Genomic DNA, 275,724 nt, shown 5'->3' on the forward strand with positions numbered 1-275,724 from the left:
TGTGGCCTGCTGTGAACCAAGACCTCTTCGTCAGTGCGGAGTTTTCCCAGAGCAGAAGGTGCCAACCTGTCAATGCTGAGCCTCCTTGTTCTACAGGGGAGACCCTGTACTCAGAGGCACCTGGTGTCCCCAGTCTTCTTGTCATGGATCTGGCTTCAGGAGCCTCTAAGACTCGAGAGGATTGTCCATCTCTCCCATGAGTTCATCCTTGCTCACTCCCAGCCTCCCTGCCATCCCCAGGCCCCCAGCACAGATCTGCCCTGGCCTTTGCACCTGCTATGCCCTCCCCAGAGGGCTCACACATCTAGGGGAACAGGAGGGGGTTCTCTCAACACACATTCGCCCATCTCACCTGATACATTTTCCCTAACAGTATAAGTAGGGGAAATACCCTCTGATAGGAAACACACACACACACACACATATATATATATATGTATCAGTCACTGGGCTTATCATTGGGTCTTGGTTCCTGTATGATCCCACTGCTCCCACTGGGTTTTGTTTTTTTTTTTAATAGAGGCAAAAGATGGGAGGTCTCTTTGGTTATACAAAGAGACTGTCATGCCTAAGGCTCCGAAGTCCCAAGTTCAAATCCTCCCAGCACCACCATTTACCAGAATTGTACTCTGGTAAAAAAGAGAGAGAAGAGATACCACAGCACTGCTTGTGAAGCTTCCCCCCTTCAGGTGCTCCTGTGTGGTGACCTGGGGCTTGAACCTGGGACGCCATGTATGTGCACTCTACCAGGTATACCACCTCCTGGCCCCTTCCCTGGACCCACACACACCTCATCAGAGGTCAGGGACTCATCTGCTCATCTCTCTGCTTGCCATAGGCAGGCCCTGGACTCTGGGGAGACACACCCTACACTAACACACCTGGCATGGGACCTCGTCCATGGCATCCTCTCCCAAGCTCATGACTACACCAGGATCCAGTGAGAGGGCATGAGTAGAGGTGGGTGATGGGGGCAACAGGAGGGAGAAGGGCAAGAGGGCCAGGAATGGGGTATACAGGAGTGGAGGCCAGGGGTCTCAGAGTCCAGCAGCCCCGAGGGGCAGGGGCAGATCTGCACAAACCCACAGAATCCATGTGATGCCCCCAGTTCCGGAACATGTGTGCACTATGTCTCCTCTCCAGGACAGCCCTCCCCCCAGGGATCCTCTCTGCCGGCCCTGCCTGGCCCTGTTGTCTCAGTCATAGTCCATCTGTGTGTGTCTCCACGTGCTGAGTCTGGTGGGGTTTACACTTGGCACTGGTTGTCCTCCTCCTGCCTGAACCTGTGACACCTCCGCCTTCCCTCCTGCTTGTCAGAGCTGCGAGTCCAGACTTCATCCTGAAGTGGAGCAGGAATGTAGGCCCTCATCTCTTCCTTTTAACTTCCTCTGGCTTCCCACAACCCAGCCCTGGCCAGAGGGGGTGCCCTCTGTCTCCTTCACCCACTCATTGTGACTGTCCAGGAGGAACCCCAAATCCCTAGCCTGCCTGTTAGGCTCTGCAACCCAGTCCCCTGGACACACCCCCCACCCAGGTTTTGCTCTCTGCACAGGGGCAAGGGGTGTGCTGCTTAGTTTGGGGACCTGAGGAGGGACAAGGGTGAGCCTGCAGGGCCTGGGGGAGGAGGGACTTTGCTATTTGAGTGAACTCTGGGTCCACAACACTGCCAGCCCTGGGGGCGGGTGGGGTGTGTGTGGGGGTGTGGCCCAGGGAGCCCCTGCCCCCCAGGCCTGGTCACAGGCCTTCTGAGGACTTTGAGCAGCTGAGCCTGGATCCAGGGGGCTCTCTTTGGTACACTGGAACTGAAGGCCCAGCCGCTGTGTATGCAGGATGCCCTGCAGCCCCAGGGGCTCCTCAGGGTTCAGATGCCCGCAGGCTCCCTGGCAGGGCCATGACCAAAAGCCACAGGCTCTCTGGGGGCTCCAGTTGCTTCCCAGAGCCCACGGACCTGGGTCCAGCAGCTGCCAAGGCCACCACGCTGGCACCTTTCTCTCTGCCCAGGTACATCCTCACTCCACGGGGGTACTCGAGAGAGGAGTGAGGTTCTGGAGTAAGGGCAGTGGTGCAGGAGAGGGGAGTCCCCCAGGCCTCTGTAAAGCCCCAGGCCTGGTGGCAGGAAAGGGCTAAATGACGTCATCGCGCCTGGAATCTGCTGTTTGGAGGCGTAGCCATGGAGACCGGAAGGCTCTGGGCGGGTAAAAATAGCAAACCGAGGGTGTGAGTTCCAAGCTGGAGGAGAAAGGAATCCAGGGCTGGAGCTGGAGACCCTGAGGGCTGGTGGGAGGGGTCCCTGCCCACCCCCCAGCTTTGTTCCGAAGCAGGGCGTGGCTGGCCTGCCTCCCCACCACCACCACCACCACCACCACGGGGCCATCTGGAGGCTCAGCACATGGGCATGGCAGACACTCCCAGGCCTCCTTCCCCACAGAGCCTCCCAGGCCCCTTGCAACTCAGGGTGGACCCAGGGCGTTAGGGTTCACCCCCCTCTCCCGCCTGTGTCTGAGAGCTGGGAGAGGCCACATCCAGCTTCAAGGTCTCCCCCTCCTGCCCCAGTGCTTCCCTCTCACTTTTTGCTTGTATTGGGGGACATGTTCCTGTTGGGGTTCCCCAGCCCCCTGGACCCCAAAGCTAGCACACACTGCCTGGATACCCCCTCAGCTGCATCCCTTGCAGTGCCACTGTGTCAGTCCCAGATAGGAAATGAGGCAGGAGGCGCAGGGCTGCTGGGTTGCTCTGTGTGTCCAGCCTCCTACCCCAAATCAGCACAGGCCTGCTGTGCCCTCTCCCTTTGGGGGTTATATCTGGGCTCCTTTGTCCCGGCCAAAGTGGAATCTGCTTCCCCCCAATAGCACAAGTCCTTCCTGAAATATCATTAGATTGAGGTGGCAGTATGAGGGGGCATCCCCCAGCTCCAAGAGAGAGGAAAGCCACCCTGCATCAGGGATAGTGACACAGTGACAGTCCTGGGACAATCCTCCAAGCTGGAGGGTGGGATGGATGGGTCTCTACATGCACCCATGGGGACCCTGGATGTGGGTGATGCTGTCTCTCCCCCACACAAGAAAGGCCTGGAGCACCGGGATCTCGCCTCTCACACCCCTCACCTCATTTGTGGTGTGGCAGTTGGAGCGGGAAAAGGCCTGAGTAGTGGGGAGAGCCTCCCCCCAAGAAATAGCTCACATGCCTTATGTAATGAGTGAGCTCACTCAGCCTGCCAGGAATGAGGCCCACGAGAGGTGGGGGGGGGGGAGGCCAGAAGGCTCAGGTTTATAAGGGGGGACCCAGCCTCTGGAGAGGGGTCCTGGGCTCTGCAGCCAGAGGGGCCCAGCCCCCTGGGGTGCCAGCAGGGGCTTGGGTCTTCCTGGGTGGGCTGGGGGTCCAGGAAGAATCTGGGGGGCAGGCCCAGTTGTGGGGTGCAGCAGCACAAATGGTGGCCCCAGATTCACCCTGCTCCCCCATCAGTCCAGTGCCAGCAGGACAGTGAGATCAGTGAAGGCCCCTCCCACATTACTGGACCATTGGGCACAACCTGGGGAGTGGGGGGGGCGGGTCTCCAGCAGTCCTCCACCCTCCTATACCCCCAGATTAAGGTGACTACTGCTCTGAGGCCAACATCCCCTTCCTCTGCTCCCTAACAGAGTTCTGGCCCACTGGGGTGCAGTGTCCAGGGTTTGCAGGCAGTCCCTGGTAGAAACACCCAACAGATCAGTTCAGCACAGCTCCCAGGTTGGCCCCCAGGGGGCTAGCCCCAGGCAGTACCTCATGGTTTCAGACTCACTTGGCCAGTCTGAACCGACCAAAGCCACCGCCCACAAGAAAGACCACCAGGAGCACCAAGTGATAAGCAGAGGGCCTGTGTACAGAGGTACAGACAGAGTTGGGGGGTACAGGGGAGCTGAAGAGACTCAGAGCCCCATAGAGGAAGACAGTAATGGGGCTTGTCCTTGGGCTGTTGGGTGAGTAGGGGGGGCAGGCAGACAGCAGTATTGGGACCCAAAGGGGAGTTCTCCCATATTACCTGGCCACTGGAGGTCAAGTTGGCATGTCTAGAAACTTCCTTATGACATTTCAGGCTTCTGGGGCCACTGCCACTTCAGGGTCACCTGCCCACCCTCTGCTGGGGTGACTGGGCATCAATTGAGCTCCTCTTCACTGAGTCTTGGTGCACCTACCAGGACACAGGCAAAGTGCTTCTTGTCCACCATAAGAAGGGCCCAGGGCATTGGCCTGGCACCTCCCTTGAGTCCTTGCCACTAAACCTAGTTAGTGACAGGTGCAGCTCTCGCCCCCAGAATACAGCCTGGAGGGAAGGACCCAATGGGGGATAATGGGGGACAACAAGGGGTGTCCTTAATAGGTACTGCCTGATGCCTGCTCTGCCCTACTTCCCAGGAAGCTCCATCACAGGCCCCTGGCCCCAAGGGCCTGAGGGCACTGGGGCGGCCACCTGTGATTGCCCGGGTGTGGCTGGAGCCCCAGGCAGGTCACGGACAGCTAAGGTGCACATTCCAGAAGGCACAGGGTGCTAAGGGCCAAGTCCGAAGGCAGGGTGGCCCGAGGCAGCCAGAAGCCAGCCGATTGCCCTTGGCACCAACTCCTCCAGGCTGGAGCATTCTGCAGTAGAGAATGGTCTCTAGTCTGGACCTGTCATCCCCCTCTACCCAGGCTGAGGGTCCCCTTTTTCCCCTGCCCTATGCTGGCTGAGCAGGACTGGGTAGGGTCTCTGCATCATCCTACCGAAGGGTCTCTAAAGCCAGTCCTGACTCCCTACCTGGGTCTGGGCCTGGGAGGACCCTGGAGGTGTGACTGAGCACCCAGGTAGCATCCATGGGCAGTCCAGTATCCCACCCAGGCTTTGTCCTTGCCCCATTAATTCTGTTCAGTAGCTGAGACAGGGCTGTTGTGGGGAGAGGCTGCCATATTGGCATTGCTGTCTGTGGTGAGCATTTGGGTTGGTTCTGCTTAGCACTGGATAGGGAACCTCCTCCCAACTCTAGGAAAACACAGGTGGCTCCTTTGGGGGAGAAGGGAAGCCCATGGGTGTGCTGCTTGCCTTGGGGATAAGTGGGGGTCTAAGGGAGGCAGCAGCCTACCCGCTGCAGGGTGAGTGGGGTACCCCTTCCATTCCCCAGATGACAAGGCAGGACCTGCCCAGTCCCAGTCTGGTGCTTTGCTTGATGCCTATCAGGTATCATCCCCAAATGATCCCACAAGCTTCCCTACCAGAACACAAAAACCCTACTCTTAAGGTCTGCCTTCCCCACCCCACCCCCCACCCCATCCCAGTCCCCACCCATCACCCAAGGAGCGGCAGACACACTCCCTGGGCCACGCAGGTCACCAGGCTGACCCAAAACAGGGCCTGGGGGTGTAAGGGAGGGGAGGTCATAGCAGCCAGTGTCCAAGGGAAACAACAGGAAGGGCAGCAAAACCGAAAGTGGCTTCTCAGGAAAAGGCGAAAGAGCAGCGCAGCATAGGGGGAGGTGGCCCAGCTCTCAGCCACCCCTAATGGGGCTGGAGGTTGCAGCTGCGGGTGGAGAGGGATCAGGGGGCACTGGTACCATGGCTCAGTTGTCCAGGTCAAGCCACCTTCACCCCAAAGCACTCCCTCCATACTGCCCTTCACTGCTGTCTCTGCCTGAGAGTCTCAGACTATGCTGAGGGTCCGGTGCTGGGCTGTAAACACCTATCATTTCTTATTTATTTTTAGAGTTCTGGCTTGTTTGCTTGTTATTCTGACCAAAGAGAGACAGATACAGAGATAAAAGACAAAGAGAGGGCCATGAGGTGACACAACCAGTAGAGTGCACATTTCACAGTGTGCCAGGACCTGAGTTCAAGCCCCAATTGGTGGACCAGTGCTGCAGGTGTCTATCTGTTTCTCTTTTAATATTTTCATTTTATTTACTTATTTTTCATTTTATTCTTAATGAGAAAGAGAGACAATTACAGAGAGAAACACCAGAGTACTGCTCAACTGGGGCTGCTGCTGGTGGTGGGGATTCTACCTGGGACCCTGAACTTCAGGCATGAGTCTTCTTTAAAAAAATATTTATTTATTTATTCCCTTTTGTTGTCCTTGTTGTTTTATTGTTATAGTTATTGTTGTTGTCGTCGTTGTTGGATAGGACAGAGAGAAATGGAGGAAGGGAGGATGGAGAGGGGTAGAGAAAGATAGACACCTGTAGATCTGCTTGACCGCCTGTGAAGGGACTCCTCTACAGGTGGGGAGCCGGCGGCTCAAACCAGGATCCAGTCCTTGCACATTGCGCCACCTGCGCTTAACTCGCTGCGCTACCACCGGACTCCCAAGCATGAGTCTTCTGCAGAATCTTTATGCTGTCTCCCCAGCCATCTCTCACTTTCCCTTTCTTTCTTTCTTTCTTTCTTTCTTTCTTTCTTTCTTTCCTTCTTTTAATTTTTTAATTTATTTTATTTATTTATTCCCTTTTGTTGCCCTTGTTGTTTTATTGTTGTTGTTATTGTTGTTGTTGTCGTTGTTGGATAGGACAGAGAGAAATGGAGAGAGGGAGGGGAAGACAGAGAGGAGGAGAGAAAGATAGACACCTGCAGACCTGCTTCACCGCCTGTGAAGCGACTCCCCTGCAGGTGGGGAGCCGGGGTTCCAACCGGGATCCTTATGCTGGTCCTTGTGCTTTGCGCCACCTGCGCTTAGTCCGCTGCGCTACAGCCCGACTCCCCTTCTTTTAATTTTTGTATTATCTTTATTTATTTATTGGATAGAGACAGTCAGAACTTGAGACAGACGAGAGTGATAGAGAGGGAGAGAGACAGAGAGACACCTGCAATACTGCTTCATCACTTTCAAAGCTTTCTCCCTGCAGGTGGGGACCGGGGACTTGAACCTGGGTCCTTACACACTGTAAAACTTGTGCTCAATCAGGTGCACCACCACCGAGCCCTCTTTCTTCCTTCCTTCCTTCCTCCCTTCCTTCCTTCCTTCCTTCCTTCCTCCCTCCCTCCCTCCCTTCCTTCCTTCCTTCCTTCCTTCCTTCCTTCCTTCCTTTCTTTCCCTCTAGGGTTATCACTGGGGCTCAGCGCCTGCACTACAAATCCTGCTGCTGTGGTCATTATTTATTTATTTATTTTATTTATTTTGATAGGACAGAGAGAAGTTGAGAGGGGAAGGGAAGATAGAGAGGGAGAAAGATACATACCTGCAGACCTGCTTCACCACTTATGAAACAACCCCCCTGCTGGTGGAGAGCTGGAGGCTCGAACCGGTGTCCTTACACTGGTCCTTATGCTTTGTGCTATGTGTGCTTAACCTGGTGCACCACTGCCTGGCCCACAACCCCTCTCTCATTTTTTTTTTAAATTATATTTATTTATTTTCCCTTTTGTTGCTCTTGTTTTTTTTATTGTTGTTGTTATTGATGTCAGCATTGTTAGATAGGACAGAGATAAATTGAAACAAGAGGGGAAGACAGAGAGGGGAAGAGGTAGACACCTGCAAACCTGCTTCACCGCCTGTGAAGCGACTCCCCTGCAGGTGGGAAGCCAGGGGGCTAGAACTGGGATCCTTATGCAGGTCCTTATGCTTTGTGCTATGTGTGCTTAACCCGCTGCACTACCACCCGACTCCTGACTCCCCTTCTCACTTTCGTTTTTTTTTTTTTTTTGCCTCCAGGGTTATTGCCGGGGCTCAGTGCCTACACCACGAATCCACTGCTCCTGGAGCCATTTTGTTACCCTGGTTGTTTTACCATTGTTGTGGTTATTATTATTGTTGTTATGCTGTTGTTGTTGTTGGATAGGACAGCAAGAAATGGAGAGAGAAGGGGAAGACAGAGAGGGGGAGAGAAAGATAAACTCCTGCAGAACTGCTTTACTGCCTGTGAAGCACTCCCCTGTAGGTGGGGAGCCGGGGACTCGAACCAGGATTCTCCCACTTGTCCTTGCGCTTTGCTCCACATGCTCTTAATCCACTGCACTACTCCCCAACCCCCCTCTTTCACTTTCTATCTCCCCTTCTCTCTCAACTTCTCTGTCATATAAAAAATAAATTTAAAGTATGTAAAAATAAATACTACATGAGAGAGAGAGAACATAGAAGGTTAAACCACATCTTTTTTCCCCTTCTTTTCTCTATTTTCCCCCTTTTTTCTTCTTCTTTTTGTTTATTTATGAGAGAAGAAGGGGAAAGGAGAGCGATCCAGAGCATCACTCTGGCACATGCACCTCTGGGTAGTGAACTCAGGACCTCAGGCTTGACTGCTCAATTTTTATCCACTATGGTACCTTCTGGGTTACAGGCTACTTTTGACAAGTCTGGTACCCTTACCAAGGTCACCCCAACTATTGTATGCAGCACCCTATATTGATCTTACTCAGTTCTTTTTTTTAATTTAATTAATTAGGGGGCGGTGGTGGTGCACCTAGTTAAGCACACACATTACAGTGCTCAAGTACCTGGGCACAAATCCTGGTCCCACCTGCAGGGGTAAAGTTTCATGAGCAATGAAGTGTCTCTGTCCCTCTCAGTCTTTCCCTTCCCTTTCTGTCTCTATCCAGCAAAAAAAAAAAATTGGGGGGGCAGATGGTAGTGCAGTGGATTAAGCACTCATGGCGCAAAGTGCAAGGACCAGCATAAGGATCACGGTTTGAACCCCTGGCTCCCCACCCACAGGAGGGCTGCTTCGTAGGCAGTGAAGCAAGTTTGCAGGTGTCTCTCTTTCTCTCCCCCTCTATTTTCCCCTCCTCTCTTGATCTCTCTCTGTCCTGTCCAACAACAACAACAACAGCAATGGCAACAATAACAACAAGGGCAACAAAATGGAAAAAATGGCCTCCAGGAGCAGTGGATTTGCAATGCAGGCACCAAGCCCCAGCAATAATTCTGGAGGCCAAAAAAAATTTTTTAATTAATTAATGTTTTTTATTTGACAAGACAGAGAGAAATTGAGAGGGAAGGGGAACAAGAGAGAGAGAGAGAGAGAGAGGGAGAGAGGAGAGAGGGACCTGCAGAACTGCCTCACCACTTGTAAAGCTCCCTTTTTCTCTAGCCTACTTGGGCTGCTTCTGGAAGGGTCCTGTCCACTGGGTGTCCTGCTCCTTGCCCCTCCAGCCTCACTATCTTGGTACCCAGTGTGTTGGGACATTTTGTAGTTTCAGCTCGGATAATTTCTGGAACCATCCGTTCCACCCCGGTTCCATGGCTGCCAGTTCTTAGCAACATCGCCCCGCCAGATATTCGTCGGGATGCGGCATCATCTAAGTTCATCTCCCACGTCTACGCTCGACCGGACCTGCCAATATACGCGGATATCTTCGCCCACCCTGTCCAACGCTTGACGTCTCGTCACCCAACCTGGTCCCCTACGCCTACACTGAACTTCTCTGTTCCAGACTCTTGGAAACAGAGCTGGCAGTCAGCTGAGGTAAAGAACAAACACCTCATCACAGACCCCTGCAAGCGTCAACCCGGCTTTGACCTAGCACGTTACGACTGGGCCCTCCTCAATCGCTATCGAACAGGCCATGGCCGGTGCGCCGCTATATTCCATCGCTGGGGAGCCAGAGACGACCCGAACTGCCCCTGCAGCTACAGACAGACTATGACCCACATAGTCAACGACTGCCACCTCTCCAGATTCAAAGGAGGTCTCGAAACTTTACATCAGGCTCAACCTGACGCTGTTGACTGGCTACGGAAGAAGGGCAAACGCTAGAAGAAGAAGCAGGGAGCCCCTAGAACTCACTCTTCTGCCCATTATTTATTGATCTTTAATTATTATGGTTACTGTTTGAAATGAGGATCAGACCTCATGCATACAAAGCATGAACTACATCCCTGGCTGAGTTTTGTTTGTTTGTTTGTTTTCTTTCCTTGTGTGTGTAAGAGAAAGTGAGACAGCAGGGCACTGCTCTATAATATATGATGCCCCAGATCAAAACTGGGACCTTACATCTGTAAGGCATAAGGTCTCCCACTGAGTTACCACCTCAGCTGCTGCCCACTTTTTGGGGGGGAATCCTAATGCTCCTTGCAAATGCTTTATATGTTCTCCCCCCACCCTCTGTCTTCAAATTCATCTAGAGGGAGAGAGAGGGAGAGAAAGAGAGATCACTGCACCACTCCACCATTTGTGCATGGTGCTTCTATATGGTAGCTGGGGGCTCAAACCCAGGTCCTCATGCATGGAAAAGTATGTGCTTTCGTGGGTAAGCTATCTCCTAACCCTTGCCTAAAATTTTTTTCCCTTCCTTCCTTCCTCCTCTTCTTTCTTCCTTTCCTGCTAATGTAACAATAGGGTTCCACACCTGCCTAAATCCATCCACTGCTTCTAGGGGATTCTTTTTTTTTTCCCCTAGAAAGGGAATGAGAGAGGGAATTGGGCAGTAGCGCAGTGGATTAAGCGCATGGGGCGCAAAGCACAAGGACCGGCGGAAGAATCCCGGCTAGAGCCCTCACTCCCCACCTGCAATGGAGTCGCTTCACAGGCGGTGAAGCAGGTCTGCAGGTGTCTGTCTTTCTCTCTCCCTTTCTGTCTTCCCCTCCTCTCTCCATTTCTCTCTGTCCTATCCAACAATGACGATGACATCAACAATAATAGTAATAACTACAGCAGCAAAAAACAAGGGCAACAAAAGGGAATAAATAAATATTAAAAAAAAAAAAGAGAGAGAATGAGAGGGACGGGGGGACAGCATACCTGAGGTTTCGAAGTCCCAGGTTCAATCCCTACCAATAAAAGCTAGAACTGAGCAGTGCTCTGGAAAAAGAAGGAGAAGGAAAAAAAAGAGAGGGAGAGGGAGAGAGAGAGGAAGAGGTGGGGGGAGGGAAACAGAATGAGAATGAGAGCAACAAAATGAGTGCTGTGGATAAAGTGTTGGACTCTCAAGGATGAGGTCCTGAGTTTGATTTCCACAGCACATTTACCAGAGTGATGCTCTGGCTCACTCTCTCTCCTATCTCTCTCATTAGTAAATAAATAAAATCTTTAGAAAGAAAGAGTGGAAGGAAAGAAGGAAGAGTGTGAGGGAGAGGGACAGAGATGTACACACTCTACCAACCCTGAAGCTTCCCCAGGTCCTCACTTGGTAAACCCACCTTCCCAGCACCTCCCTGACATTTTCACAGCAGTTCTGAGCTTTCGAGCAATTTTGAGCTCACAGGAACATTCCAAAAGTTGTATAGAACCTATCCCTAGTCACAAAGGCCAGGGCTCAAGGCTGATGAGCATCACACCCCTAGGAGGTCGCTCACTCACAAACCACAGTCCAGCCTCTGTGGGGGACCACTGCCACCTGGTCCTCAGAGCACAGCCAGGCTTCTTGCTGTGACAACACCAGTATGCTCTGCAGATGCCAGACCAGCTGGGACCCATGTTGTACCATCTCCTTTCGCCTGTCCCCCTTGGCCAGGACAAGCTCAGCCTTCCCCTTTGGCTGTGACCTTGATGTCCTTGAAGGTCTCTGGCCTGTCGTTTTGTCCACAGTATCTCCCACCGGGTGTCTGGATTTCCTCACAGTCTGTGATAAGTGGCATCTCTTTGGCAGGAGAGTTGCAGAAGGGCTGTGTGGGGATAGCAAAAAATCTCACTTGGATAGTGTGCAGCTTTACCATGTGTAGACCCAGGGTTATCACTGGGGCTTGCTACCTGCACAACAAATGCACTGCAGCCATTTTTTTTTGTTTGATAAGACAAATAGAAATTGAGAGGGAAAAAGGAGGGAGGGACGGAAGGAGGGAGAGAGAGACCTACAGCACTACTCCAACACTGGTGAAACTTCCCCCTACGCAGGTGGGGACCAGGAGTGGGTCCTTGTGCACATTGTAACATGCGTGTTCAATGAGGTGGGCCACCACCAGGACCACATCTTTGACTGTTTAGCCATTGCAGTGAGCAGGCTTCAGTCCAGGGCACCAGCTTTCTCACTCTAGAGCTTTGAATTTTCATCCTCTGCTTTGTGCTGAGTTTGTGCACTCTTAGAATCAGCTGCTGCTGCTCTTTCTCTATCTCTCCCCCTTCTTCTTTTATTTCTGCCACCAGGGCTATCACTGTGGCTTGATGTGTGCATGACAAAGCCATTACTTCCTGGTAACCATCTTCTTTCTTTCTTTCTAATTTTTTTTTTCCTCCAGGGTTATTGCTGGGGCTTGGCACCTGCACCACATTGAATCCACTGCCCTTGGAGGCTATTTTTCCCCCTTTTGTTGCCCTTGTTGCTTTTATTGTTGTAGTTATTACTGTTATTGTTATTGATGTCATCGTTGTTGGATAGGACAGAGAGAAATGAGAGAGGAGAGGAGACAGAGGGGGAGAGAAAGATAGACCTGCGGACCTGCTGCACCGCTTGTGAAGAGACTCCCCTGCAGGTGGGGAGGCGGGGGCTTGAACCAGGATCCTTACATGGTCCTTGTGCTTTGCGCCATGTGTGCTTAACCAGATGCACTACCGCCCAACCCTCTCTAAATATTTTTTATAAATATTTATTTATTTAATTTATTGGGTAGAGACAGAGAGAAATCAAGAGGAAGGAGGACATAGGGAAAAAGAAAGACAGAGAAACAACCACAGGGAGTTGGGCAGTGGTGCAGCGGGTTAAGCGCACTTGGCGGAACGTGCAAGGACCGGCAGAAAGATCATGGTTTGAGCCCTGGCTCCCCACCTGCAGAGGAGTCACTTCACAGGCAGTGAAGCAGGTCTGCAGGTGTCTGTCTTTCTCTCCTCCTCTCTGTCTTCCCCTCCTCTCTCCATTTCTCTCTGTCCTATCCAACAATGATGACATCAAACAATAACAGTAATAACTACAACAACAATAAAAACAAGGGCAACAAAAAGGGAATATATATATATATATATATATATATATATACACACACACACACAATTGCAGCACTGCTTTATCACTTGTGAGTCTTCCCCCTGCAGGTGGAGACTGGGGGCCTGAAGCCCAGTTCTTGGCACATAGTAACTTGTACACTAGTTGTGCCACTGCCTGGCCCCTTCTTTTTTCTCTATTCTTCTCTTCTCTTCTCTTCTCTTCTCTTCTCTTCTCTTCTCTTCTCTCTTCTTCCTTTCTTTTCTTTTCTTTTTAAAAAATATTTTATTTATTTATTTTCCTTTTTGTTGCCCTTGTTTTTATCGTTGTTGTGGTTATTTATTTTGCATTCAGGGTTATTGCTGAGGCTCAGTACCTGCACTATGAATCCACTGCTCCTTGAGGCCATTTTTCCCATTTTGTTGCCCTTATTATAGTTGTTATTGTTATTGTTGTCATAGCTATTGTTGTTAGATAGGACAGAGAGAAATCGAGAAAGGAGGGGAAGACAGAGGGGGGAGAGAAAGATAGACACCTGGAGACTTGCTTCACCACTTGCAAAGAGACCTCTGCAGGTGGGGAGCCGTGGACTCGAGCTGGGATCCTTAAGCCAGCCCCTGTGCTTTGTGCCATGTATGCTTAATCCGCTGTGCTACTGCCCAGCCCCCCATTTTTGGTGGTTATTATTATTGTTGTTATTGATGTCATTGTTGCCGGATAGGACAGGGAGAAATGGAGAGAGGAGGGGAAGATAGAGAAGGGAAGAGAAAGATAGACACCTGCAGACCTGCTTCACCACTTGTGAAGCAACCACCCTGCAGGTGGGGAACCGGGGGCTTGAACTGGGATCCTTGCACTTTGTGCCATGTGTGCTTAACCCGCTGCACCACTGTCCAACCCCCCTTTGTTTTTAAATGTAGTTTATTTGTTTTATTCTAATGAGAGAAATATACACACAGAGAACAGAGCCCTGCTCAGCTCTGGCTTGTGGTGGTGTGGGCGATGGTGGTATAGGCGATTGAATCTGGAACTTTGGAGCCTTAGGCAGGAAAGTCTTTTTCCATAACCATTAGATTGTTTCCTGCCCTAGAATCAGCTTCATTCCAAGCAAATTAATGTCTACTCAAAGACATACACATAACCATACCCAAACCCATACCCATACCCATACCCATACATCTGAGTGTTTCCCTATTTGGTCTGAGACATGACCCAGGACTCTTTCTGCTGTCCATTGTCCAGCCAGGGCCCCAACTGTCCTGTGACAGGCTCTTCCTGGGCCTTCCCTCAAGGAGCTCAGGCTTTTCTCAGGGAGGGCTTCCCACAGGGGCTCCCCAAGGCAGAGTCTGGACTGCTGGCCCACCTCCCCCATAGACATACTCTAACACTTCTCTCAATCTGTGTGGAAACACTGGGTGTGAGTTCACACGTCTGACTCACTCCCATCAAACAGCATAGAAAGGTCTTTCTCTTCCACATTCTCTTTTCTTTCTTTTCCATATCATTTTATCGGGAGGGGGCAGAGATAGTGGTTGACAGGACAGTTGTTACATGGGTACAGTTTATTTTATTTTTAAGTTTTATTCTTTTATTTAGTAAAGAGAAGGAATCAGATGTGTGTAATGTTGAGGATCAGACTCAGGACTTCATGTTTGAGGGTCCAAAACTTTATCCGTGGTGCCACCTCTCAGGTCACATAGATACAGTTTCCTTCCCTTCTTCTCCTTCTTCTTTTAAAGATTAAAAAATATATATTTATTTATTTATTCCCTTTTGTTGCCCTTGTTGTATTATTGTTGTTGTTATTGATGTTGTCATTGTAGGATAGGACAGAAAGAAGTAGAGAGAGGAGGGGAAGACAGAGAGGGGGAGAGAAAGATAGATACTTGTAGACCTAAAGTGACCTCCCCCCCTGCAGGTGGGGAGCCAGGGGCTTGAACTGGGATCCTTGCGCTTTGTGCCACCTGCCCTCAACCTGCTGCGCTACCGCCCGACTCCCATTCTCCTTCTATTTCTTTTTTAAATTTTTTTCTTTCTTTTTAATTTTATTTATTCCCTTTTGTTGCCCTTGTTTATTTATTGTTGTATTTATTATTGTTGTTGTTATTAATGATGTTGTTGGATAGGACAGAGAGAAATGGAGAGAGGAGGAGAGAAAGAGACACCTGCAGACCTGCTTCACCACTTGTGAAGCAACTCCCCTGCCGGTGGGGAGACGGGGGTTCCAACCGGAATCCTTACACAGGTCCTTGCACTTTGTGCCACCTGCGCTTAAGCCACTGTGCTACTGCCCAACTCCCTCCTTCTTCTATTTCTTCTTCTTTTACTGTCACCAGGGTTATCACTGGGGCTCAGTGCCTGTACAATGAATCCATTTCTTTTCTTTCTTCCTTCCTTTCTTCCTTCCTTCCTTTCTTTCTTTTTTTTTCCCTCCAGGGTTATAGCACCATGAATCCACTGCTCCAGGAGGCCATTTTCCCCCCTTTTGTTTTTTGTTGCCCTTGTTGTTATAGCCTTGTTGTGGTTACTATTGTTGTTGTTGATGTTATTCGTTGTTGGATAGGACAGAGAGAAATGGAGAGAGGAGGGGAAGACAGAGAGGGGGAGAGAAAGACAGACACCTGCAGACCTGCTTCACCGCCTGTAAAGCAACTTCCCTGCAGGTGGGGAGCCGGGGGCTTGAACCGGGATCTTTACTCCAGTCCTTGAGCTTTGCGCCATGTGTGCTTAACCCGCTGTGCTACTGCCTGACCCCCCTTTTCTTTTTTCTTTCATTTTTATATGTTAGGACAGAGAGAAACTGAGAGGGGATGGGGAGATAGAGAGGGAGAGAAAAAGAGAGACACCTATGGACATAGTTAACTGCTTATTAAGCACCCCCTTTTAGCTAGGGAGCGGGGGCTCAAACCCAGGTCCTGAATTGGATAGTTTCTTATCTCTGTTAGGTGTCTGCATACTATTCCTGCCACCAACTTAAGTCCTACTCCACCACTGTGCACTAGGTCCCCAGGACCCTTTCAACTCCTTCCTGCCCCCCAACCCTTGGCTATAGTGCAATAGGCCACACCTAGTCCAAGTTTCACTCCATTTTCCCTTTTCTTGTTTCTTAAGTTCCGTCTATAAGTGAGGTCATCTGAAATTCTTCCTTCTTCGTCTGGCTGATCTCTTACCCTGATCCCTTCAAGTTCTATCCAAGATGAGACAAAGAAAAAGATTCCATTATTTCTTACAGCTGAGTAGTATTCCAGTGTATATATAACCCACAACTTTTTTTCCTTTTCTCTCCACTTACCCTCTTTTTTTTTTTGCTAGAGCCCTTCTCAGCTCTAACATAAGATAATGCTAGGCATTAAACTGATTACCTTAGAGTCTAAGGTGTAAACGTCTTTTTGCGTAACCATTGTTCTACCTCTGGGATGCTATCCCACAGCTCTCTTTTTAATTTAAATTTTTTATATTTATTTATTTTCCCTTTTATTGCCCTTGTTTTTTATTGTTGTTGTAGTTATTATTGTTGTTGTTATTGATGTCATCGTTGTTAGATAGGACAGAGAGAAATGGAGAGAGGAGAAGACAGAGGGGGAGGGAAAGACACCTGCAGACCTGCTTCACCGCCTGTGAAGCGACTCCCCTGCAGGTGGGGAACCAGGGGCTCGAACTGGGATCCTTATGCCGGTCCTTGCGCTTACATGCCACCTGCATTTAACCCACTGCACTACTGCCCAACTCCCCCCACAGCTCTCTTAACCTCTCATCTGTCACTGGGCATCTGGTTGCTGTCACAAACTATGCTGCTAAGGATGTAGGTGCGTAGATCTCTTTGGATGGGTGTGTTAATTTCCCTTGGTCTGACCCCTGGGAGAGGGATTGTTCGGTCATGGAGTAGGTGCATTTCTAATATCCTGAGGTATTTTAAGACTGTTTCCCACAGGTATTGAACCACTTTACATTCCCACCAGTAGTGTAGAAGTGTTCCTCTTTCCCCACATCCTTGCCAGCACTTATTTGTGTCCTTTGTGGTGGGTGATATGTTTCACAAGTGTGAGGTGGTGTCTCACTGGTATCTCTTGATTTGCAGTTCTTCAATAATCAGTGACCTTGAACATTTTTTTCAGTTTGTTGGTCCTCTGGGTATCTTTGGTGAAGACTGTCCATGTCTTCTCCCTACTTTTAATTAATTTTTCTTTTTTTATATTTTACTTATTTATTATTGGATAGAGACAGAGAAATTGGGAGAGGAGAGGGAGATACAGAAGGAGAGAGAAACACTTGCAGCCCTGCTTCACCATTCGTGAAGCTTTCCCCTTGCAGGTGGGGACCAGGGACTTGAACCTGGGTCCTTTTGCACAGTAATGTGTGTGCTTAACCAGGTGCGCCACTGCTTGACCCCTTAATTTTTCTTTTCTCTTTGCTGACACATTTTTTTCTCCTCCCCCTCCTCCTTCTCTTTCTTCTCCTTCTTCTTTTTCTCCTAGAATCATGGCCTTCTGTATCCTATTTCACTGCTCCTGGTTACTTTTTCATAAAGACAGAGACTATCAGAGCTTCCTCTGGCATCACACCTCCAGCATAGCACTGGGTCTTGAATCAGAACAAGACATGTGTCCTCCCCAGTGGGTGACCTTGGGACAAATCCTTCCACATTTATATCCTGCCTTCAAGTGGGATGAGGGTCCTGTCCCCTTCCCCTCACAGCATGACAGACCTGGCAGTGTACATTCCCCACTTTCCTTGCTTGGTGATCAGTGGGCAGCCTCATACCCTTTGAGGCTTCACTCAAGGAGGGGCTAAGATGGATTTGTGGTGACCAGATGCAGTCAGGATCTGTACTATCTCTTTTGTTTCCTTCAGTTTGGAACATTTTTTGATCTCCCTTGCTGCCACCTTTGAAAATGTCAGGTCTGTTCTTCTGTCTGAAGTCTGTGCCCCCAGGAGCCAGGGTGCCATGCTGTCCTGTGTCCTACCTCACCTAGGCTTATACCCCTATTTACTTATTTATTTATTAGATTTTATTTATTTATTCATGAAGATAGAAGGAGAGAGAGAGAGAGAGAGAGAGAGGGAAGGAGGGAGGGAGAGAGAACCAGACATCACTCTGGTACATGTGGTGCCGGGGATTGAATTCTGGACCTCAGGCTTGAGAATCCAATGCTTTATCCACTGTGCCACCTCCCAGACCACACCCCTATTTATTATAATGAGAGAGATACAAAATGAGAGTGAGAATGATGGTAGAGGGGGACCTAGGTGGGGGTTTAGAATATTATGCAGAGGGGGTCGGACAGTAGTGCAGCAGGTTAAGTGTACATGGTGAAGCTCAAGGACCAGCGTAAGGATCCTGGTTCGAGCCCCCAGCTCCCCACCTGCAGGGGAGTCGCTTCACAGGCGGTGAAGCAGGTCTGCAGGTGTCTATCTTTCTCTCCCCCTCTCTGTCTTCCCTTCCTCTCTCCATTTCTCTGTCCTATCCAACAACGACGACATCAATAGCAACAGCAATAACTACAACAACAATAAAACAAGGGCAGCAAAGGGGGAATAAAGCAAATTAAAAAAATGTTATGCAGAAAACTGAGAAATGTTATACATGTACCAACTACTGTATTTTATTGTCAACTGTAAACCATTAATCCCCCAATAAAGAAGAGAGAAGTAGAGAAGGAAAAGAAGAGAGGCATATGGAGGTAGTTATGCTGTCATGAATGGCTTGGAAGGGAAGAGAGGATTGAATCAGAAAAAAAGAAAAAGAGGCAACTATGTATAAATGTGGACAGATAATTGTAGAGATGATGGTTGGTCCATGTCTACAACCTTAGGGAGCTGTGGTGGATTGCAGTGGGGAGAGTGAAGAATCAGAATTCCGGTGGTGGGAATGGTGTGGATTCAAACCCCCGTTGATGTGTAATTCTGTAATATAAAAATAAATAAAGTAAAAAATAATCTTTTAAAAAAAAGTCAAGAGGGAGAGAAAGCACTGCTCAGCTCTGGCTTATGATGGCATTGGGGACTGAATCAGGGACCTCAGAGCCTCAAGTATGAGTCTTTGCACAGAACCATAGTACTGTCTCCCTAGTCATCCCAGGAATTCTCTGATGAATGACATCCCCACAAATATGAGGTGGTACTTCTGGGCCCTGAAGGTCAATTCCCAAATAAACCACTGGCGCTAAACCTTTCTCCCAGGTTGTACTTTCGGTGGAATCCACCTTAGGGGAGAAAATCCTTCCTAAGTTTGTTTATTTATTTATTTTTGCCACCAGGGTTATCGCTGTGGCTCATTGCCTGCACATTTTCCCCCATCTTTATTATTATTTTTTTCTTTATATGATAGGACAAAGAGAAATTGAGAGGGGAGAGGGAGATAGAGAGGGATAGAGACGGACACCTGCAGACCCGCTTCATTGCTTGGGAAGTCTTCTTGCAGGTGGGGAGCCAGGGCTTGAGCCTAGGTCCTTGTGCATGCTAATGTGTGCACTTAACCAAGTGTGCAATTGCTTGCTCCCTCACTACCTCCTTTTCTAAATTTTTATTGAGTTTATGGTTTAAGGCATATCTTTGTGAATAAACATTTGAAAGTGGGCAGTCTGGGAGATTACACAGTTCATAAAGCATAAGGTCCTGAGCTTGATTCCTGGTGCTAGATGTGCCAAAGCAATGCTCTAATGTTCTTTCTGTCTCCTTCTTTCTTGTTCTCTCATAGATACATTAAAAAAATATATTTTAAATATTTATTTATTCTCTCTTTTTTTAATGTTTATTTATCCCCTTTTGTTGCCCTTGTTTTTTTTTTTTATTGTTGTAGTTATTATTGTTGTTGATGTCGTCATTGTTGGATAGGACAGAGAGAAATGGAGAGAGGAGGGGAAGACAGAGAGGGGGAGAGAAAGATAGACACCTGCAGACCAGCTTCACCGCCTGTGAAGCGACTCCCTTGCATGTGGGGAGCCAGGGGCTTGAACCGGGATCCTTAGGCTGGTCCTTGTGCTTTGCACCTCATGTGCTTAAAACGCTGCGCTAACGCCCGACTCCCATTTATTCTCTTTTGTTGCCCTTGTTTTATTGTAGTTATTAATGTCGTCATTGTTGGATAGGACAGAAAGAAAATGGAGAGAGGGGAAGAGAAAGACAAGACACCTGCAGACCTACTTCACTGCTTGTGAAGCGACTCCCCTGCAGATGGGGAGCCGGGGGCTCAAATATTTTTATTTTTAATTATATTTTATTTATTGAATAGAGACAGCCTGAAATTGAGGGGGAGGAGGAGATAGAGAGGGAGAGAGACAGAGAGAGACACCTGCAGCACTGCTTCACTTATGAAGCTTGGCCCCTGCAGGTAGGGACCATGGACTTGAACCAGGTTCTTGTGCATTGTAACATACATGCTCAACCAGATGTGCCACCACCTGGTCCCATTTTAAAAATAAATAGAAGTGAATTATGAACCCAGAAGATAGTTCATCTGTAGATGGTGACTTTCCATGGTGAGGTCCTGGATATGAATCCTGGCATCACATGGGAGCCCCACAGAATCAGGGGAAGCTCCCTAGATGGTGTTGTCTTTTCCTCTTGATGTAAAATAAAGAGTCTGTGAGCCCCCCCCCCCCCCCGCACAGAAAAAAAAAAAAGCAAAATTCGAAAGCAGTACAGTAATAATGCTTCTGGCATGGCAGCTTGTTGCTTTCCCTCTACTTTCCAAGGAGCAAGAGGTAGGGTAAGGGAAAGCAGGGTCTCTGGTCCTAGACTGGCTGGGCCCGCTCAGGAAGTAGAGAATTTGCTCTTCCTTGGCAGTCTGATGTGGGCAGCAGAGGGGGATCTTCTGTGTACAGATGTGCTGTCCAGTGAGTGGACACACCCATGGGGTCCTGTCTGGCCTGTGGTCTGGTCTTCAGGGGCCCCAAACAGCAGCTGGGCCGTGACAGCGGGCTGGGGCTGGGGGGCAGCAGACCTGCAGGTGGGACCCCAGACCCACACTAGGCTGGGGTAGTCAGAATCTGTTCAGCTTTGTCTGAACACTATAGGTCGATCTCCAACCTTTTCGGAACCCTTGAGGTGCTCTGTCCCCCGCTGCATTTCAGGGCCCTCACTCCTTCCCTCTCTCCTGCGCCAAGCACACCCGCTTGTCCAATGGTTTCCCTCAAGGTCCACAGGTCTGGGGACATGTGAGCCCCCTGCTTGACCTATCTTGCAGAGCTAGAGCGTGTGGGGGGTACAGAGCAAGGATGTGGGGTGCCGCCCTTCCATCAAGGATTAAGGAGCGGTAGCAAAGCCTTGTTTAGCAGAAACACTCGGGTTGAGCCACAAGCTTCCCTTTCCGTGGCACCCAGAGTCAAAGCACCCCGAAGGAAGTGACTTAGCATCGGAGACATTTGGTGGGGGGAGTGCGCAAAAAAAAAAAAACTCATTTCCATGAAAACAAAGAGGCCACTCTTCTTTGTTTTGTAAATATTCTCCCCAGTTTCCTTTGGCCACGCACCTGCAGCTGGAGACGTCTCCAGGTGGGGGCTGCAGGTTGTTGGAGAGCCGGAGGAGGTTGGGGTGAGGGTGGGGAGCCCAAGGCCTCCGCAGGGCGGTGCGAAGAGCCAGGCGTTTAGGCACGGAGGGCTCCCAGGCTCTCAGCCCCAGGTGCCAAGCGACAGGTGTGGGGCACTGCCGCTCTGCAGACTGCACCTGCCCTCCAGCCTGCCCGGGAGCCCCCAGGTCTGCGGGGATGCCCGGGCGTCAGCGCCTCCGCGGGGACGCAGGTTCTGTTGCCTGGGCTGGGCTCGCACCCCGGGCTGGGTGGCACCCGCGTGGAGCCTGTGTCGTGTGCGGCCCTCGAGCGTGTGGCAGCCTGTCCCCGTCCTGTGTGGCCCCACGTCACAGTGTGTGGAGTCCCTGTTGTGTGCGGGTCCCGTCGTCACGTTAGGTGTCGTCCCCGTCGTGGGTGGGACCCCGGGCGTGTCGCACTGGACGCCCGGTGCGTGGCGGCGGGGCTGCGCTGCGGGCTGCGCGGCCTGGCCCGCCCCCGTGGGCTTGTGGTTGTGGCGGGGCCGCGTGTGGCTTTTGGGCCCTGGCGGCGGCAGCGACGGCGCCTTCCCAGACGCTCAGGAAGCGCCCGGGCCGGAAGGGGGGCCCGCGGCGCCGCCGCCAGCCCCCCCCGCCCCCGGCGGCCTTCCGGCGGGCGGGACCCACCAACCGAGCGGAGCCGAGTCCCCGGCGGGCGGGGTGCAGGAAGTCGAGCCGGGCCGAGTCTATGGCGGGTGGGGCCGAGCGAGCTCGAGTGTCGGGAGGGCGGGGCCGGATAGGCCCGAGGCCGGGGCGGACCGGCCCGAGCGGGGCCGAGTGAGCCCGAGTCCCGGGCGGGCGGGCCCGAGCGCGGCCGAGCGCGCGTTCCTGGAAGCGCCGGGCCGGGAGGCGGCCGCATTCCTGGCTGGGGTTCGGGCTGAGGCGGCGGCGCGGGGCGGGGCGGCGGCGCGGGGCGGGGCGGCGGCGTGAGCTCAGCGCCCGGCGCTCAGTCCGAGCCGGAGCGAGCAGCCGGGAGGATGTACGCCGAGCTCCGCGCCGCCGCCGCCGCCGCCACCGCCGCCGCGCTCTGAGGACCGCCGCCGCCGGGCGCCTCCCGCCGCCCCGGAAGCCGCGGAGCCGAACGGGCGGGCGGGAGGAGGGCGCGGGCCGGGCCGGGCCGGGCCGGGCCGGGGCGGCGGGAGGCGGACGCGACGCGGCCGGCCAGCGCCGCCGGGACGAGCCGGGCGGGCGCTGCGCGGTGGGAGGAGCGGGGCGGCGGCGGCGGCGCGCCGCGCGAGGACGGCCCGGTGGGCCCCGCGCCCCCGCTCCTCCCGGGCCCCTCGGCCTCCGGCGCCGCGGCGATTCGCGCCTCGCGGCGCCGGCACCTGCCCGCACGCCCCCCGCGACCCCCGGGCCCGCGAGCGTTGGCGTTGGCGTTGGCGGCGCGCGCCGGGGCATGCCCCGCGCCTAGGGCCCGGGGGGCGCGCGGGGGGCGCGCGGGGGGCCCGGGCGGCGGCGGCGGGCGCGGCGCGGGGCGCGTGGATGTGGCGCCGGGCCCGGGCGGCGGCCTCCAGCGGCGGGACCCCTTCGCCCCGCCCGCCTTCCCCTTCGCGCCCCCGGGCGAGGCCGAGGCCGCGACCGTGATCGGCCGGGAGCCCGCGGCGGGGGGCGGCCGGGGCCGGGGCAGGGGCCGCCGCCGGGGCTCGCGGGGCGGCGGCGGGGGCCGCGGAGGCCCGGGCGCGCGGGAGCGGGAGCGGCCGGGCGAGCCAGAGCGCACCATGGAGGCAGCGACGGGCGGCCGCGGCGGCTTCCAGCCGCACCCGGGGCTGCAGAAGACGCTGGAGCAGTTCCACCTGAGTTCTATGAGCTCGCTGGGCGGCCCTGCCGCCTTCTCGGCGCGCTGGGCGCAGGAGGCCTACAAAAAGGAGAGCGCCAAGGAGGCGGGCGCGGCCGCGGTGCCCGCGCCGGTGCCCGCAGCCGCGGAGCCGCCGCCCGTCCTGCACCTGCCCGCCATCCAGCCCCCGCCGCCCGTGCTGCCTGGGCCCTTCTTCATGCCGTCCGACCGCTCCACCGAGCGCTGTGAAACGGTGCTTGAGGGCGAGACCATCTCGTGCTTCGTGGTGGGCGGCGAGAAGCGCCTGTGCCTGCCGCAGATCCTCAACTCGGTGCTGCGCGACTTCTCGCTGCAGCAGATCAACTCGGTGTGCGACGAGCTGCACATCTACTGCTCCCGCTGCACAGCCGACCAGCTGGAGATCCTCAAAGTCATGGGCATCCTGCCCTTCTCGGCGCCCTCGTGCGGGCTCATCACCAAGACGGACGCTGAGCGCCTGTGCAACGCGCTGCTGTATGGCGGCGCCTACCCGCCGCCTTGCAAGAAGGAGCTGGCGGCCAGTCTGGCGCTGGGCCTGGAGCTCAGCGAGCGCAGCGTGCGGGTGTACCACGAGTGCTTCGGCAAGTGCAAGGGGCTGCTGGTGCCCGAGCTCTACAGCAGCCCCAGCGCCGCCTGCATTCAGTGCCTCGACTGCCGCCTCATGTACCCGCCGCACAAGTTCGTGGTGCACTCGCACAAGGCCCTGGAGAACCGGACCTGCCACTGGGGCTTCGACTCAGCCAACTGGCGGGCCTACATCCTGCTGAGCCAGGACTACACGGGCAAGGAGGAGCAGGCGCGCCTCGGCCGCTGCCTGGACGACGTGAAGGAGAAGTTCGATTATGGCAACAAGTACAAGCGGCGGGTTCCGCGGGTGAGTGTTTCTGAGGGCCGCGGTGGTCCCCAAATGGGCTGGGCCTGGGGCCCTGGAAGCAGTCAGCCAGGCTGGGAGGGATGGGCGGGAAGGCCTGCGCGGGGTGGGCCTCCTGCCCAGGGACCTCCATACTGGGCCTTGCCCTCTATCTCCGTCTTGGGCTTCACCTTGGCTTTTAGGAAATGTAGGGTGGATGCAGGGGGAAGTGCCCTTGTGTTCAGCCCTTAGGGTGGGCTGCTGCGCCTGGTAGGGGCCTGTGCTTGGAGGCTGGAGAGGCCTTTCAAGCTCATAACCAGGGCCCAGATGGGCCGCTCAGAGGGAGGGAAGTGAGATCTGGCACTGCCTTCACCCTGAAACCTCCATGCTGGCAGCCAGAGGGGGTGCCTGTTGTGCCCTCAGCACACAGGACTTGGCCCGGCAGGCCTGTTTGTGCCTTGAAGTCTTGGGAGACGGATTCTAAAGTGAAGCCAGGTGTCCCAGCCACGGTGGCAGGGGGCCGAGACTCGGCGACTCCAGCTCTGTGCAGCTCCCAGGCCTGCCTGGGAGTAACTCCCAGTGTCCCCCATTGCGGGGGTGAGGGCTCTTTGGCACCAGGCTGGGCCCTGTGTCGGAGTGCAAGCTGGCCTGAGATTTGTTTTGGACGCACCCTTTCCGGCTTGCTCCTTCTGAATTGCGGGGAAGGGGTTGGAGCCCAGCTCTTGTTTGCCTAGCAGGCCGGCTGTGCCATCAGACCTGCTGCTCCTGAGCCAGGGTGTGGAACCTGCTCTGGGGGTCTTCATCACCTCCTCATCCCCACCCTTTGCATTTGGAGCAATTCTTTGAAACATCGAGGCTTATTAAAGCACCCAGGCAGAACGCAGCATCGGCTCGGCTATTCTTGGGAGGCCTAATTAATTCAGCTATTGCATCAAACTTTTTTTTCCTGAATCTGTGAATAGATGCTCCCACCCGGTTTTTTCTGGGCGCCCCTCCAGCAGAGTGTCAGAGCCTGGGGAGGAGGGACTGGAAGAGAGGGCCTGTCGCCTTTGCCGGGTGCACGCGTGTGTGCATATGGAGTCTGCGTGTACGGAGTGTGTGTGTGTGTGTTTGGCAATGCTGCTGCCCGCAGTGGGCAGGGCTAGCACCCAGGTGGCAGCTCTTTGCAGCTCAGGGTGGGGATGTGGGTGGGCTGGGGTGAGGAAGAGTCTTCCCCGCAGCAGGCTGGCTAGGCCTGTGGCTTTTGACTGAGTGAACTCTGGGCAGGTGCTGCCTGGGGGCTAGGGGCCATTGGGCTGAGAGTGCACGGTCTGGCCAGGCAGGGGACAGTGTCTGTCTCACTCTGGGTCATGTGTGCCTGTGGCCTTTCTGGGCTGGAGACTTCTTTGTCACGGGCAGACAGGGCCCCAAGCTGCAGAGTTGCCCTCCCCTGTGCAGCACACCTGGGGCTCTGGGCTTGAGTCCCCAGGCCCAGGAGACCCAGATGCTGCCCAGGGAGTCTCAGGTGGTCCTGAGTCACAGGACGCACTTTCACTCTGCCATCAGCATCTTTCCTTCACTGCCTTCCCCAGACAGGGGGCATCAGGGGGAGAAATTAGATAATGTACGGGACATGCTTAGGATTCATTTGTGAAGGGTCCCAGGCTCCATTCCTGGCACCACCATAACAGGCCTGAGCCAAACCCATCTCCCTAATGATGAGGGTGCACTCATTTTAGGTATCTGGGGGATTGCAGGGCCAAGTGCCAGCCACGTTACTCGTGGTGTGGCCCGGCTCAGTGTCCTACCGGTCTTCCTCCTGGCCCAGGTGTCCTCTGCTCCTGCACCCCCCGAACTGCCATGTGTTCTTTTGTCTCACACCAGCCCCACTTTATTTGCAAGGTGGGGTGGGATCCATTTGCACCCCCCCCAGGGTACACATGCAGTGTGTTGTTTAGCTTCTTCCTTTTTATTAGTTATTATTGTTTAAGGTTTTTAAAAATATTTATTTACTCTCTTTTGTGGCCCTTGTTGTTTTATTGTTGTAGTTATTGTTGTTATTGATGTCATTGTTGTTACATAGGACAGAGAGAAATTGAGAGAGGAGGGGAAGACAGGGGGAGAGAAAGACAGACACCTGCAGACCTGCTTCACTGCTTGTGAAGCGACTCCCCTGCAGGTGGGGAGCTGTGGGCTCAAACTGGGATCCTTACACTGGTCCTTGTGCTTTGTGACAACTGTGCTTAACCCACTGCACTACCACCTGACTCCCAGTTTCCTCCTTTTTAAAATTAATTTTTTTTTTGCCTCCAGGGTTATTGCTGGGGCTCAGTGCCTGCACCCTGAATCCACTGCTGCTGGAGGCCATTTTTCCCCCCTTTTGTTGCTCTTGTAGCCTTGTGGTTATTGTTGTTGTTGAATAGAGAGAGAAATGGAGAGAGGAGGGGAAGACAGAGGGGGGGAGAGAAAGTCAGACACCTGCAGACCTGCTTCACCGCCTGTGAAGCCACTCCCCTTCAGGTGGGGAGCCGGGGGCTCAAACCGGGATCCTTAAGCCTGTCCTTGCACTTTGCGTGACGTCCACTTAACCCACTGCACCACCATCCGACCCCCAAATTAATTTATTTTTTATAGTTGGATAGAGGCAGAGAAATTGAAAAGGGAGAGGGAGATAGAGAGGGAAAGAGACAGACAACTGCAGCTGTACTTCACTACTCATGAAGCTTTCCCCCTGCATTTGGGGACCAGGGCCATGAACCCATGCCCTTGCACACTGTAGTGTGTATGATGAACTAGGTATGCCACTGGCCTTTAGTTTCCTCCTTTTACAGCTTAAGGTGAGGGAATTTTGGGCTCGGTGTCACCTGTGCCAGGTGGAAGCTTGTGAGTGTCTGCCTGGAGCTGAGTGGGCAGTTCTCCCTGGATCTGGGAAGCCTCAGGCATCCTGTCCAAACCCCTGGGCTTGCTCGTGTGTTCTCTCAGGCTGCTGCTCCACCTCTGCCTCAGTTTTCCAGCAGACACTATAGGAGGGAGTGGCTGTTGGCCATGTGTGTCTCCTGGGGTCACAGGCTGGGGGCCTAGCACCTTCCCTTCCTGTCCTGGGCCTGCCTGGCAGTGCTGTGGGAGAGCAGGGGCCCATTTTCATGTAGGTAGCCTGCAGTGCCTGCAGCACGCTCCTTGCTGGTGACGGGCTACACCAGGCCCTTCTGTATCCCTCAGCCTGGCCCGGACTACTCTGCTCAATCTGAGCCACTCCATAGTCCATCCTTCCCTGTGGGCTGTACCTCACTTCCAGCGCTTGCACAGCCCTTGGGATCCCTTCATGCTTGGAGTCCTGAGGCCCAAAGCTCCTGGGTAACAGTGGCGACGGTGGCTTCCAGGTACAGGAACAGAGGTGGGGGACCTGGTTTGGCGCCCCATGAGAAGTGTGCTTTGCTCTCTGGTGCTGCAGTGCCTCTGAGTAGAACATGGTCTGACCCCCCACCTATGCCATGGCAGAGCTCAGGGCATGTTGTTCCCATGTCACTTGTCTGCTCTCTGTTAGTTTATTTTTATTTATTTTTTATTGGACAGAGACAGAGAGCAATTGAGAGGAGAAGTAGAGAGGGAAAGAGATACAGAGACACCTGCAGCTCTGCTTCACCACTTGTGAAGCTTTCCCCCTGTAGGTGGGGACCATGGCTTGAACCTGGGTCCTTGTGCACTGTAATGTGAGCACTTAACCAGATGCGCCACTACCTGCCCCCTGCTTTCTTAGTAGGGCTCTGTGGTACTTTGTTGGCACTTGACCTTGGCTGAGAAGGCAGTGCCCTCACAGGGCTGAAGGAGGGCCTCTCGAGCAGGGTGAAGGTGGGAGGCTTCTCAAAGTGGAGCCATAAGCCTGCTTTGAAGAAGAGCAGCTTCTCCCTCTGCCTTCCTCAGCTCCAGGAGTTGGGTCATTGACAGCAACTGTTTGTGTAACGTCTGTCTGCTGTGGTCTGTCTGCTGTGGCGTGCGGACAGGAGAGCAAGGAAGTCTGGGGAAGTGTCTCAGCCCCGCCTTCCTGGCTGGGAGAGCCCAGCCTAGATGCAGCCTTCAGGGACAGTGGAGACAGCTGGGGGAGGTGGTGCTTCCGGGTGTGCCTAGGCTGTCTGGTGGGAGGTGTCCATGGCCAGCGGCTGGACCCTGTGGCCCAAGGCCTGTTACACAAGGAGCAATAATGTGTCTTTTTTCTGAGGATTGCAAAAGCCAGAGGATGTCTCCACTGGAAGAATTATGCAAGTTTCAACTGAATTTTTTTTTTCTTAAGTTTCTTTGTTTTGAGTGGAAAGACAGAGACAGGAGTAGCGTCTGTCCTCAGCAGGCCCTGTGGCGCCCTGTGTCACCCAGGAAGTGGCCCGGGCCTCCGAGATGAAGGCTGGCAGACATGGGGGAGGGTGTCAGTCTGTCACAGGGGACAGGAACGAGCTGCCTGCAGTTGTGTGGCTGCCAGTGCAGGCGGCTCCTTCCGCTCTGGCCATGTGTGGTCTGCAGAGTGTCAGATATGCTTTTGGTTAGAGCCACAAATGGCTTTGAGGTAGTGTGGCCTAGGGCCTGAGCACCTCCTGACCTGTGGAGCCCCCCACACTCCCCAGCTTTCTGTGGGGGTCCTAAGAGAGACCCCCAAGAGCACTGATGTCAGCCTGCGTACGTGTCCTTTGTGCTGCTCTGGCCTCCTGGTCTCCATCATGTGAGGAACCAGAGGACGGGGAGGGTGGGAGAAGTGCCTCGGGGCCCTGGGACTGACTCTGGGATGCCAGGGTCTATCTAGTTTGACACTTTTTTCTCAGCTGTGATAAAGTGCCCAGTGCCACACCTTCTTGGTTTTGCAGCTGCAGGGGTTCAGGAAGTCTGGTCTCCGCTGTGGGCACCCTGGCTGTGTTTGTCAACCTGGGGGAGGTGCTGGTCATGGTGGGGTCCCTGGTTCCGGGCCCAGAATACACACTAGTAGAATGAGTCACAGGGCCTGACACTACTTGACAGGGTTTACTGGCAGCTGGCTTGTGATGGCTAGAAAGAGCGAGGGCTGTGGGCATGTGAGGTGTTCTTTGTGTCACTTGGTGTTTGTCCTGTCTGGTAACTCGTCTGGGCTCCACCCAGGGCACTCGGAGTCTCTCGTCAATGTTTACAGCATATGAGAGAGAGATGGAGAAGCCAGACAGCATTCTGGGACCTGGTATACTGGGGGTTGAAACCCCCCCCCCACATGAAAGTTTGGTGCTCTTCTAGTTGAGCAATTTTTCCAGTCACTCCATGTTCCTTTTGGGCTTTGCTGTCCCCAGGCTGCCCCCTGTCTGCTTGCTGTGTAGCTGGCCCCAGCTGGGGGCCACTGGAAGGGGCTGGCCACTGAGGGCTCTCTGGGGCCTTCTCTGCTGGAGGGTGGGTTGCAGCTTCCCCTGAGGCCAGGCACTCTGAGGGCCTGGGGTGAGGTGGCAAGTAGAGGGTGGTTCCATGACGACAGCTCAGCCATGAGCCCAACCCTGGGGTTTCAACTCACAGTGGGGTTGGTGGGGATCAGCTGTTGGGGGTAGGGAGGGTGCTGTCATGCATGTTGGTGGAGGCCCCTCTTTCCAGAGGAGCAGTGAACCAAGTGATGGCTTGGTGTCCTCTTTCTCAAACCACTGGTGGAGGCCACATGGGTCTGTGTGCTCCAAAAGCAGGTGTGTGGAAGGTGGGGCGCCCCTTCAGGGAAGACAGTCTCTCTGGCCTGGGAAGCCCCTGGGGAGCACACAGGCTGCTGCATGGCTCTTGTCACTTGCTGTTACCTCAGCTTCCTGTCCTGATGCCAGCCCCGTGGCTTAGGCTGGTGGCGGTTGGTGAGGTGTCCCTGTGGTAAGGGAGATGGCAGACAGGCCAGCTGGCATGGGGCGCAGCCCCTCCTCCCTGTGCTGGGTCTCATGTGCCTGCCCCTGCCTGCCCTGACAGCACAGCCCTGTAGCCTACAGTGTGAACTAGAACCAGGGACCCTGTCCCTAACTGAGGGACAGACACCTGCCCTGAGTGCTCTTTCTGCTGGCAAGGATGGGCAGAAATGCCCAGTTGTGAGCAACTGGAGCAGAGTGCATGTGTAGGCGTCAGCTCCGGGTTTGGGGACCCCAGTCGGGGGAGGGGGAAGGTGCCAGCCTGCCCACCTCACCTGCCACCAGACCTTGAAGCCCAAACCATTAACAACCCTGTGCTCTCAAGTTGAATGATATGTAAATGTAGTCAATTAAGCAAGGGGATTTTAATTAGCAGTTTAAGTTCATGTGTGAAGTGCCTTGCCTTAATTACTTGACAGTTTTGTTGTAAATTTGCTAAGTTTTTTTTTGCAGAACTATCAAAACTGTGATTTTTTTTTTTAACCATCCTTGTATGCAGTAAGTGTCGCCCAGCTTGCCTGACCCTAGTCAGTTCTTTCTTAATTTTTAAAGCTCTTTAAACTATTTAAACTGTGAAAACAAACTAGGTAAGCTATGGGCTGTAGGCCTGGTGGTGAGGCCTCTGCATGGCTTCCTGGAGTGCTGGCTGCCAGTAGGGTGGGATCACAGATGCCTAGCACCCATAACCCAGCCAGGCAGCCCCATGGACATGTGTTGATAAGGGCTCCTTTGGCATGGCTCTAGATCCCCCACTTGCAGCAGGGAGGTAGCCGGGTGCCCAGGGGCTGGGGTGTCCTGCCTGCAGCATGCCTATATCATGGCAGTGGTGCTGGGGTCTTCATTTCCCTGTCACTGTTGTTGAAGATGTCTTATAGAGTTTAACTCTTCCCCTCTCCTCCCATCTAGTTACCTTGATCTTGATGCCCCAGGGGAAGTCAGCCTCTCGGTTTGCTCTTCTAACTGTGCATATTTGAACTGTGTCTTCTGTGCTGGACTGTTTTCTCTGGAATCTGACAGAGACTCAGGCTTCTCTGTGACCCTGGGGGTGAAGATGGCCTGCTTCCTCTTGGTCTGCTGGACAGCCTGGACCAGCATGCACCTGTGTGTAAGGGGTGGGGTGCAGAGCTGATGGGCTCTGAGCTGATGGGCAGGTCCAGGGGTCTGCCTTGAGCACCTGGACCTCTCTGCCTGGCTGGATCCTGGGCTTGACCCCACTGGCTCCCATGTCTGCTAGAGGTGGCCTGCAACCACCCGTAGGCATCAGGACGTGTCCCTGGACATGGAGAAATGTGGTTTTACGGGGAGATTTTATGCTCATGCCTGAGTAGAAACTGCCTAAGGCATCCTGTGTGCCCAGTTAAGCAGTTAACCCATCTCAACAATTCTTTTTAATATTTTATTTATTTATTTATTTATTCTCTTTTGTTGCCCTTGTTGTTTTATTGTTGTAGTTATTGTTGTTGTCATTGTTGTTGAATAGGACAGAGAGAAATGGAGAGAGGAGGGGAAGACAGAGAGAGAGAGAGAAAGACACTTGCAGACTTGTTTTACTGCTTGTAAAGTGACTCCCCTGCAGGTGGGGAGCCAGGGGCTCAAACTGGGATCCTTACACTGGTCCTTGCGCTTTGTGCCATGTGCACTTAACTTGCTGCGCTACTGCCTGACTCCTCATCTCAACAATTTTTTAAAAAAAATTTATGCATTTACTAGATAAAGGCTGAGGAACTGGGAGGGGTGGGGAAGGGGGAAGAGAGAGACACACAGACAGAAAGACACCTGCAGTCCTGCTTTAGCACTTGTGGAGTTTTTTTTTTTTTTTTTTATCACCTGCAGGTGGAGACCAGGGGCTTGAACCTGGGTCCTTGCACACTGTCATGTGAGTGCTTAACAATGTGTGCCACTGCCTGGCCCCATAACAATTAGCTTTTTGGAGCCCCTCCTTTGTGAGAGGACTGTTTAATTTTTTTTTCCCCTTCCAGGTTTATTGCTGGGGCTCTGCCAGCACTATGAATCCACTGCTCCTGGCAGCCATTTCTTCCATTTTATTGGATAGGACAGAGAGAAATAAAGTGGACCCCTTGAGCAGCAAAGCAGGTCTGCAGACGTCTTATCTTTTTCTCCCCTTATCTCCCCATCCTCTCTTCATTTCTCTCTGTCCTATCCAATAAAATGGAAGAAATGGCTGCCTGGAGCAGTGGATTCATAGTGCCGGCAGAGCACTCACATGACAGTGTGCAAGGACCCAGGTTCAAGCCCCTGGTCTCCACCTGCAGGTGATAAAAAAAAAAAAAAACTCCACAAGTGAACCAGGATTCTTGTGCACTTCATACGATGTGTGCTTAACTGGGTATACCATCGCCTGGCCCCTAATTTTTTTTTTTATTGCCATTAGGGTTATTGCTAGGGCTTGGTGCCTGCGTGAGGAATCCATCTCTCCTGGTGGCTTGCGGTCTTTCTTTCTTTTTTTCTTTCTTTCTTTCTTTCTTTCTTTCTTTCTTTCTTTCTTTCTTTTTTTCTTTCTTCCTTCCTTCCTTCCTTCCTTCCTCCCTCCCTCCCTCCCTCCCTCCCTCCCTCCCTCCCTCTCTCCTTCCCTCCTATTCACTCGGATAAAGAAATTGAGTAGGGAGATGGGGGGGGTAGATAGCATAAATTATGCAAAGAGACTCTTATGCTGGGGACTCTGAAGTCCCAGGTTCAATCCCTGCACCACCATAAACCAGAGCAGTCAGTATTCTGGTAAAGAGAGAGAGATGTATACCTGATTAACCACTTGTGAAGCTTCCTCTTTGCAGGTGGGGAGAGAGGCTCGTACCTATGTCCTTGCTCATGAATAGGTGCTCCACTGCACCCATCACCAGCTCTAGGACGGTGATTTTAAAAAAAAAACAAATCCCAGACATTCTCTCCTTTCATATTTAAGTATTTCTTGTCTCAAACAGGTATGGATCTGTGAAAATTCCCAGGCATGGTGCTGTTGAAATCCCTAGTGGAATCTGTGTCCCTCTCCCTGTAGTTGGGTGCCTTTGTAAGCTGGCTCTTCCGTGGTTCCTTGGCAGGATTGAGGCACTGCTGGAGGTGTTTAGCACTCCCTCCCCCCAACCCATGTCTCTGCACATGGCAGTCATTCAGCATCTTGAGGTCTGTGCTCCTGTTCTGGCCTGGGAGGGGATGATATTCAGGGCGCATATTACGCGCATTCTCACAGAAGCCTCAGTGTGGCCACCTGGAGTTTTGAGATTGTGCCCCTTGCCCTGCCCTGGGAGGAAGTACTCTCTGCACCAGCAGGGTGCCCGGACTACCCTGGCTGTGCTGCACACCTTATGTCCCCATTCATCAGGCACTTGGCTTCCCAGGGTTCTAGATCACAGTGTTCGGCCTGCCAGAGATTACAAATGGCACAGACTTGTCCCCAAGGTGATTGTGTAGGTGATCCCAAGCTTAGGTGGCTGAGGAGCTCTTGCTACCTCCTGTGCCCGTGTTCACACAGTCCTCACTCTGTCATAGGTGGCTGCGTGCTCTAGCTGTTCATCATGGGCTCTAAGATTGCTGGGCCCTTCATGGGTGCCAAGGTTCCCTATCACAGAACTCCGGAGCCCACACACCTGGACTCTGGATTAGTTCATCCCATGACTTCTTCCAGTGGGCTTGGCCAGCTTGTTATTTTCAGCATTTTTTTCCCTGAAAGTTTCCAAGCACATTTTTTATTGTGGAATTCATCACATAACATCTAGCATCTTGGCCATGGTGAACAGAGGGCTCCGTGGCCTTGAGCACATTTCACACTGTGGTCCTGCTACCTCCACCATCATCTCCAGAACTTCTCCTTCCCAAACTGAGGCCCTGTCCCCATTGCTCACTCACTCCCCTTCCCTTCCCCTCTCCAGCCTCCTGTCCACTTCCAGTCTCTGTGGGCAGGGCATTAAGGTACTGCCTTTGAGTGGAATCCCATAGTGGCTGACCTTTTGTGATTGTATTATGTCACCAAGCACAGTGTCCTCCAGGTGCATCCAGGTCGTGGCCACGTCAGGGTCCCCTTTCTGGGTGTTTCTGGTGGCACTGGTCACAATGCTGGGTCACAGGGTGCACTTAACTGCCTCAGTCTTCTGGGGCATCTACCCACAATTGTTGGGGCATATGGTAGCTCTATTTTAAGTGCTTAAGACATTTTAAAGATTTATTTTTATTTTTGCCATCAGGGTTATTATTGAGGCTTGGTGCCTGGTGATGAATCCACTACTCAGTGTGGCCACACACCCCCCCCCCCGCCCTTTTTTTCCCTTCTATTTGATAGGACAAGGAGAAATTGAGAGGGGAGAAAGCGAGGGAGGGAGGGAGGGAAGAAGAAGGATACAGATACTTGGCAGCACTGCTTCATTACATGTGAAACTTCCTGCAGATGGGGGCGTGGGGCTTGAACCCAAATCCTTGAGCATAATATCTGTACTCAACCAGGAGTGCTACTGCCTGGCCCCTCATTTTATTTTATTTTATTTATCTTGATAGGACAGAGAAATTGAGAGGGGGAGATGGAGATAGAAAGAGAGACATCTGTAGCACTGCTTCAACACTTGTGAAATTTCCTGCACGTGGGGACTGGGGCCTTGAACCTGGTTCCTGGTACTTGGTAATGTATGTGCATAACCTGATGTACTATACCACCTGGCCCCTTTATTTGTTTTCTTTTTTTTTTTTTGCAAGGAAGCAAAAGATCTTTATTCACGAACTCGAGTTCGGGCCAAGTGGCAGCTAGGAACAACCTACCAGCTCGACCCCGCCTTTATTTGTTTTCTAAACTGATTTATTTATTCATACAGAAGAGGTGGGGGGAAGAGGGGAGGGAGAAAACAAGGGAGAGCCCGAACATCCATCCGCTCTTGCTAGGGATTAAACTCAGGACCTCATGCTTCCCAGGTAAGTGCCTGAGTCATCAAGCCCGTGCCAGGCCCTAAAGAGAGATATTTATTGAGGTGAGAGTAACAGAGCCTTACTCAGCCTGTGCAGTGAACTCCATAGCTCAGACCCTGCCACCCCCAGTGCTTCCTGCTCCCTGAAGTGCCTCTAAACCCCTCCACCTGGCGTTCCCATGGGTGTGGAAAGGGACTCTGGAATCTCCACTTTGCTATCGCTGAGTTACCAGTGGTGGCCTCCTAAAGGCCACCTGTGCTCTCACTGTGTCTGGTTTTTGTGTCCTCATGCTACTGTGCAGCTCACTGGGAGAAACATCTTGTCAACCCCTCTGCCCAGTTGGAGCAGTTGGCTGTGTTTTGTGGATGTGAGGCCACCAGGTTCCTCAGCTGCAGGAGCCAGGCTGTTGTGGATTTCAATGTGGTGGGGTGGGGACAGATCCTGTGGGTAAGCCTGGCATCCAGAAAAGGAGCCCTGCATGGCCCTGGTGTAGGGGTGTGTGTCTGTGTTTGTGTGTGCCCAAGGAGGGTCTGGACAGATTGCAGGCCTCCTGGGTGGGTTCCTGGGTCCCCCACTGACTTCTAGAGAAAGTTCTTTAGGGCCTTAGTCTCCATTGCTTCCCCCCACCTCTCGCCTACCACTCACAGCACTGAGGAAAGAGATGTCTTTCTGGTAGGGCCCATGAGCCAAGAGTGCTGGGAGTGCAAGGGACCTGTAGCTGCACCCAGTGGGGCTCAGGCCTCCTTAGGTGTGGAGTCCTTAAAGCCTCTGCCTTCTTACTCTTGGGAGTAAGAAATATTGCAGTCAGCTTGTCCCTGGAAGGTGGCTGTGGGGACAAGTGGCCCCAGAGTTGCTGTCCTGGTAGTTGGCAGCAAGCGACCAAGGGAAGCTAGGGAATGATGTGACCTGCCTCTTGCAAGGTGTGTGTGTGTGTGTGTGTGTGTGTGTGTGTGTGTGTGTGTGTGTGTGTGTGTGTGTGTGTGTGTGTATCTTTTCCTGTAGCACCTCAGGCCCAGCCTTGAGGTCATAGGTGGTCCTGGGCCTGGATGGTGGCCTTGACCACTGTGGCAGCCTCAGCCTGGCTGCAGACTGCACCGAAGGTCCTTCCTGGGTACTTAGTGTGCCTGCCACCCTGGCCCTCCATCTGCAGCAGGGAATCAGGGTCACCAAGGTGACCAGCTTTGTCAGGGCTGTTGAATATTAATGAGGGCTGCACCAGGAGAGTGGCACCACAGGGTGGCTCTTAAAAGGGGGTCCCTGCTTTTTTGTTTTGCAAATACAGCCAGCCTTGCCTGCCTGGTGGGGATGACCTCTGCTCTGGCTCATCGAGGGGCACTTTTGTGTGGGTACAAAGAGTGGAAGGGGGCTGCCGGCTGGTGACACTATTGTTAACCTGGGCACAACTCTCTTCACCCTGACTTCTCTGTACAAGAAGTGGCTCATACCATTATTTTTAAATTTTTTTTTGCCTCCAGGGTTATTGCTGGGGCTCAGTGCCTGCACCATGAATCCACCGCTCCTGGAGGCCATCCCCCCCCTTTCGTTGCCCTTGTTGTTGTAGCCTTGTTGTGGTTATTATTGTTGTTGATGCCATTCGTTGTTGGATAGGACAGAGAGAAATGGAGAGAGGAGGGGAATGCAGAGGGAGAGAGAAAGAGAGACACCTGCAGACCTGCTTTACCGCCTGTGAAGTGACTCCCCTGCAGGTGGGGAGCCGGGGGCTCTAACTGGGATCCTTAAACTGGTCCTTGCGCTTTGCGCCACATGCGCTTAACCCGCTGAGCTACTGCCCGACCACCCCCCCGTATCATTATTTTTTTCTGATAAAGTTTCTAGAAGTTTGCCTGTAGTTGGGTGGTTAGATCCTGGGCCTCATCTGGGAAAGAGGGCATGTTGTCATTGTCCAGCATCCTTGGCATCCCCAGGAGGTAAAGGCCACTAGCATGGGGACATGTTGGGGCCTGGCCCCCCACCCACGGATGGACCTGATGGTCGAGGAAGGTGCATTTCTGCCCCACGTGGCTTCCACGCCCTGCGGGGGAGGGGAGTGGCAGTGGCCCTGTCACCCAGCCAGTGGTGATGGGCCCTCTCCTAGCACATCCCATGGAGGAAGAGCAGGAGGCCTTGTGCTGTGTCAGCTGTTGGCAAATGGGGATGAGCTGGGCTCCTGCACCCCTTCCCTGTCAGATCCTGGTCTTCTGTGACAGAAGCCACCAGGGGCCCCTGGACTGGATATGAGCCGAGTGGAGTGTGAGGTATTCTCTCTGGGCTTGTTGAGGAAATTGGGCATTTAGACTTGGGGTCACACCACTCTTCCAGAAGCTTCTGGCCTCCTACTCTCAGGACATTGGAATATGTCCTGGACGTGGTGAGTACTGTGCTACACAGCTAGGGTTCACGTGGTGCCCTCAGCTATCCCTGTCCTAATACATGTGTATGTGGGGTGCTCTCTCACAGCCACCTCCTGGCCCTTGGGTTGCTGTCACACATCTGTGGACCCCCTGTGGGCTTTACTGTAGCCTGTGCGCTATTATTGTTCCTTCTGCTGGCCACCTCAGGGTGTGTGGGGCATTGTGCTCCCAACACAGGGTGCTTTGCTGTGATCTCAGCTCAGTGAGGTCTGAGGCTGGCCTGTCACCCGGTGGTTTCTGCCTGGGCCCTGCTGCCTGTTGCCAGCATCTGAAGGTCCCAGTGGAGTGCCCGCAGTTGGCCATGCTTGGGACATCTGTAGTGAGACTTTGGTTGGCACTCTAGGTGGGGGCTGGGTGCTGGAGCACTCTGCTGTGTGGTTAATGAGTAACCTGTGAGCAGACTTTGGACCCGGGCAGCATTCTGTTTTCATGCGCTTTCTCCTGCTGGCTGATTGTCCCTGCGACCCTGCTTGTCCTAGGCCACAGGCCAGCTAGGCTCCCTGGGGACACATGTCCAAATCAGTCTGCTTCAGTTCATGCTTCACCTTGTCCTCACTTTGATGCATCAAGCGTCCCTCCTTGGCCCAGCTCTGTTTTGGGGGGACCGCAGTGTTTTCACAACCCACCTTGTCTGAATGGGCCTCATATGGAGCCAGGCCCCCAGGTGGTCAGTGGTGGACATTCTGAAGGTGGTGGAGGTTGGGGGCTTCCTGCACTGGCTGTGGCCTGCTTCCTCTCTTTGGCCTCCTCAGTGTCTCCCGTGCAGTGATTTTAATGATGCTTGGGACAGGGTGCTCATGGAGCCAATTTCTCCTGTAAGCTCTGTGCTGGGTGCCCCTAGTTCACCCTCCCCCCACTAGCCTCCCCCCCCCCACACACTATGGCAAGAATAGCTTCCTACCACTCAAGCTTGGGCTGGAATAGGCTCCTGCCCTCTTTTCCCAAAAACTCCTTTGTCCTCTGGTTTGAAACCCAATAGCTCCCTCCCACAGACATTTGAACTTGTGGGAGATTGTAACATGGGTTTCTGTCTAGTCTCTACAGAAGACAAGGTGTTTGAGTGCAGACCCGGGTACCCAACCTCTGGCAGTTGGGGAGACTGTCCCAGTTGAGTCTTGTGCTGGGCACAATTGGCCACCCCTGGAGCAGCCAGCCCCATGCCTGTGTCCCTATAGTGGGAAGTATTGTCTGCCGAGGGCTTTCTGGTGGGATCAGGCATGGTGACTGGAGGTGGTGGTGCAGGCATGTATGAGGGGCTTGCTCTCAGCCTTGGGGACAAGAGTGCTGCCTACATGTCCCCTCAGCCACCTCAGGCTCCTGGGGGAGGCCTGGCGCTCAGCTTATCCACAGGAGATGAGGTACTTGGCAGGGACCAGGGGCTTGGGGAATAGTTTTATAGGCCATTTCCATGGCAGCTTGTAGGCCCCCCTGGGGCCTGTTGCAGTGTCCAGGCATGTGACTGCCCACCTTTCATTCTTTTGCCCTGGGGTAACTGTCCTCAGTGCATGGGAGGGGCCAGTGTGCTTGCATGGGCTCTGGGACCCCAGACCACTGGGCAGATCCTCTGGTTCATCCACATCTGGTGGCCTGGGGCCCAGGGCTCACAAGTGAGTGGCATGGGGCCCTTGCTGGGCAGGCGTCTTGCTGGTTGTGGTCCCCTTGGGGTCATATTCTGGAGCACATAGACTGAAGTGACCCCACATGAGTGATTAGGCAGATGGAGGTCCCAGCAGCAGGTGCTTCATTGGAGAGCTGTAGGGGACCACCTTCTTGGGTCTACAGGTCTCTCTGGACTGCTCTCAGGGGTGTGGGCCCTGGTGTGTACTTTCCATCTTCCCACACTACTTGGGGCTTCCAGCCCTGCTGTCTGCAGCTTGCTCTCTGGCAGTTGTCTTGAGCTTTGGTGGTTTCATCTCTGTCTGCTTTTTCAGCATGCTCTTGCTAAGGTGCACCCCTGATCTTGTTTGTGGATATAGTGCTTCTTCTCCCATCCCCAGGGGTAGTAGTTCCCTGGGTGGCTTCCCTCTGTCAGGGGTTTGGACTATGTAGCCACATTGAGGCTGAAGTGGAGGTGGCTATGTGGTGGCTTGGCACTGGGGGCGCCCACTCTTCCTTCCACACCCAGTTCATAGCCCTGGGCGGGTGCTCTCAGGTAACTGGGGAGATGAATCCCTGAGTCAGATCCAATGCAATGCTGCATTGCGTATTCTTTTGTGGCCTGTGCTTCCCTGATGTCTGCCCCACCCCTTCCTGTGTGGCCTAGGGTCTTCACAGATGCTTGGCTCAGCCTTGCACCAGCTGTTCATGTTGGGGGCCCCCTCTGGGGAGTGCAGGCTTTGGTGACTTGAGGAAAGAATGGAGTCAAGTCAAAGCACTTTTGCTCTTCTTTCTTGAACCTCCCCTTATACCTCCTGTATAATTTAGTTACTGAACTTTGGGTCTCCTCTGGATTTGCCTAAGGTCTTCACATTTCCAGCTTTGAGGAAGAAAGGGCAGTGGTCCGGGAGGTGGCGCAGTGGATAAAGCACTGGATTCTCAAGCAGGAGGTCCTGAGTTCAACCCCCGGTAGCACATGTACCAGAGTGATGTCTGGTTCTTTCTCTCTCTCCTTCTATCTTTCTCATTGATAAAAATAAATAAGATACTTTAAAAAAAAAGGAAGGGCATAAAGAACTGATTTAGAAAGGACAATATAGTAATGTCCACCAGTGACTTTTTTTTAAAGAAAGAAACCACAATCCCACTCCATCATCTGTGTAACTCCCTGTGCCATCCATGGTGCTGTCAAGGTGTTAGAGCTTGAACCTAGGGCTGCACGTGCAGTAAGGCATGCTCTCTACTGAGGGAGTTAGCTCCCATCCCCTGAGGACTGATTCTCAGCCTGGCTTTCATGCAGTTTGTGCCTCCTGGGCTATAGAGTGAGTGAGCGAGCGAGCGAACGAGCGAACGAGCGTGCAGTGTGTGTGTTGGAGGGGCTGCTCTGCACCCAGGCCTGGCTGATCTTGACTGCTGTGTGGAGGGGTGACTCAGCCTTCGCTCTGAGACTTAATCACCCCCAAAGAATGAGCTGCAGAGCCTGCTGGGTGGAATGCAGGGTCAAGGGAGAGTGTGAGCAAAGACATTTTGGAGTCACTTTTGAAAATGGGTTGAAACCCTTTGTCTCAAACCAGAAGCAGTAATCATTCCTGTTGGAGAACTCAACTTTTTTGTTCCCACTCAAATGTTCTCAGTTACTAACCTGTCTCAAGACTGCCCAGCGCCAGCACCATCTCTGTTTCCTCAGAGCAGAGCTGCTGCCTGTGTGTGCGTGTGCAGTGCTTGCTCAGTCCTATCTGTTCCTGCCCCCAGGGCCTGCCACTCCTGCCAGTTGCCTGACCGACCTTCCTTCCTTCCTTCCTTCCTTCCTCCCTCCCTCCCTCCCTCCCTCCCTCCCTCCCTCCCTCCCTCCCTCCCTCCCTCCCTGGCTTTGCTTAGGACTCCATGCCTGCACTATTCCACCACTCCTGTGGACTCTTTGTTTTTCTTTTTTCCAGATAGAGGGGCAAGGAGAGACAGAGAAGAGAGGCACCACAGCACTATTCCACCACTCTTGAAGCTTCCCTGTGCATGGTGCTCTTGTGTGGTGGTTTGGTGCTTGGACCTGGGTCCTTGTGTGTGGGAAAGGGTGTTTTCTACTAGGTGAGCCATCTGCCATCCCAGGTTAGTGGTTCAGAAATTTGAGCTTCAGAAACCCACAAAACATCTGGGTTACATACCCGAGGGCACCTAGACAGATGAGCTCTTCCAGTTCCTAGGCCTGAGGTAGGTTCAGAAAGTGTGTACCCTTGACTAGTGGACCTGTCAGCTCTGTCCCTGAGCCTGGTCCAGTTCCCAAAACCTTTAAATAAAGCTGTACTGACTCACAGCCACACCCACTGGGTCACATTGTCTGCCACTGCTACAGTGGAGCTGCAGCCTTTAGCTGACAGGGAGGGCAGGGGCCCATGCAAGCAGAATCTCTGTGACTCCAATAGCTGGTGCTGGTGTGTGTGGGGGTGTTGGGGGTGGTGGGGGTGGTGGTGGAAGAGTTACCCTGTGAATCTGGGCTGGAGAGGGATGCTCTTGGGACATGTAGGTAGGACATGGTGACCTTACACTGCTGGTTAGCATCTGTCCTTAACCTGTTCCAGGTTGCGGCGAGCTGAGCCCTGGCACACAAAGGCCTGTTTGGGGTAATTGCTTTGTGGCAGTGGTTCGAGGTATAATTAATGTAATAAGCGACATGCATTTGAAGTATATAGCTTGATAACTTTGAGGCATGTGAGCACATGTAGAACCACCATAACTAGGAGCCAAGAGAAGGACCCCCCCCCCCCCAGCGTACCCATACCCCTCGGCAGTCCCTTACTCCTTCCCTGCACCCCCATCAGCTTCCTGCCACAGTGCACCAGCTGCCTCCCTGCAGATTTTTGGAAGTGAAACAAGTTACTTCTCTCCACAGCCTTGTGTGTAGTAGTGATTGCTTCAAACTGCCCCTAGTGTGCTCCTTGTGTGGATTTACTGTAGATGGGTTTGTATGAGGGTAAACAATTTGTTTATCTCCTTGCCTGTTGAGGTGATTTGGATTATTTCCAGTTCTTGGCTGATAACAAATGCAGACTCTAGGTAGTACAAATGCAACTGCCGTGAGCATTCACAGATTTATTATTATCATTATTTTTGGTCAGGATGCACAGGTCCTTCCCCCCCCCCCCCTTGGTATGTAGTGTGGGAGCTTGTGATTTCTGTGTGTGGACTTAGTAGAAGCACCAGATTTGCTTCCAGAGTGCTAGGTGTGGTTTCAGTACCCCACTACCTCCACTGTTCACAGGGGATTGGCTTTCTGGCTTTTCTGGCTTCTATCTAATAATTGCAGGGTGCATCTTGTGGCTGTAAATCTGAGTTTTTTGCTCAGCGTCTTTCCTTTTTTTTTTTTTTTTTTTTGCCTCCAGGGTGCCCATACTGCGAATCCACTGCTCCTGGTGGCCCTTCCTGCCTACCTGCCTGCCTGCCTTCCTTCCTTCCTTTTTCTCTTTCTTTCTTCCTCCCTCCTTCTCTTTCTTCCCTCCGTCCTCCCTCCCTCTCTCCTCTTTCTTCTTCCTCCCTCCCTCCTCCCTTTCCCCTTCCTCCCTCCCTCCCTCCCTTCCTTCCTTACTTCCTTCCTCTTTCTTTATTTCTTTCTTCCTTCCTTCCTCCCTCCCTCTCTCTCTCTCTCCCTTTCTTTCTTTCTTCCTTTCTTTCTTTCTTTCTTTCTTTCTTTCTTTCTTTCTTTCTTTCTTTCTTTCTTTCTTTCTTTCTCCAGGGCAATTGCTGGGGCTTGGTGCCTGTATTACGAATCCACTGCTCCTGGCCATTGTTGTTGTTGTTATTGGATAGGACAGAGAGAAATGGAGAGAGGAAGAGAAGACAGAGGGGGAGGGAAAGATAGACACCTGCAGACCTGCTTCACCACCTGTGAAGTGACCCCCCCCCCCGCAGGTGGGGAGCTGGGGGCTCAAACTGGGATCTTTGACGGGTCCTTGCACTTTGCACTATGTACGCTTAATCTGATGCACCACTGCCCAGCCCCCTCTGTCCTAATATTGATTCATCATCCAGATAATTTTCAAAGGCAGTGTGTTCACATGTTTGCCTGGTCTAGAATGAGCTGTTATTTTACTATTGGGTTTTGAAATTTTTTTCATATATTTTGGATAGAATTCCCCTCCTCCTGCATGTGCCTCTCGGTTTTTTCAGTCCCTTTTGGAAAGAAGAATCTTAAAATTCTGCTCAAGTCCAATTTGCCAGTTTTTTTGAATTGGGCTTTTAGTGTTTGAGTGGAGAAATGTCTGTCCAACCTAAAGATACAAGAAAATGAGCTCCTGTGTTTTCTTCTAGAAAGTGTATATAGCTTTGAATGCAGAACTTCTGATCTGTCACCCATTTGAGTTAATTTGGGGTGTGATGCATGTGTGTACTCAAGTTCATCATTTTGTGGATGGCTGTTCTGTTGCTCCTACATGTCCATTATTAAAGATGATTCTTTTTCTGATGGTTTATTGTGACACTTTTGTCAAGAATCAGTGTCTGTATGTGTATGGATTTGTTTCTGGACACTGTTATACCCAACTGGTCTATTTGTCTGTCTTCATGTTAATACTAGTCTTCTTTGGTGGTTGTTACAGTTTAATGATTCCAGAATGGGGTGTGTGCAGACACTAGGATTTTGTGCCCATACCAGTCCACCACTCTTGACTGCCTCCTTGTTTTCTTTTAGTTTTTTTAAATACTTATTTATTTATGAAGAGCAGAAGAGAGAGAACTAAGACATCACCCTGGCACATGTAATGCCATTATGCCAGGGGTGGAATTTAGGGTCTCATGCTTGAGAATTAAGTACTTTATTCATGGCATGACCTCCTGGATTGCTTTATTTTGGATTAATAAAAAATTCCTTTTCGTTACTCTTGTTGGATAGGACAGAGAGAAATAAGAGAAAAGAGGGGAAGACAGAGGGGGAAAGATAGACACTTGCAGACCTGCTTCACCATGTGTGAAACGACTCCCCTGCAGGTGGGCATCCAGGGACTTGAACCGGGATCCTATGCCAGTCCTTGCGCTTTGCGCCACATGTGCTTAACCTGCTGCACTACTGCCCGACTCCCAGCTTATAGATTTTTTAAAAAATATATTTATTTTATTCCCTTTTGTTGCCCTTTTATTGTTGTATTTATTATTGTTGTCATTGTTGTTAGATAGGACAGAGAAAAATGGAGAGAAGAGGGGAAGACAAGAGAGGAGGAGAGAAAGATAGATACCTGCAGACCTGCTTCACCACCTGTGAAGGGACTCCCCTGCAGGTGGGGAGCCGGGGGCTCGAACTGGGAACTTTATGCTGGTCCTTGCGCTTGGTGCCACCTGCACTTTACCCACTGAGCTACCGCCTGACTGACTCCCATGTAGATTTTTATGAAGGAAAATCCTGCTGACATTTTGATTAGGACTGAACTGAATCTGTAGATGCATTTGGGATTTGAGGTAAGTTGTTCTGTGTGTTTGTTTTTTAATTTCTTTTAGCAAGATTTTATAATGTGCAGAGCACAGGCCTTTGGTGCACTTGGGCAGGTGTCATAAGCTGCCCTGTTTTTAGTTTTCATCTCCTGAGACTCAGTTGCTGGTCCAGTTTTCTTGAGTGCCTGCCATCTCCAGGGAAACTTGTAGTAGCTGGAGTAGCTCTGTCATAGGCCTATCAGGCCTGTGTCCTTTTCCCTTCTCTGCCTGGCTGCCTTGTGTTTGTCCTCCCTGATGGTATTGTGTTAATTTCCAAATATTTGAAGATGTTTTAGAGACATGTCTACTGATTTCGGGTGGGATCCACTTGGTTTGAGCACACAATACACACCACACCATGGGCCCTTTTGAATGCATTGAGACTGTTTCCAGTCCATAGCAGTCTGACTTGCTGTGTTGAAGAAGATACCGTGTCCTGGCTCTGGGGGGAGCCACCCCAAAATTAATCCTGCTGCTTGCTTATAGTGTCATTGTGACCGGTGAAATGTCTGCTAATTTTTTGTACACTGTTCTGTTGGCTATTGGCAGGAGAGTGTTGAAATCTTCAGTTGTAATTGTAGATTTGTCTCTGTGGTTAACTTGGTTTCAGCCTCATGATTTTTTTGTTTGTTTGTTTTACCTGTGTTAGGGGCTTCATTGTGACATTTTTCTCTAGCTTTATTTTATTTGATAGAACAGAGAGGAAAAATTGAGAGAGAGGGAGAGGGACACATATACCTGCAGAGACATACCTGCTGCACTGCTTGTGAAACTTTCCCTCTGCTGGTGGTGGGGACCAAGGGCTTGAACCCAGGTCCTTGCATGTACTTCCCTGTGATTTTTTAAAAAGATGACTTGACCTTTTTATCAGTTATATATTTTAAAAATATATTTTATTTATTTTCCCTTTTGTTGCCCTTGCTTTTTGTTTTTGTTGTTGATGTTGTCTTTGTTGGATAGGACATAGAGAAATGGAGAGAGGCGGGGAAGACCCGGGGGGGGGGGGGGGGAGACAGACAGACACCTGCAGACCTAATTCACGGCCTGTGAAGCGACTCCCCTGCAGGTAGAGAGCCAGGGGCTCAAACCGGGATCCTTACCCTGGGTCCTTGTGCTTTGCGCCACATGCGCTTAACCGCTGTGCTACCGCCCGACTCCCCCTTTTTATCAGTTATTAAATCTCCTCATTGTCCCTGGCTAAAATCTCATTGCCTGATAGTAGAACAGCTGTTCCACCCTTTGCTGGAATATGGAGAGGAATGGTCTCTCTCTTTCCATCTTTTTACTTAACCCTAACAACATCTATGTTTTAAGTGAGTTTCTTGTAGGTTGTATATGGCTTTCACATCTAATCTGATGACCTGGGAGTTTACAGCATTAGTATACCTACTGATAAGATTTCATCTTGCTTTGTGTTTTCTATTTGGTTTTCTTTTTTGAATTAATCAGATGCCTTTTATGTTTCCATTATGTGTCTTAGTTGCCTTACTTGCTGTGCTTGTTTTTCCTATGTTTAATGACTTCATTGGGGGTTCTCATGCACCTTGATTCTTCTCACCTTTAGTTTATTACAGTTTACTTCCTAGTGACGCCATTTAGTCTGTGGCATGAGAACTTGATTGTAGAATCACTCTGGTTTTGCATTCTGGCTTTGTGTTGTCGTGCATTTAACTTTTACTCATAGCTTGTTATGACTAAGCAGTTGCTTTCTAGAGGCCTATAAAAAGAGTGTGGGGAGTCGGGTGGTAGCGCACATGGTGCAAAACTCAAGGGCTGGAGTAAGGATCCTGGTTTGAGCCCCCGGCTCCCCACCTGCAGGGGAGTCGCTTCACAAGCGGTGAAGCAGGTCTGCAGGTGTCTGTCTTTCTCTCCCCCCTCTGTCTTCCCCATCTCTCTCCATTTCTCTGTCCTACCCAACAACGATGACACCAATAACAACAATAATAACTACAACAATGAAAAAAACAAGGGAAACAAAAAGGAAATAAATAATTTTAAAATGTATTTTTTAAAAAGAGTATGCATATTAACCTATGTAGTGACCACTTCTGATACTTATTTATTCTGTTGTGCAGATACAGATTTCTATCTGGTGATGTTTTTCTTGTACATGAAGAATCCTATGATATTCCTATGTTTGTGTGGATCTGCTGGTGACAAGTTTTTGGAGATCTAAAACTGACTGACTTCTAAAACTGACTATTGAAAAGATCTATTTATGCATAAGAAGAGAGAATGAGAAGCAGAGTATCATCACTTTGGCATGTGTGATGCCAGGAAAAGATCTTCACAGTGGGTATAAGATTTGAGGCGGGCAATAGTGACAGTGGTCTCCCCCACGCCCACTCTCACCCCCAGTGCTTTAAAAATGTTTGTCTGCTCCTGTCCTTTGTTCTTCTTGGTGGACTTCTTTAAGGTTTTTACATAACCCCTGGCTTTTAGTATCTTGATTATATGATGTACTCTGCTGTCATTTTCTTTAGAATCCATGTGTTTGGATTCTTATTTGCTTTTGTTTTTTAAACTTTTGGGGATTCCAGTTTTGCTAACTTTTGGAAACATTTTGGCTGCAATTTCCAAGGTCATTTTTGCTCCCCTCCTCTCTTGTCTAGTGAGTGTCCAGTTCCCAAGTGGTCAGGCATCTGGCTCATTGGTGCTCTTTTCATTCTAGGTGCTTTGTTTTCTCTCTCCATTTCATGTGGTAGTCTAGTCTGTTTCCGTCCCATTCTGGAATTTTCCCTTCTCTTTCATTCTGGACTCTTTTCTCTGTTTCTTTCACTCTGGATTTGTGCAGCTTTCCTGGGGCAGCTTTCATCACTCAGCATCCTGGTGGGCGCCTGACTCTTCCTTCGCCTGTTTCACCACCCCATGCAGTTCATTCTTCATCTCAGCATTGTCCTGTGTTTCCCAAGAGATTTGACTGGGAACTTTGTCCCCTGTCTGGAGCTATCTGAACATGGGGCTACAGCTTGAACAATGTTCTAGATGCTCCTAGCAGGTCCTGGGTCCTGGGGAGTTAGTAAATCTCCCCAGCTTCCCAATGTAAGAGTCTGGGTGCTCCTGCAGCTGCAGATGGTTTGAAATTTGCCTGTTAGGGTTCTGGCACTTGTGAGCTCTTGTAAATCTCTAGAGCGCTGTCCTGGCTGCAGCTGAGTTAAACTGGGACTAGTTCCATCCTCTCAGGTCTGGCTTTTTCTTCAAATGTTCAGATGGGTCCAAAGCCATACTTTGGGGGCTCATTGTCCCTGCTATATGGCAGATCCTTCCTACAGCCAGTTCCCCTGTGACTGTAGAGGTCTCCCACCCTGCTTAGTGGATTAGAGGCCCTGTCCTCTGGACTCTTTTCTCTGCCACATCCTTCTCCTGCTCCTCTCTGTGAATGTCAGTGCAGTGGGCTTGTGCTCTTGGATCTTGTCCGATACTTGCTGTCTTCCCTGAGGGTAGTAGGGCAATTGTCCCTGAGGCATGTTGGTGGCCTGTCTTCCATTGTGGTTGCTGTCCATGTCCAGCTGCTCTGACCTGGGCGCTCTTCATCAAAGTGCTAGGAGAATGAAATGGAAGTATCACTGCCCTCAGCTGAGCACAGGCCTTCAGCCTGGGAGCCCCCACCCCGCAGGTGGGTGTCCTTGTGCTGAGCACAGAGCAGGAGCACCTCAGGTTGAATGCCAGCCCTCGGGAATACATTCCACCAGAAGGGAATGTGCACAGCAGCCCTGAGGTAGGAGGTTTTGAAAAACCACGGATTGTGCTGACTGGCATGACCATTGTAAGCAGATAGGTTTTCCTTTTTGCCATCATTTTGGCGACATTAAATTCATTTTAACATCTTCATTACTGCCTTTTCAATTTTAGTCAAAATTGATTAGGAACAAAGTGCTGTGATTTTGACTATTCACACTGGCAGCTGCGTCGAGCACACAGAGCTGGGCTAGTGACAGGCCTGTGTCCACGTGGTCTCTTGGCGACACCCCCGAGCGCATGTGAGGGCTGCAAGCTCCCTCCATGACACCTGCACACACAGGAAGGGTTGCCAGTGGTTTGGGGACAGGGAGCCCCAAACCTACAGAGTCCAGCTCCAGTAAAGAAGGGGTTTTGGTGGCTTGCCAGGGCTTCAGCAGTGTGGGCCTGCAGAGTGAGAAAGGGCTTCACTGTGTCCTCCACCCTGCTCAGGAGGAGACAGAGATCTGCCTGGGAGAGGCCTGCCCATGGTATGTTCTGGAGCCTCCTTCCTCCCCCAGTTCCTGCTCTGTCCAGCAGGTCTTGGTCACTCTGCCCGCTGCCAGAGAGACTGGACATGGCCCTGGTGACCTGTGCTGGCCCCTCGGGGGGCGGGGTGTGGCTGCAGGTCCTGGGCTCTAGCCCAGTTTACGAGAGGTCAGGCGGTCACAGTGGGTGAGGAGGCTCAGTCCCTGGGCTGCCATCTGGTGATTGTAAAACGGGCAATACACATTTCTGGAGGGGGTGGGGTGCAACCAACTGCAGATGTGTTGGCCTCCGCCTCCTGTAGACACCTTTGTGGCCTTCCTTCCTGGTGTCTGTGCTGAGGGTGAAAAGTTCAGGCCGTCCAGGCTCCAGGGGGGTGTGGGTGGGGCAGGAATGACTGCTTCCTTCCCTTGGGTCCCTGGGTACTTGGGTGGCTGGGAACCCTGCACATGCAAACCAGACCTGGCCACAGGGGTGCCCTCCACCCCGAGATACCCTCAGGTGGCACAGCTAAGAGCTGCTCCTCAGAAGTCACTGCAGTGTGGAGGAGCAGGGGGTGACCTGGGCCAGGAAGGGCCCCCCCCCCGCCCCCGCCATGGCCTGCAGTGTGCCAGCCATGCTGATGGTGTCCCTTCCCGTGCCCATCAGCTCTGGGGGTGAAGGGCTGTTGGGGACTATCTCTGAGGCCTAGCCCCCTCCCTGGAGTTGCTCTGTCCCTGAACCTTTGTTCCCCTGATCCTGCCCAGGCAGGGTGTGGCCAGTTCCCCAGGGATCCTGGTGCCCTCCTGGGGCTGCCCCCACCCCGCTCTTCTGAGCAACTGCTGGTTTTGAGGGCACTAGTCCTGTCTCTTGTGTGCCACTTAAAATGGGGCCTGTTCTCTCACACCACAATCCTGAGATGGGTAGCTTGGAAGAGGGTATTTTCTCTGCCAGGCAGGTGCAAGACCCCTGGGCTGCGGGGGTGGGGAAGGCCCGGTGTCTGGGCCCCTCTCTTCAAGCTGAGCCCTGCAGAGAGGCCGGTCAAAAGGTTACTGCCCTGGTTTTTATTGCAGTCTCTGTGTTCTCACGACCTGGTGCCCTCCACACAGACAGGCAGGCCTGCAGTGCTGACAGGGCCTTTGAGGGGATGAAAAACAGGCCAGAGGGCTGTACTGCAGCCAAGGTGAAATATTTCAATAGTGTAAAACGGTACAGAGAGGGAGAGCAGCTTAAAGCTCGCCCTGCTGAGGGAGAACAGAAAGGAGGGGGGATCATCTGTGAGGTGCTGGAAGTAGGGGTGGCATGCAGTGACTTTTCTTAACGCTGTGACTGATTCCCCAAACCCTCTACAGTTGCTCCCATGTCACCTGCACTTTGCTCTGGTGGGGTGGCTTTCCACACCAGGAATCTTCAGGGTCAGGATTCCCCACCACCTCCCAAGTCAAGGATCCCCCAGGGACTGGTTGCAAGACTATCTGCTCCCTTTTTATCCAGGTTTCCAACTAGCTGCCTCCTGTGACCCCAAGTGACCCCACTTGGCCCCATGGCCTTCCTGCCCTCAGCCTGCCTTAGATGTGCTGCTTGGGGGTGGGGGGTAGGTGGCAGACCCCCGGCTTTAAATCAGGGCCCTGTCTGCCAGTAGCAGTAAAAGTGGCCAACTGGCTGATGGTTCTTGACAATCCAGCCACCTCCTCCAGAGAGATATCTGTTGGGTCTCCGGCACCCCTAGTGCAGAGTCTAGCTTCAGCATCCTATCCTAGTGAGCACAGCCACCTGTCAGCCAAGGATGCCCAGGCTAGACCTAAGGGAGGGAGCTATCCTCCCTTTGGGCTCTGCTGCCTGTTCTTGCCACCCCAGTGGGTTCTGGGCCCCTGTGTCCCATCAGCTGTCTGTAAAATCCCCCCCCCCCCATGTGGTTTGTATGGGAATGCAGCAGTGGTTGGCAGCATTGTCCTCACTGTCCCTTGAGGACTCTTGGATCCCTGTGGGTTTTGCACTCCAGACTTCTTTCCATGACTTCTCAGCACTGTTGCTCCCACATGGAATGGAAGGGAAGGGAAGGGACGGGACTTCCTTGAGGCTTCCGCTGACCATCACTCTTGGAGATAGTCTCCATCTCGGTGTGGTGCATGTCTCTCATTCATGTAGCAAGGCAAGTGTTGACCCCTTGAGCTTACAGAGGTCTGCTACTGGGACCCCTTGTTTTGTTAGAGAGCATCTAAAGAGCTCCTGCTGGCCTTCTCAGAGGTTCCCTGGGATGACACCTGGGGACACATGAGAGCAAGACACATGGCTTCAGGGACTCAGGCTGATGTGGTGCCTGTTAATGCCACCTGGAGTCTATGTACCCATGTCAGCTGAGGCTCCCAGCACTCAACTGGCAAGAAGACTGCCCTCGGAGCCACTGAGACAGGGCCTTGGGGCCATTCATGGAGCCCCCACACCTTGCCAGGCCTGGCTGCAGGCAGTTTTGGGTGAAGAAAGGCCCACACAGTCGGTCACTCATTCCCCAAGTGCTCACTCGCGGAACAAAGTGTGTCCTCGAGTGCACCCAGCTCACCATTGCCACATTGGCCCAGTAATGCCAGCTCCCTCTGGCCCCAGCATGTCTGTGTGTTCCACAGGGCCCATCCTCTCCATGCTGAGACTAAGGACTGGGTGCCTGGCACTGTGGGCTCGGTTCAGTGGTGGGAGATATGACTCCCAGGCTAAGGAAAACAGGTCCTGGGCAGGACAGTGCAGGCAGGGAGTAGGGGGGGAGCCCCAGTAATCCCGTGTTTGGATACCTGGCCTTGGGAGTCACTGCAGCTGGGCCTCCTCCGTGAAGTCTTGTGCTTTTCATCTCCATAAGATGAGGTGATGGTGGGGGCCTGAGAGAGGGTGCTGAACCCTCAAGTGTGGGGTCCCAAGTTCAGTCCCCAGCTTTGCATGTGCTGGTGTGTGTTCTTGATTGTTTTCTCCCCCCCCATCCATCTCTCTTTCGTATAAATAAATACATATATATATGTAAAATTCATTTTCTTATTTTTTATTTATAAAATGGAAACACTGACAAGACCATAGGATAAGAGAGGCACAATTCCTACCACCAGAGCTCCGTATCCCATCCCCTCCCCTGATAGCTTTCCTATTCTTGTTTTTTTTTTTTTGCCTCCAGGGTTATTGCTAGGTCTCAGTGCCTGCACTACAGATCCACTGCTCCTGGAAGCTATTTTTTTCCCTTTCTTTTGTTGCCCTTTTTGTTTTTAAATTGTTGTTGTTCTTATTGTTGTTGGATAGGACAAAGAAATCAAGAGAGGAGAGGAAGACGGGGAGAAAAAGATAAACACCTGCAGATCTGCTTCACCATTTGTGAAGTGACTCCCCTGCAGGTGGGGAGCCGGGGGCTTGAACCAGGATCCTTGCACCGGTCGGTCCTGTGCTTTGTGCCATGGGCGCTTAACCTGCTGTGCTACCACCTGGCCCTTGCTTTCCTATTCTTTAACCCTCTGGGAATATGGACCAGGGTCCTTATGGGGTACAGAAGGTGAAAGGTCTGGCTTCTGTAATTGCTTCTTCACTGAACGTAGGTGTTGACAGGTCAATCCATACTCCCAGCCTGCCTCTCTCTTTCCCTAGTGGGGCGGGGCTCTGGGGAAGCGGAACTCCAGGACACATTGGTGGGGTTGTCTGCCCAGGGAAGTCCGGTTGGCATCATGGTAGCATCTGGAATCTGGAGGCTGAAAAAGAGTTAACATATAAAGCCAAACAAATTGTTGGCTAATTATGAATCTAAAAGCTGGAATATTGCAGATGAATATTTGGGGGTCTCCATTTTGGAAACAGCTAGTAGGTCTATTTTAGGTATATTCCAAAAAGCCCAAGACTGTTAGTTTTTGCCTGAGCCTGACATCTGATAAGCAGGTGGAACCAGGTTATTGTCTGGGGAGATGATGTCATGGCTGGAAAAAGGGCTAGAAAGCTTGATCAGGGAAGAGAGTAGCTCCCAGATATGGGAAAAGTATATAAATATTGTTGACTGTAAACCCCATTGATTTGATATGGGACCCACATTCAGCATAGGAGCATATGTGACCTCTGCATCCCTGTAGGTCCAAACTCACATTCTGTGGTCATCAGTAGGAATATTCCGAGTTGCATTGATTTCAGGACCCATCTTCCTCAGGTGGTAGAGTATGTTTAATTTTTTTTTTCCCTCCACGGTTACCACTGGGGCTCAGTGCCAGCACTGTGAATCCGCTGCTCCTGGAGACGATTTTTCCCATTTTGCTGCCCTTGTTGTGGTTGTTATTGTTGTTATAGCTGTTGTTGTTATTGGATGGGACAGAGAGAAATCGAGAGAGTAGGAGAGAAAGGCACCTGGGAGTCGGGCGGTAGCAGAGTGGGTTAAGTGCATGAGGCACAAATCGCAAAGATTGGCATAAGGATCCCGGTTCAAGCCCCTGGTTCCCCACCTGCAGGGGAGTCGCTTCACACGTGGTGAAGCAGGTCTGCAGGTGTCTTTCTCTCCCCCCCTCTGTCTTCCCCATCTCTCTCCATTTCTCTCTGTCTTATCCAACAACGACAACGCCATCAATAACTGCAACAGTAAAACAACAAGGGTAACAAAGGGGAATAGATAAATATTTAAAAAATAGTTTTTTTTAAAAAAAAAAAAGGAAGACACCTGTAGACCTGCTTCACCGCTTGCGAAACAACCTCTCTGTAGGTGGGGCGCCGGAGGCTCGAACTGGGATCTTTCCTTAGTCCTTGCGCTTTGCACCATGTGCGCTTAACCCACTGCACTACTGCCCAGGCCCCTAAAATTCTTTTTTTTTTTTGCCTCCAGGGTTATTGCTGGGGCTCAGTGCCTGCACCATGAATCCACTGCTCCTGGAAGCCACTTCCTCCTCCTTTTGTTGCCCTTGTTGTTGTAGCCTTGTTGTGGTCATTATTGTTGTTGTTGATGTCATTTGTTGTTGGATAGGACAGAGAGAAATGGAAAGAGGAGGGGAAGAGAGAGGGGGAGAGAAAGGTAGACACCTGTAGACCTGCTTCACCGCTTGTGAAGCGACTCCCCTGCAGGTGGGGAGCCAGGGGCTCGAACCAGGATCCTTAAGCCTGTCCTTGCGTTTTGCGCCACGTGCGCTTACCCCGCTGAGCTACTGCCTGACCCCCTGACATCCATTTTATAAAGGATGGGTGACAGACACTGGCCACACCAATGACTGCACACAACACCACCCCATCCTCCATTGGCAGGGTCTGTCTCAGAAGCTACCTCCTGTTTAGCCACACCCCACCCATCTGCTTAACCTCCATCTGGGTTCTCCTGGATGTGCCACCTTCACCACCTCCCGATAGCCCTCAGAAGGCAGTGTGTGGCAGGCTTGCTTTCACTTTCAGGGGGCAAGGGGGCTCTGAGTGACTGGGGGGGGGGGGACGCTCCTGCCCACTCATCAGTGCTGTGTCTGGAGGGCCCTGCACAGGGAGAGCTGTGTGCCCCATGCCAGCCACTGGGGGTTAGGTGACACGGCTGAGGCATGCCACTGCCATGTGCATCGCTATTGCTGGGCCCTCAGTGGCGAGAGAGGATCTCAATGAGAGCCCCCTTAGACCAAGTTAGCATTTGTGGGTTCAGTGTCCTTCATCTCCTCCCCCCCATTCCCCAGCCTTATGCCCATGGGTTGCCTCCCTGTTTCTTGCCAGGAATATAGGGGAGTTAGCCGATTGGGGTTCAGGAAATGCCTCCTTCGCTCTTAGGTCTCCAGCTGTAGGGAGGGGTCCAAGCCTGCGGGAAGTGTGCACCCCTGCCCCTGGCAGAGCCCACACCCAGTCCTTAGTGTCCCTGTGACAGCAGTGGTCCTTGTGGCAGAAAGGTCCCCAACAAGGCAGATGGAGTGGCGTCAATAGCTTTCTGGAAGTGCTGACTACATGCCTCCCTCTGGAGGGAGGATGGGGCCCTCTGACCAGCCTCAGTGCTTCCAAGGTCCCTCAAAGGCTCAGCCCTTTCACTTGACACCCCACACCTGGGTCTTTAGAAGTTAATCGAGCATCCGGCACTCCAGTTGTACTTAAGGCAGCAGTACCTGCCCGTACTATCAAGCCCCAGCCCCAGCCCCAGCCCTGGGATGAGGGGGAGGGGTGCCCTGTAGCTGGCGGAGCCAAGGCCCACTGGCACCCCCCAGTAACAGTCTCCAGCCTTAACCCCAGACTTCGGGAGAGGACTGCTGATGCCCTCTGTCTAGGCGAGGCTCAGGCGTGCTCCTGCCCTCAGTCCCTGGGCACCCCCTCCCCCACGGCTCTGTGCAGGAGTGCCAAGAGGACCAGGGCTGGGCATGTGATACCAGGAACCGATGGCCACCACTTGGCAAGGAGAGTGGGTCCAGCTCTGCAATTACTGAGTTCCCTGGATCTAGCTGCTCAGGAACTGTGGGAGCTTGGAATGCTTCACTGAGGCTGATGCCCACCTGGGCGAGCAGTTCCCACACGGCCACCTCCATAGCAGAGCATCTCTGGAGGCCTTGGTTACCCCCCCCCCCATCACCCAGAGTGGCAGGATCCCCTTGGGGACCTCTTGCAAAAGACTGGTGCTGGCAGAGCTGTATAGTGTGCTTTGGGCCCTGTTCCAGGTAGCCTGGTGACCCCACTTTGCTGTTGCACAGCTGGTGCTGGACTGGTGACCCAGTGGGTGTAGCTAGCCCACTGGGCACTAGGGGTACTCCAAGGGGTGACTCAGAGGGGCACCTGGTGGGCAGTGCCCCTCATCCACTTGTGGGATGACTGACTGGGCCTGGAGGCTGGGCTGCTGGGTTGTGTTGTGTCGGTTTCTATGGAGAGCAAACAGCCAGGCAGACGCAGCCAGGGAGGGTGGAGGCGCCAGGAAGCCAAACAGAGCCGGTCCTGTGGGCAGGCCTGCCATCCCACTTCCTCACTGGGCTATAGGCAGCTCTGGGCTGAGCACCCACTGGGGGACGGGCAAGGCACTCACTCTCGTCACAGGCAGTGCCTGTGCCCAAAATGCCCCCCAGCCCCCCACTGTGTGCCTCCTTTGCCTTCTGCCCCGGGTGCCCTTCCCCTGGTGTGTGTGCGGAAGTGGGGTGGGCTTTAGCCTCCTTGGCTGGTTGCGGGGCCATCCTGCCTTCCGACATTGACGTGGCTGTGACAGCCACCACAAAGTTTTGGGGTCCAGGCCACATCCTGCCTGTATACTCAGTGGCCAGCTCCATAGTACCATAGCCTACAGGGAAGTCTGGGTCTCTGAGGCTTTTGATTTCTTTCATTCTTTTTAAAATTTTTTTGTCTCCAGGGTTATCACGCCTGCACTATGAATCCACTGCTCCTGGTGGCCATCTTTTTTTTTTTTCCCATTGTTGTTGCTGCTGCTGTTGTTGGACAGGACAGAGAAATTAAGAGAGGAGGGAAAGACAGAGGAGGAGAGAAAGACACCTGCAAACCTGCTTCACTGCTTGTGAAACAATCCCCCCTCCCTACAGGTGGGGAGCCAGGGGCTTGAACCGGGATCCTTGTACAGGTCCTTGTGCTTTGCACTATGGGGCCCTGGATTTCCAGGGTGTACTGCTTACCTTTCACCCCAAGGAGGTTGTGCATGGGAGGCTTTCAGTGCCCTGCCGGGGGCTCAGTGTCAAGGGTTAAAGGGACAGGGTAAAGGCAGCAGACACTTCGGAAGGTACACCCACTCCAGGGCCCTACTGAACGGGGACCTAATGCTTGACCAGTTCCATGGTTTGCTACAGAGAAGAGACTTTGAGGGCTTATGTCCTCTGTGGGAATGCAGCCCACAGCATACTACTTACTGATGGCAGAAAGGGGTGAGAAGCTTCTTCACTCTAGCTTGAATGCAGGTTGGACATTGTTGCTCCTGCAGAAATGGCTGTTACTGTGGGTCTGAACCTCAAAGAACATCCTTGAGTCTCACAGACTGAGAATAGCACACATTTTGAATGGGCCCGAGGCTGATGTGCAGCTTTTTTTCTGTGGACGTGTGGCCTGTCACACCTCAGCCACTGGTAGACTGGTGATATCTTTGCTGACGGCAGCCCGCCTTCTGAATGCATTTGGGAGATGTTAACAAACGGGATTAAAATTCATACTTTGCTTTTTAGCAGATTAGAAGATTGTTTCTGAGTCTGTGCCTGGCATGCATGGTGGCCTGGCTGGGTAACACCTGGGTGGATGTGAGGACAGCACATGTGAACATTTCTGCCTGAGCCCATTCTCCCTTTCCCTGTTCCTGGGCATCTTGTGTGACTGCTGCCAAGGCCCTGCAGCTCTGGGCCCCTAGGCCCAACTGTTGAGCATGAGTGGAAGCCAGGCCAGACCAGGCAGAGACCTCGGCGCACACCCTGCACGGGAAGCATGGGGCAGGGACCACCAGAGTGCAAGCCTGTGTCCTCTCCTCCAGGCCTCTCAGCTGTTGCCACAGTCTAATGGCATTTCAGATCTGTTATGGTTAGAAAGTGTGAGTTCCTGCCATGGCTCTTGTTGCTCAGCATCCAGTTCTGCTGTGCAGTTTTCAGGCGGGCCGAAGACCCTGGCGCCTGCAGCATCCCCCAAACAGCATGATTTGCAATTGTATAATCTCACCAGAGCAGTGGAAACACTCACAGATGAGCTCAGCTGTTTCCCTCTCATGGCTCCCCACAGATCACCCTGCTCCACCCGCTCCCTCGGTGAACAGTAAGGGGCTGGGTGTGGGCCTGGGCTGGATTGTCTCCCCTCCATCTGCTCCTGGGGCTGGGGCCTTGTCTGGATGAGGTGGAAGGAGGTGCTTGCTCTCCACCCTCCATCAACCTGGGGTCCTGCCACAGAAGGCACACTGCACTCCTCCTCAAGTGTCAGTGGATAGGCTTCCTTGCCCCAGACCTTACTTGGGAAGTACTGTTCATTCTCAGAGGTAGAATGGTGATACTTGGAACACAGCCTCAGCAGAGTGTCTGTGTAGCACTGCCCCCAAGAAGCTAGCCCGCAGGAGCTTGCCGTTTAGTTTATTTATTGATAAGGTATAGACAGAGAAGTAGAGAAGCAGAGAGTAAAAGAGCCCACAGCATGCAGCTCCCTTTAGTGCGGGGGGCCAGGCTCAAACCTGGGTCACACACATGGCAGAGCAGCACACTTCCCAGGTGAGCTATCTAGGAGCCTAGGAGCCTGTTTGTGGAGTAAAGGGGAGAGCAGGGGCTGCTCCTTCTGTGCCCCTGGGCCTGGGCCATCCTGGCTACTCCTCCTCAGCCCTTCACCTGCCTTCCGGCCATACTGGGAGACTTTATCTGGGTGTCTGTCACTTGGGGGTTTTGTTTTTTTTATTTGCCTCCAGGGTTATTGCTAGGGCTTCGTGCCAGAATCCACTGCTCCTGAAGATCACCCCCCTCCCATTGGATAGGACAGAGAGAAATGAGAGAGATGGGGAAGATAGGGATAGAGAAAGATAGACACCTACAGACTTGCTTCACTGCTTGTGAAGTATTTCCCTTGCAGTTGGGGAACCGGGGTCTCAAACTCGGATCCTTGCATTGGGTCCTTGCGCTTTGTACTATGTGCACTTAACCTGGTGTGCCACCCCCTACCCCTCCTTGGGGATGTTTTTATTTAGACTTTGAAAATGGGAAAGTGACAGCCCTGGACAAGAAGAATTCCACCAGAGGAAACTAAAGTCTCCTGATTTGGCCAGTTTGCATGCTGGATGCCCCCTCCCCTTACCGTGAGCAGAGTGCAGTAGCAGCACTGCAGGCCAGCTGGGGGAGGTGGGTCCCCTTGGACAGCCACTAGACACTGGCAGGCTGAGCCTAGAGCTCTGACCTCCCTTCTTCTGGGTAGTCACTGGGGGGCTGGGTGGGGGTTGTGATTTGTTAGAAAGCAGAGATACACCCTCCGACCCCCGGTCTTGCTGAATAAACTTCCTGTAAGGTTACCACTGAGATTCAGGTCGTGGGTGGGGGTCCTGGTTGTCACTGTTAGCATACCTCAGCTCTTGCTTCAGAGAGGGGGCAGTGGGTAGTAAGACCACCCTCGGGTCAGGAGGAGGATTCTGTTGCCCAGCCTTTTGCTGTTGGCCTTTCTTGCCACTATCCCAGTGACATGGCGACTCACATGTTGCTTAACCTTGAGCTGAGAAGCTGTGGCCTGCTGGCAGCAGCTGCTTCCTGTGTGAGGGCCTGGCCCCCTTTGTTGTGGGCATGGGGATCTGCCAGAGTCTTGCTCTGTCCACTGGGCCACCGGGAGCCTCCAGGATCCCTGGGCTCTGGGGTCAGGGCACTGGGCCCTTCTAAAATTCCAGCCACACAACCCTATGGACAAGTGCAGACCTGAAGCCCCCAGCCCCAGCTGGAGGATCCTTAGGGTGGGCTTTTGCGCCAGGACTAGGGAAGGCTTGCCCAGGCTTGCTGGCTCTCCCACTGCTACTGGGAGGTCCACGATGCTCAGGGGCAGGGATTGGGGTGCTCAGGGCCCTAAGACGTCCTGCTCTCCCCATTTGTTTTTTGAGGTTAGCAGGTGCCAAGGCTGGGGGGCTCCTGGCTGGCAATTCCTGTAGTTCTTCTCAGAGCCCTGCACACCTGTTCCACCAGCCTGCTGGCCTGGGTAAGGGGCTGACCTTAGCCCACACTGGCTCTTAGAGCATCCCTTACTGGTTCTGTGACTTCTGGTTTCCAGCAGACACTTGTGTGCAGGTGCTCATGGATCTAGACTTGGATCAGCTGCTGGTATGGGGCTCAGGAGTATATGACAGGAAGACAAGTCAGCACAGTTGGACCTCCAGCTCCAGGGGGAGTGGTGGCATGGGGTGGGCAAGTGGGGTCTCCTGTGACTAGCAGGTGGCTGCTAGCATTTCCTCGGCACTGTTGTTTATCTCTGTTGAGATAAGAACATGTAGGGGTTGTGTCCAGTGTGGGATGTATGTGTATGTGTTGGGGGGGTCCTCACTGGGGCCAGTGTGAGAGGTGGGGGCCCACCCTCTTCATTCCGGCTGCTTCTCAGCAGACTGCCTTCCAAGAAAGCGACCGCAGCATCCTGTGCCCCAGCCCACGTTTCCTCCCTCTGCCAGGAGCGGGTGCCCTCCGTTTTAGGGTACAAATGGCTGGAAAACCTCGTGACCCCACTGTCAGGGTGTTGGGGAGCAGTCCTGGTGCTCACCCTGCCCAGGAACAGAGTGGGATTAGCCCCCAGAGCCAGCCTGCTCAGAGCCTTTTTGTTTCCAGGGTTTAGGGGCTCTTTGTGGCTCCTTCCCAGAGACAGGAAGAGCCTCCCCACCTGCTAGCTTTCAGCTGGGATTTCCCAGGCTGCTTCTCTTCTGACAGGGAGGTTGTGGCTGTGGGCGGGTGTGGGGGGCTAAAGGGACACCGCCAGGGGCCTCCCAGGCCAGGACAGCCAAGTGTTCTTGAATCCCTTCCCCCTCCACATTCCGCCTGCTACAGGGCACCCCTCTTTTCCTCCCAGAGCAGGACCTTGAGGGCCCCCATCTCCCAATGTATCTACACTTGGGGGAGGTGTACTGGGGAAAAAGAGGGGTTCTGTGAGGCATCCAGGTGCCTGTGTGAAGTGTCTCTCACTCTCCTGACTCGTGGGGAAGTCACAGCAAAGATGACCTATTTAAAATGAAAAAAGAAAGAAAGAAAAAAAACCCAAAGTGAATCTGTCAAGCTGCTATTTTCACTTCATTTTGGGGTCTGGGGGTAGCTTAATAAATTTAATCTACTCCCCCTGTAGCACAGTGATCAGAAAAATAGGTTAATTTAACCATAACTTGAAACATGAATTATGTGGAAAATATTAATGGTACTTACAAAAATAGCTTTGCAATCCCCAGAGCTGTCAGGAAGGGGCCCTGGTGGTCCACATGTGACATGAGGGAGGCCTGGTGTGACATCAGCAGACCTGTGGCACAGGGCACCCTGGCTGGCTGAACCATGTGGGGGCTGTACTGAAGGGCCTGAGGATAGTTACTGGGGTGGTTGTGTGGCCATGGGGGACTGTGCCAGATGGGGCTTTCTGGATGTGGAGGGTCCCTCTGAAAGGCCTTCTCTCCCCTTTGCCTGGCTGTCTCTTGTATCTTCATCAGGTTCTCGGCACTATATTCAGATGGCTTACTTGCAGTCTTCTGGAAAGTTATGCTTAGTGCCTCACACTGCTCATCTGTTTTTTGGCATTGTCTTCTCTTTTCTGTGTGCTCCTTTGGTGGTTTCTGCTCCCTTTCAGGGCTGGCTGTGGCTCTATGGGGTGTGGGCACATACTTTTCCTGGCCCAGCTGGGCCGGTGGGAGCTTCGGGGGAGTCCCTCCTGGCACGTGCTGGGTCCTTGGCCTTGGAGGCATGGTGGACCTTCCCAGGCCTGACTGTTAGAAATATTTATTTTAATGGGAGAGGGAGGACAAAGCAACAAAACACTGCTTGGCTGTGACTTATGGTAGTGCTAGGGACTGAACCTGGCAACTTGGGCCCCTCAGTATTACTAATGCTGTGCTCTCAAACACTGAGCTGTTTTCCCCAACCTGATCTGTTTTGTTTTAGACTTATTTTCATGAGAGAAAGACATGAGAACACCACTCGTTCTGGCATATGGTGGTGCCACAGGGATTGAACCTGGGACCTCAGGCATGCAAGTATGGTGTGCTACTGATAAGCTGTCTCCTCAAGCTGTATGTGTGTGAGTGTGTTTCTTTTTATTAATAAAAGACTCACAGCATCATTGTAGCACAGGCGATGCTGGAGATTGAACTCAGGACCTCATGCTTGAGCCCAGTGCCACCTTCTGGGCCCTCAGCGATGTGTTTTAAATCCCCATGTTGGCCCTTCCTTGGGGCCTGGGTGTTAGCTCCTGAGCTCAGCTCCCGTGAGAGTGGTAGGTGGGGTTCTGCAGCTCCTACACACCATCCCTGGGGCCTGGCCTGTTGTGACACCCCCGATTTGAGGACTGGGTTCTTCAGTGAGGTGTGTCTAAGGTGTGTCCCACCCCTAGGTCTATGACTGGCTTTTTTTTTTTTCTGCAGGCGTAAAGGGCAGGCCCCTTCCTTTGTCCTCCCTCATGGCCTGAACCCTGCAGGGCTGCAGGTACCCACTCACCTGGAGGGACACCTGGTTCCCCGACGCCATGTTCATCCCCTGCAGCCTTCACTCTGAAAACGCCACTTAGGATCCCAGCCCATATTACAGTCTGCCTGTTGGGAGGTGCCCCTGTGCTAGGGCACAGTGCCAAAGCACGTTGCTACGATTCCAGATGTGGCTTCCGTGTGGCTTGAGGCGCACTCTTTGTCATATATGTTTTCACTGGTTGGCAAGGCTGGCTCCTCACCTTTCAAGGACCCTGCCTCCCTGCCCTGGGCTTGGTCCTCAGCTCTGGGTGTGTGGCTACTGCTTCTTGGTGCTTTTCAACAGTTGGTGATATGCCCAGGAGTAGGGTGCTGAACTTGGAAGCATGAGGTCCCCAGCTTGATCCCATGTGCCAGGGTGATGCTCTGGTTCTCCCTATCTTGTATTTTAAAATGAAATAAAATAAGCAGTGTTGGGCCCACACTGGTCCTGGCTTCTGTGGGGCACAGGGCCAGGAAGAGCACAGCTGTGCTGTGGAGAGGGGCCCAGAGTGGGGGTGCAGAGGTGTGGGCAGCTGAAGGAGGCTCAGGTGCGATTCTCCCTGGACATGGTGTGGGAAGTAGGTGGGGCTAGTTTGGGACTGGTAGGTGGGGCTAGTGTGCCCTTGTATTGAGCTTGGAATAGGAGGAGACTCAGAAGCCAGGGAGGTCACAGCACTCAGAGCTGCATTGCTTCAGTTGCCACTACAGGCCTGTGGGTGGGCTCTTTGTTGGTGAGCCAAGTGACTGTCCCTCGTGACTCCTAGAGTACCCTTGTGTCCAGGCTTCTGTGAGTCCATCTATCTCCTCTTGTCCTCATGGCCTCAGGTCCTCCCCATGGTGCTCCGGAGGTTCTGAGAGCTACATCCCTGAGACCCCTGTGCGTCTCCCCCAGGGTTCCCCATGTCTTGATTGGGCCCCACACCCCACTTGCCATGTCACATCTGTTAGCGGAGCACTTGGGGAGGACCTCAGCTGGGTCACCTCCTACATAATGGTGACATCCTACAGTAGTGCGGAGCCAGGCCCTGGGGGACCATGCCATAGGTCAACCCTCTGGGTTGAACTTGCTCACAACAGGTGGTGTGTGACCTGAGGTGTGGGTCACCTTTATGGCCTAGAGCCAGCCATCTCTTGCACTCTGCCTGTCTGCCTGGCCTGTGTGACCTGGGAGGGAGCAGAGGTGGGTCCTCACAGACTCTTCCAGCCTAGCCCTTAGCTGAGGGTGGGGGTGCTGCCACTTTCTGTGCTTGTGCTTCCCCATTGGGCGTCCCACTTGGTCTCCCAGATGACTTGAGTCCTGGCTGTAGTGGCTCAGGCACCCAAGCATCCGTGTGTCCTTCCTTCTAACTCACCATGTCTTTTGTTTTGTGTCTGATGGCAGATGGCCAGGCCTGGTGCTGTAACCATAGTGTTCCCTGGCCACAGTGCCTGTGAGGGACACACAGTAGTCCATGGTCACAATGACTTTGAGGGAGAAGGTACGACCCTGGCAGGGAGCTTCGTGATAGGTGTTTCTGAATTGGCTGTGTTGGAGTGTGGTGGCTGCTCTTGTCTCCACCCTGGGACTGACATGACCAGCTTTCTCCCCCGACATTTCCTCTATCATGTTGCCCCCCACACACACACACACTCCATGACCTGGCTCTGAGGTGCTGAGGGACATCAGTGGGTTTTTGCAGAAGGGGGACAGTGGACCATCACCAGGTGTGACTCCAAGATTTCTGGAAGGCCAGGGCACTGTGACTGGCACTTGGCAGCCTAGGTTGACAGGGTAGATCCTCAGGTGCCGCCTACCCTCCCTGTGCCAAGGCTCTGCATTGTCTGACACTCAGCAGGTCCCTGTGGCTTCTTGGAAGCTTCTCTAAGTGTGGGTCTGTGGTTTCTGGGTGAGAAGGCTCAGACAGGAAGCCACACCCTTGCCGTGGCCGGCCCCACCCGTCTGTGCTCACCGAGTGGCCAGACAGTGTGGCAGAGGTCACTAGGCAGCACAGGCCAGACAGCTCCACTGACACCAGCTGGCTCTGGGTGGTGGTTTTGTGAACAAAGGTCCCGCCTTCCTGGCTTCATCTCTGGAGACTGCACCTGGCTTGCTGGGGCCTGGGCTCTGCAGCCAGCAGGGAGCAAGTTTGGGGTGTGCACAGCTGGCCTGCTTCAGGGCTCCCCTCCCTTGGGACCAGTTCTGTGATGCACTGTTCTCTGGGGTTGAGGCCTTGTGTACTTAGAGACATCAAGGCCTCCACATGCCCCCCCCCAGGCCCTCTGTCCCATACCTGGCCATCACAAGGAAGTGGTGCCCCTACTGTGAGAGCCCCATTGCCTGGGGGACATGCTCAGGTCTGGGAAGCAGCGTGGCCTCGGCCAACCCTGAGCCCCTGCAGCTGTGGGTGAGCTCATCGGCAGATGCTCCATCCTCACAGATGGCAGTGTCCTTACAGATCTGCCCTCCCTGGTGGGTTAGTGTGAGGGGTCCCCATCCCCACTTGTTGCCAGCAGGCTCCTCTGTCGCCTACAGGTCTCCTCCGAGCCCCCGGCCTCAATCAGAAAGACAGATGACACCACTGCCCAGCCCCCCACATCTGAGAAGGACAAGCAGGCCGGCTGGCTGCGCACACTGGCCAGCCCTTCCAGCAAGGTACCTGGTGGGCCCTGCCAGGGTGGTGGTAGGGGGACTGCACCCCCCACTCTAACACCCCCCCCCCCCACAGAGCCTGGGTTGTGCACACCCTAGACAGCGCCTCTCCGCCTTCCGACCCTGGTCCCCTGCTATCTCCACGAGTGACAAAGAGCTCTCCTCACATCTCCCAGCCCTGATTCGAGACAGGTAAGACACTGCTCCCCAGTATCTGAGGGATCCCTTCAGTCAGCCAACCACGGGGATCTATGGCACACACTCAGTGTGATCCTGGTGACAGTAAGGCCCAGCTGCCTCTTGGGCTGAGTGGGGACCTGTCCTAATAGGAGGCATTGCTCCCTTACTACATACCAGCCCCAAGACTAGGCGCCCTGTATAGTCTGGAGCACTTGGGGTGTTTTGTGGCCTATTGTTTGCACTCTGCTTCCTGACCAAGGCAATCATGAAGGTGCCCTTATGTGGGCACAGGACCATTGGACTGTTTGGCTGGCCTCACAAAGGTGGCAGCTGATGTCTTGCCTTGGCTCTTAGGCCATGACTTGTGTTTGCCACGTTCTCAGGGCAGCAACCTCAGACCAGCATTGGGAGGCTCCAGGGACACAGGCCCATAGCCCAACCTTCCCCCTCCCCCCCCCCCCCAGCTTCTACTCCTACAAGAGCTTCGAGACGGGTGTGGCCCCCAATGTGGCTCTGGCACCGCCCACCCAGCAGAAGATGGTGAGCAGCCCACCCTGCACCACTGTAGTCACCCGAGTCTCCGAGCCGCTTGCCACCTGCGTCCAGCCGCGAAAGCGGAAGCTAACTGTGGACGTCCCAGAGCCTCTTGTCGCCCCAGAGGATGACAAGGACTCAGAGGCTGAGGTAGAAGTGGAGAGCAGAGAGGAATGTAAGTGTGAGTGGACTTCTTCATCTCCCATGGTTGGTTCTGCCTGGGGGGCCTGGGCACATGTGCGGTGCTCTGACCCCCATCTCTTTTTTTCTGCAGTCACGTCCTCCCTGTCCTCGCTTTCCTCTCCCTCCTTTACCTCGTCCAGCTCTGCCAAGGACCTGAGCTCCCCCAGCATGCATGCCCCCCCCACAGCCAGTGTGCCCCCAGACCCTGGGGTAACAGGGGAGCCCCCAAGCAGTGGGCTGGAGGCAGAGCTGGAGCACCTGAGGCAGGCCCTGGAAGGTGGCCTAGACACCAAGGAAGCCAAAGAGAAGTTCCTGCATGAGGTGGTAAAGATGCGTGTGAAGCAGGAAGAGAAGCTGAGTGCTGCCCTACAGGCCAAGCGCAGCCTCCACCAGGTGATAGCAGGCAGAGTGTTCACAGGGGCCCCTCAGACCTGCCCGCTAGGGGGTGACAGTCCTGAGGGCTGTAGGGGCAACGGTGCATGCTTGGAGGTGGCATGGTCCCAGCCTCCTTGATCACTCAGCATATCCCTGTGCCCGCTCTGATGGAGGTGTGACTTCCCACTGCATGTGTATTAGCATGCTGCCAGGGTGAGTGGGGCACAGCCTACCCGGGGAGGTGGCCACAGCTGCCCTCTGTCTGGCTATGTGGTCTTCAGGTGCCATGGTCACTTCCTGCATGGGCCAGCTCCCTAGGAGGCAGGCCTCAAGGAGGAGGGTGGTGCCCAAGGGAGTCCTGCAGGCAGTAGTAACCTGAGGCTCTGTATCCTAGGAGTTGGAGTTCCTGCGTGTGGCCAAGAAAGAAAAGCTGCGGGAGGCCACAGAGGCCAAACGCAACTTGCGCAAGGAGATTGAGCGCTTGCGGGCCGAGAACGAAAAGAAGATGAAGGAAGCCAATGAGGCTCGCATGCGCCTGAAACGTGAACTGGAGCAGGCGCGGCAGGTGCGCGTGTGTGACAAGGGCTGCGAAGCTGGCCGCCTGCGTGCCAAGTACTCAGCACAGGTACAGGGGGGTATCTGCCCTGCTTGAGGGCCTGCTCTCCGCTTCCTCTCCCCTCGTGGCCCAGGTCTGGGATATCTACCTGGTTTGGGGCCCCCAATCCCTATTCTACTCCCCTCATGGCCCAGGTATGGGGCATCTCTGCGTAGCTTGGGGGCCTGCTCCCTACTTCCTCCCTTCTCAGCCCTGCTGGTTGTGCCTGCAAAAGGGGCTGTGGGGTATGGGGTGAGACCAGCTGGCATTACCCCCTCCCCCCCAGTGTGCTGGCTTGGGCCTTTGTGGATGGTGCAGGGGATGCTGAAGGAGTGCTGGGGGGTGGGCCTGGGATTGCTGATACCCTGCCTCTTGCAGATTGAGGACCTGCAGGTGAAGCTGCAGCATGCGGAAGCCGACCGGGAGCAGTTGCGTGCTGACCTGCTGCGGGAGCGCGAGGCCCGGGAGCATCTGGAGAAGGTGGTGAAGGAGCTGCAGGAGCAGCTGTGGCCTCGGGCGCACCCGGAGGCAGCGGGAGAGAGCCCAGCTGAGCTGGAGCCCTAGCCCCTGCCACCCGCCGGCCTGTCCATAGCACAATGTCTTTCTGTGCCTACAGCCAAGCGCGTGTGTTTGGAGCCACGTCCTTTTGGAATCACTGCAAATTTTCTACTGGCCACATTCAAGCGAGCAAACTGGGCCCACTGCAGCCCCTGGCCCTCTGCTTGCTGGAACATCCTAACGTCTACACTTTTGTTATAAGCTATTTAACCCAACAAGGAGACTTGATATTCAGAAAAACCAACATGTTTTTTAATGACTAACTTTCCCAGCCCCGCCCACATGTGACGCCATCCGAAGACTAGGCAGCAGGTGGCAGTGCCCCCCCCACGCCATTGCAGCTGGCAGCCACCCGCCGCCCCAGCACAGAAAGGGTTTTTCTCCAGAGTCTATTTTTTCAGTGACAAGGACCCAGGTGTCCTGTGCTGCTGCCGGGAGGGGAAAGGAACCCCTCCCTGTTAGCCGGTGTGTCCATGTCCTGCGCATGTGGGGAGAGGGCAGTGTCCCCATGCTGCCAGCTGTGGTCAGCCTGCTCCGTTGGCAGATGTGGCTGAGTTTTGGGACTGAGACCACAGCATTGGAACAAAACACAGCATTATTCACTTTTGTTTTTTCATTTAAACATATATTTAGAACTGCACTTTGTCAAAAAAAAAATCTTCCCATTTTATTTCCCAGTTAACGTGAGGTTTTTACTTTTTAAACATTGAGAATCAATTTCTAGAGCAGTTCACATCCTAAGTGCTCGAGTGTATGGAAATCCCCTCTGGTGCTTGGTTGAACAAGGGAATCACAAGAAAATGAAAATGCAAAAACTGAACTTCGGGGGGTAGTTCTGTGCCTTCCAGCATCTTGTACAGGAATTCCTGACTTGTGTCTTTTCACCCCCAGAATATGTCTTCAGTAGCAACTGAATCCGCCACTATCCAGCTAAGTTACTTGCATTTATTCCAAATAGTCTCGTTTACTCTCAACTGTTTATGCAAATTGATGAGGTTTCTTATACCCAAGCTTGAAAATTGAATTCCCAGCAGACGAGGCGGCCACCCATCCTGAAATCACGGGATTTATTTCCACGAGAAAGGTTCACCTTCAAGGCTCAGATCTGCCCTGCCATTATTGCCAGCTCGGAGGCATGGGGAAGGGAGCTTGCTTGTAGACACATGCACAGTGATGTGTCTGCAGCACTGCCGCCATAAGCAGAAGATGGTGACATCATCTGCAGGATTGGCCCCTGGTTTATGGGGAGGTGTGTGTGTGTGGGGGTGCTCCTGCCCTTCCTCCAAAGTGCAATGCAAAAGGGATGTCATGTATATGCGTTTTTGATCTGTTTTATTTTTTTTTTTGCTTTTGTTTTTCTTTTGCAGTTATTAGATCTTGTATGCATGGAGTTTTAGTCCTCTGCCACACGTACACCCATCGACGGGCATTATTACCGTGTCATGTATAGGGCCACTGTGTCATGCAGAGTGCTGTGTTCAGCTTTTTTTTTTTTTTTTTCCAGAATTGTGTACTTTCAGTCATTTTTCAAGGGAAACTAAAAGACTGAGTTGGAGCAAAGCTTTTTGTCTGCTTACATGTGGCTCTGCTCTGTTGCTCTGTTCCAGATGGTAGTGAGAGTGCAGTCCTGGACCACCTGACACCCCACACACACACCCCACCCCCGTTTGCTTTTGAGTTTCTAGGCTCCAAAGAGATGTTTTCTAAGTTCGGGGGTGGGGGCACCTCTGCCTGCCCCTACACTGTAACCCACCTCAGCTGGCCGGCTTGTCCCGGTGCAGTACCAGGAGAGCTGGAACCACAGGGCACCTCATTCCACCCAGGCCCCTCCCGCTGCTCCGTGTGCTCCACAGCCTTGCCCTCACTGCTTCTCAAGGCCCTCCAGGCTGGGCCTGGGGACCTGGGGAAAGACGAGAAGGGGCATGTTGGGTTTCCCGTTCACCAGCAGCTAGAGGAGGCCCTCTGGGTGTGGGGCTGGCAGCACTTGGGGGCCAAGTCCCAGGGCAAATCTTACTCAGGGCCCGGGACTAGGCTCACCCACACCCATTTCTGTGTCTCTTCAAAGGGAGGGTGTCTGTCCTGCCAGCTCCCCATCATCTGAGTGTCTTGAGTTCAGTCCCATTATTTCTCTGCTGAGAACATTTTTATCAATGGGAAAAACCAACAGCAATAACATTCATTATCTATGGAGCAGCTAACTCATCACATAATCTCCCGCTTTTCATATGGAACTAGCCAGTGTAAAGACCACCTGTGTAAATACTCTTCCTTTTCCACTCTTGTATCATACGTGTATATGGTGGCTCCTTTTCCAGAAACTTTTCTTACCTGGTAGTTGTCTTGTTTTCTGAGGTGTTTTCAACTGAGGAAGAAGATTACCCCACCCCACCCCCAGGCTGTGAGTGATGGGTCACCACTGACATTTTTTTCAATTAAGCAAATAGACCCTGTCCCGACCCCATCCATCAACCCCCCCCCCCCCCCCCCCCGCCGCGGCTGCCTCGCGTCCGTCCCTCTGCTGCTGCTAATGACAATATGACTTACTCTACTATTCAAGAACTATTTTTATGTAATTAATGTATGCTTTCTTGTTTATAAATGCCTGATTTAAAAAGAAAAAAAAAAAGAAAAAGCTTGGAATATTTATCTGTGTACCCATCCGTCCTTTGGTGCCCCATGGGCTCACTGTCCCTCTCCTCCCACTGGCCTTTCTGACCTGTGTATTCTGGACGGTGAACCTTCGTTGAGTTGGGGGCAGTACTGGGGCTGGGGTGCCCTCTGCCTTTTCTCAGGTTGGGAGTGCCATCTGGAGGACCTGCTCAGTCAAGCCAGGTGCCCAGGAATGACTGTTCCCCTGGGGGAGGTGGCCAGTTCCCTGCATATCCTCCTTGGGGCTGGCCCAGACCCCACTGCCCTGGGTGCCCAGTGCTTAGCCCCCTCAGTGGCCACCTGTGCTAGGCTGGGGTGCTGGGACCGTAAGGCGAGTTCAACTGCTCTCCCAGCCTGGGTATTGTCTGGGCATGGCCCCCCAGGGTGTTTGCAGGAGCTGACACAAGTCTGGGATGGGAGTGGAGGCACAGGTCTGGGAGTGCCCTCCTCCATCCCTCACAGCTGGGCTTTCCTATGTATGAGCTGCCATCTGCCACCCCCACCATGTGGTTGAGCTGCCTGCAGGCCAGGAGTTCAGGCTTATCTGAGGTGGAGGCTGCCAGGCTTGCCCTCCTGAAAGAGGAAGCTGCTGCTCACTTGCTGTTGACAGCTGTGGTGGCCACCCTGGCTGGTGGGGGTCAGTCAGCCCTGTCCTCAGCATGGCTTCTGACTCCACATACCCCCACCCCACTGGAGCAGCTGTGGGTAGTACCCCCTCCCTGGCTGCCCCTGCCCCCCCCCACACACACACACACACTGAGCATACCTTACCTTTCTATCTGGCCAGGGAGATGGGCTGCAGCAGGCTGGGGTACATGAGGTTTCCGAGGCTACGCTAGCAGATTATGGGGGTGCATTGGGGTGTGGGAATGGCATTTGGAGCCTGGTGGGATGACCAGCAGCCAAGAGTAGCTAGACCTCATGCTTGTGGCCATCTGTGTCCAGGACATGCCAGGGGCTGGGGCTGTGGTGGTAGGGCAGCCCAGCCTGAAGCAGGTGGCCCCCCCAATGGGGGGTGGGCACGGGCTGCCAGGCTGGTCCTGTTTGTCATTGGAGAGTCCAGTGCCTGCTCAGTGCTGGCCTGGCAGCCCTCCCCAGCAGGAAGCCTAGCCTGCTGGCTCTCAAATCTCCTGCTGCCACCAAGGCCTGTTCCGGAAACCGGGGCTGGGCAGTGTGAGGCAGCACATGGGGTCAGGACCCAGGTTTCCCTCCCATGGTTTCCCTCAGAATTGTGCTCAGGCCACTCAAGTACAGCTCAGACAAGGGTGGCAATGAAGGGTAGACAGAGGAGTGGCCCACAGGAGCCTGGTGTTGGGTGGCCACATCCCATTCTAGGCCTGGTCTGAGGTCTGGAGGAGTAGGCAGAGCACTCCGGAAGGACTGGCCCAGGCTGCCACCCAGGTCTACCCATTGAACCCTTCCAGTGAGCAGGGTGCAGGACAGGGTTGCAGGGAGGGAGTGACTAGTTCCAGACCGGGGGGGGGGGGGGGGGGGGGTCGGGGTGTCGCTATCTTGGCCCTCCAGATGGGGTGACTCATTAGGGATCCCCTCCAGCATATGGTTATGGCCATCAACAGCTCAGAGGTATACAGGGGGTGCACATAAGCACACCTGCACTGCAGGTGGGGACACACTCCCTCTAGGCAGGTCGGTCAGTCAGCCACGGCACAGCAGGGCCACTCCACCTGTAGATTGACTGCAGGCGGTGAGTTGGGGGGGGACACCCCACATTCTGGTCTACCCTTGAGGAACCTTGACCTGGTGGACGTGTGGCTCATACCTCAACTTCCTGTTTCTAAGAAAAACCAGCCCCGGAAAAGGCCCCGGTGCTTAGGGGGTGCTCCGTGCCAAGGTCAGGGAGGGCAGGCTTCTAACGCGGGGCGAGGATCGCCCACCGCGCTGGGGTCGCCATGGGCGGCGCTGCGCAGTGCAAAGGCCGCCCCCAGCCCTGCCTTCCCGGCCGCCGCATCCCAAACATCCCCAACTCCTGCCCCTTCCAGTCTGGCCAAAAGCCCGGAGCGGGAGGGCTGGCGTGGGGGCGCCCCCTGGGCCGAGGAGGCTGGGTGTGCCCTGAGTGAGGTCCTCGAGGAAGCCTGGGGTTCCCCTCAGGCCCTGCTGGGGTGAACCGAAACCCCCGCGCAGCCTCCCCCGTTTCCGCCCGCCCCAGCCTGCCTGAGACGGGGGCCACACCCACGGCGCCCCGCTGTCCCGCAGAGGCCCCCGAGCCTGGGGGTGCAGCCGGCCGCGAGACTGCGGCGCGGGAAAGCCTCCCCGTAAAGGCCCGCCCCGAGGGGGGCAGGGTGGGCCCCCCACTTCCTTCCAGCGAGCTGCCTTCTGGGATCCGGCGGGCGAGGGTGGGGGGATGGGGCCGGGTGCATCCGGAGAGCCGGCGTCGCCCCCGCTCAGCCTCAGTTTTCTATTACGTCTCAGCAACCCCCCACCCCCGACTTCACTCCCCTCCCCCAGCCTGGGTCCCCCTGAGGGTGGGGGAGCGGGGATGGGGTCCAAATTCTCGGCCGCCTGCGCAGGTTCCGACTAGTGGGTGGGTGTGTGGGGGGGCTTCCGGCCGGGCACCCCAGAGGGTGGGGGGGTGCCCCTCTGGAAGCCTTACTCGCCCGTCCAGACGCCAGTGACGGGGGGAGGGCGGTGGGCACGTGGTCCCCCCAACCCTCCTCAAGGGAGGGGGCCAGGCTCAGGCTAGGGGAGTGCTTGGAGCCTACCCTAAAGGGGTACGCAGCGAGGTAGGGAGGAGGCAGGAAGGAGACCGAGCACGCGCACTCGAGGAGGTGGGGGCGACCGGAAGTGCTCCGAGCCCCCCTCCACAAGCCCCTTAGTCGGACCCGCCCCTCGGCTGAGGGTGTGCGAGCCCCTGGGAGGAGTGGGGCGCAGGGCTGGGGAGGCAGGGCCCCTGCACATTCGGACACTCCCGCCCCAGCGCAGCCGAGTCCAGGGCCCGCCGCCGGACGCTGACGTGTCCACGTGTCCTTAGTGGGACCCGGGTGAGGGGCGTGTTGCGACCCCCAGCGGCCGTAGCGGGGACTGCAGCGCGTTATGGGGTGCCTGGTGCCCTAGAGCCATTGGGACCTGCTCAGCCCACCTGGTACCCTTTTCTCCGGAATGCAGGCCTGGAGAACGCTGGGAAATCCTGTTCAGGGCCGTGAAGTGGTCTCAGTCTTTGTCCCTTCCCAGGGCCCCGCATCCTGGCCAATAGGCCCACTTTCACCCCAGGTCCCCACTCATTAAGGGGGTGGTCTCAAGGGCAATCCATGTGGCTGCAGATAAGGTTTGACTGGGAGGTGGGGAGGATGTGACCACAGGATATCCCAACACCACAGGAGGCTCCAGGGTATCTTGCTCCTTACTTTGGAAATGCTCCTGCCTGCCTACCCCTTCTCACAGGTCTCCCCTTTCCTGTCCCTTTGGTCCTCACCCCCATCCACACACATACTACTCCACAGAGCTGGCCCCCTGAGTTTGGGGGAGTGCAGTAACCTCAAGGGCCATGTGGAGGCTGCCCTGGCACATCTGGTAGCCCTAGCTAGCTGACAACACTATTTTTTTACTGCCACAATTTTGCTGGGACTTGGTGCCTCTGATCCAACCCCTTCTGAGGGGCTCTCTTTTTGCTAGAGACAAAGGAGACTCCATAGCATGTGAAGCCTCCCCTGTGTGTGGTGCCCTGTGTGGGACCAGGGGTTGGGGGCTGAAACCCAGGTCCTAGAGAAGGCAGCAGAATTCTTGCTTTCTCCCGCCTCAAGTCCCATACCATTGCCCCTGGCCTGAGCTTCCATTTGTTCCTCAAGCCTGGGGAATCATGTGCAGCAGGAGCTGGTGAAACCACTAGGCTAGCCAGTCCCCCTGTAACCTGCACCCCTGGTTGGCAGAGGGGCCCGGAACTCAGTGAAGACCCCATCCCAAAGCCCCTAGTACCTGTGTAAGACAGGCCCTGGCTGGTCCTTGGCACTATCTCAACCTGAGAAGACAGGGCCAGGACTGCCGCTAACAGCCAGGACAAGGCACCCAGGGCACAGAAGGTGCCTGGGGTGGGTGGTGAGCTGGCAGGGTGGCAGGCAGGGGAACCGGTCTGGCTGGCAGAGCCTGGGCACCCTCCAGGAAGCCCTAATTGGGGGGGGGGGTGCTCCCCACAGCTGGCCTGGCCGCCCACCTGGCACAAGAGCAGGCTCTAAGGAGGGGACCCTGAGGGGCAGCTGCCAGTCAAGGTGCTCCCAGTGGTGCCAGGCACTGCCTTGCTGGTGCCCAGAACACTGAGCTGTAACCATAAGGTTGCCACTGCCAGCCATTGTCTACTTGTCTGTCCCTGTCTCTGCTGTCTGTGTCTCTGAGCCCAGGTGGCTCAGCCGGATGGCCTGCATGTCATCTCCTATGGTCTCAGGAGTGAGTGACAAAGGGGTTAGTGTCCCCTCAGGGCTAGGAGGACCCCAGGGGAAACTGAAGACCTAGGGAGAGGAATGCTAGAGAGATCCTTTCTGGACACACCTGGGGCAGCCACATGGGGAGAACGACCATGGCCCAGGGTTGGTGGGTCCCCACGAAGGCCCCTGGGTACCTCACCAAGGCAGGCAGCCCACTGGCCCACGTGGTTTCACTAGGCTGTGAAGGCACTGTCCTCCCAGCACTGCACCTCCAGGGCTGTTGCTCCAGGCTCTGAGCAGCTGTGCAGGAAGAGGGGAGCCATGAGAGGGGCAGGGGGGCTACCACCTTGGGGGTCCTGCCTATCACCACTCTGGGGTCGGGACCTCCAGAGTCGGGACCTCTAGCTACATTCCTGATGACCTGAGGGTCTGGTAGTTTCAGGGCACAGTGTTTGAGGGTTCCATGGAGCAACAACCCCTCTGTCTGCAGCAGACTCCCCCAACTTCTCCCTGTGTGACTGAGCTTAGATACCTTGCTCCTCCTGGTCTTCTCACAGGAGCCTCTGAGACACTTGTCCCCTCCCCAGGGGCAGAGCTGGGTCAGAGAGGCTGGCAGGTCCAGCTTGCTGTAGGTGTCACCCACAACTCAGAAAGATAGCAGCTGCTCCACGGACTCTGTCACTGTGCTCTGGCCTGTGTCCCTGTGTATGGAGACCCACCTTCTCCCTGCCCCCCACCCCCAAACTAGGAGTTGCTTCTGTCACCTTGAGGAGAGCTATGGGAAACAGGCAGAGAGAAGCAGGAAGTGATGGCATGGCCACTTGGGCAGGGTGGGATTTGAGCTGAGTTATTTCTTTGATGGATCTGGGCCCTCATCCATGCATGACTTCACCTTTCCCAGTTGCTTTTTCATTCAGAGGGAGAGGTGGGGAGAAAGGGAGGGAGTCTGGTGCCAGAGCTCAGTCCTTGGGCCATCAGTGGGGCAAGGCAGTCCCTCTGGCTGGATGGGCTGATGCAGTACTTGCCTGCTGCCTTTGCCTTTGCAGTGATAGCCTGGCCATTCCCCACGGCTGACCGCCTGCCGGCAACAGCCCCTGCTCATCCCCATTTCCTCTCATCCGTCCCCTGCCATCCACTCAGGCTTTCAGCCTCCTGGGACTTGCCTGTTTCATTCCCCTGTGCCCTGCCCCCCCCACTGCCTGGCACAGGGGGACCCTGCAGACATCCCCACACTCAGGAGGACTTGCTGGGGCCAGGCAGCAGATACTGCGTGTGTGTGTGTGTGTGTGTGTGTGTGTGTGTGTGTGTGTGTTGGGAGGACAGGGTTGCTGCAGGGCAGGGCGCCAGCAGGGTAGACTGTGAGGAAGTGACCCCTAGGGAAGGGGGAGCTATGGGTCAGGAAGGAGCCAATGGATGGGGAGGGAGAAGCGTGGGGACCCCGAGGTCCTGGTGGCAGGGGTGTGGCATAGCTTTCACTGTGTGGACAGCAGAGAGCAGCAAGGGAGGCTGCTCTCTGGAGTGCTGGGGGGAGGGGTGCAGAACAGCAGTTGAGTCCTGGGCCACCCTGCTAGGCAGGTCAGGGGTAGGCACAGTGCAAGGTGTGGTGTGGTGGGAGTTCCTGGAGGGCAACTGGAGGGGGCTCACTGAGGATAGCAGGTAAAGACAGCATTGCAGGGGGAGCTGGTGTAGGCAGGGGTCAAGGTCAGCCTAGGGGCAGGTGGGGTCATGAGGAAGTTGGGGTGTCAGCTGTGCCTGAAAGGACTCTTGTGAATGAAGGACCATATTCCCTCTGTCTCCAGTATAGCCCCCACCCCGCCTCCTGGCCTCAAGGCTGGGACCCCATTGTTACTTGCTTCCTGCCTCTTGGTTTCTGCTTGCAAGGTCTGTCCCAGCTGCCTGGCTGCCCAGGGTACCCCTTGCCCCGCTCCAGCAGGGGTGAGGAGCTCTGTCAGGGGACCAAGTCCCCTCTTCCCCTTCACTCAAGGGCAATGGGGGGTGCTCCTGGAACAGACCTGGCATGTGATCCCCCAAGACCCTGGTGCAGGTCCTGGGATGCCCCACCTCTTGGGGTCCCCTGTGCAGGAAGGGATCTGCCACCATGCAAGGTCATCATGAGAGGCTAGTGTGCTACATTTTATTAAGGCCATAGACTGTGGGATGTGGGCCGCCCCCAAGGCCCTCTCAGGCTGATGGGAAGGAATGAGGTAACCTGGGAGAGAGTGGTGGACTCCTCAGTGGGCCCCCTACCTGGGGACATCAGGGCCTTCTCCAAAGGGCTCAGAGCTTTTCCCAGAGGTATCAGGGCCTTTTCCTGGGGCCTCAGGGCCTCCCCTGGGGGGCTGGGACGGCTGGCTCTGGCCCCCCTGTGCTGTGACCCTCAGATGTTGGAAGGCAGTGGGCAGCGTGTGTCCCAGGAATGGCGGTGTGGTAACATCATGCACCATGATGACATATTCTCCTGCAAGATATTTGGGGTCTTAGGCTCTGCAACCCTGTTTGCCACCTCCCTGTGTCACCCACTCCCTCTGACCCCTGCCTCATGGGTCATCCCCCTGGGGATCAGCCACACATGTGTCCTAGGCCCCTGTGCCTGCAGGTGGATCCTTGAACCTGAGGTGAAGGAAATGCCTTCTAGCCCTGGGACCCAGGCAGAGGTGTAGGAGGGGGCACTGGGCCCCTCAAGTCTGCTCAGGCTTCCTTTGCAAAAGACTCTCTTAACTTTTTAGGAGAAAAAAAATTCATTTCCTCAGAAACGTCTTTTCAAATAATGGGGCCCCCGGGGTGTGGGGTTGGGGGAGTCTGGAGGCCAGGGGTGGGGGCCTGGGGGAAAGGAAAAACACTTTGCCTCTGCAGGCTGCAAACTGTCTGGAGCCCTTCAAAGTTGGAAGAGCCATAAAAAAGAAAATAAGGAATAACAAAAAGTGTGGTTGCCACGGAAATGGTACTCTCCTCCCCCAAGCCGTGGGGGCTGGCACAGGAGAGTGGAAAAAGCTCCTTGGCTGGCCCAGGCTCACCCCAGGAATGCAGCCTGGCTTCCCTTGTAGCCATGAAACCTTCCAGCAGCCTGCTGAGCACAGAGGGGTGCTTGCTGGCCTCCAAGCACCCAGGGCTGCAGGCTGGGGCTGGGGGGCCAGCCAGCCTGGGGCTCGCTGGCCTGAGCCTGTTCTGGGGTGCCCAGGGCCAGGAAGGGGCCCACATTCTGACCCTGCACTAGGCCTTCCTGGCAGGCCTGGAGGAAGAACCACACTTGGAAACGCTGTGTTTCTAAGCAGCCAGTTTCTAGGCGTTCCTGGAGCATGGCTGAGGGGACAAGGCCAAGGGCAGCCTGAGAGTGGCCGGCTGGGGTTGAAATTGCTCTGCACACCCAGGTGCCCAGCCCTAGCTGTCCTACCCAGAACTCTTCCTTGGGCTGGTGAGCCCCCATGGCCTCAGAGAGCAGGTCCAGGCTGGCCACCCCCCTACCCCCACCCCCAGGCCTTCACCTGTCTTCACCCTCCTCAGCCTTGGGGTCAGAGCCCCCAGCAGACAAGATGCTCCAGGCTAGGGGCCCACTGACCTCCTTGCTAGTTTGGGGGACACATTCTCTTTCCCAGGCCCCCACACAGGCTTGAGGTAGAGTGGAGCCACCGGAGGGCCAGTGTTAGCTAGAGTGATGCCCAGAATTGACCCTAGTGGGGGGACCTTGCCAGTAGGTCATGTGTCTAGGGAGACCCTCAGTCTCAGGCTGGCTTAGGGGGCTCTCCAGCCAGCTGGACCCGGGTTGCAGGGGACTTTGGTGCCTGCGGGCCTTCTGACCAGGAAAAAGAGGCCAGGGTATCTGACTGACCAAGGAGGCACAGGCGCTTGCTGTGTCAGAGCTGTTCTGCAGACACCTGGTCTCATGTTCCAGCTAAACGAGGGCCTCATTGAAAAGAGCCTTGGGGTAGGGGGCTGCCTAGGTCCATGGATACCTTCCCCATCTGCCTGGTGTCCTAACCATTCTTTCTCTGGGGACACCAGCCCAAGACCAACTTGGAGTCTGGGCATCACCTGGGGAGTGCTATCCCGACTGAGTGGCAGCTGCATTTTAGAGACAAGCTCTGAGGGAAGGAGGGGCATGGCCACTCCTGGTGGATAGAGGTATACCCAGTAGCCATGCATCCCCTCCCAGCCCCTTGACCCCTGCTGGCTTACCTGGGAGTGCAGCTGTCACCAGCCCTGGGGAGGCCATCATGCTACTAGGCCTGTAGGATGAATAGGAAAGAGCCTGGTGTGCTGAAGCTCCACCATGGGGGTCCCCCTTCCCTGGGACCCCCCCCACCCTTCCCAGCCCTGCTGTATCCTCAGGGCCCTGGGGTGTCTGTGAGCTCTTGGGGGCCTTATCTTGTTTGATCCTTCACCAGGCATAGCTCCCTCACCTCCTCAGGACCCTTGTTCTGGGCCCAAACTGTGGCCTGTCACCCCAACTTAGAATGTGAAAGATTTGAGAATGGCCCCTGTTATCTCTGGGTCCCCAAACCACACAGGGCTATTTCAGCTCAGCAAAGGGGGCAGAACTGAGGTGCAGAGTCCATGGCAGAAACCCCCACCCATGTCCCCCGCTCCCTCTCTCTGGTGGAAAATTCTGGGCATAGCTCAAGGGGCACCCAGGGCCTTCACATACTGAGAGCTTAGGGACTCGTGGTGCACTCCGCTGCCAACAGGATCCTGCTGGGGTTATATGCATGGGTTGTACCCATACTCCTCAAACATATCATGGGCGCTCGGCATCCCCAAACTCTCTAAGCAGTTGCGCGCCCCCCCCCCCCCCCCCATGGGCAGAGCAGAACTCTGAACAGTTCATGTGAATGGCGCCCCCTACCCAAACCTTCTAGGCTAGCAAGAGACAACAACACTGATGCTTGGGTTCAGGTGTAAGGTCAGGCTGAGATGAAACCCCCACTTCAGGTGCGGTATCACCTGGCAGCTGTGGCCAAGAGGAAAGGTATATGCCAGTTGGATGGGGTATGGCGCCTTGGACAACCCCTTTCACCTGCCACCTTTTCTTTTTTCTACCATCACCTGGTGACATAGCATCTCCCACGTGGTGCCAGGGCTTGAAGCTGCCCTACCACGTGAGCTATCTCTTCTGTCGATGTACACTCCAAATGCTGTGGCATTGCTTGTAAATGTGATTATTTAGGATCTCATTTGTACCACATGGAACCTATACAGACTTTAGTCATGAGATCCTAAATTCAATCCCAGGCATCTCATGTGCCAGAGTGATGCTCTGGTTCTTTTTCTCTTTCTCACCAGTAAATTAAGAGAAGGAAGGAAGGAAGGAAGGAAGGACAGTTCCAGATTAGAATATTTCCCTAATTGCCACAACATCACTGGCCCTAATTTGGAACCAAGCTAGAAACCTTGCTCACACCCAAGACCACCGCCGCCCCCCCCCCCCCCCCCCCCGCCAAGAAGAGGACTGGAGAAATAGTTCACTTGGATAATGTGCTTCTTTGCCATGTGCACAACACAAGTTTGAGCCTGGTTCCCACTGCAGTGAAGGAAAATTTGGTGCTGTGGTCTGTTTCACTCTCCCTCTACCTCTGTATCTAAAAACAAAATGATTGGGGAGACAACATAATGGATCTGCAAAAGACTCATGCCTGAGGTTCTGAGGCCTCAGGTTCAGTCCCCAGAACCACCATAAACCAGAAGTGAGCAAGGCTCTGGTCTCTTTTTCATTTTCTATTTTCCTTCTTTCTCTCTGTATACAATCTTTTTCATTAACTAGCAAACAACTCAAATAAGCAAGAAACCAAGAAGTAGGAGTCAGGGTTCACAGGCTTTGGTGGTATGTGGTCGGTCCACAGGGGATTGGAACAGGGTGGGTATCTGAGCACCTCCCTCCCCCTACACACACACACACACACACACACACACACACACAGGTCAGCTGTCCCTTCAGGGCTGAAAGGGCAGGCAGGGTCACACTGCCCCAGAAATGTCCTTGAGTGCAGTCACCTTGAGGCTCAGTAAATTCTCAACCAGTGTGGGGGGGGGGGCAATGCTCCCAGTGGACAGCCAGCTTTGGTTACTGGGAAGCCTGTAGCTGTGCCTTCCCTGGGGAGGACCTCATGGGGTCCCTGATGGTCACTCCCACCAGTGGCCTGGACATGGGAAGGGGTCGGGTCAGGCCTGCAGCGCCTGCCCCTGCTATGGGCTTCAGCCCTGCGAATGTCCATGTCCCACTGATTGAATAGGGATTAGTGCTCGGCTGCTCTGTGCCATGCACCTGCTCCACCAGGCAGGGCCAGGAGTCAGAGAGCACCCCAAGGCCCCAAGCTGCCCAGAGCACCCTGTACTGGAAGGTGGGGAGCTGGCCAGGTGAGGTGCTCACAGCACCCACACATTATGTTGGCTCCTCCACAGCTGGTTGCCCTGCACTTTACTGTGTTCGGCCTCTCTACACACACTGTGTGAGTGTGTGTGACGGGCACCCAGTTATGTGGAGCTGCATGATGCTGGGGTGGGGGCAGACAAGCCAGAAGATGGGACCCTCCAGGTACCCAGGAATTCACCTGAATCTCAGGGAGGTTACTTTATATCATCTTATTTATTTTATTTTATTTTATTTTTAGATAGAGACAGAGAGAGGGAATGTGAAAGAGACCACAGCACTGAAGCTCCCTCCAATGTGGTGGGGGCCAGGCTAGAACCTGGGTCATGCACACATGGCACAGCAGCAGCACACTATGGTTTTTTTTTTTCTCCAGGGTTACTGATGGGGGTGGTGTTTGCACTACAAATCCTGATGGCCATTTTTTCAATTTTTTTTCAATTGGATAGGACAGAGAGAAATTGAGAGAGGAGGGGGTTATAGGGAGAAAGAAAGATACCTGTAGACCTGCTTCACTATTCGTGAAGCACCCCCCTCTAGGGAGTGGGGGCTTGAACTGGATCCTTGTGCGGGTCCTTGCACTTAGTATTATGTGCGCTTAACTGGGAGTACCACTGCCTGGCCCCCACAGCACACTATCCAAAACTATTTTTCCAACCCTTACTTATTTCATTGCCATCAATGTTATTGCTGGGATTCTGTACCTGCACAATGAATCCACTGCTCCCAGTGACCATTCCCTGCCCCCCTTTTTTCTTTCTATTTTATTGGACAGGACAGAGAGAAATTGAGGGGAGAGGGAGAGGACAGAGGGAGGGAGAAAGAGAGAGAGAGAGAGCGAGAGAGAGAGAGAGAGAGACCTGCAGACTGGCTTCACCAATCATGAAGCTTCCCCCCCTACAAGGTAGGGAGTGGGGGCTTGAACCTATGTGCTCTACTGGATGCACCACAGCCCTGTCCCCTTCTTTGCCTCTTTCTAGATTCAATTCAAAAGCGTTCACCCAAGGCCCCTGGGACAAACGAAGTGGGGTGAGTCCCTGCCCTGAACCCCTCCACTCTTGGTAGGGTGCCACAGTGGGAGGAACTCATAGGCTCGAACCCCAACTCCAGTAGGAGCTTGTCTGCCTGGCAGGTGCAGCTGTTACCCCATCCTGATGGTGGGGGGAATGCCAGCCCAGCTCTTCACATCAGAAGCATTAATTGGCTCCATCTGTGGTGGCCTAATGACTGATGAAGTGACTAATCGCGGAAGTCTCCCTGACGCCCATTTTCTTCAGGGGGGCTCCCCGGTGTCCTCCCATAAGCGGCAAGGTCAGTGTACATGTCCCAGGCACTGGTCCCCTCACAAGGGTACGGAGGCACCCTTTTCATAACATGAATCACCCCCCCCCCATTTCCACAGGGTGGTCTTTTGCAGCTGGCAGGGTTTCACACTGCTCTGGGGCGAACAGGCCCTGCTCTGGGGGCTGGGATTCCATAACCTGCCAAGAATGTGTGGTGGGAATGCAGCCAGTGGCCTGCAGGATGCCCCCTGACATTGGGGCAGCTATGGGATCCCTCCCCCAAGAGAGCAGGTCTGGTGTTGAGAGACCACATAGGACCATCTGACCTTAGAGATTCTGGGACAGGAGAGAGGGTGCATAGGTGACCACAGGGCAAAGCAGGGCCCTGCTGCCAGCCACCCAAGGGATACACCCCTTCTGTGACCTCAGCAGCCAGTCTACTTTCTCCACACCAGGGCCCCTGGGCTGGGTCTGCTCTGCTCCCCCTTTGGGTAGGTTTGAGGAGGCAGGCTGTGTTTAGTGAGGGGAAGCACTTGGCTGTATGTGGATTCCCTCCCCAGGTTGGGTGCAGACCTCCTCAGAGCAGGTGTGTACCTGGTTGTGTGTTGCACTGCCGCCACCCCCACCCCCCCCCCCCCCGCCCCAGGCCCAGCTGTGGAGCCCCTCCCTCTCAATGAGGACATGGGCATGAAGAGATGTTGCTCGGAGCCAGGAAAAAAGGCAGCGGTGGTTCCTGTGTAAATGCAAATCACAGTTCTACTCCTGGGAGTGGCACCTTCTCTATTTGATTCCTGGGTGGCAGCAGTGGTAGAGACAGGGTCAAGGACAAGGATGCCAGCAGGTGCCACTGCTGCTGTGGCCCGAAGAGGACTGCCAAGGTCACCGGGAGAGTGACTGAGGCAATTCTGAGGGAGAGGTGGCCCTCAGGGCTGCCTGGGTGTCAACATCCCAGTCCCCAGCCCTCAGCCCCCCCAGGAAAGAGGCTTGGGGATGCAGGGGTGTTCAGCGCACTACAGCCCACAGTGCCAGCTGACCTCTGCTCCAGGTGTGTGTGGCGGCAGTTTGGCACGGGAATTTGGGGGGACACACCAACTCCTCTGCAGGGTGTAGTCCTGGGTATCCAAAGTTTGGGGAGCCAGATCTCAGCAACAGGCTATCTGGGCAGAAGGCCTGGGATGGGCCCCCACAACCATGGGGTGGGAGTGGCTGGGTTTGTGTGGCAGCTCGGGGTGACCAATAGCTGGGGCACATGTCCCAGCTGGCTCCTCCTGGGGCTGGAGTTAGGGGTTGCTGATCTCTAGGAGAGCTGACATCGCTCTGAGGTTTCTCCAGGCCTGCAGCATGTCACCTGGGTGAAAGGGCCCCCACTTCATGGCCTGGGACCCAGGGTGGCACAGTGATGGGCAGAAAGGACAGGGTCAGAGCCACTCCTGGGCCTGGAGTCCCCCAGCACAGCCCAGTGGCACCTGGCACAGGCCTGTGGCCTCACGTTGCTCCAGCTCCTGTGCTCACAGCCCCTTAGGCTGAAAGTGGGAGGCTGGAGGGGCCCTCAGCTCCGTGCAGGGCAGTCTGCCTATGGTGTGACTCAGCTTGGGAGGGTGGCCCCTTCCCTTGCAAGCCACCAGCTCTGTCTCTTGAGGCCCCACAGACATGCCTCCCCCACCTCAGCCCACATGCCTGACGTCACCCTGCAATTTAACTGTCACCGACTCCCCCGGCTCCTGCTCCAGGGCTCTGTGGGGGCTGCGCTCATGCGCCCCTGCTCTTTTGTGTCCCTCCATGGACCCTGGCTGCTGTCACCACAGGGACAGTGACTTCTTACTGGCCACTGCCCAGTACAGGGGCACCTCTCAGGAGCATTACTGGCATCCAGCAGAGTCTGCCCCCTTAACAGAGACACCCCTAGCCTTCCACTCCCCCACCCTTCTGGGAGTAGAAGTTTGAGAAGCTATGTGTTCCTCTGTCTCCCCTGCCAGCCAGAGACTGAAAGACCCTTTGGGACAGCTAGTGACCAGATGTCCCTGTACCCACAGGGCTGCAAATGTCAGACTCACAATTTGGGAGAGGGTGCAGTGGATAAGGCCTTGGATTCTCAGGGATGAGGTCCTGACTTTGAGTCCCAACACTGAACGTACCAGAGTGATGCTCTGGGTCTCTCATTAATAAGTAAATATTGAAAAAAGAAAGATAATGCAAATGCACTTTGAGTAAGTGGCCACAGCTCTGAGCTCCAAGTCTTGGCACAGATCTCAGGCAAGGCCACCCAGCAGATAGCAAGCAGCCAAGGGCAGCAACCCCACCCCCACCTTCCACCTAAGAGGCCCTGTGGAGCCCTTTGCACCCTGCCCTGGGGGAGGCCCTGCAGACCCCCAAAGGAAGGTGACTCAGGTGGTGGCTCTTAGGGGGGCAGGCTGCTCTGCTCCTGGGGGCCTGTCTGCATCAGTCACATGGAGGTGCTGGGGCAGGGGGAAGCTTGGTGCAGTCCCCCGCCACCCCCCTTCTCCAGGTCCTGCATGTCACATGCTGGGAGAAACTAGGCAATGACTAAAGAAGGGCACGCCAGATGCCAGGACCTGGTTCCCCTCTCCTACCTGCTGCCTCCTACTGCGTCCCCTGTTGTCCCTCTGGGCTGGTTACAGGTCTTCTAGAAGGGGAGGGGGGTAAGCAGAGGTGGGTAGCCCAGCTTCAGGGCTGGGCAGTGGGGGCCCAGGGACATGTGGTATCCAGTCCTACCTGCTGGGGGGTGCTGAAGAATGGGATGGGGTGGTACCACAGTGGAGGGGGTCCCAGGCGGACATCCTCAAACTGGACATGGCCGTGTTGCGCCTGCTGACAGTATTGCAGGCAGTAGGATTCCTGCCCTCCAGCTGAGGGGAAGAGGAGTGGTCAGTGTTCTAAATAGGAACAGGTGAGGACCCCCAAGCTGAGGTGGCTTCTTGTAGCTTCTGCAGTGTGGCCATGGTGGTCTGGACCACTGTGAGAGTCAGGGGTACCATAGCCCTCTAACCGCAGGCCTAGGGTCCCCAGTGCCCACTGTGAACAGGGAAACACAAGACGTCTTGCCTCAGTGACCCCATGTGGGAGCTGTGGGCCACATCCATAGGAAGCAGGGGGCACAGGACCATGGCAGCCTTTAGCAGGGGTACCCCCAGAGGGCCCTAGGTACACCTACCCCTACGTACCTCAACTGGCCTGGCCTGCTGAGGACCCACATGAACTTGCCCCCTGTGATGTGAGGGTAAAGGGGTCTTCCTTCCTGCCCTCACCCTCTCTGTGCACTGAGCCCAAGAGTTGATGGCTGGGATGTTGGGGTGCTGGGTGGCTCCTAATGGGCCAGGTTTCCTGGTTCACTTGGCTGCCCTCTGCCTGAGGCTCCCCACCTCAGGAGCAACATTAGGGGACACTGAGCAGGGTGGGGAACTATTGGAGGGGATCAACCTCCATGAGTGGAGCAGGGTTCTAGAGAATAGAGGGCATCCTTCCTCACATGGGATGGGGGCTGCACTAAGGGGATCCAGGGACCTCAGCTTCTGGGTGTTATTTCTCTCAGGAGAGACCTAATCCAGTGTTCTGTCACATTCTGGAGAGGCTTCTCCTTGCTCCTTCAAGGACAGCCCAATGTGCTGTGGTGTCCTCTCTGATACCTGGCTACTGTGCCAACATGGCCCCAGGGGAGGCCTCCAAGGACACGTCCTGTGCCATGACCAAGCCTTGAGGGCACACCCAAACCAAGTCTGAGCCTCAAGGTCCTCCTGAAGAGGTGGCTTTCAGGACAACCACAGTGGCAGGTGAACCCTGAAACCTTGTGGCTTGTGGTCAGATACTGTGTCATTGTCACTGCTTGAGAAGGATGGGAGCTAGTTGGGGGGTGCTAAGTGCTGACTACTTGGAAGGCTGAGAGCTGGGGCCACCTGGATCCCGGGACCTCAGCATGCAGGGGTACAGGGTATTCCTCCCTGGGACCAGGACAGGAAGTGGCCTTCTGGGAACTTTCTAGCTTCTCCCTCTCCATTGGGCCTGGCATATGCCAACATCACCCTGAGCCTGCCCTGCCTTCCCCAGAGCTGGGCACCAGCCCCAGCCCACCATGTCATTTGTTCTGCAGCTGCAGTAGCCATTCTGCCATCACTATACACTCAACAGCTGAGCCCCCCAACTCAGAGCCTCCACCCTGCTCCTTCAGCTAGGCCACCCTGGATTCTATCACTGAGCCTGGGGGCACCTGAGAATGCTGTCAGGGGGTGGCTATGTCCTGTGGGATGGGGTACCTGGCAATCACCCCTTCCCACAGCCCACCCAGACCTCAGGCTTGCAAATGCAGCCTCAAGGGGCCAAGCCATCAAGAAGTGAGAGCTGCCAGAGTGACAGCAGGTAGTTGCTGGGGTAGAGCCCTCCCATGGTGGAGTCTCTCCTCCTGCAAGTCCAATGCTCCATTGGCTGAGTCATGTCCCCTGGTGCCTTTCTGCTGGACCCTGGTGACTGAGCCCAAGTTTCCAGGGCACAGTCTTGGTCTCCCAGATCTGGGTTTTCAAGGGATGTGTGGGTGCCCTAGGACTTTAGTGCTACTCTTGGATGTTTTGGGGGCTCATTGTCTGGCCAGGCTGATGAGGTGGGAGCAGGAGGGCCTGAATGCTGACTTGCGGGCAGCATTGCTCTGTCAGCAGAGGGGAGGTCACCATCAGCTGAGGGGCCCCGGGGGATGTACTGGCTAATCAGCTTTATGGCCACTCAGTTAGATCCTAATCACCTGTGTAGGACTCGGGGATGATGGGGACACACCACCCTCCCTTCCCTCAGTGGGCAGCCAGCATCTGCAGCAACCACATGCTCGTGCGAGTTACGGGTCCTGAGGGGACCAGGCAGGCGGTGCTGGAGGTGACTGGACACAGGGTATTAGTCTTTTGGGCCAATTAGTTGGGGCAGCCCTCTGCTGGGGACAGACAGGTCCCCAGCCAGCACAGTCTGCAGTAAGGACCTTGCAGGATGGTGACTGCAGAAGGGGCAGCTGCTACCTGCTGGCCAACAGGTCCTAATGAGACCTGTCCTCTCTATCCTGAGTCTGTACTGTAGTGAGCAAAGCAGGCTGCACACATGGGCACATGCACCCCTTCACATACACACATATACATCCCTGCACGTACGTATCCCTGCACACACATATACACATGAGTTCGTGCACCCCTGCACACATCACATACATCCTGCACACACATACACACACACCCCTGCACACATGTGCACATGCACCCCTGTACACACACAAGCTCATTCATTCAGGCTTCTTCATCTTTGTAATATTTAATTTATATGAATGAAAGACAGACACAAAGATAGAGAGATGGGAGCCTGGTGGTGGCGCACCCAGTTGAGCACACGTCACAAATGCACAAGGACCTGAGTTCAAGTCACCTGTAGGGGGAAGCTTCACAAGCAGTGAAGCAGGTCTGCAGGTCTCCCTATCTATCTGTCTGTCTGTCTATCTATCTGTATCTATTGCCTCCTACCCTCTCAATTTCTGTCTCTAGACACTAAATTAACAAACAAATAGAGAGGGGGAGACAGCAGAGTATTGCTCAGCTCTGGTTTAGGGTGATGTTTGGAGAACTGAACCTGGGACCTCAACCCAGGCTCACCAGACCCAAAGTGTGTTACTGTGTGGCAGCTGGTGGACCTGGCTGTGCTAGCTGGGTAGTGGGGTACCCCTGCCCTCATGCTGTTCCCAGCTCCCACTTGCTCTCAGCCCTGCCCAGCTCTGCCTCCTACTGCAGGTGCTCCCAGGGGTGCGAGCTATGGGCAGGCCACCAAGGCCAGGGACTAATTTGGGGTTCCCTTAGATCTCTTGTTTAGCCTCCTCTCTTCCTCACCTACAGAAGCCTCCTTCAACCATGAGGGTGCCTGAGTATATCCCCCACCTGCATGGGAACTGGGGTGCCCACTCACCTCTTTCCCTGGCCTGGTTGGAGGACTGAGCTCAGGCCTCCCCACCATGAGGACACTGGTGCTGGGACAGTGGCCCTGTGGCTGCCAGGCTGGAGCACTACACCCCAACTTGAGGTGCTTCCAGATACTAGAGTGGGTTATCAGGGGACCAAGGGGCTGAATCCTGTTGCCCCAGGCACCTCTACCCCCATCACTCTGTGCCAACACTGCCCAGCCTCAGGGCCTGGGCCACACATAGGGGCCTCACATGGAGGGCCCTAAGGCTCCAAGGCAGGATAGGGAGCCACTGGGAAGTGCTTCTCTGCCTGTCCTGAGCTCAGGTGCATCCCCCTCAAATGTGGGTCTAGGGCCCAAGAGATGGACAATGTAGGTCACCTGCTTTACCATGCACATGGCCCATGTTCTAGCCCTGGCACCACCTAGGAGGTTCTATGGTATCAGAGGAAGCCTCAGTCTGTCTGTCTATCTATCTATCTGAATGGAAAATAGGTCCAGAGTGATGAAACCATATAAGTATGAGGTCTCAGCTCTACATACCCCCCCCACCAAAATAAATAAATAAATTAATTAATTAATTAATTTAAAAAAGGAGAGAGAGAGAAATAAAGAGAAAACTATGGAGTGTTGAGGAGATGGCTCAGCCGTACAGCACAGGACTCGCATACCTGAGGCCCAAGGCCTGATCTCCAGTACTGCACATACCATAGCTGAGTGGTGGTCTGAATGGACTCTCTCTTCTTTCTTATAAAAGTAAATGAATAAATCAATGTTTAAAAATATATATGGGGGTGGGGGTAAATAGCATAATGGTTATGCAAAGAGATTCTCATGCCTGAGGCTTTGAAAGCCCAGGTTCAATCCCCTGCACCACCATAAACCAGAGCTTAGCAGTGCTCTGAGGAAAAAAAAAAAAATATATATATATATATATATGTGGGGAAGGCTGGGGTGATAGCATAATGGTTAAGTAAAGAGAGTGTCATGCCTGAGATCCTGAAGTCCCAGGTTCAATTTCTCATACCACCATCAGCCAGAGCTGAGCAGGGCTCTGGTTAAAAAACATAAAATAAATATTAAAATATATACATAAACACACACATTCATATAGGGTTGGCAGACAGCTCAGTGGCAGAGCACCTTCATGAGTCTTGGGGGTCAATCCCCCATCCATACCTGGTACCACATGGGAGTGCCATGGATGGTGAAGTTGTGCTCTAGTATCTCTCCTTCTCTTGTAAATATATGCAATAAAACTTGGGCCAGGAGGTGGCTCAGCTTTTTCATGTGTCTTCACATGAAATAGAAATAGAAAATAAATAAAATAGAAGTGTGGGGGGGTTTGCTGAGATAACTCACTTGGACAGTGTGCTGCTTTGCCAGTGTAAGACCCAGTTTTGAGGGCAGAGGGTAAATAGCATAATGGATATGCAAACAGACTTTCATGCCTGAAGCTCCAAAGTCCCAGGTTCAAGCCCTTGTACCACCATAAGCCAGAACTGAACAGTGCTCTGGTAAAAAAAAAAAAAAAAAAAAAAAGGGAGGTGGGGGCAGGGCAGGCAGTAGCACAGCAGATTAAGTACACATGGTGCAAAGCATAAGGACTGGCATAAGGATCCTGGTTTGAGCCGCCAGCTCCCACCTGCAGAGAGGTTGCTTCACGGTGAAGCAGGTCTGCAGGTATCATCTTTCTCTCTCCCTCTCTGTCTTCCCATCCTCTCTCCATTTCACTTTGTCTTATCCAACAACGACAGCAATAACAACAACAACAATAACAAGGGCAAAAATAGCCTCCAGAAACAGTGGATTCGTGGTGCAGGCACCTAGCCCCAGCAATAACCCTGGAGGAAAAAAACAAGCAAACAAAAAGACCCAGGTTTAGGCCCAGCTCCCACTACATTGGAGGAAGTTTTTATTGTGTTATGCTTTCCCTCTTTCTCTCTCTCCCTCTCCCTCTTTTAAAAATGTTAAAAAAGGGGGGGTCAGGCAGTAGTGCAGCGGGTTAAGCGCACATGGCGCAAAGTGCAAGGACTGGCTCAAAGATCCCGGTTCGAGCCCCTGGCTTCCCACCTGCAGGGGAGTCGCTTCACAGGCGGTGAAGCAGGTCTTCAAGTGTCTATCTTTCTTTCCCCCCTCTGTCTTCCCCTCCTCTCTCCATTTCTCTCTGTCCTATGCAAAAACAAACAACATCAACAATAACAACCACAACAAGGCTACAACAACAAGGGCAACAAAAGGGGGGAAATGGCCTCCGAGGCAGTGGACTCATGGTGCAGGCACTGAGCCCCAGCAATGACCCTGGAGGCAAAAAAATGTTAAAAAAAAAGGGGGGCAGGCAGTAGCACAGGTTAAGTGCACATGGGGCAAAGGCAACGGCCAGTGTAAGGATCCAGGTTCAAGCCCCTGGCTCCCCACCTACTGGGGGGTTGCTTCACAAGCGGTGAAGCAGGTCTGCAGGTGTCTTTCTCTCCCCCTCTTTGTCTCCCCTCCTCTTTTGATTTCTCTCTGTCCTATCCAACAATAGCAACAACAATAACAATAAGGACAACAAAATGGGAAAAAAAATGGCCTCCAGGAGCAGTGCATTCATACTGCAGGCACCAAGCCACAGTGATAGCCCTAGAGGCGGAAGGAAAGAAAAAGTTAAGAAAAAAATAATAAAGTGGGAGCTGAGTCAGTGGCTCAGAAGGGGGGAAGAGGAAAAGGGCTGAGAGGACACGGGGGTCCCCAGGAAGACCTGGTGGGTGTGTGGCATGGAAACCTGTTAGGGAGGGATCAGACTGCACTTGTGTGACAACAACTGCCCCCAGTAAAGTGATCTGGGAAGTAGAAGAAAAAAAGGAGTTAGCTCAACTGGTAAAGGGCAGGACTTCATGCCCAAGACTTCTGGCTGAATCCCAAGAATTTTTTTTTTTCAGGACCTTGAGAGTCCAGCACTCTCAAGCTACTGCACTACCTCTCAGATTCTCCAAGCATTTTCATAGGCAGAAACAAAGACTCAACAAATGCTCAGGTGTCAGAGATCTCTGTTAGGCAGGGATAGCTCACTCAATGCTGAAAACAAAGCAATAAACCTGTTTATACACACACACACACACACACACACACACACACACACACACACACACACTCCTCCCTCACAATGAATCTGGAATAATACTGAAATGTGCTGTCACCCACGAGGCAGAGAAATTTCTAGAACTTGCCTGCCTTGTTACTGGCAAGCTCGAATTAGCAGCAAAAGGCACCTTGGCTTTACAATGTCGGCTGATTCTCACAGCGCCTGGTGGTGGGCACTTGAGGCCATTTGTTCTGAGAATGGCAGAGGGAGGCCACTCAGCTCAACTGGGGGTATTCAAGGGGAGGGTTTGTGCATTAAAACAAAACAACAACAACAAAAAAGCAATCTGAGGTTCTCCCTGACTATTAAGCTTTTTTTTGTTGTTGTTGTGGTTCCCAAACCCAATTTAATTGGGCTTTTTTTTTAACACTCAGTCTGGCAGCCCAGCAAAGTCCCCTTAACAATCAGGAATTAGGAATCTATGGGCATAAATTACTGGGGAGGGGGTGTGCACAGCAGATACCCTACTGACAACAATTAGTATGGCTCCACACTCAGAGTCGTGGGTGGGAATCACAAAAGGTTAAGTGGTTAAATATAAAAATCTTTCTTTTCCCTTTTTTTGAATATCAAATCACTGTGCTTTGTTACTGAGATCTGGGTGCAGCCATGGAAGCCACATGGGGTTTGGAGAGCCTAGTGATAGCCCTAGTGGTGGGGTCACCATCTCTCCCCACAGGAAGCCTGGCATCTGTCAGAGAGTGACAGTCATCAAGCCACTGCAATTCTTTTTTTTTTTTTTTTCTCCACCTCCAGGGTTATGGCTGGGGCTTGGTGCCTGCACTGCGAATCCACTGCTCCTGGAGGCCATTTTTTTCCCTTTTCTTGTCCTTGTTGTTTATCATTGTTGTTGTTATTGCTGTTCTCATTGCTGTCATTGTTGTTGAATAGGACAGAGAGAAATGGAGAGTAGACAGAAAGACAGAGAGGGGGAGAGAAAGACACACACCTGCAGACCTCCTTCAATGCTTGTGAGGTGACCCCCCTGCAGGTGGGGAGCCAGGGCTGGCTTGAACCGGAATCCTTGAGCGGGTCCTTGCACTTTGCACCACCTGCGCTTAAGCCGCTGCGCTACCACCCGCCTGCGCCCACTGATCTCAAGCAGATCACTGAGTTTGCTGACTGCTGGCACCAGGCCTTGGGAAGAGAGCCCCTGCTTTGTCTCCCTGGCTCCCTTGCCTGTGTGAATAGAAACTGAGTTTGGGAGAGTAGGTGACTTTCTCCATTGTCTGTCAGCTTAGGGAGCTGGCTGAGCTGCCATCTCTGAGTAGAAAAGCTGGGTGGGATCCAGTGCGTGTGGGGGTGAGGCCTGAGCCCTGGGGCAGGCACTGCCTGCTGGAGTGCACTGGCTTCCTCCCCCCCCACCACCACCCGTGCTCTTAGGGGGTGCTTCCAGGAGTGTTGGGGGAGGGCCTTCCTGTGGGCAGAGGTGGCTGGTTCCTGGCACCCCTATTCTGAAAGCCTGGCCACATCCCCTCCTGTCTAGTGAAATGTGGGAGGTGCCTGGGGGGAGGGCAGGTGCTGCTCCACTGGGGGCGGAGCTTTGTCTACCCCCACCTGCCAGCACAGAAAGCCTTGGAACATGCTGGAACAGGGATAATTGCCTTTGCTCTACTTGAGTCTTGAGTCTGGAGGGGCCCCCACACCCCAGGCCCCCACACCCCAGGCTTCCTACACAGGCCCAAGCTTCTCCACCTGCTTAGAGTGGGAGCCTCCCCTCTTCACACCTGTTTGCCCAGAAGCAGTGGCAGTGCTGGCCATGGGCTTTAGGTGGGGGGGAGGGGGAGTCCCCAAGAACATTCTAGTGAAACAAGAGCTTCTTCTCCACATGGCTCCCTCCTGAGCACCCGACTGTGTGGTGGGGTGCAGAGGCTTAGGCTGGGGTCAGGCTGGCACTGGGCAAACAACTGGACCCACTTTGACGGATTCCTGGCTCCATAGCACCTCCCAGGGTGAGAGGGACCCCAAGATGAACAGCCCTGCTGTCTCTGACCCCCTGCCTTGATGACTAACTGAAGAGAGGGTCCTGCTGGGCCCTCCCCAGTCCTGGGGGGGGGGCATCACCAGTCCTGTTCTTAGGGGTTGACATTATTTCTCCCTGCCCTGGTCTGGAGATCTCTTCTGACACCCAAGCACCCTGAGAGCTCACACCCACCACTGCCTAGGCAGTCCCTCCACTTACCAGGCAGGCTGCTGATGGGGTTGCCCTGAGCACACCAGGTGACAGATGCTGTCTCCAAGTCATCCAGGGATGGGAGAGAGGTGGCTCTTTTGAGGGCAGCTCCAGGCTCCAGACTCCCAGATGTGGGGCTCCACAGAGGATAGGGGATGCACTCAAACCCACTGCCAAGGGAATGGGGATGCTGCAGGGAACTGGCCCAGGAATATGGTGGCCCAGGGACAGGAGGACTCAGGGACTCAGTGGGGCAGGAGACACAGTGGTCTAGAGAGAGTGTGCCCCAGGGACAAGGTGTGTCAGGGACATGGTAATGGTAGCTCAGGTATATGGTGACACAGTGACACAGGGGCATAGTGACCAGCAGGCCTCCCAGAAGGTGGAAAAGAGCCTGACTCAGCTACGTGAGAGGATTCTGCATCCCCCCCTACTTCTGGGGGAGCCTGTGCTGTGCCCCTACCCTGAGAGCCTTCTGGGGGTTGCTGTGGTACTCACAAGGGAGTCTGCGTGGGTACCTCCTGGTGGGTTTCGTCTACTGCGAAGAAACTGACCTGGGCATGGGCCAGGAGCTGCACGTATCTGACGCCTGCAGAGAGCCGCAGCATTCGCCCATGCTCCCCTGGGGACAAGTGCCCAGCCCTTACTCAGGGCTCAGGAACAAGGCCTCTGCCTTGCCCTCCAGGCTTTTGTGTGTGCGGAGGGGGGGCAGTGTTAGGTTTCCCCAAGACCCTCAGCAGGATGGGGGCCCCCAGCACTATGAAATCCCACCCTACCTCTGGCCCTGCCCTCCTTCCCTCACTCCTTCTATCTGAGCCTGGGGACTGTTCTTTGAAGGCCAGTATGGGTGGTCATAGGGGTGTGGAGAACAGGTGCTCAGTGAGCAGACAGGGTGACATCATGGCCCAGGGCACCCCAAGCTGCCTGAGACTGTGCCCTCCAGGGCCCTGGTCCAGGGAAGGTACAGGTGGGGCTGGGGAGGCCTGTGCCCAGCCTCCCATGCTGCCCAGGTCTGGAGGGCCTCCATGGTGTTAACTGGTTCTCAGGGCCAGGAGTAGGAACTGAACCGACCACCTTCCTACCTGGACACCAGGAGCAGAGAAGGCCCAGACAATGGCTCCCAAGATCCTGGGCACGAGGCAGGGGGGATAGGAGGAGGGGTGGGGCACAAGCAATGGTTCTGGAGTCTGGGGAGCAGAAGGACCGTGGATGGCCAGAAAGACATGGGTCAGCAGGGGTCAGGTGGTGGAGCACCTGGTTGAGTGCACATATTACAATGCTCAAGGACCCAGGTTCGAGCCCCCAATCCACACCTGCAGGTGTCTCTCTCTGTCTCTTTCCCTCTCTGTCTCCCCCTTCCTCTTGACTTCTGGTTGTCTCTATTCAATAAATAAATAAAGATAATAAAGTAAAGGAGTCAGGCGGTAGCACAGCGGATTAAATGCATGTGGCGCAAAGCGCAAGGACCAGCATAAGGATACTGGTTCGAGCTCCCGGCTCCTCACCTGCAGGGGAGTTGCTTCACAGGCGGTGAAGCAGGTCTGCAGATTTCTATCTTTCTCTCCCCCTCTCTGTCTTCCCCTTCTCTCTCCATTTCTCTCTGTCCTAGATAACAATGATGACATCAATAATAACAACAATAATAACTGCAACAACAATGAAAAACAATAAGGGCAATAAAAGGGAAAATAAATAAATAAAATTAATTTTTAAAAAGTTAATAAAATTAAAAAAAAGACATGGGTCAGCATAGCCAACCAGGATGGGATTAGCACACACATATTCACACTATTACTACTACAACTATTATTATTAGAGATAGAGAAGGCAGAGCACATGGCACAGCAGTGTACTATCCAAGTGTGTGTGTGGGGGGGAGAGGCAGAGACAGAGAAAGAGATTGCAGTATCAAATTCTCCTTCAGTGTGGTGGGGGCCAGGCTCAAACTTGGATCACGTACAGGGCAAAGCATCACACTATTCAGGTGAGCTATTTCACCAGCCCAGAGATGTATATTTAAACCTCATGGCAGGGGAGTTGGGCAGTAGTGCAGTGGGTTAAGCATGTGGCACAGGTACCAGCATAAGGATCCCGGTTCAAGCCCCCGGCTGCCCACCAGCAGGGGAGTCGCTTCACAGGTAGTGAAGCAGGTCTGCAGGTGTCTATCTTTCTCTCCTCCTCTCTGTCTTCCCCTCCTCTCTCCATTTCTCTCTGTCCTATCTAAGAATGATGATATCAGTAACATCAACAACAATAACTACAACAACAATGAAAACAACAAGGGCTCCCTTCCAGCTTCTATGAAGCCAACATCACTTTGATACCAAAAGCAGACAGGGACACAACCAAAAAAGAAAACTACAGACCAATATCTCTGATGAACATAGATGCGAAAATATTGAACAAAATTTTAGCCAACGGGATACAGCAGTATATTAAAAAGATTGTTCATCATGACCAAGTGGGGTTTATCCCAGGGATGCAAAGTTGGTTTAATATATGTAAATCAATCAACATGATCTACCACATCAACAAAAGCAAGACCAAAAACCACAGGGTCATATCAATAGATGCAGAGAAAGCCTTTGACAAAGTACAACATCCCTTTATGATCAAAACACTACAAAAATGGGAATATATGGAAAATTCCTGAAGATAGTGAAGTCTATATATAGCAAACCTACAGCCAACATCATACTCAATGGTGAAAAACTGGAAGCATTTTTCCCTCAGATCAGGCACTAGACAGGGCTACCCACTATCACCATTACTATTCAACATAGTGTTGGAAGTTCTTGCCATAGCAATCAGGCAGGAGCAAGGAAGTAAAGGGATACAGATTGGAAGAGAAGAAGTTAAAACTCTCCCTATTTGCAGATGACATGATAGTAGACATAGAAAACCCTAAGGAATCCAGCAAGAAGCTTTTGGAAATCATCAGGCAATACAGTAAGGTGTCAGGCTACAAAATTAACATTCAAAAGTCAGTGGCATTCCTCTATGCAAACACTAAGTTAGAAGAAATTGAAATCCAGAAATCAATTCCTTTTACTATAGCAACAAAAACAATAAAAATATCTAGGAATAAACCTAACCAAGGAAGTGAAAGACTTGTATACTGGAAATTATGAGTCACTACTCAAGGAAATTGAAAAAGACACAAAGAAGTGGAAAGATATTCTATGTTCATGAGTTGGAAGAATTAACAGCATCAAAATGAATATGCTACCCAGAACCATCTACAAATTTAATGCCATCCCCATCAAGATCCCAAGCACATTTTTAGGAGAATAGAACAAATGCTACAAATGTTTATCTGGAACCAGAAAAGACCTAGAATTGCCAAAACAATCTTGAGAAGAAAGAACAGAACTGAAGGCATCACACTCCCAGATCTCAAATTGTATTATAGAGCCATTGTCATCAAAACTGCTTGGTACTGGAACATGAATAGACACACTGACCAGTGGAATAGAATTGAGAACCCAGAAGTAAGCCCCCACACCTATGGACATCTAATCTTTGACAAAGGTGCCCAGACTATTAAATGGGGAATGCAGAGTCTCTTCAACAAACGGTGTTGGAAAAAAAATGGGTTGAGACTTGCAGGAGAATGAAACTGAACCACTATATCTCACCAAACACAAAAGTAAATTCCAAGTGGATCAAGGACTTGGATGTTAGACCAAAAACTATCAGATACTTAGAGGAAGATATTGGCAGGACTCTTTTCCGCATACATTTTAAAGACATCTTCAATGAAACGAATCCAGTTACAAAGAAGACTAAGGCAAGCATAAACCTATGGGACTACATCAAATTAAAAAGCTTCTTCACAGCAAAAGAAACCACTACCCAAATCAAGAGACCCCTCACAGAATGGGAGAAGATCTTTACATGCCATACATCAGACAGGAGGCTAATAACCAGAATAAATAAGGAGCTTGCCAAACTCAGCAACAAGAAAACAAATAACCCCATCCAAAAATGGGGAGAGGACATGGACAGAATATTCACCACAGAAGAGATCCAAAAGGCTGAGAAATACATGAAAAAAATGCCCCAAGTCTTTGAATGTCAGAGAAATGCAAATAAAGACAACAATGACACCACTTCACTCCTGTGAGAATGTCATACATCAGAAAAGGTAGCAGCAGCAAATGCTGGAGAGGGTGTGGGGTCAAAGGAACCCTCCTGCACTGCTGGTGGGAATGTAAATTGGTCCAGCCTCTGTGGAGAACAATCTGGAGAACTCCCAGAAGGCTAGAAATAGACCTACCCTATGATCCTGCAATTGCTCTCCTGGGTATATATCCTAAGGAACTCAACACACCCATCCAAAAAGATCTGTGTACACATATGTTCTTGGCAGCACAATTTGTAATAGCCAAAACCTGGAAGCAACCCAGGTGTCCATCAGCAGATGAGTAGCTGAACAAGTTGTGGTCTATATACACAGTGGAATACTACTCAGCTATTAAAAATGGTGACTTCACCATTTTCAGCTTATCTTGGATGGACCGTGAAAAGTTCATGTTAAGTGAAATAAGTCAGAAATAGAAGGATGAATATGGGATGATCTCACTCTCAGGCCGAAGTTGAAAAACAAGATCAGAAGAGAAAACACAAATAGAACCTGAACTGGAATTGGCATACTGCACCAAAGTAAAAGACTGTGGTGGGGGTAGGGGGAGAAATACAGGTCCGAGAAGGATGACAGAGGACCTAGTGGGGGTTGTACTGTTATATGGAAAACTGGAAAATGTCATGCATGTACAAACTATTGTATTTACCGTTGAATGTAAAACATTAATTCCCCAGTGAAGAAAATTAAAAAAAAAAAAAGAAAACAACAAGGGCAACAAAAGGGAAAATAAATAAATAAATGTATATATATAAAAAAAAAACCCTCATGGCAGACCTAGGATAACAGAACAAAGAAGTATGACTGATGAGTCACCAGAGGAGAAAACAGAATCATAAAAATAATGAATGCAGAAGTGTGTGAGGTGGCACAGTGGATATAGCACTGGACTCCCAAACATGAGTGAGTTGACACCCTGGATCACATGTGCCAGAGTGATGCTCTGTGTCTCCCTTGCCCCTCTATCTTGTAAATAAATCAATATAAAAATTAATGCAAAGAAGACAGGTATAACATATAAAAGGTGAAAAAATAGGGCAAAGAAAACAGATATTAAAGTTTTAGGTTTAAATCTATTGTATTAATAATTACATTGAATCTGAATGGCATAAGCACTTAGATTTAAAGACACAGATGATTAGAGCAGATAAAAAACAAACTTGGGGCCAGGAGATAGCAGGTTAAGTGCAGGTGGCGCAAAGCGCAAGGACCGGCTCAAGGATCCCGGTTGAGTCTCCAGCCCCCCACCTGCAGGGAAGTCACTTCACAAGCGGTGAAGCAGGTCTGCAGGTGTCTATCTTTCTCTCCCCCTCTCTGTCTTCCCCTCCTCTCTACATTTCTCTCTGTCCTATCTAACAACGACAACATCAATAACAACAACAATAATAACTACAAGAAAACATCAAGGGCAACAAAAGGGAATAAATAAATATTTTTTTTAAAAAAAGGGAAAAAATAGCCTTCAGGAGCAGTGGATTCGTAGTGCAGGCACCGAGCCCCAGTGATAACTCTGGAGGAAAAAAAAAAGGAAGAATAGACAAACTTACAACTATAACCATAGGTTTGAGTATACCACCACGGATAACTGACAAGTGGACAGAATATCTGTAAGAGAGGCCAGGTGGTGGTGAATCTTGTAAAGTACACATATTACCATGTTTAAGGAGCCAGGCTCAAGCACCCAATCCCCACCTGTGGGGGGATGAGGGGAGATTCATGAGTGGTGAAATAGTGCTGCAGGTCTGCCTACCAATCAATCAATCAATCTATCTTTTTAAAAATATTTATTTATTCATAAGAAAGATAGGAGGAGAGAGAAAGAACCAGACATTACTCTGGTACATGTGCTGCTGGGGATTGAACTCAGGACCTCATGTTTAAGAGTCCAGTGCTTTATCCACTGCTCTATCTATCTATCTCCTGCTCCCTCACCCTTTTCCCCTTCTGTTTCATCTTCTCTATGTATCTATTATATACACATTTAAAATATTTTATTTATTTATTAATGGGAAAGATAGCAGGAGAGAGAAAGAACCAGACATCACCCTGGTACACGTGCTGCCAGGGAAGGAACGCTGGACCTCGTGCTTGAGAGTCCAATGCTTTATCCACTGCGCCATCTCCTGGACCACTCATATATACATTTTAAAATCCTAAGGTTTCAATAAAACCATCAAATACTGGAAATGAAGCCATGCACCCATGGAGCTCACAAGAAATAAAATTTTGAAATTCTGTATAAAAATGAAAGCACGGCATTATCAAAATCTGTGAGGGCCTGGGAGAGAGCTCAGCCTCTTAGAGCACTGTGTGTACTAGAGGCCTTGGGAGTTGTCATTTTAGTTCCCGCCACTGCCTCATGCCAGAGCTGAACATTGGTCCTCTCTTTCTCCCTGCTCACTCTCTCAAATACATAAATCTTCAAAAATAAAATTTGTAGAATGCAGCAAAAGCACGATGGAAGGGTAATTCATGGCAATAAACTTCTTTCTTTAACAGAGAGTGGAAGAGAGCAAATCATTGAAGCTTCTTCCAGTTTGGTAGGGGGCTGGATTGCACCTGGAACATGCACATGCCAAAGGAGCTTAATATCCAAGAGAACTATTTCACTGGCCCAGCAAGAAGCTTCTATACTAGGAAAAAAAAAAAAAGGAGCATAATGGTTCTGCAAAGGATGCATGTTTGAGACTCTGAGGTCCGAGGTTCAATCCCCAGCACCACCACAAGTCATAGCTAAGCAGTGCTCTGGCGTCTCTCTTTTTCCCTTCAGGGTTATCACTGGGGTTTGGTGCCTGCAATACAAATCCACTGCTCCTAGTAGCCATTTTCTCCACTTTTATAAAAAAAATATTTATTTATTCCCTTTTGTTACCCTTATTGTTTTATTGTTGTCGTCATTGTTGGGTAGGACAGAGAGAAATGAAGAGAGGAGGGGAAGACAGAGAGGGGGAGAGAAAGATAGAGACCTGCAGACCTGCTTCACGGCTTGTGAAGTGACACCCCTGCAGGTCGGAGTCGGGGGCTCGAACCGGGATCCTTACACGGGTCCTTGCGCTTTGTGCCACCTGTGCTTAACCTGCTACCTCCCGACTCACTCATTTTTTAAAAATTTTATTGTATTTATTTATTTATGAGAAAGATAGGAGGAGAGAGAGAAAGAACCAGGCATTACTCTGGTATATGTGCTACCAGGAATTGAACTCAGAACCTTATGCTTGAAAATCCAATGCTTTATCCACTGTGTCACCTCCTGGGCCACTCATTTTTTTTTTTTATTGGATAGGACAGAGAGAAATTGAGAGGGGAAGGGGAGATAGAGATAGATAGATAGATAGATAGATAGATAGGTTAGATAGATGGGAAGATAGAAAGAAGGGGAGATAGAGATAGATAGATAGACAGACAGACAGACTTATAGCACTGATTCACTGCTTATGAAGCAGACCCCATGCACGTGGGGAGCAAGGGCTTGAACCCGGATCTTTGCACAGGTCCTTGCACTTCACACTATGTGTGCTTAACCAGGTGTGCCATTGCCCAGCGCCCTCTCTGTATCTTTCTCTTTGTTACTTCTCTCTCTCATTTAAATAAAATAAATAAATAAATACATTTAAATATATATATATTAAAAAGAAGCAAGGGAATAATATGATAGCTCAAAATAAAGATTAATGAAACAGCAAGTAATAAAAGAAACACCAACACCATTATGTGATACTAGATAATAACATGGATGACTTCTAGCTTGTGACAAGAAGAGAGAGAAGATCCTAATGATCTGCATTAGGAACCCAAGAAGTGCTATCACTGTATTCAAGAAAGAATAGGGATGATTACAAAGAAGATTGTGCCAATCAATCTTAGATGAAATGGACAAATAAGACACAGTACACCACAGCTCCCTTAGGAAGGGGGGGGCTGGGCAGTGGCACAGCGGGTTAAGCGCACATGGCTCAAAACTCAAGAACCATAAGGATTCCGGTTTGAGCCCCTGGCTCCCCACCTGCAGGGGGGGTCACTTCACAGGCGGTGAAGCAGGTCTGCAGGTGTCTATCTTTCTCTCCCCCTCTCTGTCTTCCCCTCCTCTCTCAATTTCTCTCTGTCCTATCCAACAATGAACAACATCAACAATGGCAATAATAATAACCACAACGAGGCTACAACAACAAGGGCAACAAAAAGGGGAAAAAATGGCCTCCAGGAGCGGTGGATTCATGGTGCAGGCACCGAGCCCAGCAATAACCCTGGAGGAAAAAAAATACATACATACATACATACATACATACATAGATAAATAAATAAATAGTGGTCCAGGAGGTGGCACAGTGGATAAAGCATTGGAGTCTCAAGCATGAGGTCCTGAGTTCAATCCACGGCAGCACATGTACCAGAGTGAAATCTGGTCCTTTCTCTCTCCTTCTATCTTTCTCATGAATACATAAATAAAATATTAAAAAATAAATAAATAAATAGGGGGCCAGGCAGAGGTGCACCTGGTTAAGTGCTCATATTATAATGTGCAGGGACCCAGGTTTAAGCACCTGGCTCCCACCTGCAGGGGGAAAGCTTCACAGTGGCGAAGCAGAGCTGCAGGTGTCTTTTTCTCTATCTTCCCTCCCCTCAGTTTCTCTCTTTCTCTAATTAATAATAAAAAATAAAATATTAAAAATAAATAAATAAAACAAGAAAAAAAACAAAACAAGTCTAACATCCTTTGAGAATACACATGACAAAATTGATGGCTACTTAAACAAATTAAAGCCAAGACAATTCAGTGGGTCAAGAAGAGAAAAGTGCTTTTAAAAAAAGTATATTTATTTATTTCTTTATTTATTTTCCCTTTTGTTGCCTTTGTTGGGTTTTTTTATTGCTGTAGTTGTTATTGTTGTTGTTACTGATGTCGTCATTGTTGGATAGGACAGAGAGAAATGGAGAGAGGAGGGGAAGACGGAGACAGGGAGAGAAAGACACCTGCAGACCTGCCTGTTTCATCGCCTGTGAAGCGATGTCCCTGCAGGTGGGGAGCCAGGGGCTCGAACCCGGATTCATATGCTGGTCCCTGAGCTTGGCGCCACGTGCGCTTTAACCTGCTGCGCTACCGCCCGATCCCCAAAAGTACTTTTTAAAATATATATATATATATATATATATATATATTATATTTATTTATTTTCCCTTTTGTTGCCCTTGTTGTTTTTTATTGTTGTAGTTGTTGTTGTTATTGATGTCATCGTTGTTGGATAGGACAGAGAGAAATGGAGAGAGGAGGGGAAGACAGAGGGGGAGAGAAAGACAGACAGACACCTGCAGACCTGCTTCACCGCCTGTGAAGCGACTCCCCTGCAGGTGGGGAGCTGGGGGCTCAAACCGGGATCCTTATGCCGGCCCTTGTGCTTGGTGCCACCTGCGCTTAACCCGGTGCACTACCGCCCGGCTCCCCAAAAGTACTTTTTTAAAGTTCTAGTTCTCATTTATTTATTTGCTACAAGGGTTATTCCTGAGATTTGGTGACTACATAATGAATCTAACACGCCTGCTTGTCTTTTTTGTTTTGATAGTGACAAAGGAATTGAGTGTGTGTGGAGGCGGGGGGTGAGGGGGGCGGGTGGTAGTGCACATGGCACGGAGTTCAAGGACTAGCATAAGGATCTGGGTTCAAGCCCCCGGCTTCCCACCTGCAGAGGGTCATCTCACAAGTGGTGAAGCAGGTCTGCAGGTGTCTATCTTTCTCTCCCTTTTTGTCTTCTCCTCCTCTCTCGATTTCTGTCTGTCTTATCCAACAATGACAGCACTAGCAACTATAATAATAATGATAAACAACAAGGGCAACAAAAGGGAAAAATAGCCCCTAGGAACAGTAGATTAGTAGTGTAGGCTCCGAGTCCCAGCAGTAACCTTGGAGGCAAAAAAAGGGGGGGAGGTCGGGTGGTAGCGCAGAGGGTTAAGCAAGGACCAGTGCAAGTATTCCGGTTCCAGCCCCCGGCTCCCCACCTGCAGGGGAATTGCTTCACAGGCGGTGAAGTAGATCTGCAGATGTCTATCTTTCTCTCCCCTCTCTGTCTTCCCCTCCTCTCTCGATTTCTCTCTGTTCTATACAACAACAACAACAACAATAATAATAATAATAACAAAAGCAACAAAAATGGAAAAAATGGCCTTCATGAGCAGTGGATTTGTGGTGCAGATGATAGCTATGGAGTAGGGGAAAAAAAAGAAATTGAGCAGGGGTAGAAGGAGATAGAGAGGGAGACAGACACCTGTAGCCCTGCCTCACTGATTGTGAAGCTTCCCCCACCTCTACAGGTGTGAACCAAAGGTTTGAACTAGGATCCTTGTCAATGGTAATATGTGTGTTTTACTGGGTGTGCCACCAAGACAGTATATATTTATTTTTCAAATTAATATTGCTGAGACAACTGAACATTCACATTTAGAGGAAACCCCCCCACCCCTTCCTCAATAACACAAAGAGTGTCTATGCTAAATATAAAGCTAGAACTGTCAGTGTCTCAGAAGAAACCCTGGGAATAGGGGGGCTTGGTGGTAGTGCAGTGAGTTGAAAAAGCACAAGGACAAGAGTCAGGTGGTAGCACAGCGGGTTAAGCGCACTTGGCACAAAGTGCAAGGACTGAAGTAAGGATCCCGGTTCGAGCCCATGGCTCCCCACCTGCAGGGGGGGTTGCTTCAAAGGCGGTGAAGCAGGTCTGCAGGTGTCTATCCTTCTCTCCCCCTCTCTGCCTTCCCCTCCTCTCTCCATTTCTCTCTGGCCTATCCAACAAAGGCAATATCAATGGCAACAAAATGGAAAAAATGACCTCCAGGAGCAGTAGATTTGTAGTGTAGGCACCCAGGCCCAGCAATAACCCTGGAAGCAAAACAAAACAAAAAAACAAAACAAACCTGGGAACAGGCTCATGATCCTGGGCCAAGCAGTCTTTCATGGGACACCCAACACACAAGCAGCAAAAGGAAAAACAGATTAGACTTGATCAAAGTTGCAAAACTTTGGACTTGAAGGATACGTATCACCAGAATTGTAAGACAGGGTCAGGAGACAGCTCACTTGGGAAGCCTGTGCCATCCCATGTGCAAGGCCTGGGTTCAAACCCTGGCACCACACAGGAGCACCAAGACACCAGGGGATGCTCCACACATGGGGGAGCAGCCCTGTGGTCTTTGTCTCTCTTTCTCTATCTGAAACAAACACAACAACAACAACAATTGACCTGGGAGGGGTTGGGTGGTGGCGCACCCAGTTAAGTACACATATTACCATGCCCTGGTCCCCGCCTGCAGGGAGATGCCTCACAAGCGGTGAAGCAGGTCTGCAGGTGTCTCTCTCTTCCTCTCGCCTTCTCAGTTTTTCTCTGTCCTATGCAATTAAAAAAAAAAAAAGGCCACCAGAAGTGGTGGGTTTGTAGTGCTGGCACCAAGCTTGAGCAATATCCCTGGTGGCAGAAAAAAGAAACTGACCCGGGAAAGGTTGGATCAAAGAGAACTTCAAGACAACTTGCAAAATAGGGACAAATATTTGCAAACTGGGTATCTGATCAGGACCTTTTATCCAGAACACAGGAGGAACTCTTAATAGTTCAGAATAAAAACACAAGTTGCAAGAACCTGCTGGTGGTACGAATGATATAGTGCACGTTACCTAGCTCAAGGACCGTGGTTCAAGCCCCCAAGGCTCTTTTTCTGTTTCTATGCAAAAAAGAAAGAAAGAAATTTGGGGGGGGGGGGCTAGGAGAGGAAGACCACAGGTAGTCATTGTGCAGAGATTGAGCACCTATGGTAACCCAGTTGGCAATAAAAATAAGAGACACAAGAAACATAGGGCAGACAAGATAGCTCAGCTAGGAGGGTGCCAGCCAGCCCACAGCGGCTGGAATCCAAGGGAAGATGAGCATAGGCACTGGGAGGGTGTGAGCTACCTGGACCTCACTGGGAGTGTTAGGAAGCTTCAGAAGAAAGCACCTGAATCCAGTAACTCCACCCAGCATGTATGCATGCACATTTGCAGTGTTGCCACAGCTACTGGTGACAGCACAGGCCTAGAGCTGGAAAGTGCTATGAGCTTAGGTGCTGTGGGTGGGAACAAGGACACAGATGATGCAGGTGCAAGGAGGGGTGTTGGACTCCACCCTCTCCTGATCTTGGAGGCCAAGAGGAGTTGGGCTTGGGCAGGACTGGGATGAGAGACTCCAGGTTGCGCATCCCGACGGAAACCCCCTTGGTGCTGGTGGCTGCCTGGGATGGCAGGGGCCTTTCTGGGCTCGGGGACGAGTACTGACACACAGCTCTATGACCGTGCCCTGAGCCTCTGTGCTCTGAGTACTGGTGGGAGGCAGTGGGCAGCTTGTCTGTCCAAGACTTGTTCCCTTGCCAGCCTGTGGCCACCACGGGGCACCCTAGAGACTCACTTGGGACCCAGCATTGCCACCTTTTGGGAAAATTTTCTCCCCACCCCCCAGCTTACCCTCAGCCACAGCTCCATTGGCCTGCTGCAGCTGGACCATTAGTGTGAAGGCAGCGCCTGGTGCCACAGCAAGAACTTCCGGCCCCAGAATCACCATCCTTGTGGCCTGCGCTGGGGTAGGTGTGTACAGTGTGGTGTAGGTGACTCAGACTGGATCCCAGTGTTTGCTCCTCCCACACACCTGCCTTCCCAGGACAAGTCAGGGTGCTGGCTGTCACTGCCAACTTGCCAACTGCCTAGAACCCTGACCTGGACCTGTGACCCTGGTCAAGCTGACCCTGAGGGTGAATCCACCTTTCTGGAGTCTGGAGGGGCCACCCCCATGCTCTAGGGGCCACAGGGAGTGAGTCAACTCCCCAGCAAAGATCCCTGGAGGCCACTAGTGATGTCATGTGTGGGGGAGGAGGCTGGGAGGCCTCTGTGACAGGAGGGGATATCCTGAGGCTGGGGGACCCCAAGGTAGGGAAGGTCCTGTGTGGAGTACCCCTGATGTGAGGAGTCCCCATTAGGCAGGACCCCTGGAACATGAGTCCTTTTGAAATCCAGGTGGAGGGCTGGGGAAATAGCACAATGGTTCTGCAGAAAAACTCTCCTGCCTGAGGCTCTGAGGTCCCAGGTTCGATCCTCTGAACCACCATTAGCCAGAGCTGAGCAGGGCTCTGGGCCCTCTCCTATCCCTCTGTAGGTCTCATTAAAATAAAAAAGGGGAAAAAAAGCAATCTAGATGGAATGTGCTTTTTAAACAAGGGATGGGGCCTGACTCCCCTCACCCTGGTCCCCAGCACTTCCCCCATCTGTGCCCAGGGCCACTTAAGTCAGGGCATGCCCCTCCCAAGAGGGGGGGTGCTTATACTCACCCACTGGGTGCCCGTTCACCCACAGGCCATGGTAGGTGACTCCTGAGCAGTGGGTCAGGGTGCCCAGGCCACTGAAGACATCACCATGCCACTGTCCCTGCAGGGAGGAGAGAAAGCTGTTAGCCTGCCTGCCTGGCCCAGATGTGGGGCCCCTCTCCCCTGCATTGTCCCTGCCCCCATCCCAGACCCCAAGGCTGTATGAGAAACATACTTTACTCGGATGTGATTTGACTTGCTTTGGTGTGTTTTTTAATTAATTAACTTTTAAAATAGAAACAAGAGAGGCAGTGAAAGAGTGAAAGGGAGACCATACCACAGAGACTTCCTTCAATGTGGTGGGCACCAGGCCTGAACCTGGGTCTTGCACATTGCAAAGCAGTGCACTATCCACATGTGCTATTCCTCTGGCCCCCAGCTCACTTTGTAAAATACATGTTCACCACACCCCCCTGCCCCACCCCATTTCATGCAGCCTGTGAATCTGGGGACAGTGGCCTGCATATAAAATATCCACAGACTTCTATAGAGGGCACACTTCCAGCACAGCATGCCCTCAATGCTAAGGCCCCACACACATGCAGGGAGGAGGCTCCAGGCTGGGCCTGGCTAATGGAGGGGCTGACTAAAAGCCACCTGAGCTCTGGGGAGCCACTTGCCCACCACAACCCCAAACCTGCCTGGCCCCCTGGCCTGGGGTATGTGCCAGTAGAGTAGGAATGTGCAGCAACACTGTCTTGTGGAAAATTTTAAGAGCCTGTGGTGTTTTATTTGCCTGGGAAGTGTTCCCGTTGTAGGAGGAATGGGCTCCAGGAGCTGCTTGGCTCTGCTCACTGATACCCCAACCCCCACCCTACCCCACCCCCACAGTGGGGTTCTTGGGGGCTTAGCAGCCCCCCCATCCTTGCCTCTGGGCCTCTCGCAGCCCCAGAAGCCAGCTGCAGACTGGGAGAGGGAAAGCAGCATAAAGGGGTGCCACTGAGGCAGAAGCCCCAGGAGCAACAAGCTGGTCTCAGGCTCAAGATGGCCTCTGGATAAGCTGGGCCTGGGCACGGGGTGTCTCTGGTGCTCTCTGGACCCATGGGAGTCCCAGGGCTGGGCTCCCAAACCTGGGGAAAGTGCCTTTGTTGAGGTTGTCTGTAGCACACAAGGGGCTGGGAGGGGGCAGGTGATGCTGAGGTGATCTGGAAGAGCTGGGCACTAGGTGGGGCACCCCTGGAGTCAGGCCTCACTTCCTCTTTTTCCGTGAGGACCCTGCATGAGTCCTCCCCCCATGCCCTCAACGTCCTTAAACTTGCCAGAGGCCACAACCCGAAAGGTGGCTTGGTGACAGAGCTTTGGACTGCCAGTCATGAGGTCCTAGGCTTGAGCCTTGGCATCGCATATGCCATAGTACTGCTCTGGTTTCTCTATTTCTACCTCATGCAATAATTTTTTTTTTTTTTTTGCCTCCAGGGTTATTACTGGGATTCAGTGCCTGCACTCCCAATCCACTGCTCCAGGAGTCCATTTTTCCCATTTTATTGTCCTTGTTGTTGTTGCCATTGATGTTGTTAGATAGGACAGAGAAAAATGAAGAGAGGAGGGGAAGACTGAGAGGGGGAGAGAAAGATAGACACCTGCAGACCTGCTTCACCACCTGTGAACTGACCCCCCTGCAGCTGGGGAGCTGGGGGTTCAAACCAGTATCCCTGCATCTCGTGCCATGTGCCCCCAAAATAAATCTTTTTTTTTTTTCCTCCTCCAGGGTTATTGCTGGGCTCGGTGCCTGCACCATGAATCCACCGCTCCTGGAGGCCATTTTTTTCCCCCTTTTGTTGCCCTTGTTGTAGCTTCATTGTGGTTATTATTATTGCCCTTGTTGACGCAATTCGTTGTTGGATAGGACAGAGAGAAATGGAGAGAGGAGGGGAAGACAGAGAAGGGGAGAGAAAGATAGACACCTGCAGACCTGCTTCACCGCCAGTGAAGCGACTCCCCTGCAGGTGGGGAGCCGGGGGCTCGAACCGGGATCCTTATGCCGGTTCCTGCGCTTTGCACCACATGCGCTTAACCCACTGCGCCACCGCCCGACCCCCCAAAATAAATCTTGAAGAAGACAAGGTGGACAAGGCGAGAGCAGGAAGAAGAAGAGGTGGAAGAAGGAATTGGAAGAAAAGGAGAAAATTTGCCAGGAATAGCTGTGGTCAGAGAAGGGGTGCCTATCTCAGTACACATGGGCCTCTCACTTTCCAGGGGTGCCCTCATGGTCCTGTTTGAGTGAGAACTGGGACTGGCTGATGGACCCACTGCCTTACTAGTGCCCCCTCCTCACCCCCATGGCACCCATACCCTCAGGGACAGAGGCTCTGGCACCTCCTCCTAGGTGCTCCCACTGGCCCTGTGTGTCCAGCGCATACCTGGCTGGAGAACAGAGTAGAGAAGGGCAGGGAGCAGCACTGGCAGGTAGATGAGGAATACAGATGGCCAGCCACCTGTTCTGGGCACAGGCAGCTTTCAGACAGCAGGCCTCCCTCCAGGGAGCACAGGTGACGCAGCCTGGGTGCCTGGCCGGCGGAAGCCAGCAATGCCGGCCAGCATGGACATAGACAGGGATGCTCTGGGGTCCTGGCCAGGGAGTGAGTGCTCAGTGCAGACAGGCTCAGTGGGGAAGAAAGTTCTGGAACTGGTGGGGGGAGTTTGCACAGTCGTGACCCTTCTAGCCTTGGAGACCTGCACTGACTGTGGTCAAGATGGCAGATCTGATGTTATCTGTATTTTACCCCAACTAAAGCTATTTTCTAGGGAGCTGAGTAGGGACTCACTATGTAGAGCACTAAAGTTACCATGAGTAAGGCTCTGGGTTCAAAATGTTGGTCATCACATGGGAGAACTAGCGGGGGGGGAAGTTCCTTGAACAGTGGAGGGTGCTGCAGCAGGGTCGCTCCTTCTTTGTGTTTCCCTCTCTGTTGTTCACATTCTGTCCAAAAAACAAAACAACACACACACACACACACACACACCAGGGCTGGTGAAATAGCTCACTTGGACAGTGTGCTGCTTTGCTATGGGCATGAGCCAGGTTCAAACCCAGTATTAAAGGAAGCTTCAGCATTGTAGTCTCTTTCATTCTATCTAAAAATAAAATAAAACTAAACTCCACTAAAAATAATGGCAGCCAGGAGTGATGGAGCCATGTAGCCACTGAGCCCATTGATAGTCCTGGTGGGAAAAACAAAAATCAGGAGAAAATGTTTTTATAAAGAAGGCTAAAGATTTGACTATGGAAGTTCAGGGGACAATGATGCCCCAGCAAGAGGGGAGCCTCAGAGTGCAAAGCTGACTCCCTCACCCCATGTGATAGCTCTGTCACCACTTCTCACATGCGGAGGTCAGTTGTTGGGATGCAGAGAGCCCCCAGTTGGGCTGAGGGGAGCCCTGTAGCCAGGCCCAGGGACACCATCACAGGAGGTGATGGGAGGTGAGGCCACCAAGAGCTACAGTCTGTGGCCCAAGTCTGTGGGCCACCAAGAGCTACAGTTCTCTGCTACACTCCACTCACCCCACACACACATACATTCTCCTCCCAGGTGTAGGGAGCCCTCTGCCAGCCACCAAGGCCCCTGACTGGCAGGTGATTGGAGGACAGAGGATCTGTAACAGCCCAGTGTGGCTGTCGGTGAGCCCAGCATGGTGGGGCCTGGTGGGGACACAGCACAGGGCAGAGGCTGGGGGCTCAGGAGGCTGGGCTGCCAGCAGGGTTCCTCCTCCCAGAGTCCCCAAGTCCAGTCTGAAGCCAAGTCCCTGCTCATCTTCCAAGGCAGTGGTGAGGGCACCTGCCCTAAGTCTAGCTCGACCGGGCCTCAAGAGGAAGGCTCCTTGTCTATGGGAGTCATCGCTGAGGCTGTGCTGCCCCCTGGTGGACGCCTTGTGCAGCTACCAGAAGAGGTGCACCCGGTTGGTCGATTCTCTGGAAGTAGCACCCCTGCCTCACTCACCAGTAGACCTCCAGCCCCTGGGTGTGCTTGGAGCTCTAGCCCAGGTACCAGGTGGGGCTTCCTGCATCAGTGTCCCCATCTACAGAACAAGGGTCTGGGTAGTTCTGGCTCCTAGGGCACAGGCAAACACATGCCACACTCAGGGGTGCGAGCATGAGGGAGCCTGGGAGGAGGAACCCTGCTGACAGCTGGGGACATATGGGTGAGGGGGTGGGCTGCATGCTGGCCCTCACTGACTGGAAGGGGACCGGGAAGGGGACAGCTTTGACTGTCACCGCTCCACCTCTGGTCGCTGGTCAGGGAGGATCTTTGGCTGGGTTCACAAAGCACGGAGGTGGGGCTTGTTCTGTGGGCCCTGTCTGCTGGGCAGCCCCCACCCCTGGGCTGGCTTTTCCTTGGGCCATGGCTCCATATTTCCAAGTGTCAACATGGCAAGGACATAACTCAAGGCTGCCCTTCTGGCCTGGGGGCTGAAGAGTGGGGGCTACTTGGTGTGTGGCTTTTGGCTGGCCACTCTCACAGCTTTCTCATGAAGTCACTAATGTGGATTCGTCCCTCACCTGCTCCTGTGTGGAGCACCTGAACCCCTGAACACCACAGTGAGCACCCCTGTGAACCTTGCTCACCAGGGAGCACCTCACTTCACACTACTGGGCACATCTGCATTCTAAGAACACTTTTTTTTCTTTCTCTTCTTCTTTTTGCTGAGCTGGTGCTTCTCATATGCATAGTTTCACTGTTCCTGGTTTACATTTTCATTCAGACAGAGAGATAGAGGGAGAGAGTGGTACAGGAGATGGCACAGAGGATAAAACATTGGACTTTCAAGCATGAGGTCCTGAGCTCAATCCCCAGCAGCACATGTACCAGAGTGATATTTGGTTCCTTCTCTCTCCTCCTTTCTCATTAATAAATAAAATCTTCAAATGAGAGATAGAGAGTAACACTAAAGCACCAAAGCTCTCTCTAGTTATGCTGGAGAGCTTCTCATGTCATGTCAAGTTGGGGGTGGAACCTGGACAGCACAGATGCTAAGGTTTATCTGTGTTTTACCTGTTGAGCTGTTTCTCTAGCCCCAGGCACACTTCTCATTAAAAGCTTGACTGGGAGTGGGGAAGGTGGGAAATGAAGCTTGACTGGGAGTGGGGAAGGTGGGAAATGGCTTTGCGAGTTAAGTATATGTGTTACCATATACAAGGACCTGGGTTTGAGTCCCCACCCCCAACCTTCAGGGGGAAAATTTCACAAGTGGTGAAGCAGGTTTAAAGGTCTCTGTCTCTATCCTCTTCCCCTCCGCTCTTGTTGATCTGCTTCTAAATTCTGCTTCTAAGACTCCTTCTGTTTCATTGGTTTAATCCCCCCTGCTTAACACTGTATTCTATTTACCTAACCACTGTTAACTAAGCACTGCCCTGCCTCTAGGGCATTGGTTTAATCCTCACTGTTTTGCAGGCTTTTTCCTTCTCCCCACCCCCTATCCTACGTACATCCTCTTCGGACCTGACACTTCTGCCTCAGGATATATAAGGACAGGATTGTGATTAGAGATAGCTTAGATTGCGCCGAGTTCCACATGACTAAAGACTGAACTGAGTACCACTCAGCCATGAGTCCCTGGTCGTCTCTCTCTCTCCAGCCCGTGAAGCTAGCCTGACACCCTCTCACTTTCTTTTTCTACTATATCAAATAATAAATAAAAAAAGTAAAAAAAAAAAAAAAAAGCTTGACCAGGGTGGATGTAGAGGTGGCGCAGTGCATAAAGCATTGAGCCCTCCAGCATGAGGTCCTGGATTTGATCCCTGGCAATGCAAGTGCCACCATGATGCTTTGGTCCCCCTCCCCCTTCTTCATAAATAAATCTTGGGCTGAAATAGCTCACTTGGATAGCTCACTTGGATAGCCCAGGTTTGAGTCTGGACCCCAATGCCTTGAAGGAGGCTTCAGTGCTGTGGTCTCTTTCACTCTGTTTAACAAGAATGCTTGATGGGGTGACAGCATGGAGCCCCTTCAGGAATCTGCAGGAGGTACTGACTGGCCCTTTAGCTGCATCACCAGCAGGACAAGGCCTCGATGTCTGTGGGATGAGTGCACCTGACACCCTGGGGCCCCCACCCTTAGGCCACATGGTTTCCAGGTACCTCATAAGTGGAGCCGTCCACCTGGTGGAGCACCCCGTGCCCCTGGCGCTGGTCCCGAACCCAGTCACCTTCATACTTGTCACCGTTCCTGTGGCAACAGTCACAGATGTGGCTTTCAGAGGGTGCAAAACATTTGTGCCCAATCTTGGGGCCGCTTCTGACACCCCAGCATAAGGGGACCCTGCACTCAGGCCGCAGGTAGGAGGCATACTTACTGGAAGGTCATCTGCCCACGGCCATGCCGCCGGTGGTTGTGAAACCATCCCTTGTATGTTTGTCCGTCCTGGTCCACCAGACACCCCAGTCCTGAGAAGCCAAGGGGGGTGGTGGTCAGTGTCACCACCTGTGCCCCAAGTTGGGGTCCCAGCTCCCAGGAGCCAGGCTGTCCCTCCTGGAAGTAGCCCTTGGGCACAGGCCCCTCTGAGGGACAGCAGATATGGCTAAGGGTGACCAGGATAGCTGTTACCCTGTTTCTGAGGTGAGACAGTCTGGGCTCTGAGTGTGTGGAGCAGGTAAGATCTCTGCCCCCTTTCCCCAACAGCAAATGAATATCTGGCTGGTGGCACTGGGTAGCAAGTCTGGGTGGGTGGAAGTGACAGGAAGTGAGAGTTTTAGGGAAGTGTAGTCCGCCAGGCCTGAGTCACAGCTGAGGGACCCAGTCAGAAGGCAGGAGCTGGAGGTGTGCTGACCTGTCTGCAGAGGCAGGCTCTGCTTCTTGTTTCTTTTTTCGCCACCAGGGTTATCACTGGGGCTCAGAGCCTGCATGACTCTGTTGCTTCCATTGGCCTCTGCCTCCTGCCCCTTTCCTTTTTAGATTTAGAAGCTTTTTTTTTTAAGTCTAATTTTTAAAAAGATCTTTTAAATATTTATGTATTCTCTTTTGTTGCCTTTGCTGTTTTATTGTTGTCGTCATTGGTGGATAGGACAGAGAGAAATGGAGAGAGGAGGGGGAGACAGAGAGGGGGAGAGAAAAAATAGACACCTGCAGACTTGCTTCACTGCCTGTGAAGCAACTCCCCTGCAGGTGGGCAGCCGGGGGCTCAAACTGGGATCCTTACACCGATCCTTGCACTTTGCGCCACCTGTGCTTAACCCATTGTGCTACTGCTCAACTCCTGATTTAGAAGCTTTTTTATGGCTACTAGGATAGTTAATTTTATTTTTGCTAGGGATCAATGCCTGCATGATACATCCACTGCTCTCAGTTGCCATCTTTTCCTCTCTCCTTTCTTTTATTTGACAGAGAAAGAGAAATTGAGAGGGGAAGGAGAGATAGAGAGGGAGAAAGAGAGAGGGAGAAAGAGAGAGAGGGGGAGAGAGAGAGAGACATCTACAGCACTGCTTTACCAATTGTGAAGTCTCCCCTCTGCAGATAGGTACTGGGGGCTTGAGCCTAGTGCATTGTAACATTTGTACTCTACAAAGGGCACCACCACCCAGCCCCCATTTGGGTATTTATAAACATTCAAGGGTCACACAAGATGAACAACTTCAAAATGAGCACTTAGTGTTACCATGAAAGAAGCTCCTAGATTCACTGGATTTCAAGTCCTGCCTGTGGTTGCTTTGGCAGGACCAGACCTAATGATTTCAGGGGAGCATACAGTCAGATGTTGCCCACCCCTGCTCTAGTTACAGGGAGACAGAGGAGAGACAGAGAGAAGAGAAGACACCTGTAGCACAGCTCTACTGCTTATGAAGCTTTCCTCTTGAGGCGCTCCTAAGTGGTAACCAGGGACTCAAACCCAAGTCCTCAAGCATGGTAATATCTATCGTGTGGGGGCTCAAGTGGTCCCAGGATACTGGGAAACACGACAGCTTTCTTGCTTCTATGTGAACAACACTGAAAGACATAGAGGTCACACTCACCAAGCAGGGCTTCTGATGGGGCTGCAGCTGGTATTCCAGAAACAGTGGTGTTTGGGCAAAAGGTCACTCTGGGAGCCTGTCCCCTCCACATCCCTATCCTGCCGTCTCATGGAAATATGGCTTCATCTGACTTGTATCAATAGCACGTGGAGGAGGTGACTGAGCTGAGGCCTCAGAGGACCACCACCAGCGTCTCCTCTGCCAGAACCCACAGTGGCACTAGGGGAGGACCCTGGGACCCTGCCCACCCTGCTGGGACAGCAGCCAAAGAAATCACTCTTGTGCACACCAGATCCCCTCCCAGCAGGGATGCCCGGAACTAGCAGCAAACAGTACAACAGTCATTATTCTAAACTACTAGATTCTTGGCCACTTGTTAGGTTGTGCTCAGCTGATGCCACCCTGTCCCAGGGCACTCAGGTGGGGGTCCCCAAGCTCTGCCCTGCTGGATGCACTCTTAACTCCTGCCCCAGCCTCCAGGGAAGACAATTAGAGGCAGTAGATCCCAGACCAGAGATGCTGAGTGCCATGCTCAGACAAAGACTGATCTCTGGGTCTCCCAAGTCTCCTAGCCCCCACCCTGTTCAGAGCCTGCAGGCCACCTCAGCCCTTACAGTTGTCACCTTCTCTCATGCCATGGGATAGCTCCCCTTCGTAATAGCCACCGGCTTTGTACTTCATCATGCCATGTCCCTGAGGCTCTCCCAACACGAAGTGTCCAGAATAGGTGTTGCCTGGATGTAGAGAGGGTGGCTGGACTCACTGCCACATCCCTTGAGGGTGGTGGAAAGGGGACTGAGCCCCCCTGTGATGAGCTGGCCCTCCCTATTAGTGAGCCCGCCCTCCCTAAAATTTATTTATTTATTTTATTTATTTTCCCTTTTTGTTGCCCTTGTTTTTTATTGTTGTTGTAGTTATTATTATTGATGTCGTTTTTGTTAGATAGGACAGAGAGAAATAGAAAGAGGAGGGGAAGATAGAGAGGGGGAGAGAAAGATGCTTCACTGCTTGTAAAGTGACTCCTGCAGGTGGGGAGCCGGGGGCTCGAACTGGAATCCTTATGCCAGCCCTTGCGCTTTGCGTCATGTGCGCTTAGCCCACTGCGCTACTGCCCGACTCTCCAAATAACTTTATTTCAAGAAGGCATTGTGGCAAAGCCTGAATTGCCATTCAGATGAGAACACCCATCACATGGCATTCCTACTCCTGGGCCACATACCCTCTTGCATAAAGGCTGCCCAGATAGTGGCTCAGCCTGGCTCGGTGCTTTGCTGGGCAGGGCTGGGCAGACCCTAGTTTCCCAGTTTAGAGACAGAAATGTCCTATGCATCCAGAATGGGGGTGACATTTCTTTAGGGGTGCTTTAATGAGCAGGGGGGTCTGCTGTGCACAGGCTACCCCCAGAGCTAACCTGAGGAAGCCCAGTAGCGGCAGCCCTCTCCAGTGATCTCGCCGTGCACAAACTCGCCCTCGTAGTAACTTCCGTCTTTAAAGAGCAGCTTCCCGTGACCTGGTCAGAGCAACAGTGACATGGGGTTGGCCAGTGGCCAGGAGTGACCCTGTGGCCTGGTCCGCTTCCTGGAGAGAAGCAGGCTTTCAAGTCCTCTGTTCTGAGGGATCCTGGCTCATGCCCAACACCTGTACACACATTCACCAGCACACATCTCTGAGTGTGACTTACGCTCCCTGTTGGCTGGGAAAACCACAGAGTTATCAAATGTATGTGTGGGGGAAGGGGTGTCCCTCCTAAACTCTTCAGAGAGCACACTTTGGTCTCCTTGACCCCATCAGCACAGAGACAGAGGAGAGAGCCACAGAGACACTGACGGACACATCTCCACAAGGGAAGGAACACTGTGCAGGTTCTGCAACAGGCACTCTCAGATGAAGGCTTCTTGCCTGGCTGGGAGGGAGACAACAGCAGATTGTAGTCCCATGGGGTGGGGGTGCATTTGTGTCCATAGCACACCAAAAGCCAAAGGGTTAAAAATACAGAAAAACTGGCAGCCGACAGGTACAAAAGCCAGCATGTAAGGCACTGTGTCCCACAGAGAAATGGTAGAATCACTAGGGGCAACTGTGCCAGTGGGAGGGTTTGGAGACTTTGGGGAGGAAGGAGAGCTGGGAAGCCTTTCTGAGACTCTCTTCTGTTGATGAGACTCTCTACAAGAGGTTTACTCTCTACAAGTGGTTTACATCTCTGTGGACAGAAGTAAACCAAAGGGTGGTTTTCTGACGGAGGTCTTCAAGTCCCAGTTTTGCTTGTGGAGTCCCTGAAGGGTTGGAGGTAGGGGGGCTTGATGTGGGGGTGCTGCCACCTGCCTCCCCAGAGTACCCCGGGGAAGCTGGTGGGCAGAGATCAAAGGCGTCTCTTACCATGTTTCTTCCCTCCTTTCCATTCTCCTTCATATTGAAAGAAAGAATTTGGGTAGATGTAGACACCATAACCTGGACATCAAAAACAGGTGCAAGTGAGCACATACTCAGCGGTGGTGTGCTCTCAAGCTCTTGAAGGAGAGCCCTTCCCACCCCAAATCCACAACACTGCTGCCTAAAGTTTCAGTTTGTGGTGGTGGTGGGGGTCACCAGACTGAGGGGCCCATTCTTTTTTATTTATTATTGGACAGAGACAGAGAGAAGTTGAGAGGGCAGGGAAAGAGTCACAGAGACACCTGCAGACCTGTCTCACCACTTGTGAAGCTTTTCCCCTGCAGGTGGGGGACCAGGAGCTTGAACCCAGGTCCTTGCGCACTGTAATGTTTGCCACCGCCTGGCCCGAGGGAGGGGTCTATTCTTTCATTCTGTTACAGCTCACAGACAGCGAGCAGGCCCGCGGGAGGTGGCCCCACTGCCAGTGAGCGCAGGGTTCCTGAGAGGCAGTGACATGGCAGCGGTGGAGAAAGGTCTGGAACCCTCTTGGAGGAAGGGCAGCTGAGCCCATAGTAGGGAGAAGGTGAGAGCTGAGGACGAAGGGCCACACCCTGGTCGTCCCCAGCCAGAACCTTCCCGTGCCTCCTGACCCCGGGGACAAAATCCACACTGGGACCCAAAGGTCCTGCCAGCCTGTACCCGGGATCCAGGGGGAGCACCCCATTCGCTGCTGCGTAGAACCCTTCCCCACCGGTCTCTGTCATGGGGGGGGGGGGGCTGCCGCTTTCCCACCACCACAAAGGAGAGCCAAACTCCTTCCGGGCACACCGGGGCGCACTCGGGCTTCCATCTGACCTCATTTTCCTCATTTATAAGCGGTTCCTATCGAAGCCCTTTTGGGGCGCGAGTCCCGGGCCTGCGCGCCCCTTGACCCTCGGTGGACCTCCAGGTCAGGCCCGCCTCTTGTGGTCCTGAAAGAAACTCGGTCCAACCCTCACCGTCCGACGGCGGCCGTCCCCGCCGGTCCCTACGCTGCAGGCGGGAGCCGGGGGACACTTCGCTAGAGGCCGCCGCCATGTTGTGGCCGGAGGTTTCCATTAGCAACCAGTGAAGCCCTCCTTTATTGGCTGTTGGTCTCCAGGGGCGTGGCTCAGCTCTAGTCTTCAGGCGCGGACAATCTCTGGAGCGGAGCTGGCCAGGCCCACAGCCGAAGGCCACAAGTGCGCCTGCGTGGCATCACAGGCTTCAGCCGCCACTTTCCCCGGAGACGCCCATCCCTCTAACGGCTTGGCGCTCGCGCCGGAAGCGGAAATGGTTGGAGGCCCGTGCCCCGCCCCGGCGGCCATCTTGGAGGCACCGGAGGCGGCGCCGCGCAGGACCGAGCGGAAGTGCTCGGCTGCTGCTTCCCGGACGAGCGGAGCGCCGGCGCGGCCGCCTGACGGGTCTCCTTCTCGCGGCCTCAGAGACCGCAGTCGGCAGCTGAGCCGCCAGGTGCGTGAAGGGGTCGGAGGGCGGCGCCGACTATTGCTTCCGGGACGCGGGGACGCCAGGCCGCGGGCGGACTTAGGGGGCGGGGGCCTGGGGCGCGGGATGTCTGGGTCGCAGTGTTGCCCGGGGATTTGCTGCCTCGCTGGTGGGTCCTGGGGGCGGTCTGCACCCAGCTAGTGCGGGGCTTCGCTTTCCATTCGCTGCATCCTGGTTTCTAGGGCCTTTCTGTGGAGTTCGGGTGAGAAGGGGTCGCGCTGAAAGTAACGCTGCAGGGCCAGGCAGGAGTCCCCTGGGCTGACAGCGCTCCTGGGCTCGGCCTTTGCCGTGGGAACCTTCTTTCTTTTAGGGTAGAAGCGACTTGTTGATGCTAAGTTTCTCCAAGCTCTTGGTCCTTCTTGGGCTCCCGGGACGAGCAATCTGGAACCCTGTGCTTAGGAAGGGTGCTCAGTGCCTGCTCAGTAGGTGGCCAGGGTCAGGCCAGGTGGTGAGAACTGGAGGCACGCCCAGGAGGGAGGAGCCGCTGCCCAGTGTGGCTTAAGTTCAGGATGATGCACGTGAAGCTTGGGGCCCCAGCGGGGGGCTGTCGGCGACCCCCCCCCCCCCAGTCCTGCGTGTGCCGGGCTTGCTCCTTGAAGAGGGTTTCCCGCTCCTAGGACTAGGCTCAGTTTCTGTGCTTGGAATGGTTTTGTTTGGCGTTTTACTTTGCTTTACTTGTGGCTATTTGGTCCAACAGGTAACTTATCAACTGCATGTGGCCTGTAGGGACCCCAGGAATGGGGTAGACAAGGTCACCCTCAAGGAGCTTGATTTTTTTTAGTGGAGGAAATAGAGAACTAAACCAGAGGGGCATAGCGGTGGCAGACCTGGTAGAGCACACGTTTTACCATGCACCCCGGCTTTAAGCTCCCAGTCCCTGTCTGCAAGGGGGCAGCTTTGCAAGTTTTGAAGCAGTACTACAGGTATCTCTCCTCTCTTCTCTTTCAAATTTTCTTTTTCTTTCTTTCTTTAAAAAAGATTTTATTTATTCATGAGAAAGATAGGAGAAGAGAGAAAAAAACCAGACATCACTCTGGCACATGTGTTGCCGGGGATTGAACTTAGGACCTAATGCTTGAGAGTCCAGTGCTTTATCCACTGTGCCTCCTCCTGGACCACCAAAAGATGTGGGGATGTGCCCTAATGGGGGTGGGCATGACAGCCATCGAGGGGCCCTCAAAGAAGGTGGCTTTGAAATGGAGCAGAGGGAAGGAGAGAGCAAACAGCACAGTCTGAGGCTCAGCCCTTACCCAGGGATGAGTGTGATAGGTGGGAAGGAGGCCGCCTGCTCCCTCTGAAGTTCTGAGCATCAGGCTGGAGTTGCTGTCACAGTGGGCCACCAAGGTGCTGCTTACAGAGAACTTGGCAACATGCTAAAAGGGGCAGGAGTGAACTCTGCAAGCAGACTGTTTGAAGACCCAGAGACCACGTCCTGGTGATGTTGAGCTTGATCCCAATGTGGATCATGGTGTTAGCATTTATGCCATTTATTAGATGATCAGATGTTGACTCTTGTGTTTTGGAAGATTTTCCACACGTTTTGTTGGAAGAGTAAGTTTCCAGCAGTTTATTTATGTTGAAAGGAGTACTTCAAGGAGAGTGCAGATTCTTTAATCTCTCTGGAAATTCCCTCTTCTCTCCAGTGCTGAGGGTTTGTCCTAAAGCAGTGGCAAACCCCACAGAGTGCATAGCACCTGCTAGTCTCTGGTCCCTACCTCGGGTGGGTGGAGCCTCCTGCTGGCCTGGTTTTGCTCTGATAGGTGACCAGCCATGTGGTGAGCTTAGTCCTCCTTTGCAGAGCTCAGCTCCTCAGTAGACAGGGAGGCTGGCTCCATCACTCACCTCTGGCCATGCACCTGTGGCTTGCAGGTTGTGAGGGCAAAGGGCACTAGCTGGCACTGGGCTTTGTCTACAAAGCAGCTCCAGGAAGTACTGTCATGGAATCTCCAGCCCCAGTGATGTGGCCCAGGGGGGCTTCCCAGCTATGCTCACCTCTGAGCTCAGCACCCAGAGCTGGTGGTATGCCTCTCACTTCCCTTTTAGACAGGATGTCTAGGGGCCCCCCACACCCCCCATAGCCTGTGCCCTGGGTATGGGCAGGGGTGGACTCAGGTTCCCGTCTCCGGGTAGCAGGTCACCTGCCAGGGCATCTGGATCCTTAGTGCTCTGTGACTATTCCAACAGCAAGGGGGCCTCTGGGGCAGTGGGGTGCATCCCCAACGAGGACTCAGGCCAGGTGGTCTTCTGTCCTTTGCTGTGCTGGTCAGGAAATGTGTCATTCACAGATTTTAGGGATCCTGGCACTTCCACTGACTTGAATCAGGTACTGTGCATGACACCCTGGCCATCCAGGTTTGGGGCTGGAGCCTGGTCTCTACTGGGGAATCCTTTAGACTTACAGCTCTTAAGTGGGTGCTCCTCAGGGGCCTTGAGCATGTTGGAATGTCAGGGGCAAATGGGATTACCTGCTCTTCTAGATAAGAAACTGGGCCATGGGCTGCCCACCTGAGGGCCCAGGGCATGTGTTCTGCTAGGGCCTGGAGTGCTGCAGCCAGCTGCAGGAGGAGGGGGTTTGTGGGACAGGAGGACGTGCCAGAGGGGTGAGGTGGAGGTTTGAGGGAGGCTTGCATGTGTGCAGCGGCCCTGCTGTGCCACCCAGAGAAGGGACAGGGACACGAATCACCGACTTCTAGCCAGGTGTTTCCAACCCAGTGGGAGGAGTGAGGTCCTGGGAACATGAGCAGAAATGAAAATCCACAAGCTGTTCTGCATGTCACGTGCTGGTCTGGCTCTCCACCAGAGCGTGTTGCAGGCTGTTTCTCCTTCCTGCTCTGCTCTTGGTAAAGACTACAGGCCTGGGGACTGCTGGGACGCCTGCTGAGGGCCCTGGGCAGAGTGCAGACCCTCGTGCTTCCCTCCTGCAGCCCTTTCATGTCTCCCTCAGTTACAGAATGTCTGAAGGTGACAGCGTTGGGGAGTCCGTCCACGGGAAGCCTTCTGTGGTGTACAGATTCTTCACGAGACTTGGACAGGTTGGTTTGGGGGCCTCGGGACTGTGCAGATATTTGATCAAGAGACTGAACACCAGGCTGTTTTCCTGTAACCTTGGCTGGAAGTGTCCCCTCTGCTGTGCCCTCACCGGGGTCTCCCAGGTGACAGGAGCGCTCATAGGGTTGGAGGGGGCACTGACGGACCACCATGTGCTTGCTCTCTGGCTTACCCCCAACAGCCAGTGAAAGTGTGAGACTCTTCTTTACTGCACCAAACTGCTGACACACCCATGGCCCCTGCTCTGCATTTGCCAGGCTCTCTCTCAGCCTCCTGCTTCCACTGCCTGGGTGATGTAGGGCCTGTGCACCAAGCTCACACACAGGTCATGGCGTGTGGCACACCTGGGTGTGTTCTGTGGGTCCACCGGGTCCATGCACCTGTGGGCTGTGGTGAGCTTTATGGTGCCCAGCCGTGCCTGGGACTGTATTTTTTTTTTTTATCTTGCCATGTAGGCTTTTTTTTAAAAATCATTATTTATTGATTGGATAGAGACAGCCAGAAATCGAGAAGGAAGGGGGTGATAGGGAGAGAGACAGACACTTGCAGCCCTGCTTCACCACTTGTGAAGCTTTTCCCCTGCAGGTGAGGACCGGGGGCTCGAACCTGGGTCCTTGTGCAGTGTAACATGTGTGCTCAAGCAGGTGTGCCACACCTGGCCCTGGGTCTTTTTTTTAAAAATATTTATTTATTCTCTTTTGTTGCCCTTGTTGTTTTATTGTTGTAGTTGTTATTGATGTCGTCGTTGTTGGATAGGACAGAGAAATGGGGAGAGGAAGGGAAGACAGAGAAGGAGAGAGAAAGATAGACACCTGCAGACCTGCTTCACCACCTGTGAAGTGACTGCAGGTGGGGAGCCAGGGGCTCGAACTGGTATCCTTACGCCAGTCCTTGCGCTGGGACTGTTATTAATGGGTGGGTTTTCATTTTTAGACAGTGTTCGGAAAGTTGGTTACAGTTACTGAGACTGGGTGATGGATGTCTTTGGGCTCATGTATTCGCTTTATTTCTGTGAGTGACTGAAGTGCGCGCACACGTGTGTGTGTGTGTGTAGCTAGGACCTTGCTATCTGTGAGCTCACCATGTTGGTAACTTCATTGGGGTGGGGGGTGGGACACAGCACAGGAGTTTCCTTTGTTGCCGTAGCACCTCACATGTAGCACTGGAGCCTGAACCTGGGTTGTGACACACCTGGCATCGCAGGCATCCTGCCCAGTGAGCTTTCTGGCTATGGGAGTTTTTGTGATTGAAATCTTGAAATTATATGATTTCTGAGTGCCAGCATAGACGGTATTTGTGTAGATGTAGTTACACTTAGTGTACACAGAGTAGAAGGAAGGGCTTCGTCAGCGGGTTCTGCAGCTGCTTTGAACCTGCCGCATGGGGTCTGCACCTTGCTGGCATCTGGGCGGCAGTCCTGGGTGCAGGGTGCTCCCTGCTCCCACTGCAGTCTGCTGTGGATGGGGCTGGGTCTCCCATCACACCCACCAGGACTAGGAGCATCCTCACTGGTCTGTGCTGTGCTTGGGGAAGAGGCCAGGGTCTGATGCTTGTGTGTGACGCTCTCTTTAGATTTACCAGTCTTGGTTGGACAAGTCCACGCCGTACACGGCTGTGCGATGGGTTGTGACGCTGGGCCTGAGCTTCATCTACATGATCCGCGTTTACCTGTTGCAGGTAGGTGATGTCTGCTTTGTGTTACCCAAGTGTGGTGTCGGGGGGAGGGGTTGGGCTTTTTTGCCCTTGCTTGTATCAGTGGGCTTGTGGAGTGGTCTTGTATCAGTGGGCTTTTTTGCCCTTGCTTGTATCAGTGGGCTTGTATCACTGGCCGAGTCCCAGCATTCAGCTGTTAACTGAGCTCTCTGGGGGCGCAGAAGGTAAGGGGAGCTGCGGTGACTGGGGATTTCCAGGGCTTTTCTCCAGTGATGTCCTGTCAGGCTTCCCCACGGTGCCTGTTCACTCCTGTGACAAGTGGGTTCTAGTGCTGACCTAGGTGATCCCTGCTGGCTACTCACTGACTTCCACACGTGGAGGAGAGACAGGCTCCAAGCCTTGTGGGACCCTGCAAGCTGGCTCAGTGTGAAGGCTGTGGGCCATCCTCTGTTGTGCCAGGGCAGGGGTCTGTGTGTGCAGGATGGGAGGAGTTTGTATAAACATCAACTGCACAGTCCAGGTTTGAGCTGTCTGACATGACTGTGTTTTTGTGTGTGGCTGGGGCCTCACCACTCTGGGATGGCTGTTTTGGATAGAAAAAGAGAGGTGAGGTAGGAGGCGACACCATAGTGCTGAAACTCCAGTGCAGTAGAGGCCTTGCTCAGTCTGGGCTGTTCATAGCTAGGGGACTGAGTGGAGGCTTGAACCTGAGTCCTTGGGCATGGTAATGTGTGTGCTCAACTAGGTGTACCACTGCCTGCCTCCCATAGGAAATTACTTATGCTGAAAGATTTCATCTGTTTTATGTGTTTGTTTTTCTTGTTTTTAGATAGAGACAGAGGCAGAGAGAGTGAAAGAGCCCACAGCATGGAAGCCTCCTCCAGTATAGTAGGGGCTGGGCTAGAACCTGGCCTCACACATGACAAAGCAGCACACTGTCCAAGTGAGCTATTTCTCCAGCCCAAGATTTCTTCTTGTTCTTAAGAGAGGTGTTAGTTTCCCAGAGCCCTGTTCAGCTCTGGCTTTATGAGGGTGCTGGGGGATTCAACCTGGGACCTTTGGTGCCTTATGCATGAAAGCCACTTGCAAAACTGTTAAGCTGTTTTCCTAGCCTGAGAAACGTTAGGTCTTATCATTGGTGCTGCAGTGCAGTGCTGGTTCTAGGTGGACCTGCTAGGGACCTAGCTTGATGGCAGTCCTCATGCTGCTGCTTTGCTGCCCACCAGAGCGTGTCACAAGCCTGCTTCTCCTTACATAGTAGCACCTCTAAAAGGAACACAGCAGTGCAGTGATGAGGCCCTGGGCTCCATCCCTGGCACCAATGCCTGCTGAAGGGAGTGGGCTGCGGGTGTGTGTATGCAAGCCACCCATCTGCCTAACTCCCAGAAGGCTCCATCTGGGGCACGTTCACCTGCTCCTGGGTTTCCTGATTTTCCGGTTCTTAGTTTCTCCTTGGCAGAGATTGTGCATTAACCCTGCTGACAAAGTTCTCTGGTGTGAGTTGCACTTGAGACAGACCCGACTTGGCACAGCCATGAGGTGGGCACAGCAGTGGCACCAGCCTAGGCCAATACACGGGTGTCAGGATGTCTTGGCTCTGAGAAAGACCCCCTTTCTTGCCATACTCCTGTGTGGGCCTGCGCCCATCCATGGTGGCGCACGAGGTGGGTGCTGTTGTGGGCCTCTGCTCATCACTTGTTGTAACTGAAGTAGGGTGAAATGTGCCTGTCAATTCTATGGATGTGAGGACAAGGGTTGCTTGGGAATCTACTGGACTTGGGCGGTGGTGGTTATGGGCGGTGGAAACACGTGCATGATCTGTCTTCTTCTCTTTTCCAGGGCTGGTACATCGTGACTTACGCCTTGGGCATCTACCATTTGAATCTCTTCATAGCTTTCCTCTCTCCCAAAGTGGACCCCTCCTTAATGGAAGATTCAGGTAGAGTCAGAGCCCATTATGTGGTCTGGAGAGAGAAGTGACTTGTGTGTACTTGGGAGATGCTGTTTTCTCTAGAAACATTGGAAGCATTCTGAACACACCGTTCCTGGTGTGGGAAATGTTCCTGGCCTTTTGGTGACCAGGCTAAGTCTGTTGGCAGAGTGAGTCAGTAAACCCGCTGAGCTGAGCAGCCGAGCTGAGCAGCCGTGTCTGAGCAGCCGTGTCGTCGGGTGGAGCCTGTTCTGTGAATGAGAGCTGTGTCAGCTGCCCAAGGTCACAGTGCTGGTGGGGGGTGGGGCTGGGATGTGGGTATGACAGTCCCTCTGTGCCCTGCTAGGTGCTCACAGCAGCTTACTAGGACTGGCAGGTCCACATGTGGGTGGGTGGCTTTCGGGGTTCCCAGGATGCCGAGCTGGAGGACTCTACTCATGTTACTCTTGGCTAAGACTGGGTGGGAAGGGATCAAATCCTCCCTGCCAGCCAGCAGGAGGGGGAGGGGATGAGGGACAGGTGATGAGTCACACCTTCCGGGAAAGGCGGGGAGAGCCCAGGGCAGTGCCCTCCTGGAGAGCCCTGGACCATGGCCTGTGGGTTCCCCTGTGGAGTGTTGCTCGGAGGCATTAACCGAAACAGGTCCTTCCTTCACGCCATAAGGGTGAGTTAGGACAGGGCTGGGACTCTACCTGGGGTCCTCAGGCAGGTGATGGGGCACTTGGCTGGCCAGCAGCCCCCAGGAGCATGCTCAGCACACACTACTGTGTTGTGTAGACATGGTTCAGAAAGCTGGATGGCGGCTGCATTTTGAAGCAGTTACTAAAACACATTAGTTCACTTACACTGGGACATGAACTCAGGACTTCACAGATGTGCAGTACCACTGCAGAGTGGCCTTCCTTGTGGGTCTTTTCCTTTATTTCTTTGTGAGAGGTTGAGGAACCATCTTGGGAAAGGGGCTCTGCCATCCATCATACTCCAACATGGTGCTGGGGCTTGAACCCAGGGTCTCAGTGCACTATTAGGCATGTTTTTTATCAGGCAAACTATTGGGTTGTCAGAAAAGTCACAAGGCATTTTCAATTGGCTTTATTATTTATTTGTTCTATAGAGAGAAATTAAGAGGGAAGGGGAAGAGAGGGACACACACATACACACACACAAACACACCCCTACCCCTGTAGCACTGTTTCACTGCAGTGAAGTTTTCCCCCTGCAGGTGGGGACCAGGGGCTTGAACCTGAGTTCTTATGCATTGTAGCATATGTCTTCAGCCAAGTGCCTGGCCCCCAAAAGTATTATTATTTTTGTAGTTTTTATCTATTTTAATGAGAGAGAGAGTAAGAGAGAGAGACAGACAGATACACCAGAGAACTGCTTAGCTTTGGTTTGTGGTGGTGCTGGGTATTGAACCTAGAACCTTGAGCCTCAGGCATAAGTTTTTTTTTTTTTTTTAAATTTCTTTATTGGGGGATTAATGGTTTACAGTTGACATTAAAATACAATAGTTTGTACATTCGTAACATTTCCCAGTTTTCCACAACAACACAACCCTCACTAGGTCCTCTGCCATCGTGTTCCAGGATCTGAATCCCCCCCCCCACCCCAGTCTTTTACTTTGATGCAGTGCAACACATAGAAGTCTTTTACATAGCCATTGTGCTGTCTCCCCAGCCTTCAGTTCGTCTTTTTAAAAAGAATCTAAAGCAACTCATTGATATTTGTAAGTAATTTGAAAGTAAACCACAGCACCAAAACTTCCTCTGTTCTCTCTTTGGCTAAATGGTATAAATCTGTTAACTTGCTAAATGGTATAAAACTGTTAACTCGCGTGGTCCGGGAAGTGGCACTGTGGATAAAGCGCTTGACTCAAGTGTGAGGTCCTGAGTTCAAGCCCTGGCAGCACATGTTACCAGAGTGATGCCTGGTTCTTTCTCTCCTCGTTTTTTTCTCGTCAATCAATAAATTAAATCTGTTAACTCAGGCTCAGGCCTGCTAGCCCAAGAGCACGGGGAAGACTTAGACTCAAAGTATCAGGGTGGGGGGGGCAGGTGGTTCACTGGGTAGAGCTCACATGCTGCAGTGTTCAAGGACCTTGGTTCAAACCATGGCCACCTGCCAGGGGGAAGCTATACAAGTGGTGAAACAGAGCTGCAAGTGTTTCTCTCTCCTGTCTCTCTGTCTCCCACTCTGTTCTCAATTTTTGTCTCTGTTGAAATAATAAATTGTTGAATAAAATATTGAGAAAGAGAGGAACTGTTGGGGAGGTTGGGGCATGCTTCTCTCAGTTGGTCTCTGTCTTCCAGACGATGGCCCCTCCCTTCCGACCCGACAGAACGAGGAGTTCCGGCCCTTCATCCGCAGGCTGCCGGAGTTTAAGTTCTGGTGAGTGGACTCCTGAAAAGTTGGGGCTGCCTATCCTCTTCGTGCCTGGCCAGATGAGCTCAACCCTTTATAGACTCTGTCTGGCCTGAGGCGCTTACAGCCTCTGTCTGCAGCTGGACCCTGCTGGCAGGTAGCTAGCATAGAGCTGCCATGGAGAACAGGCCCCAGCGGTCTTGCAGATTCCTAACCGGGCCAGGGCCAGGCCTCAAGTTCTTGAGGAAGACCTGTGTGGAAGTGTGGTATCCGCTTGACGGTGGGGGTGTGTGTGGGGAGAGGGGGCAAGACTGCTGTTCTGAACGGGCAGTGGCATCCAGGTGGTGGTGTGGTGGGGCTCTGGGATCTGTTTTTAGGACAGGTAGTCCTGTGGGAGCTGCACACACACACACACACACACACACACACACACACACACACACACACACACCCATACCCATGCCCGTGGGAGCTGCTGCATACACCCACACCCACGCTGAAAGCAAAGAAGGAGCTGGAAAGCTGGAGTGGGGACCTCAGGCCCTGGGGACAGTGCTAAGCACACAGGCCTCAGGATGCTGCACAGCTCCCAGGGGGTCCACCCACACAGGCTTGGGACAAATGTGATGGCCCCCTGGGCTATATAGTGCCCTCTGCACTGTGGTTGAGGTAAACTCAGCTGTCAGGGGCCAAGGGGTATGGTGCTCTGGTGATGTCTGGGACAGCTCACAGAGTGTACACAGGCCTTAGTGCTGCTGTGCGTCCTGGGGTCTGGCTGACCATCTGTCCTTTCCTGAAGGCATGCGGCCACCAAGGGCATCCTCGTGGCCATGGTCTGCACCTTCTTCGAGGCCTTCAATGTGCCGGTGTTCTGGCCCATTCTGGTGATGTACTTCATCATGCTTTTCTGTATCACCATGAAGAGGCAGATTAAGGTAAAACCTGAGCTGGGCTGCCTGCCTGCCACACAGCTTGAGGGCAGGGCCATGTGTGGGTGGGACCTACCTGGTGAAAAGCACTGTGGGTTCCCTTAAGTGGGCTGAATGGACCCCACCTACAGGGAGTGTGGCTTTGCTGTTCTGCCCTCTGCATGCTAAGTGTCAGCAACCCCCCAGTCAGGGACTCTGCTGTTAGAAGCCTTGTGTGGGGCCCCAGATTCTGCATGCATGATGCAGAGAGGGCTGGGAATGGGAGCCCAGTGCCAACTGAGGAAGGGATAGTGCAGGTGGTGGGGAATTGGGACTGACTGGAGCCTGTTTGTTCCCAGCACATGATAAAGTACCGGTATATCCCATTCACGCATGGCAAGAGGACGTACAGGGGCAAAGAGGACGTGGGCAAGACGTTTGCTAGTTAGAGCTGGACTGGACCTGCTGCAGACTCCATGGACAGTTTTGAGCCATTGTAACAATGCCTTTTTTCTTCACATAAAGTAGTTGATTACGAGGGAGTCGAATTTTCTTTTTACAAAGGAGCTTCAATTATTTGTAACTGAGATCAGGTTCTTGAAGAAACTGGCATTTAAACCAACTTGCATTTTTTTCCCCCAAGTGAATTCAAATGTTTGGACATGGAATTCTGGTGGCCAGCAGGTGGGGGTGGGGGGACACTCGGGTGGGGGAGCGGGGGGGGGGCAGGCGGGCACCATGGCTGTCTCGGAGCGAGCCCTGCGTGGAGGAGACCAGCTGTGCCCCAGCCGCTGCCCCCGAGGATGCCCCAGCCACCCGGCCCAGTGGGCAAGGCCAGCCCTGCGTCCAGAGGCCCCTACCCTGGAAAGATGACGCCCAGTAGCTAGGTGCTAGTGCCAGCGCCTGCTCTGCTCTGACCCAGGAGAGCAAAGCTAACTGTCACAGTGACATTCTGTGGTTGCTCTGGGGGGCTGGGAGTTATAAATATATATTATATTTTAACTGTTTGAAATTATTTTGACATGTTTTTTTTGATATAGTCATTTTGTTTTGCTTTTGATTAAACTTGTTCTCATGCATCAGCCCCTTTACAGAATTAGCCAGTTCGATGAGTTTCAAAATGTGGCTTTTCACTTTCTATGGGGAAATAGAACTCCGACCTGCATGTCAGCCTTTTGATGTGATAAAAACAAGATACTCAACGTTTTACTAAGTGACTTTTTAATTCCTACTTTATTAAAAGACAGTATCCCCTTTCTTGTGTAGTCTTTATCTGAAACACAGTGCTATATAGGTTCAAATACCCAGCCAGGTGATAGCAGGAAGTGGGTGTGGCCACATGTCACCTGCCACAGGGTGATTACCCTGTCGTTTGCCCACTGTCCAGCTTCTGCATATATGAGATTTTGCAACTCTTTTTTAAAAGAAGTTGTATGGAAGCCTGTTCTGTTTGATCTGGGATTCAAACTTCACATGGAAACAACCCTCCAGGCCGGTGCTCTAACCACTGGGTGCAGCTCTGGGCTTCTCCCGCTTATCCCTGTTCTCAGTAGTCAGGCCTGGAGGCCTGCATCTGGCAGCTGTATCTGACCCCTGCCAGCCAGAGAGCAATTTCTTCCCTGACAGCCACTCGTCTACTTGGACTCCCAGGAAGGGTTCACATGCCTTGCTAGATCCCAAAGGGTGAGTGCCTGTCTGAAGTCCCAGTGTGCCCTCTGCCTCTGGAGGTGCCTCTTAAGGAAACCTGTCTGTAACACAGTATGTGTCTGGCAGATTAGATATAAAGTCCTGGCTAACAAGGCAGTGGTAAGTAGGAAGCCCTATTTGTGAGTCAGGGAAATCGGATGTCCTCAAGCCAGGGCTGTCCAGCAGGATCCCTGAGCAGACCCCTCCATATTTGTGTCTAAAACAGGATACAGACTTGTGAGAAAGAATGTGCCAAATGTTTTATTTTATTTTTCCTGGAAGCTGGGACTCATTGATGTGTGATCTCACTGCTCCAGGCTGTCATTCACTCTTAAGAGAAGCACCATGGCAGGGGGCTGTCTCTTCGACCATAACACCCTGTGGCACCAGGGCAGTGCAGCTCCTTCATTCCTCTCTGAGCTCCATGCACCGGTGTGCCAGGCCCCTCTCAGCACCAGGAAGGGGGCAGGTTGGTGAGCTGCTCTCCCCTTCTCTCACCATGCCTGTTCAGAGCCTTTTTTTTTTTTTCCCATGTGAGAATAAAACCCATTCTGCCCACTGACTTTAGTTCTCAGCTGTGTGCTTTTGAGAGAGGGAGGTGCTAAGCCTTGACCAGGTATACCATGCTTCACCACTGTCTTAGGCCCTGTCTGGCCTCTGCCAGTCCTGCAGTGGGGCCTGGCCTGCCCATCTTAGCTGCTGGTGCCATCTTGGATGAGAAGGGGTTTGTTGGGGTCTGTTGTTCCTGCACAGGTCCAGTTACTTGTAGGACACGGTGCTTCTCCCACTCTGAGGAGGGACTTCTTGCCCCCAGGGGTGCAGGGTTAGCGGTAGTGCCGGAGGTAGACCAGTTTCTGGGGGGGGAACTTCTCCCTGCAGAGGGGGCACGCCATCTGTAGGGGAGGGCAAGGGCCACAGGTGGCTTAAGCAGGCCCACTGGCATGCCAGAACAGAGCAAACATGCATCTAGAGTAATATCAACTTAGTGGAGTGGACACACGGGTAGGGGTGGGGGCTGAGGAGTATCCAGGGGCTTGTGGGACTCTTGGAGAGGTCTCAGTAGAGAGCCACTAAGGCTGTCCAGAGTCCTGGGAGCCCCTTCCCACAGGGGGTAACCAGGCTGGGGCCAAGAGTACATTCTACTTGAGTACATCTCTTCCCACTAAGCAGCCCCATACTATTAGTGGTTGGGGACTCCAAGAGGAGTGTGTGGATGTTGCCTCTGACACATCACATGAACATCTTGAGTTATGTCCTGTGTCCCCCTACATGCATGCACACACAGCAAAGCTGATGGGGAAGCCCTCTAGCCGAGGATGGGGGATGAATTGGTGTGAAGGAAAGAGGTGGCGTTTCTGGCTCTGCACACCTACCCCAAGTTCTCCAGAAAAGATCAGGACGGGGTTCTATGTGTCTGCAGTTCTCATGGGGGGGGGCAGTCATGGTGTTGGGGGCTGGGGCTTCCTGCAAAGCTCAAAGTGCCAGAGCTAAGCCAGCCCCTCGTTCATGATTTGTGAGCTTGGGAAGCTGCTGCCTCCCCTCCACCCCCAAACAAGCTCTGCTTCTGGGCACCCAGGTGCCCACCTTGGTGTCGCACCACTGGGTGATGCACTCCCAGCAGAAGAGGTGGCCACAGGGTGTGGCTGTGGAGTGGCGACGCTCCTCCAGACACAGTGTGCACAGGGAGCTCCGACAGGTGCCTCTGTCTTCTGCATGGCTCCTGGGGGGAGGGGGCAGTATGGAGGACATTGACTGGCTTCTCAGACACCTGCTGGGAACTGTGCCTCCCCCCACCTCTCCCCGCCAGCGGCCTCCACCTGCGCTGAGGCAGGCCCCGATGTAACTTCCACTCCCGCCGGGCACGCTGCCTCTGCTGGTAGCCGTAGAGCTGCAGGCCCACCGACAGTGCCAAGTGTAGCAGAGACACAAGCCCCAACAGCCTGTAGCTTGTGCGAGACCAGAGGTCCTCCACAGCTGGGCGGTGGAAACGGAGCTGTCGAGGACCCAAGGGGACACCCACATGGTCAGCGGGTACACACCCTGTGCAGATAGAGGCCAGCCCCCCCCCACCAACCCTGCAGCCTGGTGAGAGGGCCCAGTCTGCCCTCTCAGTGCAGAGGGTGGGGGACTTGGGACCTCGCAGCTGAGGGCTGGGAGTGGGGACAGGAAGGCCTGCAGGGGCCCTAACACAGGATGGGCAGTGAGGGGACGTTGCTGGGCCCTGGAGCTATAGGCAGTGATCTGGGGTCAGCCATCACTCTGCTGTGGGTGGGGGTGGGTTGGGGGAGGGAACTTCTGTACCGAACCAAAAGTGGCAAAAAAAAAAAAAAAAAAAAAAAACAGCCAGGAGGCTAGAGGTCCCAGTGGCCCCAGCAGCCCCAGGTCTGAAGCCAGCATACAGCCCCCCTTCACCCCACAGGCCTCCCAGCCACCCATGTGATTGCATTCTGGCCTCTGACATGGTTTGCAGTGGAACAACTTCTGGTCACTTCCACCTTGTTCCACTGGCAGGGAATGAGGACAGCCAACTTGGGTACTGACTGCTGAGAACCAGGATGGGGCAGTGAGTGGGCATCCACAGGGTCACTAGGAGGATACAGCCCAGAGCCTGAGGCCCTGGTCCATGCTATGGTGGACAGGACCCCATCTGGTGCCTGGGAGGACCCATCCTCTGGCCTCTCAGCATTGCTGGAGCTATGCAAACTCCATCTCCCAGTAGTGGACCCTGGTGCTGACCCCCAGGAGTACAGGTCACTTACATAGGAGATGCCCATGAGCCTCTTGGACAGGTGATAGAAAGCACCATGGATGTAGAAGCAGGCGATGTGCAGGCGCTGGAAGTAGCTCAGGCCCCACCGAAAAGCAGCCAGGGCCTGCAGCAGTGCCTTTTTCTGTGGCTCTGCTAGGCCGCCCGTCATCTGCTGCAGCCAGCGGCGTTCCCCTGACTTGCGATGACTGTGGACCAGGCCACCCTTCAAGGGGGCCCCAGACACCTCGGCTTGTAGTGCTTGTTCCAGCTGCCGCAGGGCTCGGTCCAGCAGGTAGGGCAGCACGCAGTGCAGTGCTACTAGCAGGCCTCTGCGTAGCTGCGACGGCACTTGGTGCTTGGATGGGTCCACCTGCACGATTCCTACATATTCCTCCCCAAGGGTCTGGTAGCCTGTGGGACTCAGAGGCTCAGGGGGCTCCTTGCTGTCACTGTCTCCCAGCCCGTCCCCCACTTGCCCTCAAAATCCAGACCTTGCTGTTGCTAAACCCAGAGTCCCTACTCAGCCAGTCCCCCTGTAGCGAGTCCACCATCACTCCCTAATGTCCCCCCTCCCCAACACTCCACCAGGTAACCAGCTCTACAGTACCCCACTTTCTTCTACTCCAGCCTGGGTTGTCATGGGCTCTGGCTCTCTCTGAACACTGAGTTCCATGTGCCCCACTACCCCAGCATTCCTGCATGAGTTCAGATGAGCACCCAGGCCCCACCCCTTCTCCAGCCAGAAGACCTGGCATCCCCCACTGCTCTGCTGCTGGTGGTGCTGGTTCCCCTGTCCTCAAGGTCAAAGGGCACCCTATCACTTTCTTTCCCACAAGAATATCTGAGAGCTGTTACCTTCACCACCTTTAGCTGCACCCTGCCACCCCTTGGTGGCTCCCCCAGCTGTGCTTTCTAAAGGGTCCTGTGCCTCTTAGAGGAAAAAACAAAAACCCAGTCTTCCAAGCTCTGTGGGGTTACTGGTTACTTGGTTCTGCAACCATGTGGGCCAGGATGGCTGGCTGGGGTCTCCTTTTCAAAGGTGCTCCTCAACCAAAGCTGTCACTGTCGTCATTATACCAGCATGACCCCAGTTGACTGGCTGGGTTGGGGGTGCTCACCTCCTGCAGCCTTCTCTCTCAAGGACCTTGGGGCCCAAGTCAGAACTTTGTGCTAGAATTTTTCTACTGGCATTAGCCATGGAAAAAGGCCCCAAAGGCACCCAGGACAGAGGTCCTCAAGAACACAGAATACAGGAGGGTTCTGTCCTGACAGAACTGAGAGCTTTTGGAGGCTCTGCTGGGTTTGGGGCTGGCCCTTCCCTGGGGGTCTCAGGGATCCCGCCCTCCTTGAAGTTCATCTGGGCCAGCTCCCAGCCCCTCTACACTGTGAAACCAGTTCCTCAATCCCAGCTGACGGGCTGCTACCTGCAAGTGTGGTGAGGCCAAAGTAGGCGATGTCTGCCAGCAGCTCCAGCTCCTTTCTCCACTCCAGCCACTTCTTTGCCCCTGAGAGGAGTAGTATTACAGTAGGGAGTGTGTGTGTGTGTGTGTGTGTGGGGTGTCTCCCCTCAGCCAGTGCTCAGCATATCCTCAGTGAGTGCCCTAACCCATTCCCTGTCTACCTGGACACAGTGCTACTCTACTCCACTTGGGTCACTGGGGTCTCCCCCCGACTTCCCTCTGCAGCCATGCCAGCTCCAGGGCTCACCTGTGCTACAGTCATAAAGGCCACATAACACGATGCAGTTAGTGACCAGGCTGTGACCCCAAACCTCTCAGGAATCCGACTGCCTTCTGAATGCAAGGGGGAACAGCCACAGGCCACAGCGGGCGTTTTGAGAATCAAGTGAATGAAAGACATGGAGACAGCACTTGGCTCAGAGTCCGTGCCGTGTCTGGAATCCTCGCCTTCTGATCACTGCACTCAACGCCACCAGGCTTCTAGGCCTCCACCTCCCACACAGCGCCCCCCACCCCGGCCTGCTCTCAATTGAGGCTATCCGGATTCGCCCACACCGTTATCCTCACAGTCTAAAGTTGCTCCCCCAAAGCATTATTTATGTCCCCGGAGGCTCCCAAGGGCTGGGGGATCAGCTTGAGGGCTCGCCCCGTGAGCCGGCCCCTCCTCCGCTCACCCGCCAGGCTGTGCAGGGCGCTGCCTGCCGCGCTCCGCAGCCCGCCGCGATAGTAGTCGTCTTTCTGCGCGGCGCGGATCACCTCCGGGGGGCTAGCGGCGGCCGGAGCCATGGCCACTGGCTAGCGGAGCCCAGAGCTGCTGGCCACGCCCATGCGGCGGCACCTGATGACACTCCGGGAGCGCGGCGCGGGCCTAGTGCGTCAATGCGCCGGGGCGGGGCTGAGGCCGCAGGGGACTTCTGGCTGGACCGGATGGGACTAGACGGAGCGGGGTGGAGCTGGGCGGTGTGAGGTGGCAGACTTACGGTTGAGGCCGCGGGCGGTGAAAGGAGGGGTCGGGCTGAGCTTGGGGGCGTGAATCGGGGGCCTGGCCTGGGACTGAGGGCGTGAAGAGTCTGTGGGCTGGTCGTGGGTGGGGCGGGGCGGGCCCTGCGGACGTAGTTACGAACCCATTGGCAGATAGCCGGTAGTCCATTGGGAGTGACCCTCAGGGTGGGCTCTACACTGGCGGAACGGCCCAATGGGCGCGGCTATAAACTGGCGGGCCTGTGGGTGGGGCGGCATCGAGGGGGCGGAGCCGCGTGTAGGACGTGACCACACCTCGGGCAGGTGGGCAGACAGGCGTGGCGAGATTGAGGGGCGGGGCCACGTGGTGGGTGTGATTACACCACGGGTGGGGATGTAGGCGTGGTTATAAATGGGCGAGTGGTGGGCATAGCCATGGAGCGGGAGTGACGGAGGGCGTGGTCACGCGGGCCGCCTTACTCTTGGGGGCGGAGCCAGCGGGGGCGGTCCTACGATCTAGGCCATTGAGTGGAGGGAGCCTGTGAGCGTGACCTGGTGGGCATGACCCTGTGTATTATTAGGTCCTCTGGACGGGGTCCTGTGCGCCTGATCCTCTCCTATCCTGCTCACTTTGCCGGCGACGTTGCCGTCTTTGCCCAGCATGAGTGGCTGCCATTTTAGGTCTCACCTGCTCCCACCTCTAGAGACAGTCGTTGGAACATAAGAGCCCCCAGTCTGACACAGCACAGACACAGCCAGGTGGTGTCCAGGCCGATGAGACGGGCTCCCAGTTTTCAGGGGCCTCCTAGGCGCCATTCGACTTGGGTGACTCCCGAGTACCTCCTGCTGCCGAAGCTCCTGGCTTGCATGGGGACACTCCGAGCCTTCCCAGCTCTGCCCACTCTGCTCTAAGGTGGGAATGCACAGCCTGGCCCCAGAGAGTGTGGGTCCATGGGCTTGTGCAGTCACTGCAGGAGCCTGGGGTCAGGTCACCTGGCTCAGTCAGAGGGACTGAGCCTGCCTGTGGGAATGGCATAGATGGGAGCTGTGTAACCAAGCGACTACTGTTCTGGGAGGTGGGGACTGGTGCTACACCTTGGAGAGCTGATTCCCCAGTTTCCTCCTTGTGCCCTAGGATTTGAGTTTGGGGAGCAGATCCAAGAATGACCAGCAGGTGGTGCCATCGGCCCACAGCCAGGGATAGCTGCCTTTATTTTAAATAGAAAGAGAGAGAGTGAGAGTGTTGGATGCCTCCTCCCACCTCCCTCCCAGATAGGATCCTTGCTCTGGCTTCTTCCAAAAGGGTGCCTGAGGGTGGTGTGCCCTACTGCACATGTCAGTGCCCCCCCCCCCCCCGCGCCCCACCAGTGAGCCTGAGGTCAGCTTGGAACTGTGGGGAGAATGGCTGGGTGCTCCTGCTCTGTGGCCTTGCTGTCACCCTTCCATGTGGATCTCCAGGCTTGGAGGCATCCTAGGCCCACAGATGCTAGGTGGGGTGCATTCCCCCATGCTCCCAGAAGACCCCTCCTCCACTTGGGGATCCTTAGCATCCTCTCAAAGCCAATCCTAGAAGGGGTGGCAGCTTCTTTCCCTGTCACCCACCTGGGTCCCATGACTGTGAGGCACCAGACACATTGAAGGACTCCCTGTAGGAAGAGGTGGTGGTCTGGGTCTGCCTTCCAACCTTCAGTGGTGGCCTGTGAGGTTGGAGAGGAGGCCTGAGCAGGGTCTCCATGTCACAGGTCACCACCAGCTCCCTCAGCCAACTTGAGGGACAGGGGAAGCTTGGCCCCTGTCCAACACTGGGGTTCAGGTTCAGGGGGTGGGGCTTACAGGGGTGTCCTGAGCAAACTCAGAGCTGGACCGTTAGGGCTGGCCTATGTGGCACAACCTGGCAGACAGGTTTCTGCAGGTGCCAGCTGGGAGGCCCAGAGCCTTACCCACCTCACTCTGGGGGTGACAAAGGCCTACAAGGACTAGGTGAGGGGTAAGGTGGTGGTGCGGACTCCCCTGCCAGGACTGGTGGGCTGCACCCCATAGCTGAGCTGCAGGGCTCAGGCAGGGTGGGTGTAGGGGCTGCGCAGGGGTAGCATAGTGCTCAGGTCTTTGTGGTGGCACATTTATACCTTGTGGCTTTGGTGGGGGATGGGTGCTGGTCTCTGCAACTTTGCTGAGGGATCCCAACATAGTCCTTGTGTGTGTGTGCCACTATCATTCTAGACTGAAGTGCCTTCTTCTTCTAGCGTTTGCCCTTCTTCCGTAGCCAGTCAACAGCGTCAGGTTGAGCCTGATGTCTGCTTGTTGCTGGCTTTGAAAGTGACTAGGATCCATGTGGATTCAGTCGGCTAGGAAGGATCGTCAGTTTCCCCAATAAATGGGTACTCACGGGATGCACCACTGAAGTGCCTGGTAATGAAGGACTGGGCACAAGGAAGAGGCCATCCAGAAAGGCTTCTTGGAGGAGGAGGAGGCTTTGCACTAGCAGAGGATAGGAAAGGCTCTCTGTGGGAAGAGGTGGTGGTCTGGGTCAGCCTTTCTTTAAAAGTTTTTATTTTTTTTTATTAAATATTTATTTATTCCCTTTTGTTGCCCATGTTTTATTTATTGTTGTAGTTATTATTGTTGTCGTTGGATAGGACAGAGAGAAATGGAGAGAGGAGGGGAGACTGAGGGGGAGAGAAAGATAGACACCTGAAGACCTGCTTCACTGCCTCTCAAGCGACTCCCCTGCAGGTGGGGAGCTGGGGGCTCGAACCAGGATCCTTATGGCGATCCTTGTGTTTTGTGCCACCTGCGCTTAACCCACTGCACTACTGCTGGACTCCCTTGGGTCAACCTTTCAACCTCCAATGGTGGCCAGGGAGGTTGGCAAGGGAGGCCTGAGCAGGATCTCCATGTCACAGGTCGCCACCAGCTCCCTCAGCCAACCTGGGGGGCAGGGAAGATGGTGCCCAGCCACTGTGGTTACAAAGGTAGTGGAGACTGAGGCTTCAGGGCCACCCTTCATGGGCGCTCTTTGGGGTGGGGGTGGGGGTGGGTATGTGTTCTAGAGGCACACTTGTGCCCCTGTTCCGATCATAGCTCCTGGCGGGCTGGGGCTGCCCCTTCCTAGCTATATATGACCTGGGCCTCAGTATCTCCATGGCTCAAGTAGGAAGAGACCTGCCTCCTAGGTCAAGGTCCCCCAGGCTCTGGAGAGCTGATAGTTTGTGGGGATCATTAGGAGTGGGGTGTGTGAGCACCAGCCACCTGTTCTTGGGGACCCTGGTGAGTCGGGTGTTTGTACACTGTTCCCACTGTGCCCCTCTGCCCACAGTGCCTCTACAGACATGTGCACCTGCGTGTGAGCACAGAGTGCCAGTAGGTGGGGAGGGTTTGTGGGCAGGCCCCCAGGGGACCCTACCCCCCAGCTCTGACTCCCACAGCCAGTTGGCTTCTGCTTTGGGAGCACAGCACAGGCCCCCATTCACATCCTCCCAGCACTGACAGTTCTCCCAGCTCCTCTGGCCACCCACTGTGCCCTGAAGAGGGTTTTGAGGTGCCATCTTTCAATCACAGGTCTGAGGTGGGGAGGCAGCTGATCATCTGTTTGATTGATGGCAAGGCAGACACTGGAGGAGAAGACTCCCTGGCAATGCCAAACCACCCCCACTGTTGCCTCTGCTCCGGAACCTTCAGGGGCTACTTAGTATTTGGAGGGTCAAGTTGCAGGTCTGGGAGTGAAGGCAGGACGCTGGACCTTCTGGGAAGGCTGGGAGGAGGTGTGTGTGGATTTCTGAGTCCTTACAGTCCTACTGAACACAGTGCTGGGACCCTTGGTGCTTTCCTGGCCCTGGGCAGTAGGTGGGGTGCATGGGTGGGAGGTATGCTTTTCAACACCACAGCCATGTCCCCTGACCAGTATCCCCAGGCCAGTAGGGGTGCTTCTCAGGAGCTTGAGTGCTGCCACCAACCTGGAGTCACCCCTTGGGACCACCTGTCTGCCGGGGACTCTGCCGAGGCGGTGGCAGCTCCCTGGGAGTCACCTAGTGACTGTTCTCTCCCCTACTCTGCCTTCCTGTCTCACTCATTTAGTCTGTGTGCTCACAGCTCCACCAAACTGGAGAACTCCTGACCCCAGAGGACCCCTTCACTCCCTGCACCCTCTCATGGGGTCACAATAGGAGGCATATACCCCACACCCCTCACAGCCTCAGGGAACTTTGTGGCCTCTCCATGGCCCCAAGCTGCCATCAGTTTTCCCATCTGTCAGTCACATATCAGTGATGGTGGTCATGGGGGGTCCCTGGATCCTCTGCTTCCCCTCCAGCTCCTGCTCCCTGCCTGTCCTTCCCACCTCCATACTCTGTGCACTCCCCCACCCTGCACCCCTAGTGTGAGGGGGGATGGGTCCCAGCCCTTGGGGTCTGGGTGGGGCTGAGGGGTGATAGTCCTGCCTCCCACCAGCTCCTGGCCACGTTCTCCCAGGGAGCCCCCCACAGCCACTCAATGTCTCCTGTTTGCTGTTTTGTCTGTCCCACCCTGACTAGTCTGGGCATGCATGTAGGTGGTGACATTTTTGTCTGTCTGTCTGTCTGTCTGTCTGTCTGTCTGCAGTCTGCTTGGGGCCAGGCAACTAGCCCAATGGTAAAAAGCAGAATTTCCAGAGGAAAGAAAGGAGGGGCTGGGTGGTGATGCACCAGGTAGAGCTCACACTTTTCCATGGGTAAGGACCTTGGTTTGAGCCCCTGGACCCCACCTGCAGGAGGAAAGTTTCACAAGTTGTGAAGCAGTGCTTGCTATAGGTGTCTCTACCTCTCTCCCTCTCTATCTCCCTTCTCAATTTCTCTTTCTCTATAAGAAACAGAAGAAAAGGCAGCTGGCTATAGTGGATTTGTTGTGCAGGCAACAAGCCCCAGTGAGACCCCTCTGGATAAAAATAAATAAATAAATAGATAAAAAAAGGAGCCTCTATAGGTAGGACTCTAGCTTCCAGCTCACAAGTGCCTTGAACCTGGCTTCCCACAAGCTGGCTGCTGCACCCTAGAGACCCATGGGGAGGTGTGGCTGGCATTTAGTGAGGAACTTGCTCTCCAGTTGTGGATGGAGCCTAGTTATTGTGCCTGGTCCCCATGTGTGTAGTGGTCACCTGGGGTGGGGGTGGAGGACAGTTGGATGGGGAATCTTTGAACCCCACTTCTCAATGGGGAGAGTCTCAGTAGGGGCTCAGAGACTGGCCTGAGCCAGGCGATACCTCCCAACCCAACTCCAGCCCCTCCCTCAGTGGGTGATTGATAGCTCTGACCCTCACCCATGGGGTGCTGAGGGGTACAGTTCAGCTCCACCTTTTCGGAGGGTTTGGTGGCTTTGCTATAGCACTTTTTGCTATTAGTTGTGCTGAGATGTTGGAGTCCCAGGACCTCTTTGCAGTTGTTAGCAAAAAAACTTTTTTTTATGCTCCAGGGCTTTTTTCCCTCTTTCTTTCTTTCCTTTTTTTTTTTTTTTCCCCTCTGTATTTAAATACAGATTGAGAGGGAGAGAGACTGGAAAAAAAAACATCCATGGAACCATTCTACCGTGGTGCCTCCATATGATGCCAGGACTCGAACCCAGGCTTTGGGCTTCACCCATAGTAAGGCGCCTGCTCATCTGAGTAAGGTACCCCCCCATACTTATTTGTCCAGGTGCATCCTACCCAGTGGAGATGAGCCCTCAAAGCAGCTGGGGAGCATTGCTGGAACTTTCTCTCCCTTCTGCGCTTAGTACTAAACAAGAGTCAAGAGAAATTCACATTAAACTGAATCATGTAAAGCTGCCACTTGGTACAAAAGCCAAAGCATCACACCTGAGATTTCAATCCCCTGTGCCACCATAAGCCAGAGTTGAGCAGTGCTCTGGTTAATATTATTATTATTTTAAATATTTATTTATTCCCTTTTGTTGCCCTTGTTGTTTTATTATTGTAGTTATTATTGATGTTGTCATTGTTGGATAGGAAAGAGAGAAATGGAGAGAGATGGGGAAGACAGAGAGGGGGAGAGAAAGATAAGACACCTGCAGACCTGCTTCACTGACTGTGAAGTGACTCCCCTGCAGGTGGGGAGCTGGGGGCTCGAACCAGGGTCCTTATGCCGGTCTTTGTGCTTTGTGCCACCTGCGCTTAACCAGTTGCGCTACCACCCAACTCCCTCTGGTTAATATTTTTATTATGTAGAAAGTAGCCAAAGCAGTCCACATGCAGACTTCGCCATGTGGTGTCACTGCCTCTGGGGAAGTCTGTGGCCTTCTGTCCACATTCTGAGAGCCTGCTGGTGGGGCCCTGCTTACCACTCCCCCCTTCTCACAGCCCCACTTACTAAGCTGTATGCCAGTCAACTGCATGCCTGGGGCTGCTCACCTCTGTGCTCGACCTGCCTCTACCCCCTAGTAGGGAACACTAGTAGGTTGGCAGGAAGCACAGTGGCTCAGCCTGAGGGCCTGAGCTCCATCCCTGGCGTCATGTGTGCCAGAGGGAGGCTCTGCTTCTCAGTCTCTTTCTTCCCCTTTCTTGTTAATAAATAAATCAAACAAACAAACAAAAAAAAGAAATGAAAACTCATGGTTTAAAAATATTCATGCGACAAGGATAAACGGGTGGCATGTTCATAGAAGTGCCATTTTATTAAAAATATCTTTTTTTCCCAAACAAAAAATTTGGGGCAGCAGTATTGTATGAGGATCCAGATTGCTGTGTTCCCAGAAGCAGCTAATGCTCTGGGCTCCTAGTCTCTTCCTCAGATGTGGATGGGCTTTGTCCAAACAGGGTAAGGGGCCACAGCCCTGGAGCTTCCTCCAACATGGTAGGGGCAGGGCTCAAACCCAGACTGTACATGGCAAAGCAGTACACTGGCCTAGTGAGCTATTTGGCCAGCCCCTGCACCTTTGCTTCTCACCTGACTGGCTTTTGAGAACCCCCCCACCTCCTACCCAGTGTCCTACTGCCCCAGGTTGGCATGGCTGCATCCCTCCCTGCAATGTGGTGCCCATTCACATGGGAGCCTGTCCACTGGCCATGATCCCAGAACCGCATCCTGGGTGATTGTGTCCTTGTGCCCACATCCAAGTCATTGCCCAGAACTGGGGGTACAGTCTTGGTTTGGTATGCTGTCCCCTGGTGGCTAAAATGTCCTTCTGGGGGTGTGTGATATTGCTTTCTAAACAGAAAGATGAAAGCTCCCAGTGGAGGTTTTATAAATCTACTCAAAATAAATATATTTTTATTGGATAGAAACAGAAATCAAGAAGGGGAAAGGAGGAGACAGGGAAAAATACAGAGAGACACTTGCTTCACCACTCATGAAGTTTCCTCCCATAGGTGGGGGGCTTGAACCTTTGTCCTTGTGCACTGTAATGTGTGTGCTTAACCAGGTGTGTCACCACCCAGCCCCCCATGAAATCAATCAGTCTTTCTTCTTTTTATTTTTATTGCCCTACCCCATTGGATGATTTTTGGGGCTTAGTGTCTGAATGACTTCAGCTCCCAGTATCCATTTTTTAAAATGGAGGGTGAGAGACAGTGAGAGAGAGAGAGAGAGAAAGAGAGAGAAATAGAGGAAGGGAAGACTTCTGCAGCATGAGTCCAGTACTTGTAAAGCAACCCCCCCCACTCCCCAGGTAGAGACTGGGGGCTTTAACCTGTATCCTTGGGTATGGTAATGTGTGTGTGCTACTGGGTGAGCCTCCACACTTATGCCCCTCCATCCATCTATCTACCTACTTACCTATCTATCTATCATCTATCTATGTATCTATCTATCTATCTACCTTTCTTTCTTCTCTTCTTATCCTTCTTTCTGTCTGGGCTACATGCATATATACTTCTTCCACTCCCTACAGATGTCCCTCCCAGTTTTGATTTCAGATAGGGCAAAAAGGGGGTGGGGAAACACCACAGCATTGCTCCACTGTTCATCAGCCTCACCTGGTGCTATTCTTGGTGCTCCCGTGTGGTGCTGGGGCTATGAACCTGGCTCCTTGTACCTGGTAAAATGAGTGCTTTCCCAGGCAAGCCAGTTCCTGCCCCCTGAAATCTACCATCCTTACTCTTCATCAAGGCCCTCTCCTTGGCTGAGCTCTGGGATGCAACCCAGAACTGAGTGCGTCAGCCCCAAGCAGGTGTGAGCGGGTGAACTTGCTTTTGGGGTTTCACACCAGGTCAGTCTGAGGGTGGGGCTTGGACTAGATATGCAGGTAGGGTTGGTCCCCAGGGGAGGCTAGGCGATGGTCCCAGACATAGCCAGCAGGCCCTTCTCATCCATACTATCTGGGTGTGTGTGTGGTGAGGGAGGGTTACCCACTCTGGGCCCCAGTTTCTCCATTCAGACAGTGAGGTCTCTGGTCTCAGTGATAGAAGGGCAAGGGTTCTGCACCTAGGCACCCCTGCTCTGAGGCTTGACTCTACTTGGGCCAGCTGGGGGTCCCTTGTGGTGCTGTGCTCCTGAGGCAGGAAGGTACAGGCACAATTTAGGGCTCACTGGTAGGGAGTGGGTGCAGGCAGGTGATCTGTGCAGTGGGTGGCGGAAAGTGGGAGCTATGGGCCAGTCGGGGCTCTTCACAAATGCCCACTTCATTGTGTGCCAGCTCCTAGAGTTTAGCGCCACCCTCCACTCTGCCACTATGTGGGAGCACCCTGCACAAATAAAACTTCAGGAATGGTGGAGTGTCTATCCTTCCCCATCTCTCTCCCTCTTCATCTCTGTCAGGGATTAACAGGGAAGAGAGATGGTCAGCAAGATAGCTCACATGGACAGTCAGCACTACTGAACTTGCTTTGTTGTGGACATGACCCAGGTTTGAGCCTGGCTCCATCATCACACTGGGCAGAAGCTTTGGTGTCTTTCTCTCTGTCTCTCTACATCTGTCTGTCTCTCTATCTGAAAAAGACAGCTGGGAGCAGTGATAACCAAAAAAATTCACACAGGCACAAAATCCTGTCAGGCAAAGTGTGTATGTACTCTGTGTCTGTGTGTGTCTATGTAGATGACTGTGTATCTGTGTGTGTGTGTGTGTGTATGAATGACTGTCTGTGTACGTGCTAGCTCACCCCCTATGGTGGGGTGCTGGCTCCTAGGGTGCCATCAAGCCTCCCTACCAGCAGGAGTAGTGGGGGGGGTCAGGCACTCAGCACCCCCCCAGGCTGGCCAGGCGAGGGCAGCACCTTCCTCTAAATTGGGTCTGGCCTAGACCTATAGCTGGGGAGTGGGGGCAGGGTCCCATGGCCCACAATTGGTCCAGCCTGACACCACAGGATGCCAGCCATGAGTGGTCACTTGTGGTCAGTGGTTAGTTCCTAGGGTTGATGGGGTCACCAGGTGTGTGTGAGGGGGCTGACCTAGGTGTAGGAGGAGCTATACAGTATGACCCGCTCTATCCCTCTGACTTCAGCCCCCACCACACACAGCTGCATTTGCCAGCCCCACAAGCCACAGGGACTTGGAACAGCAGGGAGGAGCACCATGAAGGCCCCAGCATGACTCTGGGGTGAGGGAGACCACAGCTCTAGCCTCCCTGCCTCTTGATGCTCAGGCCTATGCCAACAGCTGACCTCATGGTGCAAAATGGCCTTGCCCTGACTTGTGGCTGGTATTTTGCCCAACGAGGCGGTGCCATGTGGCCCAGCCCAAGCCCCCACCTGGCTCTGCTGCAGGCGTGTCGGGGCAGGGCTCTGGGCTGCTCAGGAAGCCACCACCGAGCAGCTAGCTGGCCTGGAAGCCAGGGCCAGGGCCGGCCACCTTGGGAAGTTGGGCTGGAAACCCCACACCTGGTGAGCCATGGGGAGGTGCAGAGAGGAGGGGGTCCTGGAAGCGCTGTGGTGGGTACATTTGGCCGGAAGGCAAGGCTTGTGGACTGGAGAGCCACCCATGAGTCCTGGGGTGCTGACTCTGGGGCTTCTGGTAGATAGCCAGGGGCTAGGGGCAGGTGGGGGTCCTGGGCTCCCCTCCTGGGGTTTATACACTACACAGAGCAGCACTATGGGTATCTGGGGGCACCTCATGTTCCATGGGGAGCAGCCCCAGCTCTATCCTGGACACATCAGGGCTCAGAGACCAGCAGTCTGGGCCTCCATCCCGCCTCTCCAGTCTCTCAGGCTGTAGGAGAGCATGGGGTAGGGGTGGGGGTTAACAGGTTAGAGCAGTAGGAAGAGGGCAGGGTCTGGGTAAGGGGAGCACTGGAAGGCTGGCAGGAGACTGGGGAGTTGGGGGCTTGGTTGGGCAGCTGGAGAGCTAGGTGGCACGAGTGTCTCAGCATCTCCCCTCTCCCACACACACACACACACACACACACACACACAGGCAGAGGCTACCCCAGTGCTGTCCCAGGGGCTGCGTACTCAGGGACAGCACAGAAGCACTTAGTCCTTCAGCCACACTGTCCCTAGGCTCTCTGCCCTTTGTTCTGGACAGGATGCTTCAGCTCCTGCACAGCTCCCCACCCAGCATTAAACCTTGAGGGGTGCCCCTGCTGTCCCTGAGAAGGGAGGAGCTTAGCTCTTGTACCTCACCTTGGTCAAGCTGAGAGGAGCTGAGGTGCTACCTTGCCCTGCACTGGCACACACTGCCCCCAAACTGACACCCCTTTTCCTCCAGGTGTGATGAGGGGAATGACCCCATCCAGCCAGGAATGCAGTGAGCCCTGGTGGCCAAGGGCCCTGCCAGCAGCCTCTGTCTACCTCCTGTGGGTGGTTGTCCTCCACACCTAGTTTGTCTGCCTGCTGCCTGCTGCTCAGTGCTGCCAGGATGGCTGCCTTGCCCAAGGACCTGGGGCCCAGTCTGCAGAGTCTGAGGCACTGCCTGGATGCCAACGTCCTCCACGTGGGTGAGTGAGCAAGGCCTGCGGGCAGGGCACCTGTGTAGGGGTGCTGAGGGGTAGATGCAAAGGGAACCCTGATAGGGAGGCAGGACCCTCCCAGCCAGGATCCCTGCCATCTTCTGTCACCCCAGCACAGGCAGGGGGCCAGGTGTCCAGGTGTCCATCAGGGCAAGGGCCTTGGGTGTGGTGATCCACTTGGCAGCTCTCTGCCTCAGTGCTTGGAGAAGTCACCTCTTTCCCAGAACCAGGGCCAGGTTGGGTGGCGGTGACCTAAGGGAGCAGAGGCATCTGATGCTCTGGTGTGACTTACTCAGAGATGTTGTGGGCCTGGCAAGTGGTCCCGATGGAAGGAAGTGCAGGGTTCTCATGATAAAAGTGGAGGAGTGTGGCTGAAGGGGGATGATATTGCCTAGGAAGCTTCTGGAAATCACCCAGATTGGGAGAACCCAAGAATGAGAGCTGGGCCTGTGTCCCTCAGGTTTTCTGTCTGCTGGGTGTTGGTGTGTCTCTGGCTGTGGTTTATGGAGGCTGTCAGGGGACCCCAACTCAGGTGTCCTGTGATGGGGGAGCCCTCTAGGGGGAACCTGTGTCTCTGAGGCCCAGCCAGCAGAGGGTCTACACAGTAGTAGGTGTATGTGTGTGCACGAGAGGTGTGTGTGTTTGTGTGGCCTTGTGCATAGACACACCAGAGCCCATTCCTCTGGGGAGCTGAGGCGGGAGCATTTCTGCCTCTCAGCGGACACAGTGGTGGTGGGGGTCGAGTGTGTGGGTGTGTGCATGTGCCAGCATGCACAAGTGTGTGCGGGCAAGGGTGCTCATGCCTGTGTTCCACCCTGGCTTGCAGCTCCCACATTCCCCAGATGTGCCCCAACAGGTCTCTGGGGGTGTCTGTTCTGGTCCTTGTGCAGCTGCCCCAGGAGCGGATGCTTGAGAGCAGGAGAAGCTGGAATGGGACCAGGAGGCTGCTGTTTGCCCCTCCAGGGAAGCCCCCCCAACCCCAAAGAGCTCCCCTGACCAGGCAGGGCCCCAGAATGGGAGGAGCCCTGAGGGAGGAAGATACGGGCTGTCAGGGAAAGGGGGTCTACCCTCCTCTTCCCCTGCTTCTGCCCCTTCCCTGTTCACCTCTCCTCCCCTCCACCCTCCCAGTTCCTCCCCTGTTGTGCTCTCAACCCCTGCCCTGCTCCTCCTCTCTGTGCTCCCCTCCCCACCTCCCATGCCAGCCAGGCCAGACTGTGCTGAGGGTTGGATCCAGGGCAGGGTTGGGGGTGCCTGGTCTAGCCCCAGAAGTCTTTCTGGAAGGCTCCCTGAGTCCCAGGGAACAATGAGGGCTTTAAAGCCATGAGCCCAGGGAGGCCCTGGGCTATGGTGTCCAGGCCTGCCTGTGCAGATAGTGTGGGACTCAGGTTTGAGGCTGGGGTAGTGGGGGCGCCTTAGGGAACACCCAAAGACTCAGTGCCAGCTCCACACCACAGGGTGTACCCATGGTTAGTGGTCTTATAACTGCTTAATATTTTCTTCCTTCAGGAGGATATTGAGACTTTCTCAGAGCTGACACTTGGGAAAATGCAGAAAGACATGGGGAAGAAATGCCACCCTTAGTCTGGTATTGCCTGTCCCTGAGTCCCAGACATACCCACTGCTCCCCCCAGGGCCAGTTCTGATTCTCCTGACCTTTACACTCTTCTGGAGTTTTGAGTTTTCTCCTCCTCCTTGTCTTCTTTATGTTTTTTTCCCCCTTTTGTTGCCCTTGTTGTTGTAGCCTCATTGTGGTTATTATTATTACCATTGTTGATGTTGTTTGTTGTTGGATAGGACAGAGAGAAATGGAGAGAGGAGGGGAAGACAGAGGGGGGGAGAGAAAGATAGACACCTGCAGACCTGCTTCACCACCTGTGAAGGGACTCCCCTGCAGGTGGGGAGCCAGGGGCTCGAACTGGGATCCTTACACCGGTCCCTGCGCTTTGCGCCACATGTGCTTAACCCACTGCGCCACTGCCTGACCCCCTTCTTTATTATTTTTAAATATTTATTTTTTTTTTTTCACCAGGGTTATCACTGGGGCTCAGTGCCTGCACAACTCCTGTGTTCCCAGTGACCATTTCTCCTCTTTTACTTTTTTTTTCTTTTTTGCCACCAGGGTTATTGCTAGGGCTTGGTGCCAGCACTACAAATCCACTGCTCTTAGAGGCCATTCCCCCTTTTTTCCCTTTCTGTTTTGGGTAGAACAGAGAGAAATTGAAAGAGGAGGGGAGATAGAGGAAGAAACATAGACACCTGCAGCCCTGCTTCACTGCTTATATAGTGTCCCGCCTGCAGGTGAGAAGCAGGGGCTCTAACCTGGGTCCTTGTGTTTATAATATATGTGCTTACTCAGGTGCACTACCACCTGGCCCCCCTCCTTTTCTTTGTGGTAGAGAGTGAGAAACAGAAGGAAAGGGAGAAGAAGAGGGAGAGGGAGAGAGAAAGATGGAGAGCTCCCTGCAGCAGAGAGAGAGAGAGAGAGAGAGAGAGAGAGAGATGGAGAGCTCCCTGCAGCAGAGAGAGAGAGAGAGAGAGAGAGAGAGAGATGGAGAGCTCCCTGCAGCAGAGAGAGAGAGAGAGAGAGAGAGAGAGAGAGAGAGATGGAGAGCTCCCTGTAGCACTGTTACATCACTTGTAAAGCTTTCCTGTGCAGGTGGGGCTCGGGGCTTGAATCCAGGTCCTAGAGCATGGTCACGGGTGCACTCCTACTACCACCTGGCCCAAGCCTGACCTTGATGGTTACCCTGTGCTGGTGGACAGGGCCCCATGGTCACTGCTGAGAGCCCCCATGGGGGAGGGGTGCTATACTCCCAGCTGCCAGTGCTCCCTCTCAGAGGTGGCTGTGGCTGGGCCGCATTTGATGTGCAGAGGCCTTTGAAGCTCCCACCTAGCACCAGTTTTCTGCCCAGCAGGCAGAGGAGGGGCCTGATTCAACCTTCCCAAGGGCCAGCCAGTTTTCTCACTCTCAGCTGCTGAGTTAGCTCTGTGTACTCAGCTCTCTAGATGAGGGTACTGGGGCCTCTGTCCTGTGCTGGGCCTCTTACTTCAACCAGGCTCTTCCCCACCCTTAAGCAGGTCTGTGGAGTGTATGTAGGATTGCCTTCCTCCAGGCAACAATCCCCCCAGCAAAACAGCCACATGGGTGGTGGGGGTGAGAAGGTAGCTTCTGGGAGTCATAGGAACCTTGCCATGGGTGTCCTCCCTCAGATAGGCCCCTCTCTTGATGTCACACACGCAGAAGACCTGGTGAAGGCAAGAAACCCTGCCTGGGATGTTTGTGTCCTAGTGTCCCTGTTGTGTGAAGCCCATCCCTGTCCCCAGATCCCCACGGCACTGGTCTCGAGCCTCTTCCCCTGCTGAACTGGTGGGGGGGGGGTGGTGGTAGTGGTAGATGGGGGCTTCTTCTAGGAAGTGTACCTGGCAGCTCCTGAGGAACAGACCCTGACCTAGATGTGCTCCATGGCCTTGCTGGGTCCCTGTAGGCAGGGAGTGGATGACCCCAGACCAACCTTTAGGGAGGAGGGGGGCGTCCCACAGCTTCCCCACAGCTGACTGCTGTGGGGGGAGCCCTGGAGGTAGGGGATATAAGGGTGTGGGTACAGGGAGAGGCTTGCAGAGGCTTATTTGTGCTGATTAGTGGGTCAGGGCAGGCTAGGGATGGTTCACCCAGATGACACCTTTTGAGGCAGAGATGAGAGGGTGAGAAAATGAATGAATGAATGAATGAATGAATGAATGGACAGTCCCACCAGATGGACTGGCAGTAGTGAGTACTGTTATTGGGGTGTGGCAGAGACTTGTCAGCTTGGGGCAGGTATGTCATGAGGAAAGGCATCACAGATCCCTGGAATGAGGCCTGCTGAGGGACCTGACTTCCTGGAAGGCTGGGGAAGCAATGTCTCTGCCCCAGAGACCACCTTTGTGCCCCCATCATGCTTCCCTGTTTCCCTGGGCAAGTACTAACTTGGAGTATGTGTGTGAGTACTTGGGAAGGACCAGAAGAAGGGAGCCAGGAAGACTTTCTGGAGGAGGTGCCTCACCCCACAGTTCCTCCCAGGACTTCCTGCTCCCTCAGATGACACCTGAGCCAATGAGAAGGTGTGGTTATGGGGATGCCTGCAGGGAGAACCCCTCCCTCCCTGTCCAGACCACTTGGGACCTCTCATATACACTGCTAGGATCCTAGGGCAGGGCCTCTCTCCCCTCCCCACTTCCTCTTTCCCCTCTTCTTCTTATATCCAAGGGAACTGCCTGGTCCCTTCCCACTCCAGCACTCACCAGTTGGCTATGGGCAAGTGGGGGGCTGTGCCCTGAGGCTGAGCGGTCTTGGGTGCTAGCCGAGAACAGGCCATCTTAGGAATGGGCCAGCTGCCCAAGGGAAACAGTGCACACAAGCTAAATTTATTTCGTGAGAATCATACATTGGCCCAATTAGATGTATTGATTGGGCACATGTGTGCTGCCCCCACACCTATGCCCTCATCCCTGGGCTGACCCGATGGAGGGGCCTGGGGGCCAGGCTCTTACTAGGCACCTTGAGGCCTGGCACTGGCCAGTGCTGCCCATGGAGTCCCCGAGTTAAGGCAGCTTTGAAGTCTGGCTGGACTGCTCAGGGCCAAAGCCACCCAGTGTGTGGGGGCCTGGCTGTCCCCTGGCCTCTGCCTACAGAGACCTTACAACAGTCAGACTGAACCTCTGTAGCCTAGACTTTGCTCATCATTGACCTGGGGAATTGGGGTGTGTGTGTGAGTGCTGGAGAGGACATGTCTCATCCCACCTCGGCTGGAGGAGAGGAGCCAGTGGGAGGCCCCCACTAGGTGCCAGGCTGAGGACTTGGTTGGAAGAGGCACAGACTGGTCAGGGCCCCAACATGTGAGTGATTGGGTTGGGAGAAGCTGGGAGGGGGCTGAGAGAAAGGTGTAGAAAATGGGGGTGTTTGGGGGTGAGGTGTTTGCAGTGGGGCTCTTCCCGCCCCCTGGCCACCAGCTGGAGCCCAGTCCCCCGGCCCTGGGCATCATCCCCTGGGACTCTGGGTATCTCTGGTGCAGAATGTAGAATTCCTCCTAGTCTCCGATTTGCATTCTGCCTTACTTGCTGTGGCAGGAAGCCAGCTTTCTGCCTCTTGGTTGCCCTTGGTTTCCAAGTCTGTCCCTCAGTCCCGTCTGTTTGTTACACGGCTCTCTGTCTCTGCCATTCTTTCACTGCCTGTCCCTAGGCCTTGACCCTCAGTTACACCCACAGGGCACCCAGGGGCAGGTACTCTCTCTTCTGAGCTGGTGGAGGGTGTGCCCAGACAGCCCTGCACCTGGGCTAGAGGCACTGCCCTCCACACTCCCTGGGGGTCTCAGCCAGGCAGCAGCTAAGCTGCTCAGGGCTGGTGGGCACTGCTGGAATTGGCATCATGTAGTCCTGTATGGTGTTGCCAAGATTGCAGTAATGGCGATGGTACTTTTGTCAACAGCTTGAAGCTCTAAGGGGGTGGTTGGTGTCTGTGTGTCCCTGGACAGCACGCTGGCAGAGCCGCCTAGGTTGGGCACTGAGCTGACAGTGGGGCCTATGTCAGGGCATCTACGGGGCAGCCAGCAGCAGGTATCAGCTTTGGTACTGCCAGGGACCCCACCCTAGGCACAGCCAAGGGGTCTGCTGTGCATTTTAGGGAAAGGCAGAGGTCTCTGGGCTTAACACCTGGGAGGAACCTTGAAAGCCAACAGGTCTTTGACTGGGAGAAACAGGCTCAGAGAGAAGCAGGGGTAGTTGAAGCTCCTGTGGGGCCATGAGGAGCTGGACTCATCTGCTGTTGTCACAAGCCCAGGGCCAGCTGGCAGAATGTCCTTTCTGGATATGCCTCCCTCTCCTCCCCAATTTTGTTCTAAGAAGGCTTGTTCATTTGGGGGCAGGGGAAGGTCCTCATAAAAGAGGAGGTGCCCAACCTGTTTCTTTCATGACTTGGGGGCCTCTGGGGTCTGGGTGGTGGTCTTCACAGGACTGGACAGACAGACAGTATGGGGCAGCTTTGGGAATACAGAGGCAGTAGACCACTCCTGTCCCTGCACTTACAGTGACTCAGGTCACTGTTAAAGGAGGGGGAGCAGCAGTGCCAAGTTCCCCTCCCACCACCCAGGGTGGGTTGGCTTCACAGCTGGCTTGAGTAGAGTGGTGAGGCCACCACTTTGGGGCCCTTCCCCACCGAGCCAGGCCCCTGATGTGAGCCGGCCCTTCTCCTCTGAGTGGGGGAGTGGAGGGTGATGCTGGCCACCCCAGCACTGATGGAGAAGGTTCTCAGCCCCACCCCCTTCCAGATTTGGGGGGCTGGGGCCCTGGAGCCAGGGGCGGGGACGGGATGGGGGTGGGAATGCAGAACTGGTGAATCTCTGTGGGGAGAGAACTTTAGTTGCTGTGCTCCCCTCTCCCCGCCCCCGCCCTGCCTTCGCCGCGGGCCCCCCTCCCGGCGTGGGGCGGGCAGGGGGTGTGGTGCCAGCGGCACGAGTGACAGCGCCTTCCCGGCGCCACGGCGCTTCCACGGGGCGCAGTGTCAGCGCGCAGAGCCCGGTGACAGCCACCGCGCCCCCACCCACCCGCCGCCCGAGCCGCGGAGACAATGGACCCGGGAGCCGCCCCGCGGAAGCACAGTAGGTGCCGCTCGAGGCCGGGCGCTCTGGGCAGATGTATGTGCGGGGGCGCGGCAGCCTGGGCGGGTAGGGGCTTGGGATGGGGGCTGAGCTTTGCATTGGCTCCAGGAGAGGGCTCCGGACCTGGGGACGGGGGGATGCAGGTGGGGCGAGGGCTCCACCCCCATGCGGGAGTTTCCTGCCCTGATTTGGAATGGATGTGGGGGGCTGAGGGAGGGGGCTGCAGTGCATGACTCTGGGATACTGTACTGGTGCTGCAGGACCTGAGGGTGACCTGCCCTAGCGGCCACTGTGCATACCTGCCACAGCTGCAGGTGATAGTTCTGGCCCTGCTCCAGCCTAACCAGCACCTGTGGCTGGTGTGCCAGGGTCCCCAGTTATGCTGCCTTGAGGTGCCAGGGTGGCAGACAGTAGCAGCATGTGGAGCTAGGAACCGTCCTTCAGGGGACAGGAACACTTCTGGAGCTTGTCTGTGCTCCTCAACTCCCACCCCCACCTCTGACCCTTGGGGACAGAGCTCACTGACTCCCTGTGCCATCATCCACCATTCACTGACAAAAACTTCCCCAGTTGTTTCTCTCTCCGGATGTGCTGACCCTAAGAGGGAGCTCTCTGCCCACTGCACCTGGGTCATGCTGTCTGAAAGCTTGTCACCAAGGCCCACCTGTGTCTTGGCAGGATCTCCTGAGCCCACAAGTGCCATCATAGCCTGAGAGAAGAGGCCAGGTCAGATGTCACAGTCATCCCTCCTGCTTGGTGGGGACAGGAGATTGAAGGCCTTTGTGTGTGTGTGTGTGGGGGGGTGCAGGTGCAGAGGAAACTGCCCCAAAGTGCCCGGCTGCCCCCACCCTTTCAGGATCCTTCTGTACTCTACTGGAGTGACATTACCGGTGTGGCCTTGGGGAGGGCCTGGGGCAGAGCTGGGGGTGTTGCACTGAGGCCCCACTGCTTGGGGGTCTGGCCTGGTCTGGCTGTCTGATGGGACAGAGCTGGGCGCTCCCTGGTCCTCTAGAAGCAGGGCCTGGGGGCCTGGACCATCCAGGCCACCCAGTGAGGCTGGTATCTGCAGGGATCCTGCCAGCAGATGTGCCGTGGCTGCTGCTGGGGATGCTGGGGTAGTAGAATGTGGCCTCAGCCACTCTTGCAGGTGGCCAGGTGAGGACCCTCTTCAGACTGTTCTTGGGCCAGGTCTTTGGGGATCTCAGAGGTGCCAGTGGGTGGGGAAGACTCCCCTGAGGACTTTCCTGGGGGGGGGGCTCAGGAGACAGGAGGCCCCCGCTGCTCGGCCCTGAGCGCTCAGGTTACATAATCCTACCCTACACATGGTGTCAGCAGCAGTAGCAGGCAGGTTTGACAACGCGAGTTGTAATTGGATTTTAATTTTTAATGTCTGCAGTAGATAAAGAGGGGCTAGCCTCTGTGTGTGCGTGTGTGTTCTGTGACTCTACGCCTGAGAAGAGAACTTCATTAGCTTCTAATCACTAAGCCCACCCAGAGGGAATGTGCCCAGGACAGCAGGCCACTGCCTGTCACCTGTTCCACTTGGGGCATGGCCTGGGGTGCTGCCTGCCTTCCACCTCACCCCTGGCCTGTGACCACTGTGGCCCTCAGGCCTGGGACCCAGGTGTGCTGCTCACTGAGAGCCTGTTCTCGACCATCACAACTCAGCCTGGACAGCCGTTTCTGGGTCCCACCTGTACCCCCAACTTCCAGGCCACCTGGCCCCTGGGAGCTGGGGGTGTGTGGAATCAGGGCTGTGCATGGGGTCTTCAGGTGTTGGGCACAGATCACCCTAGCCCTCGGAGCTCTGGGTAAACTTGGTTGCCTGTGACTGACCTGTCCCACCCACCAGTGGAGGGGTCCCAGGAGGCAGCTGCTCACTATGCCTGCCCCCCTTTGGATTATTCTTAGGGCTGTTGTGTAACAGGGCTGCATCCTGGCACGGGAGGGCGGGCTCTCAGGAGATGTCTCCAGAGCAGCAGCCAGCTCCAGCCCAGCTTTGTCCCTCCTGCCCTCTCAGCACAAAGGGACAAAGGATGAGCTGGTTGCCCCAGCCCACAGAAGGCTTTGCTGGTGAGGCTGTAAGGCTGAGCATGGCCAGCTGCTTCAGCTCCCTGCTCTGCCCTGCCATGCCCTTCTCTGGGCATGTGTGTGGAGACCACTCCACTGTCCCAATCTGCACCCTGCACCCTCCTGGCTGCTCTTCTTGCTCTTCCCACCCTCTTTTCTGCTTCAGCAGACTCTGGAGTGTAAATTGGGGTCTCCACCCCCACACGGCAAGCTCCTCACACCTGCTTTCACACAGCAGACCCCAGAGGGTGGGAGGCTCGGAGGAGCCCACGTGACCTGGGCAGGCTGGGACAAGCCAGAGGTGCACCCCTGTACTGCATAGGCTCTGACTCTGCACCACTTCTTTCCCTGAAGGACCCAGACACTGCAACATGTGCATACATACAATCATACAAATGAAGCCATGCACAAATGAGCACACACCCATGCACAAATGTATATAAACATCCATGAAGATACACAAATAGAAGCATGTGAGTACACATGGTGATTCATGAGCACACAACCATACAAGTGCAGGCATGCATTCACAATACAGCCCAAGGAGATACACATGACACAGATGTGCAGACATGTGCCCATACTACTACACAGTTATAGCCATACACACATGAGCACACATGGATGCATCCACTCATAGGCACAAACACACATGTGCACATCCATGAAGACACACAACCACACACAAGTAGATGAATGTGAGCATACATGTAAATGTATACAACCACACATATAGACATACACAAGCACACATGCACATCCATGAAGACATACATGATACAGGCATGTGCACACAAAAGTGCAGAAATGTGCACACAAGTTCATATATACATAGGCACACCCACACAGATATATATGTGTAGTCATGTTTACACACTGCATGTACACACCTATGGAGATACACATAAACATGTATATGTGTGGTCACACACATGTGTTGTGTATATGTGTGCACATCCATGATAATGACACAACCACATAGGCAGACATGTGCACACAAGCACACATTTGTATCCACAAAGTTCCTCACAATCACACACATACAGACATGTACACATTAGTAAAGTCATGCATAGAACCACACACAGACACATGCACGAGTGCACATGTAAATGAGCACACACATCACATATGTGACTACACATGAAGCCATGTGCTCTCATAGCATGACATGCTCATACACACAGGTGCATGCGTTCACACACATGTGTACACATGCTTACTCCCAAGCTAGGAGGTGTCCACTTTCCAACATGGGAGTACTATCAGTGAACAACATGGGGAGCATTGGGATGTGGGATGCAGGGAAGATGTTCTAGGGATTCCAGGATGGCTGTGCCTGGGACATCTGGGGCCTGGGCTCCATTTAGCACCCCAAAGTGATGGGCCACTGGCCTTGGCAGGCAGGAGGGTTGGGGTGATGGGGATAGTGTCTGGAGTGCCCTTCTGCTGTGTTCCCCTAGGGGGTTCAGTAGTGTGAGTAGGGCTCCTGTGCTTGGACCAGTGGTCCTTGTGTTGTCAGGAAAGCTTCCTTTTCTCTGAGCCCCAGGTGACTTCAGGTGACACTAGAGAGGGCTGTACTTGTGTCCTATAGCAGCAAATTACCACTAATGTTGGGGGGGGCCTTGCAACCACAGATGTTTCTCATTTTCAAGAGTTGGAGAGGTCACAGTGCTGACCCCCTTCCAGAGGCTGGGGGTCTTTTCCTGCTGTGTCTAGCTTGTGGTCCAGATTACTTGGAGCTATAGCCATGAGGCTCTAGTCTGCTGTGTAGTCACATGGTCGGGTCCTCCGCATGTCTTCCCCTCTCTTTGTATAAGGACACTTGTCTTTGGATTGAGGCCCGCTGAGTAATCCAGGATGAGCTCAGCTCAAGAGACTTCTATCACTCCAAAGCATCCCCAGAGCCCTTCTCCCAAACAAGGTGGTTTTCACAGTCTCTGGGGTGGGGCTGCATTTGGGGGGTACCCTTCGGTGCCTCCCTACACTATTGCATGAACTCCTATGCACAGAAGCAGAGTTCGGATCTCTCTCACATCTCTGATTGACATGTCTGAGCTGAGCTGCCCACTGTGTCCCCACCATTCTGCCTCTGCCCTTGGACTCCAGGGGCTCTAGGGCTAGGGGTGGGGGTGCAAAGAGTGGGGACGGGAGGCCGCGATTTCTGGGAGATGGGGAGGTACGACAGGCCTGGGTGGGGCTCATAGCTCCCCTGAGGGAGGTGGGAAGGTCTGGGTTCCCCTCCCTGCTGTGCTCCCTGGAAGACCAGCAAGTGGGAGCCCCTGGTGGCTCTCATAGTGCTAGGGGGGCTGGGACTATCACAGGCAGCTATGGACATGGGGCCATGCCCACTCCCAGCCCAGTACCTTGACAGTCCTGGGGGGCATGCTCAGTGGACCCCTTGGGGTACCCACAAACTCCTCCAGTGGTTCCCAAAATAAATTGGGGACCCACCTAACTGGGCTCTGAGTCTGAGGCTTGTCCACATCAGACCAGTCATGTAGCAGAACCCAGGGCACCCCTCCCAGGGGGTGGCTATTCATTCACACATGCCCCACCGTGGGTCACCTGGCATCTCTGGCTGTTCAGAGATAGGACTGGTGGCCCTTCCAGTGTGGAGTGACCTGTGGGGACCCCAGTAACTAGTCATGAATGCCCCAGAGAGCTACAGAGCCACCTCCATTGTAAGAAAACACAAAAGGGCTTCTTTTTCCAGCCGGTGGCTCTGTGTCCCTATTCCTGTCAGTCCTACTGGGCGTCCATGCTGCCTGCCCCTTTTCCCTGAGCCACTGCCTCCCTGTGGAAATGGGGTGAACATGGCTGGAGGGAAACAGAGAACCTCAGGCCAGGTGTCCACACTCCCCCCAAGGAGGCTCTGTGACCTGACAGGCTCTCTGCCTCTCTTAGGAGCAGAGAGTGTCCCTGTGACACTCTCCCACCTACCCCCAAGACTGGGCAAGCATCTTGAGGAGAGGTCCTCCTTTGGCACACATCAGCTGCCAGTGAGGTGATGATTCAGGCCGAGCTGTCATCCGGCAGGTGGTTGTGTCTGTCACACAGTGTACGCTCGGCCTGGCTAGCATCCTGCCTGAGTGCTGGGTGGTGGGGGGATTGTGTGACTCTGTGGAACCCCATCTGGTGTCCCTGGGCTGGAGTGTGGTCACTATCACCTATCCCTGCTGCTGGAGACAGGCTGCACCCACTGTCATCTGTCATGCTTTGAGAGCCATGGCAGTTTGTGTCTACCAAGGATTTCAGAAAGCAGGACAGAGCTTGGGGTGGCGGTGGGTGGCTATCCCCAAGGTGCTCTATTGCTAACTGGGGCCTTAGAACACACAGATGTCCCCAGGAAATGCCCATGGTGACCTCAGTATGTCCTCCAGCTAGGATTTCCTATAACAGAGCAGAACTGCAGGCGTATTTCACTTGGTACCTATCCCCAGCATCCCTGTCCCTAGGATCCCTGTATCCACATTGTTCAGAGCTGCCCCTGGAACAGTAGGGCCCACTTTTCTCTCCAGGAGGACTTCCTGCCCAGCTTGGGCACCTCCTTTGTCACTCACCCCTCCAGCACCATGCAGAGCCGGGGTTTCTGAGGCAGCAGGAAATGAGTACTGTGCCATTCTTGGGAGCCAGACTCTTGGCCTGGGTCTGGGAGATCCCCTTTTCTCAGTGGTGGGCCCTTAAGTGCCCCCCTTAAGATGTTGGGAAACAGGGAATTGGGTGGTAGTGCAGTGAGTTAAATGCAGGTGGCACAAAGCACAAGGACTGGCTCAAGGATCCCAGTTCGAGCCCCGGGCTCCCCACCTGCAGGGGAGTCGCTTCACAAGCGGTGAAGCAGGTCTGCAGGTGTCTGTCTTTCTCTCCTCCTCCCTGTCTTCCCCTCCTCTCTCCATTTCTCTCTGTCCTATCCAACAATGATGACATCAATAACAATAATAATTACAACAATAAAACAAGGGCAACAAAAGGGAATAAATAAATATTTAAAAAAATTTTTTAAAAATATTTATTAAAAAAAACAAGGTGGTGGTCTGGGAGGTGGCACAGTGGATAAAGCATTGGACTCTCAAGCATGAGGTCCTGAGTTCAATCCCTGGCAGCACATGTGCCAGAGTGATGTCTGGTTCTTTCTCCCCTATCCCTCTCATAAATAAATAAAATATTAAAAAAAAAGATTTCAGGAAACAGACAATAGGGTATGTGAACACTTCTGTCTGGGTTTTGCCGGGTCCCCCCATCTTAGAAGGGCTGGGGGGCATGCAGGCTAGCATGTGGGACCCTCCTCTCTCCTCTCTGCATGGGGAATCAGGTGGCTCAGTCCTCTCTGATCAGGTCTGTCCTTCCATGTCCACACTCAATAGCTCAGGTCCTCCAGATGAAGGCTGGTACAGGCACACCCTCCCTGCAGAGCACAGCAGGCCATTGCTCCAGAATGGCCTCTAGGCCTGCCCAGCTGCTCTCTCCATGGGGCCTGTCCAGAGCTGCCACCCAACAGCTGACCAGGTGGAAGTCCTGGGGACCTGTGCAGGATGTGGGGCCTGGGGATCCTGTGGGGGATCCTGGGGATGTGGGGCATGGGGGCTGGGTGTCTGGTGTCGGGTATGGGGCTGGGGGTTCTGTGTAGAAAATGGAGGGCTGGGGGTCCTGTGGAGGATATGGGGGCTGGGGGTCCTGTGTGGGGTGTGTGTGGGGACTAGGAGAGTTTATGTGGTAAATGGAGGACTGGGGGCCCTGTGTTATGTATAGGGAGACTTTGTGCAGGGTAAGAGGTCAGGGGACACTGTGTGGGATGTTAGGGGGGCTAGGAGAACCTGTTCAGTGTATGAAGTGGGGGGACTTTTTTGGATTGTGAGGGGCCTTATGGGAGTATGGGGGCCTTGTATAGAGTATAGGGGCTAGGAGGTGGTTTGCTCCTTAGGAGCAAAGCCCCTGTGTGTCTGTCCCCAGGACAGAGCTCGAGGGGCTTAGTGGGGTATCCCACATACCTTCACTATCTATCCCTGTCCCCCCCGGCTATGATTGGGGCTGCTGGGGTGTGGGGCAGGAGTGATAGCACCAGACTACCCCAGCAGAACACCTCCATAGGTTTCTCTGACTTACCTGGCCCCTCCTACCCTCTATGAATCTGTCCCCTCATCTCTGAAGTTATTCAAACTCCTCTCTGCTGACTGCAGGGATGGGCTATAGCCAGTTGGCTTCCAGCTCCCTAGACAGGACCCCCCATACACACTTGACATGGCTATATTGAGAGGCTACCGGGACCCCATGTTCTTTGGTCCAAATCTGGGGCCTCAGTTCCTCCGGTGCGGCCCCAACTTGGAGCAGCTGGACTGATGGCTGGCCTAGCCTTGTTGAGCAGTCCTTTGGGTCCTAGAGGCCCTGCACTGGGGAAAGTAGGGGGAAGATGGAAGAGGTGGGTTCCTCCAGTGGCTCCCGGAAGAGTGGGTCGCTCCATTGTTTGGGCCTGGCCGGCGTCAAGGGCAGCAAGCCTATCTTGGAAGAAGAGCCTCTGGATGTTTTCCCAGGGCTCCCCCTGGTGTCAGGGGTGCAAGAAGCAGCAGGCCTGGCTGGGCACCCTATTCTGCAGAATGGAGCCCTCTGGAACACACTGGAGCCCACCTACCTCCAGGTTGTGTCCCTTAGGAGGTTCAGGGATGGGTTCAGGAGGACTAGCGGTGGGGTGAGCACTGCAGATGCTTTGGAGATGCTTGTGCCCGCCTCCCCATACCTGGGATGTAGGCGGGGGTGGCCAGGGACTTGTGTTTGTGTGTGTGTGCACCCGTGTATTTTTAAAGCGCCCTGCAGCTGCGCCTGACTCAAGTGTGCATGGCACGCGGCGCATTGTGGGGTTATTTTGGGCTTGGCATTATTGGGGATTGTTTTATTCCGTCTGCAAGGAAGCACACCCTCACAAAGGCATGCGGGTGTGTGTGTGTGGGGGGCTTAGTGCCATTTGGGGAGAGGAGCCGGAAGTGAGGGGGCCAGGATGGGGGTGGTACTAGAGGAAGATGGGGTCCCCTGATGGGTCCAGAGGTGGACAACAAGAGTCAGGGGCTTCTCAGGGGAGTGGGTAGATACAGACAGATGAACAGCAACCTCAGGGCACACACTTTCCCCAGGGACTCAGAACACTGCCTGGATCTCACCCTGGGGCCTCTGGTTGCACTGAGATGACCGAACCTGGAAGCAGACTGCTCAGATGTCTCAGCCACTCCAGCACAGCTCAGAAACCCCATTTGTTCTCTGGCTGCACCCTATCAGGAGAGCAAGATGACCAGGGCTGCCAGTTCTGAGGAGCACAGCCCTGTGTCAAGGACTCAACACCTCCAGCCATGAAGCTGCCCCCAGTCCCATGTGGCCCTTGGGTAGAGTCTCACCTGGGGTCAGAGTCTTACCACACCCCTTATCCTACCCAGAACAGGGAGTGGGAGTCATGTGGTAGGTGGGGGGCAGGACCTTTTGCTCTGTCACAGCCCTCTGGTGCCCTCAGAAAGTCCCTGCTGCTTCCAGAAGTCCTGGGTGACTCAGCTATCACCACCAGGGGCTACTCCTGACAACCCACAAGGCATGGTGGGTGGGGCTTGGTCTCCCCAAAACTCAAAGGACAGGTGGGGACCTAGGTGTCCTGCCTGCCACTGCTTCCCCCAGAGAAGCCCTCCTGGGGTGTCCAGACTGTACCAGGGACTGCTCCCAGCTCCAGATCAAGTGACCCTGCCTTTTCCTGGGCCTTAGTTTTCCGACCTGAGACTGGGGTGCTGTGCCTTTTTCTGACTGTGCTTGTCCAGGGGTCTTGGTGGGGGAAGTGAGGTGCTGATCTTGGACTCCCCACCCTGGCCAGGACCCCCTTCAGGAGTTGGGAAAGGCATTTGTCCAGTCAGCCAAGAGCCACCTCCACTCAGGCTGGATGGGACCCTGTACAGCCTGAGCCCCCAGCCCCCCACATCCTGCAGAACCCCTGCTCTGGCTGCAGTAACTGTTAGCTCTGTCCTGGTGTCACCCCAAAATGTTCAGGTGTGGGGTGCTACTTCAGGAGAGCCAGAAGAGCTTCAGTCTTGAGATCAGGGGTGAGAGGTGGTTAGGGATGATGAGGTTTTGGGGACCCTTGCTCCTTGACAGCCTTGGGGGACTGTGATATTGGGGATATCACCCCCTTCATAGTTTTTGCTTGCAGCATCTTGAGGGTGCTGATTCTTCTGGACACAATTACTTAGGGTGTAGGAGTGGCTCAGTGCTCCTCTGGAGACTGATGTGGGGTCCTTTTTTCCCAGTTAGTGGCAGGAACCACTGCTGTGGTGGGGTGGGGGTCAGAGAGGACTCCTCAAAGCTTTCTTCCAAGTGTCTAGCCAGAGGAACAGATCTTCTTGGGTGCTGAGTGCTGGGCCCCCCAGGGGCAGTGAGCACCCTCACTGCAGCCGGGTATGTCGGATGGATGGGTGGGGCCATTCAGGTCCTGCCCCCCACTGCTTCCCCGCCCTCCCTCCATGGCACCCCTAGGACTGCCTCCTCTTCCTTTTTTTAACCCTAAAATAAATAAATAAGCAAACATTTGTGTGAGTAGTGCTGACAGCTATAGGGCAGGTAAACAGGGTGAAGGGCAGAGCACAGGGGCTCAGTGTTGTCCGCACCTGACTCATCCTGGGTGACTGTGATGTCAGCACGTTCATGCAGAAGAACATAACCATCCCCAGCCCAGTTCTGTCATCCTGGAGGCCTTGGGGTGGGATAGGAGGGGACGGGGTGGGTGGAGAGAGGAGGGAACAGGGTAAGAGGCTTCCTTGCTCAGGAGGACATCCAATCCACCCTGACAGAGCAGACACTTCTGTCCTTGTTCTGACAGCCAGTCCTTCCCCGGGACAACTTGGGGAACAGGTCCCACTTAGATACTTCATTATAGGGGAGCCCCTACTGGGGTCTGTGTATGAAAGATAGGGACCCCAAGAATAGGCACACCGCTTCCCTGAACCCTGTGCAGACCTGAGATGCTGCCTGCTATCTGTTACCAGTCCATAGTACTGCTTACCTGGAAAGTGCTGACAGGATTCAAGCCTATTACTTCTGGCATTAGTTGTGTGTTGGGGAGATCTGCCATCAGTGTGTGGGGAGGGGTTAGCTCGAGGCCTTTGGGTAGACTTGTGCATGGAGAACTATGCATCTGAGCTTGTTAACTACCAAGTGCCCTGGAAAGGTGGCTTGGGTAGGTTGACCCCAGAATGTCCCCAGATACCCCTGGGTGGCCCTCCTTTCTGCTTTGGTCTAATATGACAGCCACACACAAGCACCTGAGGCCTGGGGAGGAGGAGTCAGACAGGGGGTCCTGCAGGGGAGGGGACAGAGTGGGGGAGGGGCTGCATAGAGAACCTGTCATGACCACAGGCCCCAGGCTGCCCATTTACCGGGGGCAAAGTAAAGAGCAGGCTATGTGATGGGCTAGGCCCTGGGCCCTGGGGCGGGGGTGCTCAAGGTCAAGTTTAACTCCCCTCATCAGCTCTGTATTCCCTGCCACGGGCTTTTAATGCCTATGCTTATGCAACCATCTTCCTGCAGAACCAACGGTGATTAAATCTGGGGCTGTCACATGGTCAGGTTCTTCAGTGGGGCCCCTAAGGCCCAAGGGTGCCCCACACCCCGAGGCCCTGGCTGCTACTTAGCCTTAGCAGGTGAGCTTTCCAGAGTCAGCCTTGGGGGGTCTTAATTTACATTTTTTTTTGCCTCCAGGGTTATTGCTTGGGACTTGGGTGCCTGCACTATGAATCCACTGTTCCTGGAGGCTTTTTTCCCTTTTGTTACCCTTGTTGTTTATCATTATTGTTGCTGTTATTATTGTTGCTGTTATTGCTGTGGCTGTTGTTGGATAGGACAGAGAGAAATCGAGAGAGAAGACAGAGGGGGAGAGAAAGAGACACCTGCAGATCTGCTTCACCGCCGGTGAAGTGACCCCTCTGCAGGTGGGGAGCTGGGGGCTTGAACTGGGATCCTTACACCAGTCTTTGCACTTTGTGGCATGTACGCTTAACCCACTGCACCACCGCCCAGCCCCCAGCCCCCAGCCCTGGGGGACTTTATGGGGGGGGTGATTGGGGACCCCTTTGGTAACCTTTCAGGTGTCTCTTGGTGAGTGGAACCTTTGCCCCACCAGGAGCCCCGGCATCCCTATGGGTGGGGCCTACCTTGTCTGGCTGAGACCTCCTTCCTGACCATACCATTTTCTACAACTTCATGTCCCTTCCCTGACACCTCCTGCTCTGTTTTACTTTGTTTTTTTAATTACAAGAAAGAAAGAGAGAGAACCAGAGCAGCACTCTGGCACATATGATGTCAGGACTCAAACCTGAGGCCCCACACTTTTGAGTCCAGGGTTTTAAGCAACTCTGTGCTACCTGTCAGGTCACCCCCTCTTAGTTCATATCTGGTGACAGCATGTGGAGGGTGGCTTGGGGTCCTGTGTGACCTTAGCACAGGCTGCAAAAGCTCCCATTCTTTACTGGGGTCCCTTGTCTGCTTGAGGAAGGTGTGGCCACTGGGGTAGGGCTGCCCTGCCCTCCCAGAACCCCAGGCTATCCTCAGCACCTTGAGCTACCTGGCTGGCCCTGGTGGGGGAGGTGGGTGAACAAAACAGGGAGAAGGTGGGAGGGTGGCCGGCTGAGCCCTTAGCACTCTGAGAGCAGCTAGGAGCAGGAGCAGTGGCCGATTTGCATACATTTGCATTTTTGAGCACTTGTTCTCATTTCAGGGATTTGTGTTTTTAATCAGAGCGAGTGGCCAAGGAGCTCCCCCCTTCTTCCCCTGGCCCTGGGGTGGTATCCAGGTACAGGGACTGATCGGGCATATGGCACAGGCCAGGCCGGGGGGTAACCTGGCCACAGCAGGGTTGCTTGCTGAGTCCTTGCCAGGGGCGCTGGCAGAGGTGCTGGTGGCGGTGCAATTGCATTTGCCCTGGAATCCGGCTGCCTGTCTCACTGCCAGCAGCCTCAACTCTGCTGCGTGTTGGCCGGAATCTAGGTCAGCCTGGTGCAGGCTGCAGGGCTGGGCAGCCAGCTCCTGTGTGCGGACCCCTACAGACAGGGATAGGCCCTGCACTGTTCCCTGAGCAGGGGCTGCAGGCTGGGTGCTGGTGTGTGTGTGTGTGTGGGGGGGTGGTCCCAGGCGGGAGATGCAGGGTAGTGGAACAGGGAAGCTTGCAGTGCTGTGGGGGTGGGGGCAGTGCTTTCTGTCTCTTTCTCTGGGTCCAGGGAATAAGTGTAGCACAACCCACCACAAAGATTCTTCTAGAAGCTGCCCCTGCCATCTGCTTGTACTGTCTTTTCTTGCCAGCTTCCCTGAACTCTGATTCCCTGGACCCCTATTCAGCCATTCCTTGCTGTGAGCCTTTTCTATCCTTCCCTGCCCTTGCTGGGCATGCAGTCATCTGCCTGTCAAAGTCACCTGCTGATTACACTAGGTTTGGAGGGGGCAGGCCTCAGGTTCCTGCTCTGTTTTGGGGATCTTCCCTTGAGGTTATGGGGTCAGCATTGGGGGGGGGTAGGTAAGCTTGCCATTTCAGGGGCAGCACCTCCTGTATTTGGGATTTCTTCCACCATCACAGGCCCCAGCCTAATTTCTGTGCCTTGTTCCCCCACACCTTCTTTCTTGATTGCTTGGTGGCACTGCTCCCACTCTCTAACTGGGGTCACTGCAGTGCCCAGGGCAGCATGGTCAAGCCAGTCCTTTCTTACTCCATTCCCCTCCACAGCTGCATGTGACCCCAATACATAAGTGCCTGGACAGTGGGGCAGGATGGAGCAGAGATCCTCCATCCCCTGTTCACTCTGTGCCTGTGCCCTCACCTTCTGAGGCAGGAAACTCCTCTGCAGGATCTAATGTCCAGGGTGTATCCAGTGTGTATGGGTGGTTGGTGTTAGGGGGAATAAGGGGGCCTCCCGCAGGGGCCTCCAGAACATCTCAACTTCTTACCAGAAGTCATGACATCCCCAGGACACGAAATTGACCCTGATGCTGAATAATTCATCAGACTCCCCAGCAGGAGGGGCACCCTTCCTTCTCAGAAGTCAGCTGGGCACCTCTGAGAGGCCATTAAGGCAGGTGCCATGCTTTCAGGGAGTGTGGGCCATGGGGTGGCTCAGCATGAAGGCAAGTAGGTGGCAGGCTTGTGGCCTGAGGCCTGAGGGGTGCACAGGTGGGAAAGCAACACGGAGGCAGTGTCTCCTAGCAGATGGCAATATGGGGGTCCCAGTACCCCTAGACTTTCATGTCGTAGCCTCTCTGCAAAGTAGACATTATACCTGGGGGCCTCCAGGTGCCCTTCTCATTCCAGGAATAACAAAAAGCAGAAACACCAGGCCCTCCACCAGGTCTTGGAACCCCTGGTGCTTGGGCATGAGGTCTGGTCATGGGGCACATTTTCTTGGAGATATCAGCAAGACAGTGAGTAGGGGCAGTAAAGTCCAAACTGCCCTCTGTGGCGATTCTTCTTCTTCTCCTCCTCCTTCTTCTTCTCTTCCTTCTCCTCTTTTCCTTCTCATCCTTCTTCCTCCTCTTCTTCCTCTTCTTCCTCCTCCCCTTCTTCTTCTTCTTCTTCTTCTTCTTCTTCTTCTTCTTCTTCTTCTTCTTCTTCTTCTTCTTCTTCTTCTTCTTCTCTTCCTCCTCCTCTATATAGAGAGGAAATAGAGAGGGAGGGAGGGAGGGAGAGAGAGAGAGAGAGAGAGAGAGAGAGAGAGAAACACCACAGCACTGAAATGTCCTTTAATGTAGTGGAGGCCAGCCTTGAACCTGGGTTGTATACATGGCAAAGCATCACACTCTCCAAGTGAGCTATCTCAACAGCCCAAAACATTTTCCCTCTTCTTTTCACCAGAGCTCTGCTCTGCTCAGCTCAGGCTTTTGGTGGTACTGAGGGATAAACCCAAGACCTTGGAGCCTCAGGCATAAAATCCAGAACCACTATGCTGTTTCCCTAGCACTCTCTCTAAAGTTCTGAAGGGCAGACTTGCATTTCTCCATGTTGGAGGAGGGACCGACCTGGTCTTAGTAGGTTTTTCCATAGCCTGCCCTGCTCAGACCTGGGACCCTGAGGACAGAAAAACAGTGGTCAGCACAGGGGACATCATGCTGGGCCCCCACCTGTTACCACCTCCACCTTCCAGGTGTTCTCCACAGCCTTAACTGGAGGCTCCAGGCCCTGAAGTGCTGGTTCTCCTTGATACAGATAGGTAAACAGAGGCCAGAGGGATAGTCAACTCCCAGTGCTGAGTCAAGGTTGGGGAAGGAGTCTCCCAGACACCTGTCAGGCACACCGACCCCCTCCTCACCTGAGTCCATCCTTCCCAGAGCCTTGCCTACCCCTTCCCCTGGGTGTGCTTTCCCAGGGCTCACTTGGGTCAGTTCTCCAGGTGGTGGTCAGCCCCTAGTATGCTGCTGAGCTCTGAGGGCTGCATTTCTCATGGCCACGTGACCTGCCCCTCGCACTCCTAGCCACCTGGGCCACCTTACCTCAGTGTCAGTGTTGCTCTGCCCCTCCCTCTCTCTGTCCCTGCCATGCTACCTCTGTCTCTTTTTTTTTGAGGGGGGGGTAAAGGGGCTTCCTTGTTTGTTCATCACAGTGGAGACTGCCCTAACACATGCACACAGCCCTGATGGAGCCCTGGCTTGGCTGTGGCCCAGCCTCACCTTTTCTCAAGCACCCACTCTCAGGTGGGAGGGACTAGATTTGGGAAGAGGCCCTGCAGGACCACCAATGGGGCTGTACTCTGTCCTTCAAGCAAACCATGACCTTACAGGTGGGAGAGGTGGCAGGCCAGGCAGGATGCCAGGAGGTAAGGGCCTAGTTCTTCAGGCTGACTCCTCAGGTCACTCCTGCTCCCCTCCTGACTTCTGTCCAGTGGGCGCTGAGGATGGATGGATTATTCATTCTCTCTTCTGGCTTGACAGAACTAGATGGAAGTGATATAAGGGGAATCTGGGGGTGGGGTGGGCAGGGCACTGAGCACAGTAGGGGTCTGATGTCAGCACAGGGACCCCAAATAAAGACAGGGGGAAGACCTTAGGCCATGGATAAGGTCAGCTATGAGTGACAGGATCAAGTCTGGGTCCTGATGGGTGGTCACTGAGATACTCCTGAGGGAGCAGATGTGGGTGCCTGCTCTGTGTGGCACTTGGGGACATGAAGGTGCTGTCTCTCTCTCTCTCTCTCTCCCTCTCTTTCTCTCTCTCTCTCTCTCTCTCTCTCTCACACACATACACACACACACACACACATGCGCGCGAGGCAGGCAAAGAGGGGTGAGCTTTGCCCACCCATAGGCATTTGGGAAGCCAAGTGCTGGCTCCAAGGTTGGCCCCAAGGAGGGCCACACAGTCCAGGGTGGGAGAAGCTTCACCCCTGCAGCCTGGACCCCCCTTCTCTGCCTCTACCAGTCCTGGTTAGTGTGCCCCCCAGCCTGATGGGAAAGCAACACGGAGGCAGTGTCTCCTAGCAGATGGCAATATGGGGGTCCCATTACCCCCAGACAACAGCATCTGTCCATTTAACCCCCTCTTCAGAGGAGAAAATCAACTCCCCACTTTGGCCCCATCCCACCACCCACCCTTGCCCACCCCAGCTAGGCCACATGCTGTCAAAGACGAATTCTGCTGAACCACCCAGAGAGAGAAGCTACAGATCCCCGAATCTTAAGCAAATTAACATGTGCAGCCAGCAGCTTTTAATCACCGCTTTTAATCGCAGGCAGAGCGGAAGTCATCTCTGGTGGTGGTGGCTGCGGGGCGGGGTGCTGAGGATGGATTATTCATTAGAACCTGAACTTGAGGTTCAGGGGCTGCTCCCCAGGGAGCCAGGCTGTTCCTGGAGGGAAGCAGAGCACCCCAGGGGATCCCCTCCCCCAGCCTCCAATGTTGGCCCTGCCTGGTTCTCTTCTCCCTGCCCCATACTGCCTTAGTTTTTCCTGGAGTTGTAAGGCTGCTGGTCCTTTCCCAGAGGGAAAAATGGGGTGGGTGAGGGGTGTGAGAGTTCAGTGGGGGAGGTCTGCTGGGCTGCTGACCCCTTCCATACACAGAGTGCTTGGTTCCCTCCCCTGAGGTCCATGCCAGTCTAGTTCACACAGAGTGACAGTGTGATGCATATATCCTCACTCAAAGCCTGGCTGGGATGGTGGCTGCTCTAGGTGGCAGCGAGGACAGGGTGGTTACTCCTTTAAGGATGCCACATGGACCCTGGGGCTCTCCAGGGCAGGAGGACCCAGGTGGTTCAGGTGCTCTGCCCTCCTCCTCCACATGTGGCTCACCCAGAAGACTGGGTGCTCCTGCCAGGGCCTGCCCATGGCCCTCCCCAGCATGGCTCTACCAACCACTCAAACAGGCCTCATGGTGCCCTCTGGGTGCAGTGGACAGCCTCGTTGTTGGTCTGAGAGATGCTGTTTCTCTCCCAGGCTGGATGCAGTGGGGGCAGGCCAGGAAGAGGTGGCATGGCTGAGAGGGGGAATGGCTAGAGAACTGTGGTCCCCCTGCTTGCCCTGGGAAGGATGTGGATCCAGGCAGGCATACTGTGGTGGAGGGGGGACTGTACTTCTGCACCTCTAGATCCCCTCAATATGCTTCAACCCTCACTGATTGCAGGGACATTGCTGAGGTACATGAGGGGATCAGCGGGGAGTGGGGGAGCCAAAAGGAGCAGGGGTCCCTGGGACTGGAAGAGGGGCTCCGGCACCCCATGCACCCTACATCCCACCAGCAGGGAAGCCTCTCCTGAAGGTCCCAGTCGTCTTGGGAGCCCTCTGTGGTGACCTGACTTGGGCCTGGAGGTGGGGAGGGGAGGACGTCATCTGGCTCCCCTTGGGGATGCACAGTTGCTCCCCCCCTCCCCATACACACAAGAGAGGTGGGCTGGAAGGGAGGCGGGCAGGGAGCTGCCAAGCCACTGAAGATCCTGGCTCAGGGCACCGCCTCCCGCTGGTCCTGAGAGCCCCGTGATGGCCCCACATCCCCACTCTCCCCGAAGTAGCGCGGTCGCGATCCCCTCCCCCCAACACTTTTGCGCTCCGCTCCGCCCCGCTGGAGGAGCTGGGTTAAGGCGGGCGGGGCTGGTGGGGGGGGGGGCAGGCCCGCGGCGGCTGTGCGGGCTGCGCGGGTCCTAGCGGAGCCGCATGGACGCTGCGCGGGGGGCGCCCAGCACCGGCTCCTGCGCTCTGCGCACGCGGAGCCCAACGACCCCGGCCCACTCTGCCTGCGCGGGAAGCGGAGGGAGGAAGTGCTGGGGCCATGGAGGAGCCCAGGCCCCCCCGCGGGCTCAGCCGGGATCTAGGTAAAGGGATCCCCGAGGGCTAAGGAGGGAGGGGGCAGGGAGGCCCTGCCCACCCGTAACCCACTGACCCCGCGGGCAGAGCCTGACACCCCCCCGCCCCCGCGGGTCAGCCAGCCTACACTCACTCCAGCATCATTGCCAAGCCGGGAGAGCATCATCCAACCTCCGGAGTGGACGCAGGCACCGCGCCTCCAACTCTCTTCTGTCCTCCGGTGGTGGCCGGCCTGGAGCTTTCTAGGTCTAGTGAGTTCTGGCTTGTGGGACCCCGGAAAGGGGTCTCGCGGACTTGATCTGCCACTCCCTTTTCTCCGCAGTGTGGCGTTACCGAGATGGGTTCAGCACCATGGACAGGGCAGTGACGCCTCTCCCCAGCGACTGGTGGGAGACTTCTTGGAAGTCACTGACCTGGGGAGACAACGAGGCTTAGGGGGTGGCCCAGCACTTCCGGGGCCAGGGCAGGGGGAGGGGGCGTCCATGGTGTCTGGGCTGGTCCTCAGGAGTAGGACGGGGCAGAGCTTCCCTGCCAAGGTCCCTCTCTGCCCAGGTCAGAGGAGGTAGGAGCAGAAAGGGCTGGGGAGCCTAATTCCCTGCTGGCGGGTAGGGATGCCTGGCCCAGGGTTGCTTGCCTTAGGATCATGCCTGTCTCTGAGCTGCTCTAGCCCCTCTTGGCTCTGCTCTCTGCCCTCTGTGGGCACAGGGTCAGGGCATCACTGCTGGCTGCTGGGAGGAGGTCCTGCTGGCGCCTCTGATGGCCTGGGAACCTTTCAAAGCCTCCGGTGGGTGGGTCCCTGAGGCATCTGCCCTGGTGGTGGAGAGCATGAAGCCTGTGTGCCCAGCTAGCCCTGCTGCACCCCTGCCCAGTTGAGCCATCCTTTATGAATGGAGGTTAGTGTGACTGGGGCAGGCGACCTGATTGGCACTGTCAAGATCTGCTGGCCACAGTGCCCATGTGTGTGAGGCCAGGCATCCACAGGGGGTGGCCCCTGTCTTGGCACGGGACTGTGTGGGATTGACAGCCCTGGGCCATTGGGCACCCATAAAATCTGTGTGCTTTCCAAGCAGTGTAGCTGAGGGGGCAACCCCTGACCCTTCCATGCTGGGGCTCATGTGGTAGCCCTCCCCAACAGAGTGTGTCCTCAGCAGTGCCTACCGGGGACTGATTAGTAGTTGGGGGCCTGAGGTCTGGCACCATCTGCAGGCTGTGGTGGTGGTGGTTGGGGTGGGGGGTTTCACTTCTACCCTGTACCTGTAAGCCTAGAAAGTTGTAGGGGGACTGACTGCCTTTAGGGCAAGTGGGTACCAGGAGGGCCACAGCTGGGGCTCTTCACTGGCTGAGCCTTGGGGGATTGCTGGGTTAGGGGAATGAGTAATTGAAAATGTCTGCTTGGGGGGACTCTACGGAGCTGCACAGCAGTTGTAGGCTCCTGCCAGCTGGGCTGGCTTCCTGCATGGGAAAGGCCGGTGGGCACAGGCTTCCCAATGAGGGTGTCAGCCCCCTCCCTGGGATGGGACACTTCCTTTAGCTCCTGGGGAGCTGAGAGGTAAGGAAGTGCCCACTCAGGCAGCCTAGGCCTGGGGTCTCCACACCAGCTGGTGGCCAGGGTACATGAAGGACACCTTCCTTGTTATGAGTCTCAGTGGGACCCCAACTTAATGGTGGTGGGCTACTCTATCTTGAGGGGTCCCTCCAACCTTCCTAAATTTGGGGACCCACTTTGAAGCAGGTCTAGGAGGTCTTCACATTGATAGGGGCAAGCTGGCAGCTGTCCCTCCCTGAGCTCTCTCTCAGTGGGTGGGGGCTCATGTGGAGGGGAGTGGAGTTACACCAGTGGGGGATAGCAGATCCAGCCTCCCAGGCATGGGCTGTGAAGGGTATAACAGGGGCTCCCCAGGAAGCAGCCAAGGTGTCAGCCCACCCCTCCCAGTAGGGCCCATGAACCCCTCCTTCCCATTTCCTCTTCCTCTCTGATTCTTTGCCTGCTGTGCCCTGCCAGCTGCTGCCCCCTGGCCTAGGGCCCCTCCTGGAGCCGCTGCCCCCTTCTCCAGCCCTGCAGGAGTTTCCTCTCTTCCATCTGGTATCTTTCCAGGTACTGCCTCCTCCAGCCCTATGGGGAGCCTCTGTCCTCCCTGACTGCTGGCCGGGGCCTCTCTGGGGCATATGGCAGAAGTCAACTCCTGCCTCCAGGGCCCAGCCAAGGTGGGAGCCCCAAATCAGGAGTAGGGTGCAGGTCAGCAGGAGACAATTTGCAGAACCATCCCCAACAGTGCTGTTGGATGTGATTAATGCCACTGCTGCAGCTTGGAGGGGGTGTGTGGGGGACAGCCTGGGAGCAGGAAGGGAACACCTTGGGCAGATATTGGAACCCAGGCCCATGGTGGTTCTCACAGGCTGGGTGAGGTACTATATGTGTGTGTGTGTGTGTGTGTGTGTGTGTGTGTGTGTGTGTTGGGGGGTGCCATCCTCAGACTGTGACCTGTTCCCAGAGCCCAGGACAGCTGTGTGACTGTTGAGAATCTTCTTACTCCATTCCTACCTGCTTGGGGACATGCTGTCCTTCCTTGGGGACAGTCCAGGCAGAGTTTTATGCTGGGTGGTCCCTGCTGGGATGAGGCAGGTTGGTGCTCCCCCCTGCCCTCTCAACAGCTGTGGAAGACCCCCCCAGTGGTGGTTGCCAGAGTTGTCTCCCTACACTGTCCCACACACCATGGCTGCTTCCCTGTTGTCTGCAACACAGGTAGGCTGGGGACAGACCTGGCCAGCCCTCCTCATGCCAGGCTTGTACCATCCTGAGAATAGATGCCCCCTTACTCACTCCCATATAGAAGAATAAGGGGTGACCTGGCACCGTATCTCTCCCTGACATCTCCCCACCTTCCCCAGAACAGGTGTATACAGGCCTTGTGCCCCAGACAACACCACCATGGGCAACCCCTGGCTGGCCCTGCCCCACACACACCACCTGGCCTCTGCAACATCCTGCCCTGGGGGGTGGGGGGTGGCGGGTGGCCGGCAGACAACTCAGACTCCCAATAAAATAAAAATAGTTGGGGAGGAGGCGTCCAGACGTGCAAGGCATGTGGGAATAATCCCTCCATATGTGTGTGGGCCTGGCCCTCCTGCTGGTGCTGGGCTACTCCCCTTCTCTACTGGCCACTCACGCCTGGCTAGGAGATGGGGGGACATCAGAGACAACCGGTGGCCCTTTGAAAGACTTCACTATAAATGTCCTGGCCACACATCCTTTAAAAAGGGAAGATGGATCTAGAGGAAGGGCTGCAGGGCCAGCAGGAGGGGGCACCCCAGGAAGGGGGCTCTGTGCCCTGAACCCTTTGTTTTCTCAATGGGGACAGCTGCATGCCCTCACCCCATATGAGGGGTCCTGTGTCACCTCCAAGTTGGTGTGGTGCAGGCTGGCATGGGGAGCTGCATGGCATCTGCCAGCTTAACTGGAGTAGTAAATTGATTGTGCAGCCCTCCCTGGGGAGCAGTGAGGATGCTGACTGCTACCTGTTAGGATGAGATCCATGTGGGGGCACTAAGCCTGCAGGGCTATGGGAGGAGGGGGACTGGGGTGTACCAGCCACAGGTGGGGAAACTGAGACAGGTAGCCATGGCACAGGGGGGAGGTCCCTACCCCTTGCCTGCCTGGCACATCTGTGCCCCAAGCTCCTGTAGTTGGTTGTGCAGTTATGTTGGCAGTTTGGTGCCACTGAACCACAGGAGCTGGACAGCCAATGCTAGCTGGGTGGCCTGGACTCTGAGCCTGCGGCATAGGCTCCCCCACACTGGCTCACCTGCCTCCAGAAGGCCCTCACAGCCAGGACATGGAAAAGCCACTGCTTGCAGATAAATGATTGAGGTCATGTCAGGGTGCTCCAGGATGTGTGAAGGAGTAATGGGGGTCACGGAGCTAGCGCCAAGTAGAGGGATGTCATGGGTGTGTTACAGGCCTGAAAAGCAGAGAGCAGCAACCCCTTTTCCTACTTGGTCTTTTGCCTTGCTTACCCTGGGCTGCTTATCTGCTACATTTTTGGGGGTGGGGGCTTAATGCTAAGGATAAGGGCTCAGTGCTGGGGGTGGAGGCTGAATGCTGGTGATGGGGGCTGAGTAGTGGGAGTGGGGGCTCAGTGCCAAGAATGGGGGCTCAGTGCTGGGGGTGCAGGTTGGGTACTGGGTGTACAGGCTGGGGGTGTTGTGGATGTATGCTGAGGGTATTGGGGGTATATGCTGGGGGTGCAGGCTGTGTGCTAGGGGATGCAGACTATGTTCTAACGGATGCAGGCTGTGTGCTAGGGGTGCAGGCTAGGTGCAGACTCAGTGCAGGATAGACCTCCCTGCTGTACCTGGCTGGCTCAGCTTTGTTCCCCATGGGCCCTGCAGGGTAAGACAGTAGCTGAAGATGGCTGGGCTCCATCAGGTGTGGAGCCCTGGTACCAAGGCCATGGACCATGGAGGGATGGCCTGGTAGGATCAGGCAGGGTGACAGAGTGGGGCTACTCCCTCAGCCCCCTACCCCAGCTCCAGGGGCAGGTTGGATGAGATGGGGTGTGCCTGGGTGGGAAAGGGGCCATTGCTCTAGTCACCTTGGGATCCATTGTTGGGGGAATGGAGTGGGGGACTCTCTCCAGGTGCTGGGGCCCCTGGTTCCAGTGTGGCCTAGGGGTTGAAGAATGCTGATGGGGTGCCTTGTGTGAGGGGGCCTGGCTGGTGCTGGCCCACCTAGAACCCTTGAGGAACTGGCAAGAGTGGGGACAGGGTACCTCTATGTACTGTGTCCACAGCTGGGAAGCTGGGCCAGAAGAGGGAGTGGGGATGGTGGAGGAGGGAGGATTCTACAGCTCCTTATTGGGGGTCCCACAAAAGTCTGATCCATCCTGAGTGTGACACTTGAACTCCCCTAGGCCACTCACCTGCACCGCAGGGCACCCTAATTTTGCTGTACCAGTGACTGCCCACTTCTTGAGTGTCTGGGGCTAAGTGGTAGTCATGGGTCCCCTGGGCCTCATGGGGGGCTTGCTGACTCAAGGCAGATTAGCTGAACCCTTGTTTTTCTGGCTGAGCCAAATTTGGGGTACAGGACAGCTGCGGGGGGATTAGGGAATTGGGGCACCCCCTCCCAAAGGCCTTTCCATGCAGACGGGGGAGGTGTGTCTCCAAGCCCCTGAACTTAGGATAGCTGGTGGCCAAGGGTCAGAAGCTGAGGTTTGGGGAGAGGCCAGGGTTGATGCTTTCTGGTCAGGTGTGAAGGAAGAACAGGTGTGACCAGGTGTGACCTGGACTCCAGGAACTGAGCTTCTGGGGGACAGTGGAACCCAGTGTGGCCTTGGAGTGAATGATGGATGGGGATAGTACCCATGCTAGGTGACCCCTCAGGGGGCTGGATGCCCTCCCCCAGCTTCCTGGGGACCCAGTTCTGACCTCAGCAGTGCTGTCTGCCCTGAGGCTACTCTGAGGGTCAGCTGGCTCTGGCTCCCCTAGGCAGCCTGGGTGTGCCCCTACTGTGGCCTTGGGAACCCAGAATTTAGCCAGGCTGCTGGCCTCTGGTGCCTGTCCCCACCTCACCTTTGCATAGCCTAGGAGATTCACAGCCCTGAGCTAAGGACTCTGGAGGGATGGACATGGACCCCAAACTGTCCCCACAGTGCCAAGCAGAACACAGATAGCCTGGAAAAATCCAGCCCTCAGACCTTGGCAAGCATGCCAGCCTCTCTGTATCACTTGTTTGCTGCCCCTGAGGGTACCCTGGGCTCCTTCTTGGCTCTATTGCCCTTAGCTGTGCTTTGTGTAAGCAGCCTTGGATGTAGATCTTCTTCTGGAGCAACCATGCCTAGCCCCTGGGATGCCCAAGGTAGTGGGCTCTCCTCTTGAGAAAATTAAACTGGGTTTGGGCTCCAGGACTGCAGGGAGACAGAGTGTTGGGCTCAGATTGGGGGACCTGGGTCTACTTCTCCAGTGCTAGGGGTGGCAGAAAGGGGCCAGGCAGGCTGATGTGGGGAAGATTCCGCCTCTCTCCTCCTTACCCACCTCCAGACTGGGGTGCAGAGTAGCAGGGATTGAGGAGAGCTTTTCTTGGGATTCAAGAGGTGACAGGGACTGGATGGAAGCCTCGGGCGTCCAGGGGGGAAGATGCTGGGGAGTTGTCCTTGCAGCTATGCTCTCTGGGCCGTGGGAGGTAGTGTGTGTGTGTGTGTGTGTGTGTGTGTGTGGGCGGGGGCAATCCATCCTGCTGATTATTCTTCAGCTGGGACCCAGGGCAGGTGACTGCTGTATAGCACTGCCACTGACCTGACCTGTCCTGGTCCCTAGCTGGGAGTTCCTTGGCCTAAATTCTCTGGCCAGATGGGCTGAATCTAGACCTGGATTAGCACAGGGATTTGGTAAAGGTAGCTGGAGACACTATCCCCCCTTCCCCCCAAGCCCATGGGACCTTGGACCACAGGTGGTACTCCAATAGAGCTAGAGGGGCTTGGGAGGTGCTCTGAGAGCTGAGGGTGGAATAACAGGAAGGAAAGGAAGGGGGTGGCCCTCTGGAGCCCCTGAACTGTCTAGCCCCAACTGCCTTCTGAGGTCTAGTGAAAGGGGTATTGCTGGCACTCTCAGGTCTATGCAGTGTCCTTTCATTATCTGGGTATGCCTTGCCCCAGGCCTTTGAGCTTCAGTGGAGCCAAAGGCATGGTGGCCTGCCTAGAGGAGGCCCAGCCTTAGTGGGGAGTTGGGTGAGGCTGTGTCTTCACAGTGGCAGCTCAACCCTCTAGGTAAGACCCCAGGATTTGCCTGGATGGGAGGCTGGGGCACAGCTTTTGGGGTGCCACAGATCTGGAGGGCTATGACTGGAGGAATCTATGACCTTGGGGACTCCTGGGGCTGGGGGCTCTATCAGCTCTCCTCGGCTGTCTCTCTGCACCCCCTGTAACAGGCAGAGTGGTTGATGCAGGTGCTGCCTTCTGGAATCTTGTTCTTTTTTTTCTTTTGTTTTTGTTTTTAATTCTTGGACAGAGAAATTGAGATGGGAGGGTAAGATAGGAATAGAGATAGGGAGACACCTGCAGCTCTACTTCACCACTGGTAAAGCTTTCCTACTGCAGGTGAGGACTAGGGGCCTGAATCTGGGTCCTTTTGCATTGTAGTGTGTGTGCACTTTAACCACCTGACCCCTGGAATCCTTTCTAAGCCTCTGGGTCTCACCTGTTCTACTGTTCCTCTGGGAGCCGATTTGGGGATGCCCTCCTCTGGGCTCTAGGAGGTGTGGGGGGACCCAGTGGACAGAGGAGACCAGGGCAGTGGGGGTCCCATGACAAAGGCTCCACCCACATCTTGGGGTATCTATGCTGGGCACCATCCTTGTGGCCCTTGGGGTGTCTCCCCTGAAGACACCATGAAGAGGCGTGTAGGAAGCCTTAGGCTGGGGAGCCTGCCTAAACCCCCCCACTACCAATAGTCCCCGAGAGTGGGCTCAGCCCTCTTCTCTTTTCCTCCTCATGTATCCCAGCCCTCACACCATTGACTAAGTGTCTGAGAGGTTACCCAGGGACCCCAGGCTTGGTGGGTGGGTCATAGCCATCTCTAGGGAGGGCTCAGGGGCAGGTACCCTGAAAACTGTGGTGCGTCTAGGGCATATCTGGCTCATAGTGGCTAAAAAGGTGGGTCAGGATGGGGAAGGGGGGGTTGGGGCCAGGGTTGGGGGGGTGGTTGGATGTCTGGCCTCTGTACTCCCTCTGATGGCTGGACAGAGGGATGGGCAGAGGAGTATGGGTGTGCGGCTGACTGGCCCCCATCTTTGTCCATATGTCTGTCTGGCTGTATGTGTTGGCACAGTGGAGCGATGCATGAGCAGCATGCAGGCGGGGACTCAGATGGTGAAGCTGCGAGGCAGCTCCAAGGGCCTGGTCCGCTTCTACTTCCTGGATGAGCACCGCTCCTGCGTCCGCTGGCGGCCCTCCCGCAAGAACGAGAAGGCCAAGAGTGAGTGGGTGGGGAGCACCCAGGGTCCCCAGGGCCCCCACCAGCACCTGGGGAGCCTCCCAGCTCCACCTGGAGTTCACACTGGCCTTGGGGGAGGGCATGCAGCAGGGGACTGAGGTCCAGGCAGGAGGAGCCACCAGCCCTGCTGTTGCCAGGACCTCCTCAGCCATTGGCAAGGGCACCGCCACCCACAGAGGAAGAGCTGCTGGGGGTGGGTCTGCCCATCCTGTGGGCCCCAGGAACTGGGTTGGGGTGGGAGGCGCTCCATACTTAGGAGCACTGCTCTGTGGGCACTGCCCCTCTATGTGAGCTGGGTGCCATCTCTTGATGGATAATGTCAGGCAGCTGGTTGGGAGGCTCCCAGGGTGAATGGGGGGGCTCTCCTGCATTGCACAGACAAGGCTAAACTATATCCTCTGAGCCTACAGTACCCGGAAGATGCCTGACTGCAGACCAGTTGGTGTGCAGGTGTTATGTTGGGGGTGAGGGGCAACAGGCCAGGTCTAGATGCTCAGCTGTGCTGAGCATGGTTGCTTATTTGGAGATGGGGGGAGGGCTTGGGATGATCAGGTGGCCCCTGTCTAGAATGGGGGCAACATGGGGCTGAATGGGGAAGTGGCTGTTCTTACCCTCTAGCCTCAGCTACATGCAAGGGACATGGAGCTGCTAAGGGGGTAGGGGTGTGCTGTTATCTCTACCTCTTGGGGGTGAGCCTTCTTCACACACCTGAAGAGGGGGTGTGCCCTCAGGGGCGGAACAGGGCTGAGATGACCTCACCAGCCTAAATACATTTGTATTTCACTTTCCTTCTGAGGCGGGACTCCTTTAAAATGCCCCCTCCCTGACCCCTGCAGCCTGAGGGGGGTGGGCAGGGATCCTCAAAAAGGGATAGTCCTGAGATTCTCAAACTGAGGGAGGGGGCACATGTGTATGCTGAGTCATTGCCGGGGGCTCTCAGCCTTGGAGTCCCCCAACCCTGCATCTCCAGGCCCCCCCCCCAACCCCGGCCTCTGGGAGGTTGTGACGGGCACCTGCCCCGCAGTCTCCATCGACTCCATCCAGGAGGTGAGCGAGGGGCGGCAGTCAGAGGTCTTCCAGCGATATCCCAACAGCAGCTTCGATCCCAACTGCTGCTTCAGCATCTACCATGGAAGCCACCGTGAGTCCCTGGACCTTGTGTCCACCAGTGGGGACGAGGCACGCACCTGGGTCACTGGCCTACGCTACCTCATGGCAGGCATCAGCGATGAGGATAGCCTGGCACGGCGCCAGCGCACGCGGGACCAATATCCTTGGGCGCAGCAGGACCACTCCTCATGGGCTGGGCGTGGGAGGTCAGGCTGCCATGTGGTGTTGGCCCCTAACTCAGTGCCAAAGTGGCTGAAGCAGACGTTCGATGAGGCTGACAAAAACGGGGACGGCAACCTGAGCATGGGTGAAGTGCAGCAGCTGCTGCACAAGCTGAACGTGAACCTGCCGCGCCAGAGAGTGAAGCAGATGTTCAAGGTGGGCGAGGGGGGGCATGGGGTGGGGTGTGCCCAGAAACAGGCTGGGTGGTGGTGAGCCTGTCACCTGTGTTGGTGTATGGGACATTCAGAACAGGCGGTCCCTTGCCATGATATCCCAGTTATGGTGATTGTGCTGGAGCCTGGGTGCCCTCATGCTGATTACAGGTGCTTTAACATACCCCCGGTGGCAGGTCAGTGTTGAGCCCGCTCAGAGACATAGAGTAGCAAACCCTGAGTTTGAGAGCAAACCCAGCCTACTCCCCCTGGTCTTGTTGTGACCCCCAAACAGTCTCAGCCTCACAACAGGTCTGCAACCCAACGCGCGCGCGCACACACACACACACACACACACACACACACACAAACACTCGTACATGTACTCAATACAGTCCTGCTCACAGGCATGTTTGTATAACACACACACACTCACACAGATAACACACACACACACACACACACATACATTCAATCATAAACTCACATATACTCACACATATACACACTTACACAAACACACACTGATGTACATACACACACTCATATACACACATATACACTCACAAGCACTCATACATACACATATGCTCATGTACACACTCATACACACTTATTTTCACACACACTCATATACATACACACACACACACACACACACAGCCTGTCTGCTGGCTGCTGGCTCCCATCTGGGAGCCCAGGTCACACTTGGCTGGAGGCAGGAGAGCTGGCCAGCTTGGAGCACGTGAGTCTGCACATGAATGGGGAGGGTGGTGGAGAGGGGGTGATGCTGTCAGACTGTCCACCAAGGGTGGGGTGGGCACAGCCCCCCTGAAGGCTATGAGGAAGAGCTACCTGGCCTACTACCAACACCACCACCACAAGTTCCCTGCATTCCTGGCTTTTGGATGTGGTCTAGGAGCAGCAGAGTCTTCACAATCCCATAGCAGAGGAGAGGGCACCATCGGGGAGTGCAGGTGCAGGAGGCTCAGGTTTCTTTTGCCTGCAGGCCCTGCTCACAGTCCTGGCCTGAAAGCCAGCTGAGCTGGGAGCCTGGCTCCTCCTGAAAGGAAGCAAGGGCTTGCATGTGCCCCTGGCACCCAGCAGCTCCCCACAGGGCCCTCTGGGCAGCCCTACCTCTGCAAAGACTCAGTGGTCAGTTTGAGCAGGCTTAACTTGGGCAGCACACAGAACCAGAGGTGGGGTTGGTTTCACAGAGGAGGAGGGGCTGCTGCCATGCAGCTGCACACTGACGCTCCCACCCAAGTAGCAGGACCCATCCCAGACTGCACAGCCCCTGTGTGCCCGGGGTCACCCCAGCTCCCATCTGCACCCCAGCAAGCCCTCCGAAGCCCAAGGCAAGCAAGCTGCCCTCCAGTGAGACTGCAGTCCTGCTCTGAGTTTTCACCAGCTGTGGGAACAACTTAGCATTGCTTCAGTGAAGGGGAGATGTGTATAATGGATAGAGAGTTGAGGCAGTAGTTTCATTAAGTCTGCCATAATGGTGGGTGTAGGCTGGCCAATGTGGCCCCAGGGCCGCCTCCTGGTGAGCTCTGCTGGGCGAGTGAGTCTGGCTCCATAGCACCCCCGCTGGCTTGATTTAGCATAGCACTGAGTGGCCTGAGTAGGAAAGCTGCCTGGCACCCCTGGGTCTGTGAGGGTAGAAGGGTCTCCTGAAGGTCACCAAGGCACTTCCACACTTCCTGGAGAGATCACAGGGGGCTGACAAGCAGGCAGTGCCTACCTCAGCTCCTGGCTGTGCTGCCTGGCAGAGCCAGAAGGAACCCCCCCACATACACTGCAGGGTGTAACCTCCCAGAAGAATGGGAAGCTCCAGCCACACCCTGGGATGACCAGCAGCTGGCTGTCCACAATGACCCTCTGATGGCTCCATGGGGGCACACATCCACACTAACACCAGGGTTTACAGCCCTAGGTATTGCTATCCACAGTACTGATCTGGTTCCCTGCCCGGATTGCTTATGCCCACACCACCACCACCACCACCACCACCACCACCACCACCACCACCACCACCACCACCACCACCACCCCCGACAAAGACCCCATTGCTGTGCCCTTGCTTTCTGATCTGGATGTGACCCTCAGTGGCCCTGGGGTCCTGAGGATGTTCTGGGTTCATAAGTGGCAGTATGTTACCAGGGCCCCTTCTGGGGTTCCTGTAGGTTTGGGGGGGGTTATCTCTGTTTGCACAAGGAGGCAGTGTCCACAGTAGTCTCTCTCATTCCTGGTGGTCAAAATCCTGTGCCCAGGACCCTGTGTCACGCTGACCCGAGTACAGGCCATGTACAGGGTGGGTGAGACCTGATGGGTGGGGGCAGGCTGGGTTCAGTTATAGGGTCACTTTGGAAATCTTGGGGTCCAGACAGTGGGGGCAGGTGTATGTTGAAGGGTGACTAGAGGCTCTTGGTGGAAGAGACTGGGGGTGTGTCCAGTGAGAGTGGTTCCAACCCCACGAAGCTCTCAGGGGACAGTGGTGACAGGACAGTGGTGGAGGGAGGTGGCTGGCTTTGCCGTTTGGGTTGACTGAGGAGAAGGGGCCCTGGGTCAGAAGAGGATGGGGACCTTGTGTTGCAGGAGGCAGACACTGACGAGAACCAGGGCACATTGGGCTTCGAGGAGTTCTGCGCCTTTTACAAGATGATGTCCACACGCCGTGATCTGTACCTGCTCATGCTCACCTACAGTGACCACAAGGACCACCTAGATGCCAGCGACCTGCAACACTTCCTGGAGGTGGAGCAGAAGGTGGGTGCCAAACTGGGGAATGTTATGCATGTACAAACTATTGTATTTACTGTTGAATGTAAAACATTAATTCCCCAATAAAGAAATAAATTAAAAAAAAAAAAGGTGGATGCCAGGCCTGGGTAGGGATGGTGGCCGCTCTCCCTTCTCACCCAGCACCTGGCCTGGGGCTTCGGAGCTGGCCACGCCCTCATGCCTCCTCATCCAGCACCTGGCTTGGGGTGTCTGAGCTGGCCACGCCTCATGTGACTGGCTGCAGGGCAGAGTCAGGCTGGCTCAATCCCCACAGCTCAGATTGCTGCCACCTCTACTCACCTTTCCCCTCTGGGGTCAGTTTCCTTTCCTCCAGACTGTACACCCTGGGCACTGCCCTGCTGACCAAGCCCAGTGTCTACAGGTCAGGGAACATGTGGCTTCATCCTGGACCCAAGTGGACCTTATGTTGCCTGCAGAACATAAGGTCTACAGCAGAAGGGAGGCTAGCACCCCTAGGAAAGTCCTCCCATGGGGTGCAGACGGTGTGAGGCCTCATCAACTTCTGGACCCCAGAACCCCCAGACATGTCCTGTCCCCCTCAGGGGTGACTTGGGCAGCTGTCCTGGCTCTGCCCTGGGCAGACATAGTCAACTGTGCTATTGTGTTGATACTGGGCCCTACCCAGGCCTGAAAAGCTGCAGCAGCCTGGCACCATGGGTGGCTCTGTGAAGATGCAGGGTTCCTTTGTGGGTTGGAGGGGAGAATATGACTGGTATTCTTCCCTGACCTTTGTCCCAAGCTTTCTAGAGCTTTCATTTTGATTTTGTTTTAATTTTTATTTACTTATTATTTTTTTATTACCACTGGGGATATCACTGGGGCTTGGTGCCCACACAATGAATCCACTGTTCTTGGCATCCATTTTTCCCCTCTTTTTTTCTTTTCTTTTTTTTATTATTTGATAAAACAGAGAGAAATTGAAAGGTGAGGGGGAGATAGGGAGGGAGAGAGATGGGGAGATAGGGAGGGAGAGAGACAGAGAGACACCTGCAGATCTGCTTCACTGCTCTTGAAGCTTCCTCTTATGCAGGTGGAAATTCTGGGTGTGTCCAGGGCCCCCTGTAGGCTGGGCACAGTTCAGGAACACCTCCTGCAGTTAGGGCACAGCTCAGGGACTCCCCATGGGCAGGGCACAGCTTAGAGCCCAGATGGGCTGGGGGGCAGTGCCATCCTTGGAGGCCAGGTGGTGAGGAGCTGGGTTGGTGAGGTTGCCCAGTCAGTGGCCATTCCCTGTCCTAGATGAGTGGTGTGACGTTGAAGGACTGCGAGAACATTATCCAGCAGTTTGAGCCATGCCCTGAGAACAAGGAGAAGGGAGTGCTGGGCATCGATGGTGAGTGGGAGACTGGTGTGTGTGTGTGTGTGGGGGGGGGTGCACTGCTGGGGCCCCGGGGTGGACGTGCACTGGGCTGGGGGTCAGGAGCCCCTTGCCGAACTTCCTCCTCCACAGGCTTCACCAACTACACACGCAGCCCTGCGGGTGACATCTTCAACCCCGAACACCATGGTGTGCACCAGGACATGTCACGGCCATTGAGCGACTACTTCATCACCTCCTCCCACAACACCTACCTGGCAGGCGACCAGCTCATGTCGCAGTCTCGTGCTGACATGTATGCCCGTGTGCTGCAGGCCGGCTGCCGCTGTGTGGAGGGTCAGTGTGCAGGAGCCTCAAGGGCGGGCCTCTGGGTGGGGTGGGGTGCTGAGCTGTGCTATTCCCATTAGTGGATTGCTGGGATGGCCCTGACGGGGAGCCCATTGTGCACCATGGCTACACGCTGACATCCAAGATCCTCTTCAGAGATGTGGTTGAGACCATCAACAAATACGCCTTCATCAAGAATGAGTGAGTGGGGGTGGGGGGCAGGTGGTGACACACCAGTGGAGCACACATGTCACATGTGCAAAGACCCAGGTTCAAGCTCCCAGGCCCCACCTGCAGGGGAAAGCTTCATGAGTGGCGAAACAAGGCAGCAAGTGTCTCTCTCCCTTTCTAGCTCCCCCTCCTTTTCAGTTCAATTTCTCTCTGTCCTGTCAAATAAAAAATGGAAGAAAAAGGAAAAAGGAAAAAGAAATGGTCGCTGAAAGTGGTGGATTCTCTGTATAGGCACTCAGCTCCAGCATCCATGCTGGTGACAAAAAGGAATTGGAAGGAAAAGGGGAGTGGGACTGGAGAGCTTCTCAGTGGGTAGGGAGGATGTGCTTTGTCACAAGCACAACCCAGGTTGGAGCCCTAGCACTCCAGGGAGGTTCTGTGCTGTCTATCCTTCCACCTCTCTATCTGATTGGAAGGGAAAGAGGCCAGTAATAGTGAAGCTGTGAAGGTGTGAGAAAATATTCCACCAAATAAATAATGAACACAGGAAGTTTGCCTGAGTGTTGGGACAAGGATTCCTTCTGCCCATCTCCTTTCTACGGAGCAATGATGAAATGACAAAAGTGTTGCTTTGGGGTCTCAGGTTGAGGGTTGGATGTGGGGGTGGAGGCCAGGAGAGAAGGAGGTGCTGGTTGGAGGGGACAGTGTGCCCAGGTTGGCTGGGCAGGCATGTGCTGGCAGTTCCCATGTGTGTCTCTGTGTACAACTCTTCCCCACCCCACATACACACAAATACAGTGTTTGCTGAGGCTCTGACACTAATTATTCCTGAGAAGATAGTCTATGTCCAGACCCAACTTGCTGTCACTCTACTGTGGTTATAGCTAAACAAAATCCAATTTAGTTTCAGGGAATATGAACCTATCTCCTCACCCCCACACCCTGCACTACCTTCAGGTTGGCCTGAACCAGGCTGGTGAGTGAGGAAGGAATTCATTGAATGGAGGAAGGGAGAAAAGAGAGGCGAGTATGAAATGGAGGAGACCCTTAGATTCCCCACCCCAGGAAGATCCCTGAGAGGGAAGGACGTCCTTTCAGGCTAGGGGACATCTCAAGGCTGGGGGACTCCTATGGCAGCCAGCTGAGGAGTCTGGGGCCTGTTGGTCTCTTGGGATGGCTCATGCATAGAAGCAGAGAGATCTTGGCAGGTGCAGGCCTCTCCCTTGGACCCTAGGCTTCCCCTAACAAGTGGGGAGCTGAATTCCTTCAGACCCAGCCCTGCTTACTTTGTCTGCATCATGTCACCAGCCCTATGGGTCAAAGCCTTCTCTACCAATGCTTAGTAGAAACGTGTTGCCTTTTGCACAAATCCACATAAACGACGCCCATGGTTAAAAGGCAGCTCACACAGCCCAGGTGATGGTACCATGGGCAGAGGACCTGACTCTCAAGCATGAGATCCCAAGTTCAATCCCTGGCATTTCAAATGCCGGTGATGCTGTGTTTCTTCTTGATAAATCTTTCAGAACAGATCAAACAACTCAAAAACCCACAATGCATCCCCATGTTATTGTCCCCATTCTGCACCATGAGTTCACAGCAGTGTTCTGCCAGACAGCATATGACAGGGTTTGTGGCAAACCCAGGGCCACTCACAGGGCAGCTTCTCGGTGCCCGGGCTACTTGGCTTATCACTCACAGTCCACTGCATTATTTTTATATTTTCTTATTTCTTTATTGAGGGATTAATGGTTTACAGTCGACAGTAAAATACAATAGTTTGTACATGTGTACAAACATTTTCACATAACAATACAACCTCCACTAGGCCCTCCTCTGCTGGGACCTGAACCCTCCCCCCCGACCCCAGAGTCTTTTACTTTGGTGCAATACACCAACTCCAGTCCAAGTTCTGCTTAATGTTGTCCCTTCTGATCTTGTTTTTCAGCTTCTGTCTAGGAGTGAGATCACCCCATATTCACCCTCTGTTTCTGACTTATCTCACTTAACATGATATCTTTAAGCTCCATCCAAGATGGGGTGAAGAAGGTGAATTCACCATTTTTAATAGCTGAGTAGTATTCCATTGTGTATACATACCAGAACTTACTCAGCCACTCATCTGTTGTTGAACACCTAGGTTGCTTCCAGGCTTTGGCTATTACAAATTGTGCTGCTATGAACATAGGTATACACAAATCTTTTTGGATGGGTATGTTTGGTTCCTTAGGATATATCCCCAGGAGAGGAATTGCAGGGTTATAGGGTAGGTCCACTTCTGGCCTTCTGAGTGTTCTCCAGACTGCTCTCCAGAGGGGTTGGGCAAATTGACATTCCCACCAACAATGCAGGTGGGTTCTTTTGTCCCCACAACTTCTCCAGCATTTGTTATTGCTACCTTTTCTGATGTATGACATTCTCACAAGACTGAAGTGGTATCTCATTGTTGTCTTTATTCACTGCATTATTTTTTTCTCACTGGAACTTCTTTTTATATTTATTTTATTTATTTATTTTTGCCTCCAGGGTTATTGCTCCAGGGGCTCGTTGCCTGCATCATGAATCCACTGCTCCTGGAGGCTATTTTTTTTGCCCTTTTGTTGCCCTTGTTTTATTGTTGTTGTGGTTGCTTTATTATTGTTTTTGTTATTGTTGTTGGATAGGACAGAGAGAAATCGAGAGAGGAGGGGAAGACAGAGAGGGAGAGAGAAAGATAGACACCTGCAGACCTGCTTCACCGCTTGTGAAACAACCCCCCCTGCAGGTGGGGAGCCGGGGCTCGAACTGGGATCCTTATGCCAGTCCTTGCGCTTCATGCCATATGCATTTAACCCTTGCGCTTCATGCCATATGCACTACCACATGACCCCCCTACATCATTTTAAAAGAAGGTTCTTTTCTTTATTTTCCCCTCCTTTTCTTCCTTCCTCTCTTCCTTCCCCCCTCTCTCTCTCTCTCTCCCTCTCTCTCTCTCTTCCTCCCTCCCTCCCTCCCTTCCTTCCTTTTCTTTCCTCAGAGCCCTGCTCAGCTGTGGTTTATGGTGGTGTGAAGACTTGAACCTTAGACCTAAGAGCCTGTTCATATAACTATTATGCTGGCTCCCCCACACAGTGCATCATTTTAAAACCGCAGGTCCCTAACTTGCTCCGGTGTTTCCTTTTGTTTTTCCTGGAGTTTCTAATAGCCTTTGTTTCTCTATCTTGAGAGAACAAGAACCCACCCTCTAAACTAGCTCCTGTGTCACCTACTTGGTGTCTGGAGTCCCTGTGAAGTGGCTTGTAGCCTCATTGCTGTCACTCCCCTGGCCTCACCCTGTTCCTCCACCCAACCTTGGAGCCAGGTACCCAGTGATCCTCTCCATTGAGAACCACTGCAGCATTTTCCAGCAGAAGAAGATGGCCCAGTACCTCACCAGCATCCTCAGAGACAAGCTGGACCTGTCAGCAGTGAGCGGGGATGATGCTACTGAGCTGCCCTCACCACAGATGCTCCTGGGCAAGGTCCTGGTGAAAGTAAGCCCTGCCTGCTGCCCTGCTGTGCCCACCATCTCTGCTAGCCTCTGGACCAGCCTGGGGCTTCCCAGTGCCCACTCCTATGGGGGCCATCTCCAGGGGTCACTCCTCATGGCTCCTCACATCTGTCCCCCCACCCTAGGGCAAGAAGCTTCCGGCCAGCATCAGTGAGGATGCCGAAGAGGGTGATGTGTCGGATGAGGACAGTGCGGATGAGATCGATGAGGACTGCAAACTGCTCAATGGAGATGTGAGTGTTTGTATATGTGTGTGGGGGAGTGGTTTAGGGCACACATACTGGGCCTGGGGCAAGTAGGGTCCCTCCTAGCTTGACCCCTCCAGAACTAAAGCACTGGACTCCCACTTCGGAGATGGGACCCCTGTTGACTCCATTTCTTTTAAATTTATTTATTTATTCCCTTTAGTTGCCCTTTATTGTTTTTTTTATTGTTGTAGTTATTATTGTTGTTATTGATATCGTTGTTGGATAGGACAGAGAAAAATGAAGAGAGGAGGGGAAGACAGAGAGGGGGAGAGAAAGATAGACACCTGCAGACCTGCTTCACCACTTGTGAAGCCACGCCCCTGCAGGTGGGGAGCTGGGGCTTGAACTGGGATCCTTATGCTGGTCCTTGTGTTTTGCACCACCTGTGCTTAACCCGCTGCGCTACAGCCCGACTCCCATGACCTCCATTTCTGAACCAACTCACTGGTTCACTGGGTCCACCAGCAAGTGGGGGAAGTATGGGGGGTTACCTCTGCTTGCCTGGACTTTGACCTGTAATACCAATTTCTAGTCTCTCCCCAGCCAAAGTCAGACCATCCTGGCTAGTCAGTGGTGCTCCCTGTGCCTCAAGTCCAGCACTGGCACACCCCTGGGCAGTGCCACCCTTCATGCCCAAGTCATTGCAGCGAGTGTGTGACCCTTTTTTCCAGGCTGAGGCAGGTGGGGGGAGGCAGGCAGGGATGGATGTGGGGTGGGGGCACTCACAGGCTAGAGTGCTTCAATTAGCATTTCTGCTCCTCTGGGTGCTTTAAGGGAATGTGTAGAGGTGGGATAGGCAGCATTTCTCCCCAGGGGCCCTTATATGGGAAAATAATTGTACAGGGAGCTAGGATTTGCTGGCTAATTGTTTTAGAAAGCCCTAAGACAGTGGAAACTTCCAGGCCTGGTGGCATGCGACTGGTTCTGGGTCTCTGACAGGTGGTAGTGGCATTCCCATGCCTGTGGTACCTATCCTGATGCTTGGTGCCCAACTGTTCCAGACATAGGTCCTGTTCTCCAGGGGTCCAAGCAAGCTGGCCTCACTGGGGCTGTCCTGAAAGGCCCCTGGAATGGCCTTCCCTCCCTGCCCATCCCATCTCCTCGAGGATTGTTAGCATCTCAGATCCTGGGGGCACTGAGCATGTTCTGAACCCAGAGTGACCACCTAGTGATGATTCAGCTGCTTCCCATAAACTGTTGGCATTGCTTAAGGAGCCAGGGGTTGGAGCCAAGACAGGGGCTGGGACAGAAGCACAGCCAGCCCATTTCTGGCCGGTGTAGGCCTCCACCAACAGGAAACGTGTGGAAAACATGGCAAAGAAGAGGCTAGACTCCCTCATCAAGGAGTCCAAGATACGAGACTGCGAGGACCCCAATGACTTTGCCGTGTCCTCACTCAGCTCATGCGGAAATCTTGGACACAAGGCTGACAGCAAGGTACCAGCCCATGCCAGCCAGGTGGGCCCGGGTCGCTGAGGGGCCAGAGCTCGCAGCCTGGAGCACCTGTGCAAGCGTATGCAGATATACAGTGTGTATGTGGCCCTGTGCACACAAACACACCTGGTTCATGGGTGCTTGACCCTTTGCACACATGCAAACACACACACACACACACATACACACACACACACACACATTCATGTTCACACTTGTTCACACACACATATACTCCACTAGGTCTGGCTGCTTGGTTTCTTTTCATGAACAACCACAGGCTGCATGCCCCAGTGGTGGTGGTGGTGGGGTGTTATGTGTGTGATCTCTGGCAGTGGATGCTCTGGGGATCTGCAGGCAGCTCTCTCACCATGCATCTAGCCCTGAGGGATGGGGGCACATGTGCAGGGTGTGCAGAGGATCCCATGTGCACCCTGCCTCTGGCTAACCCTCCCCTCCCTCCCCCTCGAGCTTTCTCTGTGGGGCCAGGCCAGACTCTCCTCCCTGGGAACTCATCCCACAGGCAGTTAAGTTCCTGAGTGAGTGAGTGTGTGTGTGTGTGTGTGTGTGTGTGTGTGTGTAGACCGAGATGGGGGAATCTTGCCAGCTCAATCCCTCTTTGGGGTAGGAGGGCAGCAGGAACTTGCTGCCCCTGTCACAGCCCCTTGCCTGGCCCCAGGCCCAGCTCACTGGTCCCCTCTGTCCACCCAGACTGAGGAGGAGTCAGAGAGTGGGGAGGAACATGGAGCCAGCAGACGAAGCACCCGGCTGCTCTCAGGCAGCTTTTCCAAGCTCAAGGTGTGTAGGACTGCTCCCCACACCTGCCCTGAGCTCTCCCTGGGTACGCAACATGGTGTTCCCCCAGCCCCAGGGCTGCACTGCCTGCCAACACTCCCCACTTCTACACAGAAAAAGAGCAGCAAGCTAAGCAAGGTGGCAAGTGTGGAGGAATCTGAAGAAGACCTGGACTCACTGGGAAGTCAAGGGTCAGTGCCTAGCCAGTGCTCCCAGTGTGCAGCGGGGGCGGAGGGCAGCTAGGGGCCAGGTGTGGGCCCCTTGAATATCAAAATCATCCACTGCCTTTGCCCACTGCACTCCCTGGCACCTGGCACATAGGCCTAGTGAACACTGGCTAGATGGTCCCGTGGATCCATCTTTGGGGCCAGGATGTCTTCTTCTGGCCATAGTGGGACCTGGCAGTGTTCCTGGGACCCTGACCACCCTGACTGCCCCTGCCACCTGCAGGGCTGCCCGGCAGAAGAAGACTATGAAGCTGTCTCGGGCATTGTCAGACCTAGTGAAGTACACCAAATCTGTGGGCATCCATGATGTGGAGTCAGAGGGTAAGGCACTCAGGCAGGCAGGGCGTGGGAGGGGAAGAACAGAGGTGACCCTGGCAGGTCCTGACATCCCCCCCCATTCCCCCAGTGACCTCTAGCTGGCAGGTGTCGTCCTTCAGTGAGACCAAAGCCCAGCAGATCCTGCAGCAGAAGCCGGAGCAGTATCTGCGCTTCAACCAGCACCAACTGTCCCGCATCTACCCCTCCTCCTACCGTGTGGACTCCAGCAACTTCAACCCGCAGCCCTTCTGGAACGCTGGCTGCCACATGGGTGTGTGCACACCTGGGGTGGGGGTGGTGGGGACAGGCACATCTGCTGGAGTGAAGTATAAATGGTACTGAGTGCAAGTACTGAGCACTGCACCATGTGCAGGGTAGCTTTTTTCATGAAGCAGAGCAGTGGTGTCTCTCCTTTCGCTCTTTTTAACAAATATATTTTATTTGCTGTATTTTAATGAGGGAGAGAGAGAGAGAAGCCCTACTCATCTTTGGTTGATAGTGGTGCTGGGGATTGAACGTGGCTGGGACCTCAGAGCCTCAAGCAAGAGTTTTTTTGCAGAGCCATTATGCTGTCTCCCCAAAGCACTGGGAGGGGAGGGGTGTCTGTCCTAGGGCGGGTGGGGGGTGGCTATGGGGTTTAGACCGGTGGTTGGGGGTGTGGGCATCTGGTGTGGTGGTTAGGGTGCGGGCAAGCCTGGCAGAGTCCCAGTACATATCCTTCCTTGTGGCTAGACTCTCACCAAGTGAACACACAGCTCAGGTGCCAGGCACTCCTGTGGTGGCAGAGAAGTCCTGTCCTGGGCTCCAAGGCCCCTGTGCTGGCCACGAGTGACCACAGGGATGGAGGAGGTGGGGCCTGGCACTGATCCATTGTACTCACCCCTCCCCACAGTGGCCCTGAACTACCAGTCGGAGGGCCGCATGATGCAGCTGAATCGGGCCAAGTTCGGCGCCAATGGTGACTGTGGCTATGTGCTCAAGCCCCCCTGCATGTGCCAGGGTGAGGCGGGTCTGGGGGTGCCAGTGGGCAGGTGCCCCACCCTGCCAGCAATCAAGAAGATTGGTTTTGGGGAACCCTCCCTCCTTAGGCTCCTGTTTATAAGTTTCCCTGGCATATGAGGTCTGAGGGGCCCCCAGCACTGCCCTGGGAACCTCCAGGCCCTACCCCTTCCTCAGACATGGGATTCCTACTTGAAGCAGCAACTTCCTCCCTCCTCTGGCTTCCTGTCACCTTTTGTCTGCATCCTTCCCTGGAGCACCCTCTCTCAGAAGCATCTTTTCCTGGAGCACTTTCCCCTGATCACCCTTACCCAAGAGCATCCTTCCTTGAAGCACACCCCCCTGGAGTGTCCTGCCCCAGTCTCTGCAGCCTCCAGGCCCAATTGCCAGGGGACCCATCACCTGCTCTTGAGTGATAATGCCCCCATTCCCAATGTCCCCCAGCCCCTTGGGGCCCCTCTATCCATAGGCTCCCAGCACCCCCATGCTCCCCACAAAGATGCTTTGGCCTTGCACACACTGAGCCCTGTCCGTCCACACCACTGTCCCTGGGCCTGGCAGGGGGAGAGGAGGGGTGGTGAACTGTCACCCCATGGTCAGTGGGGTCCTGCCCTGCTCAACTCCCCCCCTCCCTGAAGGTGCCTTCAACCCCAACTCGGAGGACCCCCTGCCTGGGCAGCTTAAGAAGCAACTAGTCCTGCGAATCATCAGCGGGCAGCAGCTCCCCAAACCACAGGACTCCATGCTGGGCGACCGTGGGGAGGTAAGAGGGACCCCAGGGTAGGGGGTCCTGGGGGGTGCCTGGGCCAGCCTGACTCACTTCCTGCAGATCATCGACCCTTTTGTGGAGGTAGAGATCATCGGCTTGCCAGTGGATTGCAACAAGGAACAGACCCGAGTGGTGGATGATAATGGTGAGGAGGAGAGTGAGGGTATGGGGGTGCGAGGGTTCAGGCTGTGACCCCAGCCGGAGGTGGGGCATGGGTGGGTGTATGACAGGGGTGAGAGAGGTGGCTTAGGGTGCATCTCTGGTCCCCAGGCTTCAACCCCATGTGGGAGGAGACACTGGTGTTCACCGTGCACATGCCTGAGATCGCCTTGGTGCGCTTTCTTGTCTGGGATCACGACCCCATTGGGCGCGACTTCATCGGTCAGAGGACACTAGCCTTCAGCAGCATGATGCCAGGTGGGCAAAGAGCAACCCCCCAAAAAACCACCACTCCCCAGAAACGGGGCAGGACTCCCTATGGGGAGGGGAGCGGTGTGTGTGTGGAGGGTGCTTCCTGGAGAAGACTGCCCTGCAGCGAGAGTGTCTGGGCGCAGGCTGAATCCCCTCTGCCATAGGCTATCGGCACGTGTACTTGGAAGGGATGGAACAGGCCTCCATCTTTGTCCACGTGGCTGTCAGCGACATCAGTGGTAAGGTGAGTGGCATGGAGGCGGAGCTGTGTCTGGCAGGGGCACCCTAAGTGTCTGGGGGCCTTCGAGGTCATCCCACGGGCCTGTCTCTCCCCCAGCCAGTGGGCAGCCCTGGATGCAGCAAGTGCTGCTGGTGGTTGGCAGGCGGCAACCGCGTGGGCTGCGGGACAGCGTTGTAGCCACCGACCCGACAGCCAGGGCTGGGGCTCCAGGACGACGCTGAGCCCTCTCTGGGCACCCTGGCTGTGCCCGCCTCCCCAGGTCTCTGGCTTCCCTGCTTCTCCGGGGAAGGGTCTGCCCGGCTATGCCCACCCCATCCCTTCCCTCCTGGCACCACCATTCCCTTCCTGAGGGCTGCCCTGACCACCCCTTCCATGCAGCCCGGGGCGTGCTCAGCTGCCGGCCCCGCCTCTCCTGCCTCTTCTGCTGCTCTCTCCCTCCGGCCAGGAGGTGCCAGGGACACAGCCTCCACAGTTCCAGCACTCTGTCGCCCGTCTGTCCATACGTCTGTCGTGTGTCTGCCTGTCTCCACGGGCATCGGTGTCTCACAGCGTCGCTGTCTCTTTGGTCTTGCAGTGAGCTCTGTGTCCCAAGTCTGCTTTAGGAGCCCAACCCCGTTAGGAACGCCCAGGTACCCCAGCCCCGGGGGCACACGGCTGGCCTGCCCCCCGCATGCTCAGGCTGCCCAGCAGCACCTTGGAGCCTGTCACCTGGTGTGACACGTATGCTGTGTTGGTTCTGGGTGCCTCAGCCCCTCCCACAGAGCCGCATTTATGAAGCAGGTCCAGGACTTGTCCAGGGCCCGCACTGCCCCAGCCCCTGTCTGTCTATAGCTGTGAACGCTCCTCCTCTCTTTCCCTTCATGTCCCCTGACCCCTCTTCATGCATCCACAAAGCCCAGTGCCGGGGTGGGAGAGCCCAGGGAGCAGCAGCTACACCCCCAAATCCTGGACCTTCTTCTAAATGACTCCCTAGCCCGTTGACCAAATTGCTCTGGATTTGGATCTTGAATCTGAAGCTGATTCAAGTGTGGGCATGGCAGCAGAGCCCCTGGCTGGGCGTGCCATACAACCCTGGGGGGAGCTGTGGCTGCTGTGGGCTCTCAGCATGTGAGGGCCTCTGCACCCTAGGATGCAGCTACTGGATGGGTGGTCCTGGGACCCCCACTGGTCACCTTGGGTTGCAGGGTCACTGGAAAGACACCACAGGGACCGTCTGGGATGGGCTGTCCAGGAGGTTCAGCACAGGCAGCCTGGGTAGCCAGGAACACAAGCCCTGAGGAGAGGGTGGGGCGAGTATGGGGTAGACTGCCCAGTAAAGTCTAGGAAAGCTTCCTGGAAGAGGGAGAACCCTCCAGGGAGCAACTGGCAGGGGCATGGACTTGCTTCCCCATTGTGCCTGGCAGGGATGGGGGGAAGATTAGTGAATGGGAGCTTGGGAGCCTGCTCTAATCACTCTCACTCTTTCTTTCCTCCTGGTGGACCTGTGCTACCCTGAAGTAGGGCCAGGATCTGGGGCTTGACTGGGGAGACTCCAGGAGGGGGTACAGACTGGGCCAGTCACTCCTGTTTTATGTTGGGGGCCTCTGTCTGCCCTGTTTCCCTCCCACTTCCATAGCTCTGACCACCACTAACACACACACACACACACACACACACACACACACACACTGCTGGCTCCTTGGTGGCTGGCTTGGCTGACCCTGCCAGTGCCCCCCACCCCCATGCCTGGCTGCCTGCTATGTGGGTCTCTTCTCTTGCAGGTCAAGCAGGCTCTGGGCCTAAAAGGCCTGTTTCTCCGAGGCCCAAAGCCCGGCTCTCTGGACAGTCATGCTGCTGGGCGGCCCCCACCCCGGCCTTCTGTTAGCCAGCAGCTGCTGCGTCGAACTGCCAGTGCCCCCACCAAAAGCCAGAAGCCGGGCCATAAGGCCTTCCCGGGGCTAGTCCTGGATGGGCAGGACACTGCCCCCCAGGGGGAGGTCCTCGTTGTGGCCACCCCCAGCTACAGTCCCACCCCGGAGGTCCCTGCCCGGGAGGAGCCTGGTGGTGGCAGCAGCAGCCCTCGAGGTAAGGTGGCGGCGAAGGCGGAGAGGAACCAAGCACAGGTGCAGCCCCCGAGGGCTCCTGAGGGCCCTGGGCCCGCAGAGGTGGCCGCCACCTGCATGAAGTGTGTGGTGGGTTCCTGCGCAGGCGACGATGCCGAGGGCCCACATAGGGAGCCACCACCTAGCCCCAACTCCATGCGGAGGCAGGGGGCCATCTGCCAGCAGCCCTGCGCCCGGGCAGACTCCCTGGGGGTGCCCCAGGCCCTGGGGAAGAGCTCAGGGGCCTCCTGGGCTCATCATCAGGGCCTGGCTGGCAGTGGTTTGGTGTCCTCGGACTCTAGCAGCCCTGCCAGCCCTGAGGGGGTGCTCCCTTGCTGGCCTGAGGGTAACCGCAGGCAGCCAGGTGCCCTGCAGAGGGAGCTGAATGCCCTGTTCGTTCAAAAGCTGGAGGAGATTAGGAGTAAATCCCCCATGTTCTCCACGGGTAAGCCCAGATGCCAGAAACCCCAAGCTGTGTCTGTGCCCCCCACCCTCCCTCAACCCCAGCATGTGTGGACCAGCCCATTGTGCTTCTGTGTCCAGGCCCTCCACCGTCCATGCGCCCCTTGCCTGTGCCTCCTCGCTCCCGGCTTGTCCCCAGGTTTCCAGCTTGACCCCGAGGCCTATCCATCTGAAGTCTGGCTACCCTAGCCCTGGAGTTGCCCTAGGTGTGGCTGGGGAGCCCCCAAGTTATTTGAGAGTGGCCCCCAGCTTCTCGGGCCCCTGCCCTGCCTGACCTGGCTGCTCTTGGCTCGCTTCCTAGGACTTGGTGGCTTCCAGCCCTCTGTCCACCCCACCCAGGACCCTGTGGTGCTGGGCAAGCCTGCCCCTGGCTGGGGTTGGGTGCATCACTGCAGCCTTCAGCCACCCTGAAACTCTTAGGGGGGCTGAGAGCTTTAGCACCATGGCCTCACGATTTGCCAAAGATATGTGAGGCCCAGGCCACCCGCCCTCAGGCTCTGCCACTGTGTAAAGGTCTACCCCAAAGCCACCATAGCTTCACACCTTCATCAGGAGGCCTGAGGTCCAAGTGAGCTGGAGCCCAGCCTGGGAAGGAGGGCTGGAAGCTGAGCCAACCCTCCCCCCCCAGCCTTGCTGTCCGTCTCTCCCTGTGCCAGCCTGCTCATGCTGACCACCCTATTCTTTCTATCCCGTGCACCATACTGCCTCCATAGTTAGGAACTGAGAGCAGCTAAGTGCCAGGTAATGGGGTGCCCTGGCCCCTGTGGGCTGTGAGCCCAGTTTTAGGAGGGCCAGACTGGCCCAGGGAGCCATGTGCTTGCCTGTCCACACAGTGAGGCCCAGAGGGTGGGCTATGTGTGTGTGTGTGGGAGGGACCACTGAGCAGCAGTCCTGGGGCACCTCCCCCCTCCCCCCACAGACAGTTGCCCCTTCTCCAAGCAGGCCCAGGGCCACCCTGACCCTTCTCCCTCTCTCCCTGCAGACAGCCACCCCTTCTCCAAGCAGAGATCCGTCTCCTCCTTGTGCAGCCTGGAGACCATTGCCGAGGAGCCAGCCCCTGGTGCAGGCCCCTCCGTCCTGGGGGCTGTCCCCCACAGTCCCCATCAGGAAGGGCCCCAGTACTTCGTGGGACCTGGCACCAAAGCCACAAGCTCCCTCGGAGCTGCTCTGGGGGCTTTCAAGCCTCTCCATCCTGGGCATAGGAGCCAAGGGGATGCAGAGCTCACCCCAGAGAGCAGGCAGAAGATGTGCAAGAATGGGGGCCCTGGGGGCCTGTGTGAAGGATCCCATAGCCAGCCAGCCAGCAGGGGCCACCCCTGGGCCCTGGGCCCTGGGCCCACTGTCAGAAGAGCCCAGAGTGAGGGGCAAGTGCCCTGGGAGCTCCAGGGCCGGTGGCGCCCCCTGGCTGGGCCAATCCCTGCCATGTGCTCGGACATAACAAAATCTGATCGGTTCTGGCAGCGGCTGGAATCTGGCAGCCACCAGGACAGTGTGTGCTCATCCTCCAGCATGTCTTCCAGCGACACTATCATTGACCTCTTCTTGCCAGGCCTAAAGGGGGGGCCCACCACACGCCTGCCCCTGCAGGCCCACCCGACCTCCTCGGCCCCCCAGGACCTGCCTGCTGTCACCAAGAGCAAATCCAACCCCAACCTTGAGAGTCTGGGGGCCCAGGCCACAAGGCCACACTGGGGGCACCTCCCCCAGGCAAGGCTCTGGGACTGCTCCGTGGTGGCCAAGTCTAAGAGCCTGGGGGACCTGACTGCAGATGACTTTGCACCCCAGGGAGAGGGGCTGGGGCACAGCCTGGGACACCCTGGTGGGGTGGGGATGGTGGGCAGGGGCCCCCCGAGGGATACTTTGACAGAGCAGCTGCGCTGGCTCACTGGCTACCAGCAAGAAGGAGACATCACATCACCCACCAGGCTAGGCCCCATGGGGGATGGTGTGCCAGGGGTTGCAGGCTTCCTGCGCCGTTCTTCCTCACGTAGCCAGAGCCGAGTGCGTGCAATCGCCAGCAGGGCCCGGCAGGCCCTGGAGCGGCAGCAGCGGCTGCGGGCTACGCAGGGGGTCCCTGAGGAGGAGCGGGGCACCCCTGAGGGCGCCTGCTGTGTAGGTCAGGAGGGCTATGGGGATGTGCCCACCCAGGCCATCACCAGCCTCCTGCTCAGGCTTTGAGTGCCCAGAGCCCCATGTGGCAGCTCAGGATGTGGGGGTGCTGGCATCCAGTGGGCCCTGCTCAGGCATGGCTATTGCCCAGAAGCAGGAAGCAGACACCACCCTAGAGCGTGTGCTTGCAGACCTTCATGTGGCCACATGGAACAGCCCCTCCCCGATGCCCAACTTCTGCATAAAACCTGCTCTGTACCCTCAATAAACACATTCACATTCTCTGCATGGAGCTGTCCGCCTGCCCTTCTGTGCAAGGAATCCAGATACTCCCAGAACCCCTCTCCTGTGATGGCCCTGAGGACAAAGTTTTGGCTGTGTGTGGGGCCGCCTTTCTCTAGAGCAGCTGAGTTACAAGGCTCAGTGACATCACTGCCCTACTGCAGAGGCCCCTGGGAGGTAGATGAGGGTGCATACTGGGGTGCTCTTGCTGTGTCCTCTGTTGTCCATGAGGGTCTTTGCTGGCCAGCTGCCAAGGTGGGCAAAGGCTTGTTGGGGGTTCACTGATACCACTGCCCCCTCCCATTCCTGGGTACCTGGTATACCACCTGCCCATTGGGTCTGGGGTGTCTACACTCCCACCCTAGTGGTGGCCACTGGGCTTGGGCTTCTAAAATCTTGACATGTGAAGAGGCGGGCTGCCTGTGAAGGAGGTGGGCAGGGGCTTCAGCAGGGTATGGGCAGCATCCATGTGCTGCAGGGGGCAACTGAATGGAGGCCCTGTATGTATGGGGGGAGCAGAGGCTTTACTGACAGAGGGGTCAGCCCTCTGCGGGCAGGGATGGTGCTCTAAGCACTGTTGCCCAGTGGGGCAGATGGCACCAGGCTGAACAGGGCTTAGGCCTGAGCTCTGGCTTGGAACCCTGTACACTGAGGATCCCTAGACCAGTGGTATCCCAAAGCCAGGGAAGAGGGAGGAGGATCAGAAGGGCACAGAGGTGGCTCCAGGAGCTAGTGACCTTGGTGGGTACTGCCGAGGGAACTGGACACACATACAGCAGCTGCTGGGGGGGTGGGGCAGGGCCAACTGTGTGGGGCTCCCACTCCAGGCCATGCAGGTGAGGTGGGGGCAGCTGCTTAGCATGGTCCCCATGTCTCTCAGATATGAGGGGGTGGCCTTCCCCAGGCTGAGCTTGAGTGTGTGTGTGTGGGAGACCCTGGATGATGTTCGAGGCCTAGGATGGGGTTAGAGGCACTAAAGCGTGAGGGGCCAGTGCCTGTCTAAACGTTCTGGAGACCCCAGTGCTATTGCCTGTCTCAGGAGGGTTTCCGGCGCCTTCTGGGTAGATAAGGCCCCCCCATAGCAGGGCTATGGACCAGGGGGTGCAAGCCAGGACAGAGTCCTCCTCAGATAGAGTATTTATTTGTGTGTGTGTGTGTGTGTGTGTGTGTGTGTGTGTGTGTGTGTGTGTGTGTGTACACATAGAAAAGAGCATTTAACAGTTAAATATATTCCAACACAGGTGGCCTTGGGGACAGAGCTATGTCTCTGCCATGCCTGTGGCAACTAGGGGGCAGGAGCAGTTGCCCCTTCCCAGACTGAGTTTCCAAGCACAGTGTGAATGTGGCTCTGCTGGCCAGGGCCTCACGGATCTGGGACCTCATACTTGAAGATGACACTGAAGAGCTGGCCACCCAGGCGTGTGGCCAGCCAGGCATTCTTGATGACGGCTAGCTTGAGGCTCTCACAGCGCAGTGCCGCATGGTAGTTGGTGTGTACAGCACGGCCCATGCCCTCAATGACCACCAAGTCGGTGCCACGCTCCCGTACCAGTGCTGCCAGCCCCTTGTCCAGGCGGCTTCAGGGAGGAAGGGGGCTGTGAGGGATGGCTGCCAGTGGGAACCCCACCTCTGCCCACCTTTAGAGGGGTTGACTTTGAGCCCCAAGGCTCTTTATGTACCCTGAGAGGGTCTGGAGGACACCCCAGAATAGGCTAATGACTGGGCATCCCAAAGCCCTTGGGGCCCTCTGGAGAAGCAGCATGTGTCAAGTGAGTGAAGTGACAGTGACTGTGGGTGCCTTAGGACATCTGCAGGGGACAGTTTGGACCTCTGAGCCCACACATTGCCATGCCTCAGGAAGCACTCTCGGGGTGGGGGTGCATACCTGAGGTCCAAGCATGGGGAGCTGGAGCCTGTCTGTGTCAGACGCAGCCTCTCCTCTCTGAGTGCGGAGCTGTGGGCACAAGGGTAGGAGCAAGTGAGTGGTGTAGGAACCCCCGCACATCCCTCAGGACAGGCAGCCCCCTGCCAGCTTACTGGACAACAGGGTCCATGGCTGCGATGCGCTCGGCCACGATGAGGGACTCGCTGTAGGTGACATCATTGAGGGCGGGGCCCGAGTTGCAGGCCAGGATGACCTGCGGGATGCCAGAGGCTTCTTAGGGAGCCCCGGGCAGGCAGCACCCCACAGATCCTGGCCTCCGCTCACCCAGAGCAGCCACCTCCCCTCCCTTCACACACCTACCTGCCCAGCGCCAGCCAACCCAGAGTGGAGGCGAGGGGCGGCTGCACTCACCTCAGTCCCTCTAGAGAGAAGCTCCCTGACAAAGGGGAAGACTCCCAAAATGACGTCTACTCCACTGTTATCTGCGAAAATTAAGGCACATTTGTGAGGGGGCCCCTGCAAGACAAAACCAGGGTGTTCAGTTGGGAACAGGTGCGTCCTGCAGCTCCACACCTCCACACACCACACTCCCCGGCTGGCTGGCGGGTGCTGGTACCCAGGTACTGGGCGGGGCCGGCCTGGGCTTCTTCCACAGTGGTGGCTAGAGTGCCTTTGGGCTGAGACCCACTGGCTCCCTTGGACAGAGCCAGGTGTGCTGGGAGCCCCAGGTCTGGGCACCCCGTCCTGGCCGGCCCCACACCCTGCACCCACCCTGTGCCCAGCCGGGCAGAGCAAGACAGCTGTGTACCTTCAGTCTCTGAAGCCACTTGTCATAGGCGTCCACCAGCCAGGGCCTCGCTGTGGGAGAAAGGGGGGGGTCAGCAACTACCAGCCCTGTGGGGACTCACATTCCACACCCAGCCAAAGGGCCCATATGCATGCACCTGTCATCCGTACCTTGCAACTTCCTCTTGGCCTCCTCAAACCCAAACTGGGGGTCAGATTCAAGGACACTGTGGGAGGAGAGGAGAGTCAGGGAAGGATGGATCAGCCATCACCCTAGGGAGTGTGCCGGCCCAAGGGGGCCACCCCAGTGCAAATCTACTGCCAGGCACGGCTCCAAAGTCCAGAGGGACACGGGGTGAGGCTGGGGGGCCTGGTGGCTGCCCCTCACCAGCATAGTGACAGCCCACCTATGGGACAGATGGTGGCAGTGGCCATAGGGTGGGGTGTGAGCTGTGTAGAGAGGTGCTGTGTGTGGAGGTGACATGCCCCCCACATGCACATGGACTAGCCTGGCTAAGTGTGGTGCAGTGGCCACGAGCTGAAGACCTGCATACATGGAGGGTGCACACATGGGCAGCTGTCCTCTTGTGCCCACACCCATGGGGCCTGGCTAGCGGGATAGCCACACAGAGCTGCCGTGAGCTGGGGCTGAGCCAGCTGGCAGGAGGCAAGGGTGAGGCCAAGGGGCAGGGGGCAAGCACCTACTCAGAGACGGCTTTGGCCCCCCAGTCAAAGACGTTGCCGGCCAGGAGCCCCTCTGCCAGGGCCAGCTGCCGCTCCTCCCAGCCCAGTGTGTCCAGGGCACGGACCACTCGCTGGAAGCACTTGAGGGCTACACCATTCTCCTGCTGCTTCACCTGCAGGACAGTGCGGGGTCAGCAGGGGGCAGAGTCCAGGCTGGGGGGGGTGGAGGGCTTGGCATTGGGGACAAGGCAGGGAATGCCGCTCGCTTTTTCCCCAAGTGCGAGCTGAAAGCAGGGGGCAAAACTACCCCAGCAGATTGCAGGGTTGTGGGCCTCTCCAGCCTGGGCCAGAGGTGAGAGGGTGAGAAGGACCTGGGGGAACCATCATCTGCCTGGTTGTGCTACTACCCATAAAGGGACAGGGGCTAGGGGGACCGGAGCCTTGCGTTGGCCTGGATATGACTTCTGGTGCCAGCAGCTGGAGAGGATGGCAGCTCTGGAGTAGACAACACTCACCTTGGAGTAGGGGTCTGGGAAGTTGAACTCATTTAGACAGTGCTCCCGGGTATCCAGTAGGCTGCGCACAGTCAGGGTCCCATAAGCACTGGGGACATAACAGGTGCTGGTGAGCTGATAGCTGCCCCCTGCTCCCTGCCCCCCACCCCGGAGACATCTTTAGGGCACCCAGGTGCCAGGAGGATGCCGGGGAGGAGGTGGAGAGCATGCTGGGCACAGGTTCAAAAGCCCTGGGGCCCTGGGTGGGGGCAGAGCCATGCCAAGATGAGGGCACTCACAAGGGCTGGTGCCTCAGTGTCTGCAGCTTGTCCCAATACTTTTGGCGGAACTTTTCTGCCCTCTCAGCAGCATCTGTGGCACCTGGCTGGCTGGCCACAGCACGCTTCACCACCTACCGGGGTTGGGGGTCAGTGATGGCCTCCCCTGGCCCTGGGCGGAGCCACTCTTCCTCTTGCTTGCTCATAGCTCCTGCCCTTCAAGAAAACAGGCCTGGGCCATACCGGGGCCAGGGCAGACCTGGGGACCTTTTCTTTTTCACCTTATTTCCTTTTTTTGCTACCAGGGTTATCACAGGGGCTCCATGTCTGCATGAACCCATCATTCCCAGTAGTGATTATTTTTAACAGAGCAAAAGACAGAGAAAGAGATAGAGAGATACCTGCAATACTGCTTCCCCACTCATGAAGTTCCAATCCCCCTGCAGGTAGGGAGGCTTGAACCTGGGTCCTTACACATGGTGCTGTGTGTGCTCTACTGGGTGAGCCACCACAAGAAGCATGAGCCCTAGTGAGCTCCAGCCATTAATCCAAGCCCAGCACCCCACCACTACTGCCCACCTCTCATAATGGGTGGTTTTTAAAAGAAATGTAGGGCTTGGGAGTTGGACAGTAGTGCAGCGGGTTAAGCGCAGGTGGCGTGAGGGAAAGGACCGGCGTAAGGATCCCGGTTCGAGCCCCCGGCTCCCCACCTGCAGGGGAGTCACTTCACAGGCGGTGAAGCAGGTCTGCAGGTGTCTCTCTTTCTCTCCCCTTCTCTGTTTTCCCCTCCTCTCTCCATTTCTCTCTGTCCTATCCAACAACGATGACATCAACAACAACAAGTACAATGATAAAACAATAAGGGCAACAAAAGGGAATAAATAAATATTGGAAGTGCAGGCCTGGCAGAAGAGCCCCTGTGGACAGTACACCCGAGTTGTTGACTGGGTGACCAGGCGCCTCATGGCACAGCAACGTTCTGGTGCTGCATGCTCTCCAAGCTTCCCTCCAGCCTGCGTGTGTGAAGAAGTCAACTCAGAGAGGTCAAGTGCTGGACATGACCAGGTAAACCAAGACTGTACAGGTGCTGTCACCAGCAGAGGCACTGGGGACTCTTAGAGGGACAGGACTCACTGATGCCACACCCCAGAACTGACATCCCCAGCTCAAACATAGATTCTGGAAAGCCCCACCTGGCTCCTTGCCCCCCCACCCCATCACCCCAGGACTCCAGAGGGGTGAGGAGTGTGCATGGAGCAGTGCTGAAGCCTCACCCCATCCAGGGCCTCCTCAAAGCATGTGAGCCAGTACTTGCGGGCCAGGGCATCATCTGTAAGGTCCACTGTATCAGGCATGTAGGAGGATGGGTCCAGGAGCAGCGGTAAGTTGACCAGTGGCCTCTCTAGCCGGTCCATCTCTAGCAGGTCGAACTGGGGAGCCAAGCAGGTGGACATTCAGCCAGGTGTTCTGGGAGCTTGAGAAGGCTAGCTCCCCATCTGGGGCTCCAACAACTCCCCACACCTGGCCCACTTCACCTATCACCTGCCCAGGGGCCTGTGCCCAGGGGCTTATGCCCAGCTTGGAGAGCCAGTGGGGGATCCACTCCCTAACACCATCCCAGTCTATTCACCCCAAGGCCCCCCACAAATGAGTTTCTCCACTACACTGTCACTGCTGTGCATCCCCCTCCCCCAGCACCCCTACCTGGGAGCTCCCAACACCTCCTACTGGTCTCCTGCCCTGGAGCTCCTTACTCACACCCCAGCACCCCACTCCTGGGGCCCTTGTTCTACAGGTTCAGGTGTCACCTTCATTCACAGTTCTTCCCCCAACTCCCCCCACTCTGAGAGGCGGTCGGAGCAGATGAACACCACCCGTGTCAAGAGCGCCATCCCTCCCCCCCAGGCTGAGCGACGGCCAGCCTCATACATAGGCTGTGATCACTCCACCCAGCATGGTGGGTATGTGAGCGCCCTCCACGGCTACAGCCTGCCGTTGAGCAGCCCAGTCTGGTTTCAGCAAGCCAGAGCCCTGTGGGTGGGGTGTGCATGGAGATGCAGCCACTGGGAGCCAGGGCTGTCAGATGAGCAACACTTCTAGAACACAACCTTGGGAGACTAGCTGCCCCCACATGGGCCAAGTAAAGGGCTAGCTCATATCCCTTGCCCTGTGCCTCCAGTAGGATCCACCCCTTTCTTTGCTTGGCTCTGAGCAGATACCCCAGGAAACAGTGGGTCCTCTGGGTGTGGGAAGTGGATGTCCCCACCACCATGCAGCTCTGTGGGGACACAGTGCATAGGCCACATGATAAGTGTGCCAGGAATATGCCATCCCGTCAGGGCCACTGCTGGAACCCCAGTGCTACACTAGAGAACAACGGGACACTGACCCACTGGTCCTGGACCCTAGGCTATACTCGCTCAATCAGAGCTGAGTCTGCCGGCCATACATCAGGAGCAGAGCCATGAAGGATAGAGGATGGGGGCAGGGGCACAGGGCAGGCTGCACAACTAGGCCAGGGCAGCAGTCTGGATAGGGCTGTACCAGGAGAGCCTGGGCTGACAAAGCCCAGCAGTCAGAGCAGTAGGCTCCTCCCAGGAGGCCACGAGCCCATTCTAGGAATACCTATCTGCCAGCTGTCCCCCTACCACATACACACAGTACTGACTCACAGGAGCCCTGTGCCAGTAGGGCCAGTGTTAGCTAGAAGGCACAGTCCAGGGAGCCCATGGCCACCACAACAAGGCAGCACCTCCCTGGCTGATGCTGGTCTTGCCCCCACACTCACTGTGCCGCTTCTGGAGCGCTGCGCTGGACATAGATCCGGAGATGAGCTCATGAGTCCTGAGCTGCCAGCATAGTTCTCGCCCCAGCTGTACTGGTTGGGGTCTGGCAGGGAGAGACAGGCATTACCAGGCACCCTCCTATGGGGCGCATAGAGGACCAGCTGTGGGGAGCCGCCGTGGAGTGGGGGGGCATGCTCTGTGCTGTCTTACTCTCTGATTACCACTGGAACTTCTTGAGAGGACATGGACACCTTCCTAAGATCTTCCACGCTTGGTAAAGAGAAAAACAGTGAGGAGGACTGGGAGACAGCTAGCTTATTAAAGTGCACACTTTACCCTATGTGAGGACCCAGGCTTGAACCCCCAGCACCACATGGCAACACCATGCACAGCACCAAGGAAAACTCCATGAGTGGTAAAGCAGGGCTGTGCTGTCTCTCCTCTCTTCCTCTCTGTGAAATCTAAAGTCAAAAAGAAGGCTGAGAGCACTGGAATCATGCATGTGTGAGGTCCTGGCAGTGAGAAATGCCCAGGCCAGAGGCCTGCAGTGGCATACTTGGTTAAGAGCACAGGTCACCATGTATAAGGTCTAGGGTTCAAGCCCCTGATGTGGTAAGAGGTAAGAGTGGTGAAGCAGGGCTGTAGGAATCTCTGTCTCTCTGTCTATCATCCCCTTCCCTCTCACTTTCTCTTTACCCAATAAATGGATATATCTTTTTTTAAAAAATTCACTCTTTTTTTTTCCCCCCTTCTTTTTGCCTCAAGGGTTATCACTGGGCTCAGTGCCTACACTACGAATCCACTGCTCCTGTGGCCTGTTTTTTGGTCAGGACAGAGAAACTGAGAGGGGAAGGGGAGGTAGAGAGGGAGAGAGACAACTGCAGACCTGCTTCATCGCTTGTGAAGTGACCCCCTGCAGGTGGGGAGCCTGGGGCTTGAATTGGGATCCTAGTACTGGTCCTTGTGCTTCGCACTATGTGAGCTTAACCCAGTGCGCTACGGCCCAGCCACCCAGATAAAATATTTTAAAAAAATTAAAACAAAAGAAACACCCAGGCTGTTCCGACAGCACTGAGCTGGCCTTGAACTTCTGGGCCAGTCACATCTACAAGTCCCTTAACATCTCTGCGACAGGACAGGCTGGAAGCACATGTGGGAGCCCAGGCTTGGCGGCCCACTAGGCTGCCTGGTGGGCAGAGGAGGACCCTGCCCTGAGCCACCACTCTCAAAGACTCCTCTGGCCTCCTTATCCTACCTACCTGCAGTCTACCTGAAAACCCAGTCCCATAGAGAACCACGACAAAGGTACAGCCCTCCATGTCACTGTGGATCTCAGGGTTGAGAGAAAACTACCACTGCTTTTATGGAACACCCGATTCTGAAGGTGCAGAGCAGGTGGGTTGGCATGACGACTTCACCATTCAGTGCCCCTGGCTGTGCCCAATTTCCTCCATTACAGGCCATGACTGACCTAGACCATACCCCAGTACTAAGCGAAGACCCACTCTTCAGGCTATGCCCTCCCAGAGCCCCACCTATACCCTAACCCCAAGCCACACCTAGCCCCAGGTCATGTCCCAGCCCCAGGTAACACCCACCAGCACTCTACTCACTGTCTTGCTCTGCTCCTTTAAGAAAGGCTCCAATGGCGCCCAGGTAGCCTTCATGTCTCAAGAACAAGGCCTGGACCTCTCCCTGCCGGGCAAAACCAGCCTGAGCGTCTTGCCTGGCACACAGTTGAGTCCCCGAGGCTGCCAGTCAGCTGAGCTCAGGCCTGGGTGTGCAGATCCACACCCTACTAGGCAAGGGCATCAACTTTAAGTGCAGGTGGAAGACCTGGTTGTTTGGAGGAATCTGAAGACAAGCAATGCCTCCCCCAAAGTCAGTGGCCCCCTGCCATGTTTGTCTGGCAGCTCAGGCCCTGACACACACACTGTTCACCTGGCTGGGTGCCTGTGGTACCTTGGAAAAGAAGTTGATGCTGTAAGTGATGGTGCGCATGGTGACCGGGTGGCCCCGGATAAAGAAGCCGCCAAAGTACACCCGGTCCAGACCGTGCAGCTTAGCGTAGAGGCAGGCCAGCTGCCCAATGTCATTGCTGATCATGTGCAGCAGGCTCTTGGCCATGTCCTCCTTGGAGAACTCTGGGGGGGGGGGGGGGGGGCAGGAGGCAGAGAAGACAAGGATGCTGCAAGCAGTGCCAGGTAGGAGAGGGGAAAGCAGAACACAGGGGCAGACGGACGGTGAAGGCAGGATGGAGAGATGGGCCAGACAGAGAGAGCCAGAGAGGAGTGAGAGAGGGAGAGATGAGAAGACAGGGGGCAAGATGGGAAAGCCAGACAGAGGGGGAAATATGGGGGAGACTGAGGGCAAGATACAGAGAGAGAGAGTGTGAGTGAGAGAGGGAGGGAGAGATGGGGAGACTGAGGGCAAGATAAAGACAGTGAGAGACATAGAGGGAGAGATGGGAGAGAGGATAGATGGGGAAACTGAGGGCAAGATGGGAAGAAAAAGAGAGACAGTGAAAGAAAGAGGGAGAAATGGGAAAGACTGAGCGCAAGATAGAGAAAGAGAGAGAGAGTGAAAGAAAGAGAAAAAGAGACAAAAAGACAGTAAGGAAGAGAAGAAAGCAAGGAATAGAGGGGTGAGTGACAGGGAAGGTAGATGAGGAAGACACAGAGGGAAAGACATGCTCATGTGGGAGGCTGGCAGTATAAGTGAGAAGGGGGACAGAAAGGAGATAGCAGGGCAGGAGGACCCCCTCCCCCACACACACACCCTGCCCTGGGAGCTCAAGGTGTGGCTTCAGGACAAGTGTGACTGCAAATGGCTCCTGGCCATTGACTTTCAGGGAACAGAAGCCAAGAGGCCAGACTCCACCTCAGCCCCTCCACCCCCACCCTGCACAGGCTCTGTGCCGTCAGTACCTCTGTCGACGGTGGCTGACTTGCCAAAGCTGCTGGCAATGAGGTTGCCACTGAGCCCTAGCGTCTGGTGGGCACCGCCGTAGATGTCCTGCACCAGCATGTCTACGTTGGTGTGCTGGCCCCTGGAGGCCAGGTGCAGCAGTTCATCGAACTTCTGCAGGGATAGCACTGGCATGATGGGGGGCAGGGAGGGGGTGCCCTCAGCCCTCCGGCTGGGGGCTGTAGCCAGGAGAGGCAGGCCATGTGCTAGGGCCTCCCAGCAGAGTGACCATTTGGCCACCAGGCCACCTATCCTCCCCAGAGCCAGGGTGAGTCCGCCCCCACCCCCACAGTGAGTGGGCAATGCCATCCCGCAGCCACGACCTTGGTCTTGGTGAGGAGAGCCCCGAGCCCCCAGAAGGTGCCACCTCCGATGGAGCTGCCCCCGATCCACTCGAACCTGTCCTCGGTCTCTACCTGGGGGAGGAGTGACACTCTGGGACGCTGGGACTCGGGGATGGCGGTGTGGGTGGTATGCTGGGTAGGCACCCATCACGGAAGGCATAGCCCGATGCCCCACCACCTACCTCTCCCCTGAAGCCTGGCCTCACCTTCACAATGGAGACGCCGGAGCCGATGTTGACTAAGAGGTAGGGGAAGATGTTGGGGTGATTGGTCTGGAAGCGGAACTCAGGGTCTGCATCCTTCTGGTACACAAAGGCCTCCTGCGGGATGTTCTTTAGCACGAAGTTGCAGCCCTTGATCAAGCAGGTCATCACATCCTCCTTGTCCACCCTGAAGGATGAAGGATGGATGAAGGAGCCTGATGAGAGTTGGCCAGGGCTGTCCCTGCTCGGCCACCCCACCACAGCCCTGCTGACCCTGTCTGCTTCTGGGCTGGACCCAACTCAGACACAGCACCTCAGGAGGGGACCGCCAAAGGAAGCCCACCCCATTATGTTTCTCCCTCTTCCTCAGGGCCTGGTCTTCCTCTCACCTCAAGTCTCTCCCCACATAGCCCTACCCACTATCCTCAGTCACCAAAATCCGGAAGCTTCATGGCCCTCAGCTGCTACCCCAAGCCTGGCTGTGAAGTCCTGGGAAGGGGCGTGTGGGGCAGGAGCTTGGGCCCCTACTTACTTCAGCCGCAGTTTCTCCTCTATGAGGTCCTTGAACTTGTACGCCCCACCCCCGGTGGCCTGGATGACCTTGGTTTCTGTGTTGACCAGATGGTCCTTGATGAAGTCCAGGCAGGCCTCGATGTAGGTATTCTCAAACTTGACAAAGTGCAGGCGTGCCGTCACCTCCTCCTGCACCGAGATCTCATAGGGCGGTTCGTAGTCCTGCTCCATGTCCTGGGTGGGGGAAGTAGGATGGTGGGGGGGGGGGGTCTGCTTGGCCTGCCTGTCTGACCCTGGGGACCTGCAGGAACAGGCCTGAGACTTGGGGGAATGGGCCTGACTCCTGAATGGTGCTCACCTTGCCTGAGTGGTCAAAGGACCTCACTTTGGCGACTTTGTGCTGCACAGTGGAGTAGTAGGCCAGCTTGGTCAGCGACCCACCTGCAGGAACATAGAGGGACATCAGAAGGAGGGGCTGGGGGCCTCAAGGCTCAGGTCTGACACACTAGACCTTGGGGGTCACCTATTCTCAGACCCTGGAGGACTGAGAGAATGACAAAGCCAAGACCCAGGGCTTCCTCTGCATAGCCCAGCCCTCCTTGGGGTGCTGTGACAGGAGGCTCGGGCCACCCATCTCCCTACTCCAGGTCTTCTCACAGCCAGTGGAGACTGAAGACTGGACCCTCTCCTGTTCTTGAAAATAACCCACAGGCGGAAGCTGATGGGGGGGGATCAGCTGCAGTGTGGGCTCCTGAGAAGGCATCACCAACAAAGAGAGGAAGGAGCAGCATGCTGGGCGCCACAGAAAGCAGGCCAGCCACGTTTACAGGGCCCAGCTAGAGCCAGGCAGAGCCCATGCCACCAGGGGGAGCTGAAGCCATCTTATGACAGAAGAAAGCAGAGCAAATGCCCAGAGCAGTGGGCTGGTGGTGGTGCACATGGTTAAGTTCTCCTGCTCCTCATCTGCAGAGGGGAAGCTTCACTAGTAATGAAGCAAGTACTACAGGTGTCTCCTTTCTTCCTCTCTTCCTTTCCCCTCTCAATTTCTATTCTATCAATAAGGAAGGAAAAAGGAGAAGAAAAAATGGCCACAAAGAGTGGCAGATTCATTGTACAGGCACTGAGCCCCAGTCATAACTCTGGTGATAAAATAAATGCTCAGGGCAGAAAACAGACTTGGAAATATCAAGTGTGCCAGAGTTCACCCAGATCAAGAATCCAGATCAGGCAGACCTGAGTGGATGGGCCTTGGGTGCCTGCCCCCTTGGCTGCAGGTAGCCCTGTGCACTCAGTAAGCCTGATGCCACCACCATGGCTGTTCAGTCCCTGCCTATGTGCTCAGTGGGTGCAACTAGGCTTACAAGCTTTCTTATTCCTGTTGGCTCCCGTCTGTGAGTCTCTTTCCCCAGATAGAGGGAGAGCATGCGGCAGTGAGGGTGCAGTCTAAGTATTTATTTATTTATTTATTTATTTATTGGATAGAGGCAGAGAAATCAAGAAGGAAGGGGGAGATAGATAAATAGACACCTGGAGATGGAGAGTGGGTGCCTGAACCCAAGTCCTTGTGCATGGTTACATGTGTGCTCAACTAGGTGCACCACTGCCCAGCCCCAGATGAGGATGTATCCTAAGAGACACAGCAGAGTGGCCTGGGAGGGAGCACAGTGGCTAAAGCACTGGACTCTCAAGCACGAAGTTCTGAGTTTGATCCCTGGCACTGCATGTGCCAGAATGATGCTCTGGCTTTCTCTCTCAAGTTAATAAATGGGAGCTAGAGAGACAGAGATAGAGGTAAGAGGGCACAGAAATCACTACAAGCTCACCCGGGTGACAGAAGCCCAGTCTTGGATCCCATGTCCTTACATGAGCTTTAAGTCACAACCAAATGTCACATGTTGAGGCTGGCTGAGGGGCAAGCCGGATTCTATAAGCCATGCCCAGAGATAAGCAATACCCACAAAGGTCAAAACTCTGTCCCTGTCTCCCAATCCCCCATGGTAAAGGCACAAGTGTGGCTGGGGCAGGCCACATGGGGCAGAAATGGCGTGACCACACTCACGTCACAGAGCATAAAGTTGGGCTGGCAGACAGGAACTCTGGGGGTTGGCACTGTGCTAGTCTGTTACACCCCTGGGGCATCTCTGTCTGACCAGAGGAGCCTGACCTGACCACCTGAGTCAAACATTTGTGGTCCACCCAGACTTTTTAGCCAGCACACTGCTGCCTTGCAGCCTCTCTGGCCTCCAACTGACCAGGTAGAAACTGGAAGACCAGTCTGGATCAAGTATGTAACAACAGATGAAATGTCCTTTTGCCTTTTTGTTGTTGTTTGGTTAAGTTTTATTTATCAATGAGAAAGAGAGAGAAACAGAGCATCACGCTGGCACACGCAATGCTGGGTAATGAACTTGGGGCCTCATTCTTGAGAGTCCAGTGCTGTAACCACTGTGCTATCTCCTGGTCCTCATCCCTATGCTTGTAACAGGGGATGCACCCCACAGACAAGGCACATCAGAGAGGAAAGTGCTTGCTGAGAACACAGAGGCCAAGCTGTTCTGGACCTGAAAGCCTAGGAAGGCCAGGGTGAAAGCAGAGGAAACAAGCCTTTGTGGACAAGCACCATAGCTGCCAGTTCCTGAGGCCCCACTGCGAGCTGGGACCTGCCACCAGATGTTCTAACAAGCAAAAAGGGAACAGGTCCTTTGGAGAAGCTGACTCAGGATACAGGCTCAGGAGGAATCCAGAAAGGAAAAGAATGCAATTCCACAGATTTCCTTCTGCCCAGGAACCCCACCCACCTGAGCCAGAGCAGAGGCTATGCTGGGACCCTGGGGGTTCAGGCCCTCCCTCAGGACAGTCCAGCCCCGGGGCTCCAAGCTAGCCTCTGGGGGCTACATAACACCTGAGACTGACCCTGTGGTCAACTGATTTTTTACTTGTTGCTGTTGACTTATCCCTCCCTGCCTCCCACTTTTCTTTTCCTACTAGAGAAATGCTTAGCTATTGCTTATGGTGATGCTGGGAAATGAAGTTGGGAACTCAGAGCCTCAGGCATCAGAGTCTTTGCAGAATCGCTGTGCAGTCTTCCACACACCCCGCCCTGTTTGATTTACTCCTGCCAAACATAAAGAGGAAGAAGGAAGCCCAGAATCTCTCAGGCACTGGCCCTGCCAGAACACAGGTTTCAGGAGAGGCCTGGCCCAGCTCAGTCCCCAAGGACCCTGGGTTACCCAGGGTTACCCTCTGCTGGTTCTGCACTCAGCCCCAGCAACAACCCTGGTAAGGCCACTAAGGCTTCCAGGGTGGACACTCAGGATGCAGGTAAGGGCTCTCCACATCTCTAGAGGTCACCTCCCTCAAGTCTGTGGCTCAAATGACCCCCAAGAACAGGACAGCAGAGAATGCATGACACACACCCGAGTGAGTGGCCCAAGGGGACTGCCCAGTGTGTCAAATGTCAGCTTCCTGGAGAGGCGCCCTCATCGGCTCCAGGACGGGCCGCTTAGCTATGGGTCACAGCGGTGTTATGCCGGACTGTCTACACCAGCTGGGCTTCCAGGAGCGCGAGCGAAACCAGCGCTGAGCAGGTGGGAGCAGGAGGGAGAAGTAGCCACTAAGGGGTCTCACTCAGTTCGGCTGCCTCCAGGAAGCCTTCCATCCTGACATGCAGGCAGCGGCCAACGCTCGGCCGCTTACTAGTCAGGGCCCAAGGGTGAGTCCTTCCCTTTAGGCTTGGACCTCAGCCCTAAAAGCCGGGTGTGAGGGAAGGGCCTGGCCTGGGGCAGGGGATGGGCCGGGCCGGGCGAGGTGAGGGTGTGGGGGGCAGCAGGCCGTGGGCTACCGAGGACCTGTGCCCACAAGTGATGCCCAGCGACATGCCTACGCCTTCCAGTCCTGGCCTGAATAACCAGACCCCGACCCTGCCAACGGCTGCCCGCCATCCCAGGACCCATGGTCCAAGGGGCTCACACCCTGCTCCCCGCGGCCAGCCAAGGACTACTTGTCCCGGCATGCCCCGCTGCGGCCACGCGAAGGCTGCCGAGAATTGTAGTCCGCCCGCCGAAGAGAGGCTGCGCCCCCAGGGCCCGCGGACTACAAAGCCCATGATGCGAGAGAACCGCGAACTACAGGGCCCGTGATGCCACGCGCGCCGGGTCCGCGCCCCCGCCCTTCGTCCTTGCGGCCACCCCCGGCCCGCCAGTCTAGCTGCCCGCCTAGCCGCCCAAGCCCACGCTAGCTGGACGCCTCCAGGCCCTCGCCACCTGGCCGCCGTTACCTATGTCTATGGCGAAGCGCTTGGCGTTCTCCAGGTTGCGGAAGATCTCGTCGGGGGGCAGCGTGATGCTCTTATCCAGGCTGTCCCCGCTGCTGCCGCTACCGCTCGCACCGCACTCCGCCATTTTGAATGTGCCCGGCAGCTCATCAGCCATGCAGATATATGCGCATATATTTAACTGCTAAACACTTCCCGTGCATATTTTATGCAAATTGTGCTCTGGTCCCGCCCGCCGCTGGATCGACTTGGGTTGTGCTGGGATGGAGGTCTCCGAATCCCGAGGCAGCGTTAGGGGGCCCTAGCACAAACCTAGGTCTCCAGCTGGCCGGATACAGAAGGAACTAGGAGTTTGGAGACCACTTCTTACAAGGGGCGCCTGACACCAGCCGGTCAGGTGCAGATTCCCGGGGAAGCAGCACTGTCTGTGCCAAGTCCCCTCCAAGTGGGGAAGTCGGAGAACCTCCCCTTCCGGAGTACCCAGTCCGGAGCACCGGATGACTCCGCTGCAGGGAGTGCAGGGGAAAGCAGGGCGGCCTGTCTAGGGGAGGCAGCCTTTCTTGGCAATGGGGAACGTGTTCAGCAGCTCGAGAAGGTTCAGAAACTAAAGCTTCAGATGGTGGTGTGGACAGGGCCCCGGGACTCGGTGCTTGGAACCTCACCTCACCCCGCATGGTGATCCTTTAGGGGTGCGTCTCAGCCAAAAAGCAGACGGGACTCTTCAGAAAGAGGCCGGTATGGGGAGAAGGTAGAAAGCCCCGAAGATGGCCATAACACCCGCCTCCCAGGTGACACCTAGCCTCAGATTCCATCTGAGGATGCTGGCAGGGTCCCTGGGAGCACTGCCCAGGGAGCAGCAGCTACTCAGAGTAGAGGAGAGTAGTGCATCTGGGAGGGTGTAGGGGGAAAAGGCATCTCTGCGCATGTCCTCCTTACAGGGGGCGAGGAAGCCTGAGGGGTCTGGGGCGAACCCAGAGAGGATACAGACCTCAAGCTTTGAGGGCCCCGGGAAGGGTTCGCTGTGGATGCCTCTCACTGACTCCTCCTTGAGCCCAGCAGGGTCTGATGAGACCCCTGGCAGGCACAGGGCAGGCCTGAGGGGGTTACCTTCGTGTGTTCCCCACAGAAGGGACAGGAGGAGGTGACCGGCTGGCACCCAGGACACTGAATTAGCATCTCTCTTCTGTCCTATGTGCCAGCCTCTCCATTTCCTGTTGGGGGACTCTGCCCCTTGAGAGTCTAGGTACCCCAGTGCTGCCTGGCGGAGTGCTGGCAACCCCACCAGCACTCTGGAGCCCAGCTGAGAATTAGATGCCTTTGGGGCCAGGGAAATGTTGGGGTGAATGAAACATTGGACTCTTAAGCATGAAGTCCCAAGTTCCAGCCCTGGTGCTGCATGTATCAGTGAGGCTCTAGGTCTCTCCATTCTCATTCTCATAATTAAATATAAATATAAATATATATATATATGTAATCTGAAGAGTGATTTTTAAAAATATTTATTTAGGATACAGAAATTGTGGTGGAAAGAGGAAAAAGAGACACCTGCAGCCCTGCTTCACCACTTGAAAAGCTTCCCCTCTGTAGGTGGGGGTCGGGGGCTTGCATCAGGGTCCTTGTATATTGTAATATGTGCGCATTCAATCGCATGCACCACAGCCTGGCCTGGTGAATAAATCTTTACAAACAAAAGACAGGTGCTCTTCCCTGGCGGATCTGCCACGTGCTCTGCCTGCTCTGCACCTGTGTACAGAAGCGCCCCCAGGGGGCCAGCCATGTGTGTGTTGAGTTGTCCTGCTTTAGCCATACAGGCAGGTCAGGGTGGGGACAAGCCCCTGGGGGGGGGGGGGCTGCAGGTTGAGTCATCAGGTCCCTTCTCTGGGGTAAGCGGAAAGACCTTGTGGTTGCAAACTTCCCCCACTCTACTGCAGGTGTAAGTGAGAGGAAGCAGGTCCCCCACTCCCCCCTCATTCACAGGGAAGAGGGGAAGCACAGTGGGCCCCTTGCCCAGCCAGACCCTGCTCCGCCCTCCACCAGCCACCCACCCTGTGGCCACACACCACTCCTGGCCACCCTGGAACTGCAAAGACACAATTGATGCAGGCTTGGTGGGCTAAAAAATCTGATTTTATTAGAAGTCTGCATAGCAGTCGGTGAGCTCCAGAGATCAAATGCTGAGTACAGAGTTGTGCCTGGAACCTGCCCCCTCCCTTCCCACCCCACCCCAGTCCAGAGGAATCCTGTAAGGATCACAGGCCCCTACCCTACCAGACCGCCCACTTCGAGCCCACAGCCTGTGCCTCTTCCTACAAGGATGCACCTAGTCCGGCCTTCACAAAAGGCACCACACCCGCCTGCGGGCAGAAAGGCCTCTACAGCCAGGCCCTGGCTTCTACAAATGTCATAGACGCCCGCATGTGCGGGGTGACTTCCTAGAAGTCGCTTGCAGAGACGCAAACACTGAACAACCCCAGCAGGGTCAGACGCAGACATCCCAGCCAAAGGACTCGCGTGCATTCTCTGAGAATGACCCCGGTTGCCTGCAGCCCAGGGAGAACCTTCTAGAGAAGGTGTGTTTCCCCGGGCAGGCTGGCCTCCCGGGGGTGGTGACGCAGGCCCCTGGGTCACCAGGGCCGCCAGAGGCCACCCGCAGGCTGGCGGGCAGTGGGCTTGGCGGGGCTGGCCTGGGGTGCCTGGCCGGGCCCCTTGACCTCCTTGGTGAGCGCAGTGGACGAGGCTGGGGGCCGCTGAAAGTGGTAGAGCAGCTTCATCTGCGTGTCACCAGCGGCGTGCAATGTCAGGAACTGCACAGCCTCCTGCAGGCACCACGAGTAGCCCTCGCTGTAATCCTGGTGCAGGCTCTTGGGGCTGGCTGCCGCTGCGAAAGCTGCGGGAAGACACGTCAGTGAGGGAGGGGCGCGGGATGGTGGGGCTCAGGGCCTGGACTCTGGGGGAGTGGTGCAGGGACGCAATGTACGGGGCTGAACCTGCCGCGAGGGCGCAGGACAGGGACACTAGATTGGAGCACTGTGTAGGGACGCGGCGTTGGAGTTTGGGTTTGGGTGTGGTGCATATGTGCGGTGCGTGTGTGCGGGCTGGGGTGCTGGGCTGGGCTCAGTGCAAAGATGCGGAGCTGGGCGCCATGCAGGGCGCGGTGCAGGGGTGCGGAGTAGGGCCTCAGGACTGGGTGCAGTGCTGGCGCTCGCAGGAGCACGGGATTGGGTGGCCCACCTTTGCTGTGCTTCAGGTAGCTGACGGCCATCTCCAGAATGTCCGCCTTCTCCAGTTTGGAGTTGGGCTGGTGCCGCGCGAACTCCTGTTCCAACAGCAGCTTGAGCTGCTCGATGCTGCTGTTAATGCGATCTCGGCGCATCTTCTCCACCACGGGCTTCCGCAGCTGTGGGAGTAGGGACGTGAGCGGGGCTGGGCCGGCCGAATTGGGTGAGTGGGTGGGCGGCGGGGGCGGGCACTTACTCGGTTCTTCTCCTTGGGGCTGAGCAGCTCCACGGCCACGGTGCTGGGGGCCATTCTGTGGGGGCAGCGGTGCGGGTGCTGGGCCGCGGCGGCGGCTTTATAGGCTGGGCCTGGGGTCTGGGCCCAGCGGCTGTTCCCACACTCGCGGCCAATGGCAGCGCGGGCCCACAAAGGCGCCAGCCCATTAGCGCACGCTGAATTGCCTATGAATTGGCGCGGGCACAATGGGCCTCCCCCCGGAGCAGGTGGGCCGCACCGCACAAAGTCGGGGCTGTGGGAACGCGCTCGCCCTCATTAGCATGCCCGGCTGGCTGAGCCCGCGCCTCAATATGCTGCCTTTTCCCAGGCCACGGGGAGGGAGGGGCAGGAAGCGGGGGGGGGGGGGGAGTGGGTGGGGAGGGGGGAACGACGCTCCCCCCATGCCTCTCTCCTCCTTTGGCAGAGGCCACTGGCAGGAGGGAGAAGGAGACAGCTTTAGCCTGAGTCCTGGGGGTGGGCGTCCCGCCAGCAGGGATAGAGGGGCCACACTTCCCACCAGCCCCCCCCCACACGTGCACAGGTGATTAGCCCTGTCTGTAAGTGGCTGCCACCCAGGGGCACAGGACTTGGCAGGAAGTGGACACCAGGTTGCCAGGGTCTAGAGAGCCTGCACTGACTCACAGGAGCTGTGTACTCCAACCTCCTTCTGGGAGCAGCTGATCAATAGGGGGCTCTGAGCCAGCAGGTGCCCATTGAGGGTCCCCCACTCTGGTTGCCCTGGGGAAGAAGCTTGGTCCTAGTGCCAGCCACTGCCTGCTGGGCACCTTGCATCTGGTCAGAGGATGGGGGGAGGTGCATGGGGTGCAGGCAGGAGGTCAATGCAGCCACAGTATTGCTGTACCCCAGGTGGGTCTTCCCATGGTCCTGCCACCCACCATTCCTTATGCTGCCTCAAGATCACCAGTGTTGGGAGTAGCACAGCGGGTTAAGCGCGTGTGGCTCAAAGCGCAAGGACCAGAAGAAGGATCCCGGTTCGAGCCTCCGGCTCCCCACCTACAGGGGAGTCGCTTCACAGGCAGTGAAGCAGGTCTGCAGGTGTCTATCTTTCTCTCCCTCTCTCTGTCTTCCCCTCCTCTCTCCATTTCTCTCTGTCCTATCCAACAACGATGACATCAATAACAACAACAACTACAACAATAGTAAAAAGACAACAAGGGCAACAAAAGGGAAAATAAATAAAAAAAATAAATAAAAGATCACCAATGTTACTTGGACCCCTAGGAACAGCCATCTTCCACTCTGAGCCTCTGTGGCCAGAGACCCAGTTTTCCAACTGGGATGGGGGGAGGGGTGACTCCTAGGATGACATGGCACCCAGCCTGGTTCTGGGCATCTTCCCCTGTGTGACCGCCACAGCCAAGGTGGTAGGGATGGCAGAGCAATCACCAGAGGCCATCAATGCACCCCTCTCCCATTGCAGTGACCCCACACTTGGCTGCACCTGTGTGGAGGCTCCCCCTCACTGTAACTGCAGTCATGATAGGGGGCAAGAATGGTCATCAGGGTCTAGGGATAGCAGAGTCAGGCTGGAAGGGCCCCCTTCAGGGACCTTAAAGGAGAGGGAAGGGGACCCATCCACTCTATGGTACCTGCTCCCCACATCCCAGAATCTCTTTTGAAGGGACCCAGGCCAGAATGGCCAGGGAGGTAGGCTGTCTCCCATAGGAGAGCAGGGGCCCTAGTCTAGTTGATGTGTGTGTGTGTGGGGGTGTAGCCCCTTCCCCTCTGTTCTGGACACTAAGTATGGCTAGCACTGGCATTGTGCCAGCCTTCAAGGGCTGAGAGACAGCCCAGAGGGACTTCTGCAGGGTAGTGGGTGACCAGTGGCCAGAGGAGGGCAGGATGACTTAGTGGCCTATACTCCATTGCCCACACTTGCTAGCCTGGCACCAGCCCTGTGTGCAGAGTACCCTGGGGGCCAGAGGCTGCTCCTACCCAAAGCTTTGGGCACAGCCTCACCAGCTGGCGTCGCACTAAGCCAGTGTGTGCCCTGCTACTCTTTCAGGCAAGAGGGTGGCACCCTGGCCAGCACCCCTGCAAAGGGGCAGTTGCCCAAGTTTGTGTCCCGTCCCTCCCCCTCCCCCAATCCAGTGACACGTGCCTGAGACTTGGCCCACACCCTGCCCGCCCACCTGCACTGGGCTGGTGGCCTGGGGGAGGGGAAGGAGGTGGCCGGGTAGTGGGGGTAGCTAGTGCCTGCCCTGCTCCCTCCCTGGGCCCCCTGCGGCTTTGATGGAGTCCTCAGTTGTGGGAAATATGAAATGAATGGTGTTAAATCCCAACCCGCTGCCCGGAGTGGCCAGATGGCAGCACAGCAAACCCTCCCCTCCCCCCCGGCACACGCCTGGCCTTTGTGGGGCAGTTAGTGCTGTGAATGGTTGCAGTGTGGGAACCGGGCTCCCTGTGCCCCAGTGACCACAACCTCAGGGGAGGGGCGACTGGCTTGGAGGGCTTTTTCTAGAAGCACTGGGGAGTGGGAGTGAAAACCAGAATCCCAACCTTAGGTTCCTCTCCAGCTGGGTAGGAGAAGCCTTCCTCCAGCTGGGCTATGGAGAGGTGAGGTTTGTCCTGTCCCCTCTTTCCTGGAGTTAAGAGTGGGATGCCTGGAGTTGATATCTCCCCAGAACTAGCCTGTGAGGCAGACTCTTGGTGGTGGTGGTGTGGTTGGGGGTGTTCTGGCAAAAGTCAGCATTGGGAAGGATTTTTATTGGAATTAAAGAATCCGTGACCATTATTCCCTCCTGAGTGACTCTCACTCAAGGCCCCATGGCCACAGAGCAATGAAACCAGGATGGGGGAAGAGTCACCCCCCAAGGAAGCTTCTTGTTGAGGTGCTATGGAAAACAGTACAGGGTCACCATTGGCCCCAGTGTCCCTACTGCCAGGAAGACACTTCCAAAGGGCTGGGGGAGAGGCTGGAGCAGGTGAGTATACATCTCCATGCTCTCAACAGTGTCACCACAGCAGCAGGAAACACCCAGTGGCCTTGATTGGGTGACACGGGTTTCATTTCACCATGTCACCATGTCAACCTAGGGTGTGGACAAGCCACTTAGATGAGGCCCCTAAAGGAGTTACAGCCATGGAGACCAGAAAGAGACTGAGGCTGAGGGAGGGTAGAGTGTTTATGGGGACAGTCTGGGTGTGCACCTAGTTGAGCAAACACATTGCAGTCAGTAAGGACCTGGATTCAAGTCCCCAGTCCCCACCTTCAGGAGAGCAGCTTCATAAGTGGTGAAGCAGTGTTGTAGGTCTCTCCCCACCTTCCCTCTCAGCTTCTCTGTCTATACCCAAAATAAATTATATATATGGCTATCCAGGAGCTATGAAATCATGCATATGTGAGGCCCCAAATCCACACACACTTTTAAAAATTATTTTTATTCATTTTGGCCACCAAGGTTACTGCTGGTACTTAGTGCGCTTTATCACTCCTGGAGTTTTTTCTTTTTCGATAGAGGGTGAGAGACAGAGGAAGAAAAGGAAAGAGTGACAGAGAGAGGAGGGACACTACAGCACTATCCCAGCACCTATAAAGCTTCCCCCCCTGCAGGTGCTCCCATGTGGTAGCCCTGGGCTTGAACCTGGGTCCTCACACATAGTAGCATATGTGCTCTACCTGTAGAGCTACCTCCCAGACCCAGAAGTAAAGTTTTAAAACTCCACCACCGGGGGTCATGCAGTAGCTCAGTAGGTTAAGCACATGTGGTGCAAAGCATGCAAGGACCTGTGTAAAGATCCTGGTTCAAGGGAGTCGGGCAGTGGTGCAGCGGGGTAAGCGTACATGGTGCAAAGCACAAGGACCGGTGTAAGGATCCCATTTCGAGCCTCCAGCTCCCCACCTGTAGGGGAGTCCCTTCACAGGCGGTGAAGCAGGTCTGCAGGTGTCTTTCTTTCACCCTCTCTATCTTCCCCTCCTCTCTCCACTTCTCTCTGTCCTATCCAACGACATCAATAACCACAACAATGTTAAACAACAATGGCAACAAAAGGGAAAATAAATATTAAAAAAATTTTTTAAAAAATCCTGGTTCGAGCCTCTGGCTCCCCACGTGCAGGGGGTCACTTTATAAGCAGTGAAGCAGGTCTGCATGCGTCTATCTTTCTCTTTCCCTCCTCTCTGTCCTATCCAACAACAACAACATCAATAACAACAATAATAACCACAACAATGATAAAACAACCAGGGCAACAAAAGGAAAAACATGGCCTCCAGGAGCAGTGGATTTGTAGTGCAGGCACCGAGCCCCAGCAATAACCCTGAAGGCAAAAAAAATAAATAAATAAAAATAAAACTCCACCACCTTCCAATTCTGACACTATCTCCCCAGAGGATAACTTAGGTCACCTGCATATGTCAGGCTCAGGCAAAAACTAGTAGGGTCATGGACCCCCTTGGAATATACCTAAAATAGACCTACTAGCTTTTTCCAAAACAGACCCCAAATCTTTATCTGCAATATTTTTGTCTTTAGGTTCATGGTTAGTCAACAATTTGTTCTGCTTTATAACTTAACTTTTTATTTATTTTCTCTTTTGTTGCCCTTTTCATTGTTATAGTTACTGTTGTTGTTATTGATGTCATTGTTGTTAGATAGGACAGAGAGAAATAGAGAGAGGAGGGGAAGGTAGAGAGGGGGAGAGAAAGATAGATACCTGCAGACCTGCTTCACTGCCTGTGAAGCGACTCCACTGCAGATGGGGAGCCCGGGGCTCGAACCGGGATCCTTGAGCAGGTCCTTGCGCTTTGTGCCACCTGTGCTTAGCCCGCTGCGCTTCCTCCTGACTCCCATATCTTAACTCTTTTTCAGCCACCAGGTTCCAGATGCTATCATGATGCCAACCAGACTTCCCTGGGCAGCCGACCCCACCAATGTGTCCTGGGGCGCCACCTCCCTAGATCCTTGCCCCACTAGGGAAAGAGAGAGACAAGCTGGGAGTATGGATCGACCTATCAACATTCATATTCAGTGGGGAAGCAATTACAGAGGCCAGGCCTCCCACCTTCTGCACCCCATGATGATCATGAGTCCATACTCCCAGAGGGATGAAGAAGAGCTTTCAAGGGAGGGGATTGGATACGGAGTTCTGGTGGTGGGAATTGTGTGGTCTTATCATTATTTCCATTTTATAAGTAAAAATTAAAAACAAACTCTACCACCATAACCACTCTTAATGCATAGCTTTGTGGCACCAAGTACATTTCAGTTGTGCAAACTCCGACTGTCACCTCCAAAACCATCTATTTCAATGCAACTCCAGGTAATGAACCCAGGGCCTCACACATCTCACACATGCAGGATTCCACTAGTCGGTGGGCTCTCTTTGAGCCAACATTTTCATTCCTTTTTTTTTTTTTTTTTTTTTAGATGAAGGGTCTGAGAAAGGAAGATAGCATAATGGTGCTGCAAAAGATTCATGCTTGTGGCTCTGAGGCAGCAGATTCAGTCCCCAGCACCACCATCAGACAGAACTGAGCAGTGCTCTGGCCATTCCCTCCCACCTCCCACTGTATCTTTCCCTCTTTATTGTTCTCATTAAAATAAAATAAATAAAATATTTAAAATTTTTAGATGAAGGAAAGAAGAAACAGAGAGGCAAGACACCACTGCACCACTCCACCAGACCTCCTCATGCAGCCCCAAGCAGGAACCTCCCTCTTTGCCCAACTAGTCAGACTGGGAGACTAGTCCTGGTTCTGCACTGTGCCCACCTCTGGACACCCAAAGGACATCACTGGGGGGCACAGAAGGGTGACACTGAGGCTCCTACCACCACAGCATGGTGGTGAAGCTAGGAGTTTTGGGGGCAAGGCTTGAAACTTCAAGGCTCCTCCCCAGCAAACCCACTTGGGCAAAGCAAGGGCAGGGTTGGGTCCAGGCTTTGGTCTTTTATTATTATTATTATTATTATTATTAAATTGATTTATTATTAGATAGAGACAGAGATAAATTTAGAGGGAAGAGGGAGACAGAGAGGGAAAGAAAGAGACACCTGCAGCCCTGCTTCACCATTCATGAAGCTTTCCCCCTGCAGGTAGGGACCAGGGGCTTGAATCTGGGTCCTTGCCCACTTAACCAGGTGGGCCACACCCTAACCCCAGCTGTGGGCTTTCCTGTGCTTCAATTTACCTCGGAGGATGGGCTTTCCATACTGTCAGGTAACTGCAGGCTATCCGACCTCACCAGCCCACCATGGCTGGGGCTGAGTGCCCAGATGCCACATGTATTGTCACTTGAAGTATGGTCAGCAGCCACAGGGTACAGAGCCCTCCTCAGATGCTTACTCCGAGGGCTGAAGACTCGGATTCTGAGAGCTGGCCTGCTGCAAGTGACAGTCTCTCTGAGGAAGGAGAACTGGGGGAATGGGAACTGGGACACAGCCATCACCTGATGCCACAGAGGGCCTGGGCCTTGCTTCACCACCCTTCTCGCATTCCACTGGGGGAGCTACACCCCAACCTGTCTGGGGGAGAGTGCCCCACAATCCTGTGTGGGGCCACTCTGCCAAGACTGAAAGCCAGGCTTGGGACCCCTGCCTTTACGCCTTTGCCTAACTGACCCAGGTTTCCCTCTCTCTCAAGTGGGGGGAAAGCCAGGGCGGTGGGAAACCTAGAGGCTGCCCTGTCCCAGCGAGGCCGGGTGGGTGGGGGGTGGGGGGGGCATCGGAGCCCACGTGACCCCTCACGTGGTCGCCCCAGCACTCCAAGGTCTGGGCGGGGCAGGCCGAGGTCGCTGTCCCAAGCTGGTTAAAAACCCTGCGGTGTCAGAGAGCAGCGCGTTCCCAACCCCTGAAAGGCAGGCAAGCCCTTTATTGCTCTATTATAACGCAGGAGCCAGATGGCCTTTTGGGAGGCGCTCCCCCCCTCTCCCCCCGCCATTCAGAGGCAGGGCCCGGCACTAATGCCGCAGGGCGCCAAGGCACGCTTCCACAGCGCCAGGCGTGGGAACCGCCGCCCCGCACCCACCGAGCCCTCGCCTCCTGCGACTAAAGGGGAGGGCTCACAGGGGCCCTCCCGGGGCGTCTCCCCACCGGGGTGACTTGGTCTAGGATTCTTGGACAGTGCCTGTGCCTCGGTTTCCTTTTCTGTAAAGCAAGACCAATGCTGGTGCCCATTAGGGGTGGAATGGGAGATCTCAGACTCCTTTCCGAGAATGCCTTTTACACTGCCACTTCTTTTATCTTGGCTTCCCGTGATTTTACTTATGTATTTATTTATTTACTTATTTATTTTTCTGGTGTAAAGAAACATCTGAAGTCTGGATGCATGAAATTGACCTGGAAGTCTTGAAGAAGGCAGGGGACACAATAAAGTCCCAATATGGGTCATTGGGGACCACTCCACTCCCCATAGCTGCCATTGGGCGGTCTATGCCCTGGGGTACAAGTTTGTAGGTGGAAGGCTCTGGGCAGTTCTGGGTTCCCGCTTGGGTAGTTCCTCTTTGCTTCCCCACCCCCCATAACACATCCTGCCAGAAGGAACTAAGGACCCCAAATCTGTGAGCACCATGCCACCCTGGTCCCTCTGCCTCCCAGGGGGTCACACCTGTGAGGCTCAAATCCCCTGCCTCCCACACTCACCTCTGCCTGATCCTTGTACCCCCCCACCCAGCTCCTGGCCTTCCACAGGACCCCTACCTAGACCCAGAACCACAATGTCATCAACATATTACCTACTGGGTCTCCCATCTCCCACAGGACCCCCGTAACTGGCAGCTGGGGTCAGCTCAGTGCTGTCCAGCAGGAAGTGCTCCTTCCTATGGGGGAGGGGGGAGCAGTGCTGGAGGGTTCCATATTCAGCCAGGGGCTAGGCCAATAGTAGTCTTCCCAAAGCCAGAGCTCAAAGGAGGAGGTGGGCTCCTGACCTCCACCCCAACCCTGGTCCTTGAGATCACCTACTTAAAGTGGCTGCTTTGGGCTAGAAGAGCTTCTAGATTCAGGCTGTAGAGGGGCATTTGGGGAAGAACCCCCCCTCCACACACACACCCCATCTTCCCTCTCCTAGTCTACTTGACTTGCCTCTTGGGACTGATCAGACTCCTGGCTTCTAAAGGAGGATGTAGTCGGTGACCACCCTCTGGTCCTGACAGTGCCCAGGCCAGGTGCCCCGGGGTCACCCCCTTGCTGTACCCAGCTCCCAGCCCACAGGGTTCAGGGTGCCAAGGGACAGCTTCAGGGTTCAGTTCCATGCTAGTGGAATAAAGGAGCAGGAAGGCCAGGGGCTGGAGCCTGCACCCCACCAGCCACCCCTGGCTCTAGGGAATTGGGGCGGGAGGCTGCTGGTCCAGTGGCTTCCCACATCCCTCCCCCAGGGCCATTCACCCAGCACAAAAGGCGCGTGCCAGGAGCCTGCTCACTCACTCTCTAGCCTGGCTTTGTGAGCTGCCCTGCAGCCCCAGGCCATCTGGGGAGAGGTGGGGCCAGTGGGGGGGGGTTGGGGAGTACCCCCAGGTGGCCTTTGAAGGCTAGGAAGGCAGCAGCACATCTGGTCTGCCCAAGCCTTCCGGTTCCCACAGCTCTGGGTCCATTAGCCATCCTGGGTATGACCAGGATGCCCCTTCCTACAGCAGCCCTCTGCCCATAGCACCTCCACCCACAATGCCCCCTATAGGGCCTCCTGCCCACAGCATCCCCCATCCCTTGCCCATAGTTCCTCCTCTGACCTGCAGCTTGGCCTAGCTAACAGAGCTGCCAGCTCCAGGTTCATTTTTTTTTTTATTTGATAGGACAGAGAGAAATTGAGAGGGAAAATAGGGAGAGAGAGAAACAGATACCTGAAGACCTGTTTTACTGCTTGTGAAGTGTACTCCTTTCAAGCTTGAACCCAGGTCCTTACACATGGCATATGCAGTTAACTGAGAGCACCACCACCTGGCCCAGGGCCTCAGTTTCTCCATCTAAGAAATGGACTAGTGACATTCCTTCAGACCCCTGAGAGGATGAAGGGGACAAGGAAAGGTGAACCCAGGTGGCTTGACCACTCAACTCTTCTGTGTGTGGAGGGGTGACCTGGACACTCCCAGGCTCCTCTGCTCCTCCACCCTGCTCGATTCGCAAGGTGGATGTCCATTCTGGGGCCATTGTGGACTTGGCTGAGGGAAAGACCATGACTTGGGGTGCCTGTTTGGAGTTAGGGTCTCCTTTTCTCTGAGACATCCAGCAGGCCCAGGGAGAAGGTGGCTTCCCTGCTCAACTATCTGCTGTGCACACTAACTCTAACTCTGCAGCTTCCTAGCCCCCAGTGCCTGCACACACCCAGCTCTGACCTCAGCCCTGGGTCCCCCTCCCTTGACCCCAGTGTGGGGGGCAGTGTGGGGGACTGTCAGCTCATGAAACTCTTCCACTGAGGGTGGATGGGGGCTGGGGGCATACAGGCAGCTGGGGGCAGGGGGCTCAATGAGGGTCACTCTACTCAGAGCCCCCCCCACCCCCACCCCCAGAGCTGGGGCTGGTCCCAGAGGCACCCTGCCCCCACCTGCTGGGTGACAGTCCTTGAGAGGGTGTCCTGTGGCTGCTAATCCCGGCTTTTGAGAGGCTGTGAGATGCTGGCCAGCGCACTTTCCCACAGCCCCACATAAAGCCCCGCTGACAGCTGCTCTCCCACAAAGGTTCTGTCATTCAGGCCCTGCTGCTGGGCGGGTGGCAGGCAGGCAGGCAGGCAAGCAAGTGATCTGACAGAGGTGGGCAGGCCTACCTGGTCACCTTGAGTGGCCCACTGATGGGAGCTGGTGTCTACCACAGGTTAAGTGTGGCTAGGGACTAGGGGAGCATCTTAAGCTGCCACACTGACCAGCCTATTAAGCCCTTTTAGACCTACTAAGGATCTAGGCTCGAGCTCCTGGCTCTCCACCGGCAGGGAAATGTTTCCCAAGTGGTGATGCATATCTGCAGGTGTCTATCTTTCTCTCTCCCTTTCTATCTACCCCCTCCTCTCAATTTCTCCCTGTCCTATCCAATAAAAATGGGGGAAAATGGCTGCCAGGAGCAGTGGATTAGTAGCGCCAGCACTGAGCCCCAGCAATAACCCTGGGGGCAAAATAAAATGAATAATATTTATATGGAAAACTGAGAAATGTTTCATATGTAGAAACTACTGTATTTTACTGTTGACTGTAAACCAGTAATCCCACAATAAAGAAAAAAAAAGAAAAAATATATCATCATCAAACAAAAATCAGGTCCTGAGACAAGCAATATAGTTTACTTGGGAGGGTGCCTACTTTGTCATGTGTGCCACTCAGATTTGAGCCCTGGCACACTGTGTGGGAGTACTACAGCACTAGAGGAAGCTCTCTTTCTTTCTCTCTCTCTTTCTCTATCTGAAAAAAGTATCCCAGAATGGTGAAGCCCCAGAGGTGACAAAAAGAAATTAGGTCCTGAGGGGTAAGGGTGGGATATGGGGCAGTGGGGTCCCTCCATACTTTTTTTTTTTTTTTTTTATTCTCAGAGCACTGCTCAGTCAGGTTTACAGAGGTGCTGGGGACTGAATTTGGGACCTTTGGGACCTCAGTCATGAAATGCTTTATGCGAAATCATTATTCTATTTTCCCAGCCCAATCACATACTCTTGTAAGCCATAATTAAATCACTGATAAGAAAAAACAAAAATTTAAAAGAAAATAAGTAAGTGAAACAAATATGACCCTTTAAAAGGAAGGGCATCCAGGGAGACCGCAGGAAGTCAGGGAAGCTTCCTGGAGGAGGCGGCAGCCAGGAGGAGGGTCTTGTTTCCCAACCAGACCCTTTCAGAAAGAGCCTCCCCAAGCCTAGGGGTGGCCCTTAGGGCAGATTTGCGGAGCGGCTCATTCAAGCTTGTGCCCCACGTGTCCCCCGCCGCCCCTGACCGCACCCCACCCACTGGGCCGGGGGCTCTTAGCTGCCAGTCATTGTCACTGTCAAAGCCCAGCATCCCAGGGTCCCGCGCTTTGGCGGCATTTGCTGCAGAGTGTGGGAAAGTGGCGAGCTCCGCCCCACATAGAACACCGCCCCTGGAAACCCCGCCCCTCACAGAGATCAGGTCGGGCTGGGAGACTCCAGCTCCGCTTAGAGACCCCCTCCCAACCACAGCCCTGCACTCACCCTCTGCTGGGCTGACCTGCGGCAGGGTGTAGTCCCTGTGCACCCCCATTTTGAAAATGGTCAGGGCTCTGTGACCAGGTCCCGCAGGGTTGGGGACACCCCTACACCCTCTTCCCTCTCTCCTGTTGGGAGCTCCCTCTCGATTTCCTTTTGATCAGAGAGCACTGCACATCTCTAGTTTGTGCTGGTGCCAGTGGGATTGAACTTGGAACATTAGAGTCTCAGGATTGAACGACTGTTGGCACTGTGCTAGAGGGGCAGTGGTCCCAACAGAGCACTGCTTCCAACCATTTCTACAGAAGGAAGAACTTGTTTTCCATTTTAGTTTTTCAAGGTTTATTTTATTAGAATTTGTGCACAGCAGATTAAGTGTACATGGCGCAAAGCACAAGGACTGGCATAAGGATCCTAGTTTGAGCCCCTGGTTCCCCACCTGTGTGTGTGTGTGTGTGTGTGTGTGTGTGTGTGTGTGTGGTTATTCGCAAGTAGTGGAGCAGGTCTGCAGGTGTCTTATCTTACTCTCCCCCTCTCAGTCTTCCCTTCTCTCTTGATTTCTCTGTTCTCTGTAACAACAGCAATGGCAATAATAACAAGGGCAACAAAATGGGAAAGATGGCTTCCAGGAGCAGTGGATTTGTAGTGCAGGCACCGAGCCCCAGCGATAACCCGGGAGGCAAAAAAAATGTACTTTCAAATTTTTATTCATTCATTTATTTTTAAAAGTATGACAGAGACAGAGAGACATAGGGAAAATGGAAGAGAGGGAGAGAGACACCCGCAGCACTGCTTTACTGCTTGTGAAGCTTCCTTCCCGGAAGATGGGGACTGGGGACTTGAACCTGGATCCCTTATGCATGTGTGTGCTTTACTAGTTTTGTTGCCATCTTGCCCCAAAATTATTTATTTGAGGGAGAGAGGCAATGCCAGGTCTGTCCTGCAAATCATTTTGACCACACTGTCTCATGGTAGGTTTTAAAAGGATTTATTTATGGGGGCCAGGCAGTGGCACACCTAGTTAAGCATACACATTACAGTGCGCAAGGGGGGGTGGGCAGGTGGTGGCTTACCTGGTTGAGTGACAGTGCACAAGGACCCAGGTTCAAGCCCCTGGTTCCCACCTGCAGGGGGAAAGCTTCATAAGGGGCGAAGCAGGGTTGTAGGTGTCTGTCTCTTTCCCTCTCTATCTCCCCCCTTCCTCTCAATTTCTCTCTGCCTCTATGCAATAATACACAAATACAATATATAATATATATATATATATTAAAAAAGATTTATTGTGGGCCGGGAGGTGGTGTAGTGGATAAAGCATTGGACTCTCAGTCATAAGGTCCTGAGTTCAATCCCGGCAGCACATGTACCAGAGTGATCTCTGGTTCTTTCGCTCACTCCTGTCTTTCTAATTAATACATAAATAAAACCTTTAAAAAGTCAGTGTACAAGAGAGAGAGAAACAAAGCCTCTCCCTCTCTCTCTCTCTCTCAGTCAGTGTCAGGGGTCACTCTGGAGTTTCATGCTCTTAGGTCCAAAGCTTTCAGCCATTGCGCCACCTGATGGTGGCATGTTCATGCTGCTTTCAGAACGTTTGGGGGTGGGTCCTGCGGTCCCTTTCCCGCCAGAGGAAGAGGTGCTACCCTGAAAGGAAGGAGTGCTACTTGGGTGCTTCCTGGCCCCAGCTCCTCCCCAGGAATTGTAACCCTTTGTGCCTAATGTAAGAGCACTTCTGATCCGAACCCACATAAACTGACATGACTCCAGTATATAAGTGAAATATAAGGAATTTATTCTTAAGTTTAAAAGAGTGAAAATAAGGCCAGTCCACATACTTACAAAGAGACAACACCAAAAGACAAATACAAAGACAAAGACAAACCTCAGCTGAGGGATCCCAGGCCGGAGTTACTCTGAGATAACCAGGCTTGAAATTCACCCTCCTTTAAGAGGGAAAAGTGGAGGGGGTGTCTGCATGATTGGAGGGGTCTGCATGTCCTTGCTAATTTATCTTCGGGGTAAAAGTCTCAAAGAGAACATTCCATTCTTATCTTTTAGGGAGGAAGAAAGCAGTGTTTACAGAAGCCAAATGGACAAGTTAACATATAGCTGAGGAGGCAGGGTTTACTCAGTATGCAGTTTTAAGATGAACGTTTGCATCTCCCTGGTGTGGAGCTGAAACAATTAGTGTATTTCATCTTATCTAGTTTCTACGACACTTCCTCTACTTTAATGGACTAGTCTAAGTTTGGGAAAATCCATTTTCTCACATTTAGCAGCTTCCGCAGTTCCCTGAACCCCTGTGCCCAGCCAGTGTGCCATCTGCCCCTGGAAAGGGAGCTGGAGTCACTGTCTTACTGCCACACTCCCCACTTCACAGAGCGAGTACAGTCACCTGCAGAAGGGTGGGCAGTGCCCTCCTCAGGGCTCTGACCCCAGACCTCATGTGGACCAAATAGAGCAGGAAGGATGCCTCCAGTCTTCCTCTACCCTTTTATTCCCTGGGGTAAGTGCACCTTCTCCCAGGAAGCTGCAGGAATTTGGGGGGGGGGTTACTCGTCCTGAATCCCGAGGTCTCCTCACCGCCCTATATGTGCCTGGAGGAGGCCACCAGGAGAGTCGCTGATTGCAGGTGCTGCCCCCTGGCAATCGAGGCGAGGTGCTGCCGGCCCGCTGCTCCCTGCTCCCGGGGGAGGGCGGTGACGTCTCCCCAGGGCAGCTGCGGGGACTCAGGGCCCAGAGCACTCTGCTGATGCAGCCAGGCAGGACGGAAGGCTGGGGAATGCCCAGCAGACACATGTTATGCCAGGTTCCAGGAAAAGGCGGGGAGAGGCTGAGAACCATTTTCTCAGAAGTTCCCTCGGGGAAGCACCTTCTGGAATGCAGGCTGAGCCCCATAGCTGCAGCTTGGGGACTTGGTAGGGGGTGGAGGGCCACTGGACAGCAGCAGTGGGCCTGGGGCCTAGGGAGGCCATGGCTACTCTTTTTGATTGTTATATATATCTAACTTTACTTTAGTCAGGCTGGCTTTTTCAAATAGAACCAGAGAGACACATATAGTTTCCCTTAGTGTGCTGGAGGCTGTACTCGAACCTGGGTCAGGTGTATGGGAAAGCAGGTGCCCTCCCAGGTGAGCTATCTGGCCAGCCCACTGCTACCCCTGTGGCTCAAACTCAGGGGGTCTTGACCCCTTCTCCCCCATTAGTGATGCCACAAACATGCCCTCACTTTACACTCAGGGCTCCAGTTACCCCATCTCTTGGTTACATCATCTCTCAGTTATGCCATGTCTCCTTTATGTGAGGAGAGATGTGGCTGGCTACACTTGTACCTGGCTACCCACATGCTAAGTAAATGTTGAGGTTCAGTGAAATCCTACTCCAGCTCCCCCAGCCAGGATGGCAGAGGCCCCTAGTCAGGGCGGATCTGAGACCTTTGCCCCCAGTGGTGGGTGGGGCTGTGGACACAGTGTTGTGTACTTGCCACTCTCCCATACCTCTCTCTTTCTTTCTCTCCTTATCTCTTTCTCTCTTACCAGAGCACTGCTCAGCTCTGGCTCATGGTGGTGCTGGGGAATGAATTTGGGACCTCAGAGTCGCAGGCAGGAAAGTGTGAAATGTGAGTGAAAGTAAACCTGAGCTACTTGAACTTCAGATAACAATATGGGAAGAGCCAATGGTGCCCACAACTAGAAAGGAAGTGTGGCAGAAGGAAGTGCCCACAACCCCCCAAGGTCTCCAGAACAGTTCCTGTTTTTTTCTTTCTTCTTATTTTATAATTAATAAATAATTCTTATAATTTATTGCCTCTAGGGTTATCACTGGGGTTGGGTGCTAGCACTACTGCTCCTGGTGGCCACTCTCCCCCATTTTATTGGATAGGACACAGAGAAATTGAGAGAGGAGAAAGACACCTGCAGACCTTCCTAGCTGCTTGTGAAGTGCCCCCCCCCCCCGCAGGTGGGGAGCAAGGGGCTCCTTGCATGGGTCCTACAACAACAGTGAAAAACAAGGGCAACAAAAGGAAAAGTAAATAAATAAATATTTTTTTAAATTTAAAAAAAGAAAGAATGAAAGAAAGAAAGGCAGACCAGGTGGTGGTGCACCTGGCTGAGCACACATGTTACAGTGCTCAAGGACCCAGAAAGCTTCATAAGCAGTGAAGCAATGCTGCAGGTCTCTCTGTCTCTCTGTCTGTCTGTCTCTCAGTCTCTCTCCCCTTCCTCTCAATTTCTCTGTCTCTATCCAATAGATAAATAAAATATTAAAAAGGATAAAAATATTCCCCCCCAAAAAAGGAAAGGAAGGAAGGAAGTAATTGGGCCCCCTACACCCGGGGGTCCCCTCCAAGGCTGGCAGGCAAGCCCATCAAGGCAGCAGTATTCCTGAAGCCAAAGTAGGAAGTGGCCAGATGTCTGTCACAGGTGCTGAGGTATAAAAGACCTCACTGTTTCAGGAGTTTTATAGCCATGGAGATGACAGAGTGACAAGGATAGCCCTGTGGACACTGTGCTGGTGGTAGGACCCTGGGACTGCATGCAGTGGTCAGTGGCAGTGGAGACCCTCAGAAGCAATGGTGGGGTTCAGAGGAAAGAGGGTGTCTCCAGGGCCACTGGTTCTGGGAGGCTCTCACTGTCCAGGTTGGGGCACAAGTCCTGCACCTGTCCCCATGAGGGGGGATCCCAGAGTGGTGACCTTGGAGGCAGCAGGGGAGCAGACACGCAAGGGGAGGCAAAGTGAAGGGAGACAGAGCTGCTGTTCATGGGAAGGCTGTGGGCCAGGGAGTTCTGGGGCTAGGAGGTGTCTGGCTTAGGGCCACATACAGATGGTGAAGAGGGTGATGGGTTCAGTATCACAACTAAAAACAATGATCAACTAATTGATGTAAACACAACTAAAATCAGTATGAGGTTAAAAAAGAAAATAGGAGGGGTCTTGGGGTGTGTGTAATATTCTAGATGTTGAACAGGTGGGTTTTGCAGCCTGTACACAGCAGGGGGTACCAGATGAAGGGAGCAAGCTCCCCCCAGCAAATACACACACACACACACACACACACACACACACACAGCAAGGGGCTGTTCCCCAGAGTGAGTGGGTGTGGACATCTTAGCACCCGACCGCATTCAGCATCTTCAGGGGTAACTGCTCCTGCAGAGGGCCCACTCTGGGCCAATGTAAGAAAACAAAACAAGGATGTGAGGGCAATCTACCTGTGGTACTAGGGTCACCCCAGGAGGTTGGAGCAGCCCCCCAGGGTAGGAAGGGATGTGCTTGTGGGCATTCACATGTGGACAGGCATCCTGCTGTGGAGTTTCAGTTTCCTGGAAGCCTAGGTGGTGGCTCCTGCTGCTGTGGTGGTGGTGGTGGGGGGGAGCAGCTCTCTGAGCTCTGGTCTGGAGCAGTCCTGCTCGGAGACACATGTGCTGCTGTGTTCCCTATGTAGCTGCAAGGTCTGGCACCGTGGTCTCCTGGTCAAGATCTCAAGATGCCTGCCTCCATGGGTGGCCAACACTATATCGTTTCTTCTCCAAAACAGAAGATTCCGGGTACATCTGGGTGACAAGTCTAGCAGATGGAGACTTGTCTCAAGTGGCCTCCCCCAGGGCTCTGTTCTGGCTCCTACGCTATTTAATATTTACATCAATGACCTCCCAGAAACTTCTTCAAGGAAGTTCATCTACGCCGATGACATCTGCTGTGCAACTCAGGCATCCAAGTTCGACATCCTCGAGGAAACACTCACGAAAGACATGTCTCTGATATCTGATTACTGTAAAAAAATGGCGACTAATTCCTAGCACTGCAAAAACGGTATCATCTGTTTTCCATCTACACCATGCCTCGGCCTCGCGTGAGCTTAATGTGCAGCTTGGCGATACAAGAATCCGGCATGAAGCCCAGCCAGTCTATCTTGGCGTTACTCTCGATCGCACTCTGTTATTTCACAAACATCTCATAAAAACTGCAGCAAAGGTGGGCGCGAGGAATAACATCATTGCAAGACTGGCCAGCTCCTCTTGGGGCGCGAGCGCTTCCACACTACGATCATCATCTCTGGCATTATGCTATTCCACTGCAGAATACTGTGCCCCAGTATGGTTCCGTGATCTTCCTCTCCAGGTCTGGCCTGTCGAGGAGCCTTTCTGAGTCATGATATGGCTACACTGTTCCAGGGGATGGGTGGTGTTGGGTGCCACCAGTGCTTGGCACAGCTAGATAGGAGGTAACTTGTTGATTGCCACCCAGAGAATGCCAGTCCCCTGGTGCAGGGAGCATTCTCTCCCCTTGGCTCTGCTATGGCCAGAACTGGGTTCCCGGGCTGGGTGGACATTACAGTACAGTGGTCATGTACAAGATTTTCATCCCCGAGGCTCACACTCCCAGCTCAGTCTCCAGCACTTCCCTAAGCTGGAGCTGAGCAGAGCTCAGTTAAAAGTAAATAGAGGGGACTAGGTGGTGGTACATCTGGTTAAGCACACATGTTACCATGAGTCTGGACCAGGGTTCAAGCCCCTGCTACCCACCTGAAGGGGGTCACTTCACTAGCCATGAAACTAGCATGTTTGCAGATGTCTCTCTTTCTCTCTCTCTATCTTCCCTGGCCCTCTCAGTTTCTCTCTGTCCTATCAAATGAAATAGACAGGGGGAGGGGAAAATGGAAGAAAAAAGAAAAGGGGGAAATGGCAGCTGAGAGTGGTGGATTCATAGTGCCAGCACGGAGCCCTGGTGTTAACCCTGGTGGGAAAAATAGATAAAAATAAATAAGCATAATTTTGTCCTCCCCCCTCCACCAGATCCCTGTGTGGAGGCCTCACCCCCATTGTGATACGTGGTGATAATGTGTGGGGCCCTGACATTGTGAGCAGGACTCCTTCTGGCTGATGGCTCTGCTGGGGACAATTCTTCCCATCTGTCTGTCCATCTCTTCTTTGGTAAGGATCTGATTCAAATTTTGCCCTTTTCACAAAAATGCAGCTGTTCCTCTTAATTGTAAAACTTTCTCCCCTCCCTCCCTCCTCCCTCCTTCCCTTCCTCTTTGCTCCCTTCCCATTTCCCCAATTCCCTCCTTCTTCCCTTCCCTCTTTCCATCTTTCTTTCTTTAATCTATTTAGATTTTATTTATTTAGGACCTGGTGGTGGCTCACCCATCAGAGCATACAAGTTACCATGTGCAAAGACCCAGGTTCAAGTCTCTCATCCCCATTTGCAGTGGGGAAACTTCACAAGTGGTGGAGCAGTGCTACAAGGGTCTCTCTCTGCCTCTCCCTCTCTCTGAATCTCTCTACAAAACAAACAAACAAACAAACAAACACTGGCCACTGGGAGTGGCGGAATTGTCACACAGCTCTGGTTCTCTTCTCTTCCTCCTCCTCCTTCTCCCCCTTCTTTTTCTCTCCCTCCCTTTATCTTTCTTTCTTATTAACTCACACATAAATATTTTAAAAGACATATTGCTCACACAAGAATAGGTCTATTCTTGGACTCTCTCTTGAAGATAGATAGGGAGAGAGAGAAGGCAAGATACCACAGCATCATTTCCTCCCCAGCAGGTGCTGCCATGTGTCAGCCTAAGGCTCAAATCTAAGTCCTCATGTATGGAGACATGTGTAGTCTATCAGGTGAACCACCTGCCAGGCCCCCAATTTGAAATCCTAGAAATTTGCTTTTAATTCTGTTCTATCTTCCTGGATTTCACTTTTATGTTTTAATAGCTAGTTCATAGTCTTTATCTCTTTAATTCTGCTATTGATGACTTGAAGTCTATTTCTACTGATTGCTTGATTTTTTAAAACTTTATTTTTTCCCTTTTGTTGCCCTGTTGTTTATTGTCATTGTTTTTATTGTTGTTATTACTGCTGTCGTTTTTGTTGGATAGGACAGAGAGAAATTGAGAGAGCAGGGGAAGATAGAGAAGGGGAAGAGAAAGACACCTGCAGACCTGCTTCACCACTTGTGAAGCGACTCTCCTGCAGGTAAGGAGCCAGGATCCTTAAGAAAGTCCTTGCACTTCGCACCATGTGCACTTAACCCACCCCATCCAGCCACACTAGTAATTTTTTATTGGATGCTGGCCAATGTGCTTCTTTCTACCTTTTTGTGACCTGATCTTTTCCCACTTCTCTCTCTCCCTCTCCCTCTCCCTCTCCCTCCCCCTTCCCCCCCCCCCCCATAGAGGCAGAGAGAGAGGGAGTGAAAGAGATCAGTGCTGAGGTTTCCTTTAATGTGTTGAGAGCCAGGCTCGATCCCTGGTCACACATGTGGCAAAGCAGTGCACAATTAGGTAAGCTACTTTGCCAGTCTAGTTTCTCCTTCTACTTTTCTCTAGAGAGTGTTGTGCACTGTTCAGATGAGGAACTCAGCTTCTTGCTGTTTGGTCTTTGCTGATTTGCTTCTGATGTTCTTAGGGCTGGTCTAGAGAAGCCCTGCCACTGGATGTATTTTACTCACTGGAGACGTCTGTCCCCTGGGTCTTTCTGTCTCTGGTGAGCAGTGCCAGTAGCCCTTCTCTGCTGAGGTGTGTGTCTCCTTGTCCTCCTCTAGGCCCACTCAGGAACCATACTAGTGGCTCGATGTCCTGCATACATGCAGTGTGTATTGGAGAAAACTAAGGGCTCTCAGGCTTCTGGAAGCTTCTGTCTACCAGCTATGTCCATGGGCTCAAGTATTGCTGAGCCCTGCTGCTGTCCTTTTCTAGCCCAGCAAGATAGCTGGCTTGATCTTCACTCCCTTCTCTGTTCTGACTGCAGACCATGTCCCATGAGGAGTGAGGTGACTAGAGAGGTCAGCCAGCAATGACCCTTCCACATGGGTGCATGGCCGGCATCTGAACCTTGTGGGCATGCTCTGTTTGCGATCTCTCTGTGGCTAGAGGCTACAGTCAGCCTCAGGATGTTTTCCCTTTGCAACTAGTTGCTTCCCTAGTGATGAGCCCTTTGGTGCTTTCCAGAACTCACCATTCCTGTATGAATGTCTCTCCTTCAGATAAGAAGGTGGACAGAAAGTGATTCTTGCATGGGGCTTTCAGGGACAATTCAGCAATCTCTGCAGCTTTCACCTTTGCTTTCTGGCAGCCTCTGGGAAATGCTGCCTGGTGTTGCCGTGTTCTGGCCCCCCCCAGACCTACTCTACTCAGTAGGCATTTGTCCCACCAGACCTGCTATGTGCTCCGTCTTGCTTGCAGAGCCTTTCCTTTCAAAAAGGCTTTTTTCTTTTTGAATTTAACTTTTTTCTTCATTACATTATTTACTTATTCATTTATTTTAGATTGTGACAGAGAGAAACAGAGGGGAGGAGAAGATAAAGAGGGAGAAAGAAACAGTGACATCTGAAGACCTGCTTCACTGCTTGTGAAGCTTCCCCTTGCAAGTGGGGCCCTGGGACTTGAACCCGAGTTCTTGAAGATGGTAGTATGTGTTCAGTCAAGTGTGCCACCACATGGCCCCAAAACTTTTTATAATAATAATTATTTATTTATTTATTTTTGTCTCCAGGGTTATCACTGGGGCTAGGTGCCTGCACTATGAATCCACTGCTCCTGGAGACCATTTTCCCCATTTTGTTGCCCTTGTTGTTGCACTTGTCGTAGCTGTTATTGTTGTCATAGCTGTTGTTGTTGTTGGATAGGACAGAGAGGGGGAGAGAAAGATAGACACCTGCAGACCTGCTTCACTGCTTGCAAAGTGACCCCCCTGCAGGTGGGGAGCTGGGGGCTCGAACTGGGATCCTTACTCAGGCCCTTGTGCTTTGTGCCACGTGTACTTAACCAACTGTGCTACCGCCCAGCCCCCTATTTATTTTTTTAAATGGTAAATTCATCTTTTTTTTTTTTGTCTCCAGGGTTGTCACTGGAACTTGGTGCCTGCACTACGAATCTACTGCTCCTGAAGGCTATTTATCCCCCTTTTGCTGCCCTTGTTGTTTATCATTGTTGTTATTTATTTTTATTTTTATTTCTTTTAAAAAATATTTATTTATTCCATTTTGTTGCCATTGTTTTATTGTTGTAGTTGTTGTTGGATAGGACAGAGAGAAAAGGAAAGAGATGGGGAAGACAGAGATGGGGAGAGAAAGATAGACACCTGCAGACCTGCTTCACCGCTTGTGAAGTGACCCCTGCAGGTGGGGAGCTGAGGGCTCGAACCGGGATTCTTAAGTTGGTCCTTGTGCTTTGCGCCACGTGCGCTTAACCCTCTGTGCTACCGCCCAACTCCCTATTTTTATTTTTTAACTAGGGCCCTGGTCAGCTCTGGCTGATGGTGGTGCTGGAGACTGAACCTGGAACTTCAGAGCCTCAGAGATAAGAGTCTCTTTGCAGAACCATTATGTTGTCTACTCTGCTCCTACCTCTAAGACTAACAGAGGACCAGAGCATCACACTAGCACATGCAATGCTGGGGATCAAATCCGGACCTCACGCCTGGGAGTTAGGGCACACTAGCAGTTGTGCCACGTTCCCTCTGGGGAATTTTGCTCCTGCCTGCAGGCCGCAGCATAGTGATGATGCAGCTTCTCACTCATTTTCTCCTCTTGCCAGTCATATGTTTTCCCTTCCTCTTTGTGTCTTAAGAGTAAAAACACACTTCCCCTTTCTCAGGCCACTTCCTGGACTGTGCTGTCAGTTGGAGTCAAGACCCTGAGGCTCCTGAGGAGGCTCCTCACAGCCACCTGACTGACTATCCCCACTGTTGACTGAGGTGAGGGCCAGAAGTGCCTGTCTATCTCTTAAGCCAGGGGAGGGGGCTTCTTACCGGCACCCTCCTCCACAGCCTTCTCCTGAGATTGAGTGGGGAGGAAGAGTGAGGCTTATGGGAGGGGAGTGTTCAGAGCCCCTTTTTGGGTGAGAACCCCTGGCCTCGCTTGTCCTGCTGTCTACAGTGTGCCCTGACCTGTTCTCTGTGTGTGTGTGTGTGGGGGGGGCACCACCATCCCACACAAGTGAGACCATGCTAAGGAAGCTTCCAGAAGCTTCTGTCCTGAGTGACAGATGAGGCAGCCAGACCAGGATCAAAACACACTTAGGGGCCTTATTTCATGGTGGGGTTGGGTGCCATCATTGGAGTTGGAGGGTTCAGGGTGGAAAAAGCCTGGGGATGGGCAGGAGGACTATTGATTTGGTTTGGAGTTGGAACAGATGGGAGTCTGGGTTAGGGGGTTCATGTTTTCCCCAAATTCTGCTCTAGGAGCAGTGTGGGTGGACAGTACCTCAGATCTGGAAGCTCAGCTGTCTGGCACTATGCTTCCTGCTCAGATCCCATGTCCCTCTGTTTGTCCCCTGCATGAAGAGACCAGGTCCTGCTGACTGTGACCCTTGGCATCACTGGGGTTCTGTCCCCCACAGTGGCCTAGTGTGCCTCATGGTTCTCAGCTCCCTCTGATCTCTGTCTCTTGGCTTGTGGGTGGCACTGCCCTCTGGGCCCCAGGCACACCCAGATCTGGCTCCCCCAGGGCAGTTCCTGAGCACCACAACCTGCCCGCCCAGACCTTTCCAGATAAGCCCCAATACCTCAGGACCACTCTGCCCGGCATATGTCCTTCCTCAGCAAGCACCCTCACCTAGCCTGTCCCCAGGAACATGGTGGTGGTCGTAGGGGGTGGGTGGGGTGCAGGGATCCCTGCAGTCCTGGGCCTCTCTTGCAGGGGCAAAGGTGAAGTGGGGAGGAGCTTAGGGACATAGCCTCAGGGCTCAGGGTTTTGAACCAGCCCTGCCTCGGTATACCCGTCTGCATAGGAGAAGGGGCTATCTAGGGCCTGTCTGATGATACCTGAACCCCAGTGTGGTCACCTGCTGAACCCTCCAGGGTTCTGGGCACAGGATCTGTCTCAGCTCCAAGTGGAGAGGGGTCTCTGGGACCCCATTGACACTGGGAGGAGAGGCCTGGGGGGAGGGAGGGTACCACAGTCCCAGGGAGCTCCAGGGGACCCTCATTCTGCCATTCCTCTCCTGGGGACCAGGTGCTGAGCAAGGAGTGCTATGGTGGGTACATCCAGACCTGGTGGGAGCTTGGTGACTCTTCTGTCCCATTGTATCACTGAGGAACTCATAACTTTTGGCTGGAAAAATGGGGGGAGAGGGAATGAATGAGTGAATGAGCTAAAAGTCTATTTGCTTGTTTTGTTTTGTCAAACTGGTCTCATGCATGATTTCACTCAGAGAGACACAGCTTGAGGTTCCCTCATGCCCTGTGGTACTGGGCCTTAAGCTTGGGTCACCAAACTAAATGTGGTGTTTAAGCATGTGCCTCCCTGGTGAGCTATTTTTCTGGACCAGCAAGTTACTGAATGAGTGAAATGTGTGTGAGTGAATGAATAAATAGTGAGTGAGTAACTTAACTGGTTGGGTGAGGGAGGATGCCTGCTTTGTCAAAGTGATGCAGCCCAGGTTCAAGCCCAGCCTGCAATGGCAGCGGGGTGGGGGGGGTGGGGTGGGGTGGGGGTGGGTGGGGTGGGGTGGGATAGGGAGGGGGGAGATTTGGTGCTGTAGTGTGTTTCCCTCTCTCTTTTCTGTCTCTTTCTATCTGAGAAAGTTGGCCTGGAACAATGAAGTCCAAGGAAACTCAAGATTCTAATATAGCTGACTGGCTCAAGAGAGGCAGAACCATAGCTCCTCTTCCTGCTCTGAGCCCCACAAGTACCTGCCTCTCTCCATTTGCTTCGACGAAGACAGCCGGCCTATAGGAATGCTGAAAGGGCGATTGAGAGGGGGTGGCACATAGTGTTCATTCCACATCAAAGAGGGCTTCCTGGAAGAGGTGACTTTTCTCAAAGCCTTAGAATAGACAACATCCGGGGGTTGGGCAGTAGCACAGCAGGTTAAGTGCAGGTGGCACAAAGCACAAGGACCAGCATAAGGATCAGGGTTTGAGCCCCTGGTTCCCCACCTGTAGGGGAGTCACTTCACAGGAGGTGAAGCAGGTCTACAGGTATCTATCTTTCTCTCCCCCTTCTGTCTTCCCCTCCACTCTCCATTTTTCTTTGTCCTATCCAACAACGACGACAACAATAATAACTATGATGACAATGAAACAATAAGGGCAACAAAAGGGGAAAATTAAAAAAAAAGAATAAACAACATCTGGGGCTATGGCTGTGTGCTCCTCACTCCTCAGTCTGATGCTGGGGTACAGTTGGGGAGGTGACACAGGCCTGTGCTGGCTGAGATTCACTAATGCCTCTGGGTCCTTCCTGCCTCAATTTCCTGCCTGTCCATAGTGTCTGGGTGAAATGACAGCTGAGGAGAGATCTGATATGTGGTGGCTGAGAGTTGGGGGTTCACTGGGTAGAAGGGGAAGTTCTCCTCCCAGTATCTCAGGCCATGTGGTTATCGGGGGGTGAAACAGAGTACGGGTTTGGGGTTCCCCTTGGAACTCGACTGGGTGAGCTGTAGAGGAGTGTCGTAGTGAAGAATCACAGAGACTCCATTAGGAGTTTTTCCATTCAGGAAAAGTGAGGACAGAAAAGAGAGAGAAACAATCACACACAGGCCTCAAGAGTGAAAGGCCCCCAGTTTCCTGGTCTCCCCAGTTTTATAGTGGGCCTGGGTTTGGGGTAGGTTATCATATGAAAGTTAAGTATGTGCTGATTTCTTGGACCCTCATGCCTCTTCCTAGCCTACATGTTTAGCTTTCAGTCAGTGCCCTCTGACTTATGGTGGTGGTGGTAGTGGGGGATTGAACCTGGGACTTTAGAGCCTCAGGCATGAGAATTTCTTTGCAGAACCATTATTCTGCCTCCCTTCAAGACTGCTCATGTGCAGCAGGCTGGGGTCCCCTTTTCTTAAGCCAACCCTAACAGGTGTCACAAGTGTCCCCTCATGCAGTCTTGCTCTATGACCCTTGAAGCTGTGAATGGTGGAGTTTCCAGAACATTCTAGAGCACTTCCTAGGATGATGGGGTGAGGGGTCCCTCTACTTCACTGGAAACCCTCAAGACCTGGAGGACAGGGGTGTAGGTGAATGCAAAATAGAGGAGTGGCTCCTTGTATCAGATGCTTGAGGGTGGGGGTCTCCCAAGTCCTCAGTTCCTCCTGAATCTGTTCTCTACCCAACCCTGGGGCTGGGTTGGTTCTCCTGGAGGGAGGTGATGGGGAGGGGGTTCTTCTGACACTGGGGAACTTACCCAACAGAGCAGGGGCCAGCCCCCTCCCCCCTACTTGGCTCCTCTCCTGCTCCCTAGAAGTGCCCCCCACCCCCACCTATGTAGAAGGACTGAGATGGTTATTCAGGGAACATTGTTGCCAAGTCAGGACCACAAAGGGTTCTGGGTTTCCTGGATGGGCTTCTAGGCATGGGTTCACAAGCAGGGGTGAGGGGGAAGTTTTCTGGGTGTGCCAAGGAATTGGGGACCTGCTCAGACGGGTAGGGACTTCAACTGAGGCAGAAGCTGTCCTGCTGGTGATCTGAGTGAGCAGCCTCCCATGCAGATGATGGAAGTGGGGGATCCCCCATCACATGATCCTGGGCTGACATGTGACCCAGGGGGTGGACTTGCCTGTGCAAACCCCATCCTGGCACAAGGGTGGGGGCTGCCTTTCCCCAGCACCACCACTCCCAGCTGACTTTTCAGTCCAGGTGTGTGTCTGCTGCCAGTCCCCAACTCTGGGGGCAATCATGGAGCCCAGGGGACCAGGGGACCAGGGGAAGGGACCTAATCGTGGGCAGGCATGTCATTCACAGTCCCCCAAACTGCTAGCCCCAGGCGGCAGCAAGCAAAACACACACACACACACACACACACACACACACACACACAATTTTTTAAAACAATTGAATGTGTCTATTTTTACTCTTAGTAAAAATTTTACAATTAGTTTTTACTTTATTTATTTATTTATTTGAGAGAGAGAACCACTCTGGTACATGAGATGCCAGGGATCAAACCTGGGGCCTCAGGTTTAAAAGGCCAACACTTTAACCATTATGCTATGTCCCAGGTTAAGAGAAAAGAATTTTAAAAGACAGCCTCTTACTCTCTGGCCAAGAGGAGGAGGGGGCAGGGCTTGTGCTTCTTACCGGAGTGTTTGTGATGACAATTGTGTCCTATGTCCAGGGTTGGTCCCCAGGTGGGGCAGGAGAAGGCATGTGCTCATGTTCCAAATGCAGGAAAGTGGGGAGTTAGGTCTACTGCCTCGACTCGTGAGGAATGATGGTCAGGAGGACTGTGGGGGTCATGTCATATGGGGAGGTTGTTTGCTCTCGTGACACTCAGCCTTAGGTCTTCTGGTTCAAACACAGGAAGGCTGGGGAGGCGGCAGGGGTGGGAGTGGTCAGAAGACTGGGGTTTGAGCCTGAGCACTTTGCACTACTGCTCTGTGACGGGGTGTGCATTATGTGGGGGGGTGACCCAGCACCCCTCCCAAGGACTAGTAGTGGGTGCACATGTCAGGACTCTCTCTAAGGGCCAAAGAAAGGCAAATCACCCTTACTTTCACCCTGCAAGGAGCCCCAGTGAAATCATGGGGTGAGTCTGCCTGCCCCAGGTCTGTTTTACAGTAAGTCCTGTCATCACAATTTATGAGAAGGAAAAAAGGGGTAATTTATGTGTGTTTATATCAGGGGACAGAGGTCTCATTGTCCCCAACTCACCCTGCCCCCACTGCCTCCTGTGGCATGGGAGGCTGGGTTACAGTCAGGTGACCTGTCCACAGGAATGGATGGGCATCTTTCATTTTTGTCCTTTCCGGGTACTTCCAGGACTCCATGCACTCAGGAACCCATCTCCCTGAAAGGCTTTTATTTTCCTTTAGATAGAGAGAAGCTTCCTCTCCTGCCCCTTCAGATGCTCCCATGTGGGGAGTAGGGGAGGTCCTCATGCCCAGGTTTGAGCCTGTGTGCTCTACTGGAGGAGCCACCTGCTGCTCCCCATCTCACAAATCTCCAATTTCTCCTCAAGAAGTTTAACTCTTTAAGTCCTGGTTCATGGTAGTGCTCAGAAAACAACAAGGGAAACAGGGGACGTGATGGAGGGCACTGCATAGACAGGAGACAAAAAGTGTATGTGTATGTGTGGGTGCTTTGTGGGCTCTGGAGTCAGAATGCAGGGGGATGCAGACACTTTGGAGGGGCCCTCTCCCAGGAAAACCGGGGCTTTAAGTGGAGGGAGAGGCATTCCTCATGGAAAGTCAGTTGAGCTAAGTCTGGGCACTCTTCCACTCCCTCCTGTGGGAGGAGGGTCTTGAGGTGCTCTGCTCCTGGCTTCTTCCCCACCTCCTCCCCTCTGCTGTCCCCACAGCTGCCGGGCTAGCGTGAGGGTGTTTCTTCCTGGGCATGTGCTCTCTGGGTTGGAGAGAACTCAACCAGAGCCAACCTGGGCTGCTGCTTACTCAGTGACGCGGGAGAGAGACCAGGAACTCGTGGTGGAGTGGGAACACAATGTGTCTTTATTGATCAGAGACAATGCTTTTATATATTTTGAACTGGAAGTGGCAAGTCGGAAAAGGAAATGGCTAGGAAAGGAGGTAGAAAGCTTCCATAGCAACTGTTGCAAAGGATTTAACCGGTGGGCTTAATTAATACCCTGTAGGCAGGGCGGGTCTCAGGCAAAAACAATGATTATGTAAATAGACTATTGTATCAACAATGGAGGATGGGGGGGGGGCAGGGGGGTGCGGGGGAGCTGGCCTAAGGCCCGACACACAGCCATGCTCCAGACACCCTCCCAGCCCTATAGCCCCCACAGGGTTAAACTGGCTGAGGTCCTGTCCCTCACCTGAAGCCTCTTCCCAGGCAGGCACTTGTGCAAGGGCGCAAGTCCCTGAGATAAGCTTGGTGATCTTCATTTTTCACTTTTACTTTTGCTTTGTAGAATGGCTGCCCTGCTCTGAGGCTCGTCCTGTAGGCTGGTGGTTGGGAGGGCAGTGGCCATGGAATGAGGGGTCTTGAGGAGACACAAAGACTTTCTTGGAGGCTGGGGACCCCCCACTGGAGCCCTGTGCCCAAGGCTGCTGCCCTGAGACTGGTGAGTCCAACTTTCCCCTCCCCCTCCTTTCCTCCCCCTCCCCCCACTTCCAGAGGCTGGCATGTTTTCTCCCGTCCTCTCTGGGGCTGACCTGACCCCTGAGCTGTTTGGGGTTCAAGAATGAGAGCAAACCGATGGAGCCAACAAGGAGGAACTTTATTAATGTTAACTAACATGCCACAGAAAGAGCTTGTGCTCTTAAAGAATTCTGGACCAAGCACAGGAAAGGTATAGTTTATTTATATGGGAGGTTACAGGCTGAGAGCAGAAAGCATTCTCACAGACACAGAGACTGCAGGTTAAGGGGGTGCCACTTGTACCTGTTTCTCAGGGTGTGGTTGCCTTAGTTATTCTTATCTTTTCCTGCATAGCTGTGTTTGGGGGAAGGTTCAGGACTTAGAAGTTCTATGACACGTCAGGATAGGATGTCCCACTCAGGGGTGGGGGTACTTTTCCCAAAGCCTTTTGTTATTTGGGGCATCTCTTCTTCCATACAGTTTGGTTAGTTAACTCTTTGTTTTAACATTCTCTCCTTTTCTTTTCCACTTCAGAGCTGTCCCCATGATGACCCCAGTGGGGGAGGGGGTGGTGAGGCAGTGCTCCCCTGGCCCTCATTCAGGGGCCACAGCCTGCCCACCAGTTGCTTTTGGAAACTCTAAGAGGGTGGGCCCTCAGGAGTGTTCTGTCTGCCCCCCCCCCACAAGTGGTGATGAGTCCTGAGCCCCTCCTTCCCTCTCAGGTGCTGCACCTCCTTCTTCTTGGGGCCCCCCACAGCCTCCTGGCCACTACCCTGTGCAAGGAAGAGGAGTATCCGGTGGGCGGTGAGTGCTGCCCAAAGTGCAGTCCAGGTGGGTGGAGAGGAGGGAGCTGGAGGGCTACTCAGAGGGGAGAGACTGGGGTGGGGTGCCCCTTGGGAGAGGGCGGGGGGGTCTCATGACTCCAAGCAGAGCACTGAAACCTCGGGTCCCTCTCCTATCTATTCTCCTCCCTGCAGGATCCAGTTTAGCTCTGCCCCCTCCCCCCAGCCTTGCCAGGGGGTCAATACTGGCCCTGCCAGGCTTGCCTGCCCACCCCACGGTGCCTCCAGGCACTCATGGAGGCCAGGCTACAAAGATAGGGCTGGCCAGCTGTTTTCCATTGCCAGGGTGGATGGGCTTGGACCTAGGCATAGTTGATGAAGAACATCCCTGGGGGGGGGGGGGTGAGAACTGGAGGCTGGAAAAAGGCCCCTACCCCCATCCTAGCCTAGAGCCCATTCTGGTCACAGTGTCACCATCCAGAGCAATAAAAAACCCCTTGGTGGGTACACAGGAGAGGGACCCTCAGGCCCTCACAGCTGCAGCAGGAGGACATGATGCAGGAGACAGGACAGAGGACAGGGACAGGGCCCAGCACAGACAGAGGTGCAGACCAGCCTCCATCTTCCAGGAGATCCCACATTCTTTCAGAACATTCTCAACACCCCCTCCCCAAACAGACCCACTGGTGTAGCAGGAGGACCCCCCACACACACACACTGAGGAGTAGGGACATCTCAGGTGCCTTTCAGTCCCTGGGGTGTGTTGCTCCAGTTGGGCATTAGCCATGGGGGGGGGGGCTTGCTGGGGCCCTCCTGAATGTGAAGACGCTCTGGGTGCAGGTTACCGGGTGAAGGAGCACTGTGGGGAGTTCACGGGTACTGTGTGTGCCCCCTGCGCCCCGAGAACCTACACATCCCATCTCAATGGCCTGAGTGAATGCCTCAAGTGCCAGGAGTGTGAGCCAGGTGAGCACCCCTCCCTCACACATACAGGGTTTCTTTGGGGCATCTGCAGGGAGCCAGGTAAGCCCCCTACCTCCTCCTGGAATCTCCCCAGGGCATCTAGGGGGATCCTGAGACCTGTGCCTGTACCTGTCTGACCCAGCACCCTGGCCTTTAGAGCTTATAATCCATGGTGTCACATGATCCACATGAATGGGACACTAGGAGAGCTGGGAGTCTCGCATTGCTGCTGCTACCCATCTCCTGGGCCCCACTGCAGGTCTGGTCTCCCAGTGCTGATTAGCAGAACACCCCAGTACTCAACGCCTCTCCTCTTCATCACAGACTGAAACAGCTGTTGTTAAAATTTTTTGGAGGCTCTAGCCGGCCGGGCTAGCTTCACGGGCGGGTAACAGAGACGTGGAGACAACGGCTGGGCAGGGAAGCTGTATTTCTTTATTCAGGAACAACGATTCATAAACTAAGACAAACTAATCACCAAACAGAACTCTGCTGTCTCCTTGCCGCGGCGCAAGCACTCTCTCTTACTCTCGAACTCAGGAACTCTAGAACTCTGCAACTCTTCCACACTGGAACTCTGAAACTCTCCCACTTTGGAACCCTCTCTCGGGGTTCCTCCGGGGTGGGGCCAAGCGGGCCCGCGAAAACTAACTGGGACTGATCCAATTCTCTTGGCGGGGGAGGGCTAGAACAAACCAATGTAAAGCATACGACAACCAGCCTTGCTCCAGGCATGGGGTCTGGGGTTGGCAGGCTCCAGGTGGGGGGCACAGCACAGAAAGATGGATTTGGGGGCTTAAAGCCTGAAGCTGCACCCACACCTTTATGCCCCCCTGATTGGGTGAAATTGGGGAGCAGAAGGCATTTATTCTGTTTCCTGGGACAGTAGAATTGAAAGTGGGCAGGCCTGGGACTCCTCCAGCTCTCCAAGGCAGAAGAGGGGGCTCCCATTATTCTCTCATCAGATAGCAGGTATAGGACTGGGGGGCTGCTTGTAAGGGGGCAGATCACAGGTGATTTTGGGTGGGGGTTTAGTTAAGTCAAGAAGGCTACTGGCAGATCCTGGGGTATCAGAATGGGATGCATACACACATGTGCACACACAGACACAGGCACACGTGTGAACACACACACACACACACACACACACTAGAACATTCTAATACACCATCCACGGCAGCCGGGCTGCCCTCAGCTTCTTCTCTGGGGTCCCAGCCATGGGCCTGGTGACCAGGCAGAAGTGCTCCAGCACTGAGAACGCCGTGTGTGGCTGCAAGCAAGGCCACTTCTGCAGCATAAAGGATGAAGACAACTGTGTCAAGTGCCAGCTCCACATGGCCTGCAGCCCTGGCCAGAGGATGCAACAGAGAGGTGAGCTGGAGAGGTGCCTACCCCACTCCCCCCACCCAGCACACAGTAGCCTGACCCACTCCTCCATGAGGCTTGTTCCAGCCCACCTCTGTTTCTCTGTCCCTCAGGCACTGAGTGGGAAGACACCGTGTGTGTAGGCTGTTCCTTTGGGACCTTCTCCCCCAATGGGAGCCTGGAGGAATGCCAGCCCTGGACTGAGTAGGTGATCGTGGGAGTTTGTGTGTGGGAGTTGTCTAAGCCCTGTATCCCCAAGAGGGTCTTCCATGCATCCCCAGATTTAGGGGCCATGTCCTAGCAGGACTGTTGGATAGTATGCCAGCTCCCCCCGGCTTAAACACCAGTATGTCTGTATGAGATTAGTTTGATCCCACTCAAAGCTGCGGTCTATTTACATAAATCACTTTTACATTTACATAAAGCACCACCTTCCCTCCAGGGCATTGGTGGTTCAGTGGTAGAATTCTCACCTGCTCCGCCCCCTCTCCTTGTCACACCCTGATCTTCCACCAGTCACTTTTCGCTCCACCCTCTCTATGTCACATCCTGTTTCCACCCTACTTGGAGAGTATAAAAACAGCTGCTCTTCTGATTAAAGACACTTGGAAATTGCTTTCTGGCTCTGAGAGTTCCAGAGTGTATCTCCTGCGAAGTTAGTGCGGCACGAGTTCCTGATCCCTCTCCCATGCAGCAGCCTAGATCGGCTCCAGTTGAGTTCTCTCCAACCCAGAGAGCACTAGCTTGGGAAGGAGCACCTTCAGGCTATCCCGGCACAGGACAATGGTCCCCTCCTGCTATGTCCTGTCTCTAAAGGTCTTGGGAGGGGCTCTGGTCAACCCTGCCCCAAGTCAGGGCCCAGTCAGCCATTCTGTTCTGAGACAGGTGTTGCTGGAGGATAGTGGGGTATACATGCTGGTCCCCATTGTGCCCTTCTGGTGTATCCCTAGGGGGCAGGGGCAGGCTATAGGGGAGGCTGTTCAGTGAGGGCCCCTCTCTGGCAGAGGACCCCTAGATGTTAGCTCCTTACCCCAGAGTTTCCAGGGGGGCTGAGACAAGCAGGTGTGGCTATCATAGGGAAGGAGGTAAGGTTCCTTGTGTCATCACACCCCTCCACCTTCCCTGTTGTCCTTCCCAAGGCAAGGTCTAGGTGTGACAAGTGGCCAACACAAGGTGTCATCCCCTCACCAGGGGCATTCACATTCCTGCTCCTGTCTCCCAGGTGCATTGGCACGTTTCAGTGGAAGTCAAAACCTGGGACCAACAGCACAGATGTCACCTGCTCCTCTTGGGGCCTTCTGCTTTTCACCCTTGGTGGCATGTTTGTGCTCATCATCATTGTAGCTGTGATCTGCTGTTACAAAGGATGGAAATGCTCATCTGGTGAGCACATGGGGGTGGGTTGCTCCTGGCTCAGTCCCATGAGAGATGCATCCCCATCCCCAAACCCAGATGAGGAAGCCCCAGGAGTATGTTCAGGTTCCCAGGGTTGGAGTAAAAAGCAGTCCCACTGGGAACCTGTTCACTCATCATTCACCCTCCCTCCTCCCTCCTCCCTCCCTTTCTTCTTTCTTTCCTTCCTCCCATGCTCTGGGCTCCTCATCTAGGTCAGGCCACATTGGTTACTAGAATTGGTCTGTGTGGCTTCAACCTGGCTTTTGGAGGGGCCCAGGGGTGCAGGCTTTCAGTGCAGGACCCCCTCCCCCCCAGGCAGCACATTCTCAACTGCCTTTGTGCTGGCCAGGGGCCCCCGGGCCTGAGAGTCAGAGAGGAGACCTTTCCCCTTCTCTCCCTGGGGGTTCCTGCTCTGTGCAGTGCTCCCCCATAGCTGGGTGATGGTCAGGCACACTGTGCTGTGGCAAGGAGGAGCCAGGAGCACCTCTGCCATCCATATCCCTGAGGGACAGGCCAGCAGGGGGCCCCATGCGTGTGGGCAGTCTTGCCCCATGCCAAGGGCAGTCTTCTGAGAAGGCCACACCTCCAGGAGAAGCCACCCCCTTTCCTGTGCAACCTCCTTTGAATGCATGTGCTCTGTTTAGCAGGGAGACCTAGCTTGGAGGTGTGTCACTGCAGGAAGACTCACCACAGAAAGGTATTATTCCTTGTTTCTGTCTGGGTGTGCTGCTATGGGTATGTATGTGGGGTTCCCCTGTTTTCTGAAGGCCCTGAGTTATCAGCTCAGTCAAGTTCATTTGGGAAGAGGCTGTGTGGTGGTGCACCTGCTTGAGCCCACATATTACAGTGCTCAAGGATCCAGTCTTGAGCCCCCAGTCCTCACTTGCAGAGGGAAAGCTCTGCGAGGGGTGAAGCAATGTTGCAGGTGTCTGTCTCTCTCCTTCTCTATCACACCCTTCTCTCTCAATTTCTGGCTGTCTCTATCCACTAAATAAAGTTAATGAAAAATTAAAAACAGTTCATTCAGGAAGGCAGAGGAGAAAATGCCTTCCCCACCCCCACTCTGAGCCTTCAGCTCCTTGCTGAGCCCAGGAGACCATGGCCGAATTCATCTTGCAGCGGAACAGTCCAAATGTTGAAGGGGACTACAGTGCTACTCAGCCTCTGCAGGGTGTCACCACTGTGGCTGAGAAGGAGACGACCCCTGAAGCTCTGGATCAAAGACCAAGGGATGCAGAGGTCTGAGCCGCCTGGGACTGTGCCAGTTGGGACCAAAATTATGGTGACTGGGTCAGGAGAGCCAGGGGGCCCTGGTCACTGCAGCCTTCACCAGCAAAGAGAAAAAAAGCAGAGGCATCACTGGAGACCCTAAAGGGCTCCCCCCAATCACTCTCATAAAGGACCAGGATTCCTATATTCCTATATAGCCCAAGAACCTTGACAGCATTCCTTCTAAAGCCTGGAGTAGCAAGAAATGCATGTGGGTAGCTTAAAAATAAATAAAATAAATATAGCCAAGTTGCTGTCTCTAAGGCTTTGTGAGAACTATGGTGAGGGGCGGGGCTAGCAATCTTGGTGGATGTGGTAAGGAGCTAACACTTTTAATTCCTTAATTGCGTGCTCTTGTTAACTATTAAGTCGTTGGGAAATTAAAAAAAAACTATTGGCAGAGTTCATTCGGGAAGGCAGAGAGCGAGCCTTCACCCCACCCTAAAACCTCCCTCAGTTCAGGGGTGTGGCCTAGGAGAGGCTAGGGGAGGGAGGGTGGAGGAGGGGCGTGAAGTGTGGGCTCGGGGGCGGGACCGGAGGGTAGAGGGTGGGGTAGGGGCGGGGCTGGGAGGCGGGACCCGACGGAGGAAGGCCGGGTGGAGGTCTGTGGTTGCTGGCTTGGAACGGGATCCCCAGCTAGTGGTGAGAGTGCAACCCTGAGGCAAGCGGTGGCCATGAGCGCCCTGGACGTGGCTCGCGTGGGCGCCTGTGTCCTGAAGCACGCGGTGACCGGGGAGGTGAGGCTGGGCGTCGGACCAGCATCTGGGCGGAGGAGGACGATGCGTACGGTGGAGATGGGGTTGCTGCTGATTGGCGAGGCCAGACCCACGCTGGGGATGGGGGGGGGGCGCGGGCAGTGTGTGTGGGGGGACGCCCTTCACCCCGGGCCCGTGCAGGTCGTGGAGCTTCGGAGCCTGTGGCAGGAGCAGCCGTGCGTAGTGGCCGGTCTGCGGCGCTTTGGCTGTATGGTGTGTCGCTGGATCGCGAGGGACCTGAGCGGCCTCCAGGGGCTCCTGAAACAGCATGGCGTGCGCCTAGTGGGCGTGGGGCCCGAGACCCTGGGCCTGCAGGAGTTCCTGGACGGCGGCTACTTCGGGGGAGGTGCCTGCTCCCCCACACGTCTCATTGACCCTTACATGCCTTGCTGCCCACCCCGCCCCCGCCCCCAATCCTGACCCTCCTACTCCAGGAGTGACTTTAATATACTCCTGGGTCAACAACTCTTGGCCTTCCACCTTTTCAAACTGACCCACCAGCCATGTCTTCATGCCACAGTGGGTGGGCAGTTTGGCAGTGCCCAGCCTCCAAACTGAGTCAGTCTTTGCTGGGTTGGTTGCATGATCACTCTAGATGGAACCTTGAATTTTCCCAGCTGCTCCTACCCTGGGTAGCTGGGAAAAGAGTCCAGGCCATAGCTGCCGCCCACCTCCTCCAACCCTGCCTGTGAGAGAGGGTGTGAAGGGAGAGCAGCTGGGGTAATGGGCTTCCTGGGCTGTGTCCTCTGTTCTCCAGAGTTGTACTTGGATGAGAGCAAGCAGTTCTACAAGGAGCTGGGCTTCAAGCGGTGAGTGTGTTGGGGTGACTGGGGGTTCCCCTGCTTCCTAGTCCCTTTTGTACAGCCTCCCCTAGGCATGCACTTTTTTTGGGGATCCCTGCTCTTGCCAGATTCTCCAGGGTTCTGCCTGTTAACTTCTTTCTTATGGCCAGCCCCCAGGCTTTAGAGGGGCTGGGAGACTAGTTTGGGGCCATCCCAGCCCAGGGTAAGGGGTGGGTGCCACAGGATGGCTGCCTGCCCTGATTGACAGTGCCAGCTGCCCCAACTCTCTGTGCTCACCCAGTTTGGGATCTAGGCCATGGCTGCTCCCACCTCACTCCCACCTGCCAGTCCGCAGGCTGTGTGCCCAGCCTGCAGCCAATTAGAGCAGGGCTGGTGGCCCATGCTCACATGGAGTTCCTGTGGAGTCAGGGTGGAGGGTCCTGTTTGTGGGGGTGGAGAGGACCCTGGGCAGGCGCTCAGTCATGCCTAGAGAGCCTGGAAGCCAGCTACCTCCTTGCAGCTACAACAGCTTGAGCATCCTGCCAGCTGCCCTGGGGAAGCCTGTCCGAGATGTGGCCACCAAGGTTTGTGACTGCTTGGGGTTGGTGGTGGTGGGGGGGCACAGTGTGGACAGCCTAGGGGTCCCATCTAGGGCTGACTGGGCTACTCCCTCCCTGCAGGCAAAGGCTGTGGGCATTCAGGGGAACCTGTCTGGGGACCTGCTGCAGAGTGGGGGTCTGCTGGTGGTCAGCAAAGGTGGGCCTGGGGGGAGGGTCTGGTGGGTGTCCTTGAATCTCTCCCCTGCTGTGCATGGCATCCTTGTTCTGCCACAGTGTGGTCCTGCCTTGTAGCTGAGCTGGAGTGTGTGCCTAAAACCCTGGCACACAGGAACACCCTGACCCCCCCCCCCCGCCCCCTCCCACACACACACTGCAGGTGGGGATCAAGTGCTGCTCCACTTCATCCAGAAGTCCCCAGGTGACTATGTCTCCCAAGAACGGGTGCTGCAGGTGTTGGGCATCTCTGCAGAGGTTGGTGCCAGCCTGCCCCCTCAGGTGAGCTCAGGCCTGGGTAGGCATTATCTGCTGAGTACATTCAGGCAGGTAGGCAGACAGACAGACAGACAGACACATTTGGGTGCTGGGCTTCAGTGTCAGGCTTCAGGTCACGCTGTGCTTATGGGAGGTCCAGGATGTCACTGTTACCCCCTTCCCACCCCTTCCCAGGGTCATCCCAGGAGGTGGGAAGACTCCTGTGTTCCTTGGGGTGCTGAGTGACCCTGGTGGCTGATCTGTGCCTTGATGAAGGGGACTGCTTGTCCCATCCCCTCATCTCAGCCACCAGCCCCAGGGAGTGTGTCCATCCTAATGGGTCCTGCTTCCTCTTCAGTGTGATGAAGAGGCTTGCATGAAGTGAAGGCCCGAATCTCTCTGGGTCTGGGCAGTGTACCAGTACTGGATTTGCAGAACTTTCTGGAATCTCTGGCCTGGGCCTCCAAACTCCCCTGTCCCTGGTCTCATGGTCTGGGAGGTGGCACAGTAGATAAAGCATTAGACTCTCAAGCATGAGGTTCTGAGTTCAATCCCTGTCAGCACATGTACCAGAGTGATGTCTGGCTCTTTCTCCTCCCATATTTCTCATTAATAAATAAAATCTTTTAAGGAAAAAAAAGTGGTCTCCTGGCAGTGTGGCTTCATTGGCTCAGAGCCCTGCATCCTAGGTGGAACCTGCTGTTGCTGTTAGTTGCCCCTGGTGCTGGGTTGGTCATGGGACAGTCGTGGCTCCCCAGGTCCCATCTTCCCCATGAGGAGAGTCACTATGGGCAGCATGTCTCCCTGGACACCCTGGCCTTTGGCACTGGCAGGCAGGTCAGGGCTCTGAGGACAGACTCGGGCTTGGGTGATAAGAGGGCAGCAGAGAACCCAGGGCAGGCTGGCCTAGAGGTTAGTGCTCATGGCATCCAAGAGGGGTGACTCCAGTTCCCCCTCTGGGTGATCAGAAGCCTTTAGGGGAAGGGCCGGTATGTGGGGGGACACTCACTGAAATGACTGTCATTTGCACCGTGATGGGATAGCTAGGTGTGTCCAAGCTGGTGTGCTCTTCTCTCCTACTACTGATGACAGGTGTGGAGCAGAACCATCCCCACCTCTCAGTACCCTGTAGCATCCCCTGTCCAGGCCTGCAGTGACTACTTAGCCATCTACCAGGGATCATTTCTCACTGTCTCTTTGAACCTTGGGGCAATTAAACATGCCCCATCACCCCACCAAATTTCTCTACTTCCAGCTCTGCCAAACCCCAAATACAGACTCTGTGCTGACCTCCCCAAGGACCACCTACTGGTCCCTCCCCCATCTGAATACATGACCTGCCCCCCTCAAGGGTCAGAATTTGGGAGCACCAATGTCACTGCTGTGGCCCCAGCACCAAGGGCTGTCAGAAGCACTGCTCAAGGCCCCTGCTTTAGCCTCTGCCGGTGCAGCTAAGCAAGGCCAAAGTCCCCACCACCAGCGCAGCCCCAGACACACGAGGCCACGATTCTCTGTAGCTTTTACTTGGCTCAAGTTTGAAGCTGGAAGTCTGAGCAGACACGGTGGAGTGGGCTAATGACGGCGGCGGTGCGCCTGCAGGGCTGCAGCAGTGCGGCCTTGACTCGGGCGGGACATGATGGGGCGCCGGGGACAGCGCCCTCCCTGGCGGAGGGCGTCCGGGGCGGGGCGGGGCGGCGCTGCAGTCCGTGCTCAGCCGGCCCCCGCCGGCGGCACCTTCTCCGCGCAGGGCGGGCACGGGGCGCGGGGGGCGCGGCTCGACCTCGGTTACCAGACGCGGCAGCGCTCCTGCGGGTGCATGGGGGTGCCCTCGGCGCACTGGAAGGCTTGGGCGAAGGCAGCCAGGTTCTGCAGCGAGCCCAGCACCCTGCAGGGCGGGTAGCCTGAGCTGGGGCTCTGAGGGCGGACGGGGGCGGGGCGGGAGATCACTTGCCTGTACTTCAGGGGGCTGTGCACGTCAGTCTTGATGGACTGGATGGCGAACTCAGGCCGATAGGACCCGCACCACACCTGTGGGCGCACAGGGGCGTGGCTGCGAGGCCCGGATGAGGAGGGAGAGGAGGGGGGCGGGACGCCTAGGATGGAGTAGGGGGCGGAGTGTCCCTTGGGAGATGGGCGTAGCCTCATCTTCTTTGCAGAGGCTCCACCCCTTCTAGGAGGGACCACCCCCAACTGTGAGATCCATCCTAGCACAAGCCCCTGAAGTCTTGCGGGACAGGGGCGTGTCCAGTACTTTCCAAGAGCGACCACGGAGGCCAGTCTACGAAGATGGGTTTAGCCAGCGGCTTTCCACTGGGGGAGGGGGTGGGGAATGGGGGATGGCCTTGGACCTGGGCATAGTTGATGAAGAACATCTGGTCGTAGGTAAGCCGCAAGCCGGGCAGCTGCTGGTCCTTGCCACCGTCCTCCGCCCACTTCCGGTAGGCCTAGGGGCAGGGACACTGCTGGGCTGCCACCCTTTTAGGGACGCGCCACCCAGACTAGGACCTGGGTCCAGAGGCCCCTGCGACTAAAGACCTTTTAAGCTCCACCTGGGGTCTTCCCCCTTTAATTACTGTGTGGCCCCATGCTGGGGGAGGGGGACTGCCCTGGTGGCAGGCCACTCAGCCCCCACCTGGAAGGGGTTCTTTGGATGTCCCGTATCTGGGGCCACACAGGCACGGTGCCAGTCACAGGAGGCAGGCAGTGGTCTCCTGGGAGCAGAGCCCTCTGCCAAATCAGGGTGCAATGTGGGCAGAGCCCTGATGCCCACCCACCCTTAAAGCTGTCCAGGAGTAGGTGGAGAAGGGCCCGGGCCAACCTCACTTGGTCATAGTGGTCCAGTGGCTCTCTTCTGCCACCCTTTTCGGGACCCTGTGGGGACCCACCTTGTAGGCCTGCCGCACCCCTCCATTGTCTGCAATGTTCTCCCCAAGCGTGCTGAACCCGTTCACCTGTGCACGGGAGCCAGGATGGGGGGAGGCCCAGACCAGCCCTCTTCCCCTCACACCCCCCCTCCCCGGGTAGGGCAGGGTAGGGCTGGGGTACCCTGTTGAGGCTCACATTCTGCTGGTCGGCCAGGTCCCAGGAGTAGTTCCCATACTGGTGGACCATGCACTCTGACTGCTTTCGGAAGTGGTGTGCCGAGAAGTTGCTCCACCAGTCCAGCATATTGCCATCCTTGTCAAAGTTCCGGCCTGAGAGAGGGCGGAGGCCAGCTGCTCATGAGCTGCCCACTTGGTCTAGGCCCTCCCACACACACACACTCCCTGAACCCTCCAAGCTTCAGGCTGTGAGCAGAGAACCCTGAGGGCTCTGTTTGCTCTAGGTGGGTAGCATGGGACCAGGGGTGCAATGTCCCTACAGGGAAGGCACTGTTAATGGGGTGGAGATGGGGTTGGGGCTCTGGAGCCCTCTCCTCCGACCCTAAGGAGGTATCACTACAGCCTTGGTGTCCCTTCCTGGAGGACTAACTGGGTCCCAGTTCCCTCTGCATTGTGTATGTGTGTGTGTGTGTGTGTGTAAGAGAGAGAGAGAGTGTGTGTGGGGGGGATTTGAGGCACTGGCCCTAGGCAGCCCCCCTACCATTGTCATCAAAGCCGTGGGTGATCTCGTGCCCGATTACCATCCCGATTCCCCCAAAGTTCAAGGCTTGTGGTTGCTCTTTGCTGAAAAAGGGAGGCTGGAGGATCCCAGCGGGGAACACTGTCAGGCAGGAAGGGGCAGAAAACAAAGTTCAGTTTGGTGCCAGGACCCCCAGGAACCACCCCAAAGGTAGAGGGTGATGGTATATATGCCCCATGTCACAGATGAAGAAACTTGAAGCTGGGGGTAGGATTCCTTTCCATGATTCTCTGCTGCTTTCAAAGGGAGTGTTTGCTGCCTCCCTCTTGAAAACCCTCCTGACAGCCTATGGACACAAGGTACCCTAGGAAGAAGGGGGTGATCCGGGGACAGTGGAGGGCCATGGTAAACATACCAATCTGGTTTCGGTTTGGGGAGTAGAAGGCGTTAACCACAGCAGCTCCGATGATCCAGCTGGGGTACATGAGCTGTCAACAGGAGTCTGTCCCTTGCCCTCTCTCACCCCCTCCCTGGCAGACAGGAGCCTGCCCTGAGGGGGTAGAGGCAGGGCCTGGCCAGTTTCAGGTTGGGCTACCTCATCCCCCAGGCCTAGCTACCAGCCTGCTTCCCCCAGGGCAGCCCCACTCACAGGTTCTGGTCCACCTTCTCCCGAAGCTTCTTGAGGCTCCTCTGGGCACCAGCCTTAAGGTTCTGCAGGCCGTTTTCAAAGTACAGGTCTTCCGAGAAGTTCAGCTATGGGGAGGAACTGTCACTGCCAGGCCTGTGGGCAGGGGAGGTCAAGGGTGCAGCCAGTAGGGGGACTAGAGGGCCCCTGTCTTTTGCACCTCAGTTTCACCATCCCTTATACCAGTGCCTGTTGGGGTGGCTGAGTTAGCAGACCCTGCTCCAGGTAACTGAAGCCCAGGGGTCAGGAGAGGGGACAGGTTGGCGAAGGGATGAGAGGGACTGGGGCGGGGGAGAGTTGCGCACAGTGGAGTACTCCTCATCCAGCTGTTGATTCCCCTCCTCCAGGATGTAGTCAGGGTATCCAATCTGCTCCCGGATGCTCAGAGCCTGACAAGGAGCAGAGGGCTGGTCCATGTCTGTCCCAGGTGAGCACCCCAGTTGTGACTCCCTTCCCTGCCCCATGTGGGTAAGTGACTAAGGGACTTGGCCCTGTTCCTGGCCCACAGCCTTTCCAGAAGCTCTTGGTTTTCCTCTCTAGAGGAAGAAAAACCCCAATGCTGCCCCTTCAGGTTAGAGAGTCCTGCCCCAGCAGCCCCCAGCCTGGCCACCTTCTCCTGTGCCTTCTTTTTAGACTCCTGGTCCATCCAGCCCAGCTCATCCAGAGTCTCCACGAATACCTTGCGCACAGTGTTGATGAGGTTCTTCACCTGTAAGTCACAATCCTTGTCCTCAGGGGCCCTGCCAGGGTGTAGCATGGAGGTGGAGACTGCAGTCACCCTGAGGACCCTTCCCAGGTGACCTGCTGGGCCAAGATGGGGGCAGATGGCCAGAGGAGGCCTGGGCAAGGGAGACCTCCTGGCATGGCCCCTGGGATGGGGTGTGGGACACAGTCCCCCCCCCCCACCAGTGAGCACATGTGTTGGGGGACTAAGCGGGGTCCCTCTCCAGGAATGGGGGCACAGTGCAGGGGGCTGCTCCTCCCCTAAACCCCAGGAGCCCCTAGTACCCACCAAGTTTTTGCTCTCTCCAGAAAAGGCCTCCTTGACATACAGGGAGCCCACGGCACTCTCCATGTTGCTGTTGACATAGCTGACGCACTCGCGCCAACGCACCTCCTCCACTGTGGTGCCATACAGCGCCTGCAGAGAGTCCGCTCCTGCTCACTCACTCTCAGTCATTCAGTCCACTGACTCATTCATTCATTCAGTCATTTACCCATAGTTCATTCATTCACTCACTCATTTATTCAGTAGTCCACTCACTCATGCATTCATTTATTCAGTAGTTCAGACTTACCTACTCATTTTCTCATTTATTTAGTTTACTGAATTCATTCATTCATTCACTCATTTATACAGTTATCCATGTACTCACTCAATTATTCAGTAGTTCAGTCACTGACTCACTCAATCAATCCAAAATTCACTCATTCACTCATTTCTTCTGCAGTCCATTCACTCACCCATTCATTCCACTGCATTTACTGACATCTGCTTCCCATAGCTTAGTGGGGCACAGGGTAACCTCAGAGACTTGCCCTTGAACACTGTCCATGGGTGTAGTTTTCAGAGGAACTCAGGCTGGGAGTTGGGCCTTTACCCCTGGGTGGTGGTGGGGGGGGGGTCCTATAAGCCAGGCCCCTCCTGGACCCCTGTCCTAACTGGCTGCCCATAGTTTCATTTTCAAGGACTCCAGTAGCCCATGCGACTCCAGACCCAGCAGCCCACTTGACTCCAGACTGCCTCAAGGCCCCTGCCCTGTCTTCATGCCTTGAGGTCCCAGCCTTGCTCCATAGGGAGGCTCTCTTCACCTTCCACCCCACCCTCTAGTGTGGCTTGCTCCACTCATAGCTCATGTGTGACTTGCCCAGGGTGGGTGGCAGAGTGAGTGAGGGGCAGGGCAGGCTCAGGGCAGGAACAAGCTGAATATCTCACCTTGCGGTAGTTGGTACGCGCTTCCTTGAATCGCTGGCTAAGGCTGCTAATGCGATCCAGCACCAGGCGCCAGACCAGGTAGTTCTGCATGGTCCTGGGGCAGGTAGGGTGGAAGATGAAACAGTGAGTGGTCAGTGCCCAGGAAGGAGTCATGGCTAGGGGCCCTGGGCCAGCAGATTCTGCTCTAAACTGGAAATTTAGGCTGGGGCAGAAATCTCCAAGACATCCCTCAGGCATAGTTTGAATGTTGAGATGTTTAGGATCTCTTTTGTAAAGCTCCACTGACTGGGCTGGGGAGAGAGCTATTGTTAAGCACTGGACTGGCAAACCTGAGGCCCTAGGTTCCATCACTGGTACTACTATATGCCCAAGCTGAGAAGTTTTCCTCCACCTCTCTCATAAAAATAGTGGTTTCACTGGCTACTGAAATCACCCTTTTTGTGTCCCTCAGGCCTCAGAGGGCCCCTGCCCTCTGAGGAGGAACTGATGGAGAGTAGGAAGAGGGTTTAACTATGCTGGGGCCTTATTTTACCTGGGGGAAATGTCTTCTATGATGTCTTCAAGATTCTGGAGGTAGGGGATGCCGTAAACCACCACCTCTTCATCTGGCAGCAGCTTGATTTTGACAGAGGCCAGCACAGATTGTATGAAGATGGTCCAGTTAAACCCCTGGAGGAAAAGGGGCAGGGGGGAGCGGGAAAGACAGAGAGGGATACAGTTCCTGGATACCCAGCCTCCGCCAAAGAATATTCAGAAAAAGAGCGAGAGAGAAAGAGAGAGCATGGATTATCAGAATCAGGAAAACAAGTGACATAATTACAGTTGTTATAGATGCTGAAGAGATAGCATACCAGTATGTATGCAGATTTCAGTTTTCTAGGAAATATTCTAGGGAAAACACATCTTACCAATAATGAAGAAACATCATATGCATAGTAAAGGTGATCTTTCGTTCTTTCCTTTATTTATTTTTATTGCCTTTGGGATTATTGTTGGGATTTGGTGTTGGCACTATGAAGTCACTGCTTCTGGTAGCCATTTTTTTCTTTTTCTTTTCTTTTCTTTTTTTTTTTTATTGTATAGGAAAGAGAGAAATGGGGGGGGGAGGGAGAGAGAGAAACACCTGCAGACCTGCTCCACTGCATGAAGCATCCCCTTGTAGGTGGGGAGTGGGGGCCCAAACCTGGGTTCTTGCACGCGGTAATATGTATGCTTAACTGGGTGCTCTGCTGCCTGGTCCCTGTAAATTAGAATGTTTCCACACAGAGATTTCCAAAACTGTATGAATTTTCCAGAGGATACTACCAGACATCTAAGGAAGACATACTGTTACTGTTACTCAGACATTCAAGAGAAAAAAAGAAAACTATTTTCAGCCCAACTCAAGACATTAGCATTTAATATTTATTCTTACCTATATAAAGTGTGCAGTGCTACACAGCTAAATTAGATTTACCTAAGAAATTAATGTTAAGCTTAAGATTTGAAAATCATATGAATATATCCCACTATGATAACTGAATAATGGAGGGAAATCACATGATGATTTCAATTAGATGCAGGGCTGAGGAGATAGCATAATGGTTCTACAAAAGACTCTCATGCCTGAGGTTTCAAGGTCCCAGGTTCAATCCCTAGCACCAACATAAACAGAGCTGAGCACCAGGCACCAGTGCTCTGTTCTCTCTTTCTGTATTTTTCTTGATATTTCTCTCTCATTAAGATAAAATATTTAAAAACTTTCAATAGATGCATTTCAAATAGAATGTCATTTGTCTACTAGTACCAGAACACTTAGCAGGTAAAAAATAAAAGATAAATTCCAGTGGTCTGGGAGGTGGCGCAGTGGATAAAGCATTGGACTCTCAAGCAGGAGGTCCCGAGTTCAATTCCCGACAACAGATATACTAGAGTGATGTCTGGTTTTCTCTTTTCTCCCATCTTTCTCATATATAAATAAAATATAAAAAAGACAAATTCCGTCTGGTGTAAGGATCCCTGTTTGAGCCCTCAGCTCCCCACCTGCAGGGGAGTCACTTCACAAGTGGTGAAGCAGGTCTGCAGGTATCTATCTCTCCCCCTCTCTGTCTTCTTTTCCTCTCTCCATTTCTCTGTCCTATCCAACAATGACAATAACAATAATAATAACTACAACAATAAAAAAACAACAAGGACAACAAAAAGGGAATAAATAAATATTTTTTAAAAGACAAATTCCGGGGGAGTCAGGCTGTAGCACAGCGGATTAAGCGCAGGTGGCGCTAAGCACAAGGACCCGCATAAGGATCCTGGTTCAAGCCCTGGCTCCCCACCTGCAGGGGTGTCGCTTCACAAGCGGTGAAGCAGGTCTGCAGGTGTCTATCTTTCTCTCCCTCTGTCTTCCCCCTCCCCTCTCCATTTCTCTCTGTCCTATCCAACAACAATGACAACAATAATAACTACAACAATAAAACGACAAGGGCAACAAAAGGGAATAAATAAATAAAAATAAATATAAAAAAATATTTTAAAAAAAGACAAATTCCGGGAGTCCGGCGGTAGCACAGTGGGTTAAGCGCACGTGGCACAAAGTGCAAGGACTGGCATAAGGATCCTGATTCGAGCCCCCAGCTCCCCACCTGCAAGAGAGTCGCTTCACAGGCGGTGAAGCAGGTCTGCAGGTGTCTTTCTCTCCCCTCTCTGTCTTCCCCTCCTCTCCCCATTTCTCTCCATCCTATCCAACAATGACGACATCAACAACAGCTACAACAATAAAACAACAAGGGCAACAGAAAGGGAATAAATTAAATAAATAAATATTTTTTAAAAACCCTAAAAAAAAGACAATTTCCACAAATTGATAATGGGAATAGATATAACAGGATCAGTAACAACAACAACAAAAACCCAAACAAAAAATCAAAACAAACAAAACCTACCCCATAACATTTGATTTTTTAAAAAGTTTTTAATATTTATTTATTTATTTTCCCTTTTGTTGCCCTTGTTTTTTTTATTGCTGTTGTAGTTATTGTTGTTGTTATTGATGTCGTCTTTGTTAGATAGGACAGAGAGAAATGGAGAGAGGAGGGGAAGACAGAGGGGGAGAGAAAGATAGACACCTGCAGACCTGCTTCACCACTTGTGAAGCTTTCCCCCTGCAGGTGGGGGCCAGGGGCTTGAACCTGGGTCCTTGTGCACTGTAATGTAAGTGTTTAACCAGGTGAGCCATCACCTGGCCCCACATTTGATGTTTAAACATTTTGAGCTTTCTTTCTGAGGCCAGAGGGAAGCTGACACCTGTTATGATGACCTCAGCATCAGAAAATCAAAGGCAGTCAATACAAGTTGAAAGACAAGAAATGAAGCGTGTTCACAAAGAACATGTTCTGTGGGACTGATACCAGTGTGAGTGACATTGCTGTCCTCCTGGCCAGTGTTCTGTGTGTTTGTTTACAAACAAAAGACAAACCAGGGCATGTAAAATGGAAGAATATATCTTGTAAAGAGATTGTTCCTTCTCAAATTGACACTTAGACCCCAAGTCCCCTCTTTCAAAATCTCAGCAGACTTCTCTGTGGAAATAGCTAGCCTTCTCTGAGTTTTCCTTGAAAATGCAAAATGCCAGGAATGAACAAGATGATCTTGAAAAGCAAAGTTCCTTTGAATAAATGTGTCCTCTTTGGATAAATGCCCAAGAGTGGTATTACTAGATCATAAAGCAATTCCATTTTAATTTGTTTAAGGACTTCCAAAGGGCCTATGCCAGTTTGGTTTCCCACCAACAATGTAGAAGAGTTCCATTTTTCTCTTCAACTCCACTAACACCTATCATTTTGTGTTTTGTTGATGTAGGCCATTCTCACAGGTGAGAGATGGAATCTCAGTGTAGTTTTAATTGCATTTATCTAATAAGTGAAGTGGATCATTTTTCATGTCTGTATCTCTTCAAAACTGCCTATTAATTTTGTTGACCCACATTTTTATTGGGTTATTTTTTGTTGTTGAGCAGTATAAGTTCTTTATAGATGTTTGATATCAATTTCTTGTTGGATGTGTGCTGTGCAAATATCTTCTTCTAATTTGTGGGTTGCCTGGTTATCCTTGTGTAGTTTGCTTGTGATGTGTAGAAGCTTCTTAGTTTGATATAGTTCTGTTTATTTACTCTTGTTTTCATTTCCCATGCCCATGGGGTTTAATCTCCAAGTACATCTTTGATGTTAAGATCCTGCAATATTTTGATGATGTTTTCTTCTATATATTTAAGAGTTTCTGCTCTAATATCCAGGTCTTTGACCCATTTTTATCTGATTTTGGTGCATGGTGTTAAGTGATGGTCAGGTTTTACTTATTTATTTATTTATTTTTACCAGAGCACTGCTCAGCCCTGGCTTATAGTGGTGTGGGGGATTGAACCTAGGACTTTGAAGCCACGAGCATGAGAGTCTCTTTGCATAACCATTATGCTATCTAACCTCACCTTAGTTTTACTTTTCTATGTGTGACTCTCCAGTTGTTCCAGTACCACTTGTTGAAGAGAACTTTTTTTTCCCATTGAGTAGTTTTGGCCCCTTTGTCATATATTAAGTGGCTGTATATGTGTGGGCTGATTTCACTGGGACATCTGGGTCTCCATAAGAAGAAACGAAACAGTTCTTACAACTCATGCTGTAGAAGAAGTAACTCAAGCTGGAATATAGACTTCAACAACTGCTGAGTAAGTTAATATTTGTTTCTTTTTTAAAAATGTTTTAATATTTTTATTTTCCCTTTTGTTGCCCTTGTTGTTTTTCATTGTTGTCTTAGTTATTATTGTTGTTGTTATTGATGTCCTCTTTGTTAGATAGGACAGAGAGAAATGGAGAGAGGAGGGGAAGACAGAGGGGTGGAGAGAAAGATAGACACTTGCAGACCTGCTTCACCGCCTGTGAAGCAACTCCCCTGCAGGAGGGAGCCAGGGGCTCGAACTGGGATCCTTACGCAAAAGATTTGTTTCTTAGCATTCTCTCTCTCTTTCATATAGACTGAAAGAAATTGAGTAGTAAGGGGGAGATAGGAAAGGAGAGACAGACAGACACCTGCAGCACTGTTTCACCACTGTTTTTCTTCTTGAAACTTTGTGTAGTATTTTTATCCCATGTTCTTTCTGAGACATTGACTTTTTGCCCCCCCACCCCCACCCCAGGCCATTGCTTAACTTTGGTTTCAGGTGGTGCAGGGGATTAAACCTAGGAACTCAGAACCTCAGGTATGAGAGTCTTTTTGCTTAACCATATGCTATCTATCCTACCCTGAGACATTGACTTTTTTTCATATGCAGTTTTTTAATTGGGGGGAATTAATTGCTCACAGTAAATATAGTTGTTGGTACATGTGTAGAATTTCTAAGTTTTCTGCAAAACACTCTCACCCCCAGCCTTAGGTCCTCCTCTGCCGTCATGCACCAGGACTTGACAGACAGTGGAAAAATGGAGGTAGAGATTGGTCACAGCCAGAATGCCAGTAACATCCAGAAACTGAGGAACAAAGGAACAGATTCTTCTATCCAGAGTTTTATAGGAGCATGTCCCTACCCACACCTTAATTTCATTAAGACCAGTGAAACAGATTTTGGACATCCTCCCCCACTCCTAGTCCTTTACTTTGGTGCAGTACACCAAACCCAGTCCAAGTTCTGCTTTGTGTTTCCCCTTCTGTTCTTATTTCTCAGCTTCTCTCTGTGAATGAGATTATCCCATATTCATCCTTCTCCTTCTTGCTTATCTCACTTAACATGATTCCTTGAAGCTCCATCTAAGATGAGGTAAAGAGGGTGAATACATCATTCTTAATAGCTGAATAGTATGTTACACTGCTTTTATTTATTTATTTGTTTATTTGTCTCCAGGATTATTGCACCATGAATCCACTGCTTCTGGAGGCTTTTTTTTTTTTTTTTTGCTTTGTTGCCCTTATTGTTTGTTGTTGTGGTGGTGGTTATTATTGTTATTGCTGTCATTGTTGTTGGTTAGGACAGAAATTGAGGGGTGGGGGAGAAAAAGATAAACACCTGCAGGCCTGCTTCACCGCTTGTGAGGCGACTCCCCTGTAGGCGGGAAGCTGGGAGCTCAAACCAGAATCCTTACCCCAGTCCTTGCACTTCGCACCACGTGTGCTTAACCTGCTGTGCTACCACCAGATCCCTGTTTCACTGCTTTTGAAGCCTCCCCCAGTAAGTGAGGACTATAGCTTGAACCTGGGTCCTTGCACCACCCAGCCCCTGTTTCTTCCACCAAGGTTATTGCTGGAGGCTGGAGGCACAATTCTATAGCTCCCAGGAGGGAGAGAGGCAAAGAAAAAGAAAGACACCGGCAGCACTGTTCCACTGCTTGTGAAGCTCTCCTCCTGCAGGTGGAGACTGAGAGTTTGAACTCAGACCTTTGTGTGTAGTAACATGTACACTCTTCAGGGTGTGCCACCACCCAGTCCCAGTCAAAGATGTCTTAGTATGACACAGAGAGAATACTGGCCATGAAGAAAAGACAGACCTGCCTTTGATCAGGTGACACAAGACCCTTTGAAGGAAAAAGCACTATTCTGAGGGTAAGTGGATAGAACACATGCAATTGGGTACCCCCTTTTTTGGGGGGGCTCTAATCCACCATGGCAGGACAGGCAGCTGGGACTCACCTTCAGGCTGAACCTGTTCTGGAGCTCCTCCAGGTCCATCCGGTGGTACAGGGTCGTGACATCATGCCTCTCCTCCTGGGGGACGGTGGCCTGCATGGGGTGGGGCAGGGCAAGCAGTTACCCTGGGCTAGGGGCAGGGACCCAGCACCCCACTCCCTGGCCCCCCCCCATAGTGCCTGAGGCAACACTCACATTGGCAAGCTGAGTCTCCAGGTGCAGCACCTGCTTCATGTCCTCACGCACCAGGTAGCTGTTCTCTGGCAGGTTCATGTCAGCCCGTACCATCGATGCCACTGACACCATGAACTGCAGGTAGGCCTCACGTACCTGGGGAAAGGGCAGGGCAGGTGGGCTGGGGTGGGGGCAGTCCCTAGGCATGCTGATAGGCCAAGCCAGGCAGCAGGAACAGCCCTCTCCTCCCCTCCCCCACCATCACAGGTAGAGGCCCTCAGTTATGGCTTTCACCTCTGGACAGGTCAGCACCCTCATCTGTTAGTCCTCTGGGGCCCAATTAGGAGCATGGTCAGGGGCCAGCTTTCCTGGCTAGGTTTGTCTCTGCTCAAGAGGCAGGAACCTGAACATAGGGCTGTGCACCTCTCCTCAGCTCCCCTTAATTGACAGTGTAGGAAGCACCTCCAAACCCCCAGAGTGGGCTTAGGATGTCAACTCAGTCAAGGGGCTCTGGAGGAGGGAGCACAGAGGCCACCACCTCCTCCCATGACAGGCTGGGCTAGTGTCCTCATGCCCTTCTTGGCCAAAGTTTCTGGGTGGCTGCAAGACGTGACCCCTCCCCCAAGAGGTGCCCATGACCTCCCTGGTCAGCTTTCCTTGGGCTCACTGCCCATACTGGTGACAAAGGTGGTGGTTCTGGTCTGCATCCTGGACTTCATAGGGGTTGACCAAGACCAGCTTTGGGGAGCAGGGGCTGTACAGGAGAAGTAAAGCCACTGGGGATGGGAAACAGGTGGGTTTGGGGTGGGGGTGGGATCCAATCTTAGGTGGCATGGTCTCCAACTGCACTCACCCTCTGGTTATTGCCGGCGTTGAAATAATATTCCCGGGTGGGCATGCCCAAGGCAGGCTGGTCTATCTGGAGACAAGAGGATGTGGCCCTGGGCGAGAAGCAGGGACCCCAAAGCCTGGCCCAGCCCCCACACCTATCTCAGGAACTGTAACACACACAGCTTTCAGGCTGTGTGTGTGTGTGTGTGTGTGTGTGTGTGTGTGTGTGTACGCATGCTGAGGCACCTGGGTCCCCTGGGCCTGCTCTGCCAGGGGTATAGGTTCATCCTTGGTCCCCTAACCTCTCAGTGATGGCTGGGGACAGAGGCCTGGGAGCAGGTTCAGTTGGGGACCTCCCTGCAGGATGGGCTCACAGGTGACTGGTGACAGGCCCCCTCAGCCATAGAGGAGGACCCCTTGGTGGTTGGCTCCTTCTAAGTCCCCAGCTATGCAGACGCCCTCCCCCCACCTGCCAGCCCACTGCCAGCGCATACGTAGATGATGTGGCGACTGGAGTTCTGGTCGTCGTTCCAGATGAATAGGTCAATGAGGACTCGCCTGTTAAACTGCCCGTTTAGCATGGCCAGCTGCTGTTCCAGCTCCCACTTGGGGCCTGCAGAGTCAGTGCCAGGCTGCAGGTGGCCCCAGCCCCAACCCTCCCTGCAGGGCACCTCAGCCTCCTCAGCTCAGAGCTCAGAGCTGCCCTTTCTTGGGTGGTGGTGGCCATAGTGTCCCCAGGCATGTGCTCCCCCGAGTGGTCCCTGGATGTTGGACGCTGCCAGCCACTCAAGGCCCCATGTCCTCTCCATGTCAGGAAGACCAGGATGCAGGTGGACACACAGCCAGGGCAAGGGGCTGAGTCCTTCCTAGGGGTCTGGAAGGGACACCCCTCTGCTGGGCTGGAGGGAGAAGCCCCAGGGAAGCCCACACAGGCCCTGGGAGCCCCATCCTTACCCATGGTCTCATTCCACTTGTCCATGGTCACTGGCCAGCCACCCATTGTCTCTATGATGTCCACCAAGGGCTGAGAGCCCCTTTTCTCAATCACACCTGTGGAGGGAGCAGGAGTCATCCATATATGTGACCCCCACTGTTGCCTGTGATCAGATACACTTGAACAGACCCCACCCTCCAGGAGACCCCAGGGAGAAACAGCTGGCCTTGGACCCTGGTGTGGAGGAAGGGACATGGTCCTCTCAAGCAAGAATAACCACAGTAGTGTTCTCAAGCATCCACAGGGGGCTTTTTTAGGGGGACAGGCTGCAAGTACTCCACATGTGTACATCTTCATAATAGGAACAAAGATGTATTGGACCCCACACATACTGATAACTAATTTTTGACAAGGGTGCCTAGACATTTAAATGAAGGAAGGAGAGTCTCCTCAACAAATGGTATTGGGAAAATTGAGTTGAGACGCGCAGACAAATGAAACTGGACCACAGCATATCACCATGCTCAAAAGTCAACTCCAAACACACCAAAGACATGGACATTAGACCAGAAACTATCATACATAGGAGAAAATATTGACATAAAATATTGCTTCAGGAATGCCTCTGAAGTATCAAGTCCAACAGCAAGGAAAACAAAATAAAAACAAACCAATGAGGCTACATCAAATAAAAAAAAATTCTGCATAGCCAAAGGAACCACTATTGAAGCAGAAAGACACCCTATAGAACTTTACATGCTACACAGCATGCAAAAGGGTAGTAACCAAAACAACCACATGAAAAATGGGGAAAGTTGTGAGTCTGGTGGTAGCACAGCAGGTTAAGCACTTGGTGGCGTAAGAATCCCGGTTAGAGGCCCCACCTCCCCACCTGCAGGGGAGTCTCTTCACAAGCGGTGAAGCAGGTCTGCGGATGTCTGTCTTTCTCATCTCCTCTCTGTCTTCCCCATCTCTCTCCATTTCTCTCTGTCTTATCCAACAATGACAACAACAATAATAAGTACAACAATAAAACAAGGGCAACAAAAGGGAATAAATAAATATTTTTTAAAAATGGGGAAAGTCAATGTGGAACAACAATGATAGGGACTGCCCTACTTTGTGCTGAATATGGGCCCCAGATCATATTGATGGGGTTTACAGTTAATGGTATTTACATACTTGCCCCATATTTGGGAGCTATTCTCTTCCCTGATCCAGATTTCTAGCCCTATTTCCAACTCTGACACCGTCTCCTCAGACAATACCTTTAGCCCGCTACAAGTTAGCTGTCGGGCTCAGGTAAAATTAGTAAAGTCATGGGCCCCTTGGAATATACCTAAAATAGACTCCCTAGAATTTTCCAAAATGGAGACCCCCAAATATCATCTACTGTATTCCTACCTTTAATTTCATGAGTATTAAACAATTTGTTCTGCTTTATATCGTAATGCTTTTCAGCCACCAAGTTGCAGATGCTAGTATGACACCAGCCTGACTTCCCTGGGGAGACAACCTCACCAGTGTGTCCTGGAACCCCACCTCTCCAGAGCCCTGCCCCAGTAGGGAAAGGTAGAAACAGGCTGGGGGTATGGATGGACCTGTCAATGCTCATGTCCAGCAGAGAAGCAATTACAGAAGCTGGACCTTCCACCTTCTATAACTCATCTTGATCCTGGGTCCATGCTCCCACAGGGATAAAAAGACTAGGAAGCTTCCAGTGGAGGAGATGGGATACATAACTCTGGTGGTGGGAATTGTGTGGAATTGTACCCCTCTTATCCTATGGTCTTGATCACTATTAAACTAATTAAAAGAAAGAAAGAAAGGAAGGAAAAGTGGGGAGAGGACATGGACAGAATGTTCACCAAAGAGGATATTCAGATGAATGACATAAGAAAAAGAAAGAAACCAACCAATCACTGATTATCTGAAAACTACAAATAAAGATAATATTGAGATGGTGGAGGTAGATAGCATAATGGTAGATAGCAAAGTGACTCTCATGCCTGAGGCTCCAAGTTCCAGGTTCAATCCCCTACATCACCATAAGCCTGAGCTGACCAGTGTTCTGGTAAAAAAAAAAAAAAAAAAGACAATAGTGAGACACCACTTTACACCAGTGAGAATGCCATGCATGAGAAAGGACAGAAACAAGTGCTGTTGATGTGGGAGAAAGGAGCCCTGCCATATTGTTAATAGGAATGCACACGTGTCCAATCCCTATGGAGAAGTCTGGAGTTTCCTTAGAACATTAGAAATGGGCCTACCCTGTGACTTGGCAATCCTTCTTTTAGGAATCAATAAAAAAATCAAGCAGGGGCTGGGTGGTGGCGTACCTGGTTGAGCGCATGTATTACAATGCGCAAGGACCCAGGTTCAAGCCCCCGGTCCCCACCTGCAGGGGGAAAGCTTTGCGAGTGGTGAAGCAGGGCTGCAGGTGTCTGTCTTTCTTCCTTTCTATCACCCCCTTACCTCTTAATTTCTGGCTGTCTCTATCCAATAAAGATAAAAAAAGACATTTATAAAAAACAAACAAACAAGCAAACCTATCCAAAGAGATGTATGTATTCATATGTTCATCGCAGCACTATTTGGAATAGCTCAAACATGGAAGGCACCCAGATGCCCAATGACAGATGAGTGGCTAAGAAAATTTTGGTATATATACACAGTGGAATACTATTAGGCAATGAAAAAACATAATCCCCTCCTTTGCCTCATTTTGGATGGAACTTGAAAAGAATCATGTTATGTGACATCAGAAGGAAAAAAATGGATATACGGTGATTTCACATATATAGGTGGAACTTAAAAAAACAAGAAAGGCTAAACGGGGAGGGTTGTTGAACTAGCTGTGGTCTGTTGCAGCAAGGCCAAGGACATGAGGATCAGGGGCTGAGCTGTCACTAGGACGCCCACTCACTCTGGTTCATGCAGGAGCGATAGAGCATCTTGGCCTTCTGCACTGCGGGCCTGTCGGTGCTGGTGGAGTTCTCCAGCACGCCTGCAGGCAGAGGAAGCAGTGATGCTGGAAGCCGGATGGCACAGGTTGGGGGTAGAGGGCCTGGATGAGGGCGTTCCCACCTTTCAGGACCACTTCCAGCTCATCGCGCAGGATGTCGAAGACGCTATAGCGGGAGTTGGACTCCGGGATGATGTGGCGTCGCAGCCAACCCCCACAAGCATACTGGTAGAAGTCCTCGCATGGCTCCTTGGAAGGGTCCATGTTCTGGAGCATCCTGGCAGCTGCGGATCCGGGCGGGGTGGGGTGGAGAATGGGACCAGAGCCCCGTGGGGGAGATCCAGTGGACTCAAGTCAGACCTGCATCCTCAGTTCTGTGCCCTTGGCAGACTCCATCACCTTCTCTGAGCCCCCAAAAGGCCAGGGGTTCAAGTTCCACTTATCAGCCACAGGACCCTGAGACCTCATTTCCTCTTCTGTAAAATTGGGGTGCCAGCAGTCCAAGGGGACCAAGGCCATGGCGGACTCGTGTCCACTCCCTGTGAGTGAATCTTTCCCACGTCTCTGTTCCATGACCCCACCCCATCATACCCCACATTGTGTCCTGGGGAAGGAGTGCTCTTATAACCCTCTACCCTCCACAGGGGTATGATTTTTGCTGGAGGAGCTGACTTTGTCCAGGCACCAATAAGGTCCTGATTGCTCCTGCTGAGGTGGTCAAGCTCTGCTCAGAACTCCCTCCCACCCCGCGGGCAGAAACAGCACATTTCTGGAATCTCCGTTATGTTGTCTGTGGAGGAACGTGGTACCCAATGTTAAGATATTTCGGGGAGACTTGATTGAGCTGGCGCGACTTTCTGCAAAGCAGGAAGGAACCCTGGGTTCTGCTGTGAGCACCGGGACCCCAAAAGGCACGCGGTGTGTGTGTGTGGGGGGGGGTCGGGGGCGGGAATCTCAGAGGGACCAAGGGGTGGGGATGAAAAGCCAGAGCAGAACCCATCCACCAGTCCCGTGGCTACCCCCACGGGCAGGGCCTGTACCCCCACCACTAGGAACCCCCCTCCCCCGCCCCAGCTGCATATGGCTGGGGGGCCGCTTACCTGCCAGCACGCACCCGGGGGAGATGCAGATTTCATCCACTTCAGATTCATTGATGGCTGTGGGCAAGAACAAGTGTGAGTCCTCAGAGAAGCGGTGGTCGGGGGAGGTATAGGCTCAGTGCTGGGTGTGCTAGATGGGCGGGTCTCGGAGGTGGGCGTGGCCATGTGGACCAGGCGGGCGGAGCTTGACGGTGGAACAGCTAGGTGTACCCGGCCGGCAAACTCCGGCCCGGTGTACATGGGGGTGGGGCTGTATGGGTGGGGTGGGCAGTGTGGGGTGCTGAGAGGCTGTGCTAGGCTGTTAGGGAGGGGCGGGGCCAGGTGAATTGAATCTTTTGGGGACGGGTCTGGGTCTCAAAACCACCCACAGTCGGGAGGGTTGTGCAGCCTTGATCCCTGAAACGCGGGTTGGAGGGCAGTGCAGGCGTCCAGCCTCCCGCCCTAAGGTCCAGCCAGGGGCATTAAGAGAGAAGAGCCTTATTCTTGCAGTGCTCTGGGGCCTCTGATCCTTCTGCCTCCGTTGCCCCAACCCTGAGCCTGAGATGCTGTCCTGATCTTCAGTCTGTCTGTCCTGCCAGCTTCCACCGTGGGCGGCAGCGCTCGCAGCCAGCCTACCCAGCACAACCCATTTTGTACCCACCAGCTGGAGGTGTAATCCGGACAGTTCCGGGTACTTATGGCTGTGTCCTCTGCTCCTTCCCTCTGTCCTCTTTTCTGTCCCTGCCACTGTCCCCCGTTCCCATGTTGGGGCCCCCGTCCTCCTGCTGTTCCCCTTGGCCAGAGCTACCTCGGGATTCTCGTTTTACAACGGTCCTCTTTTCCTCTGAGAAGCAAAGCCGGCTAGAGAAGAGTGGCCACTGCCTCCCTAGGGAGAGACACACACACACACTCAGCCAGGTCTCCAGGCCCTGCCCAGGTGCGGGGGGTGGGGGATGGGGTGGGGGGAGTGGGGGATGGGGCTGCTGGGACTGGCACTGGGCTTCAGGGCCCCAGGCCTTGCTGTGAGGGCCAGCCAGCCTCAGGAAGTCAGCTCTGGGTGGGAGGGCCTGGGGGAATCCTTTCTCTCTGATTTCCTCAGCATCTGGGATAGCTGAGTAGCTGCGGGAGAACAGTGTCCTATGCATTGGGTTAGTAGACCCCCTCCTTCACTGCTGACCTTGCAAAGCTACTTCTTTGCCCCCATCCACTACATGGGAATGCTTCCTGGTGTGTGTGTGTGTGGGGGGGGGGGGGGAGGCTGTCAACTGTGCCTGGGGGGTGGGGCTTAGGGGGCAAGATGGACAAGTGTGTGTGTGGGAGGGAAATCTGGGAGGCTCAGATGCAGAGTGAGGGCATGGCATGCCTGGCCACCCTTACCCCCACCCTGGCTTTGGCTGAGTCTCCCTGACTTGCCGAGGAGGTACACAGAGGCCTGAGGGTGGGAATGGGGCAGGGTCACCCAGTCAGGAGTCTGACCTGGGAGTCAGGCAGTCTGCAAAGTGAGCATGGGTTCTCCTCCCCCAGATGTTGGAGGCTCCCTGGCCCCCCCAGATAGTAGAAGGAAGCAGGTGACCTGGGTGGAGGAAGAGCTCCTTCACCTGCTGGTGCTGCTCTTCTGTCCCTCATTTGTCCACCAATCAACCTGAGTTTGTGGTTAGCATGAGCTGCCTAGTGGGGGCACTGGGAATTCAAAGGTGAGCAGGTTGTGGATCCTGCTCTCAGACACCACCACCCCCAGTTCAGTGGGAATGGGACCAAAGGATTGCCTGCACCATACACCATACTAGACAACTTTTTTTTTTTTTTTTGCCTCCAGGTTTATCGTAGGTGCTCAGTGCCTGCACTGTGAATCTACTGCTCTTGCAGCCATTTTTTTCATTTTTTTGAATAGGACAGAGAGGAATTGAGAGGGGGAGGGGAAGATAGAAAGGGAGAGAGAGGGCATTGGGTGGTAGCACAGCGGGTTAAGCACAGGTGGCACAAAGCTCAAGGACCGGCATAAGGATCCCAGTTTGAGCCCCTGGCTGCCCATCTGCAGGGGAGTCACTTCACAGGTGGAGAAGCAGGTCTGCAGGTGTTTTTCTCTTCCCCTTTCTGTCTTCTCCTCCTTTCCTCATTTCTCTCTGTCCTATCCAACGACGACAACATCAATAACAACAATAATAAATACAACAATAAAACAACCAGGGCAACAAAAGGGGATGAATAAATAAATACTAGAAAGAGAGAGAGAGAGAGACCTGCAGACCTGCAGACCTGTGTCACTGCTTGTGAAATGACTCCCCTGCAGGTGAGGGAGCCAGGGGCTCAAATCATGATCCTTGTATGAGTCCTTGTGCTTCATACTATGTGCACTTAACCCAGTGCACTATGGTCCACCCCCTCTAAACAACTGTTTGAATACAGGCCTAAGCTTCAGAGAGAAAAGGTCAATGTAGTGATGGGGGGGTGGGGTGAATTGCAGCTCAAAGTTGGCACTGAGTTCCCAGTGCTCTTGGCTGTGTTCCAAGCTCCTAGCTCTGAGACTCAGACAAGAGATGAGACCTAAGACTTCTAGGGTCACGTTCTGCAAAAGAATGGACTAGAGGGATATCTGCTCTCCTGCCAAAGAAAGCACAGAGAAGAGAGAGATCCCTTCTTCTGAGTAGGATGCAGCCAGCCCACGCAGACCAGGTGACCAGCAAAACAAGACATGCTGGCGGGGGGGGGGGGGGGGGCATCAGTATGAATGCTTCCAGAACCCTGCCAGAGTGCAGGGGCTTAGAGAACTAAACTGCAGAAAAGGATGCACCCTTTCCAGGAGAGCTCTCTCTGCAGGCCAGGGTGTGAGGAGGGCAGCACTCTTTGCTAGTTAGGGACAAAGCCCATCCCCTACACACACACCCCCAATGCTCTGTGTGTGTAGCCCACCACAGGAACCTCTGCTCCATACCTCTATACCTGAGAACAGCAGTACCTGAAAGACAGAAGCATGAGGTCCTGAGTTTGATACCTGGCATTGCATGGTTCTTTCCCTCTTTTTCTTTCTCATTAATAAATGGGCAAATCTTAAAAAAAAAAAAAATTGGGAGTCTACGGTAGCGCAGCAGGTTAAGCACAGGTAGCTACGCAAAGTGCAAGGACCAGTGTAAGGATCCTGGTTCCAGCCCCCATCTCCCCACCTTCAGGGGAGTCACTTCACAAGCTGTGAAGCAGGTCTGCAGGTGTCTTTCTCTCCCCCTCTCTGTCTTCCCTGCCTCTCTCCATTTCTCTCTGTCCTATCAAACAACAATGACATCAATAGCTACAACAATAAAATAACCAGGGCAACAAAAGGGAATAAATATTTTTTAAAAAAGCAACCAAAGGCATCTAAAGAAGAGTATATTAGTGACCAGATGCCAGAATGATCAGATAGGTCTTTAGAATGATAGTGATGAGGGTGGTGGTGGTGGTGGCACACCTGGTTAAATGCACACATTACAGTGCATAAGGACCCAGGTTCAATCCCCTAGTCCCCATCTGCAGGGGGATAGCCTCTGAGTGATGAAGTAGGACTGAAGGTATCTCTGTCTCTTTCCCTCTCTATCGCTCCCTCCTTTCTTAATTTCTCTATCCAATAAAAAAGACAAAAAATGATAGTGACAAAAGATTTTATACATATGTAGGTATATAGTAAATGTCACTAAGTGAATATATATATCTTGGTGGAAATGCAATACAAGATGTGAAGAATTCATTCTGGACTTTTAACAGAACACTAAATATTCACATTACACATAAGAAAAGTGAAAGGAGTCGGGCAGTAGCTCAGTGGGTTAAGCGCAAAGCACAAGAACCCGTGTAAGGATCCCGGTTTGAGCCCCTGGCTCCCCACCTGCAGGGGAGTTGCTTCATAGGCGATGAAGCAGGTCTGCAGGTGTCTATCTTTCTCTCCCGCTCTGTCTTCCCCTCCTCTCTCCATTTCTCTCTGTCCTATCCAAGAATGATGACACCAATAACAACAACAATAATAACTACAACAATAAAACTAGGGCAACAAAAAGGAATAAATAAATATTAAAAAAGAAAAACAAAAGGTAGAGCTAATGTAAATATACATTATTCAAATTGAAGTGCAGAAGGAAATGGTGAAAACACAGGGACAGAATAAAATTACAAAGTCCCAAAAAAGAGGAATGAAGTTGGAAGACTCAGTACATAGTATTGGCAAAAGAAAGGACACACAAAGACTGGGGAACTGCCATAAAGGTTATGCAAAAATGTTTACATGCCTGAGGTTTCAAAGCCCCAGGTTCAATCCCTAGTATCATTATAAGCCAGAGATGAGTAAGTAAGCTCTGGCAAAAATAATAATATTATTAATGATAATAAAAGACACGCAGATCAGAAAAACTGAATAGAGGACCCAGGAAAAGATGCACACATCCACAGACAACAGATCTTTGACAAAAGAACAAAGACAGTTTGACAAAATAAAG

The 275,724-nt window shown here is 54.1% G+C and overlaps 11 protein-coding genes and 1 long non-coding RNA gene across 40 annotated transcripts in view; 6 read left to right on the forward strand and 6 right to left on the reverse strand.

Annotated features, from left to right (window-relative positions):
* Positions 1–22,276: 22,276 nt before the first annotated feature.
* LOC132540959 (basic proline-rich protein-like) lies at positions 22,277–23,050 on the reverse strand. Its single transcript, XM_060200792.1, has one exon. The coding sequence runs from the start codon at positions 23,048–23,050 to the stop codon at positions 22,277–22,279; it is 774 nt and encodes a 257-aa protein (XP_060056775.1).
* SKI (SKI proto-oncogene) lies at positions 22,595–69,142 on the forward strand. Of its 2 annotated transcripts, none has more exons than XM_007529500.3 (7): positions 22,595–24,017; positions 63,969–64,088; positions 64,162–64,277; positions 64,730–64,974; positions 65,074–65,375; positions 65,752–65,982; positions 66,331–69,142. In XM_007529500.3, exons 1-7 carry the CDS (start codon positions 23,049–23,051, stop codon positions 66,514–66,516), a joined length of 2,169 nt encoding a protein of 722 aa, XP_007529562.1. In that variant the 5' UTR covers positions 22,595–23,048; the 3' UTR covers positions 66,517–69,142. The 2 variants fall into 2 exon arrangements, with proteins under 2 accessions (XP_007529562.1, XP_060055873.1); XM_060199890.1 differs by having other exon boundaries at positions 22,981–24,017; positions 64,730–64,980.
* Positions 69,143–75,652: 6,510 nt separating this feature from the next.
* On the reverse strand, positions 75,653–117,527 carry MORN1 (MORN repeat containing 1). Of its 6 annotated transcripts, XM_060199891.1 has the most exons (15): positions 117,234–117,524; positions 116,242–116,313; positions 115,277–115,375; positions 114,489–114,599; positions 112,212–112,302; positions 111,997–112,084; positions 108,281–108,355; positions 105,885–105,981; positions 105,028–105,138; positions 92,906–93,029; positions 92,417–92,577; positions 83,910–84,043; positions 83,768–83,820; positions 77,706–77,755; positions 75,653–75,990 (listed from the first exon to the last, which is right to left on the reverse strand). In XM_060199891.1, exons 1-15 carry the CDS (start codon positions 117,331–117,333, stop codon positions 75,776–75,778), a joined length of 1,581 nt encoding a protein of 526 aa, XP_060055874.1. In that variant the 5' UTR covers positions 117,334–117,524; the 3' UTR covers positions 75,653–75,775. The 6 variants fall into 6 exon arrangements, with proteins under 6 accessions (XP_060055874.1, XP_060055875.1, XP_016046491.2 ...); XM_060199892.1 differs by lacking the exon at positions 116,242–116,313; XM_016191005.2 differs by lacking the exon at positions 108,281–108,355 and having other exon boundaries at positions 117,234–117,523.
* Positions 117,528–117,587: 60 nt separating this feature from the next.
* RER1 (retention in endoplasmic reticulum sorting receptor 1) lies at positions 117,588–128,916 on the forward strand. 3 transcript variants are annotated; one of them, XM_007529501.3, is made up of 7 exons: positions 117,588–117,726; positions 120,704–120,791; positions 122,380–122,484; positions 124,300–124,399; positions 126,700–126,778; positions 127,551–127,686; positions 128,019–128,916. In XM_007529501.3, exons 2-7 carry the CDS (start codon positions 120,711–120,713, stop codon positions 128,106–128,108), a joined length of 591 nt encoding a protein of 196 aa, XP_007529563.1. In that variant the 5' UTR covers positions 117,588–117,726; positions 120,704–120,710; the 3' UTR covers positions 128,109–128,916. The 3 variants fall into 3 exon arrangements, with proteins under 3 accessions (XP_007529563.1, XP_016046525.1, XP_060055880.1); XM_016191039.2 differs by lacking the exon at positions 117,588–117,726 and adding an exon at positions 117,819–117,868; XM_060199897.1 differs by lacking the exon at positions 117,588–117,726 and adding an exon at positions 117,937–117,961.
* Positions 128,917–129,593: 677 nt separating this feature from the next.
* On the reverse strand, positions 129,594–134,457 carry PEX10 (peroxisomal biogenesis factor 10). 3 transcript variants are annotated; one of them, XM_007529502.3, is made up of 6 exons: positions 134,229–134,439; positions 133,519–133,599; positions 132,105–132,505; positions 131,163–131,338; positions 130,930–131,065; positions 129,594–130,238 (listed from the first exon to the last, which is right to left on the reverse strand). In XM_007529502.3, the coding sequence occupies exons 1-6, from the start codon at positions 134,338–134,340 to the stop codon at positions 130,170–130,172; spliced, it is 975 nt and encodes a 324-aa protein (XP_007529564.2). In that variant the 5' UTR covers positions 134,341–134,439; the 3' UTR covers positions 129,594–130,169. The 3 variants fall into 3 exon arrangements, with proteins under 3 accessions (XP_007529564.2, XP_060055879.1, XP_016046524.2); XM_060199896.1 differs by lacking the exon at positions 133,519–133,599 and having other exon boundaries at positions 134,229–134,457; XM_016191038.2 differs by lacking the exon at positions 131,163–131,338 and having other exon boundaries at positions 134,229–134,425.
* A 9,710-nt stretch (positions 134,458–144,167) lies between these two features.
* PLCH2 (phospholipase C eta 2) lies at positions 144,168–197,351 on the forward strand. Of its 9 annotated transcripts, none has more exons than XM_060199899.1 (22): positions 144,168–144,295; positions 145,119–145,347; positions 177,173–177,319; positions 178,362–178,825; positions 181,420–181,590; positions 182,866–182,959; positions 183,077–183,280; positions 183,352–183,472; positions 186,783–186,954; positions 187,097–187,204; positions 188,501–188,656; positions 189,365–189,451; positions 189,563–189,639; positions 189,899–189,996; positions 190,082–190,264; positions 190,886–190,993; positions 191,631–191,755; positions 191,822–191,906; positions 192,032–192,178; positions 192,337–192,416; positions 194,174–194,477; positions 195,939–197,351. In XM_060199899.1, exons 2-22 carry the CDS (start codon positions 145,269–145,271, stop codon positions 197,132–197,134), a joined length of 4,206 nt encoding a protein of 1,401 aa, XP_060055882.1. In that variant the 5' UTR covers positions 144,168–144,295; positions 145,119–145,268; the 3' UTR covers positions 197,135–197,351. The 9 variants fall into 9 exon arrangements, with proteins under 9 accessions (XP_060055882.1, XP_060055886.1, XP_060055889.1 ...); XM_060199904.1 differs by lacking the exons at positions 144,168–144,295; positions 145,119–145,347 and adding exons at positions 171,341–171,443; positions 172,001–172,091; XM_060199905.1 differs by lacking the exons at positions 144,168–144,295; positions 145,119–145,347 and adding exons at positions 171,805–172,091; positions 195,670–195,697 and having other exon boundaries at positions 194,174–194,939; positions 195,939–196,027.
* A 1,141-nt stretch (positions 197,352–198,492) lies between these two features.
* On the reverse strand, positions 198,493–212,868 carry PANK4 (pantothenate kinase 4 (inactive)). 2 transcript variants are annotated; one of them, XM_007529503.3, is made up of 19 exons: positions 212,564–212,866; positions 208,646–208,728; positions 208,307–208,521; positions 207,778–207,961; positions 207,551–207,643; positions 207,188–207,341; positions 206,223–206,404; positions 205,874–205,955; positions 204,263–204,363; positions 202,749–202,904; positions 201,496–201,608; positions 201,218–201,305; positions 200,724–200,875; positions 200,190–200,245; positions 200,041–200,090; positions 199,644–199,748; positions 199,385–199,485; positions 199,233–199,301; positions 198,493–198,924 (listed from the first exon to the last, which is right to left on the reverse strand). In XM_007529503.3, exons 1-19 carry the CDS (start codon positions 212,715–212,717, stop codon positions 198,711–198,713), a joined length of 2,352 nt encoding a protein of 783 aa, XP_007529565.2. In that variant the 5' UTR covers positions 212,718–212,866; the 3' UTR covers positions 198,493–198,710. The 2 variants fall into 2 exon arrangements, 1 of the variants encoding a protein (XP_007529565.2); XR_009552066.1 differs by lacking the exons at positions 198,493–198,924; positions 199,233–199,301 and having other exon boundaries at positions 199,644–199,714; positions 212,564–212,868.
* Positions 212,869–214,790: 1,922 nt separating this feature from the next.
* On the reverse strand, positions 214,791–216,321 carry HES5 (hes family bHLH transcription factor 5). Its single transcript, XM_007529505.3, has 3 exons — positions 216,035–216,321; positions 215,792–215,957; positions 214,791–215,447 (listed from the first exon to the last, which is right to left on the reverse strand). The coding sequence occupies exons 1-3, from the start codon at positions 216,086–216,088 to the stop codon at positions 215,185–215,187; spliced, it is 483 nt and encodes a 160-aa protein (XP_007529567.2). The 5' UTR covers positions 216,089–216,321; the 3' UTR covers positions 214,791–215,184.
* Positions 216,322–237,726: 21,405 nt separating this feature from the next.
* Positions 237,727–250,135, forward strand: TNFRSF14 (TNF receptor superfamily member 14). 6 transcript variants are annotated; one of them, XM_060199911.1, is made up of 9 exons: positions 237,727–237,836; positions 243,943–244,095; positions 244,835–244,943; positions 245,735–245,860; positions 247,073–247,228; positions 247,336–247,426; positions 248,445–248,605; positions 249,262–249,314; positions 249,737–250,135. In XM_060199911.1, exons 2-9 carry the CDS (start codon positions 244,006–244,008, stop codon positions 249,860–249,862), a joined length of 912 nt encoding a protein of 303 aa, XP_060055894.1. In that variant the 5' UTR covers positions 237,727–237,836; positions 243,943–244,005; the 3' UTR covers positions 249,863–250,135. The 6 variants fall into 6 exon arrangements, with proteins under 6 accessions (XP_060055894.1, XP_060055895.1, XP_060055896.1 ...); XM_060199912.1 differs by having other exon boundaries at positions 249,265–249,314; XM_060199913.1 differs by having other exon boundaries at positions 244,835–244,916.
* A 301-nt stretch (positions 250,136–250,436) lies between these two features.
* PRXL2B (peroxiredoxin like 2B) lies at positions 250,437–253,093 on the forward strand. 3 transcript variants are annotated; one of them, XM_007529523.3, is made up of 7 exons: positions 250,439–250,623; positions 250,783–250,987; positions 251,399–251,450; positions 251,944–252,007; positions 252,104–252,179; positions 252,360–252,478; positions 252,813–253,093. In XM_007529523.3, the coding sequence occupies exons 1-7, from the start codon at positions 250,561–250,563 to the stop codon at positions 252,837–252,839; spliced, it is 606 nt and encodes a 201-aa protein (XP_007529585.1). In that variant the 5' UTR covers positions 250,439–250,560; the 3' UTR covers positions 252,840–253,093. The 3 variants fall into 3 exon arrangements, with proteins under 3 accessions (XP_060055900.1, XP_060055899.1, XP_007529585.1); XM_060199917.1 differs by lacking the exon at positions 252,104–252,179 and having other exon boundaries at positions 250,437–250,623; positions 251,970–252,007; XM_060199916.1 differs by lacking the exon at positions 252,104–252,179 and having other exon boundaries at positions 250,438–250,623.
* Positions 253,094–253,956: 863 nt separating this feature from the next.
* MMEL1 (membrane metalloendopeptidase like 1) overlaps positions 253,957–275,724 on the reverse strand; it is a 36,279-nt gene continuing 14,511 nt past the window's right edge. For 2 of the 3 annotated variants that reach the window (XM_060199909.1, XM_007529506.3), the window contains 22 exons: positions 272,073–272,150; positions 271,286–271,342; positions 270,308–270,469; positions 270,147–270,227; positions 267,241–267,336; positions 266,781–266,899; positions 266,309–266,374; positions 265,477–265,611; positions 265,285–265,374; positions 259,169–259,305; positions 258,637–258,730; positions 257,713–257,841; positions 257,311–257,409; positions 257,006–257,089; positions 256,665–256,768; positions 256,431–256,489; positions 256,037–256,156; positions 255,515–255,648; positions 255,340–255,405; positions 254,803–254,898; positions 254,406–254,482; positions 253,957–254,339 (listed from right to left, as the gene is read on the reverse strand). In XM_060199909.1, coding sequence (XP_060055892.1) covers positions 254,240–254,339; positions 254,406–254,482; positions 254,803–254,898; positions 255,340–255,405; positions 255,515–255,648; positions 256,037–256,156; positions 256,431–256,489; positions 256,665–256,768; positions 257,006–257,089; positions 257,311–257,409; positions 257,713–257,841; positions 258,637–258,730; positions 259,169–259,305; positions 265,285–265,374; positions 265,477–265,611; positions 266,309–266,374; positions 266,781–266,899; positions 267,241–267,336; positions 270,147–270,227; positions 270,308–270,469; positions 271,286–271,342; positions 272,073–272,150 — 2,183 coding nt within the window. In that variant the 3' untranslated portion in view covers positions 253,957–254,239. The remainder of the gene's footprint in view (positions 254,340–254,405; positions 254,483–254,802; positions 254,899–255,339; positions 255,406–255,514; positions 255,649–256,036; positions 256,157–256,430; positions 256,490–256,664; positions 256,769–257,005; positions 257,090–257,310; positions 257,410–257,712; positions 257,842–258,636; positions 258,731–259,168; positions 259,306–265,284; positions 265,375–265,476; positions 265,612–266,308; positions 266,375–266,780; positions 266,900–267,240; positions 267,337–270,146; positions 270,228–270,307; positions 270,470–271,285; positions 271,343–272,072; positions 272,151–275,724) is intronic. The other variant, XM_060199910.1, reaches the window with a different exon arrangement.
* On the forward strand, positions 257,047–263,512 carry LOC132540900 (uncharacterized). Its single transcript, XR_009552067.1, has 3 exons — positions 257,047–257,127; positions 257,334–257,411; positions 263,178–263,512. It is a non-coding gene; the product is annotated as an uncharacterized LOC132540900 (long non-coding RNA).

The sequence above is a fragment of the Erinaceus europaeus genome, chromosome 10 (genome assembly GCF_950295315.1).
Source record: "Erinaceus europaeus chromosome 10, mEriEur2.1, whole genome shotgun sequence".
Taxonomy (NCBI): Eukaryota; Metazoa; Chordata; class Mammalia; order Eulipotyphla; family Erinaceidae; genus Erinaceus; species Erinaceus europaeus.

Bases quoted from the DNA above. Each gene is read 5' to 3' on its own strand.
- MORN1 (XM_060199891.1), bottom strand. From the start codon at position 117,333: ATGGAAACCTCCGGCCACAACATGGCGGCGGCCTCTAGCGAAGTGTCC. The intron at 115,376-116,241 runs GTAAGAGACGCC...TGCTCTGACCAG, and splicing joins GAAAGGAGGGAAGAAACATG to GTCACGGGAAGCTGCTCTTT. The intron at 77,756-83,767 runs GTAGGAGAGGGG...TTCATCCTACAG, and splicing joins GACGCAGTAGGAGGCAGCAG to GCCTAGTAGCATGATGGCCT.
- PANK4 (XM_007529503.3), bottom strand. From the start codon at position 212,717: ATGGCTGATGAGCTGCCGGGCACATTCAAAATGGCGGAGTGCGGTGCG. The intron at 208,522-208,645 runs GTGAGCACCATT...TCCCCCACCCAG, and splicing joins CCTTTGACCACTCAGGCAAG to GACATGGAGCAGGACTACGA. The intron at 205,956-206,222 runs GTACCACAGGCA...TTTGCCCGGCAG, and splicing joins GCATCAACTTCTTTTCCAAG to GGAGAGGTCCAGGCCTTGTT.
- PRXL2B (XM_007529523.3), top strand. From the start codon at position 250,561: ATGAGCGCCCTGGACGTGGCTCGCGTGGGCGCCTGTGTCCTGAAGCAC. The intron at 250,988-251,398 runs GTGCCTGCTCCC...TCTGTTCTCCAG, and splicing joins CGGCGGCTACTTCGGGGGAG to AGTTGTACTTGGATGAGAGC. The intron at 252,479-252,812 runs GTGAGCTCAGGC...CTTCCTCTTCAG, and splicing joins GTGCCAGCCTGCCCCCTCAG to TGTGATGAAGAGGCTTGCAT.
- SKI (XM_060199890.1), top strand. From the start codon at position 23,049: ATGGAGGCAGCGACGGGCGGCCGCGGCGGCTTCCAGCCGCACCCGGGG. The intron at 64,278-64,729 runs GTAAGACACTGC...CCCCCCCCCCAG, and splicing joins CCAGCCCTGATTCGAGACAG to CTTCTACTCCTACAAGAGCT. The intron at 64,981-65,073 runs GTGAGTGGACTT...TTTTTTCTGCAG, and splicing joins GAGCAGAGAGGAATGTAAGT to TCACGTCCTCCCTGTCCTCG.
- HES5 (XM_007529505.3), bottom strand. From the start codon at position 216,088: ATGGCCCCCAGCACCGTGGCCGTGGAGCTGCTCAGCCCCAAGGAGAAG. The intron at 215,958-216,034 runs GTAAGTGCCCGC...CTACTCCCACAG, and splicing joins GCCCCAAGGAGAAGAACCGA to CTGCGGAAGCCCGTGGTGGA. The intron at 215,448-215,791 runs GTGGGCCACCCA...GTCTTCCCGCAG, and splicing joins CTACCTGAAGCACAGCAAAG to CTTTCGCAGCGGCAGCCAGC.
- TNFRSF14 (XM_060199911.1), top strand. From the start codon at position 244,006: ATGAGGGGTCTTGAGGAGACACAAAGACTTTCTTGGAGGCTGGGGACC. The intron at 247,427-248,444 runs GTAGGTGATCGT...CCTGTCTCCCAG, and splicing joins GAATGCCAGCCCTGGACTGA to GTGCATTGGCACGTTTCAGT. The intron at 248,606-249,261 runs GTGAGCACATGG...TGCTCTGTTTAG, and splicing joins AGGATGGAAATGCTCATCTG to CAGGGAGACCTAGCTTGGAG.
- LOC132540959 (XM_060200792.1), bottom strand. From the start codon at position 23,050: ATGGTGCGCTCTGGCTCGCCCGGCCGCTCCCGCTCCCGCGCGCCCGGG.
- PEX10 (XM_007529502.3), bottom strand. From the start codon at position 134,340: ATGGCTCCGGCCGCCGCTAGCCCCCCGGAGGTGATCCGCGCCGCGCAG. The intron at 133,600-134,228 runs GTGAGCGGAGGA...TACTCCTCTCAG, and splicing joins CGCCCTGCACAGCCTGGCGG to GGGCAAAGAAGTGGCTGGAG. The intron at 130,239-130,929 runs GTGGGCACCTGG...CCTCCCCTACAG, and splicing joins CCCAGTGGTGCGACACCAAG to ATGGCGTGCCCCCTCTGCAG.
- PLCH2 (XM_060199898.1), top strand. From the start codon at position 171,941: ATGCTGGGTGGTCCCTGCTGGGATGAGGCAGGTTGGTGCTCCCCCCTG. The intron at 183,473-186,782 runs GTGAGTGGGGGT...CCTTGGAGCCAG, and splicing joins TACGCCTTCATCAAGAATGA to GTACCCAGTGATCCTCTCCA. The intron at 188,657-189,364 runs GTACCAGCCCAT...CTGTCCACCCAG, and splicing joins GACACAAGGCTGACAGCAAG to ACTGAGGAGGAGTCAGAGAG.
- RER1 (XM_007529501.3), top strand. From the start codon at position 120,711: ATGTCTGAAGGTGACAGCGTTGGGGAGTCCGTCCACGGGAAGCCTTCT. The intron at 120,792-122,379 runs GTTGGTTTGGGG...CGCTCTCTTTAG, and splicing joins TCTTCACGAGACTTGGACAG to ATTTACCAGTCTTGGTTGGA. The intron at 127,687-128,018 runs GTAAAACCTGAG...GTTTGTTCCCAG, and splicing joins CCATGAAGAGGCAGATTAAG to CACATGATAAAGTACCGGTA.